Raw genomic sequence first — 255,704 nt, 5'->3', positions numbered from 1 at the left:
CCCAATACTTCTGTTAGTCTTAAAGGTGCCACAGGACCCTCTGTTGCTTTTTACAGATTCAGACTAACACGGCTACCCCTCTGATACTTGTGTAATAATGCTCTCCTTGCCTGTTAAATAAGAGCCCGGAGGTGTTGCTTTAGAAAATTGAGCCCAGTGCTGTCGCAAACGGTGTCCAACAAACCACAGCTCAGACAATGGCTGTGTATGAAGAAATTTGCCTGTATCTCAGACATAGCAGCTGGAGCGTGATGTAGGTGTTGCAATGTTAACTGCACATTTTTTTTCAAATTTAATCAGAGTAAATAAAACAAACTTTCACTTGTAAAACACTCTATCCAAAAATCAGAGCCTATAACCCAAGGAATGAAGCACATAAATCACAATTATTGCCGCCCTGAGGCGACACATGTGCAGTCTCCTTTTAATGGAATGAATATTTTCCTAGCGAGAGCGAGAAACGCCCCGAGGGGAGGGAGGGAAGCAAAGCTGCCCTATTTGAATCACAAACCACTTACAGAAGAAACGAGGAGGTGGCTACAGGTGCATTATACAGTAGAACCTCAGAGTTACAAACACCAGAGTTACGAATTGACCAACCACACGCCTTGTTTGGAACCAGCAGGGACCCCCAACAAAGCAAATACCGCACCGTACTGCATTAACCATAAACTACTAAAAGAAAATAAAGGGAAAGCAGCATTTTTCTTCTGCATACTGAAGCTTCAAAGTCAATGTTCAGTTGTAAACTTTTGAAACAACCATAACGTTTTGCTCCGAGTTACAAACCTTTCAGAGTTACTAACCACTTCCATTCCCAAGGTGTTTGGAACTCCGAGGTCATTGAGTAAGATATGTGTATCATAAAGACTGACTCTGTACTTTTCTAACTATTGCAACAAATGTCAAATGCAGCATGTGTGTGTACAGTGTGTGGAAAATATTATATATAATATAGGATATATATTATATATTTTATAAATACAGCCCTTAAATGAGAACTTACTGGGAGAGGAGGCCACACCAGATGTGTACACAAGTTCTCTATTCCTGATGTCCAGGTGTACAGTATGTGATAATGGATTCGTCTGCATGTTTGAGAGACCTAATTAGCATCCGAGGAAGGCAGACTCCCGGCGTCTAGTGTGATCTATTGAGTGCAATGGCCGATCTCGTTAGGTTACGAAAGTTGCCTGTTAAGAGAACTAGCATATTAAATGCTTTGACAGAGAAGTTCAGGAAACTCTGCTGTAAGAGTTTGGTAGTTTGGAGCAGGAAACCAAGGCAGGTTCGTATTAGCCCTTGGGACTAAACTGCTTTGAAAGAGTCAGATTTCGGGGGTGGGGTTTCTACTCAAGGAAGAGATTGTTGTAATCTGCCATGTTAGCAGAGTCTCATCATGGACTGCTTTATTTATAATGAATAACACTGTTTTAAGTGTGTTTCTTTTATTGTATTTTATTTATAAAAATATATATATGTTTGCCTTTCTTTTTAGGGGTCGTGTTCTCCTAACTATAGGTGCATAATTACAAAACTCTACACCAATCCTGCATAGATGCTGTGATTCCCAGGTCATGCAAATCAGTCCCGTCGCATCCTTAGACTTCAGCTAGTACCAGCTCCCCAGGAAATGCTAAAAGGCCTTGCCCCTCTGAAAACCCGCTCTGTTCTTTAAAGCTGGCTTGGTTTTGTGCTTTGAACGTTATTTTCCATTGAAATCTAGAGGGCACAGGGACTTAGTGGGATGTGAGAAGTAGGTTCACAACTCTAGAATCCTGGGTTCATTGGCAAGGGTTTTGGCACCAGGGGGATGAGGTGCATTGGCAGAGCTGTGATGAGGAAACTTGTATTAACTGCCTATGTTATGCTTGACTCTAGCAAGTGTTACGTTCTTTGTTTCTATGAGCACTACATACATAACTAGGGTTTGTTTGTTTTTTGTTTTTTTTTAAGACGATTCACTGACATCAGACCTATGTGCGTTTCTCTTTTTTATCCTTTTTTTTTTAAAAAACAGAGGCCCTCTGAAGCATCCTGGTTGTTACTAGCCAAATCTTGATCTCTCAGAAAAAATAAATTTAAAAATCCTGTTTCAAACCTTTTCCTCTTGGTACGTGCTCTAGTTATGTAACGGTCTGTCTTAATATGGGTCTTGGTAAAAACAAACCAACCCTCTCTGATCCTCCCAGTATCTGAGAACGTCATTCAGCTGTCGTACTGCCCAAGGAAAATGTTTTTCTGTATTTCACCTGTGTGGTTTTTGAAAGCAATGACTTAAAGATGCATGGTTTTTGTATCATATAGAAAAATATGCTATATTTTCCTAAAAAAAAAAGTTGTAATATTCTTTTGAAATTGTACATATTTTTAAATGATGATGTAGTTTTGGGCAGACTTTTTTGGTGGTTTGATTAATATTAAAGAGAATGCTGCTGCTTTATGAGTGATGCTTATTAGATTGTGTCTGCTCTTGAATCTAGAAGTGGTGTGAATTCTCATTAGCCGAAAGCTACTGGTACTAGAGAAAGTCAGACTAGCTGTATCACTACTTAATACAGGCCAAATTATTTACTAGTTTCATATTTAATTACTCTTCACCAAATTTACCCAACACTAAAGAACAGTGGATTGCCAACAATATTTTAAGTCTTAGGCAAGCACTAGAAGAAGCCAATGGACTTATAATAAAAAAAAAGAGAGAGAGAGAGTGGATAGCTTATATGGCTTAGACATAAATGATCTGGAAAAAGGGGTAAACAGTGAGGTGGCAAAATTTGCCAATGATACAAAACTACTCAAGATGGTTAAGTCCCAGGCAGACTGCGAAGAGCTACAAAGGGATCTCACAAAACTTGGGTGAGTGGGCAACAAAATGGCAGATGAATTTCAATGTTTATAAATGCGAAGTAATGCACATTGGAAAACATAATCAAAAGTATACATATAAAATGATAGGGTCTAGATTAGCGGTTACCACTCAAGAAAGAGTTGGAGTCACTGTGGATAGTTCTCTGAAAACATCCACTCAATGTGTAACGGCAGTCAAAAAAGCAAACAGAATGTTGGGCATCATTAAGAAAGGGATAGATAAGACAGAAAATATCATATAGAAATCCATGGTATACCCATGTCTTGAATACTGCGTGCAGATCTGATTGCCCCATCTCAAAAAAGATAAATTGGAATCGGAAAATGTTCAGAAAAGGGCAACAAAAATGATTAGGAGTATGGAACAGCTTCCATATGAGAAGAGATTAATAAGACTGGGACTTTTCAGCTTGAAAAAGATATGACTGGGGTGGGCGGGGATATGATAGAGGTCTATAAAATCCTGACTGGTGTGGAGAAAGTAAATAAGGAAGTGATGTTTATTCCTTCTCATAACACAAGAACTAGGGGTCACTTAATGAAATTAATAGGCAGCAGGTTTAAAATAAACAAAAGGAAGTATTTCTTCACACAATGCACAGTCAACCTGTGGAACTCTTTGCCAGAGGATGTTATGAAGGCCAAGACTATAACAGGTTTCAAAAAAGAACTAAATTAATTCCTATTCTGTTTATTCCCTCTGGGGCACCTGGCATTGGCCAGTGCACTGGGCTAGATGGACCTTTCAATATGGCCGTCCTTATGTTCTTTCATGCAGCATAAGAAAACCGCAGAGCTTTGACTGCATATGGTTGTGGTGTTCCACAATGGGGAAGATTTCAACCCTTTCTTGTCAGTAATCTGGGAGTGGGACCTTCGTTTAATTCATGGACAGAGTTCTTTAAACTGAAGTTAATGTTACTAATGTCTGTGTCTGAAGGGTAAGAAAACTAGGTGAACACAGAAGCTTTTAAAAATCAGATTTTCAAATATTAGACATTGCTTTTTTTATTCAGTACAATAACACCAAAGGTGAATCATAAAGTGCCTCTTTCTTCCTCTAGGTTTGGCTAGAGCGGGATTCCCAGTCACGGTCTTTAAGGTGCTGCTTCTGGCCTAGACTGTTGCAGTTTTGGTGAATGTTGCATAAAAGCTGAGGATTATTTACCAGCACTCAAAATTTGCTGGTGTTTTATACAAAGCGTAGTCTCTAAACTGAATAATATTCAGCTTAGTTGTGCCATATGTACAGCTTTAATGTGGCATTAGCTCCTTAAAGGTGATTGGCAAAGGGGGTGCAGAATGTGGGTTTCTGTCTGGTGGGTAAAGAGGGCATAAAAGGAGGGGTTAACTGTTTGGGGTTGTTGTTTTTCTCTCTAGAAATAACAAGAACCTGGTTTTGCTTGGAGGAACCTTGTGCAAAAGCCCCAGTTAGGGTTGCCAACTTTCTAATCGCACAAAACCGAACACCCTTGTCCTCTTCTCTGCCCTGCCCTGTGTCTTCCTTGAGGCCCATCCTCCCTCCCTCACTTTCACTGGGCTGGGTCATGGGGTGGGGGTGTGGGCTCTGGGGTGGGGCCAGAAATGAGGGGTTCAGGATGTGGGAGGGGGCGCTGGGCTGGGGAAGGGGGTGGTTGGGGCATGGGAGGAGGTGATGGCTCCAGCTGGGGGGTGCAGGCTCTGGAATGGGGCCAGGGATGAGGGGTTTGGGGTGCATGAGGGAGCTCTAGGCTGGGGCCAAGGAGTTTGGAGTACGGGAGCGGACTCAGGGCTGGGGAAGGGGGTCGGGGGTATAGAAGGGGGCTTTGGGCTGGGGCTAAGGAGTTTGGAGTGAGGAAGCAGACTCAGGGCTGGGACAGGGGGTTGGGGTGTGGGTGCGGGATAAATAATCCTCATCTTTTATGCAAAATTCACCAAAACTGCAACTCTGGGAGTGGGGTCAGGGCTGGGGCAGAGGGTTGGGGTTCGGATGTCGGCAGCATAGTGGGGCTAAGGCAGGCTCCTTGGCTCCTGGAAGTGGCCAGCGTGTCTGATTCCTAGGTGGAGGTGCGACCAGATGGCTCTACACGCTGCCCACGCCCGCAGGCACCGCCACCGCAGCTCCTATTGGCTGCGGAGCTTCCCTGATCGCACCTGCGCCTAGGGGCTGCAGGGACATGCCAGCCGCTTCCGGGAGCTGCGCGGAGTCAGGCCAGGCAGGGAGCCTGTCTTGGCCCCACTGTGCTGCTGACCAGACTTTTAATGGCCCAGTCAGCGGTGCATTCCGGTCAAAAACCGGACACCTGCAACCCAAGTCCCAGCAACTGTGTATTGTGAGCTAGCATGCCTGTCTTCACTGACGGGGTGGACATGCTGAATTTGTAGCAGAGGTCCTTTCTCCCAAGTGTTCTTTAGCTATTGACCTTAGATAGGTTTTAACAAAACCAGAGTTCTAAAGCGTTTGACTGCACGTTCCTTCCCTCCCAGTTACTCAAAATTCACTCTCTTGTAACTTCGTATCATCATTTCACTAGTCCATCCGCCACCATAGTCTTCCAGTGTGCACTAGACCTGAATTTCTGTTGTAGACCAAGTAGAAAGCCCTCCCTCCCTGCCCCCATTTTTACATAAATCTTCCAAGCCATCTTTATCAGTCATAAAGACACAAAACCAGGCACAAACCCGCTTGGTTGTAAATGTTCAAGTCATGTTTAAGCACATTAAAGCAGCCCAAGGAATTTCCTCCTTGGCTACTTGCCAACAATCCTCTACCCTTACAACTAATCTGTCAACTGTGGCCAGAGTTGGCATTATGACAAGCCAGGATATTTGTGATGAGGGAACATGTATGTCCTTTAAGGCATCATAGAATACTTACATAAACCAAAGCGATGCCTCATTCAGACACTTACAAATAAGGAATGGGAGGCAAATAACTCAAAATTGTAACGACTCTGAGTTCAGTCCCCTAGAATATCAACTTTTCCTTATGAACTAAAGAGTATCCAGCTTATATCACATCATTCTTACGTATATCTCCAGGGGGGAGGGATGAGCTAAGATCAAGTGGGAAAGGGACTGGACCAGAGAATCTCATGAGTGGATCACAGAATCCTAGAAGATTCGGGTTGGAAGAGACCTCTGGAGGTCATCTAGTCCCATCCCCTGCTCAAAGCAAGACCAACACCAACTAAGTAATCCCAGCCAGGGCTGGAAGCCCCATCACTGAGCTGCCAAGTGTCCTGGCTGCGCCCTCTGTTGGGGATCCAGCCTTCAGCCTAGAAGCTAGACCAGTCCTTTTTAATGGGTTAGAGCGCCCAGACCCCTCTGCCGGGGCCTCCAGCCAAACCGGGGAGCCCAGCGACACCAGTCCTGATTCCAAGCGTGTGTGTCTTACCCAGGGCTCGGCCGAATGTGTCCATCAGAAAGGAGCGAAGGGGAAAAGACACAACCCCCTTTGCTGCCTCTCTGGGACTCCCCTCGCTTTTGTGTAAGTATTCCCGAGGCCGCCCGTCTCGCTGCAGGGGGATGTAGAAAGGCTCCCAGCTGAAAGCCCTGGGAAATATATCACTGCTGAGCGATAGGGCTGGCAAACAGAGGCCTCGCTCCCGGGGGAGGACTCTGCCTCCCCCATCCAATCCCCCAGCTGGCGGACAATAGCGATCCAGGCTTTGGCAAGGGTCTTGTTTGCTAAGGGGGCTCTTTGTTCCAGCTCCTTATTGCCAGTGTTTTATCAGGTTGGCCTGGGTGTCCTTAACAAGGGCTGCGGAGGCCTGAGATTCCAGGCAGATGAGACAGGCCCAGGATGGGTGCTGCTGGGGCAGTCGGTTCCCACAGCGCAGCCGTTTGTGCGTCCCAGAGACAATGGCAGGAATGTCTCCTAGGGCAAGGTAGCTGCTGAAATCCTGTGCTCAGCGGCCAGTGGATTAGCAACATTCGGAGTTGATCGGTTGGAGTCAGCACTTCTGTTTGCATCTCTCTCTCCCCCACCACCTGTTCAAACAATGGGCTGAGCAAACAACTCTTCAGCCAGCCTCCCCCTCCTCTTGTCAGCTCACTCCAGCCCCGGCCTGCCCCCCGGCTTTCATGAACCTGGGAACTGCTGCACCCCTGCCCGCTAAGGGCTGGGTTTGCGTGGCTCCTGCAGAAGACGTGGCATCAGGAGGGTGCTTAACCCGGGGCGGGGCTGGGGAAACCCCCTGGGTTGCGGGGTGCGATGGCCGGCGGAGCAGCATTGTGGGAGTGGCGCGACAGTGACAGGGCCCGGGGGTGGCATGTCTGGTCAAGCATCAGGGGTCGTCATGGGCTGGGTTGGCTTCTCCTAGTGGGCAAACAGCCTTGACTCCCTCCTTTGCCCTGGGCTAGTTCCCGTTTACACCTGGGCGACCGTAGGGCTTGCAGACATGAGTGACACGTCCCTGCTGCAAACCATAGTGCAGACCTGTCTCACCCCCCACCCCCACCCCAGCCCAGGAACCAGAATAAACTGCCCCCGGGAAAACCACAGCGTCGTCCGTCTGCGCTAGGGCCTAGCTGGGTTTTACTGGTAGAACTATGTGGGGGCAGGGCTGTGAGTATGTTACTGTTTCAGTGATGCCAGCTGAAATGTGCTTTAACCGGCTACAGGTTATGCCCTCTCCTGTACCGGAGTCGCCAGTCCACTGTTAACGCCGTTAGCCCAATTGACCTGCCTCCCCAGGAGGGAGTTTGAACACTGGGACTAGCCCGGGCTAGCGAAGGCAGCAAAGCTTCCTCACGCAGGCAGGCCGCTGGATGGGTATGGCCGAATGCACAGGGCGGTTGCCAGGGCTACAGCGTGGCGGGGGGGGGCTGCTGTCTGGAAAGGGAGCTGTTGATTCACCCAGCTGCTCTTAGGATTGGGGAAAATTGCTGAGGAATTCACAGAAAACCATCTCGCCCCATGTATTTTCCTTATGGTCCAGTGAATTCTTTGGCCCCAAGGGGTCGTGGGACAAACAGCTTCTTTCTCTGCGGGCAGTACAGCCCAGAGCCGATCCCTGTTACACCTCGGGATTGGCTGGGTAAAAGCATTGGACGTTTTTAAAAACGGCTCTGCTTTGACCTTGGTGTGTATTGGATATGCACGCTGTCGACGAGCTGATTGGTCACGGAGGCTGGTGCCTGATTGGTGGAGCACACAAGCATCTCCGGCACAAATTCTCATTGGATAACATGTAAGCTTCAGTGCCTGAGACTATTCGTACAATTGACTGGAAGTCGCTGTCCTGGCTCGGATGCAGCATCAGCGTGTGAGCCGGGCCCAGTCACTGCTTCGCTGGGCCTCAGTTTCCCCACCTGTTAGATGGGATAATGATACCCTCCTTGGTAAAGTGCTTGGAGTCCATTGACTGGGCCAGGTCGCCAGCACCACAAGGCTCTTGGGAGAAGTGGAGGTAGGAGCGTCCCTGGGGACAGCAGGAAAAGGCTGGTGCGCGTCCTACTAGAATGGCATTGCAAAGCCATTGTAGCATCGTCTTGGGCAGCTGTGACCAACTGCCTGCTGAGGGCTGGGAGCTAGTTTGCAGCCCTCGCCTGGGCCTTGCTGCAGGGGGCTCAGTGTAAGGACTGGGCAGACCCATCTCACAGGGACACATCTGTAGGTCATTTCTGGTATAGGCGATGCCCACCAAGGGGCTTGCAGCTGGCAGCCACCACCAGATGGTAGCATCCTGCCCTCCCCCCCAGCGAGGGGAGCTCCCTGATCTGTGCCCCACAGACTAGAGCTGAGCATGAGTGGGTGGGGCTGGCAGCTCCCCATAGTCTGGGCCAGGGCCTCAGTGAGGCCAGGTGTCTCTACGCTTACTTTTACACCCATTTCACTGACCAAACTGAGCGTCTGCTCCCCTGAGAGCTCCCCCAGCTCCCACCTGCAGCCCTGGGGCCCCTTTGGTTTTCTCCTCAGCCTGGGTCGTCCTTGAACCCTGGCCACAGCACTCACGCAGGGGGTGGGGGGGGGGGGCAGGAGTCATGTGTGTGACATGCCGGCCTCCAGCTGGTGAATGGGCAGGGCTTTACCTGCCAGCGCATCCCCCAGGGCCAATGGACAGACGCCTCCCACTGGGCCCAGTGGTACCAGTATGAAGGGGCCTGGGGAGGCCGCACTGGAGGCAGCCCAGCTGTTCTATGTGTTAATAAGTGTCTGGAGCGGCTGCTGCTGGGTCTCTTGGGCTACCTCCTGGGCCTGTTCCATCAGCCATTCCAGCCCAGCTTCCAGTCCGCGCTCCCTCCTCCCAGCTTTGTGCCTCTTTGGCAGCGAGGGTTAAATCCCACCACACGCACCACATGGGAGCAGGTGTCAGACCTGCCCGATCTGCTCTCAGACGCTGGCCTCACACAGCAGAGTCCAGACTCACCCCTCTGGGGGTTTGGCTTTATTAACACAAACAAATTAACAATACAATCCAAAAGCTCGGCTCAACCCTTCTCCCTACGCTGGGCTGCTCATTGGGCTCCTCCCTCCGGACTGCTCAGCCCACACCCCAGATCCTCTCCCCCCAGCAAGCCACTCCCACCTCCCTGATACCCTGGGTAGGTAACTAGTCACTGATGGGGGTGAGGCAGTAGAACTCACTTATCCCTTTCCCAGCAGGGTCAGCACCTGTTAACAGTGTGGGATTTCAGGCTAACAGGTTAGAGTCTGTGGAGGAAAGAAGGCAGCATGGCCTACCAAAAAGGGGGATGATCAAGGACTGTGGTTTCTAGCCAGAGACTATCAGGGTTGGAAGGGACCTCAGGAGATCATCTAGTCCAACCCCCTGCTCAAAGCAGGACCAATCCCCAGACAGATTTTCGCTACCGATCCCTAAATGGCCCCCTCAAGGATTGAATTCACAATCCTGGGTTTAGCAGGCCAATGCCCAAACCACTGAGCTATCCTCCCCTGGGTCCCAGGTTGCATATTGATTCCTGGTGTGGCTTTGGGGAAGTCAATATTCCACTCTGTGACTCAGTTTCCCCATATGTCAACAGAGATAATGCTCCTGTTCTTCCTCTGAGAAACCCTCTGACGGTCTGGCTGGAAGGTGCTGACTAACCAGAGCATCTAAGGCTTGGACTGAGGATGCAGGAATGTGCGATTATAAATAAATAAATCCTATCTCCTAGAACTGGAAGGGACCTTGAAGGTCATTGAGTCCAGCCCCCTGCCTTCACTAGCAGGACCAAGTACTGATTTTGCCCCAAATCCCCAAGGATTGAACTTACAACGCTGGGTTTAGCAGGCCAATGCTCAAACCACTGAGCTATCCCTCCTCCCTAATTGATGAGCTACCACTTTATTACTGAATGCATGACCTGACTGCAGCAGGTGAATGGGAAAGACACGGGGGGACTTTTCTGCAGCTTTCTGCTGGCCAAAGGACGCTGGGAGGGTGGGCTGTTAAAAGAATGGGAAAGCCAAGAAATATCCGGGGGCTTGCTACCTAAGGGCTGGCTACACTAGACGGTTTGGCCACTTTAGCTACACCAGGAGAGTTAAGGTGTATAACCCAGTGCTTATACCGGTCCAGCGTATGCCAGTTGGGCAAGCAAGATAAGCTACCCCAGCACACGGCCTTTCAGATCCATATGACTGTGTCCAAACTAGGGGGTGTACCGAGATAAGGCTATGGGTAAAACAAATAACACCTCCCTCTCCCCGCACAGACAGTTATATCAGGGCAAACGCTGTGTGTGGCGCAGGCCTTAGCCAGCCAGGCCTCGGGGATCTTGGCAGGCTCTGGTGCCTGGGGAGCTCTTGCAGAGAGACTGGTGGCTGCAGCACCTGAGAGGGGTGAAGCCCCCCAGGGTGGGGCGGTCCAAAGAACTAGGGCCCAGCTCCTGAAAGGTATGTCAATAACACCTTTGTGAAACTGGCGCAAATGGTTTAGGCGCATAATCCCCAGTGACTCTCCATGGGGCTTGTGCGCCTCACTCCCTTGGCACTTACAACGCCCCCAGAGAAAGTGTCAGGAAAGGCCCTGCTCGTCGGTGCTGCCGGGCTCTGCCGATGAGCCGCCCCCACTGCCCTAGACACAGTCCCTTGGGCACGGGAAGCCCCTCCCAACCCTGCCTCCCACGGCAAAGGGGGAACTGGCCAGTTCAGTGACTATACAGCTTAACGTGGGGGGTTGGCGATGTAAGGCCGTGGCAAGGGAATTTAGTACTGTGCCTTTAAGGCAGCCAGGCCTCCGGCTAGGGTATAGCCCAGCCTCCAGATTTGCACCAGAGCTCAGCTTAGACACCTAAGTAAGTGGGCAGATTTGGGGCGAGGCTCAGCACCCTCCCTGCTGCCCATCCAGCCCAAGCTGTGGGCCGAGCCGTGAAGGAGTTGCTCGCAGGGGATTGTGCCTTGCTGCAGGGGCCCGAATCCAGCCCAGGGCCCCACATCCCCTTGTTTGCAGCGTGTGTGTCCCGTCAATAAAAAGCCTTGCTCTAGGTGCAGCACGCAGAGGGTTTGGTCCTCCCGGTGCTTAGCCCCGGCCTGCCTCGGGCTGCTGGGCAGTTCCCCAGAGGGCCTGGGTCCCAGTCCCAGGGCAGCGCTCTGCCAGGACCCTGTGCCCCTCGGCTTCCACCAGGCCTGCCAAGAATCTGTCAGGGCCAGCAGGGGACGAGGGGGCTCCAACCCCTGCCTGGCTCACACAAAGTACCTGGGCTTTTCCTCGGCTATCCTGGCTCCCCATGGAGTCCCCTAACCCGAATCCAGCTAGGGCCCCCACAGCCCCTCACCCAGGCAGCAGAGCCAGGAGGTGGGGCTAAGGTGCACCCGCTACTGTGCTCCGTATCCTGGCTCCGAACAAGGCTGGGAGGACGGCGTGTGGCCATCTCCAGCTAACACAGACAAGGCTGCTGCTCCTGGTCACTCCAGCCAAACCCGCTCCCTTGTGTCAGCAGGGCCGTCGATGATTACCTGCACCGGCGCTCCCAGAGAGGGGAGCAGCGATTGCAAGTCGCCAGCCGGCCGGCTCCCCAGGCTCTGTCCCGCCTGCAGAGCTCAGCGCTGGGCACAGAGGAGCGAGTTAAGCCGCACGGGAAAGCGCCACCCTGCTAATCGCTATGGGGCGGGGGAGGGGTAGAAAGGGCCAAAACCCCAGCGGATTCCAAGCCCCACGGCGAACCCTCCTTCCAGGCCGTGCTTTGGTACGTTGGCTCCTGCCCTCTGGGGCATTGTACCCAGGGGCCATTTTCTTCTTAGCCGCCCCCTAACAGCCTGGCAATGCCAGTCCCTGCACAGGGGCCCTGTAAATGCCAGATCCCCTTCCCCTCCCCCGACTGCAGCCCTTCTTGCGGGGCAGGGGTGCTGAATGGGTCTGATGGGGGCCGGCTGGGATTCACGATGTCGCAGTCACTGTGATTGTGACATTGACCGGAGGGTCGTCATCAGCAAGATCTGGAGCTGGGGGAGCCTCCTGGGTGGATGCAGGGGGCTCTGGGTGACACTCTGCAAAAGGGAGAGACACACAGCAAATCACTGAGAGCTGGGAGCTCCAGACAGCAAATGGCCCTGGGTGAGCACTGTAAGCACACCAGGGTCCTCCAGGAACACCCCTAGCCCACCCTAACTGCCCCTGCCCCCCCACCCCGCACAGTAGGCCTGCGCACTACTGCCATAAACAAGGGAGATAAACCCTCATGCTCCAAGGCACAAGCCAGTCAGTCATTTGCAGGGTCAGGAAGAAAGGTCAGGACAGATTATTACATAGCTGCCCACTGCTAGCACATTCTGCCGCCTCAGCCGGGGCCAGCCAGAGCCAAGCACCAGACGTGATGACCAATGATTCACATGACAGGCTGCACCTTGGGCAGGCTTACCCTCAAATGCAGGCTAGCGTATGTGCTTAGCTGGGCCCCTCACTGTCGTATCAGCTGCACTTGGGCCCCAGTTACCTGCTGCTGCTTCCCCGGCCGGGGGGGATGTGGGGGATGTGCCCCCAAGCTCCCCGCCCGTCTCAGCCTCTGCCATGCCTGCGGCCGTCTCAGCGTCTTCCGGAGTGCTGATGTGTTCATGAGCCTCTGGGCCAGCCCTGGGGACAAGGGGGGGAATGTCCCTAAAACCGTTCCTCACAGACCGCCCAGCAGGCGCCAGGAGTCCATGGGGGGAACTGCGCACGGAGACGGGTGCTGGGGTGGAGCTAGAGAGCCATGGAAACAAGCCCCCGGACATGTGTGAAGGGAGCGTCTGGCCAGCAGGAGGGTGGGGGGAGGAAAGGCAAATTGAGCCTTGGGGAAGGAGGTGCGGGGGGTGATGCCAAGGGAACGCTGGGCAGGACTGGGGCTGCCCTCGTGACGCGCTGTTTGTCCAGATCTGTTTGTCTGGCCTGGCTTTTGGCTCTTGGGAACAGGTCCACTGATTTCAGTGCAAGTTTGGAGCCTAAGCACCTTTGAGGGTCTGGCCTGGAGTGCCACATCTTGAGCCCCTGGGGGTCCAGCCTCGGGCACCACAAGGTCCCGAGCTCTCAGAGCTACACCTGAGGCAGCTCGGGGATAAGAGCGTGATCAGCGGGGTAGTCCCAGGAGGGGAAGGTGGCTGGGGGGTGATCGTCGGAGGGGGGGGGGGAGGGTGTCTGATCACAGCTGAGGGAGGGGGATGGCTGTCTCAGGACACTTACATGCCGAAGAGCAGGTCATGCAGCCCTGGGGAACAACACAAGGAGATAACAGTGTAAGAGCCGCTCCCAGCACTAGATCCCACAGCCCAGACTGACTGGGGCTCCAACATGAATGTGCTTAACCCGGGCCAGGCCCGGGGCAGTGGCAGGCCCTCCATGTTGAGCAGCACCAGAGGAAATGTTCATGCACAGCCCTGTGCCAGCAGCCCAGCCGTCCCTGCCAGCAGCAGGAAAACCTTTGCGCTGGGCACTCTAGCCACAGGATGAGGAGGTTCATTCACTTTCACACTCATTGACATCGGCTCTGGCACCCGATACCCCAAACTGCAGAGAGTGTTGAGCCATTGGCTCAGGACTACCAGCTCTCTGCCCTTCTAGCAGCTCTCCACCTGGCACGCTGTCCTTCCTCACCCACCTCCGCCTGGCACATTGTCCATCCTAACCCACCTCCGCCTGGCACATTGTCCATCCTAACCCACCTCCGCCTGACACGCCGTCCTTCCTAACCCACCTCCGCCTGACACTCTGTCCTTCCTAACCCACCTCCGCCTGACACTCTGTCCTTCCTAATCCACCTCCGCCTGGCACGCTGTCCTTCCTCACCCACCTCCGCCTGGCACCCTGTCTTTCCTCACCCACCTCAGCCTGGCACCCTGTCTTTCCTCACCCACCTCCGCCTGGCACGCTGTCCTTCCTCACCCACCTCCGCCTGGCACGCTGTCCTTCCTCACCCACCTCTGCCTGGCACCCTGTCCTTCCTAACCCACCTCTGCCTGGTACGCTGTCTTTCCTAACCCACTGCCGCCTGACACGCTGTCCATCCTAGCCCACCTCCACCTGGTACGCTGTCCCTCCTAACCCACCTCTGCCTGACATGTTGTCCATCCTAATCCACCTCCGCCTGGCACGCTGTCCTTCCTCACCCACCTCCGCCTGGCACGCTGTCTTTCCTCACCCACCTCTGCCTGACATGTTGTCCATCCTAATCCACCTCCGCCTGGCACGCTGTCCCTCCTAACCCACCTCCGCCTGACACTCTGTCCTTCCTAACCCACCTCCGCCTGACACTCTGTCCTTCCTCACCCACCTCCACCTGGCACGCTGTCCATCCTAACCCACCTCCGCCTGACACTCTGTCCTTCCTAACCCACCTCCACCTGGCACCCTGTCCCTCCTAATCCACCTCTGCCTCCCAGTCTAAAGCGTTCAGGGTGTATCTGTCACTGCAGCACCAGGCACCATCGGCTGGGTCCCAGTCTAGCTGTGCTGCATGGGCATTCCCCGTGTTCTAGCCCTGTGCTCTCCGCTGCGCCTGCTTCCCCTGACCGGAACAGCCCCAGCGGCAGCGAGAAGAGGCCCTGGCCTCCCCCACACTCACGTGGGTTGTTGTCCCGGTTCCGGACGATGTACTGAAACGCCAGCAGAGAGGCAACCGCCGCCACGACCATCCCTGCTACTGCAGCGCCTATCACGGCGGGGTAGGCGTTGAAAGGGGGGTCAGCTGGAAGAGAGAGAGCAGGCCGGCGTTCAGCACCACGCAGCCTGAGTTGGGGATCCCTGCACAAGGAGCTTGCTAGAGACAGGGACCCTGCTCTCCAGGCGAGGGCCACACAGCCCACACAGGGGTGCAGACCCCTTGGCCCCCCAGCTCTCACCCCTCGCGTGTCTCAGAGCAGCTCACAAGGGTTTGTTAACACAGACACACAGGAGGCCCCTGGCTCGGCCAGTAGCAGTGCCCAGAGCTCGCTGTGTGATTACTGCCCCCGCTGGTCGCACTGCGCGCAGGAGATGCCGTTACCCTCATTGGGCAGGGGGGAGACTAGACACACAGCGGCAAAGGGAGTTGCCCAAGGCCACGTAGCGAGTCAGTTGCAGAGCAGGGACTAGAACCCAGGTGTCCTGGACCCCAGGCCTGTGCTGTAACCACTGGAGCATGTTCTAATGACCCTCCGGGAGTCAGGTCAGCCCCACTCCAAATTGGGGCATTGAAACCCAAATATCTCCTCCTGCTGGAGCTCTGATTCGTAAGGCCCCACCTCCGCCTCACTCATGGCGTTTGGCTGGGGGCACTGCAAGCTGCTGCCCAGTTTCAGCGACAATTCACTTACCCCGGGTTTGAAACACCACCGAGAACAGGTCGGACCCGGGGCAGGCCCAGGGACAGAGCTGACGTGGCTAAGCGGCCACAAGCCCAGCCCAGCTGGCCACCTCTCTCCTAGCCGGTGGATGAGCTCAGCCCTGGTTGGGCGGACGCTCCACTGTGGAGCAGGGAGGGAAGGGGAGGAGAAGGGCTGCAGTGCAGAAGATGGGTCTCTCCATGGGCCAGAGTCCACCTGGCGTAAGGGCAGGCCAGCGGCAGATTCCCGGAGAGAACCAGGCCCACCAGCTGTCGGTAGGATCCGGAGCCACACGCTGAGTAAGGGGCTGCCCTGGGTGGGGCCCCAGCACAGCCACGGAGAGGCAGTGGGGGGAAACGCGAGCACCGCAAAGGGAGCAATCAGCAGAAAACGGGGGTGCAGCCACTGGCCCTGCTGGTACCTGCCACAGGAGGAAGATTTTGATTTTGGCTGCAGTTTGTAAGCGCTGCCGGCATGGGCGGGGCGGGAACCCCCCTTTGGGGAGGCTAGGCCCCCTGGGACACACCCCTTCTGCTAGAAGCCCCGCTGCTACCCCACCCCGTCTGCCCCCCTCACCCACCAGAGCCCCGAGTCCCCCACTCTCCCTCCCCCGTGGCTGGAGGAGTCCCAGCCAAACTGCCCTGAGCCCTGAGTCACTCGCCCAAACTGAGCCCCCACTGGCTTTGGGGGAGAGAGGGAGTGTGGGCGGGGCCTTGGGGGGAGTGTGGGCGGGGCCACGATCTGGGTTAGGGGAGGTTTAACCTCCCCTGGCCTATGATACCCGCCACCCATGTCCTCTGGGCGGGGCCGATCTCTGTGCGTGGCTGGGCCAGCTCTGAGCATTAAACAACCGCACCAGAAAACTTTCCACCGCTTGTACAATCCCTTCTGAGCAGAGAGATCGGCCCCCATTTAACTGACCCACTGGATCAAATCCGGACACATACAGATGGGCAAGAAAATCCACCCATTTCTTCCTCGGTTTTTGTAGAGGGGTCACGTCTAGCGCTGGGAAGGAAGGAGGGGCGCGTGGTTCAGGCACGGTCCGGAGCCTCATGGGAACCTGAGTTCAATTCTCAACTCAAATGCCCCCTGGTTAACCTGGGGCAAATTTCTTTTTCATTCTATGTCCTACCATCAATGCCATCTAAGCTGGTCAGGGCTTGTTTTAACAGCAGCCATGGTTGTGCAGAGATCCCCCAGGGATCTGAGAATGGGCGAGCCAGTGTTCACAGTGCTGAACTGGTCAGGACCCCTGGGCTTTATCCCCAGCTCTGCTACTGAATAGAGGTGTGAGCCAGGCTTCCAGTCCCTTTGACAGTCTGTGCCTCGGTTTCCCCATCTATACAATGACACTTACCTGCCTGGCAGGGGTGTTGTGTGGTTTAATGTTCAGAAAGTGTTTTGAGTCCCTCCCGTGAAAGGCAGCAGAGAAGGCCCAAACACCCTGGTTTTGACATGTCCACGGATCATTGCCTCCAGCGACATCGGTGAAGATCGGTGCTCAGCTAGTGTCCACTAGCGGCACCCCTTGGGGAGCTGTTCAGAGAAACGCCCTTGAAGCAGGTTTTAAAATGCGTCTCTCTGTCTGAAAAGGGCATCACGGGGCTCCATGGCTATTCCCTAAAGGTGCTCAGTGCCCAGGGGAAAAGGGGGTTTGCTGACATCCCCGCCAACTCAGCCTGGGATCTGAGGGTCACACTGAGTTCGCCCCTTCTCATGCGTCAGCCTCTGTATTGGAGGTTCTGCAGGCCACATTCTGACCTCAGCAAGGCCCAGGCACCCTGACTGGCTGCACAACTCAACCAATCGGGACATAACGAAGGGTCCTATTCATGCTGCCCAGGACGGACCAGACCTCAGCTGCCTCTCCAGGTGTTGGGCTGGTTCTGCATGGCAGGGTGTTCAGGCCAAGCCAGCTCAGCAGAGCTGTGCTCAGAGAGACAGGGACTGTCTTTTTGCTCTATGGTTTGTACAGCACCTAGCACAACGGGGCACGGTCCATGCCTGGGGCTCCTAGGTGCTATGGCACTACATATAATCAGCTGCTTGGGTCTTGTTTTGGTCCCTAAAGTCAGCAGATCCAACTTTTGTGCATACAGGGGGCAGACCTGGTTGAAAAGTTTTTGCTGAGACTTTTTAAGTGACGAGAAATGGCTTCTCGGTGAAGATGGAAATCGTTTGGTGAAAATCCCCATTTTCATCAGAAATTGTAGGGCTATAACTGAAAACATCAATGCCAAAAACGGAGACGTTTTTGGTTTTTTGATTACACAACCCCCCACCCCCAACTGTTAAGGAAAAGTTCAATGAAAACAAACACTTTGTTTTTGTTGCAAATTTTTGCAGGGGAAAACGAATCTTTTCCCAGCCAGCAAAGAGAAGGGACCATTTTAGTCATTTTTCAGGAGAAATCGCACTTCAAAGAGAAGTCATTTTCCAGGAATTTCAAGGGTATTTTAAGCCAGTCGTATAAATAATGAAGCCAAATTGGAGTAGCTTCCTCTGTGCAAATGTGACTCAGAGCAGCCTCCCGTCGTATCCCCTATCGGAACGAATGCAGCGTGGATTCTGTTGTGTCGCAGAGACAGCACGGGTGAGTGAAACCAACCCGGACCTCAGCCAGGGCTAACAGTGACAAGTAAACAAGTGAGCAGAATGACTTCTTGGAGCTGTGCAGTGACATCTGGAGCAAGAGGGTGGGGTGTGCTTCCCCGGGAAGGATAATCCTCTGCAGGAAACCATGCAATTAGGATAATGAGATGATGGGGAACAGAAGTGACAATCACACTGAAGTCATCAGAGACGGGGTCCCCCCTAGACCACACTGCACAGCACCGCCAGGAATCGACACCCATTCCTGGCGACTCATGCATCAGGGTCAGCTGGGGGGATACAGCAGGCTGGGCCATGCAGGAGGCAAACGGAGAGGCAGGGACAGAAAAAGGAGGCACAGAGGGACCCCGGAAGGGGCACGGGAAGAAGAAGGAGCAGCAGGGGTTCGTTCTGGTCATGCTGACACCATTTCAGACCTAGCACCCTCTTGCCCTGGGCCTCATGTCATCCTAGAAAGGAGTTAGGCTAGGGTGACCAGATGTCCCGATTTTATAGGGACAGTCCCAATTTTTGGGTCTTTTTCTTATATAGGCTCCTATTACCCCCACCCCCTGTCCCGATTTCTCACGTTTGCTATCTGGTCACCCTAAGTTAGGCAGACACCTACTGAGTTTCACAAGAGCTGAACCATGCAGAGATTTCCCTGCACCAGCACTCCAGCAGGTCATCAGCACTTGGTCAAGGAAATCCCCCGCTAAGAGCATTGCATCATCAGGCCTAACTCTCACTGGCTGATCACACGCACAGGGCGGATCCTGTTGCTAGAGCAGCTCCTTGCCATGGTAACTTTTTCATGGAGGTCACTGTCAGGCCCCGGAGAGCCCTTTCTAACTAAGCCCATCCAAGCTGCAGGGCAGTTCGGTGGCTCCCAGCAGCTGTTACTCGTGCCCTGCAGAGCAGAGCGGTGCTCAAGAGAAACCCCCTCAGTCTCGATACAGGACCAGCCAGGGACGTTCACGCTTCCAATCCCTCTTAATGCTGTCCTGAGGAGACGGGGTGTCCGGGAGGGACAGGCACCGGATTGCAGCAAAATGTGGCAGCTAACACCAAGGGGGGGATGGGCTGATAATGCCCCACTGGTCCCACCTGCCACCCCAGGGAAATCTTTTGCTGGCACAGAAGTGCCCCATGCGCCAAATGGCTCCAACAGACCCAGGGGGTGTTCCTTGTGCCTCTGTTCATGAGCCAGCCAGATGACGGCAGTTATCAGAGTCCCTCTCTGGTGGCTGGACGTGGGGTATCTGCACCCCGTACGTTTCCAAGGGGGCCCAGTGGATAAGTCCTGTGGACCTACTAGGGAGGAAATCTCTATTTTCCCAGAGCAATTCCCCTACAGAATGCAAGAGAAGGTGAAGCCTAGAGCAGCGATAGTCTTCCTCAAACCCCATAGGGGGGCTCAATAAGCCAATGGACAGGGTGGCATTTCCCATTAAATTCCACACGACTTTTCCGTAAGTGGAGACCTGAACCAGGCCCCTCTCGCTCCGTAGGCGGCAATTCCAGCAAGAGCCAGGAGAGCTCATATTGGCTGGAAGCTGCTCGGTGAGCACAGAGGTGGGTGTTCTCCTCTATCCCCCAGCGGGGGCCGTGGGGGATTCAGACCTGGTTGGCGATCGGTCTATGCCTGATTGAAACTGCCGAGGCCAGAGCTCCCCACTAACGCACAGGAAGTGAGGGTGGGAAAGGACCAGGGCCCAGTGCAAGCACCCTGCCTGCAGTCACAGGAAATGGGTCATGGGGGTATACCCAGCTGACTCCCTGCTCCACAGGAAGCACCAGGGACGAGAGCCACAAACCTATTTAGGCTCCTAACTTCCACTGACGATTTAGGAGCCTAAATACCTTTGCTGATCTGGGCCAAGATGCCCAAGCTCCCAGGCAGCCTGCCCTGAAAAGGGAATGTTTTCCTTACCTTCTCTTCAACACCGCATATGAGCACAAATCCCCACAGTTAAGCATCTAATCCGCTCTATAATCCAAGATCCCTTTGCTACCCAAGGAACAGTCCATAGGTTGCCCTTGACTCTGGCTTTGTGCCTCCTGCCTGCCTCTCTCAGGGCAGAGAATTCCTGTTCTGTAAGTTCGGGCGAGCCAGGCCTGGCCACTGCACCTCACCAGCGTCTCACCAATGGCTCTACCAGTGCTGCAGAATTTAACCTTCAATTTGGGGACAAATCTGGTTCTGGCTCCCCCGTCTGCAAAGAAAACTTCAAAGTGTGAACGTGCTGTAGCGTGGTCTGAATGAGTCTGCAGACAGAGAGAACCCTCGGGTCCCACTCTGATCTCACACACTCCAGGAATATTTCTGATCAACCGTGAGTGAGAACAGAATCAGGCCCAGTAGCTGTAAAGGAGGTGTGACCTGCTCCTATTGCCTCAGGGTGTTAACTCTGAAACCTAATGCTTACCGGCCACTGCTCATCAGTTTATGACAATGCACTCAGCTGCTCAGATTCTGGGATTGTGATGCTGGGTGGAATTTGAGTACAATGCCGCACTTCTCCCCAAGCTCATAGCTGACCCCGGTCACGAATAAACAGACAAAGTGACTGCCAATGCTCCTCAATCCTGAACTACAGCACCCACAGCTCTTCCACTCCTGGAATCCTCCGCACTGCACTGCCAGTACCCCCAACGCACAACACCCTGGTCCCAGCCATCCTCCACTGCACCAGCAGGGCCCAGTGATCAGGTTCTGTGAGCAGTTTTGTTCAGCTCCACTACAACACTTGAAACATTCCCTGCATGATGTGGCAAGGCTAGTTGGTCTTCCAGCACACCATCGCCTGCACCCCGATACAGTGACACCATCCCCTGCACCCCAATACAACGCTATCCCCTACACCCCAGTACAATGACACCATTCCCTACCTCATAATACATCATCCCCTACATCCCAATACAACACCCCAATGCAATCACACCATCCCCTACACCCCGATACAACACCATCCCCTACATCCCGATACAACACCATCCCCTACACCCCAGTGCAATCACAACATCCCCTACACCCCGATACAACACCATCCCCTACACCCCAGTGCAATCACAACATCCCCTACACCCCAACACAATGACACCATCCCCTACACCCTGATACAACACCGTCCCCTACACCCCAGTGCAATCACAACATCCCCTACACCCCGATACAACACCATCCCCTACACCCCCTCAGTGCAATCACAACATCCCCTACACCCCAACACAATGACACCATCCCCTACACCCTGATACAACACCGTCCCCTACACCCCAGTGCAATCACAACATCCCCTACACCCCGATACAACACCATCCCCTACACCCCAGTGCAATCACAACATCCCCTACACCCCAACACAATGACACCATCCCCTACACCCTGATACAATGACACCATCCACTACACCCCAATGGAATCTCACCAATCTATATCCCTACAATCCAACTGTGCTAAAGACCTACTCACCTCTGGCCCAGTCTCGCTTGTGGGGATCTGTCCAGCCTTGCCAGCTCCACACAGGCCTGTCCTGCTTGCTGTGATTCACACCCAGGGAGGGACGTGGCCCTAGGAGCCGGCTGCTTTCCAGGCCCTTCATCCCAATGTGACAAGAATCCTAAAGGGGCTAGGTGAATAAATGGGGCGTGGAAGCTAATCCTGCCCAGTCCTACCTGTCTAGCTGGAACAGGACAGAGATACACCCGCCATTCTCTACAGCCCCACCTCACTCACACCCCAACAGACCACACACACCCCCAGCCCCACACAGGCCCAGCCCAGGGAGATGGGGTGGGGTTCTGGACATGTGGGCGGTGGACAGCTGCTGCAGTAGGGGATCCCCCACTCCAGCCCCCAGAGTGGAGTCTGGGGCCTAGTCACTTCACCTGGGGTCTTCCCCTCGGACGGGTGCCCGGTGGTGCGGTGGTTGACAGCCAGGATGCGGAAGGCGTACACCACCGCTGGGTCCAGGCCGCCCACCCTGTGGTCCCGGATGTCAGGTTCTATGTCACTGGCCACCGTCTCCCAGGCCCGGGCTGCCGACCGGGACGGGCCCAGCGAGGATTTCTTTGCTTCTTGCCTTTGGACGACGAAGCCGGTCAGGTTCCCCGAGCCCTGCGTCACCCACTCCAGCTGCACCTCAGTGCGCTGCCGGGTGTACATCAGCTTGCTGATCGTCACGTTGGGGGGCGTCGGGTACTCTGCAGGGGGTAGGGAGCGTGTCAGTGGTGCACCCAGAGACAACCTCACCCCCCCGACCCCATGCTGCTCACACACACACATACACGCACACACACGCACACACCCAGAGAGACAACCTCACACACACCCAACCCCATGCTGCTCACACACACACACACACACGCACCCAGAGACAACCTCACATGCACAAAAACACCTCATCTTTCACACACGTTCTCACGCACACGCTCCTTCCCTTCCTCTCTCGCTGCATTCAGGGTTTAACTGGCCAGTCAGGTAATAAAGGGCTGCACCTGCCTCCCCCACCTGGAGTGAAACCAGCCTCAGCCCAGTCCCTGGAGCCTGGGGTTTGCCAGAGTCCCACATGACCTCACTCAGTGTCATAGAAACCAAGGGGGTGAATGAAACAGGAACCCCTGGGAGTTCACCCCATGGTCTCTGGGGAGCCCAGGGCTGCACAAAGTGTTTGTCCAACCTTCTGAAGTCAATAGGATGAAATTCAATAAGGACAAATGCAAAGTACTGCACTTAGGAAGGAACAATCAGTTGCACACGTACAAAATGGGAAATGACTGCCTAGGAAGGGGTACTGCCGAAAGGGATCTGGGGGTCAGAGTGGACCACAACCTAAATATGAGGGAGGAGGGAGAGCTCAGCGGTTTGAGCATTGGCCTGGTAAACCCAGGGTTGTAAATTCAATCCTTGAGAGGACCATTTAGGGATCTGGGGCAAAAATTGGGGATTGGTCCTGCTTTGAGCAGGGGGTTGGACTAGATGACCTCCTGAGGTCCCTTCTAACCCTGATGTTCTATGAGTCAACAGTGTAATGCAGTTGCAAAAAAAGCAATCTTCATTCTGGGATGTATTAGCAGGAGTGTTGTAAGCAAGGCATGAGAAGTCATTCTTCCACTGTACTCCACGCTGATTAGGTCTCAGTTGGAGTCTTGTGTCCAGTTCTGGGCACCACATCATCAGGAAAGATGTGGACACATTGGAGAAAGTCCAGAGAAGAGCAACAAAAATGATTAAAGGTCTAGAAAACATGACGCATGAGGAAAGATTGAAAGAAGTGGGTTTGTTTAGTCTGGAGAGGAGATGAGACATGATAATAGTTTTCAAGTATGTAAAAGGTTGTTACAAGGAGGAGAGAGAAAAATTGTTCTCCTTTACCTCTGAGGACAGGACATGAAGCAATGGGCTTAAATTGCAGCAAGGGCGGTTTAGGTTGGACATTAGGAAAAATTTCCTGTCAGGGTAGCTAAGCCCTGGAATAAATTGCCCAGGGAGGTTGTGGACTCTCCATCGTTGGGGTTTTTTAAGAACAGGTTGGACAAACTCCTGTCAGGGATGGTCTAGATAATACGTAGTCCTGCCTCAGTGCAGGGGCTGGTCTGGATGACCTCTCGAGCTCCCTCCCATCCCACCATTGCTATGCTTCTACCATTCTGCATTCAGAACATGCCCATGACTAAACCTCCTGCCCACACCTTCCCCAGCACACCCTTACCCTCATCTCCACCCCAGCCCGGACCCTTCCACTACTTCCCTTCCTTCCACACACCATGTGGGCCCCCACCAAACTCCCTACCCACTTCCCCTCTCCTCCCCCCCCCCCGGTGTACCCCATCAGACCCCCTCCATCCATTTCCTCTCCCCCAGCCCTTGCTATGGGGCCCCCAGCCCTTGCTATGGGGCCCCCGGACCTCCCCATCCACTTCTCCTTCCGCCTACCTATCCCATGGCCCCCCAGACCCTCCCATCCACTTCTTCTTCCCAGCACACTCCTACCTGCTTCCTTCTAAACTCTGCCAAGCCTCCGTTTGTCCCCCCCGCCCCGTCCCGCCCCTGTATGGTTCCCATGAGCACCCGCCCTGCCCCACCGTACTCTTCACGCGGAGCCTGATAGGGACGGTGGTGTTGCCCACGGCGTTCACGGCCGCGCAGTGGTAGGTGCCGCTGTCCCTCATCCACTCGGTGTCCCGGATGGTCAGGTTGAACCAGGCGTCGCTCTGCTGCAGCCTGTACCTCGCAGCGTCTGGCCGGATCACCTGATGCTTGTTGTTGAACCAGAACACTTCAGAGCCCAGGTGGGGGCCCTGCAGCGTGCAGGCCAGCTGGACCTCGCCGCCCTCGAACAGCGACACCTCGGTGCGCTCGGCTGCCAGCTTGGGAACATCTGTCCAGAGAGAGAGACACGGGGGATATTGCAGTGAGAGCAGTGCCCAGGGCAGGGCACCTCACTCTCAACAGAGCAGGAGCCTGTCCCAGGAGCCCTGTGGGGAGCCCAGGGAGGGGAGCCGGGGTCTGTCCTGTGAGCCCTGTGGGGAGCCCGGGAAGGGGAGCCGGGGTCTGTCCCGGGAGCCCTGTGGAGAGCCTGGGGAGGGGAGCCGGGGTCTGTCTCGGGAGCCCTGCGGGGAGCCCGGGGAAGGGAGCCGGGGTCTGTCCTGGGAGCCCTGTGGGGATCCTGGGGAGGGGAGCCGAGATCTGTCCTGGGAGCCCTGCGGGGCAGCCCAGGTCAGGGAGGGGAGCCAGGGTCTATTCCAGCTCATGCATCATCACCAGGATTGGTAACTAATTTGCAGTTCCAGTGCAGGGCCAAATTCTGCCCTCCACAACCCCTGAGCACCCCGGTGATGACAGGGGGACTGTACTAGGGTTGCCAAATTTCTGATTGCAGAAAACCAAACACCCATGCCCCGCCCCTTCCCCAAGGCCCTGCCCCTTCCCCCGAGGCCCCGCCCCCACTCACTCCATTCCCCCTCACACTTCCCCACCCTTGCTCACTTGCTCGTTTTCACTGGGCTGTGGTGGGGCCTTGGAGGGGTGTGGGATGCAGGAGGGGGCTCTGGGCTAGGGGGGTAGGAGCAAGAGGTTCAGAGTGTGAGAGGCTGGGGCCTTCGGGCTGGGGCAGGGGATTGGGGTACGGGAGGGGGTGAGGGCTCCGGTTGGCAGTGTGAGCTCTGGGTGGGGCCAGAAAGGCGGGGTTCAGAGTGTGGAAGGGGGCTCTGGACTGGGGTAGGGAGTTGGGGGGCAAGGGGGTGATGGCTCCAGCTGGGGGTACAGGCTCCAGGCAGGGGGTTTGGGGTGCAGGAGGGGGCTCAGGGCTGGGGCAGGCTGGTGAGGTGCAGGAGGGGATTTGGGGTGCAGGCCCCGGGCAGCGCTTACCTCAGGCCACTCCTGGGAAGCTTGTCCCTGCGGCCCCTTGGCGGAGGCATGGCCAGGTGGCTCTGTGCACTGCCCTCATCTGCAGGCCCTGCCCCCGCAGCTCCCATTGGCCGTGGTTCCTGGCCAATGGGATCTGCAGAGCCAGCGCTCAGGATGGGGTCAGTGCGCAGAGCCCCCATGGCCGCGCCTTTGCCTAGGAGCCGCAGGGAAATGCCAGCCATTTCTGGGAGCCGTGCAGAGCCACGGCAGGCAGGGAGCCTGCCTTAGCCCCGCTGCACCACCAACCGGACTTTTAATGGCCTCGTCAGCTATGCTGACAGGAGCCACCCAGGTCCCGTTGAACACCAGATGCCTGGCAACCCTAGACAGCACAGGTGTCTCTGAAGGCAGAGTGAGGACTGCTGGCCCCTTGTGAGGAACGCTTTGGGCTGCAAACCAAGTGCTCTGAGTCAGGAATCACCAAGACGACAGCCATGGGAGCCCACAAGGCCATTCTTACATGCACACAGAGCACCCGCCAGGGCCCCCTCCCCTAGCATTTGCACTGAGTGCGCCTGTCATCGGGGCACAGTTCCCCCATCTGCCAGCTCAAGAAGTCTTGTCCCTGAACCCGCCTCAGCCCCCTGCCCTGCCTCTTGGGGTGGAGCAGCTGTAGGAGCAGCCAGAGCTTTGCCCCTTCCCTCAGGAGCAGACCCCATTTTCCCAGGAGGGGTGGGGGGAGCAGAGAGGGCCCAGCAGCTCAGGGCAGCTCTGTCCCTTCATCCCCCTTCAATCCCTGTGAGCAATGGGACAACTCCTCTGCCCCTCCCGCCTTCCCCTCCAGCATCTGGGCTGGGAGAGGGCACAGGGGACTCGCTGCAGCCTCCTCCAAGCCTGGGGAGGGGGGTAAAGAGCCCCTGAGCTGCAGGAGGAGCAGAGCTGTGGCTGGGGTGGAAGGGGGGAGAGAGGGAGGCAGATGTAATGTTACTTTCAGAGCCCCCCACTTTTTTCTGGCCACTTTGAGCACTGAGGCTTGGGAGCCGGTGAGGTTTGTCACTCACACAACATTCGCCATGAGCCAGTGAAGGGCGGACATGGCGCCCGGTCCCCACCTGGGGCTCTGACACATGCCTTGGGACTCTCTCATGAGCCGGACCCAGCCTGGATTTTCCCTGTGGAAATCTGCCTCTCGGTCAGGGCTCCAGGAACTGCAGAACTGGTGCCACATCCCACCCGCACTCCCCATACTTGCTTTGCCAGCAGTTACATGGCCCATGAGTCCCTGCGGCCCCTCCGGGTGGCAGCCGGCCTGCTTACCCAGCCGAACAAGGCACTCCGTGGCTCTGGCCTGCAGAGGGTGGGCTGCGATGCACGTGAACTCCTTGCCCCCAAGGGTGCTGTTGGACTGCATGACGTAGATGTTGCTGGATGGTTTCAAGCCACCCAGCACGCGGTTCCGCCAGTCTCTCCACCAGAGTGTGACACGGGGCAGGCCTCCTGCCCAGTCGCAGGACAGCATGAGGAATTCGTTCTGCTTCGTAGCCATGGCAGAACAGGTGGGGTTCCCCACGGGGACCCCTGGGGGACAGAGACAGCAGCATCTTAGAGACAAGCATCCCTGCCTACATCTCACCTGGTGGAGATGCTGCACGTCCTATCATACGTGTCCCCAGGTCTCTGCTCTCCCCACATAAACTGGGAAGAATTGGGTGTTTCCATATGCCCCAAAGGGCACTTTCTGCCCCAGAACCTCTGACATTCAAACTCTGGGCCTCATGCGGTAAATACCCCAGAGAACCAGCACTCGCTGGCCCTGCGGGGAGCTCCATGGAGTTTCATCAGTGTGAGTGAGAGGAGAATCAAGCCTGAGGTACAGTCCCACAGGCTCTCCAGCCCGTTAGCGTTATCTCTACTGAGGGACCAGACCAGGCCATGAAGGAACCAGGAGAAAACATGCCAACATCCCTAACATTCCTCCACACCCCTGGAGACCTCCCTGCACCTCCCATGAGAGTCCTGAGCCCCTGGGTGCTGGGCTAGCTTGCTGACCACAGCACTCTCTGGGGTTTGCACCACCTGTGTCTGCTTCCACGCGACCAGCACGGCCTGCCGAGCCCATCATCTTAGTCAGGCACAAGTGCCCTTGGACATTTATGTCGTGACGCTGGGTTGGTTCATTGTGATGGGATGGGATGAGCGACATCATCCCATTGGGCAAAGCCGTCACCGGGACACGATGTGACCTGGCACCACGATGGGGTTTTGCAGGCCCTGGAAGTGATTTCATGGCCTACAGGCACCTCACAAACAAAACCCCTCCAGAGTGAAGTGGTTCTGGAATACAGGCGAGCCTGGAGAGTTAGTCTCATGGCTGCATGGGTTCCTGACGCTGCAGCCATCTCGCCTGTAGGACCAGTGTTTGCACTGGGGGCATCAGCACCTTATTCCTATTTCCGTTCTGGGAATGAGAGCCAGAGCAAAGCCAGCTCCTACACAAGTCACCTTCACTAGCCGTGTCACAGTGCTGCAATCAAGCAGTACCCCTGTAGCTCCCTGTTCCCAGACCAAAGGTGCCATCTACCCAGGGCCCCTGGAGCCCTGAATGTCCGCTTGAGGCCTTACAGTAAGCAGGGAGGAACTGCGCCCTTGTTTGGAGAGCTGCTTCCCACAGCATCAGCCTTGTTTCTAGCCGCCAGCTGGAGACTCCATCTCCACAAGCTGGCGTGGGCTCTCAGGGGGCAGAGCACAGGACCCGGCTGCCTTACGGAAGGGGCAGTGGTGTTTCTGTTCCTGGGCGGCACTGAGCGGGCAGGACGAGGGTACTTACACACAGTGGTGGTGCAGACAGCATCCTCTCTGAGTGCTGGGTGGGAGGCCAGGCAGGTGTACGAGCTGCCGTTCCGGACGTCCACCCCTCGGTGGATTCTGGTAGCATTGGAGTAGGACGCCGCAGCGTCTGCTTCCCGGCCGGCTCTCACCCACCGCAGCCGCGCTGGGGGGAACCCGCCAGGCCACGAACACTGCAGAGCAATGTCCCGGAAATTGGCAGCAGGGACTGGTGTGCAGCTGGGCTTCCCCTCGGGCAGATCTGTGCGTGGGGCAAAGATTGTATCAACAGCAAGAGGAGTTAGCAACACCAGGAAGAACACAAGGCCTGTTGCCTGGGGCTGCAATGCGCAGGAGCTGCACTGGGGCCAGGGAGTCAGGGACCATGGGGCAGCTCTGTCTGTGTGGCTCTGTGGGCTCTTCCCAATGGGGCCGGCTCCCTGGCGAAGCGCCGTAGGAGCAATGGAGAGGAGCAGGGAGAGCACAGGGTACTCGGTGACCTGCGACGTGGGTTTGGATCGCTAAGCCCAAGACGTGCTGGGCGGGCCCTGGCCACCGTCAGTGCTAAGGTGCGAACGTGAGGAGCAAGAGCAGCCGATGGAGACAGGTCAAGTTCCCTTTGGCACGTTGCTGTTCCTCTGGTACCATGAGACCACTCCCCAGCAAGGCGCCTGAGCCAGGGCCAGTGTGAGGGAGGGGCAGGGCAGGCATGTGGCCCCTCTTCTGTAAAGGCTGCCCCCTCACTGGAATGATGGTTTGTACCCTAGGTGGGGTAGCTGTGGCCTCAACCCAGTGACACCCAGGACCTTTGGAGTTTGCAGAGGGCAGAAAGCAGCAAGCCGGGGACGGGACAGCGACCCAGCGGCTCTGAGATGCTCCGGCGCGCCGGGGATGGGACAGCCACCCAGCGGCTCTGAGACGCTCCGGCGCGCCGGGGACGGGACAGCGACCCAGCGGCTCTGAGACACTCCGGCGCGCCGGGGATGGGACAGCGACCCAGCGGCTCTGAGACGCTCTGGCGCGCTGGGGATGGGACAGCGACTCGGCGACTCTGAGACGCTCCGGCGCGCCGGGGACAGGACAGCGACCCAGCGGCTCTGAGACGCTCTGGTGCGCCGGGGACAGGACAGCGACCCAGCGGCTCTGAGACGCTCTGGTGCGCCGGGGACAGGACAGCGACCCAGCAGCTCTGAGATGCTCCAGCACCCCTGAGATGGGACAGCGACTCAACGGCTCTGAGACGCTCTGGCGCACCGGGGACGGGACAGCGACCCGGCGGCTCTGAGACGCTCCGGCGCGCCGGTGACAGTCCACAAGATGTCTCCCCCGCTGTGCGGAGCCAGAGACATTTGGACACAGCGTGAGCTGGCGCCAATTCTTCAGGCGGGTGCCAGTTTTGCAAGTGTCACAGTTTCAGTGCCTGTTGTTGACTAGAGTCAACCCCTCCCCCGGCTGCCGCAACTCTCCAGCACCCTCATGGCAAGCGTCCCCCTTGAGTGACGCTTTCCAGCTGCCGGAATCCACCCTGTCTCCATGACCAGTCCTTCCAACTCGCTGATCTGCCCAAATCCCCCTGCTCTCCTTGTGACAAGCCCCCAACCCACCTGCCAAGATCCCCTCCAGCCCCCCATGACAGTTCCTCCATCCCAGCCTCCCCAGCTGCCAGCATCCCCCACATCAATATCTTGGAACGTGTCCAGTGGCCTTGCCCAGAAATCTGGCCCCTCGAATGGCTGGCTCTGCTTGGAAAGGGTTTGGAGGGCTTGACACCTGGGCTAAATGAAGGGGGAGCAGGTGGATGTTGCGAGGAACAAAGCTACCGGCTCAGAGGCCTCACAGGGAATTCAGCTCTCTTACACATTTCCGCTCCCCGGTCGCCGTCATCACGTGGCCCAGTGCCTCTCCCAGCGGCTCACTCTCCGGGCCCTCGGGCACCGCAGCCTAAGCTGTAGATCCAAACCAAGTGGAACCATCCGCACAGGTGTTTACTGCTGTGCTCGCCACGGCTGTGAGCAAACACTCTCTCTTCGCGACCATCTGCCAGACGACCTGCCTCTGGATCGCTTACACACCCCGTCTCTGCTCCCCCACGGCCCCGCTGGAGGAGCCCGACCGGAAAGAACACAACAGCTGCCTTAGGCTACACACGCCATCCATCTCACAACACTGCCCCCCTTCCGCCCCGAGGTGCTAAGCCCTGAGTGATACTGGTCCTGTGGAAGGGGCTATTCTGCTCTCACACAGGTTGGGTCCCTGCTTGGTCTGGATCATGCGGGACCGACAGAGGTAGAAACCTCTCTGTTCTTCTCATGAGACTTGACCTGCCCACTCTCAAGCTTGAAGAGCTCTTCCCTAGCGTCCTGGTACCTCTTTAGCTAACGGGTGACCATGAGAATCAAAGAAGGGAAGTAAGGGAGGGAAATGCAGAGGACAGAGAAGATGGGACCAGAAGGGGGATGCCGCTGCACATGCCAGAGAGAGCGCATGCCCAGATGGCCGCGTGCCCAGCCATGGGGAGGGACGCACTTACAGTAGACGGTGAGGATGATGGTGGTCTGAGTGCGCGTATTGAGATGTGTGTTTTGGGCCAGGCAGGTGTAGGTGCCCGTCTGAGTCCGGGAGATCTTGGCTATCACATACTTCTGGCCGGAGTAGATCTGGGAGCTGTTGTAAAACCAGATGTAGTGGCTGGGCGGGTTGGAAGGGGCCAGGCAGGTCAGGATCACCTCCTCCTGCTCGTTAGCTGAGAAGCCATTCTGGTTAATAGCAAACGGCTCAACATTGATCACGGGTTCATCAGGGCCATCTGCAGAATGAAGCAGGAGGTGGTTAGCACCTGGCTGATGGCAGGAAGGGGAGGGGCTCTGTTCAGATGACCGTCCGGCAGCTGGATCGTTTATCTGAATCTTTTTGGTCCAGGAATAGGATGTGGGGCTCTGTAGCCCAGGAATGGCAGGGGGGGTCCGCTCTGACCCCCAATGCTGGGGGCAGGGATGGGGTTATGACCCCCAAAGTGGTTGCCAGCAGTTGTTTTCTGGGGGGATCATAATCTTATTCCCATTCCAAATCCTCAGTCCTTGTCAGACACCGGGGCAGCTGGGCTGCTGCTTGGGCCACGTGCCCAGGGGTGCCTGGGAAGCAGCACAAGGATTCTGGGCCGGGGGGAAAAGAGTCTGGAAGCCCTGGTTATGTTCTCTGGAGACGCTCTTTAGGGGCCTAGTGCTGGGAGGTGCTGAGAACCCCAGTTCCCACCGGCCTTGGTAGGGGTTATGGGCACTCAGCAGCTGGCAGGATTGGGCCGGGAGGGGGGCGTGTGACAGCAAAGCAGAGGGGCAGGACGTTTGCGCCAGCCTGCAGGTCACCTACAAATGACGTCGAGATACATCCTGTCGCTGGTCTGGCTGTTGACCTCGTTGTGGGCGGTGCAGGCGTACCAGCCCATGTCAGTCCGGTTAGCCGCTGTCAGGTTCAGCAGCCCGCCGGCAGCTTCCGCGACAGCCACCGCACCCTCCCTGTTGGTGTGGCGGTGCCAGGAGTACCCGATGGGAGGCGTCCCCTCCTTCACCGCACACGTCATCGTCACCACCGTGCCTTCCACCGGCGTGGGGTCGGTCATCTGCAGGAAGGGCTTCGGAACGGGAACTAGGGGAGACCAAACACACAGCTCGGATGTGAGCTCACCCGCTGCAGCCTCTTCCGATGCACTCTGCCCCGTTCCCCATCCAATCCATTCCAAACCACCCCGTTCCATCCCTCATCATCACGCCCCCCTCCATGCTCTCCATCCAGCTGGCTCCAGTCCCATCTCAGCCAAGCCAATCCTTTCATACTAATCCCTTCCATTATGACCTGCTCGGTTCTTTTCCAAGCCAGCCCTTGCTATTAGAATCTCGTCCATTACACTCCCAGGCGTGTGATTTTTCTCTTGTGCCCTTCAGACCCACGCTAACAAATTGCTAGAGACAGAGGGAAGGTTCTAGGGAGCCGTAAAGAGGCGGGATCGGTCAGCCCCCCACGATGGAAGCTGCTCCCAATGCAGCGTGGTCTCGGATGATCATTCAGCACAGACGGCAGCTCAGAGGAAGGTGGGGCAGCAGGAGGGGGCTGGACAGTCCTGCAGAGAAAGGCTCTGGGGGGTACAGAGACAGCTGAGGCGGGACGGGGCAGGGAGGAGGTCAGAGGGGCCAGGGAGCCATGAGTGGCTGGGGGAAGGAGGCAGTGGGAGGTTGGACAGGTGGTGGGGAGAGGGAAGAAGATTTAAGGCTTCCCAGCCGCCCACTGTTTTTGAAGGATTGAACTGGAGGGCAGCGAGTGTCCAGGCCCTGGTGCTGATGCGCTGGGGTGCAGGCCAGCTGCAGCACTCCCCCTCTGAAGCCTGCTGGAGCCCAGAGTCTATGGGGAGCTGCCCAGATGGTTCATCGCAGAGCCAGGAGAGGGGCAGCCAGCTCCCAGCCCCAGAGCTAGCTGGCTGCCCTCCACTGAGATGAAACTAGCAGGGCACTGGGACCTGAGCAGGCATGCTGGGGATGGGGGAGTACACAGGGAAGGCATTTCCTGGATCAGACCACAGCTTCCTTCCCCAGCCTGAGGGGGCAGCAGGGGCGTGGGGAGAGCAATCCCCTCTCATCCTGCCCTGCCAAGACGCGTGCTGGGCACCGGAGCTCTGTACCACCCATGGTGTCCTCTCGGGATCTCACTCTGACCCCTCGCCCCAGGGAGAGAACTGTACAGGGTCCAGCCAAGCCCCGTGACCTGGCTGCCGGGCTCTGCGCAGCGCCAGTACCAGAGCACTCCGCTGACTGACTGGTGCACCATGGGGGAGAGCCAATGCCCACTGACGTCAATGAGAGCTCTGGGTCAGGGGAGCGGAGAGCTGGCTTTGGAGATAAATGCCCTGAGTTCTTCTTCTAACAAACATCCAGTGCCCGCCACTAGTGGCCCCAGGACCAGCAGTAACTCTCCTGTCAATAGGGATGTCTGGATCCGGGTGTTAGTCTAGGCCCCTCCAGGGCCCGGATTTTCCACTGCTTCGCACTTGGTGGAGCCATTTACAGTGGTGCCGAGCAAGAGCGAAGTGGGTACAAAAGGCTCCCTGATCAGAATTCTCCACTCACTCCAGGGGCAGCGGCCTGTCCCCACAGTGCACAAGTGTATCTGTGCTGGGGACATGCCTGCCCTAGGTGGGTCTGTTGGTGACTAACTCTGGTGGCCCTGCCAGGTACCACAGGAATCCAGTGGCTGGCTGCTGTGATGCCATCTCTCATGATTTTATTATAAACCTGATGATATTTGGTGTTTTTCTTAAATCCCCAGCTCCTGGAGTCAGGTGATGACACGAGCTTCTCAGCTGGCATGAAAAACAGTAAGTGGCTGTGACCCAAGGCAGCCAAAATTTTCCCCCAAAAGCACCAAAACGGCATATTTTTTATAAATCTCATGATTTTAAAGCCACTTTCATGAATTTGGGGGGCACCTGACTCATGACTTTTGACCTCTTAGGGTTTGTGATGCCAAGGCTGGTTTGTGCCTGGCCAGTGGACTCTCAGCCCCTTGGTTTTACAGAGCAGCCCAGAGGAGCAGTGTCCACCCCAGAGCCGTCGGCGCTGCAGGCTGGGAACCATTCGAGCGAGAGCACTTGCTATGTCACGGCGAGTGACTGTCTGGCTGGAGCCCGCCTCTGTCACTTGGCACGGCTGCCTCGGCAGCAGCTGCACATGTGCCTCTGTTCTTGGCTGCTGGAGGCACTCTTTGATGCTGCACTTGATTGATTCTGTGCCCAGGGCAGATTGAAAACCTCTGCACGGTTCAGATCAGAGGGGACCCGGGGGGAGGGAGCACCCCGCCCCCACCATTAAAATGTGCCGCTTCAGCTGACAGATCCGTGTGTGGCCTCTGATTTTTGGTGCCCAACTCGACACACCCATGGCCTGATTCTCAGAGCTGCTCAGCACCCACAATCCCAAAGGGAGTGGTAGGAGCTGCGGGGGCTCTCCTCTGCCTGTAAGAACTTGACAACCAGCTGAGACCACGGCCGGTCATGCTAGCCAATATTGGCTCCTTTCTCTCCCCATCCATCTGTCTGTAGCCACCTAATTCTTGTCTTAGATTTAGATGGTAAGCTCTTCGGGGTGGGGACTGTCTTTCTGTTCTGTGTTTGTACAGCGCCTAGCACCAGGGGCCCTGGGTCATGAGCAGGGCTCCTTGGTGCCACCACAGCAATAATAAACTGAAGCACCCCAAATCAGAGGCTAATATTGAAAAAATTTGGCTCTAGCCTTCCCCTGCCTCAGTTTCCCCATCTGTAAATGAGAATAGTTATCCTCACCCTCCTTACCAGGGCAAGCTCGGTTCACTGAGTGCTCTAGGGTACTCCCAGGGCAGGCATCAGACAAATGCCAGGTGTTAGAATTCCTAGAACAGGTTGTTAGTCCCAGGAAGTTTATTCAGAGAGTTTTCCCACCAACTGATGAGTAAATAATCCCCTCTATGGAGCAGACAATGAATTGTTCTCAAACGTGTCCCATCCGTCAATCAATGAATTACTAGCGAGTCATTTTCCCAGCTCTGCCTTGTTGCCATGATTGTTTTCTCCCCAAATCTCTCCCTTTTTATATCTCCAGTGATCGCGGTACGGATGCTAACAGCACCTGGCTCACACGGCTTTGATGTGAGCTGGAATAAACACCTGATGGGACTGGAATTCTTTGGCCTTTGATATACAGGAGGTCCAACTAGGGGATCTAATCAGTCCCTTCTGGCCTCAAACTCTGAATGAATCTATGAAATGTTCTGCCTTTATGAGAGTCACAGTTTGCAGCTAATACTGAAGAGAAAGCCAAAGGGCTTTGATCCCTGGACAGATGACAGCTCTTCCATCGGCAGCGAGCCCCTGTGCTCTGAAGTTCATGGACATACCAGCGGGAAGTGGCTGCCCGGCATTGAGCGACATTCTTCAGGAAGATAATCTCCCAGCAACCAAGAAGTATTTGCCAGTGGAGTCTATCCAACCCCAGCCAGCAGAGTGCATGTGAACAGACACACTGCGCGGGGAGGAGCTGAGAACCGCTGGGTGTCCCAGGAAAGGTGGGATATACACCCCTCACGGGTCCGGCAGAAAATCCCTGACAGTAACCCCCCAGGCAGGAATACTGGGATTTGGCCACAATGCTGCAGCTCCAGCTGGATTTCAAGAGGTCTAAGTGTGCCTGTTTAGGTTGCTGAGCAGAACATCTGCTTTGCACCAGCTTGTGTGATGATGCAGAATGTGACCGCAGCGTGGCCGCGTAGGACACCATTCTGCTCAGCAGGGTGCCTGGGGATGTCCCTCTCTCCCTGGCAGTCTCTAGCCAGGTGAGATCCGGGCACGCAGAACGCCAGGGCCCAGAGCTGAGAATGCCATTGTGCCCACAGATTGTGCTGTTGTGGTTAAGGTCAGTAAGGCTGGGCAGGCAGCCCTGCCGTCTCACTCACTCCCATCACACAACCCCGTGCCAAAGGGCTCTCTTCAGGTTGCTCCTGACCGAGGGGAATGTTGGCCATGCTACACAAGGCCTTGTAGCACAGGGTCAGGAGAGGAGCCTCCAGAAGGAAGCAGAGGAAGTCCTATTTTTGGAGGCATTGAGAACTCAGCCCTTTGGGGCAAGGACTGCCTGTTTGTTCGGTGTTTGTACAGCACCTAGCACAGCAATGTCTGATCCTAGGCACTACCGCAATATAATAAGGACAGGCTGGGTTAGGCGGCGGAGAACATATTGCAGGGGACATCTTGGGAGGGTGGAACAGTTGGGACCAAATGGGTCTCTTCCGTCTCCCATCATCTTTGCAGGCAGCAAAGGGCAGCTTCACCTGCAGGGATACGAGGCACAGACGAGTGGGGGTGCGTGTGCAGTGATTGGATGAGATGGTTGGGTGTCGGGGCCCCTGGATTCTAGTCCCACCCTGCCACCCTGGGTGCGACCCGCTTCCCCTCCCTCTGCCTCAGTTTGCCTGCTGCGGTTGCGCCCCACCTCAGTGGGGTGGGTCTGCGAGGGTTGTAACAGGGCACTAAAGAAGGGAGCACAGTAGGACTGTGGCTTCGGGTTGGGGGACCCTGACTGGTGCCTCTGTATACTTGTTCAGAGAGTCCCAGAGGTGACGCAGCCTCCACACTACCTACCTAGCACGACCAGCTCTATGTAGAAGTAGCCCACTTTGATCTCGCCGTCCTCCTCGAACATTGCCTGGCACATGAAGCGCCCTTGGGCAGCCGTCTGCAGGTCGCTCACTTCCAGGGTGCCGTTCTGCAGGCTCACCTGCCCCAGGGCCGCAGAAGCCTTCTCCACCTTGGACTCTATCCCGTTGCTGATGGCAACGGCCCTGGGCACCAGCGAGCCCAGCTTGGTGAAGCTCCAAAAAACCACCATGGGCGAGACCACGTCGCCACAAGCCAGCTGCACGGACTGGTGCCGCACCCCCCGCACGGCCTGCTCCTCGTACTTCGCATCGCCCGGGTGGAGTAGCTGAGCTGGGGTGAACGAGAGAGGAAGGATGGGCCAGGGGTTAGAGCGGCAGCCTGTGATTCAGGAGACCAGGGATCAGTTCCCTACGCCGGCACAGGCTCTTGGTGCATCACTTCCCCTTTGCTCAATGGGGATACAGCACTGTCTGCGTTGTGGGGATGGATACAGGGACGGTTGGGAGGTGCTGGTAATAGGCACTGAAGACAGCGTAAGAGAACAGTGTCCCCTGGAGCTCTAGGTAGCTGCCCCCAGCATCAGCAGGTTTTCCCAAGGGATAGAATTTAAAACTTTGCCTGTAACACTTGTTTTGTGTTCTCTTAACAGGTGAGAGCCTGGAAACACACAGCTAGGGAAGAAGAAGGACTAAATCCACAAAGGGAATTGGGGCCACTGGTGTCCCAGAAAGAGCCTATTTGACACAGTGCAGTCAGTGATCCAGAGAATATCAGGGTTGGAAGGGACCTCAGGAGGTCATCTAGTCCAACCCCCTGCTCAAAGCAGGACCAATCCCCAATTTTTGCCCCAGATCCCTAAATGGCCCCCTCAAGGATTGAACTCACAACCCAGAGCGTAGCAGGCCAATGCTCAAACCACTGAGCTATCCCTCCCCCCAAGTTTACTCTTGGAGGGTATTCAGGGCTGGCCCTGTAAGATGCACAGCACAGGGGCAGTGTCATTCCCCACCCACAAGCTGCATCATGCCAGGGTGAGAGGGAAGCTCATGCTGCCCGGCCTGTTTGGCCAAGCATGGGGGTGGCTCTGCGATGTGGGGTCCTGTCCCCTAGGGACTCCCCCGAGCTCAGCCTTTCAAAGGGAATCTGTTCCAGGGGGTTGGCAGCCCCTCCAGCTAAGGACAGAGAGGAATCCATTTAACCGAGAGCGACGCGTCCCCCGAGAGAAGGGGTGGGCGGCAGCAGAGAAACGGAGCCTGCTGAAATCTGTGCTGCGTAGGCCTTTGCGCCCAGGAGAGGCGCTGCTGAGCCAGGAGGAGGTTTCCAGCACAGTGCCCCACGTCTGGATAATCTGAGGGAGCTGCTCAAGGACCTGGCAGGATTAGCACGGCTCGGGTCGCAAGCGATCGATAGGGATCCAGACAGGGCTGGGCGTTCATACCAGTCACAGGACGGTCCTGAGTTATCAGTGCGAATATTAGTAACCCATCAATATCATAGCGACTCTCAAGAGCTTTGGGGAGGGTTATAAACCCTCCTGCTTCTGCACAAAAGCCCCAAACCTCTAACTACTGGGGGCTGGGGCTGGGCACGCTGGTTATTTGGAATGAACCCTTTGCTTCCTCCCATGGATTTGTCGCATCAGGTTCACCGCGCCTTGTGTCATCATGTGCACCAGAGCAAAGTGCTGCCGTCTCAGCATGGTGCCGTTCGTGTTGGCGTCGCACAGGTGCAGGGCACTGGGCAATTGGGCCCTTAGCAATGTACCGAGCCCATTCTCTCTGCATGGGAGCCGTTGCCCACGGATCTGGCTGAGCCAGAGCACGGTACTCACCGTAAGCCACTGTTGGGAGAAGGCAAAATATTTTCAGCAGGTTTCTAAATGGTGAGTTCCTGGCTGGTCCATAATCCATGTCTCCATGTCACTCTGAGAGAGAGACAATCGGCCCTTAGCTGCCTCCACACTGGCGCATCTCACTCTGCACCCAGTCCCGCTGCCACTTTTCCCACCTCCGGGTGAGTGCGAAGCCCTGTAGAATCTCTGTGGTGCGGGAGCAGGACGTGTCTGTCTCCTCTTTCAATCTCCCATCCGCCTAAATGCAGCCCAGTTCGGTCTCAGGTTACTCTGGATAGTCCCTGATTAGTCCTCAATTATTCATATTCCTTCTCTTCCTTAATCACTTTTCCTTGATCTATTATGCAGGTGCCTCTTTACGGAGTCACCTGTCGCATTCCCTTGGCCTGGTGTCTCATGTTCATGGAAATCTGAATTGAAACGACGGACGAGTCCCCAAGGGCGGATCTGGGGTCTGATGGTCAGGGACTGGGGTGCTGCCCAGAGCTGTGCAGGTCAGGGCCCTCTCCCTGCACCAAAGCCGTAGCTGTGCTTGAAGCATCAGATTATCACAGACTCCAGAGCAAACTGCCTTACCAACAGACCCAGGGCCCCATTATTGGGTGTAGCTTGGGTGGGGGGGCAGCATCCCTCTCCTCCCAGCATCTCCAGGCGACAGCCTAGAAATCCCCGCCTGTGCTTCAGGCTAGGGCCTCTCTGCCCCTCCAGTGAGTGGGACTGTGGTGTCTCTCAATGTGTGTGCACACCTGGGGGACCTGCCAAGCACCAGGCCGGGCTTGATGCAGAGTACGAGGGAGGGCATCATCTTTCCCCTTTGAAGACATGGGCCCCCGAGAAGGCCCAGCCAGCGTCTCTGGTCATTTCATGCACTGAGCTAAGGAGGGTGCAAATCTGAGACCTGCCTGGGACCGTCCCAAGAGAGGCTATATAATGTAAGCTGGGCAGTGGGGCTGTGTCTGGCTGCATCCGAGGATGCTCCCATCCTAGCCTTGGCATCTCTGCCCAGCTGGCCTTGCAGAAACGACCCTGTATGGTGGGCCCCATTCAGAGCAGACACTCAGGGGAGAAAGGCAGCATTTACCATATCAGAAAAGCCCATCAGACTGCTTAGTGTTTGCAGTCTGCCTCCCGGAGGAGCCAGGTTAGGTATCCGCCGTGTCACTTATTCATGACTGGGGTGGCCGGTGGGTTTAACTTTCATCCAGGCTTTAAAAACAAACCCATCAGCTGAGCAGCACCCATCAAGCTCAGGGAGCCACTGGGACTGCCCAGGGGCCAGGTCTCGACAGGACTGTGTGGTCCTCTTCAGCGCAGACACTGGCAGCTAGGGGAACATCTGCTTTCCAGGCCTACCCACCATGTAAACCCCACTGGGACAGATTCGTTACCATCACGTCCTGGAAACTCGATCCCTTCGCTCCACTCAGCCCTGCCCCGTCAGTCTCAGCTGGTCTCAGTCACCCCCCACTCAGCCTCACAGGCCTGCTCTTCTGTAGCCCACGACATCACTCACTCTCTGTGGCTTGCCACAGCTTGTGGGCATGGCAGCCAGATGTGCTGTATGCACCCTCTGGGTCAGCTAGTTTGGACCAGGACTGGGTGATGATGGACTCAGTTGAGGAATGTGCAGCCCCTGACACAACTGGAACCTCCAAACATTTTCCTTAGTAATGCTCTGCTACTTCCTGACTGGCAGGAGAAGTCTTGATGCATGAAGACTCTGGCCACCCCTGCTCACTGCCTTTGGCTTTCACCAGGACTTTGCTTAGGACAGAAAATGCCGCAGATGGACAGTCTGCTCATTGACTGTGATAATTCTCCAGAGGGGGACAATTGCTGAGGCCTGGACTTGTCCATTCTGGGTTGTACCGAAGGACACTGCAATGGAGTTTGGTGCACAGGACAGCAAACCTAGTGCTGCTGACCGGTGCTAGCTTGACATCTCTGGAGAGTGAAATCTGCCTGTTCACATCTGTCCGTCCCTCGCCCTGGATCTGGGTAACCTGTGTCTGGGGTCAGAGATGGGGAGAGGCCCATATAACCCTTAGTCTCAATCAAGGTGAGGATTAGTGCCAAGTATCAGCAAGGAAGGATGGTCGTGTGGTTAAGGCACTGGACTGAGCCGGGGAACATCTGGGGCCAGCTCCTGCCGGTGGGACCTAGGCAACTGAGTCAGGGCTTGTCTAGACAGAGAGTTAGTGTGTGACAAGCTGGGATGTAGCTCTGCCATGCACCAACGGAGCTTTACCATTGACTTCAACAGGCATGGGATCAAGCCTATCGGTTGTGCTCCCTTCCAGGGGCGTGGGGACTGTCTTTTACACTGTGTAGTTAAGAGTATACAGGGCTTTGATCCTAGCTGAATCAGACCCCTGGATCCCATCGCCCATTCCTCTGCTATGCAATGGCTGAGCAGTGCAAAAGCGTGCAGCCATCACCTCCACATAGTCCTGTGCATGGGAAGTGACCGGCAGCGCCTCGCCCTGGAGAACAGCTCACCAGCATCCCCAGCATTCGAGCTGCCCAACTGCCCGCCGCACCGTTTGGTAGAAAAAGTCATTGTAACCGACAACTTGGGCTGTAGCTCTAAGGAGAAGCCAATCGCACAGCCCACTCGCTACTGCAGACAGAGGCAGGAGTGTTGGACTAGAAGTTTCCATAAGAGCTTTTCAGGGCGAGGGTGAGGGCTGTTTATCTTGGAGACGTCCTGGAAGTCACAGCCACGCCGAGCTAATTTATACTCGTCTGGCTTGAGGCTGGGGTGACTTCACCTGTTTGGATTCGCCTGGTGTTTAATAAACTGGCCCTTTTTCTCCTACGTTCCTCTTTCCCTCTGCACTTCCCTTCATGGATTTTTTTCCATTCCTTGCCTGCAAAAGAGGTCTCTGGGTTCTTGCTCTCGCTCTCTCCTTCGATCGCAGCATCTCAGACGAGCATTGCCAGCTGTGATAGCGCTCAGCTAGGTGCCCCCGTGAGAATTCAGGGCAGGGCCAGGGGAGGTTGTTACTGTCCCATTTTGATCTGTAGAAGAGCAAAGCGCCCTCAGCCTGCGAGCAAGTGTTCATTTTCACCGGGGCAAAAGGGCACTGATTGCACAGCCAAGTGGCAGTTTTTCCACTTTTCAGTTCTGGAGCAAGCAGCAAAAACATCAAGTCAAAAGCGGACACTGTCTGCTTTGCTTCCTACAGGGCTGGTGAAGGTGTGATCCCTTAGCTGGAGGGCAGCAGGCCAGATCCCTGGGGGCAAAGACCCATCTGTTCATTACTGGGGTGGGGAAGTCCTGGGAACACATCATCGAAATGTTTCACGAGTTCCCACCCTTGCAAACACAGTGAAATAAACTAAAGCTCATAGCAGGACAAGAGGCCCCCGGGTGTCATTCCCAGACAATTATTCAGAGCAATATGAGCTCTAGCTGCAGCCAGGGAGACTCAAGGATCCTCTCCCCAGAGATCTCTCCTCCCTGAATCTCCCAATCAAGAGTCAGCTGCTACGTGTGATTCTTGTCTTTTGTAAGAACGGCCCATGGACCATCTAGCCCAGTATCCTGTCTCTGACAGTGGCCAGTGCCAGAGGGAATGAACAGAACAGGGCGATTTCGAGTGATCCATCCCCTGCTGTCCAGACCCAGCTTCTAGCAAGTTGGAGGTTTAGGGACACACGGAGCATGAAGTTGTGTCCCTGACCATCTTGGCTAAGACCTATCCTCCATGAACGTATCTAATTCTTATTTGAGTCCAGTTATACTTTTGGCCTTCACAACATCCCCTGGCAATGAGTTCCAGGGGCTGACCCAGAATTACAGGCCTTAAAGGAACCCTCTGCCCTTAACTAACAATGCACTTACAATTCCCACAATTATGAAAATTGTAGGAATTCTACACAGCAGCCGCCAAATAGCGGACAGTCAACTGGACGAGACCCTAGCAACAGAAATCCATTCCCTTGGAGCAGATACCATCTTTTTGTTCTGTGTCTTGTCCCCTAGAGCAGTGGGGGCCAGGTACATGACTAGGGTTCAGAGATAATACAAATAAATAAAAATGAGACCAAACCAAAATCTCAGTTCCAAGCAGCCAGCCCAACTTCGATCTGAATCTGAAATGTATGCCTGGCTCCTCTCTCTAGAATGGGCCAGGCTCCAGAACAGAGCTCAGACCCAGCTCTGCATATAACCCATTTCATGTGAGGGTGGGTGAGGACTGGGATGCTGCCATGGCAGGACAGATCTCTTCCCCCCCATAGCTTCATAGATTGTAAAGCCAGAAGGGACCATTATGATCATCTAGTCCAACCTCCTCGCCCATGTCCTGTGGGCAAGTTTGGCTATATTTCTAGGACTCCATCAAAGAGTCTTGATGTAAAGACTGCTGTGATGGAGAATCCGCCATGTCCCTTGGTAAAAGTCCTTCCAGCAATTTGTCCAGGCTCTTTGTATCAACTTTTATAGACATGCTTTTTTCACCCCCACCTTGTCATCAGCAGGGTTTGAAGGCAGGCCCAGAGAGAGCCCACATTCAGATGAAGTACCAGCAGGCCTATCACCTTATGCCAAACTTCTGATAGTGCTCCTGGTAAAGGCATGTCGGGGAAGGCCTGTGCTTCGATGGGAGACCCCCAGAGAGCTGTGCACCCTTCTGCCCTCTGCATCAGCCCTGCACAAGCACCCCAGCCTGGTAACAAAGGCACTGTGCTGCTGGGGGAACCCCCTCCAGGCGAGTCACCAAGCTGGATGTGGTGTGTGTACCTCCTGGGGCCTGGGTCTCTCTAGGTGTGTACCTCCTGGGGCCTGGGTCTCACCGTTATGTTCCTAGGGCTCTGCTGTCGGACAGAAGCAGCCGCCATCTGGTCTTTGGGTCAGCTGCAGCATGTGGCAGGGGAAACACACACACTGTGCTGCCTCCAGGGGATTGGCCTTCTGCCGCTGTCCCTTTCATCTAAAACGAAAGGCACACAGGCTGGAGGCGTGTTCAGTATAAGCCGAACCCTGCTTGTGCCGCCCATTGGTGCAGGAGCCGAGCTCCTGGTGCTTTGTAACATATTTACCCCACAAGGGAGGGCAGCCAGGGAGCTAGAGCGCCCAGAGGCTAAGTGACTTGCCTGGGGCCGCGAACCGAAGCCCAGTCTCCTGAGTTCTAGGCTAGAACCTTGCACAGAAAGAGCCCTGGCTGCTCCCCTGCGACCCCGGCCCTACAGCTCGGGGCTGAGGAGAGCCTTAAACCATTGGGTGTTTCAGGATGCTCAGCCACACGTGCAAAGTGCTCCTGTTCATTAGCGAGGCCATGGACAGGGCAAGGAGCCAGGAGACCTGGGTTCTAGGCCCGGATCTGCACCTGTCCAACCATGGCAAAGTCATTGAACCTCCCCCGCCTCGGCATGCCCGGGTATGAAATTGGGGGACTGATACGCTTGGAAAGTGCTTTGAGATTCGGGGAGGGCCCATGCTGTGGCATAGAGATGCAACGCATTACTGCCCGTGCCCTGCGCGGAGCAGGAGTGAGTCATGGACTCAGCCCGCCAGTCCTTGGCATGCTGGCAGGGAGACGCTCGCAGCACTGGGCCTGTGCGGTCTCCTAGCACCTTTCACCAGCACTAAACTCACTACCAAAGCCATGTCATGACATGTGTGAAGCCCTGAGGTGGACTGAGCAGGCCAATGCTCTGCCACTCCAGGGCGAGGGGTCATGGGCAAAGACAGGAGGGTGAAGCATCAAAACGGAACTTTTTCTTTAGCTCCAAAGGAAAGCTCGTGAACTGTATAACCCTGCTGGTTTGTGTCCCCACCAGTGTCCTTTGGAACCACCCTGAATGCGAGCTGCCAATGGCCTCCCTAGACCGAGCTCCTGGGGACGATCGCCAGCCATACAAAGTAGTTCTTATTACTCTGGTAGCTCCCCCGAGCTCCAGTCAGGATCGGGGCCCTGTACAAACAGGCCAACCCTGTGCTAGCAGGCTACCGTCCGAGTAACTGCCCCACCCATGCCAGTAACCTGGCGCCCCCGGGATCTGACCCAAGTGGACAGTGACTCTTAGCAAAGCTGCGGGGACGCAGGGCTGAACTCTCCAGCCAACTCCAGCGGTATTCTGCAGTCAGAGAGAGTCAAACACCCTCTCACCCATCCTGCTTTCACTCAACTCTCTGCCCTGCGTAACTGCAGGGAGCTGTTAGCCAGCAGAAGGGCCTCCCCAGAGAGTGACGCAGGGGAACACTCAGCTAGGGATGATGCAGCGTGTTCCTGGAGCTCATACGCCGACTGGGCCTCGTTATGGGGGGCCCAGTTCACACATGGGGGCCAGTTTTCCCTCCAGCCCACACACGCTCCATGGTGAGCTGCTTTTCATTACTGCAGTTTACTCACATCACACGTGCGGGGCTATAGAACGCCAGCGAGGGAGAGCTCCCGGGCGCTGCTGGGCATGGTCCCACAGCCTCGCGGTTGGGCCCATGCTGAGCTAGGCTGGGCAGCTTCTCCTGGCCGACTTGACTTCTCAGGTTGCTTCAGGGGGGTTTGTAGCTATCTTAGGTGCTTACATAGCCCCTGTTCCCATAGTATCTGAGCGCCTCACTGTATCCACCCTCACCAGCCCTTGGGAGGCAGGGGCCTGCTCTTCTCCTCATTGTACGGCTGGGGAGCGAGGTCCAGGGAAAGCCACAAAGGCACTTAGGCACCTCACGCCACTGATCCTCAACCCCTCTGCTCGGCCCCTGCAGAATCCGGGAGGTGCCCAGGGTAAGCCAGGCCCTGTCCTGAAGAGCTTGCAGTGTAAGGGCTAGACTGTGATTCTGACTCGGGGGGAGCCATGGGGCTGGGTGCGTCGGGGAAGGGAGGGTGATGTGCCTGATTGCTCCCTGCGGGGGTGGGGATGGGCAGCCTCTATGTGCTGGAGACAGCAGCTGCTGTTGGAAACGGCCGGCAGAAGCAGAGGAACTGTGGCTGGGGGGGGGGGGGGGGGGGGGCGGCGTCGGAGCGGGGGGGGGTGTCTCTGAGTCACAGGGCAGGCAGCCTCCAGGCGCTCCAGGCTACGGGCTGGACCTGCAGTCACAGTCAGACTCTAAATAGATGACAGAGGCAGCGTGAGTCATCCCAGCCCACAGGCTTCCTCTGGGACACACCTGCCACCTGTAGCCAGCACGGGGGGCCCCCCAGCGGCAGGTGGCACCTGGCTCCGTTAGTGCCAGCTGCCACTGGAATGCCCTGTACGTCATTCTCTGTAGGGCCGGGGGGCTGGAACAATTTTTGTAGCAGGAGTGCTGAGAATAGGGTTACCATACGTCCGGATTTTCCCGGACATGTCCGGCTTTTGGGGGCTCAAATCCCCGTCCGGGGGGAAATCCCCCAAAAGCCGGGCATGTCCGGGAAAATTGGGAGGGAGGGCTGGGCCGGGGTCGCGGGGCCGGGCGCGCAGTGCCGGGCCGGGAGCCGGGCCGGGGCCGCGGGGTCGGGCCGCCGAGGGGGTGCGCGGGGCCGGGGGGTCGGGCCGGGAGCCGGGCCGCCGGGGGGGTGCGCTGGGCCGCGGGGCCGGGAGCCGGGGGGTCGGGCCGGGAGCCGGGCCGCCGGGGGGGTGCGCGGGGCCGGGAGCCAGGCCGCCGGGGAGGTGCGCTGGGCAGCGGGGCCGGGAGGTCGGGCCGGGAGCCGGGCCGCCAGGGGGTGCGTTGGGCCGCGGGGCCGGGAGCCGGGGAGTCGGGCCGGGAGCCGGGCCGCCGGGGGGATGCGTTGGGCTGTGGGGCCGGGAGCCGGGGGGTCGGGCCGGGAGCCGGGCCGCCGGGGGGGGGGGGGGGGGGTGCGTTGGGCCGCGGGGCCGGGAGCCGGGGGGTCGGGCCGGGAGCTGGGCCGCCGGGGGGGGTGTGCGTTGGGCCGCGGGGCCGGGAGCCGGGGGGTCGGGCCGGGAGCCGGGCCGCCGGGGGGTGCGCTGGACCGCCGGGGCCGGGAGCCGGGGGGTGCGCTGGGCCGCCGGGGCCGGGAGCCGGGGGGTGCGCTGGGCCGTCGGGGCCGGGAGCCGGGGGGTGCGCTGGGCCGCCGGGGCCGGGAGCCGGGGGGTGCGCTGGGCCGCCGGGGCCGGGAGCCGGGGGGTGCGCTGGACCGCCGGGGCCGGGAGCCGGGGGGTGTGCTGGGCCGCCAGGGGCCGGCTGGCAGTGCTGGGCGGGCCGGGGGTGGTCGGCCGGGGGCCGGGGCCGGCACCCCAGGGCCGCAGCCGACCCAGGCTGGAGCCGCCGGGGGGCCAGCCTGGGCCGCACCTCCTCCCCCCACACCGCCCCTTACCTGCCCAGGCTTCCCGCGAATTAAATGTTCGCGGGAAGCAGGGGAGGGGGCGGAGACTTTGGGGAGGGGGCGGAGTTGGGGCGGGGGAGGGGCGGGGCTGGGGGCGGGGCCAGGGCCCCGTGGAGTGTCCTCCTTTTGGAGGCACAAAATATGGTAACCCTAGCTGAGAACCATTGAATCAAACTGCAAACCCTGGACATAATGGAAACCACTTCAAGGCCGGGGGTGCTGCAGCACCCCCCACACCCCTAGTTCCAGCACCTATGCTGTAGGGCCTGGCATGCCCACAGACCTGGGGTAGGCTTCTTGGCTTCCCATTGATCAGGAGGTGATTGGTGTTCTTCCTCCTGGCCTGGGAGTGCCTGGAGCAGGCCCCTCCTTGCAGAGGCACCAGCAGTCAAAGGGGGGGCGGGCAGTCATCTGGGTGCCCCACGTGACTAGCACACAGGGCTGGCTACATCTTGTGCACTGTGCTCTGCGGTCCCAGTGTGCTAGGTGCTGGTTGGAAGGGCCTGGCCTGGAGCCTGAGCTCTCGCTCTGTCGGACAGGGCCTGCAGGGGCAGTCGCAGTGCAAACTCCCCCAAGCCAGCCTCCACCTGGAGAGCCCGTCTCTCTAGCTGAGAGGGGAGCAGAGTCATTTCCCAGCTGCGGCCCTGTCGGCAGTGACCCCAGACAGCGGGGCCTGTTGTTCCCAGCTAGGAACCAGCAGCCAGCACCAGGGCCGGCCCACAACATTTTGGCACCTGAGGCGGGGAGCTCAAATGACGCCCCCATGCCCCCTCACTTGGGCCAAAACTTTGAAAGGTCTCAATTCTGCCTTCTTCCTGTTCTACTCCTCTCATGGTACTGCTCTGCTACCTACCCCAATAAAGGAGAACTAACAACTTAAAATGCCTTGTTCAAAAATTTTAAGTAACACTTACCTTTCAAACCTGAACAGCAAATGTAACTTTTCTTGTCTGTATAGTAAAAACACTGGCATTTTTATCTGCTTGAATAATCAAAGTGGTGCTTTCCGTGCCTTCCTGGTTGCAAAGATTTGAACTGCTTCCTGAAGGTCCACAGTCTGGGCTAGCTTATGCTCTATTGAGATGGTTGCAAGGCCGACCAGCCTTTCCTGTGTCATTGTGGAGCGTAGATGTGTTTTTATTAACTTCAGTTTGGAGAAGCTGCATTCTCCACTGGCAACTGTTACAGGAAGTGTTAGAAGTATGCACAGAGCAACAAAAGCATTTGGAAAGAGGGTGGTCATCCTATTTGTGCACATATATTTCAGAACAGCCTTTGGAGTTGATCCTGCTGAAATGTATCTTGAAAGGGCTTTCAGTTCATCACCTAAATCACTTGCATCAATATCGTGCATGTCATCATGTGTCAACACTGTCTCTAGTGCCCTGCATTGCTAGTGCTCTTCAGGTATAGTGAGGAGTTTTGGAATATCATACAACATCTCAAATATACGGCTATGTTCCTTGAGCTGCATGAAATGTTCTTCAACTGACTGTATTGCACAAACTAGCACCTGGTTAAAGAATTCAACTTTGAATTGTTGTTTGGGGTCTCTTATGGAATTATCCCATGCCTCGTAATCAAAATGTCTTCTTCTTCGGTGACTCTTGTATTCTTGAATGGGTGGGAAAATAGCTTCAGTGTGAAGCTCCTCTGCCGACTTCTGTGCACTCTTCAGAACGTTTTGAAATCCCTCATCTGACCGGTAAGACTATAGGTATGACTTTGCTTTGTCCAGTTGTTCCATTGCTCCAGATATATCAAGGTCAACACCTTGGAGTCTCTTGCTTACAACATTTATTTCAAACAGTATGTCATGCTACAACACTAAGCCACACAGAAATTTGAAGTTATGTATGTTTCTGGTGATTCCATTTCCCTCTGCCACTGTTCTCCCACAGTTCCTATCATAGCATTATCCTCCATAATGGCAACTATGGCATCATCTATCTTCCCAATTTGGTGTTTGATAGGCTTTATCGCCTCCACTCGATTTTCCCATCGTGTGGCACTCAGTGGTTTCAGTGTCAGAGAGGATGTTCCCAGATGTTGCTTCAAAATTTGCCATCAATGAGTTGATGCAGAGAAAAATACATAGATGCTTTGAATTACATTAAAAAATTCAGCAGCCTCACTAGAAGCTGATGCTGCATCACTGACCACCAAGTTCAATGAATGAGAACTGGATGGGACAAAAAAAGCTCGAGGGTTTAACTCTCGGATCCGTGTCTGCACTCCTCTGTTCTTTCCTCTCATGTTGGCACCATTACTGTAGCCCTGACCTCTCATGTCAGCTATCGCAATTCCTGTATCTTCCAGCTTTTTAAGAAGCACATTTGTCATACCAGCTCCTGTATTATCATCAATGTCAATACATTCTAGAAAATGCTCTCTGTCAGTCACCATTGCAGGGACATTTTCACTAGGTTCTGTTGTTGTTACAAAACGCACCATTGAAGTCATTTGTTCCGTATGGCTGATGTCAGGTGTGCAGTCCAGAATAACAGAGTAATATCTTGCAGACTTCAGATCTGCAACAATCTTCTCTTTGACTTTTGTTGCCAGTAACTGTATGATCTCATTTTGAATTGTTTTTCCATGGTAGTGGTGTGTGTACATTTCTTGGGTGGTGACTCTTCTTAAATGCTCCTGGAGTACAGCATCAAACTCAGCCATCAGCTCCACAATTTTAAGGACGTTTCCATTGTTTGGCACATACAACTGATCTGAAGTGCCACACAGTGCTAGGTTTTGGGCAGCAAGCATTCTCACAATGGCAATGAGCCTTTTCAGAACATTTTGCCAGAAAAGAGACTCTGATGCAATCTTCTCTTGATGCTGATCATCTATGGTGGCCTTTAACCTTAGTCTCATCTCAAGCTCTTTCCACCTATGGAATGCTCTCTGGTGATTTGCTGCCTTCTGTCAAGGCTGGATCCCCACTTTGAACTTTAGGGTACAAATGTAGGGGCCTGCATGAAAAACTTCTAAGCTTAACTACCAGCTTAGCTCTGGTTCGGCTGCCACCATTTCAATGGATTCCCTTCCTGGGAAGCCTTGAAAAACCTTCACCAAATCCCTGGTGAAAACAAATCCAAACCCCTTGGATCTTAAAACAAGGAGAAATTAACCATTCCCCCTCCTTCCTCCCACCAACTCCTGGTGAATCAAGTTCCAACCCCCCTGGGATCTACAACAGGGAGAAATTAACCATCCCCCCTCCTTCCTCCCACCAACTCCTGGTAAATCAAGATCCAAAACCCTTGGATCTTAAAACAAGGAAAAATCAATCAGGTTCTTAAAAAGAAGGTTTTTAATTAAAGAAAAAGGTAAAAATCATCTCTGTAAAATCAGTATGGAAATTAATCTTACAGGGTAATCAAACTTAAAGAGCTCAGAGGACTCCCCTCTAGTCTCAGGTTCAAAGTACAGCAAACAAAGATAAACACTCTAGTAAAAGGTACATTTACAAGTTGAGAAAAACAAAGGAAAACTAACACGCCTTGCCTGGCTATTTACTTACAAGTTTGAAATAGGAGAGACTTGTTTAGAAAGATGTGGAGAACCTGGATTGATGTCTGGTCCCTCTCAGTCCCCAGAGCGAACACACTCCCAAACAAAGAACACAAACAAAAGCCTCCCCCAAGATTTGAAAGTATCTTGTCCCCTTATTGGTCCTTTAGGTCAGATGCCAGCCAGGTTACCTGAGCTTCTTAACCCTTTACAGGGAAAAGGATTTTGGAGTCTCTGGCCAGGAGGGGTTTTATAGTACTGTACACAGGACAGCTATTACCCTTCCCTTTATAGTTATGACACCTTCTCATGACATGCCAGATTTATAGCCAGATTTTTCCAGTCCTTTGTTCCTGCAGAACCCAATGTGGCTGGAACAGTTAGACTGGAAGAGTTTGCAACAAAAACAGTATGCAGCATTCTGGGTTTTTGAGTACATAAGCCATGGCCTCTCCACTTTGTCACTATTGGGGATTTCACGCCAGTAATGTGTTGGATGGAAACTTCTATTTTCATTGTCTTTGGGGAACGTGAAGTTTGTCACTTGCTGTGGCCCATGCAGTACAAGGAAGTCCCTCAGGCTACTGCTCAAGTGGGTCCACAGTCCTGGATCATCTAGACTTAAGGAACTAAACTCAGCAGCTGCTGTTTCTTGCGCCTCCACCCCACTCTTCTCTGATCTACACTTTTTTTCAGAAATGTTACATCCATTTGAGATGGAGATATAGATGCTGCAGTAGCTGCCAGGTCACCTGCACTCTGACTAACTGGAAGATGAGGCATCTCCTCACCACTCCCATCCTCACTGGGGCCGGAAGGCTCACCGTGAACATTTGTGTCTATGTATCTCAGGAGAGCTCCTTCCTGCTTAGATAGAAAAGCTTCCTTTGCTTTCTTTCTTCTTCTGAATGCTGCCCCAGAGGGTAGGGTTACCATATTTCAGCAAGCAAAAAAGAGGACGGGAGGAGCCCCGCCCTAGCCCCGCCCCTGCCCCTCCCACTTCCCACCCCCCCAGAACCCCCAACCCTCCCCCCGTTCCTTGTCCCCTGACTGCCCCCTCCTGGGACCCCTGCCCCTAACTGCCCCCCAGGACTCCACTCCCTATCTAAGCCTCCCTGCCTCTTGTCCCCTGACTGCCCCAACCCTTATCCACGCCCCAACCCTTATCCACACCCCCACCCATAGACAGACCCCTGGGACTCCCACCCCCCATCCAACCACTCCCCACCCCCTGACAGCCCCCCCCAGAACTCCCAACCCATCTAAACCCCTCTGCTCCCTGTCCCCTGACTGCTCCGATCCCTCTCCCCACTCCTGCCCCCTGACAGCCCCCCCCAGAACTCTCAGCCCCCCACCCCGCTCCTTGTCCCCTGACTGCCCCCTCCTGGGACCCCTGCTCCTAACTGCCCTCCAGAACCCCACCCCCTACCTAAGACTCCCTGTTCCTTGTCCCCTAACTGCCCCCTCCTAAGACCCCCCTAACTGCCCCCCAGGACCCTACCCCCTACCTGTACCCTGACTGCCCAAAACTTTCTCCACTCCCCCCAAAAAGCCCCCCCCCATTTCTTGACTGCCCCCTCCAGAACCTCCCTGCCCCTTCTCCTGCCCCCTGGCCCCCTTACCCTGCTGCTCAGAACAGGGTGTTGGGCTCTGTGCGAGCCGGACACCTGGCTGAGCTCCCCAGCACAACAAAACCCGGTCCCTGGCCCGGCCCGGACCGGGCTGCAGGGGAGAGCTGCCCTTGTATCAGCACAAAGTGCTCTCGCTCCCGTTTTGCTACGCTGCATGGCAGAAACCGCTTCCAGTTGCAAAAGGGGAGGGCTGCACTTTGTGCTCATACACTTGCTCAGAATGCAGGGCGGATCCGGCTCCTCTACAGCTGCTTCGGAGTCCAGCCCGGGACTTTCCTGCAGCCCTCCCAGCCGCTCGCTCTGCTCTGCCGGGGGAGGGGGGAAATCCCGGACATTTTGAGTGCTTTACAAATTCCCCCCGGACGCTATTTTTAGTACAAAAAAGAGGACATGTCCGGGTAAATCCGGACGAATGGTAACCCTACCAGAGGGGCGTTTTCTTCTTTCACTCATGACTGATGTTCTGTGCCAGCTACAGTGGCTCTCAACACTCAGTTGAAGGGGACAAATAAGCAGGCTGGTAGCAGGGCCTGAGTGAGGGAAGATATCAGCATCTTAAGGGCCTAACTGGCTCCTACTACTTCAGTTGACTGCCTGTTCTCCTCAAGTGGGTTCAGGGAAGCAGCAGGAAACAGGAAATTCCCTGAGAAGCTGGTGTTAATCAGTCCAGGCTCCTAGGGGTGCTAGAGAGGTACATAAGAGGCTCCTCCTCCTCTCTCTCCCTACAGCTCCTGCTCCTTTCTCTTATTCTCTCTCACCTTTTCTCCTACCTGCCTGTTATGTCTGTTGTGCCTTTCTTCCTCCAGCACTGCACTCCACCATCTCTGTGCATCTAGAGCAGAGAGAATACATATGCACCAGCAGCAGACACAATTTTCTACAGTCTGGATCCTAGTGGCCCCTCCCCCCCACAGTCTGGCACCTGAGGCGGCCGCCTCAGTTCGCCTCACGGTAAAGCCAGCCCCGGCCAGCAGTGATTCCAAGTGAAATGCATTTCAGTCACTGCTGCCCTGAGCTGATCTGGACCTGGTGAAAGCCCCTATCTCCCATGAGCAACCCTCTGCCAGCGTCTGACCTGGCACCTTCTCAGGCGAAAAGTGCCAGGCTTTCATCCACTTCCCGTCCCAGACTGCCTTTGCTGGGCTGTGCCAGCCAGCCTCCTGCGCCGCCAAGGGATCTAAGCGCCACCCAGCAGGGAAGGGCCAATGCTGCAAAGTCCAGATTTGGATGTAGTCCCAGTGTTTCAGGGAAGTTTGTCTGGGCCAATCAGGGTCAAGATGGACACTCTGGTGTATGTAGCCGCTATTCTCTGTTCTCTACGCAGGGCCGGCTCCAGGCACCAGCCGACCAAGCACGTGCTTGGGGCGGCACCTTGGGGCAGGGCGGCGCTCGATTTTTTATTTTATTTTATTTTTTTATTCAGCGGCGCAGCGCTCGGAGGGGGGCGGGGGCTTCGGGCGGTGTGGTGCTCGGAGGGGGCGGGGGCTTCGGGCGGTGTGGTGCTCAGAGGGGGCGGGGGCTTCGGGCAGCGCTCAGAGGGAGGGTGGGGGCTTCGGGCGGCGTGGTGCTCTGAGGGGGTGTGGGGGCTTCGGGCGGTGCTCGGGGGCAGGGCTTCAGGCGGCGTGGTGCTTGGGGGGGCGGGGTCTTGAGGAGACAGGGGCTGGCGCGGTGCAGCGCTCGGAGGGGGGGGCGGGGGCTTCAGGCGGTGCGACCCTTGGAGGGGGGAAGGGCTTCGGGCGGCGCAGCACTGGGGGGGCGGGGCTTCGGGTTGCGTGGTGCTGGGGGGGTGGGGATTTTGCCGGCGCTCGCGGGGGGGGGGGGGTATGGCGGGGCGGGGCTCTTCTTTTTCACCTGGGGCGGCAAAAAAGTTAGAGCCGGCCCTGTCTCTACGCCTTGACATTTCTAAGAACTCTGCAGAGTTCAGCTGCCATTTTCTCCACAGAGTTGCTGCAGTATGTTAGTGTCTGTGCGCGCGCGTACACACACACTCTCTCCACTCTCTCTCTCTCTCTCTCTCTCTCTGTGCTCTCTCCTGGAGATGCTACTTATTCATCTTAACCACAGTAAGTCACTGCAGGCTGAAAGTATGTGATTGCTGTCTACATATGGAAATACAGCACAGGGAATCTCTTCCATTGTTCCCAGTGGCTGCTGCCTTGGGTCTGCGCTTCCAGCAACTTGCCCTGCAGAGGACCAGGTGCATTTCACTGTCAGTCGCTGAGAGGCAAGGGGTGATATCTTTTATTGACCCACTGCTGTTGGCGAGAGAGACAAGTTTTCGAGCTACGCCAAGCTTAACCTGAAGAAGAGCTCTGTGTACAGGGCCGGCTCTAACGTTTTTGCCACCCCAAGCAGCAAAAAAAAGCGCCGCCCTGCCGTAATACACACACCCCCCAGCGCTGCCCCGCCCCGCCGAAACACCCCCCTCACCGAGTGCCGCGCTGCCGAACCCGCCCCCCCCCGCCAAGCGCCGCACTGCTCAGCCCCCCCGCGCGGAGCACTGCCGAACACCCACCGCCGAGCACCGTGCTGCTGAACACCCCCGCCCCCTGCGGAGCGCCACGCCGCCGAAACCCCCACTGAGTGCCGCGCTGCCGAACACCCCCGCCCCCCGTGGAGTGCCACTGAAATCTCCCCCCGCGCAGAGCGCCGCCGAACACCCCCCGCCGAGCACCGTGCTGCCGAACACCCCACCCCCTGCGGAGCGCCACGCCGCCGAAACCCCCACTGAGCGCCGCGCTGCCGAACACCCCCGCGCCCCGTGGAATGCCACTGAAATCCCCCCCCCGCACGGAGCGCCGCCAAACACCCCCCGCCGAGCTCCGCGCTGCCGAACCCCTCCCCGCGGAGTGCCACGCTGCCAAACACCCCCCGCCGAGCACCGCGCTGCCGAACACCCCCGCACCCCGTGGAGTGCCACTGAAATCTCCCCCCTCGCAGAGCGCCGCCGAACACCCCCCTCCGAGCACCGTGCTGCCGAACACCCCACCCCCTGCGGAGCGCCACGCCGCCGAAACCCCCACTGAGCGCCGCGCTCCCGAACACCCCCGCCCCCCGTGGAGTGCCACTGAAATCCCCCCCCCCGCATGGAGCGCCACCAAACACCCCCCGCCGAGCTCCGCGCTGCCAACCACCCCCCACCGAGCGCCGCAACGCCGGAACCACCCCCGCTGCCGAGCACTGCATCGCGCTGCCCCCCGCCACCCCAAGATTGGCCGCCCTTTACCAGGTGCCGCCCCAAGCACGTGCTTGGTTGGCTGGTGCCTGGAGCCGGCCCTGTTTGTGTACCCTCGAAAAATTATTTCTCCCACCAACAGAAGCAGGTCCAATAAGCGATGTTACCTCCCCCACCTTGTCTCGCTAATATCCTGGGACTGACACACCTGCATTTTCAATCACTAGCCCTTCAGCACGTGCCCAGAGGAGAAGAGAAAGGTGAGTGCGGGGAGCTGGGGACAGGAGCCATTTGAGAGGGTGAGTGCATTTCCAACACAGCTGGGGTGCAAATATTGTTTCTCAAAGCCACGGATGGGTTGGGCTGGGTTCTAAAGTACCAGGGCGCTTGGGCACACACAGGCATGTCTCAGGTTTTGGCTGCAGATTTTGCATGTCAGCTGCCCGCTGGGGCAGGGTCGCTCTCTGCTCCTGTTGAACAAGACTTAACTCCCCTCCCCTGGCACAGAGGAGTGCCTGGATGGGAGACAAAAAGCCAGGTTTATCCAGGGATGGAGGAGAGACAATTTGCACTTCCCTTATTAAGTGGCTGTTGGCACTGATTCAGACCCTGGCACATACCACCTGTGCCCCAGTTTCAGTAGCACCTGGGGGCTTTGCGTGGACACGGAGGGAGAAAGTCCCTCCCAGCTATGGCCTGTCTCCACTGGCGTGGCCATGCCCCCTCTCTGCCCCATGCCTGGCCAAGACCATTCCCGACTCCCGGGTTCTTGTGGAAGTAGTGCAGGACGGGAGGAGCCTGTGCCGGGGGTATTCCTGAGGGCTCTTCTGCCTGCTCAGAAGCCCCTTTGCACCAGCCTCACTGGCATAAAGGGGCCACAGAACAAGGGTGAATGTAGCCCAATGCAGAAGAAGGCCTTGGGAAAGTGGGGCTGACAGTGTAGCTAAACTCCAGGCAATGGGGCCTGCCTCTTTATGGACTGCTTATGGATTTCATTTGCTTCCTTGTTAGGAACAGGGCCCCATTCCTGGAGGAAAACCCCTGCAGTATTTGTTCTGTATTCCAGCGCCGTGCTCTGAAAATCTAGCCGTTCCTGGCCGAGAAGTTCCACCTGGTGCTGTTGGACTCACTGATGCACACAAGAAGGTCCAGGACTTGCAATGGGCCTGGAACAACCCCCTGGAACCCGGCACCCTCTGGAGTTGGGGAAAGTTTGGACCCAGGTCAGAACTTTGCAGCCCAGCGTGTTTCCTCCAGTTAGGTAACTGCTCTCTGCAGGTTCGTCAGCCTCCGGCAGTGAAGAGCTCACTGTGTCCCAGGCTATTTCTGCCCCGCGGTTTGCAGCCTGGCAAACACCTCAATTTACTCTCAGGTTTGCTTCCTCCCAGTCAGCCTCTTCGTGCAGAAAATAGACTTGTTTGCAAAGGGTGGGTTTTCTTAGTGGGGTGGAACTTAGCAAAAAATAGAAAGCCCCCAAACCACCCCCGCATCTCAAATAAGGGAAAGAAAATGCAACATACAAAAAATGAAGGAAAAAACACCCCTCCGGGCAACATCATATTCCTGTGTACCAGCAGCAGCAACCAAATCCCAGCCACTTGGCCAGGCCTTCGTTCCATCCAGGCTGCGCGTCAGTCCCTGAGGGACTGATACTGTTACCACGCAGGGTCCGGACCACACACAGCGCCTTCGGCATAGCACACGCGGAACGATCAGGCTTTCTCCAGTTACACACGCAGCTTGCTGCAGATCCTCCCTCCGCCCCCGGGATCCCCAGATCGGGGCGCGCGATGGGGCGCGGGGCAAGGAGGGGCCGAGCAGGATTATTTGAAACGGCTTTGTTTGCTTTATTGAAATGAAAGCGACCAGTGGCGGGCGGAAGCTGCCTGCGTTCCCAGCTCCAGCGCTGCAGCCAAACCTCCCAACCCGGGAATCTCATCAGCCTGTCCCCTTGGCTGTGGGTCATTCAGATGTTCACCTGGGATTTCCCTGTCCTGTGGAACTGCCTGTCACTGCCTCAGAGCAGCAGACAGGCCCATCCGCGGGGGGGGGGGGGGAGTGGGGGCATTGAGGGCCAGTTTTGCAGCATAGGCAGGCGAAAGCAGAGACCCCCAATCAGTCTGGCTCTGTGGACTGATTTTATTTCCGTCTGACTTCAGTGCAGTGTTGTCGCCAGCCCGGCTGGGTGGCGTTGGTGCTTTCAAAGCAGCCAAGGGCACGGCCAAGCAGAGGAGCTGCTATGCTCAGAATAGAGCCTGCAGAGCCCCTCCTGTGCCCTGTTAGAAACGGAGGCAAAGGCCTCCAGTGTCTGTGTGCAGTGGGCTGCGTGGCTGGCTGTGCGGGGGGAGTTGTGTGCTGGCTGTGCGCAGTGGGGTGCATGCCTGGCTGTGCGGGGCGTTGTGTATGTGTGAGGGGGTGTTGGCTGTGCGCAGTGGGGTGCGTGGCTGGCTGTGTGGGGGCATTGTGCGGGGGGGGGCTGTGTGCTGGCTGTGCGTAGTGGGGTGCGTGGCTGGCTGTGCTGGGGCGTTGTGTGGGGGGGAGGCTGTGTGTTGGCTGTGCACAGTGGGGTGCATGGCTGGCTGGGGGGGGTTGTGTGCGAGTGGGGTTGTGTGCTGGCTGTACGCAGTGGGGTGCGTGGCTGGCTGTGCGGGGCGTTGTGTGTGGGGGGGCTGTGTGCTGGCTGTGCGCAGTGGAGTGTGTGGCTGGATGTGCGGGGGCATTGTGTGTGGAGGGGGCTGTGAGTTGGCTATGCGCAGTGGGGTGCGTGGCTGGCTGTGCAGGGGCATTGTGCGGGGGGGGCTGTGAGTTGGCTATGCGCAGTGGGGTGCGTGGCTGGCTGTGCGGGGGCGTTGTGTTTGGGGGGGGCTGTGTGCTGGCTGTGCACACTGGAGTGCATGGCTTAGGGTGACCAGACAGCAAACGTGAAAAATCGGGATGGGGTGGGGGGTAATAGAAGCTATATGAGAAAAAGACCCCAAAATTAGGACTGTCCCTATAAAATCGGGACATCTGGTTACCCTAGCGTGGCTGGCTGTGCGGGAAGGGAGGTTGCATGCTGGCTGGGGGGACGGGTGTTGGCTGTGTGTGGGATTGTGTGTTGGTTGTATGGGTGGGGGTTGTGTGTTGGCTGTGTGTGAGGGTTGTGTGTTGCCTGTGCGCAGTGGGGTGTGTGGCTGGCTGTGCGAGGGCATTGTGTGGGGGGGGCTGTGTGTTGCCTGTGCGCAGTGGGGTGCGTGGCTGGCTGTGCGGGGGGGGTGTTGTGTGCTGGGGGCTGTTGTGTGCTGGGGAGGTTGTGTGTTGGCTGTGTGTGGGGTTGTGTGTTGGTTGTGCGCAGTGGGGTGCATGGCTGGCTGTGCAGGGGGATTGTGTGCTAGCTGTGGGGAGCGGGGGTTGTGTGTTAGCTGTGGGAGGGTTTTGTGTTGGCTGTGCACAGTGGGGTGTGTGGCTGGCTGTGCAGGGAGTAGTTGTGTGCTGGGGGGGTTGTGTGTTGGCTGTGTGTGAGGGTTGTGTGTTGGCTGTGCGAAGTGGGGTGCGTGGCTGGCTGTGCAGGGGGGTTGTGTTCTGGCTGTGGAGGGCGGGGGTTGTGTGTTAGCTGTGGGCGGTTGTGTGTTGGCTTGCACAGTGGGGTGCGTGGCTGGCTGTGCAGGGAGGAGTTGTATGCTAGGGGGGTTGTGTGTTGGCTGTGTGTGTGGGGGTGTTGAGTGTGTGCAGTGGGGTGCGTTGCTGGCTGTGCAAGTGGGTTGTGTGCTGGCTGTGTGTGGTGGGGCTGTGTGCTGGCTGTGCGCAGTGGGGTGCGTTGCTTGCTGGGTGGGGGCGTTGTGTGCTGGGGGTTGTATGTTGGCTGTGCAGAGTGGGGTGCGTGGCTGGCTGTGCGGGGAGGAGTAGTGTGCTGGGGCGGTTGCATGTTGGCTGTGGGGGGGGTTGTGTGTTGGCTGTGCGCAGTGGGGTGCGTGGCTGGCTGTGCAGGGGTGTTGTGTGTGGGGGGCTGTGTGCTGGCTGTGCGCAGTGGGGTGCATGGCTGGCTGTGGGGGGGTTGTGTGTTGGGGGCTGTGTGTTGGCTGTGCGCAGTGGGGTGTGCGGCTGGCTGTGCGGGGGGATTGTGTGCAGGTGGGGTTGTGTGCTGGCTGTGTGTGGTGGGGTTGTGTGCTGGCTGTGCGCAGTGGGGTGCGTGGCTGGCTGTGCAAGGGGGTTGTGTGCTAGGGGGCTGTTGGCTGTGTGTGGTGGGGTTGTGTGTTGGCTGTGCGCAGTGGGGCGCGTGGCTGGCTGTGCAGGGGGGTTGTGTGCTGGGGGTGTTGGCTGTGCGCAGTGGGGTGCGTGGCTGGCTGTGGGGGGGGGGTTGTGTGCTGGCTGTGCAGGGGATGTGCGTGTGTGCATGCTGGGGGAGGGAGTGCATCAGCTGACTGTATGTTACTCTTCGTTTTTCCAACCCCGAGTAAATAGACGGGCTGGTTTCTAATGAGACGTCGCCTCATGGGCTTGGAACTGGGCCTTACAAACAAATGGGAGACGCCTGGTGCCAGAGCCCTGCTGTGCTGCTGCCTGGCGCAAGGATCCCCCCTCCCCCGGAGTCCCAGCGACCCTGGGTGCCCTGTGGAGGGAGGCACCAGGCCCCACCCCTCCCAGAGGCTCGGGCAGAGGGCGAGGCTCACTGACCCCCCTTCAGGCTCTGGGAGCAGAGAGAGAAGTGAGGGGAAGAGGAGGGACTGGTGTGACTGTAGGTGGTAAATATTTCCCCAGTAGCCAAGCCCCTACACCGCTATAGCTTAGTCCCCTTCCCAGACAGTAGAACTACACCAGCATAAAGCACCGTTCTACCAACCGGAGTGTGCCACCCCAGGGGTTTGTGCTGCTATCACCACTCCACTTTCTAGTGGAGACAAGGCCTAACATATACATTTGGGCGGGGTCAGGGGAAGTGGGTTTAAATGACATCACCTTAGACGCCCTTAGGACTTACTCAGGCCTGGTCGACATACAGCTTTGGTATCAGTTTCATTATTTTGGCTATAGGGGTGATTTTTTTTACCCCCAAATAATTCAATTGGTACAACCGCTAGTGAGGATACTGTTTTACCCACATAAAGGTGCCTTGTACCAGTATAGCTTATTCTCCCGAATTTAGCTACCCCAGTGACAACCGATTTAACGGGCTCAAACACATAGCTAAAGCAGATCAAACCAGGGCGTAGACCAGCCTTAGACTGCTGCCCACCTGTTGTCGGTTACTCAGGTCAGAGCAAAGCCATCCGTTGCTTTCAAACCCCGCAAGGACATGTCCTCGCTGCTGAAGCTAACAGGAAGCTGGCGGTGTTGCCAGAGGATCCGCTGACCTGCCCCCATTCAGAGGCATTGCTGTCCGGACGGTGTCCTCACATGCTTCATTTCACGCTCCCATTTATTGGTTGGGGGAAAAGCGCTCCAGCCTTTTCCTTGTTTAAAATAAGCTATTTTTAGTGGGAATAAAATCCCTCTGTAATTATGTAAATGTCAACCTGAGAAAATGTTTCCCTGTTTTATTCTTTCTGGAAGGAACATCTTGTTCCAAAGCAGCAAAGAGCCGTGAGGGCTCCTCACTGGACGATACAAGCTCTGCGCGTGACAGCTCATCAGCAGGCTCCGGCCCAGCCCTGTGGGTTTGGAGAGACGCAGAGCGTTTCCTGCGTGCTCCCCACACACTTGGCAGCTGCACGCCCACCCTTCCCGCCTCAGAGTGCCAGGGCACACACGGCGCATGAGCGCCACGGCTCAGCTCAAGGATCGTCTCCCTCAGGGGGGCCGAACGAGACGCAGCTTAAGGCCGCGCTCTTCTGAGAAAACCACCCGGTTGCCACGCCGGTGGGGAGCAGAATCGTTGGTCTTTGAGACTTTGCTCATTGACAGGACTCCAGCAAGCAGCAGGAAATGCATCCCTCCAGCAAATACATCCCTACATCCAGCCAGGACAGAGCTGCGCCCCAATGTGCCGCCTGCCTTCTCCACCATGTTGTGGCAAGGTGAGCTTCGTAGAGCCCACTATCCATCCTGCTGGGAGCTCTCCCAGGCAAGTCTCCATCAGTGCCACCCAAACTTTGAGTGCAATGTTAACAAACGGATCTTCCACCCCTCTCGGTTCTTCCCTGCCTCCTACAGAGCACTGGCTCTGAGGGATTTTCTCCCCTGGGAGTCTCCCTTCTTCCAAGGCCAGTCCCAGAAACCACCCTGCCTCCTGCATCCCTCGTCATTGGGAGTTACCCTCTCCAGCGCCTACCAGAGAACCCCCATGACCTACCAGAGGACCTACTAGGCCCCCCATGACTCCTTCCCAGCAGGCCCATCTGCTCCCTAGCCAGTCAGACCCAGCTGGGATGTAGGGTAGCTGATCCCTCAATGCCGAGACAGAGCCTGACTCCCCTTAATGGGCCAGCCAGCATGTGACACGGTCCCAACAGCAAATATAGCCTTAGCCGCAGCCCAGCTGTTACGATCCAGTGGAGGAGGGGGTGTTTCTAGTGGGGTTCCACAGGGTTTGGTTCTGGGCTATTCAACATTGTCATCAAGGATCTGGAAGGAAATGCAATATCACCGCTGATAAAATTTGCATCTCCCAAAGATTGTCAGAGGGGTAAATTATGATGCAGCCAGATCAGCCACCCAGCGTGATCTGGATCGCTTGGCAAGCTGGGCCCATTCAAAGAGAACGTGTTTTAATACAGCCAAATGCAACGTTACACATCTAGGAACGAGGAGTTCTGGCCACGCCCACAGAATGGGGGTCTGTATCCTGGGAAGCAATGGCTCTGAAGAGGATTTAAGGATCACGGTGCAGAAGCAACGCAACATTGTCAGCGACGGGGGCATGGGCAATCAGGCTTAGTGATTAGAAGACCCAGGAGTCAAGCCAAGGGTCAGAGCTGAAGTCAGGAAGCAGGCCGGGGGCAGGAATGCAGCCGGCCAGAGCAGGACAGGAACGTGGCTATGGTAAGGCTGGGAACAAGGCAGCACAGGACTAAACCGTCACTGCTGCTAAGCTTAAAAGCAGGCCTGCTGGCTCCCCTCAGCTAATCAGGCGTGTCTGCTGGATCTCAGCTGTGTTCATTGGTCAGCCTGATGACTGAGCTAACTCACTCCAGGCTTGGCTGCCAGCCTTGTTCCTGACACACGTGAGCTCCCAGTGTGACTGTGGCGAAAAGGGTTAATAACATCTAAAGAGGGGTGTGGCGGGTGGGCATTTTACCTCCATCTACGGCTGTGGTGAGCCCCTTACTGGGATACTGCGTCCAGTTCCAGGGCCCACGTTTTAAAAAGGATGGTGAAAAACATGATTTGAAGCTGGAGAAAATGTTTGTCAGGGAGAGACTTAAAGAGCCCAGTTTAGCTTATGAAAAGTGAATTGAGAGTTGACTTGATTACAGCGGATAATTACCTCCCCGGGGAGAAAACAGCGGGTGCCAAAGGGCTCTGGAGTCTAGCGGAGAAAGGCAGAACAAGAACCAACCGCTGGAAGCTGCAGCCAGACAAGTTCCAATGAGAAATAAGGCCCAGGTTTGTAACAGTGCAGGTGATTAACCATTGGAACAAACTCCCAGGGAAGGGAATTCTCCATCTCTTGATGTCTTCAGATCAAGGCCAGGTCTACACTACAGACCTATATTGGCATAACTACATTGCTTGGGCATATGAAAAATCCACACAGTTACACCGACCTAGCCCCCGGTGTAGACAGCGCTCCCGCCAACTCAGCTACCGCCTCTCGGGGAGACGGATTAACTACGCCGATAGGCGATGCTCTTCTGTCAGTGTAGTAGCGTCTTCACTGCTTCAGCTGTAGCACTGTACATGAAGACAAGCCCCAAGACTGGAGCCTTTCTGGAGGTTGGTTTCGCAAGTGCTACTGCTGTACTTGGAGCATGGCTTTCTGCTGCCATGTTGGCCCAGCCCCTCTTTACCACTCTCCCACTCATGGACCACCCTCTTCGTAGGAGCTGGGTTATTTTAAAATGACTCACGCTGGCTGCTTTTTACATTTGTCATTCTGATTTATCAGCAGGTTTTGTTTGCGAAGGAGTAAATGCAGCAGACACCTAGGGTTTAGCTAGGGATAAACGTAGGTATCCCTCCAATCAGTTCTTCAATTTAGGGCTAACAATACTTTAAACATCCCTGCCTTTTATCAGAGAACCTGTTAATTCTCCAAACTCTCCAACATTAGTGTATGCTTCCAACTCTGCTACATCCTGGCCTCAACCTTGTCTACACTAGCATGTTTCTTCGCATGTTCCTACCACTTCCCAGGTGGTCGTGCCAGTATAGACCATTCCCTGGTTCCATGCAGACTGCTGGAGTTTTATCCGTTGTGCTCTCTGGGTGCACAGGCAGCACCCCGGTTCAAAGGCTGCTCTTTGTGAGTGCTACCCTCTGTGGGGCTGCCCCAGTAGGAAATGTTGAAACAAATGTTAGTACAGGCAGCGCCTTGCTTGTTTAACTAGCTATTGGACACAAGTGAGAATTGATGCATTCATACGTCGTACAAATGGGCATGATTCACATTGAATGCAGGACACACAGACACAATGGGTTAGGTCTAAGCTCTCCCCCTTGCCTTACAGACGTAACGCTTGGCCGGAGCTGGCTGTTCCTGAGGTTTCTCCTTGCAAGACCTTTTGTCCTTCCCTAAAGCTCTGTCTTGCCCTAAGGACTTGCGTGGCCAGAGATTCAGAACAGCTCAGCATAACAGTGCACCCAGGAAGCTGAGCTCTTCTGAATACCTGGTCCTTAGTCTTTCATGCTCCGGAGTTGGAGCTAATGAGATCCATGAACTCTGTCTGTCCGGGTGAGTCAGCAGAATAACTCTGCTCTGCCACCAAACCCAGTTACAGTGATAATCTCTCTCGAGGCACAGAGTCAGACTCCTGTAAACATCCAGATTATTCCCATGAAATTCACCTGAACGATGTGGGTCTAGATTCAGTTTGAAGCATCGACATCCCGTGAGAAAATGGTTTCTCACCAGTGGGAGGTAGGTGATGCTTTCAGTTTCAAACGCTTTGGAAAGGTAAGGGGTTTGTTTTCTGCCTTGGGGAAAACACTTGGGCACTGGCAATGAGGACGTGTGATCCCAGATTCCTACCGAAACCCTTCCTACCTCAGATCCTGATGTCTTGGGCAAGTTTGGTCAGGTGCAGCCCACGTGATCGGCCTTTTTATCCTGCCCCCCCCAGCCTACTTGCATTCAAGACCGACATCCAGCTCCTCTGATGTCTCTTTCCCGAAAGTGACAGGGATAGAGTGGGGCTGGAGCCAGCACCCCTCGATGTGTCCGCCCCATCCCCTCTCCCCACTTTGATGTGGTTCCTTGGACAGCTGGGGGAAAAGTGTGAAGCCCAACCTACCCGCTGGCTTGTAAAACAACATGTGGCTGTAGTTGAGCCTTTAACTCCCCGTGTGTAATGGGAATACCGGCCCAGTATAGCTCTGCCATGGCTCTAATGATATACAGTGGGGCCTCCTGGGTTTTCTTCATACTTGGAGATGCTCTGTTACCCCACAGCTAGCTGCAAAAAGATTGCAGCTTATAAGGAAAGATATTTAATTCCGACTGGAAGATCCTTCCTTTGATCAGCCGGGCTGTGCTGTGAGATTAACACTCTCTTTGCAGCCTGCTGGGAGCGGAGCGAGTGCACAGTGCAGCCACTTGGGATGGGAACTGGCAACCTAAGGACTGAACCCACGCTTCCCCAGCTGTTAGAGGGGGGCCGAGGCTGTATTAACTAGAGCAGTGACCGAGACATCTGTTCTCTTCCCTGGGGTATCTATCTGATGAGAAGGGCACTGCTGACCCGAGGAAGGCACCTTGTTTCTCCAGTTAGAAAAATCCACTGTGAGTCGTCAGCTCTAGGAAATTACCTCTCTCCTACCCATAAAAGGCTTGTAAATATCATAGCAGATGCAGGCATCCAAATATAGCAGTGCTTCTAGCTGACAGGCAGTACGCAGGGATCATATCTTCCCCCGCTGACATGCAGCCACTTCTAGGTCGAAGCACAGCAGCTCTTCGACAGCTCACAGCAACCCTACGCCGCTGGTTAAGAGGGGAAGAGTTACGGCATGTTACGGCCAATTGAAACAAGCAGAGGGATTTAAGGGCAAAATGTAATTCCCAGCCAGGATGTTGTGGTGAATGAGCCTCTTACGAAAATTGCTGTGGGATAATTAATATTAGGGCCTTGGTTTTACAGCTCATCCACAGAGACGAACGCAGCGTTCTCTGCCTTTGTGCTTCACGGTTACTGGATTAGCAAGTAGCAGCATTTGGAGAGGTCAAAGAGGCACAATGCGAATTACCATGTGTAGTAAAATTCTAGGCACTAGCAATGTGGTTCTCTCTAGCTTGGGGCTTCTCGAACTGTAACTCATCTGCCTCCTGGACGCCGAACCAACAAGCGGCCTCCCCCTCCTTCCCAAGAACCCCTTTCCTAGTGCCAAAACCAGCCTCACCTGACAAGCCCAAAGATAAAAATCGGAGGCAGGGAAAAGTCACTGGAATTCGATCCAATCCAAAAGGTTCGTGTAAGGAGTCCATCTTCCCGGGGCTGGGAGGGGTGGAAGGTGGAAGGTGCCAGTGGAGCTGGATGAAATTTTTCCCATTTTTCGGACTGGCCAGCAAAGCAAAAAACCCACGATTCACCCAGCCAGTGTTAGCGCCTACGCTGGTGACAAGAACGAGTTCATTGTAAAGGGCCACACCCTGCTCAGCTTGTAGATAGATGTCAAGGTGGTGAATTCAGTGCCTGAGGCAAACGTGCCCTACACATCTGCCCTACAGGGCGGGTCAGCGCCTGTCCCACTGCAGCTCTGCCCTGGCCACTCGGTGGGGGATGATCTCAGATGCTTTGCTAGTGGCGTGGTCTCTGGTGTGACAGGTTCCCAAGCCAGCAGGGGCAGGGATGGGGAGGGCATTACGGTCTCCCCCAAAAAGCAGAGCTCTGATTTGAAGCGCTGGAACAATTTCCCTGAGGGGCGGGTGGCAGGCAGGCAGGGCTCCTCGCTGATTGCTCCGAATGCCCCACACACCAGCCCCAAGCGCCCCGGGCACGCAGCAGACTCTGTAAGCACGCATGGTGCAAATTAAAGGATCCTGTACTGGGGCTGGCAGGATGCAAAGGGGGCAAATCCCAACACAGCCCCTCAGGGATAGGGTATCCAGCAGTTCCTCCTGCCTAGTTCCTGGGCTGCCCCTTCTAGTCTTTCTTCCTCTTGGGCCATACATCCCACTGGCCTGAGCTCAGGCCTGGCGTCAGCGCTCGCTCTGTGCTGCGGTCCAGCCTTGCGCCCCTGCTGGTCAGACACAATTTACTTGGCGATGTTAAGAAACAAGCAGAAAAACCCAAATGCTTGTAAATCCCGCTGCTGGGAAGCGCTCCCTGCAATGCCGAACGCCGCTCATTGCACTACAGTGTATTTGGCGGGTGGGATTAGCACTGTAGCTCCTTCCTGTCCCCTTATGCCCTGAAGCATGAGTTTTGGTGGCCCTTGGAGCACCAGCAACCAGAGCCCAAGTGCTGCTCTCCCCTGGCTGAGTCCCCAGAGGCCTTTGGGGCGTTGGCAGCCACACAGCCAAGCTGAGAACAGATGAGAGGCACCATATAAAATACATGACACTGATCAGTTTGTGAGTGGCAAAGTCTGGGCCTGGAGAGGGATTTCAGTGGGATGCAGGCACCCAACTCCCTTGGGCTCCTTTGAAAACCCCAGCTGAAAGCATCAGCTCCCGCTGCCAGCTGGGGGGGGAATCACACAGCGGCTCTGGGTGCGGAAAGGTACAGCTTTCTCATTCTCCACCTTGCTGGCTGCTGATTTGCATTCAAGGAGGGCCTTTGTGCACTGCTGGGTTTGATATTTCATCCCTCAGTCTCCATTTAGCCCAGGGCCATTAAATATACATGGGTGTTTGTAACGGAACCGCAGTGCCATCGCGCAAGAGCTGTAAGGTTAGAGGGGCCGGCTGAGCCTCAGTGTTGTCACTAGGTATCTTTGACATGTGGGGGGACGGGCACAGAGCTCACCCTGCACGGGGGAGTGGGGGGAGAGCTGCTGGCTCAGACAAAATAAACAGGGTGAACAATGAACAGTGAAATGGGAGCCAGTGGCTGGAGCTGAGAATTTCCCTGCCCGCTCCATGTCAGGGCTGGCTCCGCTTCTGGCATGCAGCTTCTCTTGCTTGGCATGGCTGCCCCAAGCGCCCGGGAGGGCTGGGCCACCTCTTCCCGGGCACTCTGCTGCCCCTCAATACACGGGTGTGATGGGTCGTATTTTACCAGCACGACTGCTCCGCAGCAGGGCTCCGTGACGGCCGGGAAGATGGCTCTCAGCGTCCATACGTGACCCCGGGACGCAGGAGGAAAGCAGGCTGCTGCAGATTCAGGGGCCACACAAGCATTTCCTCTGGGGGACCTGGGACTAGCATCCTGGACTGTCAGCACCAAAACCACCAAAGCCTGGAGCCAAAGGGGCCCTCCAGTAGCAGAGGGTAGTAACAAGTCCCTTAGTCTCACCTTCAGCTCACACAAAGCCAGTTCTTCCAGCACCCCCAGAAACCCCCGGCTTCCCAGAACACCTCCTGAGAGACCGGCTAGCAGCCCCACGCTGGGCGGGTGGGAGCCCAAGCCCAGGTTCTTAGGCACAGTGCCAGCACCCCACACCCACGGCATAAATGCCAGGAAGCCCTGGAGTTTGCTACTAACCCCCCGTGCAAGGGGCAAACCGCCCACAGCCACTTTCCGGGGGAAAACCAGAATGAGCAAAAGGGAAGTCTCCAGGAGAGAGCACGGGATGGGCACATCAGGGCTGCAACATGTGGCGCCAAAGCTGTCCCACAGCACAGCAGCTCCCTCTGCAGGCAGGGCACAAAGCGAAACCAGCGGCCTCCGTCACAGCCCCCCAGTCAGGGCTGTGTGAAAGACCCCAGGGAGGAGTCCTATTGGCCTGGCCTGCCTTCCTGCGCTAAGAGAGGAAAAGGACCTTCACAGCTAAGAGGGATGCTCCAAGCCCCATAGGAGGACCCAGCGGAAGAGCTGGTTCCCACCATCAGGGGCGCTCTTGTCCCTCATGTTCTGGGCCGTCCCGATCGCCGCTGGAACCCCCTGAGTGGGCCTGGGAGTGGCTTACAGCCCCACCCTGTGCCCCAGGGGGGCAGCACTGCGTTATATTTATGTTGGTCATGAGCAACTTCTGGGCCCCTGGTTTTCTACAGCCTCACTTGCGAGCAGCGAGCCGCTGGCATGGATTACAAGCTAGCTCTGCAGATCGGTGCTATGCTCCAAAACCCCTCCCCTTGACTTTCCGTTCCTGGTTCAAATCCAGCCCCAGCTGGATATACCAGTCCTCTTAGCTGGCTAGCGGAGGACTGACTGCACATGGTGTATGAACGCCTGTCTCACCTATCTGAGGTCCTGGCTGAGGTGCTGGTGCTACCAGGTCTGGGATAGGTCAAGAGCATTTCCATCTGCAAACAGGTGTCCGGCACCAGCCCCTAATTCACTTAATATATTGAAATGATGGGGAGGAAATCACACACCTAAGTGTTACCTGGTCTTTGCAAATTGTTCTGCCGGGGGAGAGGGGGAAGTAGATCAAGATTTTGGGCTGTGACTCCTTTGTTATAAAAGCAAAACTTCAAAGCACAACAAACTGCATCCTGACCAATGTGCTGGCCCTGCAATATGACTCTATGCAGGCCACGTACAATTTTGCGAGATCGGTTGCAGGATTTATCTCAATGCCGTCACCACCAGTATGAATATGTGCAGGCTGGGTGCCTGTTTCTCTCTGTCATGTCTCATGTTACCTTAGAATTTGCTCTGCATAAGGGCTGAATCACTAGCCACAGGGACAGGGCAGCATGGGAACAGGGCAAGGCCCCTTGCACTGGTTTCTAAGCAATCCGCAAGAGCAGAGGCCTTATTGGACATGCTGCAATCTTAAGAAGGTGTCTTAAAAGAGGCAAACACCTTGGGGCTGGTCAACATAATCTCCCCGCTCTTAAACGCCCCAGAGAGGCTACATCAAATGGAATGACTCAGAAGAAAGGGATTGAAACAACAGACAAAGTAGCTGATTTATAGGGTAGAAATGTAGTGGAAGGATTATACAGTCCACAAGGAGCAGTGAGGGCCAGGAACAGTTACAGAAAGTAAAATACCGTAGGTCCAATGTTACATTCTCACAGAGAAGTTAGATAAAGCCATAAATACTCTTGCTGGAAGGCTGCAGCATAACACTGCTTTTATTTGTCGGAATCGGAATGATCACACCCAAGAACCCAAAAACAGAGCGAGACAAAGCAGGCTGCTCCATACGGCAGAGAGGCACAAGTCACCCCATCTTACTCTAGGCCAGCTTGCTGCAGACTCCTGCATGCTTCCCTGCAGAGTCCCCTAACCAGCAAGCAGGGCTAGGAAACCCCACCCTGAAATTTTAAGGGACAGCCTACAACTTAAAATACAGTTTTCAGTGGACCTCTCCACCCACCCCAATACTGCCCCTCATCAACTTTACAGTCAAAGCCCTGGCCGAGGTGTGAGTGAGAGCAGAGTTTATTCCTGTGTGTCTCACTGGCTCCTTTCTCTACCATGGTGGGGAGCAGACGCAGGAGAGGGGTTTTCCAAAGGGAATGGGAGAAGAGACACAGGCTAGGAAGTTGTGGGTGCTCAGCTGTTCCAGGATCAGGCCCTCCAGGTCGCAATTCCCCTTTAAGTAAAAGGGAGCTGTGGCTGGGAAGAACTGGGCTTCCAGGAAAATGTGGGAGGGGTCAAGATAGAGAGCGGGGGTTAGTAACGGGACACTTCCAGTCATTGGCTGGAGTCTGACCCATCTCATCTCTTTCTGCTGTCACAGGTCACAATGAACTGGAGCCTTGCAGTGGTCCCACCAAATCAGAAGGGGTCGTGCAGAATCTCAACCCAGAGGTGGAGCCCTCCAGGTCAAGACTAATGCGTGTTGGCTGGTAGAGCCTTGGCCTGCTTCCCACGCTGTCCCTGTCTGCAGGTAACTGAGGGTCTTAGGCTGCACAGCTCGCGATGGCCATTTGGGGCTGAAACGAGAGCAGGAATGAGAAGCAAACCCAGCCCTAGCCAACAAGAGCCCTGCACTGATTGATCAGCCATTTGACAGCATGGAATGATCTTGCCACACCCAAGGATCTGGGCTAGAGAGTCTGAACCAGTGACCAAAAGCTCAGGTCATTTCTTTCCCTCTGGTGATGTTCTAGCCCCATTCGTTCTCTGGTTGTCCCGACTCTCCCAGGAAAAAGAAGGGAGGCGAAAGCCGAATTCCTCAGGAAAAAAGCTGAAATAACCAGTCTTTTCCGGTCTTCTTTCTCTGTCAGATAGAGGCAAAAAAAAAAAAAAAGGGAGCCACCCTCTTTATTTTTCCTTGGCAAGTCACTTCTGAATCGGAACTGGGCAGCCAGCAAGTGGGCCGAGGACAATGCTCATAGAGGGAGTGTCTGAGTGCTGAGAATGACTTTTGCATGTGCCTTTCCGGCAACCATTTGTCCAAATCAGGGATCGGGTTTCTGGAGACAGCAGATGAGGAATTAGGAAATGTGCAGATAACACAGGAAACAGTGATTCAAAGGTCAGAGGCTCTTAAAACTGACATGGCACCAGGGCCAGGAACATATATTTGATTGCACACAAGAAGAATAGGGTGGAAACTGGAGAGGTTTGCCAAGGTCTGGCTTCATTACAGAGCGATCCCTGAGGATGGAGGAGTAGTGAACTCAACTCCGTTACTGTATAAAACGCCGTCTGGGGACGTGGGAGGAAATTGCTAACCAGTTGGCTTGACAGGGGCTGTGGAAAGACCGTAGGAGTTATTTTAATGCACAGAGTGGAGAAATGCTTGGGAAAGCCCAGCAGGATTTCAGGAAGGGGAGACTGCATTTAAGGAGCAGATTAGATACCTAGTGTCTCTAATTGCCCTAAGTCCTCACGGAGGGTGTGCAAGGCATTCTGATGGTCCACGGCCTAACTGGGCACATTCAAGCTTTAATCCAGTTTGTGGAGAAGCTCTGCAGTCAGTGTGTGCATGGGTTAGGCTAGATGGTCTTGGTGATCCTTGGACTCTTAAGACTCCCCCGTTCATCTTCCTTCATGGGCCTTGGGGAGTTCTGGGTAGCCCAACATGCGCATAACAGCTGGAACTCTGTATTTGATAGTGATTATAATCTACTCTCATGCTTCAGGGCTTCAGTGAGTCACCTGCAGGATCAGGAAGAACATTTTCCGCCCATGCCCAGTTGTAATCTGGGTTTGCCTTGAAGGATCAAAGTTCTGCCACAACTAGAGACAGAAGGACACTGTTTGGCTGGACCAGTGCTCTGAGCTGGTATAGAAAATCCTGTCAGATGCCTGGCTCGTGTCTTGTTCACATGCTCAGGGCATTGTTCTCGGCCTGGGGCATACAACAGCGTAGTATCCAAAGGACAGAAATGCTTTGGTTTAACTGAAGTTGTTGGGCTCGGTGTAGGGGTGTTTGGAGGGAAGGTGATGGCTTGTGATGTGTAGGACAAGGCTAGAGCTCACTGATGCCATCTGGCCTTAGCTCTATGACACTGTAAGAGGTTAGGTGTGGCAGCTGTGCAGAGCTGGGAAGCTGGAATGTGGGACAGGCAGTAAGGAGAACCACACAAACAGGATGTTTGGAGGTGGAAAGCAGTAGCTGGTGGTTGGTCAAGGAGCAGCTCCACTCTGCCTGCTGCCACCCCAGAGCTTCGTCCTGGTCTGTATGTACCTGACATGCTCACCAGGACAGAGAGCACAAGTGTGGGGTGACATCATCTCACTCCACACTCCAGGTGCTGAGACCCACAGGCCAGCAATAACAGCTCTGAGGCCTTAGGAGCTCACCTGAGTTGAAGGGTGGATCCCATTGAAGGACACCAAGTCTCTGCTGGTCTGGAGGGATTCCAAGAGCCTAGGACTGGAGAGCACCTTTCCATTAGCAAGTTAGCGCCCAGCACATTGTGGGTGCTCCATCAGCAAATCAATAACCATTTGTGGGGGATGGCTGGTCACCGCACGGTTCTGTTTCTGTTCTCTGACTGTAAACAGGAGGATGGGAAATTCATGATTCTGGCACCAGTTCTCATTCGAGCGAAACTTCATTGGCTAGATGAATGGCTGTGACTACTGGCCAATATCCAAACCCTTGTGAAGGTTTGACAGTTATAGCCCGGGAACGCGATGCTTATACACAAACATTCCCAGTGAGCTTCCGTCAATGTACAACCCCGACTGTGCTCAAAATGTTTCTTCACTTGTGTTTCCAATAAGAACTCTACATCCCCCCTTCCCAGTGTCATTTCTTGTATAAACTATTCATTACTTTTTGCCTTTCACTCACCTTAGACTGTGTGTCATGGGGTGGATACACCCCATCAAGGGGTGTCCAGTCCCATACAGTCAGTGGGAAGCTTACACACCTTAGGGAGAGTCCACACCTCCTGGCTAGGATATCTATCCCCTCCCCTTTTACTTTCACAGGACTCTGGCATTCAAGCCCCTGGCTTAACTAGGTCCTTTTAGCTGAGGGTGACCCTCTCATTTGGGACAGTTCTGCTCCCCTTTACTCATACAATAAAGACAACAACACTGATAACAACATATCACTACCCCTGTATTCAGTACTAAAGTGATTTGTAACCCAACACCAGCCAAAGTTGGTCACTTGGAGCAACACTTCTCTATCTGCTGGATTCTAGGCAGACTAGGTGAGTTCATGTAAATACAGTTTGCTCCTGAAGTCTCTCCCACCCCCCGCTAGCTGTCAGGGAAGAACTCATTCAGACCCTGCTTACACTGCCCCTGCCAGAGACCCCACTGCCTTGGCTCTCCCACCCTGCTGGAAGGGAAGACCAGCAAATTCAGACCTCCAGGGGTTGCCCAGAGAGGCCTCCCTTATCAGTTTCAGGCAGAACCAGCAAGAGTTGGTCCTCCAGCACCTAGAAGAGCTGGGAGCAGGCAGAGGCCAATTGGATCCCAGCAGGCCACATAAAAAGGGCTGGCTGCTTACTAGGGGCCACTGCCAGTTCTGGGTGGAGGCAGGACAGGAAGGCAGGTTCTCCCTGCTGTAATCAGCGTAACCTGACCCAGTCAGGGTTCTCACCTTGACAACACTGGTCTCTGTGAAGGACCAGCCTTTATATCATGGACTTTAATGCCCAGGTAGCTATTCTGAGTTAAGATTTAATTTGTTTTCTGTTGACCCTGGAAGGGTCTAGTCCTGGACCTGGTCAGAGGGGACTGGGTAGAGAGCTGGCCTGGAAGGCGGGCGAGCTCATGGAGGCAGCAGACCGTTGAGGAACCAGGATGAAAAAGGGGGCGTTACAGCAGCAGAAGCTCTGCAGCATCATGTCCTGACAGCAGGGGATGCTCTGGGGGGAGCACAAAGCGAAACAATAACCGATAAAGTGGAAGCAAAGCACTTGGACATTAGTGAAACCAAACTGGAACGTTTTGAGAATTTTTCATTGAAAATGCCGACAAATCGATACGTTCCTGCAAAATGTTCCTATTCTGTTGAATCAGCATTTTCCAATGGGAAAACCTTCCATCTGATTTGCTCTTTGTGCTCAGAGCTCTGTACAATCAGAGGCAGGCCCAGTATGCAGGCCACCAGGTGGGAGCTCCAGCAGGTCGCAGGCTCACAGGAGCAGCTCACAGGATCGGGCCCTATAGGCCAGAATCTCCCCTGTCTTGCCCTGTTTCACCATTTACACCAGTGCACAGTAGCTGTGACACAGTTAGATCGGACACCCCATATCTGGGAGCAAGAAGCCCCAGGTCAGTTCCTTGTCCCCACAGCTCCTACACGTGAAAGCACCTGCTTGATCAGGGCCCAGCCCTACTGACAGACCTGGGATCCAAGGGAGAGCAGGAAAAGATCCCTACTCTGAGATCTATGTAGTTGTGAAATAGTCTCCCAAGGGATCAATGGAAACCCTCAATGTTGCTTGAACCATTTACAATTGTGTTGGACGAAGCCCTGAAACATGTTCTATCCTGGCCCGATGAGCTGGGGGAGGAGATGACCTAATCCGTGGGTCTCTTTTTCAGCTCTCTATTCCATGGACCTAGCAATGATTGATTCCAAGCAAGCTGCTGTCTTGGGCATCAGCAGTTCTGCTTCCCTGCTCCTGTGGCAGGCTGGCTGGCAAGTTTCACTTGCTTTTCTGCTGTACGTTAAAAGGTGTCCTGGGAATGGCAATCCTGCAGAGTGCTGCCCTCCCTGACCGTCCTTCCCACGCACTCCGCCTGGGGTTTGCTTGGTTTCCCTTCCTCTCCAGGCCCTACGTTTTCAGAAGCGGCCACTGGGGCCCCGATCCTGCAGTGAGTGTGCGTGGACAGATCCCTGCAGCTACACAGCGCGCTGGTGAAATCAGTGGAGCTTCACATGAGTGCAGGGGGCTGCCCACATACAGCCTCATGGCGGGATCGGGGCCTGATGTTGAGTGGCCAAACTGAGCCAGCCAGGACTGATTCCCAGAGGTGCTGCATGCTCCCAGATCCCTTTGGCTCCAAGTGTGGGTGCTCAGCTCCCCTGCGCTCAGGCCCTGTATCAGTGGCCCCACGGTCGGCAGCACTTTTGAAGCTATGATTGGTTTTTTCTTGGCTCGTAACGTTTCCACGGACTCTCTCAGAGCAGCTCGGCCCAGCACAGGGCCAGGAGGGGGCTTTAAATGCTCGGTGTGTGCTTTCAGGGGGTTGCTCTCGGAGTCACTAGCGGGTTTTGTAGAGGGGTTCTGGAGTCTCCTAGGAGGAAAGCAGCGTGGACTCTGAGTCCTGGCAGCCCTTGGGCTAGTCGCTTAGCTCCTCTGGGACTCTGTTTCCCCGTGGGGATCATGATACTCATTGCACTGATACTCACTGACTGCTTTGGTGCTGCAAGGACCATCCGATACAAGTGCCAAGTTTCATTGTTACTGAGCCAAACCCTGAGTTCCATCCTCAGGCAAAACGCGATTCAGCCCGGTTAAAACTTCTGTCCAGCTCTGGGTCATTCCTAGAGTGTCATTGACTCGGGGCACAAACGCAGCCGGGGAGCAGGAGCGGAGCCACGGCAGGGAGTGGCTAGGACATATCTCTGCACGTTCACGAAGGTCCCTTCTGACCTTAACGTTAATGAATGAGTCTATCAGATCAGACCAGCCAAGCCGGCTCCATGGGCAAGTACCAGGCTTGTGTATTACTTTTCTCCTGCCTATTGTTCTAGCAGACTCCCAGACCGGCGAATTCGAGAGTCAGGAGGGAGATTGAAGCCCTTGATGGATTCAAGGCTGCTGTCTGGTTTTGTTGCAGAGGCTTTGTATTGCTTGGCAGGACTGCACCAAGGGGGAAGGATGCCTTGCTTACAGTTCAGACGCAAGTCAGCCATGGTTCCATGTATCTCGCTGGACAGCAAGGCTGATCTATGTGCATGCTCCACTCTGATTGCCTTCCTTGATTACTGGTTGAGGAAACACAGGGATGGCCCGGAGCACTCCAGCCTGTATTTCCTGGAATATTTTCTCAGAGCCTTGCCGGTGACCTTGTCTTGCAGTATGTATTTGACTTGGCGCGATTGAAATAATAACGTTCTCCAGCCCTGAAACTCTCCATGTGTTACATTCCACACTAGGTATTTCTTCTGCCTTTCTTGCTTGTCTCCCTAGTGTCCTATTTGCACTAGAGATGGGCCTGAGCTGTAACATTCGGCTCCGCTTTCAACCCCACCAGAGTTCAGGGTTGTTTGAGTCCAGGGATAGGAGCGTTTTTAGCTGGATACGCAGTGTCTGGATTCACATTGATCCCCAGCTCCATGGTTCTCATTTATTTCTTGTCAGGATGTTAATCTCATGGGGCCACGGAATACACACCCCATTCTGGATCCTCTCCTGGCCCATTGCTGCCCTCCAGGCTGTCTGGATCATAGAATATCAGGGTTGGAAGGGACCTCAGGAGGTCATCTAGTCCAATCCCCTCATCAAAGTAGGACCAATCCCCAGACAGATTTTTACCCCAGTTCCCTAAATGGCCCCCTCAAGGATTGAACTCACAACCCTGTGTTTAGCAGGCCAATGCTCAAACCACTGAGCTATCCCTCCCCCCAGATATTCAGTCTGAATCGCTCTCTCCCTTACCTCAGAGTGAACTAGGGGCAGTCTCACTGCAGGTAATGGAGTGATGCTGGTGCGAGGAGAATGAGGCCCATCGCTTTCCTGCATTGCCCACAGCGATGGATGTTCATTAGTGCAGTGTCTGCTGGCGTGGTGGGCTCCCATGAAGCACGTGGCATTCAAACTCATGGGGAGTCATCTCCAAAGCCTGTCTGATCTCCTCCAATCACTCTGCCAAGCCATTGTCCAGGCCCTGGTTGTACAACCCTCGGTTGCTGTAACCTCCTGTTCTCTGGCATCCGTGACTCATCTCACCCAACTCCAGTGTGCCCAGGACACATCTGCCTCACTGGGCCCTGAGATCCCACCTATCCCTGCTCCAAACCTTCCCACCAGAGCCGAACTCCTTGTTGGTGCCCAGCTCAACTCCCTTCTTCCTCTCCGAGCTGGTCTCTTCTCACTCCCCATCTTGCCCCATCCATCCCCTTCCCCCACTCTCCCTCTATCCTCTTCCCCAATGCTCCATGCCCAGCGAGCCTCACCCACCACCCTTCCAATCTCCCCACCTCCAACCTCTCCTGAAAACACACTTCTTCCAGGAGGTGACCACAGGCAACTCTCTAGAGGTGTATTGCTAACCAAAGCACCCACCTGCTTGTATTCTGTCACCTGTGCCCCCTTCCTCTCTTCCCCTGTGTGTCTTCCCACCCCTGCTCCTTACTGTCTGAACCCAGGCCCTTGGCATTTCAGGGCAAGACTGGAAACCACAGGCTCCCAGCTCAGGTTCACTAAGGTTCAAGGACATTCCTTCCTTATTCAGACGGGTTGTGACAAATTATCTGGGGTTATTGTAACTCTCCAGAGTGCTCGGGAAGAGTCACCAGTCGAGACGGGACAGTTTGTTGCAATTGGTCACAGGCCTCACATGGTATTCTTTCTGTCCTCTGATTGGCTAAGTACACTACTATTTATGATTATTACTTGTACTCCAGTAGCATCCAGTCCCCGACCGCAGCGATCGCGCTCCCATGGTGCTCGAAGGTGCTGTAGAGACACAGCAGGAGACAGCCCCTGCCCTGGAGAGCTTGCAGTCCAAACAGACATCAAAAGGGCTAAAGGAAGGAAGCGTTATCATAGTCATCTCCATTTCTACAGTGTCCCGGAGACATAAAGTGACATGCCTGCGGTCATACAGTGGGTCTGGGGCAGAGCTGGGAATTGAATCCCAATCTCCTGAGTCCCCGCGCAGTGTGATCACGCCTGTGTGAGCACAGCCAAAGGGGATGCCTGCAGCGAGTAGCATGGATGCTTGTGGGAAACGCTTGGTGGGATCCCACCAGTCCCTGGACCAAAAGATTATCACAGGCACCTGAGCCATCAGAACATGTTGCCCCATCACATGGGACAGAGTGTTTTGAGCACATGTGAAGTCACTTGGTTAAAGCCAGCCAGGCCTCCCTGACATGCTAAGCACCAGAACAATGCGGCTGAAGACATGGAAGAAAGTTCTTATCAAGCCCCGTTGATGAGTACGTGCATGCCTCACAAACACGAATCAGGTTAGCCTCAGAACACTTCTGGGCAGCACGGAAGTATTATCCCTATTTTACAGACAGACTGAGGGACTTGCCAGGGGCCACAGCAGGAATTTATGTCCAAGCTGGGAACTGAATGCAAAATAATTGAGCCCCAGCCTGTTTCATGGGGCTGGAAGATTTAGGCTACAAGCCCCAAGCCTTATATACATATCATCCCCACTGATTGCAATGGGGGATTTACATGAGTGAGGGCTGCAGGAAGGGGCCCTAAACTGGAGCCCCAGAGGCGTGCTGGCTGGAAATCCAGCACCAGGAAGGCGTGCATGGAAGGTAGGTGTGGGGACTAGGAAATACAGACAATGTTACAACCCAGATGTTTTTTAATATACAGTGAATAAAAAATCTTAATTGGTACTAAACGAGCAGGCTCCAATTATAATCCTCCAGGGTTCTTTTCCATGTCTAGTGGCATTTTAATGAATGTCGTCATTTTTTCCTTTGGCTCTTTGGTGAGTCACTTTCCAGGTCCGCGTGCAGCCTTTGTGAGTTCTTTGGGGTGCAGGGTGCTTATCCCCCGTGCCACCATTTGGCCAGGGCTGAGGATCAGAGGCAGTCGATTACGTCCATTTTCTGTTTCTGGTTGTTCTTTAGAAGCTGAATTTTTCCCCCTCGCAGGGAAGTGCTAACAGCCTCCAGCATTCGATTTCCTTTTATAACACGCTCCCCTCTCCTGAGCGCAACGTGCAATGGCAGCTTCGTGGCAGCAGGGGAGGAATTCGGGTTAGAAACGGGCTTGAGGCGCAGCAAGATCTGGATCCAGGTTTGGGTTCCAAACACGCCAGCCTTTGGGGGTGCCTGGGTAATGATCATCATCCCGGGCGCTTCTCTAGCGTTGTCCTCTGTGTACCTCAAAGGACTCACTCAGGTCAGTCTCCGAGCCCCGTGTTGCAGATGTGGAGCCTAAAGTCCTGTGAGGTTCAGGCCAACACTTTCCAGTAATTTAGGGTGCCTGACTTGAGCTACCTAATGAGTCTCCAGTGGGGCACCCAAAATTCGCTTTGCTTAAGGGATTTATCTAAGGTCCCAGAGAAGGCCCAGAACCCATAGCTCTGCTACCACGGTTGAGTTCCACCCACAGCCCCATACATACTCCTAGGGCCTCTTTCTTTTGGCTGTCACTAGTTCTGGTGCATTAATTCATGCACACAAGAGGGAGCAACAAATAGCCCATGGAACACCTCCCCACCTGCACCTATCTCGTAGGCAGGGACCAGCAAGGCAGCTACAAAGAAGAGTCGTGGTTCTAGGCTTGCTAAAAGGGTGCTGGAAATGCCACTATGCTGCATGCCCAGGTGCAACTCCTCTTGCAGCACAGCCACATGAACGCTTGACCCTTATTTCCTGCCTTTTTCACTGCCTCCAGCAACGCCCCTCCAGCCACAACCTCCCCAGGCCCAAGGGGAATTTCCAGAGGATTTGTTCTTTTAAAAAAATTGTTGCGTGGGGCTTTTTGCAGCCAGAGACATAGGTTTCTTTCCACCTCTTTAAGCTCCACCATGTCACACCCACTGGGTTTATAATGGGCATCATTCAACTATAGAGACAGTCAGCTAACACCCAGCCTTCACCGCCATGTGGGAATGTTCTGCAGTTGTTGCACTGAATGCAGAGGTGAAAGTAAGCCGGTATGGTCCGGTACGGCGTACCGGCAAGAGCTTCTTCTGGACTGGCTTCTCCTAGGGCGTTTTAAAGGGCCCGGGGCTCCCTGCAGCGGCCAGAGCCTCTGGCCCTTTAAATCGCTGCCAGAGCCCTGCTGCCACTTACCCCAGTGGCAGCTGGGCTCCGGCGGCGACTTAAAGAGTCCGGGGCTCCCTGCAACGGCTGGAGCCCTGGGCCCTTTAAATCGCCTCTGGAGCCCTGCTGCTGCTACGCCAGCCCTAGCCCGAGCCCTGCCGCCCTGGGGTAGCAGCGGCAGGGCTCCTGTAGTGATTTAAAGGGCCTGGAGTTCCACGTCGGCCGGAGCCCCGGGGCCTTTAATTTGCCCCTGAGCCCCAGGGCTCCCAGCCACCTCTGCAGCTGGTAGCTCTGGGGTGATTTAAAGGCCCTGGGGCTCTCAGCCACAGCCGGAGCCCCAGGGCCTTTAAATCTTGAAAGGCCCCGCCTCTTCTGATTGAGGCCCCGCCCCGCTCAGGACTCCTGCATACCGGTAAGTCCTTTAAGTTACTTCCACCCCTGACTTAATGGTACATTAACGTCTCCGTTGTATGCAGAGAGCCAAATGCAGCCCTGGTGTGGGCAGGTGCAGCACCTTTGACTGCGACGTGCACCTGCTTACACCAGGGCTGGCTTTCGCTCCTATGTCCAGGTTCCAGATCCAGGCCCATATTCCCACAGGGGGGGCATTTGCATAGCTACCGCATGACCCCGCCCCCCCTCCAGTTGTATAGATTGGACCCAGACGTAGGGCCTTGTTCTCAGTTACACAAAGACCTTTGGCAGCAAATATGGGGCCTCAAAGTGAGCAGAAGCCATCCCCCATGAATTCCCCATGCTTAGGGGGTCCTCCCTGGCTAGTTCAGGGCTGGCAGGAGGGTCCTGTGCTGGCCCTGCTCCCAGCCCCGGGCACATGTCAGGGTTGTGGCTGGCGTGCACTACACTACAGTTATTCCTGCCCGCCACAGGGGGCGCCGGGCAGCAAATTGTAAGTCAGAGCAGCCCCGGCTATGGGAGTGCAGCCCGCCCCAATGCAGGCCCACGGAGACACCCTGGTGCACGTGAAGAGACTCCCGTTGGCATGCGGCCAGGGTTTCAGAATGAGAGTGGAGCTATCATTGGACCCCAAGGGGGATGCTGGCCTCCTAGTGGACGGGGGGCTCAGCAGGCTGCCCGCGCCCCATGGCTCTGACTGCTCGGGACATGGGGATAGCAGTGAAAGACGTTCTTCTCATGGGAGGTAGATGCAGCGCTGCTGGGGAAGGCTGGGGAAATGGTTCCATGGCTGAAGACGGATCTCCCCCATACACAGCCAGGGGGTTGTGTCCGTGGGCTCGGCTGGGTTAGATGGTGAGCCCCAGAGTTGCTGTTGGAGGCCACCCATCCCCCTAGGCTGATGGGAGCCTTGGCAGGCTTGCGTTTATGATGGGAGCAGCAGCTCAGAGGAAGAAAATGGCCAGGAAAAGAGACTTTGAGCCAGATGCAGAACTCACACGAGCCAGGCCCACTCTGCGGACATCGGCATCACTTACACATGCAGCAGATTTGCCTCGAGATGTACAGAAATCCATGTCTAACACCTCACTCTCATATGGGATGGACTCCCAGCCATTCCAAGGGCCCCAGCCACGCCAAGGGCTTGTCTTGTCATGGCAGACAAAAGCTGGCAGGGTAGAACAACCCCTTGATGCAATGTGCATGGGCCTGGATAGTGAGAATCAGGTCAGCCCCCTGGTCCAATATACAGTATATAGGCCTGGGCAGTGAGAACCAGGTCAGCCCCCAGTCCAATATACAATGTATAGGCCTGGACAGTGAGAATCAGGTCAGCCCTCTGGTCCAATATAGAGTGTATAGGCCTGGGCAGTGAGAACCAGGTCAGCCCCCGGTCCAATATACAATGTATAGGCCTGGGCAGTGAGAATCAGGTCAGCCCCCGGTCCAATATACAATGTATAGGCCTGGGCAGTGAGAACCAGGTCAGCCCCCAGTCCAATATACAATGTATAGGCCTGGGCAGTGAGAACCAGGTCAGCCCCCAGTCCAATATACAATGTATAGGCCTGGGCAGTGAGAATCAGGTCAGTCCCCGGTCCAATATACAATGTATAGGCCTGGACAGTGAGAATCAGGTCAGCCCTCTGGTCCAATATAGAGTGTATAGGCCTGGGCAGTGAGAACCAGGTCAGCCCCCGGTCCAATGTACAATGTATAGGCCTGGGCAGTGAGAATCAGGTCAGCCCCCGGTCCAATATACAATGTATAGGCCTGGGCAGTGAGAACCAGGTCAGCCCCCAGTCCAATATACAATATATAGGCCTGGGCAGTGAGAACCAGGTCAGCCCCCGGTCCAATATACAATGTATAGGCCTGGGCAGTGAGAACCAGGTCAGCCCCCGGTCCAATATACAATGTATAGGCCTGGGCAGTGAGAACCAGGTCAGCCCCCGGTCCAATATACAATGTATAGGCCTGGGCAGTGAGAACCAGGTCAGCCCCCGGTCCAATATACAATGTATAGGCCTGGGCAGTGAGAATCAGGTCAGTCCCCGGTCCAATATACAATGTATAGGCCTGGGCAGTGAGAATCAGGTCAGTCCCCGGTCCAATATACAATGTATAGGCCTGGGCAGTGAGAATCAGGTCAGTCCCCGGTCCAATATACAATGTATAGGCCTGGGCAGTGAGAATCAGGTCAGCCCCCTGGTCCAGTATACAGTGTATCAGTGTGGACAGTAAAATCCCAACCAATGCATTAGTGCAATGTACAGTGTACAGGTCTGGACAGCTTGAGGCTTTCAAGAGATCACCGTTCTCCAGCAACCTGACGAACCCAGCTCTGTTGGCGACAGGTTATCGGCACGCCAGGAGGCATACTCCATGAGCCCCATTCCCAGGGATTCCGCGTTCCTTCAGACACTGCATCACGATCCACGCATGCCACATTCATCCCCCGGTGCCCACATCCCCACCGTAAAGCGGCAAACAAAATGCCAAAGCGCGCTGGCCGGCACCTGCACGCCACCATGGCCGGCTCAGTGAGCTGCTTCACACTGGGGACCAGAGGTTGGCGCTTCCACGCATGACTTGGGTTTGAGGGTAGGTGAGTTCATCCCCGGGAAGGGCAGCGTGGTCATTCGCAGTCAGCGGAGAACCGCGGATTCCCTTGACAGGGCGAGGGGGACGTAGACAGGCTTTTACAAAGTGCCTCGTCTGAGCTTGTACTGGGAGACTTGGCAACTGGAAAGGCTCTGCAATAACCATGGCAACAAACGACTAAATAATGACAATTAGTTGGAATAGCACTGGGAGCCGGGCCAAGGCAAACAGCATAAAATTACCTGCAATTTCTCATCGCCAGCATCAGCTCTCTCCAAACAGCCCATTTTTTAATTAGAATTAATTGCTCATTACCAAAAAATTACACCATTAATACTAAACATGAGACTACCTGCGAGGAACCCCTTCCAGAGGGAGCCAGAGCCAAGCTAAACATCCCTCTCTCCTGTGTCTTCAGACTTGGCACAATTTGCCTCATAACCTGCAGGCCCCGAGGGGCTTGCGTGTGCTGAGAGCTGCTGTCATCACTCCCTGGGGGCCTTGCAGCAGGTGGGAGTGTGGGGAGAGCTGCTTCCTGGCATGAAATGAAGCCCCCATGGTGCCGGGTTTGCTCAGCAGAGTGCTCTTAGCTCACAGGGTCTCCTGGGGGCAGAATGGTTGCAGACGGGGGGGATTGTAGGGGGACAGACTGGGGTGGGGGGGTGTCTGAGGCCAAAGAATGCTTGCTCCATGGTGGGGTGAAGAATTCCTCCACCCTGTGCGAGATGGGTGCTGGCATGAGGACTGGCTGTTGTTTCATTGTTATGGGAGGACCTGTCTCGTCCCAGGTCCCCTCCTCTCCGCAGGGGGTGCTAGCAGCTGCAGATTTCCCAGGGGGATCCCAGGCCTTTTAACCAACATGTCATCCAGGCCAGCCCTGAGCAGACTAAGATGCTGCAGTGGTTACAGCACTGGTACCTTGTCTACACTATGTTACCAGATTTGCCCCTTACTTTGGAGTATGCTCATTTATTCGGGTTACTTTTCTGGGGAAGGGGATTCTGTAATCCTATCAATGTACTGCTTGTGTCACTTGTGTTTTCATATGGAGTTCTACTTCTCCCTTCTGCAAGTCCCCTCCCAATGGAGCTATCTTGCCCCTGGGCTCCATGGACGGGGTCAAGCACCACTTTCAAGCTGTTACCCTTATGCATCCCAGATTCAGCACGTCCCTATCCCCACTCCCCCAACACAATTGTACTGGCAGTAACCTACTCGATGAGCAAACCCCACAGTATTTTGGGCGCTGCAGGGATCTTTAGCTTAGGTAAAAGAAGCGTTGCTGTAGAGTGAATAGGGGAAGCTAAAAACACAAAAGAGTAAAGTTCAGCAAGAGAGAGAGAAGCAACCAAGTTAACCATAAAAGTTATTTATTGAATAATAGTGATAACTACACAAGGAGGGCTAAACCAACATAACATACATTAAAGGTTAATCCCTAAAGTAGAAAGGAAAACAGAGAGAGAGAAAGAGGGGGGGGTCTCACCCACTCCATGAGACTTGAACTGGTCAGGGTTCCTAGATGATGGTGGTAGCTGAGGGTCCTGAATGCTGGAGACAGGCAGAGCCCCCAGCACGATCAGTCAGGAGAGATGGAGTCCCAGTGGAACGGATGCATAGTTTGGATCTAAGCATCAGAACCCTGACTAGAGGGGGAGTAGGGATTTTTGTAGAGAAATTACAATTGTTCAAGGGAGAACACTAGATTTGTTTATAGGTAAACTGATGACTCAAGGGGTTTCTTTAGACTAGACAATAGGAGCTGATCACTCTTGGCTATGGGTGGTGTTTTCTTCCAGGGAACTCATAATGCAACTAGGCTGCTTCAGTATTTGGATATCAATTAAGGATTAATTACTAGAATTGGTCTGATAGTTGCTGAGCTGGGCGTGTGCAGACATAGGTTCATTAGCATCTGGAGCAGAGATTCCCATGATGCAGTGCTTCCCTGTTTTTTCTGGTCCCAGAGTTCAGTGCGGTTCTCTGTTCTCCATTCTGTATGTAAACTGAGATTCTCCCTGTCCCATCTTTCATGCAGATGAGGCTAGGGGAGTTGTCTCTGCTCTCCATTCTGTATGCTAATGGAGATGTCTTAATCTTGTCACCCTTGTCAGGAGGGGTCTAGGTGTGTCTTCCAACGCCCTTCACTGCTCTCTGCAAGTTTTTTCCTCTGATGGGTTTTGGTTTAAGCAGAGGCTGGGGGTGGGAGGGGGGTGTCTTTCATGAGTCAGGCTGGATACTGCACCCTGGTTCCCCAAGAACACAGAGGTGTCTGGTATCAACTAGGGCTCCCACCGCTGCCACCAGGGCTGGTGCAGGGATAGGCCAGTGGGAAATGGTCATGAGCAAAAGGCTAGGTTAGAGACAGCCTGAAAGAAGAGTGAGGGAGTCACTGTCCCTTACCCCTCCCTCCACAGAGGGATGGGACTTCCCCCGTCCTTCTCCACTCAGCAAGATCTGAAGAGGAGGGTGTGATGATAGCTGAGCATGGCCGCAGTGCCAGGGGATTAGCGCAGCAGAACCCAACTGCAGTAATTAGGGAAATTAACATCCTTGTGGGATCTGAGCTTCTTACTTGTCCAGGCAGTTTCCTGGGCAGAACTGACCCTGTTGGTCACAGTGTGTCCACAGGACAGGGTGCAATGGGAAGGCCTGTTCTCCAGCAGCAATGGATTGTGCCACCGCTGAATGGAACCGGCTTGAGCCCCCACACAGTAACCTGGAGAGACTGAACCCAACTCAGGGTGCCTCTAAGAGTCAATGCTTCTCCTCTCACAAGCACGGAGTCTGTGTGCAACAGAATAAACCGCTTATTAAACAGGAGAGGGAACCCAGCATTAATCTGGGAAACACAATCATGATTCACAAGCATGTGACCACAGGCAAACCCCCAGCCTGCAGTGCTTTGGGCAATGCCCTTTGCCTCAGTTTCCCAGCTGGCAGTGTGAAAGTTCGACTGACAAATGTCCCTTTAACACACACCACTGCCCTCTCCCCCCACTGCTCTTGGAGCGGCACCAGCAGAGGCATTGCCTGATACCCTCCTTCAGGGGCAGGAGGTGACCCCCTGTGAATGCCCCTTGGAATGCTGGGTCTTTGCTGACCAAGGACAGCAGCTGTGAGGGGGTGCAGGTTGCCTATGGTCACATGAATTGTGGTTGCAGTGTTTCCCCAAATTAACACTCCCTTCTAATTTCATAGAACATCAGCATTGGAAGGGCCCTCAGGAGGGCATCTAGTCCAACCCCCTGCTCAAAGCAGGACCAATCCCCAGACAGTTTTTTACCCTAGTTCCCTAAATGGCCCCCTCAAGGATTGAACTCACAACCCTGGGTTTAGCAGGCTAATGCTCAAACCATTGAGCTATCCCTCTCCCTCCAGCTCTCTTTTGTTATCCACAGATGGGGTGCTTGTGAGATGGGCAGGGTTGCCTCTTAGAGGTCCCCAAGCATGGTGGTTCTTTTTCCCAGGTTACTGGGTGGGGGCTCGAGCCAGTTCTGGGGCGTATTGTTAAGAGGACCCCCTGGCTACTGAACCCGGCCCTGGTTGTTGTCAATTCCACCTGACAGAAGGGCTATCCCCCTGCTGCACCCCACTCACAGCCGGTTGTCCTTTGTCAGCAAAGACCCAGAGTTCAGAGGTGTGTTCACATGGGTCCACCTCCCACCCCAGCTCTACAGGTAACAGTACTTTCCACATACATGGAGCCTGTAGAGCACCAGTGAAATGCAGCCACATCTGGGGTGGAGAGCAACAGAAAACTGACACACAGAACAACAGTGGGGAAGGGCAAACTCTGGTGCTCATGAAGTGTTGCAGGTTTTTTAATCCCCAAACAGAGTAGGCAGCACCTTGGTTTATAAGGTCTCCCTTAAGAAGACCAGCACCCAGCAAGCTGATCTGAACTGGATAAATGACAAAGGCCAGTTGAGTTACTGGTTTAAATGAGGGGAAACACTTGACTCGGGGCTGTAAATGGGATAATTCAGGGCTTCCTGCTATGTACACAGACAGAGCAAAGCCTAGAGCAGTGACATTAATTCCCTGCTTCCTTCGCTCTGCAGCAGACGCCATGCTTGGGGAAGTTGCATAACTAGTCTGTTGTGTGGAAAGATTTTGGCTTCTGGTGAGACCATTGGAAAAAAAAAAACCCTTTAGCTGCTCCCCTCCCAATTCTGCGGTCCCTCAAAAGAGCAGGGGAGCACCAGCAGCAAGGTGCCAGCAGTCACTTGAAACCTGGCAAGCAGGACAGCCCAGATCCTCAAATTGTTGTTTGCAGGGTTGTTGTAGCCGTGCAGGTCCCAGGATACGAGCCAGACAAGGTGGGAGAGGTACGAGCTTTTATTGGACCGGCTTCTGTTGGTGGAAGGAACAAGCTTTTGAGCTTTCGAGCAGACCTGAGGAAGAACTCTGGGAAGCTTGTCCTGTTCCCCCACAGAACTGGGTCCAGTATAAGGTATGACCTCACCCACCTTGTCTCTCAGATCCTCACAGGTATTAAGTATCAGGGGGTAGCCGTGTTAGTCTGTATCTACAGAAACAACAAAGAGTCTGGTGGCACCTTAAAGACTAACAGATTTATTTGGGCATAAGCTTTAAGGCGCCCCTTGATCTAGGCCTAAGTAACCAGTGGCAGGATGGTTCTTTGTATCCTTTCAGTGCATTTCTCTGAATTCAGCCTCACTAAACGCGGTGCACTTACAGACGGACTCCCCTTGCCCCGACAGGCTGTGCAGCAGGGCTGTGCAGTACTGTGATTAGTGACGAAGGGCAATTTGCAGCTCAGGTTGGGCTGTAACTGGCTGAATCGGTACAGTGTGTGCCTGACCCACATTCAGACTTGGCTCCCCAAGCTGCAGGGTGCTGGGTTATTAATGTTGTTATTGTTATTATTCATTAAGCAATGAAAATAGGCACAAGCTTGTGCAAGATCTAATGAAGCAAGCCGCTGACCCAAGAGCTAATAAAGCGCAAATATTCAACAGTGAGGGTGATTAAGCATTAGAACATCTTGCCAAGGGTTAGCGTGGAGTCTTCCTCGCTGGCAAGATCAAGATAGGATTTTTTTTTCTAGACGCTCTGCTTTAGTTCAAACAGGAATTAATTCAGAGACGTTCTCTGACCTGTGTTACGCAAGTCAGACCGGAGGATCCCAGCAGTTCCTTCTGGCCTTGGAATCTAGCTAGGAAGGATAAAATGGTTCTGGCCATTGTAAAGCGATGACATTCTGGATCCGAGGTGGTGGTTCTGACGCAGCTCTACCCGTTAAACTGAATAGTTGTGGCTATGGTACGGGGTTATACCATGCACAGAGAGGCCTAGTGGGACTAGCTGCTTTAGAAGAACTGGAAAGATCGTACGTTGTATTTTTCTGTCTCCAGCCCCGACTCAGATTTGTCCAGACACAATCATGGTCTCGTTCGCATTTCGAAATTCAATCTGGGTAGCTCAACACCCGTGGAATTAATTAAGCAGTACAGAAACAAGCCGTCTGTTTGCCCCGCTGAGGTGTGTCTGCTTCCCTCAAGGCGCCTCTGTCAGTGTTTGGAGACTGCTCTCTATTTTGTCTGCAATCAATATGGGAGTGAGATCGCACAGATAGGATCATGTCATAAAGGCCAGTGCCAAGGCAATTTGATAATTATGAAAATCCTTTCTGTCCTCACTGTGAGCTTTAACAACACCTAGGAAGTTGAAACGGAAGGCTTTCTGTCCCCTCGCTCTTCTCTTTTCCTGTGCAAACTGGCTTGCTGTTCTTGGTCTGCTCACGAGGCTGGGCACTGGTTTGTTGTTGTAGGGTCACTGACGAGTGCTGGACTGTGCCGGCTGCCTTGTTCTGGTAGGGATGCTCACTAGGGCCTGGAGTACAAGTGTGCTCCCAGCCCCTGCTCTAAACATGAGGCTATGTAGCTCCCACACTGTGTTCCAATGGAAAGCAGATTTATTTCCTGAGGCAGTCAAGCCAGCAAGTCAAGAGAATTCCTCCCCCCGCCCCCCACGACAAACTTGGGGAGCACAGAAAACGTTACAAGCAGAGTTAACTGCTTGAATGGTGTCCCTAGCCTCTGTCTGTCAGAGGGTGGTGATGGACGGCAGGAGGGAGATAACTTGATCATTACCGGTTAGGTTCACTCCCTCTGGGGCACCTGGCATTGGCCACTGTCGGTAGACAGGATACTGGGCTGGATGGGGGCCAGGGATGATGGGCTCAGGGCTGTGACAGTGGGGGTAGATACGGGGCGGGGGATGAAGGCTCCAGATGGGGGTGCAGCCTCTGGGGTAGGGGCAGGGATGAGGGGTTTAGGGTGCAGGCTGCCCCAGGGAGAGAGAACTCCCCCCAGCCCTCTCTTCCCGCAGCAGCACCTGGGCTGGGAGGGAGAGGCGCCTCTCCCCATCTCAGCAGCTCCGGGGCTGGGGCTGCGGGATAGGTGCCTCTACCCCGGCCGCAGCAGGTCCAGGTAGGGGTTGGGCTGGGGAAGGGGGAGGGGCACCTCTTCCCTGGCTGCAGCAGGTCCAGGGCTGGGCTGGGTGGGGGCTGCGAGGGGGCGCCTCTCCCCTGGCTGCGGCAGGTCTGGGGCCAGCGAGGAGAGGCGCCTCTCCCCCCTGTAGCAGAGAGACCTCTCTCCCTGCCACAGCCCTAAGTGCCGGTGCGGTGCTTAATAGGCTGCTGCACTGCCGCACGGCCACGCAGCTTAGAGGGAACTTAGACATGGACCCCCTGTGCTAGGCACTGTACAAAGACAGAACAAAGAGATGGTCCCTGCCGCCTACAGTTTCCAACCTAGCTAGACGCTTACCTATTCCCCACTTGCAAAGGGCCAGATTCTCCTCTGACACACTGCAAATCCATTGACTTGAGTGGAGTTCGTCTCTTAGTATCCTGAGCTAAGAGACGAACCAAGCTTAGTGCCCGATGGTGATGCTGAGAAGCAGCAGCTGTGTCTGCGCTCTCCAAATTTTGCTTTTTTTAAAATTATAGAATTGTAGAACACTATGGCTGGATGGGACCTGAGTCGTCATCCAGTCCAGCCCCCTGCACATAGGCAGGACTAAAGTATAATTAGACCATCCCGGACAGGTGTTTGTGCAACCTGTTCTTAAAAGCTTCCACTGATGGGGATTCCATAACCTCCCTTGGAAGCCTGCTCCAGATCTTTTCTACCCTTATAGGGGGAAAGTTTTTCCTAATATCTAACTGAAATCTCCCTCGCTGCAGACTAAGCCCGTTGCTTCTTGTCCTACCTTCAGTGGACATGGAGAACAACTGATCACTGTCCTCTTTAGAACAGCCTTAACCGATCTGAAGATTGTTATCCAGGTCCCCTTCGGTCTTCTTTTCTCAAGACTAAACACGCCCAGTTTTTTTAACCTTTCCTCATAGGTCAGGTTTTTTAAACTTTTTATCAGGACTCTCTGCAATTTGGCCACATCTTTCCTAAAGTGCGGTGCCCAGAACTGTACACAATATTCCAGCTGAGGCCTCACCAGTGCTGAGTAAAGTGGGACAGTTACCTCCTGTGTTTTACATCCAATACTCCTGTTAATACACCCCACAAAATTAGCCTTTTTCACAGCTGCATTGCATTGTTGACTCATATTTAGGGCCCTACCAAATTCATGGCCATGAAAAACACGTCACGGAGCGTGAAATCTGGTCTCCCCCCTCCCCTCCCCCCGGAATCTGGTCTTTTGTGTGCTTTTACCCTAAATTATACAGATTTCACAGGGGAGACCAGCGTTTCTCAAATTGAGGGTCCAGATCCAAACAGGAGTCACGGGGGGCGGGGGGGGAGGGTCACGAGGTTATTTTAGGGGGGTCATGGTATTGCCACCCTTACTTCTCTGCTGTCTTCAGAGCTGGGGGGTGGCCAGAGAGCAGCTGCTGCTCTCCAGCTGCCCAGCTCTGAAGGCAGTGCTGCCACCAGCAGCAGCACGGAAGTAAGGGTAGCAGTACCATAACCCCTCCCCTACAAAAACCTTACAAGCCTCCCACAACTCCTTTTTTTGGGTCAGGACCCCTACAATTACAACACTGTGAAATGTCAGATTTAAATAGCCGAAATCATGAAATTTACTATTTTAAAAATCCTATGACCGTAAAATGGACCGTGAACTTGGCAGGGCCCTACTCATATTCATTCTGTGATCACTATAACCCTCCAATCCTTTCTGGCAGTATTACCACCTAGCCAGTTATTCCCCATTATGTACCTGTGCAGTTGACTTTTCCATCCTAAGTGAAGTACTCTGCACTTTTCTTTATTGAATTTCATCCTATTCAATTCAGACCAATTCTCCAATTGGTCAAGGTCATTTTGAATTCTAATCCTGTCCTCCAAGTGCTCGTAACCCCTCCCAGCCTGGTGTCATCTGCAAATTTTACAAGCACACGCTCCACTCCATTATCCAAGTCATTAGTGAAAATATTGAATAATACTGGACCCAGGACTGACCCCTGTGGGACCCCGCTAGATCCACCCTCCCAGTTTGACAGCAAACCATTGATGACTACTCTTGGAGTACAGACTTTCACCCAGTTGTGCACCCACCTTAACGTAACTTTATCTATGCATCAGTGTGTCTTACTAGATACAGGGCCTGATGCTGCTCTTGTTTATACTGGGTTAAATCTGGGGTGAGTAACTCATTTATGTCAACAGAACAAGAGACAAGGTAATCAGGGCCATGACATGTAACAGTTTATATGTGACACAGACACTACAAAATGTCCCTCTGATCTCCAGGGAGCCGTGGGCTCATAAAGCACTTAGCCAGTGGTGCAGAGGAGAGAGCTCAAGAGTCTTAGCGCCAACCTTGGTTCTTTCCCAGGAAAGCCTCCTTTTACACGTTATTAACCTGCATGTTATTTTGTGCAGCCTCTGTCTATGGCCTGTGACTATTTGATACCTTAGTTATTAATCACCTTGAGCAGGCTCAGGTCTGTACAAGACACAGTCCCTGCCCTAACATGCCAACTCTAACTACACTGCGCTGGCTGCAGAGGGATGCATGCTGTGACACCACGACTGCCTACCACTGTTTTCAAGAAGCCTCTGGAGCATTTGACAGCAGCGAGGCCCAGAGGTTTGTGCTAGCACTAGAGAGAAATGCCTGGGCTGCGACAGCCGAAGCAGAAAAGAATCCGCGTCCTACCCGTTTGGACCTGGCCAGGTTACTAGTGAGCGTCAGGCTTCTGCTCTCTCACCTGGGCAAGGCAGCAAGGAAGCAGATGGGCTTGGTCCAACCAACGTCTAGAACAGGCTTGGGGTGGTCACTGAGGTTGTGGAGATTGGAGGTGACCTGCCGTCACCACCCGCCTTGCTGGGGTAAGAACCACTGACATCAGAGAGGAACCATTGACATCTCGTGTCTAGTCCATCACCACCAAATGAGCCCAGATCGCTCCCTCCCATCCACGTCCTAGTGTTTTACCCAATCTAGCTTTAATTGTCTCAAGCAATGGAACTTCCAGCACTTCCTGGATGCAGATTATCCCATGGTTCTGCAGCTCTCACTGTCAGGAAATGGATCCATATGGTCAGTTTAAATTAACCTTGCCCTCAGTTCATCCCATGGGCAGAGGACAGTTCCTGCCAGAGATGGCCAACTCCCAAGGAAAGAGCAAGATACCAGTGCCAATCACACCGGTTTTACTTCCATCCGCAAGCGTGAGCGGAGCTGCACTGAGCCTCAGTCACTCTACGCAGACTCCTGTTGTGGTTCCAGAACTGATATGATCAAATAAACTGCCATGGACACCCCCTGCAGAGAGGCTTTCCAAGGTCCCTGCAGCTCAGAGGTGTCTCCTGGGTGTGTAACTAGCTATCCTGGGGCTGACAGCAATTCATGACCATAACTATATCAAGTGTATTTTTTTACGGCGGTGGGTTTATTAAGCCAAGCCACTGAGGCGTCGACTTACTTAAGTGGCTTGTGGCTTAGTAGTTTTGACACCGCTACAGTACAAGGCTACTGTTCACTGGCTTATTGGACGTGCCAATTCTACGTTATTTTAATAGAGTCGACCACAGTAGCTGGAGCAGCACTCAAACAGCAGGTCATTAGCAGGGCTGTTATTGTTCAAGTGAATCAGTAAGGAGTCAATTATCTGTGGTGAACAGCAGCTTTGCTACATTATCCCCAGGTTTGTTTTATAGACCCATGGCCAAATTCTCAGTGCAGCTCTACTGCTGGTGTTAATCTAGAGCGACTCCACCAGTCAGACATCCTCACCCTTTCCATAGGGAAGTCCCTCTTGAAGGCCCAGTTCTGCTGTGACGCCTGTTGGCTGTTTGAACACGTAAGAAATGCAGATCAGATTGTAGATGTTACATGGACCAAGGGGGCATATCCTCAGCTAGCATAAATTTGTAATGCTCCATTGACTTCCATGGGCTCTACTGATTCACACCGGCGCTAGATGTTTAAGATCAGGGCCCACACCAGCCACTAACTGGCTGGTGTTCAAGCTGTTCCATAACTGCAGGTTTTCATGCATATGCGTCTTGAACAGCTGGCACTGGCCACTGTCAGAGACAAGGTTAGAGGGCCCTCAGTCTGCTGCCACCTTAAGGGACTGTTGTAACAAGTGCCAGAAAAATTGCTTAAAGGAGCCTCTCAAGCAGTACAGAACATGCCCCCTGGAAAGGCATAAATGACATGAAGGCTTTGTGTGCACACATGCATCTATACACCCCCTCACCCCCAACTGGTTAAACGAAAGGGCTGTTTTAAGACAGATTTAGGCCGTGTCTACACTAGCACTTACGTCAGCAAAGCTTTTGTCGCTCAGGGTGTGTGAAAAAACACTTGCCTGAGTAACCTACGCGCTCCCACCAACAGAGCTATCACCTCTTGTTGAGCTGGTTTTATTATGTCGACAGCAGAGCTCCCTCCCGACGGGATAATGCGCCTACACAAGTGCTCTTACAGGGGCACGGCTGTATCGGTACAGCTTTGCCACTGTGAGCTTGTAAGTATAGACATGGCCTTAGTTAAAATGCTGCAAGCCCAGTGTAGACGCTCTTCTTTGCGATTAAAAGCGGTTTACATTGTATTGGTTTCTTACTGGCTTAAGCTAAACTGAAGCAAACCATCCTTACACCTGAATAACAGTGTCTATACAGGGCTTTGCACCAGTTTAACTAAATTGATTTTTAAACAGGTTTAATTTTCCCATGTAGACAAGCCCTAATAAGTCAATACAGAAACTGCAGGGAAAACCTTACAGAACTGGCTAGCCCAACTAGCCCTTCTCATGCACCCAGCCCAGAGGAGATGATGATGATACTCAAACAATCTGTTAACTCTCCACCACCACCAACCCCCCGCCCAAACTCTTGGTCCTTCTCCCCAGCCTAGCAAAGCTTCTCCTGCCTTCCCAGTCCTCCTGCAGAGAGGATGCCACTGAGGGCAGAGTTCCAACTGTCACTGCAGCTTCTTTGTGCCTGGGGTTTAGATTAAGTTATACTATGGAAATGGGGCATATGGATACGGGGAAGCAGAGCGGCAGATCCAGGGCCAGGCAAGCCAGGGGATGCTGGTTTTATTCCTGGTTCTGGCTCCCCGCTCTAGCCAGTTCCTGCCTCTGGGCCTCAATTTTCCCCCCGCTCAAAGGAGGGTAACGCAGACCCACCTCACATAGGGGCTGTAGTGGCCAGTGAATAAGTACACAAGGACTCAAAAGCAATGGGTTTAATTCAAGGCGCTGTGACCCTGGCCAAGTCACTTAATCTATCCTCCCTACCTCACAGGGATGTTGTGAGGATAAAATACATTAATAATCATGAGATCACACCTGATGGTGAGCAAGGCCACATAAATACCTAGGCCATCATTTGTACAGCAACACGAGAGGCTCTGGCTGAAGAGTAAGTTTGTTACCATGGAATTAAATTATATTGATTGCTCACTTTGCTCACCAAGGGGTGGCAAACGGGACAGCTACTCTGACATGAAGGAGCCAGCCTACCTCGAGTGGTTAGGGCCGTCAGTTCTTTAAATAGGTTTCACTCAGCACCGAGCCAGAGGCACCTCATTTTATTAGCTTTTCTTTTTCATTTAAGCACGGCATCTGGAGACGTTTAGTGCCAATTTTCAGTGGAATTCTTACAGAAACGTTCAATACAACTGTTCCTGGACAGATCAAGTAGTGGAACAATTTACCGCTGCAGCTTATCCATGAGGAACTCCAGGCCATTTGGATTATGCTGTCCAAAGCACTGGGCTCTGTCAAGAGGAGCTCAGAGATGCATCAGCTACCCCGGCCTTGCTCAGAAAACAGCTCTTGTGCTCACGGCGCGGCCCCACAGCTGTTTCCAATGTTCTGCACTAACTTTATTGAAATAAAAACCAGTTTATCATCCCCGCCTCACCGCCCTCCTACGGATTAGCGACATATGACATGGGCTATCACCGCAACGTAGGGAGAACGGGGTGAAGGCAGGGCTGTGCCTGGCAGAGAGCAGAACTGGGGTGCTACACTTTGCTGGCCCAGGGCATTAGCTGGAGCAGAGGAGAGGATGTGACAGCAAGCAGCCTTTGCCCCTCATAGCAATCAAAGGCAAAATGCTGGGAGCTGGGTTTAGGGCCTGTACATGGGACACAGGCACAGCCTTTCCTAACCACAGTGTATTAGCCAGGAGCCTGTTCTCAGTTGTAGTAAGGAAGCCAGTTGACACCATCTATTTACTTTTGGCTGTGATCTACTGGACCAAATGCATCACTGTTCTGGGCCTGCCAGAGGCTAACATTGCCTATGCTGTTTAGCCCTCCCAGCAGCGTTCACACCCTCAGGCCTGTCCACATCGGCTCTCAGAACCTCAGCCAAAAATCTCTTTTAAACACAGCACAGCACGGCTCACACCCTCACCACACCCAGCCTTAATTCCGGTACAAAACTGGAGTTAGAGCCCCTCTACACTAACTCTGAACTGTGGCATAACCGATGGATACAAGGATGGTTTCAGCAGGCCCCTGTACTGAATCCGACTGGCCTTTATCATCAGAAGAGCAGAGCTTTCTGTATGTCTTCTGAAGAAACCACGACTTAGGCCCATCCACGCTACAGGAATAATCAGATCTGGAAATGAGAACTGGTCCCCCATTTTCGAACCACCTTGGCTCTACCACTGTTCCCTACAGCATTTTAGTGTGTGGTCCACCATGGCTTTTCCATCCTGCAGCAGCATGGAGACCTGCATGCCCAAACCACGCTGGTCTGCACAATTAGAGAATGTGCTTTGGTGCCTTCTACACTGAAGACAGACTGTGCTTTACCAGGGCCAGGGAACTACTGTGTTCCAGTAGTTGGGAACCAGGTCAGCTGACCGACGCCTAGTGTATCTACAACCTCCCTTGGGAAAGCCTAGAGTATTGCTTGGGATGGAATGGACCTGGAGAGGTCACAGAGTTCAACCCCACCCACCCACAACTAGGGCAGAACCAACTAACCCCAGACCATCCAACGGGTGTTTGTCCAACCTGCTCTCAAAAACCTCCAGTGATGGGATTCCACAACCACCCTTGGAAGCCTGTTCCAGAACTTAACTACTCTTACACCTGGAGTCCAGGCTCTAGGACCCTGCAGGGTGGGAGGGTCCCAGAGCCCGGGCTCCAAACAGAGCCTTCTACACAACATTGAAACAGCCCTGGAGCCTGAGGTCCACAAGCCCAAGTCAGCTGGCATGAGCCAGCCCCGGGTTTTTGTGTGCGTGTAGACGTACCCTCAGGCACTGAACGTGTATGAAACTCTGTCCCACCGGACACAAGAAGTCTTGCCATGTTCAGAACCAAATGCAACGCTCAGCTCTACCTCAGCGATTTATTCACATGAACAGTGAAACTGTTGATAGTGTCAGGAGTATGTAGCAGAGGTCACAGAAGGGAATGGGATCTCTCAGTAGCTAGGGTCAGCTGCATGGAGAGCTTTAACTATCAGGCCAGTGACCTTGAATTGGAGTCTGTACTCAATGGGAGAAACTGAGTGCAGAGCAGAGCATCAGATGCACACACCAGTTTGAGCAGCAAACAAGCAGTCTATAAACTAATAGGGAGGGGGGAGGGTTAGCTCAGTGGTTTGAGCATTGGCCTGCTAAACCCAGGGTTGTGAGTTCAATCCTTGAGGGGGCCACTTAAGGATCTGGGGCAAAATCAGTACTTGGTCCTGCTAGTGAAGGCAGGGGGCTAGACTCAATGACCTTTCAAGGTCCCTTCCAGTTCTAGGAGATAGGATATCTCCATTAATTTATTTAAATTTAATCAAGCAATTCCTCCAACAGGCTGGGAAGGAAGGATTATTGCTATTTATTTTCAACTGAGCAGAGGCACTCATATTACTGTGATGAGCATCAAAGAAATTACTACAGTTACTATATATGCCTTAAAAATGATCCATTTAAAGGTGCGAGACAGCAGGCACTATTTACCTTGGCTATTACAACTGTTTTACCTCCCTCCTCTGATATGAAATATACACAACAGGGAGGGACTGCGTGATATTTCTCTGCTTCCCCCCTTTTCACATTAGTATGTGCAAGCAGCAGTAACTTGCAAATAAGAAGTTCTTGCTCCACCAAGTAATAAGACAAGGAGTTCTGGTGAGAACCTGAAATGAGCAATGGCACATTTGGGTTATGAGACACTCCATAAGCATAATTTTCAAATTAACATTTTATGCCAAGCTTGGGTAGCAAACACAACAGCCTATTTGCCGTGGGTTAGAGACTTACTTGTTCTGCTGATTAGCTCCCTTTTTTACTTAAAACTATGTCTCAGCTGACAGAGAGAAAGTAAGTCGACCATCTCAATGTAAGTGATGGAGACATGAAAATTGCAGCCTGTTCTTTGGGGATCTGAGCACAGTGGTGCAGCGCCGGTTTCATTTTGACAACAGAGTGAGGTCATTTACAGCGTTGTTGTAGTGAGCTCAGTCAGCGCAGAGCTTCCCTGGGCTTCGGAAACATGAACATAAATCTCCCCAGATTCATTCCGTGTTGATACAGTGCCAGACACCTCCAGTCTAGTTGTCTGCCTGCACAGGTCAGATTTTGGGGGAAAAAAGCCAAAGTAGGGGGTGTTGGCAGATCCAGCGAATGACAACATTGTCAACACTTTGACCTAATAAAAATACTTCAGCCTGAAAGTAAAATAGTCAATTATACATTTTAAGGAACTATTTGGCAGCTGGGTAGCAGCAGCACAACTCCCTGGTAATTATTTTTAATTCTACTTTATGACAGCTTTTGTCTGAAGATAGTGGAAGGATGAAACACGTCAAATGGGCTGAAGCCAAGGTTGGCATGCACTTCCTACAGTGGGCTGTAGAAAAGGGAGAGCCTGTCTGGTCATTTAAATAAAGGTAACATCTATACTTCTCCTCAGCAGGTGTTTGATACCTTCCATCGGAAATTTAGCTTCTAAGGGCTGGTCCACACTAACCCCCCCACTTCGAACTAAGATACGCAACTTCAGCTACGTTATTCACGTAGCTGAAGTTGAAGTTGAACTATCTTAGTTCGAACTTACTGTGGGTCCACATGCGGCAGGCGGGCTCCTCCGTTGACTCCGCGTACTCCTCTCGCCGAGCAGGAGTACCGGCGTTGCCGGCGAGCACTTCCGGGATCGATTTATCGCGTCTAGACAAGACGCGATAAATCGATCCCAGAAGATCGATTGCTTTCCGCCGGACCCGGAGGTAAGCATAGACATATGCAAAGTACCCGCAAATTCCTGAAAGTGGAAGACAGACATGCAAACACCAACATTTTCAGGCAATCCCTAAACACCAACACTGATATATCAAATGATCCCAATAGCTATGAGATATGTATTCAACATCTCCACCCTACACCCTCTATTTTTCCTCCCTAAACTTTTGCATAGAGGCTTTTCAAAGAAGCATTCACCAGAGATTTAAGAGGCTAGTTACAGGCTGCTCCCCGTAGATTTACTCTGCACCCCTGCGATCAGCACCTGTTCACCACCACTGCTGGCAGTCATCACGCACAGTCACTGGTCAACCTAATATTGGACAAGGCACCTGACCTTCGCTGCTGTCACTGAGAGTTGGCTAGATGACTTCAACAGTACACCTGCAGGCTCCCTCATACAATGTAAGGGAAGAGGAAGTACATAAAGTATTTGCACTCCAACCTGTGAAGCCAAGACCTGCTTTGAAATCGATCAGCAGCGGATGCAAGAAGGCATAGACCAGAGCCCGTAAAGAACCTTACTTGCTTAATTCCCCAAAATCGCAATCAGACAGAGTACTCTACAAAAAAGTGAACCAGTCAATCCATACTGCCTTCACCTCTTCCCATCCCTGAGCACGCCAGCTGCAAAGAATCAACTTCCTACAGCACTGGAAAAATGACAAAATGCGCCATGTTCCAACTATATCCAAAGTCAGAGTAATAAGAACATTCTCACAAGCTTTTGCACTTTAACTTTGTGCACTGCTCAGAGATGCAGGCAATAAACACTATTAAAAGCCTAAACTCAATAGCTGACACTAGGAGATCAAGGCAGAGCAGGCTGTTCCATCCCACTCGGCAGAATTTGGCCCAGACTCACCAGCAAAGGCCATAAAAGTACTGAGAAACCTGGGCCGCTTATGTGAGACAACCCCCTTTGCCTCCTGGCTGCTGAAAGCCAGTGAAGAGCATGTGGACACAGGGCCGGCTGACCTGGAACAATGCTTCCTCAGCTCTTGTCCACTCACGCCCCTTCTCTGCCTACGCTACATGGATGACATCTTCATCATCTGGACCCATGGGAAGGAGACCCTGGAAGAATTCCACCATGATTTCAACAGCTTCCACCCCACCATCAACCTCAGCCTGGACCAATCTACACGGGAGGTTCACTTCCTAGACACCACAGTACAAATAAGCGATGGCCACGTTAACACCACCCTATACCGAAAACCCACCGACCTCTACACCTACCTTAATGCCTCCAGCTTCCACCCCGGACACACCACACGATCCATCATCTACAGCCAAGCACTGAGGTACAACCGCATCTGCTCCAACCCCTCAGACAGAGACCAACAAGATCTTCACCAAGCTTTCTCAAAACTACGATACCCACACAAGGAAATAAAGAAACAAATCAACAGAGCCAAACGTGTACCCAGAAGCCTCCTGCTACAAGATAGGCCCAAAAAAGAAACCAACAGAACTCCACTGGCCATCACCTACAGTCCTCAGCTTAAACCTCTCCAACGTATCATCAGTGATCTACAACCCATCCTGGACAATGATCCCTCACTTTCACAGACCTTGGGAGGCAGGCCAGTCCTCGCCCACAGACAACCCACCAACCTTAAGCATATTCTCACCAGCAACCACGCACTGCACCATAACAACTCTAACTCAGGAACCAACCTATGCAACAAACCTCGATGCCAACTCTGCCCACATATCTACACCAGCAACACCATCACAGGACCTAACCAGATCAGCTACAACATCACCGGCTCATTCACCTGCACGTCCACCAATGTTATATATGCCATCATGTGCCAGCAAGGCCCCTCTGCTATGTGCCTTGGCCAAACTGGACAGTCACTACGCAAGAGGATAAATGGACACAAGTCAGGTATCAGGAATGGCAATATACAAAAACCTGTAGGAGAACACTTCAACCTCCCTGGCCACACAATAGCAGATGTAAAGGTAGCCATCTTACAACAAAAAAACTTCAGGACCAGACTCCAAAGAGAAACTGCTGAGCTCCAGTTCATTTGCAAATTTGACACCATCAGATCAGGATTAAACAAAGACTGTGAATGGCTATCCAACTACAGAAGCAGTTTCTCCTCCCTTGGTGTTCACACCTCAATTGCTAGCAGAGCACCTCACCCTCCCTGATTGAACTAACCTCGTTATCTCCATACTGATTTATACCTGCCTCTGGAAATTTCCATTACTTGCGTCTGATGAAGCGGACATTCACCCACGAAAGCTTATGCTCCAATACTTCTGTTAGTCTTAAAGGTGCCACAGGACCCTCTGTTGCTTTTTACAGATTCAGACTAACACGGCTACCCCTCCGATACCAGAGCACTCTACAGCTCCCTATTTGATTCCAAATTCAATGCAAGGTTCTGATCATTTACAAGCAGTCTTTCCCAAGCCAGCTATGCTGTACCGGGTTGCTATGGATGACAAACACAGAAGTTCTGCGGTCAGGGACAGGCCATTTTCAGCAGAGGGTCTGCGACTGTGGAACTCATTCAGATAAACCTGACATCCTTTTAGGCATTGCACTTTTCCCACAATCACCTCTCTCTGTGATGCAGCAGAGAAGAATGGGCAGGTGACCTTTCACGGAAATAACCGCCACTAACAGACTCAACAGCAGCCACCAGACCACAGAAGAGCAAAGCTTGCATCTTTGTAGACAATTTAGGCCACATATCACGGTGATGGGCATATTAGAAACACACACAAAGAGGTGCTGCAGGTCAAGCTTCAGGTGCATTGAATAGAGCTGTGCAAGCTCTCGACACACAGCAATTGCTTGCATTATGTCTGGCTCTAGAGTAACTAGTTCCTCAACTCTCTCTGGGTGTAATTCTCTCCAGTACTTCTATAGAGCCCATTACTGTATTATCTGAGTACATCACACCACCACAAAGTACAGAAGCACTATTACTGTCACTTTAAAATGGAGAATCTGAGGCACGGAGCGGCTACGTGGTTTGCCCAAGGTCACACAAATGTCTGTGGTGGAGCAGGGAATTGAACCCACGTCTTGAGTCCCAAGCTATTTCCCAACCACTGGATCATCCCTTGCACTGAGTTCTCTCCAGTAGTACTGATGTGAGAAGAAATAAACTCAAAGTAAAAAACTGACTTTGAGGAACAAATGAGCCATTTAATACACCTACTTCCCATTGTCGGTGTATCTAACAAGGAGCAGAACAGGTAAAGCAGTGGATAAATATTTCAGTAACACAGTTGATAGAGAGAATAGTTCTAAAAACCTCCTGTATTGTTGAAATATCTTTGAAAGATACTGTTTAAGTGAAATATTCAAAAAATTCTAAAGAGGACTTGATTCCCTGTCCAGAGTCTTTAAGAGGTAGGTCAGAGTTGAGAGATTTTAGTGGCTCAGGAAAGTTTGACTTCTCTCTGTCCTGAGGTAATCTTGGATCAGCTAAAAAGATTTTAACTTCAGGCTCAAAACAATATTTCCGAAATAAAAGAAAACTTAGTTCCCCAAGTTAAATGCGAAGTCTGTGATGCTCAGAGCTACAGGGCAGGTTATGTTTATGAAGTAATGCTGCCATCTAGTGGAAAGGAAGTTAACAAGCACATGTATTATTTTAATTCTTGATATAACATAGGAGAGCAGAGGCAAGGCCTGATGATTAAAATGGGAAGTGTGGTTTCTTTATTATTCCTCTGCAGGAACACCAGTGTTGCCTCATCCATGACTGTGAAAGCAACCATTGCCATCCAGTGGCTAGTTATATTAATGATTGGTGTCAATTATCATATAGATGTCAGTTTTGTGTTGGCCGTTTAATTCATCTGAACAACTTGCTTCACTACTTTTGATAGAGATGTACCCTGGGAATGATGTGGGAAAGGGAAACTTGGTCAGGTGAGAGAATATCCTCCTGTGCTTTTTATTAAACCTGCCAATATCTTGGTAACGAAACATACTAGACAAAAACACAGGAGTCCATGAGAAGGGGAAAATAGGAACCATTCTGAAGTCATGAGAATAAGTTTCTTTTTCTTTTCCTGAATTCTTTATGATGGAGAATACTGTATCATCATTTCCAAACATGGCAATACGTTTCACTTAAACTATTTCAATTTTTTAAACAGAAAAAATATTGAGGTCTAAGGTTAAAGAAAAATCTCCCTTTGACTCCAAACACCCCTGGTTTATTTAAGATTCAATCTTCTCTATCTCATCCATGTCATCTGGGTCCAACTGCTTAATCTTGGTCTCTAAGAGAAAAAAAAAGAGACCGAGTAAAGAGTTACATTCTGGTCTGCAAACAGCACTCAACTAGCACACCCTCTGCTTCAGCAGCAGAGCACACATTTAGTAGGGCCACTCACAGCAGGGACATAAAAGTCGGTTAGATTTTTAAGCAGTCTTAGGGAGAGTGGTAGATTTAGAAAGATCTTTAGAACCTGAAGGATATTTCACAAAAAAGTGAGACAAATATGGCACAACATAGTTGGTAGTGTCTGTCAAATGTTCTACATTAGTTAATATTACAATTTAGATGTTGACGTTCGCTATTTGTAATAATTCCTGTAGAATGCACTTAATAGTGCCCCTGAAACAATACTTCTGCTTAGTTATAACAACTGCCATTGACCAGGCTCTATGAAATGACTGAATAACGGATGGTGGCCCAGATTCCAGGTAAGTGTCATGGCTGTGCCAGCTACAGCAGACTCAGTGGTTCGTAGCTGTGAATCTGGTGTTTGCTGTGCAGCATCTTGGTCACTTTAGGTGCTTCCTGGTTCCTATGGCTACTAAAAAAGTCAGAAACCTTAATGTGTGTTTGGTTTTTGCTCTGCTTATTTTAACTCAACTCGTGTAATTAAATGGAGACCCTCAATATATTTCACTGAGGCTATAACTTGATTAGCATATTTCTAATCACATCAGGGGCTGTACCAACTATACATTCTTCTGTATTTGATTTATGCATGTGTAAGTAAGTAACCAAGTCAATAACATTGATGCAAACACCAACATAACTATTGGAACTGCTGGCAGTCTAGGCAGAACTTCCTGTGAAGATCATTCCTCTAGGTTGGGGCATGGCACAGTGGCAGAAGTGCATGAGGGAGCTGTGCTGTTACTGTCCATGCTACAATTGTCTTGCGGACAGAAGATCTCAGTCTTTAGGGATGTCAGTCGCCACCATCTACCGAACTGAGGTATTGCTACAATAATTGGAATGGGTAATGGTGTTTCTATTCTCAAAAGGGATACAGACCAATTCTGGTTAGGAGCCATTCTGCAAAACGTTACAGTATATTTTGTTGCACACACGTAACCCTGTTTTTGGACGGAAATATCCGACTAAGTGTTCAGTATCGTATTTCCAGTCAAAGTGCTTCAATTGATAGTCAAATAAACTTTGAAAAGCACAATGTAAACGGGATTAAGGCAGCTGCCAACATGAGGCTACTATACAAGCATGATGCACATTGGGAGCTTCTCATAAGTTAAAAACAGCAGAGGCGGTTAGATTGATAGATCCAATCACATCCCTTGTTACCTTACTTCACCAACCCTACCTACTCTGATGGGATGTTGTGGAGATTAGGGAATGTTTGGAAACACTTAGGCCTGGTCTACACTGGGGGGAGAGGGAGGAATCGACCTACGATACGCAACTTCAGCTACCAGAATAGCGTAGTTTAAGTCGACGTATCTTAGGTCGACTTACCTCGCGTCCTCACAGCGTGGGGTTGACTGCCGCCGCTTCCCCGTCGACTCTGCTTCCGCAGGTCGTCGCGGTGGAGTACAGGAGTTGATGGCAGAGCGATCGGGGATCCATTTATCGCATCTACACTAGACGTGAGAAATCGATCCCCGATAGCTCGATCACTACCCGCCGATCTGGCGGGTAGTGTAGACGTACCCTTAGAAAATGAAGAGTTCCACATACAAAGCATTATTCTTGTTAAATAATTGACTGTTTTCTCAATCTCAAAGTTACGCTCAGGTTTACAGCATTAAAGCGGCTAAAAAGAAGAAAAGTCAGATTATCCTACATTAATTCCACTCCGCTTTTAATACCATAGGAATCAACAGCAAGGCTCATTTTACTAACTCCACGCATGACTAGACTTGGACATACAAGCACTTCCTGAAAACTCAATGCCTTTTTACAAGGCAGGGATAATTTGGACCATTTTCTTGCTTCCTGTCTCAGAAAAATATACATTTGGACTGAAACCATCCAAAACCAGTATGAAAATGTCAAACAGGTTAAATGAGCATTTGATGACATTGCCCTTTGCCATGTCACGAGTTCTAACCACAGTAACAGCTTCGAATCGTTCACATCGAGAAGCTGTGCTAAGCAAGCAGGCGAGCAACAAAGCACAGTGTGAGAACATTCCTAGTTGGCAGTACACAGACAGAAGACAACTTCCCCTCTTACATCAAACAGTTTTTTCCCTTTAACGTGGATAAGATTTGTGTGTCAAAGCTGGAAGTGGCCCTTGTAGATTGTGGCGGAGATGCTGGATGACCCATTCTTGGGCTGCTTCTGCATAAGCATCTCAAGCATTCATTCAGTCCAATTTTTTTTGTGAACACAGTGACAGCATCTCAAGTTGCCCAAGGAGAGGATTCCCCCAACCAGCTGATTCTTTGGATATATTCTTCATAGGCAGATTGGATTTCCTGAGACTTTTGTTCTGATTCTTGCCTCATTGAGCCCCTGAAATAACTTCCCCTTGTCCCTTTAGAATAAGAATTCCATTATCTTCTCCCCTCTTCCAAACTGACCACACCTGGCTCCCTTAGGCATTCACAAGAACCCTCTGATGCTGCAGTTTGTTGCCCATCCCTGAATTTTCTGCAGTTTATCAAACCCTTCTAGTCTGAGGAGTCCAAAAAACTGAACACAGAACTTTAGCTGGAGTGTTACAAAGCAGCATACTGAATCGCAGATGGCATGGGATGGTGGAGCCCTGACCCCTCCATCTCTTCAATGGAGTCTCTTACCATTACCACTCCCATCCGCTTTGCACCTCCAGTTCATTCTGCACCTGCTGCCTCTCCCGACTGTACTCCACTAGTACTGAAGCAATAGCTCATGCTGATAACGTTCCATGTGGGTTCTGCTCTTTCTCCCCAATCCAACTTTACTCCCATCACTTCCTGAGGCATCCTTACTTTGGCTGGGCATTTCTAGACCCACTCTAGCTCCCCCCTTCCTTACTATAATTTCCCCAAAGACATCTTCAGTGAAGAGCCTCTCTTTCACCTGGGAAAGGCTACACAGAGTTGTATGTTTCCTCCCCCTTTCCATCCTCAGCAACACAGGATTCCCTCTGAGGCCTCTTATAATTCATGATACTTCCCGCCCTACCTCCTCAGCACTTGGCTTGCTTTCTACATCAGGTAAGGGAGCCAGGGCCTGCCCTAGTGACTGAGATCTGTAAATCTAATTTGGGAAAGTGCCCCCTAGAGGGGGGAAGTGAGGTGTGTTTAGTCCCTGTTTTTGTTCTAAACAATAAGTGTTCTCATTTACTATGGTATTGCTCACACACACCTCGTACATTCTAAACAGTATGTAACAACAGAATTATAATAGAGGATAGCAGTAACACCTATTAAGGTTGCACAACACTTCCCATTATAAGACCCTGTTTTCAGTTGCTTGTAACTTCGGCAGCCTAGCCACTTGGGATGAAGTTTTCCATGGCTGATGTCTGCCTCGGGCTGACTTTTTACTGTTATTGTTTTCGAAATGTCAGCCAAAGAAGTTCAGCTGCTTCCAGGAAAAGGTTAGGGAAAATACTTGTTGCTCATGTTAAAAAATTCTGGTGCCCTTATCTTTGAACTACTTTAAAACCCCCATGCTTTGGACCAGGGACTTGAATTCTGAAAGGGGATGACCTTTGTGTTAGGGAATGTGCCTTTTGCCATCCCCATGAAAATCCGCCCAAATCTGGCCAAGTTTTACATCTCTGAAAAATCACTTTGCAGAAGTCTACTGAGCATGTGCAATTTTAACAACAAAATTCACCAAAGAATCTGTCCACGCTCCAGCTGAACCTGAGTAGGACTTTCCCTTCAATTGCAGCTCTGAGCTGGGCACCTAGTAGGACGACGCCCTCCTAAAATCTCAATGACCCCCCTGCTGGGCCCAGGCAGCACAGAAGAGGAAGCTGCTGGATTCCAACGCAGAGGGGACAAGAGCCAGATCTGGGGGGCAAATAGATAGGGATAAGGGCAAGAAGAATGGCAACCAATGGGGAGGACACAAATCTGAAGAGAAGACCAGCGTGCAAAAGCAGTACTGAGCCTGGATGGGCAAAGAGACTTTTTCAGTTTCCGTTTTCAAAAACCCAGGAAATTACACAAAAACCTATGTTAAAAAGGATGTTAAGGCAGCAAAATCAAACACTCAAAAGTTAGGAAATTCAACCCACTTGCGCAAATGCACTATGATACAGTCTTTAATTACATGATCACATACTCTTTTTCCATGAGACCCCTGCCTCGTTCAGTGCACAGGAGGGACCTGCTCGGGGGATGGATGAGGGTTGTGTACTGAAGCGGACTTATCTGTGGGACCCCTGCTTCATTTGCTGAAAGTATGTAATATCTGAGGCAGTTGGACTGCAGGAAGATAAAGGATGGTTCCATGCAGATGAATGTTGCCCTAGAGCAATGGTTTTCGAACTGTGGGTCGCGACCCGGTACTGGGTTGCAGAATGTAAGACACTGGGTTGCGGCAGCCCTGGTCAGCACCACCAACTGCGCCGTTACAAGTCCCATCGGCAGTGCTGCCCAGCTAAGTCAGGCTGGTTCCTACCTGTTCTGACATCACGCTGCGCCGCAGAAGCAGCCAGCAGCAGGTCCGGCTCCTAGGTGGGGCCACAGGTTCTCAGCCAATGGGAACTCGGGGGGCGGTGCATGCAGGCGAGAGCCGCACGGAGCCGCTTGCGTGCCTCCACCTAGGAGCTGGATCTGCTGCTGGCTGCTTCTGGGGGGCTGTGGGATCTGCGGTTCCAGGATAGGCAGGAAGCCTGCCTTAGCACCCCCACTGTGCCGCTGACCGGGAGCCCCACAAGGTAAGTCCATGCTCCAACTCCGTGCCCCAATCCCCTGCCCCAGTCTTGAGCCCCCCCCCAAACTCAGAGCCCCTTCCTGCACCCCAAGCCCCTCATCCCTAGCTCCACCCCAGAGCCTTCATCCCCAGCCCAGAGCCCCGCCTGCACTCCAACCGCCCGCCCCAGCCCCCTCCAAACCCGGAGACCCCTCTTGCACCACAAACCCTTCATCCCCAACCCCAGCCCAAAGCCTGCACCCCCAGCCCAGACCCTCTCCTGCACCCCAACCTCCTGCCCCAGCCCCACCCCGCAGCCCTCACCCCCAACACCCCAACCCTCTGCCCCAGCCCTGAGCCCCTCCCACACCCCAAACCCCTCATCCCTAGCTCCGTTGGGTCGCGGGCATCAACTATTTTCTTCAACTGGGTTGCAGAAAAAAAAGGTTTAAAACCACTGCCCTCGAGAACTGGATTCTACCCCTGCCTCAGTTCCTGTGCAACACTGGGGAAGTCACTTAAATCAAACTTTTCACAAGTGATCACTAACTATGGGTACATCTCCAGAGCAAAAAATCCTCCGAGTCTGGATCAACTGATTCGGGCTCATGGGGTTCGTGTTGCAAGGCTAAAAATTGCAGTGTAGACATTCGGCCTCGGGCTGGAGCTTGGGCTCCGAGACCCTCCCCCCCTCACTGGGTTTCAGAGCCTGGGCTCCACCCTGAGCCTGAACATCTATGCTGCTACTTCTAGCCCTGCACCATGACCCAAGTCTGTTGACCCAGGCTCCAAGGCTCACTTTGGCCGGGGGGGGGGGGAGGGGGGGAGGAGGGGAAAGAGAGAGAGAGAGAGTGTACGCACACACCCTGTGTGTTCCTCACTTTCTGGGTGCCTGATCCGAGCCTCTGGGGCAGTGATACTCAGACCTCAGTGGTTCAGGAGCCAAATTAGCACTCAACATTATCCCAAAGAGCCACAGTAGTTTGAGTCCATTGTATCATTTACTACAGTGTTACTGCTATTTAAACAGTATGAAATGCAGAGGAAATAGTTATATATATTATTCTCACAGCAAATCAGTTAATAATTTAGTGCAAGCTGATAACATAATTGGTTAATAACCTAGTAAAAGCCTCCCGACTGGTTAATAATTAAATCACAGTGTTAATGTTTTGCGTTGCAAAGAGCTACTTGCAGCTCCTGAGCCGTAGTCTGAGTTTCACTGCAGAAGGGTTAAACACTCACAGATGCAACTGAAGTGAATGGGAGCTGGGCTTCGAACATACGAAGTGCGACATAATGTAAAGGAAAAAACTCTGGAAAAAATCAGGTCCTAAGCATCTCACCCCAAATTAATAGATACTTTGACCTTAATCTCTCTACGCCTCAGTTCCCTACCTGTAAAATGGGGATAATACTCCATTCATCTCATGGGGCAGTCGTGAAATAAATAAATAAATGTTTGTGCAGCACACAGGTGCTATAGTGAGGAGCACCACTGAAAAGCCTGTGAGGAAATTAATAATTCCATCTTCAGAGCAAGCGTAGAGTAAAGCCTGGGACCACACCCTGAACACTGAGAAAACACCAAACAGCTGCTCATTAAATGAGTACCATCGAACCCAGGGGTAGGCAACCTATGGCACGCGTGCCAAAGGCGGCACGCGAGCTGATTTTCAGTGGCACTCACATTGCCCGGGTCCTGGCCACCGGTCCGAGGGGCTCTGCATTTTAATTTAATTTTAAATGAAGCTTCTTAAACATTTTAAAAACTTTATGTACTTTACATACAATAGTTTAGTTATATATTATAGACTTATAGAAAGAGACCTTCTAAAAACGTTAAAATGTATTACTGGCACGCGAAACCTTAACGACTCGGCACACCACTTCTGAAAGGTTGCCGACCCCTGATCTAACCCGTGCACTGCATGAGGAAGGGTCCTGTGGTAAAAATGTATGTAATCCTGTCATTACAAACTATCATAATGCATATGCACAAGGAGACCAAGGTTGCACAGGCAACCCTAATTTTGGCATTTCTTCATTTTTGAGTGCTTGACTTTGCAACCTTCACGAATGTACTTTTAACATAGTTGTGTGTGTGTAATACAATACACAGTTCACTGTGGCATCAGTGATTTCCACGTTGCTACTACGGCCAACTTCCGCATGCTTTATATGTGCAGTGCAGGTTTGATGGGGATACTGTACTTACTGAAGTGCTCTTCGATGCTGTGTAGCAGTGGTAAGTTGTGTCTTTCCACCATGTTGAAGGCTAGGCCCTTTTTCCCAAAACGACCTGTTCGCCCTATGCGGTGTAGGTAGGTCTCGAAGTCTGGACACTGCAACTGGTTTGTCGGGAGCTTGAAATTCACAACAATCGTGACCTGTTTCACATCAATACCTAAGAAAGGATGAGAGAGAAAGAGAGAACTCACTGATGAATTCCTAAGGCACCTGCTATTGCACCTGAAATAGGCCATGGCCATTAAAACCCATTAACAATAGGACCAATGTGCCCAGTTTCATTTCTGCCTATTGTAGTTATCTCAGTACTTCCTGCCCAATGGAGAACCGATAATAACTATTACTGTTGGCTTGGGACACTCAGCTGGGAGGGGGCTACCCAATTCATATGCTCACTTCAAATGTGTTCTGAAAATCCTAAGCAAGTTACCTTGAAAAATGGGGTGAAGAGAAGTGGTAACGCCCAGAGTGTGAGCAGAACCTTTTGTATCTGAGAAGACATAGGTCCTCAGGTTACATCTACATTAACCCTTGCCTAAAATTTCCCACTGTTGCTACCACTGGTTCAGCTTAGCTGTTGATAATCGACTGCTTCCAATGACTACCAGTGTTTGTTAACCTCGCTCTGGGCAGTTCTAAACAAGATAGTGGCTGGCCAAGATTATCTTGCTCATACTAGAGTTTCCACCATTACTATTCACCAGGGAACTGAACCAGAAGTAGCTACAGTGAGAAATTTGGGGCGGGAGGGGGTGGGGGAAGAGGGGTAGAGTAGACAAAGATTTGGAAAAAATATTGGCCAATACTCATGAATGTTTGGGGACCAGAAAAATTTAACAAACTGGTATTCAAGAAGGAAATGTGATTTTCTTATTAATAAGTGGGTATCACACAATGAAAGTAACCAGCTTGGTCTGGACTGGAAGGCGATGCAACGCAAAGCATCAATTGAGGCTTTCCCACTTTACCCACCAGAGCCAATATAGACAGCACAGACAGGGATACCCTTATGGAAAGAATGACTCTGCACACGCTGACCCGGTGGAGCGATCTTCCTGCTTGCTGTGGGGCCAGCTAATATTTCCATACTCTACCCTTAGTGCCAGTCTAGTGATGCTTTCTTTTCTGACTCCATAGTTAAAGTTTCAGAGGGGTAGCCATGTGAGTCTGTATCCACAAAAATGAGGAGTACAGTGGCACCTTAAAGGCTAACAGATTTATTTGGGCATAAGCTTTCGTGGGTAAAAAACTGCACATCTGAAGAAGTGAGGTTTTTTACCCAAGAAAGCTTATGCTCAAATAAATCTGTTAGTCTTTAAGGTGCCACTGGACTCCTCGTTGTTTTTATAGTTAAAGTTGTAGGACAGTTCCCATTATAAGCCCCACATTGCACCTCTCCACTCTGCAATTTTTATTAAAACTGTCTGCATGCCTCAGATTTTTTTAAAGTTTGAGTTAATCTGACATTTTGGGGATATGAAACAAACAAGTGAGCTTTTCATTCTTCAAGCGATTTAACTTTAAAGATGTATATTTCACAAATCACTTGGTCTAAAAACAGCAAGTTTGGGGGTTTTTTCCTTAGGATTTGTCCTCAATGTTCAAACAAGTTTTTCCTTCCCCTAATGAGGAGAATAATTTGAGTTGTATCTGAAAATTAACACCCCTGTGCAAAATCTGATCAGAACTACAAACCTTAGCTTGCTTCATGGCTCTTAGAAACTTGGCTTATGAATTTGGCAAATTTTGTAAGTCCCAGGAGGAAGGAAGCTGTTCAGGTATAGGAAAATTCATACAATTTTTAATGCAACGAATTATGCAGGGAAGTTCTTAAGTTTAGAGAGTCTTCAGAGAAACAGTTATGCACCAGAAAAACTAGAGGAATATTTGAACTTCATAAAAACAAGCATCAACATGATATTTTAGATATATTGCAATTGTGCTACTCATCAAAATTGAGAATCACCATGGAAATCCCAAACAAAAATTCAGATAGCTAAGGTTGAGAACGATTTCCTTAAACAAAGAAAACCTCAGCTGAACACTGTAGTTTTAAAAGTCTAGGTGGTCAGGATATACAGAGCTTGGATCCCACTAGCAATTAGTTCCATCCACCACTCGTACCCAACCTCTCTCTGTGCCTCTGATTTCCTTACCCCGCATATTTCATTTCTACATTCCTAAAAATGAACCACGTACTCCCATTATATCACCCTGTACTCTAAATACTAATGGGCAGACAACTCTCTACATAGGGTCATCTACACAACCAGAGCAGCTAGATCTTGCTCTCTTGCCTTCCACATCTGGGTTTGTCCATCCCAGAATTTAATCTTCCTTAGGCTTGGTCTACACTACCCCCCCTAATTCGAACTAAGGTACGCAACTTCAGCTACGTGAATAACGTAGCTGAAGTCGAAGTACCTTAGTTCGAACTTACCTTGGTCCACACGCGGCAGGGAGGCTCCCCCGTCGACTCCGCGGTACTCCTCTCGCCGAGCTGGAGTACCGCAGTCGACGGCAAGCACTTCCGGGTTCGACTTATCGCGTCCAGACTAGACGCGATAAGTCGAACCCAGAACTTCGATTTCCAGCCGTCGAACTAGCTGGTAAGTGTAGCCAAGGCCTTAGTTAAAACCGTATCTATCGTACATCTTTACAATTCTTTGGTCACGAGGATGAGCATCCCTTCATACATACTCCATAGGTGCCGACTCTGTGGGTGCTAGCACCCATGGAAAAAAATTAGTGGGTTCTTAGCACCCACTGGCAGCAAAGCTCCTTCCTCCCCCCAGCATCTCCTGCCTGTCGGCAGTTCTGCTGATCAACTCCTCCTGCCCCTCCCTCCCAGTGCATCCTGCACAATGTGATCAGCTGTTCCACGGCGGCATGCAGGTGGTGCTGGGAGGGAGGGGAGGAGCGGGGATGGGGTGTGCTCGGGGGAGGATGCAGAGCAGAAGTGGGAAGAGACAGAGCCGAGATGGGGCCTTGGGGAAAGGGGTGGAGCGAAGGTGGGGGTATGGGGGGGTCGAGCACTCCCAGGCAGAGAGGAAGTCAGACCCTATGCACTCTTCACATTTTACATGCCTACTCTGATAATTTGTTTACAAAAGGTCCAGGTAACTTTTCCTTCAGCAAACATCAGGCACTGTACTACCTGGAGGATTTGATACAGCACCATCATACTGGTACTGGTACTCTTAATGGCCGGAACCTCCTCCCTAGTATAATCTGTTGCGCCTTCTGACCTGGGAGTCTCACCATACAGCACCGCACATTGATTGACACTTTGCCTTTGTTCTGCCAGGAAAGTTCAGAGGGTGGTTTCCTGCTGCCTTCCCTCTGGTTTGTGGCTGCCATTGGTTAACTCCCTGATTTAACTCTTCCACCTTTTGATGGCATTTCCTCCATCAGGTTCCCAATGTAAGATAGATATATGTGGAGTCTCGGAGCTGTAAGGGAATTAAAATGCTAGGGGCCATTTCATGACGATGGATGAATTCACAGTGTACTTACTATTCAGGATCGGAGAAAATAAGAAATGTGACCCCACTTTTTTTCAATCTAAGGAGACATCAAAGTGTGTATTTGGAGATAACCCAATCAGTGACAGAGTTATTACAATTCTTCTTTGAACCAACCCATTCAACATGTTGATCACACAGGTGTACACTCCTACAAAAGCAGCTGATGACAATGTGATCAGTGAGTTCTATGAACAGCTTGAAGAGACATTGAAATACCAAGCAAAGATATCTCCCTTATAATGGGGGACCTGAATGCAAAAGTTGGAATTATAAGCTCTCAAAAAGAAGTAGTGGGAAACAATGGTGTGGGTTTACAAAATTAGAGAGGAAGGTATTTAATTGAATTCTGCTGCGCTAATCACCTGGTCATTACAAACACTATCTACATCCAATACGACAGATGCATATACAGATGGAGGTCATCTGACAGTATGAAAAAGAACAAATCAACTACATAATGATACAGCAATGCTGGAGATCAAGTGTCCAATGGATAAAGACTTCCAATCAATCCTGAAATGGAATGGGTGAATATATAATGAAAATGAAGCCAGGGAAAGCACCCAGGGCACATAACATACCAGCAAGTCTGATCGGTGACTGCAGGACTGATCGCACGTGGAAAATTTGCAGCAATGTATGGATGACTAGAAATTGGCAGAATGAGTAGACGAAGGGAGTCTTTCTGCCCTTACCAAAGAAAGGAGGCATAACAGAGTGTAGTAACAGTTATATCATCTCTTGGATATTGCATGAGAGCAAAATTCTGCTCTACATAATCCGGATTGCGTTAAGTGAATGATAGAAGCAGAACTACCACCACAAGCTGGATTCAGAGAGGAACAAGGCACATGTGATCAAATAGTGAACATAGATCACATCATCGAAAAAACATAGGGAGTACATTCACCCATTGATCATGTGTTTCACTGACTACTCAAAAGTACCCAATACTGGCCAAAAGGCCAACAGGACTGTCAACGTACCTTTGGTTGAGTTACCACAGGGTCTACACTGTGGAGGGTCGAAGACTTACCTTACTCTTCTCGTCGGGGGTAGAGTACAGGGGTTGACTGGAGAGCAATCTGCTGTCGATTTGGTGGGTCTTCACTAGATCCACTAAATCGACCTCCGGTGGATTGATCTCAGAGCTTCGATCCCGGCTGAAAGTGTAGACCTGCCCTTTGAAGTTCGTAGTAAGATATCTGTAACCTCTGAATGGTTAATTGCCTGTTCTAATCAATCCAACTAATTACCTGTGTGTACATAAGAAACAGGAACGGACTTCAAAGCAACAATGTAAATTATTCTTCATCTATTCTTCATCCAAGGAATGCCTGTTGTGACAAGAGGTTTATCAGCTCAGCTTCTGCTTGGACTTTGTCAGGAGAGGGTTACGTCGCAAGACTGAGGTCTCCAGCTCCATTCTGGATTATTCTGCAATTTCTCACGGAAAAATGTAAACAGACTGCCCATGGACTGCCCATTGGACTATAGCCTATGGAACTGATTCTAGAAAAACTTTTTACAACTCTGCAGCTTACCATCTCTGCTATGAAACTGACCTAAGACCTTCATTCATATCTGTATGTATAATGATTTTCTAACCACAACAAGTCATTTTTGTTTTAATAAATCTTAGATTAGTTAATAAGAATTGGCTGTAAGCATGTATTTGGGTAAAACGTGAAATATTCTTTGACCTTGTGGGTACTGTGTCCAATCTCTTGAGATTGGTAAAACTTTATATATGATGAATAAGATTCTAAGTAGTCCTCACCATATTTGACTTGGGATCCCAAAGCTGGATTGCTTTAGGGGAGTTGTGTTTTTGGCTTCTGGGTAACGAGTAAGGTGTGTAGAAGCTGTTTTGTTGCTGGCTTGGTGAATGTAATTATTAGAATAAACCACCATTTGGGGGATAGTCTGGCCTATTCTTTGCAGTTTGTCCTGACTGAACAATCTCAGTGAGGCCCCTCCAGAAACCACAGTCACAATGACGCTCTTCAGTCCAACTACTGATAGAACGCAATGAATGTTGGCGTCTGCAAAGGACAGTTAGTGAGGAATAGGGACTATCCCTGAATACGTGAAACACACGATTAACAAAACCAGGATGCAAGCGGACACCACAATTGTCAATCAAGTTGTAGAGGCAGTAGATGAATTCAATTATCTGGGATCAAACATATCCAACCAGAGAAAGAATTCCAAAGAAATCAGAAGATTAGGAATGACTCGCTCAGCCAAGCCTCCCACATGAACGTGTGGAAAAACCGTGGAATCCTGAAATGTACAAAGGTTCAATTGGTGAAAAGCTTAATTTTCTCAGTAGCAAACTATGGAGGTGAATCATTGGAAATTAATGCTGCTGACAAGAAAACTGAAGCCTTAAAAATGTAGTGCTGCTTGCAAAGACTCTTGAGTATCTCCTGGACAGAAAATTAGAGGAGTGCTTACGTTAGAAGCATTATTGGGGAAAATAGGACCATGTTGTAAGAAGTCAACAGGCACAAACTTATGTACTTTGGTCACTTCAGGCACAGAGATGGAAATAACCTTGAGAAAATTGTCATGGCAAGAATGGTGACACGTCATTGCAGCAGAGGATGACAAGCGAGGAGATGGAAAGATGGAATGCGGCGGATCACTGGAAAGTCAGCTGCTGAGTGCTGAAAGCTAGCAATGGATCAAGAAGGTTTCTGAAAATTATCCTACGAGGTCATTGATATTCAGACAAGAATAAATGAGTTTTACTTACTTAAAACCATGACCGTTTTCACATTTTACTTCTCGCTTGAATTCACAAGCACCCTCCACCTCTAGTCATCATTCCATTACAGGCCAGAAAGGGCAATTTGACTTGGCCACTTCTCTATACAGACAAGAACTACTATAATCAAGCATCTTTTTTATGCATGTTTGCCATTCTGGCACTCACATAAAAGCTAAAGGTAAATACCTACCCTGACCCCATCCATTCCATAAACACCGTTTGCAGACCCGATTGACCCTTACCATTCCAGAGAGGACAAGGACAGCTGATATACATACATGTTGCATTACTTTTTTTCATTGGTCATTTTAAAATGTTAAATTACTTTAAAACAAAACCAGGAAAACTTCTCTGTATTGCTATGAAGATTACACACATTGTGATGGAGTATGAGAACAGAGTTAAGTTGTTTATGGAATTTCAACTTTGAACTCCCGGACTTTCAAATATTAATTTTTTCTAACAACATTCTAATAAGGTCTTTTAGTTTAATGAGTGTATATTGTATAGTTTTTATACACAACACTATCTCAATGGGTTTTTGTGGATGAAAATCTCTACCCAAAGGATCAATTTACTGAAGAAAATCTGCCTTTACCTCTACTATATTTGTTGTGACTGACTTTTCTGACAGGGCAATTGTAACACATGCAAATTTTGACTGCCTATATTAGCAATTTCACAACTGTAATTCACCATTTGTGGAAGCTGTAGTGTAAACAGGACTCAGGTATTTATACCACTGTGTGGTACCAGCTGTGAATTATGGCTATAAAGTGTTTGCTAGTGTAGATAAGGCTACAAAGTCACTACAAGCAACACCATCCTGAGAAGCAGGCATTGAGCTGTATACAAAGGGGTTATAAACAGAATTACAATTTTTAACTTGATCTGGCTGGAATAAGAAATCAGTCTGGTGTTATTTCTGCAAGCTATAGGAATCAGCATTTGCTCTGCCAAACACTCGAATTTATATCTAGAAATCCACAAAACCCCACCAATTGACCACTGGACTCCAACACTGTGTGTGACAACAGTGTGGCAGAAAAGCTTATGATGAGGTCTCTATATGCGAGAGATTACAGGATTCCAAGCAGCTGTCATCATCTTCTGCACCCCACAGTGGGTTTTCGGTGTGCGTGGTGGATTACGTAATGCAGAACAATAATAATCTTGCATGCCCTGTGTGTACCCCATCTCGAAAAACAAAGCTCTCAGTACTGTAATACTTCGAGAAACAAATGGATTAGCTAAAGACAATACCTCTAGCACAGACATTAGTTGTGACAAGGACCTTCTCTTTTCCATCACGAAACCTTTGGATTACAGCTGCCCGTTGCTCAACTGTCAGCTCCCCACTCAGGACAGACACTTTGTGCCCATCCTGACTCAGTTTCTGCGATAACCATTTGGCATTCCTACGAGTCTAAAAACAAATGCAGGAAGAAAGTACATGAGATAAAATCTCCTTGGGAGGAAACATATTCCCTCCCCTTTAAATCACTTGCAAACATCATACTTATGTATTCCCTAAAATACTTTATTCCTTTTTTCATGGCATTTCAGAGGAGTGTCTGTCTGGCACTTCACAGGCAGAACCTGTGGGCTCACAGTCCAAGTCCTACTAGCACACCATCAATTTTTCTGGGAGCCACTCAGGCCCCACTATTTGAGAAATACTGGATATAGGGAGATGTCCATGGACTTTGCTCTAAGGCTATTTCTGTTTCTAAAAAGAGAAAAAGTGATTATTCTGAAACCAGCTGGAAAACAAAAAATTAGTTAAAGTTATGGACCACGTCTATAGACCAAACGGAGACAAATTAAATTAGGATGGCTTCAGGAAAGATTTAGCTGAATACAAGGGAATGGTAATGGCCTACTGTTTAGCGAAGACAGAACTAGCATGAATTCCACTTAAACAGGATGTATTCAGCTGGTGCTAAGTGGTTGCTACTGTGAAATTCTGAACCCTCGCCTTTAAATACAGTAGATAGAGAACTAAAAGTTCTTGGATTCTTGTGTGCATGCACATGTGTGTCACTGCCTTACATTTAAACAACCTGAAGTGTTTGATTATCAAAATTGCTCTACACAGGGGTTGGGTTTTCTTTTCTTTTTTTAATACTACAACATTAAGTAGCTGAATTTAGAAATTTAGAATTTAGAAAATACAAAGATTAAAAGCCTCAGTTCTGTTTGTTTCCTTTAATTCTTTTATGCAGGTTTCCAGTTGGTTTTCTAGTCTCTTCCCCTTTCACCAAAACCAGGGAGGGAAAGATTTTCTCTGGGATCTGCTGTGAGAGTTGGGCGCAGCCAGTCTCACACAGGAGCCTGGAGGAAGAAACTGGTTAGGAGCTGATGATATGTTTCCTGACAACACAATATAGGTCAGGACTCCAAAAGGACAACAAATTGGGCCAACAACAGCAGGTGAAATAGACAAAGAGCAGTTGGTGTAATGGAATCCTGCCGGGGGCTCTGACTTATCTGTAATCTCTCAGTATACCTAATATAATAATGTGTGTGCTGGCAGAGAGCCAGAGTTGGAAAAGTCAATTGGCACCAAATGTAATAAGGGGCAGGAAATTAGAGAGGCTAATGACACTTCATCTGGCCCTTTCAGAACACTGGTTGGGACAGCGTAGGCTGACAGAGCGAGTGACTCAGCATTCCGAATGTTCACGAACACAAAGGGTGAAGTTCAGTTGATTTCTCTAAACCAGAGAGCTTTAAGAGTAAGTGCACATGGCCTGTTGGATGCTAAAGCAAAGAACATGAATAGGGCCCTACCAAATTCACAGCCCATTTTGGGCAAATTCATGGTCATAGGGGGATTTAAAAAGTCAAAAATGTCATGATTTCAGCTATTTAAATCTGAAATTTCATGGTGTTGTAATTGTAGGGGCCCTGACCCAAAAAAGGAGGGGGGGTTTGCAAGGTTATTGCGGGGCGGGTGCGGTATTGCTACCCTTACTTCTGCGCTGCTGTTGGTGGCGGCACTGCCTTCAGAGCTGGGCAGCTAGAGAGCAGCGGCTGCTGGCCGGGAGCCTAGCTCTGAAGGCAGAGCTGCCGACAGTACAGCAGCAGCAGCAGCATGGAAGTAAGGATGGCATGGTATGGTATTGCCAACCTTACTTCTGCACTGCAGAGCTGGGCCCTCAGTCAGCAGCTGCCACTCTCCAGCTGCCCAGCTCTGAAGGCAGTAGTGCAGAAATAAGGGTGGCATGATATGGTATTGCCACCCTTACTTCTGCGCTGCTGCTGGCGGGGCGCTGCTTTCAGAACTGGGCACTGGTAGTGGCAATACCGCAAACCCCTTAAATAACCTTGTGATTCCCACGCAACTCCCTTTTGGCTCAGGACTCCCAATTTGAGAAACGCTGGTCTCCCCCGTGAAATCTGTATAGTTTAGGGTAAAAGCACACAAAAGGCCAGATTTCACACTCCGTGACGCTTTTTTCATGACCATGAATTTGGTAGGGCCCTAAAAATGAAGTATAATGAGAAACCATATTTAGGATAAATATACTCAGAATAAATAGCAGGGTACCAATAAAAAACAGCTGTAAAGTATGGCTTATTGTAAGTGTCTTTGTGGAATCCAGGGTAATATGCTTCATCTACTGCTGGGAGAGATGGAAAATAATACTATTTTTGAAAGATTACTACAGTCAGGAATGAAACTGAATAAACATTCTATAAACGTCTGACCCAAGTCAGCCACCAAGCAAGCCTGAAGAGCCTGTGGTGGGTCTGGGCTCTGTAGCCTACCACCGCTTCCCTCTCTTCAAATATGAACTTAGGAGCCCGGCTGCCTCTGTGGTGAGCCCATGCACGGCACCTCTCAATTGAATTGTTTCATGTTCTAGCATGCAATGGGATCTTGGGCATTGCAAATCCCAAATACTCAAGAGTGAGATATGTGGTGCCAAAGAATCCACTGCGAACCGAAGCACGCAGCAAACTGATGTAGAAGTCACACAAGAACCCAGCAAAGTATGCAACTGGGACGCCTGATAACCTTTTAAGTACAGAACCCAGAAAAGCATCAGGTACATCTACAGTGCAGCTGGGCAATATAAATCTCTGCTCGGGTGGACAGATCTGTGCAAGCTTTGATTCAGCTGGTGTGCTAAAAATAGCCGTGTGGCCACAGCAGCACAGATGGCAGCATGGGATAGCTACCTGAGCATGTACCCAAGATCTCAGATGGGATTGTACCTGGGCAGCTGCTGTGGGCACGGTGCTATTTTTAGTGTGCTAGCTCCATCAAAGACAGTGCATTCTGTCTACCTCCAGCTGGAGGAGTAATTCCCAGCTTGGTGTAGACATCTCTTAAAGGTAAGAGGAGTCATGGTGGGCAGAGTTGTAGGAGTCTGGAGGAAGGGTGTGTGTAGTGTAGAGGAACAATTGTTGAGCAGTATTCCTCAAATTACACCCCACTGATAAAAGCTCTCTTGCACTGTCCATAAGAAAACTCCTTACTCTGTTGATATCAGCATTGAAAGATGGGTCATTTTCTACTGTAATTTCTATGAAAACAGTAATCTGGCTCTTTTACTGCATGAGTAACAGCGACAGGAGAGCTTTACCTGACAGAAGATGATAGCCTGGCCAACGGTGATGCTCCCATAGATATTGCACAGGGCCTTGTATTTATCTTGTTTATTCTCACACAAAAAGTAGTACTGCCTGATATTGGTCAAGGTCATCTCCTCTCGGCGGAGTTTAATTATGTTGGGGTCAGGGATGATCTGCTCAGCAAACCGCAACACGGCATCCTCAAAGGTTGCTGAGAAGAGGAGCATCTGACAACGCTGTGGTAATGTTCTAGAAGAGAAAGGCTAGTAAATTGTGTGGTGTTTTTATCGGATAACAGCCTCAAGCCACAATACCTTCACATTCCTGTGCCAACACTCCTTTCCTTATGATTACGAATTTTTTCCATCCGTTACAAGGATCGTCTAAGGTGACAAGTGGTTTATCCCAGTGCGGTATCTCCATGCAATCAAGTTACATGGAAGTAGTTGAGATCCATCAACAGAACAGATCATAACAGCCCTGCTGTAATGTTAAACAAGCTCTTAGGGTATGTCTACACTGCATCTGGCAGCACGTCTCCCAGCCTGGGTCCACTGACTTGTGTTAGCAGGGCTCATGTTAGCACACTAAAAGTAACGGTGTGGACGTTGCTTTGACACTGTGGCATGGGTTGTAGCTCACGCTCTCAAGCGTGAGGGAGATGGGGGGGGGGGACTGATAATGCACATAAAGCCATGTTAATTTTAGATCGAGTTTATAGGATCAGCAGATAAAACAGTAGTGCTCATGTAGGCTTCCAAGTCAAAGGTTCATGAAATGGGAAATTTCCAGCACTCTTTCCTTTAACATTCAAAGGAATTCTTCATCTCAACTATAAGGGAATTTGGAGGGTTCCAGGCTGATTTTAAACACAACTTTAAACAAGGGTGCTTGAGAAGCCAATTTTTTTTCCAATTTCCTTTTGACCAAATGCTCTGAAAGTACCAAATCTGAAGCCACATCCATGGGAAGCGCGTATAAATAAGGAAGGTAGACTCAACCACTTTTTTAGTCATGCTTTAAGGAGGTTTCTTTCTAGCTTCCCCTTCAAGTACATCTGACTAGGACAGTATTATGTAGTGTTTTTTCAGCAGTGGTTTAGCTAAAACTATTATTCAGAGATATAAATTGATTTGCAAGTTAAAACTGAAAATTTTGAAAACTAAACCACTATTTACTCTGCCTTCAGCATTCAGATGGCTAACTAAAGTATTACCTCTGAATGCGGACACTCTGGTCTAAGAAGCCCTGTGTGTCAATCATAACATCCGCTTCATCCAGCACAAACACAGAGATCTTCTGCACATCCAGCAGCTTCAATTTGAAACACCAATCTAGGACACTCCCTGGCGTTCCAATTATTATCTGTTCTTCAATCTTGGTACCTCTTGGAACTGAGAGATGGAGAAGTTACATTAGCCTTTATCTTGCGGGGGAAGGGGGGAGAGAGGAGGTTCTGCAGGGTGATCTCCCATCTACATGCAGTCAGTGGCCTGTGCTGCCCACTGCTACGCTGGAACCTCCACATTTATTTATTGACAAATTACATTTGCAGAATTTTAAAATATTGTGTGCAGAATTTTTATTTTTTTGGCACAGAATTCCCTCAGGAGTAAAAATGGGGTCCTCTGTCTTGACTGGGGCCTCTAGAATATAAATGTTACATAATACTAACACTAACATTGATTATTTTTAAATCTACTGAGAAAAGCGAATCAAACATACTTCTATTCCCTCGGACAGCATACGCAACTCCGATGTTGACACAAAGTTTTCCCATCTTTTCAACCACTTGTCCAGTCTGCACAGCCAGCTCATAGGTTGGAGCTAAACAGAGACACTTTCAGATAGAGAAGTGAGAAAGACATTATACAACAGCAGATATGGAAGCAATCTATAAGCTGCATTGTTTAAAATCAAAGTAAGCGAATGAAATGGAAGGTGTTGTGCAACTGATGCAGCACTTAGTAAAAATCAGTGCAATAAAATAAATACGTTAAACTACCATCCCATCCTATGGGAGTCACACAGGTCACACAAGCATCTACCATTTTGGACTCAGCTCCCCTGAAGCTGCATTGATGGTAGCAGCAGTGAGAAATTTTAGGGGGAAAGGAGACTAGAAGCTAGAGAAAGAAATAATGAACATAATAAAAACTCTAGAAATCGCATCAGGAAGAAACAAACCAATGCAGCTCTCCTTGTGCAGAAAAAGATTACCAACTGCACTGAAGCTAAACGTCAGGGCCTCCCCTCCCCACCACACACATACTAATATCTGGTGCACTAACGGATCAATTTGAGGTAGACAGAAGAACTGGAAGAACACCACATAAATGGTGTTTTCTAATGTCAAGGACAATGAGCAGATGTTAAAAGGTTCAAGAGACTGAACAAAAGAGAAGTCTGATCTATATGACACAGGACTGTTCCAGCCTTAAGGCAAAGGAAAACCTTATGGGACATGGTCAAGAAAGTAGTTACATGACAAAGTATCTTGCAAAGCTGTGCTCGCTTCCAGGCTAAGATGTACTGTGTTTTGTAGGAAGATGGCAGCATCTCAACTACTTGCCATGATTCAAAAGCAAAAAAAGTGCAGAGGATGGGGAAGGAATGCTGAACATACTTAAAACAACTAACGTATGTCACAGTTCAGGGCAATTGCTCCAGTATACCCCCTCCGTTGTCCAGCAAGGGCACCCACTCCAAGCTCCGTAGCAGTCACCTCTCTTGGGTGGAGACCTGTGTCTCTGTCCCTCCTGACCGGGGTTTTTCCAGGCTACATTGTTTCCTGGCTACACAGAGTTCTCCAGCAAGTCAGACTGCCTAAGCAGGCCTACTCGGCATTCTCCTCAGAGGCTATACACAGCATAACTGCCCACAAGTACACGTTACCACATAGCCCTTTCTAGACATGCACCTTTATCTTTAAGGTGAAAGCATTACAGAGAAAATATTAAAAACAATAAAAACCTACATGCATGCTGACAGCTTACCAGAGATCACCCCCAACTCCAACAAGGGCTCTGGCAGATGCTCAGTCCTACAAACCTATCCGACAGTTTTTTCCTGTGGTCACCAGTTCATAACAGCTTCTGCTCTGAACAAGTACACCCATGAATCTGAGAGTCACTCCTTCATACAGCCTATGTCTTTGATCTGCAGAGACCATGAACACATAACCGGCCAGACAATGGTTCTCTTCTCCGGGTGTAGCTTCAAAAGGGTGAGTCCAGACGTGGGAATTTGCATTCTCCTCTCCCACAGATATTTCCTAGGAAACCCACCTAACTTCATTCATCCCAAAAGTGCAGTCTTATTTGGTACATTGTTTAAAATAGTCCTTTGAAACTCAAACACTGCCAGGGGGCGGGAAGTGTGAGGGAGTGGCTAAGGGGCGGGGCTACCCCCCCAGAATGTCCTCTTTTTTGAAAGTTCAAATATGGTAACTGTAGTTTAGCCAGCATGGATGAGAATAGTGACTTCAATAAGTGATAGCTCTTTATCATCTGTAACATTACTCTTCCAAATCTGAGGGAACTGGGATTATTTAGTCTGTAGAAGAGAAGAATGAGGGGGGACTTGATAGCTGCTTTCAACTACGTGAAAGGGAGTTCCAAAGAAGATGGATCTAGACTGTTCTCAGCGGTAGCAGATGACAGAACAAGGAATAATGGTCTCAAGTTGCAGTGGGAGAGGTTTAGGTTGGATATTAGGAAAAACTTTTTCACTAGGAGTGTGGTGAAGCACTGGAATGGGTTACCCTAAGGAGGTGGTGAAATCTCCTTCCTTAGAGGTTTTTAAGGTCAGGCTTGACAAAGCCCTGGCTGGGATGATTTAGTTGAGGATTGGTCCTGCTTTGAGCAGGGAGTTGGACTAGATGAACTCCTGAGGTCCCTTCCAACCCTGATATTCTATGATTCTATGAATGTCCGGTGTGGCAGACATGGTGCAGGAAGGGCTAGACCTCTCGACTTGAGCTGGGGCCCGACTACCTGACAGAGGTATTGAGCTGCCCAACACAGGTCTTGGCTCTCCTCCAGCCCTCCCCTTTCCCTTACGGGAAGAGGAGGTTACTCACCCTGTGCAGTAACTGACGTTCTTCGAGATGAGTGCCCCTGTGGGTGCTCCACTTCAGGTCAAGGTGCGTCCCAGCACCTTCAATCGGAGATTTCTACACCAGTACCCCTACGGGCCGTGTATGTGCTGTGTCTGCCTCTCAAGCTGTCAGTGTTTGAATAGCACGTGCACGGCCTGGGCTCCTCAGTTCTTCCTCTACAATGGAGTGAGTTCCGAATTCCGAAGTAGAGGGGAGGAGGGCAGGTAGTGGAGCACAGGGGTGAGTAACCTCCTCTTCTTCGAGAGAAATGTCCCTGTGGGTGCTCCACTTCACGTGACTTAGGATGGTTGGGACTTCGGATCCGGCAAGAAGGCTGTTGACAAGACAGCTCTACCCATTCTGGTGTCGGACGCTGCAGTGTGGATGAGAGCATAGTGATTGGCGAAGGAAAGGTTCAATGCCCAGGTAGCTGCCTTACATATGTCAGACAGCAGAACATTATGGAGAAAGGCAGTGGAGGTGGAGACAGCTCTAGTAGAGTGTGTCCTAATTGATGTAGGAGGATGTATTTGCCTCAGTTGGTAACAAAGGCGTATGCAGTCAGCAATCCATTTGGAAAGTCTCTGTGTAGAGATAGCGTTTCCCTGTGAGCGCTGAGTAGTGGAGACAAAAAATCAGGGGGGTTTTCTAAACGGTTTTGTTCTATCCAGGTAAAAGGACAATGCTCTGCAAACATCAAGAGTGTGCACTGCTGTTTCAAGGGCATTAGCGTGAGGTTTTGTGGAAAATGTTGGTAGGCGTATAGGTTCATTGAGGTGAAAGGAAGAGTGTATCTTAGGTAGGAACTTTGGATGCGTGTGGAGTGCGAGCTTATCACAGAAGAACGTGGTATATGGAGGGTCTGCCATAAGCACTCCCATTTCTCCTACTCGTCTGGCAGACATGATTGCTACGAGGAAGGCGGTCTTCATGGATAGGTGGAGAAGGGAGCAGGTAGCCATTAGTTCAGAGGGTTTATCCATCAGGGCTTTAAGGACTACGTGTAGGTCCCAGGGTGTAGCAGGCGGTTTCACGTCTGGGTACCTTTCAGGAACCTTTTGGTGATTGGATGGGCAAAGATTGTAGCACTGTCAATCTTAAAGTGAAAAGCGGTGATTGCCACAAAGTGGACCTTGAGTGAGCTCATGGAGAGGCCAGATGTTTAAAGGTGTAGCAGGTAATCCAGTATCATTGGGAGTGAGGCAGAAACTGGAGAGGTCTGTTTGTCAGCACACCAAGATATGAACCATTTCTATTTATGTAGGTAGGTAGTGTGCTTGTTGTGTGTTCTGCTGTGTAGCAAGCCAGTGCGCACTTGGTCCAAACAGGTTAACTCCTCATTAGAGATCCACTGATTAGCCAGGAGACATTGTACGTCGGGGTGAAATAGCTGTCCACGGCATTGTGATAGGAGGTTGCTGAGCAGGGGAAGGGGGATGGGTGGTTTGACCGACATGCGTGTGAGAAAGGGATACCACGGTTGTCTGGGCCATGCTGGGACTATGAGAATGCCTGAGGTGCCTGCCGAGTCAAAGGTACTAAGCTGCGGAGCGGCGGTTGCCGGAGACAGGAGAGCCAGTTTAGACTTCTCCCCTGAGGAGCGGCCCGAGGGGGGAGGAAGTTGGCCATTTTTTTGCTTTGCCTTTGTCTCTGGAGGGTGTCACAGAGGTTTGCTGGCCAGGATCAGATGCAAGTCTGAGGGAGTTTTCCAACAGGAGAATTTTAAGTCTGAACTCCCTGTCCTTGCAGGTCTGTGCTTTCAGCTTGGTACAGTGGATGCATTTTTGGGATACATGAGACTCCCCAAAACAGCATACACACTGTGAATGACCATCTGAGATGGGGATGGCATCATTACAGGAGGCACATTTCTTGAAGCCTGGGGAGCCAGGCATGTCCGTAACCGCGGAGGTTTTTTTTTAATTTTTATGAATGAACAAAAACACACACACACACACACACACACACAGCTAATGTATCTTACCTAAATATTAACTGTAATGACTAAAACTGTCTAAATAAACTAAGAAACAATCTAACTAGCTAAATCACAAAGAGCACGGCTGAACTCCATCTCTAGCCGGGGACGGCAGAGAAGGAACTGAGGAGCCCGGGCTGTGCAAGCGCTATTCAAACACTGACAGCTCGAGAGGCAGGCACAGCGCGTGCGCAGCCCATAGGGGTACTGCTGTTGAAATCTCCGATCGAAGGCACTGGGACGCACCTTGACCTGAAGTGGAGCACCCACAGGGACATCTCTTCCCCTCACAGTCCTCTTCGGTTTCTTGGCCAGAGCTGGGGAGGGGGAATCAGTGCCAGCTTGTAGATGGCACCAGCGGGGCGCTCCGCACGGACACTGCGGTGTTCGGGGCCAAGTCAGACCTCTCCTACAGTGCCGGGGTCAGCACCGACTCCATCAGGAGTGCCCTGAGACCTTTGTGTCTCTCCTTTTTTGTTCGGGGTTTAAATGATTTACAGATGCGACACTTGTCGCTGACGTGTCCTTCACCTAGAACAGGGATTCTCACAACAAATTTTTTGGTGGCATCAGAATGCGGCCACCCTAACAATTTTTCCTAAAATACTTAATTAACTTTAGGAAAAACAAATAAATATGCACATATACATGTCCAAATCATTGTAATTTATCCATGTAGGGTTTTTTTTTTTTTTTTCAGACTCTATAAAAACAATGTACAGTTGCCTATTCTTTACTGGACCTAAACAGAATAGCAACACAAATAAGGTGCTCTGAATGTTCTTGTCTTTTTTCTTGTTTCTTTTGCCCCCCCCCCCCCTTTTTTTTAAGACTTGCTAACTGAAAAGTGATATTTGTATGTTTGTAAATATCACTTTTCACAGCGGACTTACTCAGCCCCGGCAAGCCCGGGGACAAATTAAGCCCTGGATGGGGAGGTGGCTACAGAGGCAGTGGGGGCCAGGGGCAATGGGACATCCAGGGGATAGGGCCAGAAATCCCGTGGCTAGAGCCCGCCGTCTACCACCCCAGGGCTGAAGCCCAGCTACACCACCCCCGGGAACGTGGAGAACTCACTGACTGCCTGCTCCTCCAGCTTGTATTTCTCCAGAGAGGGGCAGGGCCCAACCACTGTTGGTGGCCCCTGGGGAGGGGCTGCTGCTTTGCCCACCCCTCTCTCCCAAATCACTACCCAGGAGGCTGTGGCTGCAAGAAAAGCCCCTGGTGGCCACATCTGAGAAACGCTGCCTTGACACCTTAAACAACTAACGTGCGGGTCACTGATGGGCATAGGCTGCTTACAACGATCACATGGCTTAAAGCCTGTGGACCGGGCATGCCCCATCCCTAGGCTAAGTCCCGTCCAGGACCAACTAACCAGAACTAACACTAAGAGAACTATTAACTATATACAACTATTTTACAGGAAAACATTCGTGAAAAACACTGAACAAAGTAAAATGCTAGCCGAAGCAGCAGAAGTTCCAGCACCGACACTGGCAGCAAGAAGGAACTGAGGGTGGGGGGAGCCGGCGGCGCCCCTTATACCGTGGTATTTGCATGCCTCTCCAGGGGGCGCCAGAGCCGGTCCCCTACGGATACCACTGAGGAGAAAACGTCCAGCACTGGTGCATGTGGCGAGCACACACACCTAATATGGAATGGACATGAGCAAGCACTCAAAGAAGAACTCAATAGTGACACTTGAGCCGATAAGAATATTCATGTGAACAAGAATTTTAATTATAAAATAAACTACAGAAAAGAGCTATCATGAACTCACAGTAATTGGTCTTCAAACATCTCTGTTTTCTCAAAACTTAAATGCAAAGTATTTCAAACCTGGTCTAAAGCCACAATTAGAAATTATGCATGCTATATTTGTAAGTTATACTTTTAGATGGAGCTTTCAAAATTAATCTGAAACCATTCAACAGTTTTCTGCTCTATAATGCAAACAACTTAAGATGTAAACTCATTTTTGTTACAAAGCGCATCCAGACCAACAGCCTATATATCAAGTTCCAAAGTGACTGAACAACCAAGATATTTTACATAAAGGACAGAGGTTAGACTGGTTTCAGAGTAGCAGCCGTGTTAGTCTGTATCCACAAAAAGAACAGGTTTTTTAGAGGTTAGACTGGAAGTGCCGGCATATCACAAATATAGCAGCATCACAAAACCCAAAAAGAAAATAAAAACACTCAACATGAAACCTAATTCATTTTTTTAAAATGGAGTTAAAAGTAATTTCAAATACCTATGTCTCCCTCTACAATCATATCTTCCTATTTTAAAATAAAAGTTTGTCCCCTGTAATTGCATGACAGGCCCAAACAAACAGGGGAAACCGACTACACGGATGAAGCAGTGAAAAATAATATATATATAGTGCTGTCACACAAAGAAAATGGAAAAGAAAAGTCATTTAACTTTCCCACTACAGTGACCATAGATGGTACAAGTACAGTAGCAACACATTCAAACTGTGACTTTAAGCGGTTTCCCTTTAAGAAAGGCAATATATTGCTATTGCTCCCAGATCACCTTAACTTTCTACCAGTATTACCTGGGGGAATTTTTCAGCACCATTAACTCTGCTCAGCATGGCCAAGACAAAAGCTGCAGTTTTTCCTGTCCCTGACTGGCTCTGTGCTATAAGATTTTGGGGTCTGCAAAACAATAAGAATTTACTCAGTTATGCATAGGTTTTATAACTGCAAAAACATTTGTAGTGTTGTTAAATGTACATGGTGTTCTCCAAACAGAGGGTGTGTGCACATGGGGGGGGGGGGGGGAATTATATACAAAAAGGGATTGCCTCGAGAGGTAGATTATAAAAACAGAAAGAAGATGACAGGAAATGTGTCCCAGGTCCACGCAGCACAAAACAAGGCACAAAACAGAATGTGGGAGACAGAGGAGTAAGGGAAGAGACTTGGGATAAGTACAGGAGGAAGTCAGAACAGAGATTCAGGTGGATGGGAGATTACTCAGGACCTGAAAGAAAGGATGTGTATCTCAAACTGGATATTATGAGAGACAGGAAGCCAGTGGAGGGTTGATGACTACTCCTGGTGGAATTCTGTGCCACTGCATGTGTGCCGAATTCATGTCCCCCCCGTGATTTCTTTGCTTCCCCACAGAAAAATGACTGACAGGGAAGTCACAAGAGTCCCCTGCAGCACGAGTGCATTGTTTCAGGCACCCGGAGCAGCCAGCAGAGAGGTAAATCACTGGGAGGGAGGGGTTGGGGATGCTGCGGCCAGTGGCTTCTACCCTGTGCCAGGCTCAGCTACTAGTCTTGACTGGGCTGGGGAGGACGGGATTTCCTCTTCCCATACAAGGAGCGGCTAGGGCTGGGTCAGACCCACCCCCAGAAACCTCTCCAGCTGCAGGAAACGCCGCACCTCCCCCCACCCGCTTCTTGCCCCCATTGCTCCTCAGCCATGGCGGGATGGGGAAGGGTCACTGTATGGGGAGCTGCTCTCCCATCCAGCCAACTCCCAGGCATCCAGACCCACCTCATACCCAGATTGCACTGCCAAGCCTCATCCCCTGCACCAAGAACCTCCCCACTGACTCCCCTGAACCAACACCCGACAAGCCTCACCTTCTGCATCTGCAGCCCCCCTGCACCAAGACTCCCCCCCACGCTGAGCCCCACCTCCCTGCATTTGGACCCCACCGCTGCACCTAGACCGCCCTCCACAGTCAAATCCTCACCCCAACAAGCCCCACCCCACCTGCACCACCCTGACTAGCCTCCCACACCCGGACTCCCACCCTACTGAACCGCACCAAGCCAGCAGCCGGAACCGCACCCTACCAAGCCAGCACCTGGACCCCTTACCCCCTCCCACCCGCTGAGCTCCAACCACCTTTACCTGGACTGACCTGGACGCATAGAGCACCTGTGGATACAGACTAACATGGCTACCCCTCTGATACTTGACCTGGACACCCCTGCAGAGTCCCACTGTGATTGCACCCAGAAACACCCCCCCCAAAAAAAGCCCATTCATCCAGATCTCCCTTGCACCTGGACCCCCCACCAAGCCGCCCGCATCCAGATCTCCCCACACAGAACCCTATTGCCCCACGCCTGGATCTCCCTACACTAAGCGCTCCCCCCATACTTGGATCCTGCTAGGCTGAGCCTGCCTGCCTACATCTAGTGTGCTTGGCATGGAGGGGCAGAGCCAAGGGTGTTTTATATAATTATTTTGTATAATTTTAAAATAGTGCGTGCAGAATTTTAATTTTTTTGGCCCAGAATACCCTCAGGGGTAGATGACACAGTCAAAGCAGGATGAGAGGAAGATTATGTTGGCAGCAGCATTTTGGACAAGCTAGAGGATGGGAAAAGGTGATAGGCAGAAAGGTCAAACAGGAGAGGGTTATAGTGGTCAAAGTGAGAAATGGGCAGATTTTGGAGATATCAAGGAGATAATGACAAGGGTTTAGACTCCTGATGTGGAGAGAAGGAAAGAGTTAACGTCTAACTGAGATCGTGGGGCTGGGAGGGTCAGCTGACTCAGGCTTGTAGGGCTCAGGGGCTGAAAAACTGCTGTGTAAACATTCTGGCCCAGGCTGGAGCCCGAGCTCTGGGACCCCTGCATGGGTGGAGAGTCCCAGAGCTCAGGCTCCAACCCGAGGCTGAACATCCACACAGTGATATTTATCTCCACAGCCTGAGCCCCACAAGCCCAAATCAGATGACCTGGGCCAGCCATGGCCTTGCTGCAGGGCTTTTATTTCCATGTAGACATACCTGGGACAGCCAGCAGCTGGAGACTATGCAGGCAGGCAGGGGGTCCTGAACAACTCTGTGAGGCTCTGGCCAACTACACACGGCAAGGCCCCAGGACAGAGCAGCACCTCCATCCCCTGACTCACCTCAGAAGGCCACCCAGACTCTCTGGGTTGGCGGTGGAGAGGGACATGCAACCAAAAACTGTAACTAAAAGGAGGGCCTCAGCTCAAAAAGTTTGAAAACCCCTTAAGGTGTAGGGAGGGGGGAGCTAGAGACTGTGTGCTGCTGGCAGGGGTGTAGCTCCAGGTACAGGCAGCGGGTAGGTAGGGGCTATGTGCCAGGAGGACTGTAGCTCAGGCTGCAGGGAGGGGCTGTGTCCGAGGGGATATTGCTGCTGCAAGGCCAGGCTGTGCAGTCAGCCTGCATGAGGAAACTGACCTGGCCACGTAGAGCACCTGGTGTCACTGCTCCCCCATCCCCGCCCAAACATTCCTCCGTGCTCCCCTAGGGGGGCTTGGGCCTGTCCCGCGCAGCAGGGCTTGCTTGGGGAGGGAGCAGGGCCAAATGGAAGGCAGAAATCTGTCCCCCCTCCCCCCGTGTGTCACCCAAAGCTTGCAATTTGCGGGAGGGCAATGCCCCCCCCCCCACTCCTCTCCACACTACGCCATGGGAAAAACTGAATGGAATCTAGTGTGACACCAAGACATAAGGAGTCAGGGAAGGAGATTAAGCATTGCAGGTATGATCAGCCAGGGAGAAGGAGAACCAGAAGCATTGGAAGAGTCTGGGGGAGACATGGGGGGGCTTGCCCTCCCAAACTCCAATGCCATAAGCAGAGGGGGGCAGCTCCACACACACCCCTCCGATACCCCACTCCAGGTCAGAGGCGGGAAGCTGGAGCCAGGCAGTGCAGGGTGGCTGCTGCTCTGGCTGGTGCCACGGAGGCTCCCCCCTCCTCCTCCTGCTGGTGCTCCTCAGTTCTCAGCCCCCTTTGACTGTTCATACAGCTGGTAAGAGCTGCCTGGGCAGGGGAACTCAGCTGCAGGACTGGAAGAGCCCTCTGGGAAGTGGGGGGGGGGGCCCTCCCAGCACACAGCCCTGAGCTATCCTCTGCCTGCACCCTGAGCTACCCCCGGTTATCCGCTCCCTGCACCCTGAGCTGTTTTCAAACTTTTTGAGTCCCCCACTCCACTGAGTTATAATTTTTTATTGCACCCTACCCCTCCCTCAAACCCAGACAGGCTGGGTGGGCTGCTGAGGTGAGTTGGGGTGGAGGTGGCGCTCCCTCTTCAGTCCCCTCCATGTGGAGCTGGCCCTGCTCTGCCAGGCCCTGCCCCCCCAAATATAGAAGTCAAACCATGCCTATGACCAGAATGGCAGAAATATGAAAATAATGAACAAATGCAAATAGCATGTTTTACACCTTGTTTTGCAAGTACTCACGGGTCAGCTAGCATCATAGGAAGCGCTGTCTCCTGTATCTTGGATGGTCTGTTGAAACCCATTTCATAAATCCCCTGTAATAACTCTTTCTTCCTGCCAAACCAGGAAAAAAATCAAACTATTTACAAGCAAGTGATGAGATGCCTTAGGACAGTGCTTTCAAAACGTTTTAGGCTGCATACTCCTTTCCAAAGAATGTAGTCTACCGTGTACCCTCATCTGAGATATGGTCATAACATACCTATGATTAGATTTCCAAATCCTACTAAATAAAATGTGTTACGGGATTTTTCTCATGTCTTTTTCTCCAGTCCGGGAACTTGAGTAGGACATTCAGGCATGTGAAATTACTGATAAAAGAGTATTTGTAACAAAAACAAGGTTTATTAAAAGCCAAGAGAAAATGGAGTTAAAACAAAAGCGATGGTTAGCTTAACCTATCTAGCTGAACTGGATAGGACATTCTCAGTTGAGTCAGAGGAAAAACGATCTTAATGTCTAAAAAGCAAGACCTGTTCTGTCTGACAGTCTCTTGTCAGAGTCAGCCCCTGCTGTCAAGTCCAGAGAGATAGATAGAAACAACAAAGAGTCTGGTGGCACCTTAAAGACTAACAGATTTATTTGGGCATAAGCTTTCGTGAGTAAAAACCTCACTTCTTCGGATGCATAGAGTGAAAGCTTTCACTCTATGCATCCGAAGAAGTGAGGTTTTTACTCACGAAAGCTTATGCCCAAATAAATCTGTTAGTCTTTAAGGTGCCACCAGACTCTTTGTTGTTTTTGTAGATACAGACTAACACGGCTACCCCCTGATACTTGAGAGATAGATAGGGTACCCCAACCACAATCCAAGGTTGCCACCCTACCTTCCAAACCAGTTTTATCCAATTACTCACGCACTCAGTAGGGTTTGGGGGACTCTGCATTCTTTAAGAGATGGGCCACTGAGGATACAAAGATGCTTTACCAATGTTTGATATCCGTCTCTCACATGCTAAACATCTTAGCCCCACTTGCTGTATTCAACCAATCCCCAATTCTGTTAAGGAAAGCAATTAGGTGTGACCTTTTCCCATTTATTTTATGTCCTTTACCATGAAACAAATTATTGCCCAATCCATCTTCTATTAGGAAATATAAAATATTGACCAAACCCAACACTCTGTCACAGGTACCACACATGCTCTTGGGAGAGGTATCACTACAAGATCTTTTGCAGCATATTATCAGCATGTTTTGGTTTTAAAGCTTATTTAGACGTGTTCTAACTGTTCCCTGCTGTGGCTCTAGTCCAGCCGACAGAAGGAAGACTCATCTGTTGGCATAACACCATCATTTCCTATACACCTTCCCTTGGAAATCTTGCATCTAATCCTAATCAGGGCCTGGGTACACCACAAAAATAACCATGTTTAAATGTGGTTAGGAAACATCAGTGAAAATCCATGTTGTAATATGGTCGGATCATAGTTGTGTGGAAAGACTGACATGCTTAAACCATGTTTAGGAACTATTTTAGTCTATATATTTACCTACATTAAAAACAGTTTTCATTATAGCTATAGATTGTTTTTCCTTTCCATACTGGCAAGAAAAAAAAAAAACTCTTTAAGGTGTCTATAGCTACGGCATCTAAAAATCAGTGTTAAAATATGGGTGGATTACAATCGTGTTTCAATGTGTTTTTTGGATATGGTACCAGGACATGTTAGTCTCACAAGATCACACTACAGTGGAACGGATGAATCCTTCAATGTATGTCTGCGTGTCTTCCCCATTTAACTGTATTTGATTTTTACTGTATTGTACTATCACTCCCAAATTCAAAGGAGATTCATAGACTTTAAGGTCAGAAGGGACCATTATGATCATCTGGTCTGACCCCCTGCATGCTGCAGGCCACAAAACCGTCCCTACCCCTTCCCTGGACTCTGCTGTTGAAGTCCCCAATCCTGTGTTTTAGTGACTTCAATTGGCAGAGACCCTCCTGCTAGTGATTGCGTGACAGAACATGACTAAAACCCCCACGAAATTACTACTGGCCCATTGACCTGACTGCCCTTTTTCAGTGTGTAGTTCTGTCCCAGTTACTCACAGATGCAGTTCTTCAAAGGTTTTTACTGAGAAGAGAGGGGAGCTGGGATCTCGCTGCAGGACTTCAACATGATGATTGGATTCTACCAGAGACTTCCGGATAAGCTTGTTTAAAAGGGAATTTTCTGCTAAATCCACTACGTGAGCATGGAAGAAAAAAAAAAAAAAGAAAGAAAGAAAGAAAGGGAACAGATCACCATACCTGGCAGGTTGTATAAAAGTCACAGCTTAATTCTCGTAAGTGCTAGAAATAGTGTTTTTAAAACAAAAAAGTAAACACAAGCCCCAAGAACGAAAAAAAATGAAGTCAACACACACAAGGTGGCAAAGTATGATGGGACCGACATAGCTTTGTCTCAAACAATGGAATTATTGCAACCCTAGACATGCTCACTTTGAGGAAAAAGAAAACACTGTGCCACCCCCTGTAGCCCAGCCAAATATTTAAGTCTACCCCATCTTAATTTGTAAACCTGTTGTGCTTCCCCAGGCTAATATGAGAGACTCCCTGGCCCAATATAGCTCACGTTGCAAACTCCATTTAACGCAAATGAACTCTTACTCCGCCCCCCAAGATTCTTAATGCACCCCCAAAGCCCTCCTCGAGAAGAGGCCAATGTGCTCTTCCACCCCAGAGACCTTGTGCTGTCCATGACATTCCTTTGTAGGTTCACTGGATCTTGCCCTTTCTTCTTTTTTATTGCAATGCACTTTGGTTTCGTTTTGAAATGAAAAAAATGTAAAGAGCTTTCAATGTAATTAATTAAATGGTCCCCCCCGCCTCCATTTTCAACATTAAGGACTTGAATAATGTTCGGGTTTGTCTACAAATGGAGCCATTACTGACTATGTGTGGAGAGACCACTGCCTATCATGTTCACCAATATTGTCTCACTGTTTCCTTGTACTCCCCAGTTGACTCTTCGATTTTATAAGCTCCTTGGGGCATAGACAGTCTTTTTATTCTGTGTTTATACAGCATCAGAACAATGGGGTCCTGGTCCATGCCCAGGGATCCTAGCTTTATAGTCATTCAAAAAATACATTAAAACTAATATTGCAGAATAAAAACATTCACACACAGAGTTATTCAGGAAGAGCTGTCCTGAACAGTTTCATGTGTAGACAAGCCCTTAAAGTCATTCTAGTTTCATGCTGTTCAGATCACTTGAGCGGTAATGAACCACAACCAATTCTTAAGTGAGTCAATGTGCTTAGTGCCAGAATAAGCTTTACTCCAACTCCAGGCCTTGGTTTTTTTCAACAAGCAGCAAATATTTAAAAGGGATACTGCTTAGGATACAGCTATATGCAAAAAGCATGTATACAGTTGCACAAGTCTGATATTCCTAGCATAGCACATAGGTGAAACTTTGCTTATGAAGGACCTACATTAAGGGTCTAATCTTCCATCACAGGGTAACTCTTATTGATGTTAATGAGCATTTGGACACATGCATCAGAGAGGAAAATAAGACCATTCAGTGGCTAGACAACTGATTTAAAGTTACACAAAAAATATGTAAAAATGTAAAGTTTGCGAAGTCAAGCACCGAAAAGTTAGGAAATGCCAGATTTAAGCTTGCCTGTGCAATGTGAATTTAGTCCCCCTGTGACAGATCTGATGCACTGGGGGCGGGGGGGGGGAGGGAGAGGAGAAGTGAGACTGACTGGACAAAGAAACCGGGGCAAGCAGTTGGGGGAAGGGACGGAGGAATACTAAGGTTGGATGAGGAGCCAAGAGAGAGAGGTTGTGGTCAGATCTATACTTGGAAGGCTCTGTTGGTATACCATACCAGCAAAGCGCTCCTAGTGTGGATGCAGATATAATATCAAAATTGTGCTTCTGCCACTATAACTTTCTCCAGCACCTCTGGAGCTTTTTCCAGCACCTCTTCACACCCTGATGATAGAGCTATGCTAGCACAAGTTTGTAGAGGAGCCATGGCCTTAGACTGGGAGTCGGGGGGGGGGAAGGGAGTAGGGGACATGACTGGAGGAAAGGGGAGACAGATTGGGTGAGGAGCCAGGGGAGGGAATGGGACTGGTTGGGCAAGGAGACTGGTGACAAGGAGTTGGGAGGGGGGGAGTGGGAAGAAGAAACTGAGGCTAGGATGGGAAGCCATGAAAAGGAGATTAGGACTGAGTGGGCATGGGGACAGTCTGGGATGAGGAGCCAGGGTGAGGAAAAACAGCACTAAGTCAAAGACATGTTATAGGGAATCAGGCAGAAAGGATTAAAAGCTTCGGAAAGAGGCAGAAGGGTGTGCGACCTTTAGAATCCAGAATAGAACCAAGTACTTCCGTTTCTCTGCTGTCAGCAAATAACTGGGAAACCCACTAGCAAACTGTCCCATCCCTTTCCAGTGCACCAGATCTAAGATTCCAACCTGCTGATGGCGTATGTTGATGTCAGTATGATTGCACATGATGGATTTTTTTTTTTTTAAACCTAGAAAATTACACACAAAAGCCACCATTAAAAGAATGTTAAGGTTGCAAAGTGAAGCACTCAAAAGTTAGGAAATGACAGAATTCAGAGGACCAGGGCAAACATGATTCACCCTCCCGCCTTCTGTGTATGCATTATGATTTGGCTTGGAAGGATTAGATTTTTAATCGGTAAACATCGATTTCACTGTACACACACAAAGCAACAAAAAATATTTCTATCAATATTAAACAAAATTTACAGACAGGCTAAGCAAGAAAAATGCTGCTTGAGAACTTAAGAGTTTGATTTAAGGATATTTACTGTCTATATTTTGAAATGTGATGTTGACAATTTGTGTTTTAACGGTTATCATGATTTAACTTTTTGAATCTCAATGTCTACTCTCCTTAAATAATTGTCATACCCTCATCCCATAATTTCCCTCAAATGTGAACATTTAAATTGAGAAAAAGAAAAAAGGGCTTACAAATAAACTTCTATATTATTCGTTGAATTTATATAATAATTGAATTCTGCCACGTAATCCCACACCATTTTTCCCCACAGGATCCCTGCCCCATTCAGTGCACAGGATGGACCTGCTCTGGGACAAATCAGAGTTGTGTAGCAAAGAAGTCTGTCTGTTGGACCCCTGCCTCATTTATTGCCGAAACTGGAAGGGGTGAGTGAACGAGGCAGGGAATTGCAGGAAGAGAAAGGATTGTCTCAAGGTTAAAGCAGTTGAATGCTACCCTGGAGAACTGGATCCTATCCCTGCCTCTAGCACAGAGTTCCTATGTGATGCTGGGCAAGTCATTTAACCAAAATTTTCATAGGTGGAAAAAAGTAGGATATGATCACTTGAGCTAATGGAGTGAGTGACAGCAGTAAGGTTGTCAGAGTCTATGCGGACCAGCAATAGAGAGTGATGAGACACTTTGCCAGAGGGTTTCACAGATATTTGCTGATGGCAGAGGAATGGCAAAACTTTAGAATCTAGAATAAACCAAGAATTCCTTAGGGAGTGTTCTCTAGTGGGACCCTTCTCCCTGTGTCCCCCAAGCTTTTGACCTATTCTGCCAAGTCCCCTCTAATCTGCCACTGTTCCAGTCCTGTTTCTTCCTCACCCCTGGCTCCTCAGGATAGTCCCATACTCCACATCCCTGTCTGAATCTCCTTGCCCAGACAGTCCTAATCTCCTCCTCAGGGCTCTGAGTCCGTCTCTCCCTCACTCCCACCCCCAGCCTTCTTTCCCATCCAGTCCCAGTTCCCCACTCCTGGCTCCTCACCCAATCTGTTTCACTGCCCCAACCTCCACTTGTCCCTCCCCATCTCAATTTCCCCCATGGCTCTCAGTCTCCCCCTCCTGGTTCCTCATCCAATCTCCATCTCTTTTCCATCTCCTTGTTCCAATCTTTTTGCCCAGTCAGTCCAGTTCTCGCCCTGCACCCAGCTCCCCATCAAATGCGTCTCCCCTCCCATGGTTCTTCCCCACTCCAAGTCTCCCTGCTCCCAAATCCATGTCCAGTCTCCTCCCACATCTCCAAGTCTCCTTGCCCAACCAGTCACAGTCTCCTTACCCTGACAACTCCAAGTCTTAGTTTCTCTACCCCCACCCCCAAGACTCCTTGTCCCAATCCACTCCCCGCCACCACTCTGGTCTGGCTATTGCCTCCTCTAATTCAGTCAGACACTTTCCTTCTCCATGCTGTCTGAGCGCCAATGGGGTATCATTGAGCACAGATCAGGCCATCTCCTGCTCTCAGATCCAGTGCCTGATCCCACCCCAGCCTGCAGCAGCCAGGTGCAGCAATTGTAGGGAGCCCTGGGCTGGAACATGCTCAATGCACACAGAATCTTCGCAGAATTTATGTAAGAAGCTCCAACAAGTCTACTGAGCACATGCAAGGAGATTTTTCAATGGCTCATAACTTGGCTGCATTTGGGCACACATTCATGGGAACAGCAAAAGGCACATCCCTGACACAAAGGCTATCCCCCCTGCCAGATTTCAAGTCCCTGCTCTAAATTATAGGGCACTAAACTTCTCAGCAAAACAGTTGTAACAAACAGAATATAGTAAAATAATGTATTTTTCCATAGCCTTGTTTTCAGAAACGGCTACACCATTTTAGCTAAAACTTTCCAAAAATAACTCAGCCTGAAGCAGATACCCAACATGGAAAGTTTCAGCCCAAATGGTTAAAGTTTGGCAAAGCTATAACCATCTGAAAACAGGGTCTTACAATGGGAAGTATCGGGCAACCTTAATTATTATGTTTCTTATTTGTATTGTCGTAGCACCGAGGAGCCCTCGTCATGGACAAGGACCCCATTGTGCTAGGTGCCATACAAACACAGAACAAAAAGGCAGTTGGTGGCGCTGCAAGCTCCACCTGTAACAAACATTATGATGAAATAAACACATTTTCCAATGATAATATACCTCATCAACAAGTAGGCTATATACATTTGTAACCTACAGAGTTGTGAAGGCGAATTGCCACATAGAGAGCCCTAGTGACTTCAATGGGGCTCAGCCCACACAGATCACAATGCACAATACAGACCTAAATTGGCAATTACAGTATTAGGGGATTAGAGTTACGAAAAACATAATCAAGAAATTTATTTCTCAAAAAGCCCTCTTTCTGATGCAGAGTAACACGGACACTGAAGAGTAACAAGACCAATTTCATCTTGCTTTAAGAATGTCATTTTCACTTTCCCTACTGATCTCAATGTCAATTTCACTTTTATATAGCACCTTTCATCTAAATGAAACCCAAAATACTTGATTATACAAACTACACTTCACTTCACCAGGAATCACTTCACTTCATGCAGCACTGAACAGCAGTCACTTCTGAGGTGAAACAGCAGCTGCTAGAAAGTGTACAGCAGCAATATAAAAAAGTTTAAGACCAGAAGTTAATAAGAATCTCGTTGAATTAAGGTGCCACCAGACTCCTTGTTTTTGTAGATACAGACTAACACGGCTACCCTCTGATAGTTGAATTTGAGAACACCTTTTGACAACGGGAGAGCAAAAGCAAGCAGAATCTATCTTTAACCAATGGTAATTAATCAGAATACACCTTTAACTTTGGTTATAGAAACTTAGCCTATTCCATAAATAAGGACTGTAACAAAAGTACAATTTAAGAGGTTTTGTCTCATTTGTATTCCACGCCTTGTCTATTAGACTGTAAGCTCTTTGGAGCAGGGACTATGCTTTTTCTATGCCTTTTACAGTACTGTGTACATTTATGGAGTGATAAGTATATAATACCTTGTGACTAGGGCTGTCAATTAATTGCTGTTAACACAAGCAATTAATGCAAAACAAACTAACTAGATAAAGTTGCTATTAATCACAGTTTTAATTGCACTTCTTAACAATAACAGAATACTAATTTAAATTTATTATAAGTATTTTGGATATTTTTCTACATTTTCAAATATATTAATTTCAATTACAACACAGAATACAAAGTGCTCACTTTATATTATTTTTGATTACAAATATTTGCACTGTAAAAAAGATAAATAAAAGAAATAGTATTTTTCTATTCACCTCATACAAGTATGGTAGTGCGAGCTCTTTATCATGAAAGTGCAACTTACAAATGTAGAATTTTTTTTTACATGACTGCACATAAAAACAAAACTTTAGAGCCTACAAGTCCACTCAGTCCTACTTCTTGTTCAGCCAATCACTAAGATAAACAAGTTTGTTTATATTTACGGGAGAGAATGCTGCCGATTTCTTATTTACGTCACCTGAAAGTGAGAACAAAGGTTTGTATGGCACTGTTGTAGCCGGCATTGCTAGGTATTTACGTGACAGATATGCTAACATTCATATGGCCCTTCATGCTTCAACCATTCCAGAGGACATGCTGAATTTAAATCGGTATCCTATTATTGTTTAACAGTGTGATTAAATCATTTGACTAACATGGGTGCCTTTGTAAAGACATCCCACTATCCTCTCCACTCTTTCCAGATGTGCCACTAACGTGAGCAAACAGTGAATCAAAAAGGAAAGAACCCTGTCCTCTGAAGGACTGAGAAAGCAGAGCTCTTGTATGTTTTATTGACACTGCCTGATCACTCAAAGGGAGCAGACAGGTGGAGTCATTGTACACACACCCACAAGAACAAATCGTAGCCAGCAGATCCTAATTATAAGCTGAATAGACATGGCAGTGCTCCTTTAATCAAGCAGAGCTTGAAAAAGTTTTGTGATCCCACCTTTATCATCTTCCTTATCCTCCTCTTCTCCAGAACTTGCATATTTTTTCCCTTAAGGAAAGAAAGTCACAAAACTTACATTGAATGTACAAGCATACAATACAATACTTTTATATTAAATAACAGACAATATAAAAAGGGAAATAAGGACATCCCACGGAATTACAGACTAGTCAGCTTAACTTCTGTACCCGGAAAGATAATGGAGCAAATAATTAACCAATCAATTTGCAAACATCTAGAAGATAATAAGGTGATAAGTAACATTCAGTATGTATTTGTCAAGAACAAATTGTGCCAAACCAACCCAATAGCTTTCTTTGACAGGGTAACAAGCCTTGTGGATGGGGGGAAGCGACAGACGGGGTATATCTTGACTTTAGTAAAGCTTTTGATACTGTCTCGCATGACCTTCTCATAAACAAACTAGAGAAATGCAACCCAGATGAGCTACTATAAGGTGGGTGTAAAACTGGTTGGAAAACCATTCTCAGAGAGTAGTTATCAGTGGTTCACTATCATGCTGGAAGGACATAATGAGTGGGGTCTCGCAGGGATCAGTTCTGGGTCCGGTTCTGTTCAATATCTTCAACAATGATTTAAATAATAGCATAGAGAGTACATTTACAAAGTCTGTGGACGATACCAAGCTGGGAGGGGATGCAAGTGCTTTGGAGGATAGGATTAAAATTCAAAGAGATCTGCACAAACTGGAGAAATAGTCTAAAGTAAATAGGATGAAATTCAATAAGGGCAAATGCAAAGTACTCCATTTAGGAAGGAACAATCAGTTGCATACATCCAAAATGGGAAATGACTGCCTAGAAAGGAGTACTGCGGAAAGGGATCTGGGGGTCATAGTGGACCACAAGCTAAATATGAGTCAACAGTGTAACCTTGTTGCAAAAACAGCTACATCATTCTGGGTGTATCAGCAGGAGTGTTGTAAACAAGACAAGAGAAGTAATTCTTCCGTGCTACTCTGTGCTGATTTGGCCTCAACTGGAGTATTGTGTCCAGTTCTGGGCACCACATTTCAGGAAATATGTGGACAAATTGGAAAGAGTGCAGAGAAGAGCAACAAAAATAATTAAAGATCTAGAAAACATGACCTATGAGGGAAGATTGAAAAAACTGGGTTTGTTTAGTCTGGAAAAGAGAAGACTGAGAAGGGACATGATAACAGTTTGCAAGTACATAAAAGGTTGTTACAAGGAGGTGGGATAAAAATTGTTTTTCTTAGCCTCTGAGGATAGGACAAGAAGCAATGGTCTTAAATTGCAGCAAGAGAGGTTTAGGTTGGACATTAGGAAAAAATTCCTGTCAGGGTGGTTAAGCACTGGAAAAAATTGCCTAGGGAGGTTGTAGAATCTCCATCATTGGAGATTTTTAAGAGCAGATTAGAAAAACACCTGTCAAGAATGGTCTAGATAATATTTAGTCCTGCCACAAGTGCAGGAGACTAGACTAGATGACCTCTCAAGGTCCCTTCCAGTTCTATGATTGTATGTGCCAGGCTGATTATTGGATAGCCAACAATTATTCACAATCCAAGATTTTAAAAGATACAGCTAGTCGGAAGCCAGCACATTTTACACAAGACAAAGTATACTGTACTTTTAAAAATCAAAACTTTGAGGATCTTACAGATTTATACCCTGCAAGTAGAGAGTCACTTCAAATTTAAAGTTTTTAAAAGTTTAATATCTAAGAAGAATGGAAAGATTTCCATATGAGAGATTGAAATGATTAGGACTACTTCATTTAGAAAAGAGACAAAGACGAGGGGACAAGAATGACACTGGTATAGAGTAGGTAAAAGCACTTCTATTTACCCTTTCTTACAATACAAGAACAAAAGGACATCCCATGAAATTGGAAGAGAATAAATTTAAATTTGATAAAGGAGATAATTTTTATGCAGTACATAAAGTGTTGGAACTCACTGCCACAAGAGTCATTGCAATAGTCCAAGATCTTAGTGAGATTACTCAATACTCCAAGAGTTTCATGAGAGTCATTAAAGGATTGCACAGTTATATAGATACTGAAAACACCTACAGTTACATGACATAGGATGCAACAATAAATACGGGAAAAATCAAACCAAAATCTTGGGAAACTTCCAAGTGGCTTGTACATGATCAGAATCCAAAGAGCAGGGCTCTTAACCCTGGTTCACTGGATGAAGGATGAAAGGAAGCAGAGCCCACTGAAAGGAAGCCGACATTACCACCGTGTGGTGCAAATTATCGTGCCTCACAAGGAATAAGGAACTGAACAACAAAACCAAGAGGTCACCAGGTGGCATGTCTGAAGAATGCACAGTGCAAAGCACAAGGAGAACACAGATGCTTCTAATAGTACAAGGAGAACAGAGATGCTGTTCCCACACAGAAGACTGCACTTCTGAAGGGGCTATCCCATACCTAACGAATAACATAGACTACTTGGAAATCAGTTGAATATTTGGAGACTGAGCCACCAATGACAGAGGAAATGTTACTTACACTACCAAGAGAAAGCTAAAAGAAGTGGAAGGTGTACTGAGAGCCAAATCCAAAGGACAGTATCAGCTATTCCTGATTAACTCAACATGTGGACACTGTTGGGGCAGTCTACACAGGGAGTTATTCCAATTAGCTATTCCTTAGTAACTCCATATGTGGCCAGGAGTATTCACGAATAAGTGTGCTTTACTCCAAATTAGCTTAATTCATTTGGAAGTTATTTAAATTAATTCAGAATAAGGCACCATTATTCTAGAATAAGAGCATGTACACAGGAAGGTATTCAGAAACAGCTATTCTTCTTTAAATTCACACCCTGCTTTACTCTGCATTAACTTTCATGGCGTTTGTCTACAAAAGCTGTCACTGTCCTGATGGGGAATGTAAAGGGGGCAGCTAAGAAACACCCTTTCCTTTTACTACCCGCTGTGGAACAGGTGGAGACCCACTTTGAGTGCCATGGAGCAGCACCCCACTCGTATAGCCAATGCTCACTTAAGGGTGCGATCCTCAGCCGGACCCTTACCTAGGGTGGGGAAACTGGCATTCCTGATGCCCCTGAGGCTCTTCCAGGGGGTGCAGAGTCCAGAAAACTGGAAAGGAGAAGGGACATGAGCAGGGCAGGGGCAATGGGGGTTGAGGGGGAAAAGAACAACAGGGGGTGGGGACTGGGGTGGTGGTGGGGTAATGGAGTAGCAGGGGGATGGGGATAACAGGGAAGGGGGAACAGGGTGTAACAGGAAAGGGGATGTGGGTAACGGTTGGGGGGACAGGTGACGGGGTAACCGGGAACAGGGTAACAGAGGAGGGGGAACAGGGCTTAAGAGGGGGTAATTATAGGAGGGGGGACAGGGGTAACAGAGGTACAAGAGACGGGGTAACAGGGGGACAGGGTAATGGGGATTGAGGAGGACAGGGTAATGAGGTAGCAGGGGGATGGAGTAACAGGGATTGAGGAGGACTGGGGGTAACAGAGGGACGGGGTAATGGGGACAGGCACTGAGGTAACTGGGGATGGAGTAACTGGAATTGAGGACAGGGAGTGATGGGGGCAGGGGGTGATGGGGGTAACAGGGATTGAGGGGGACATAGGGTAACAGGGGGACAAGTAATGGAGACAGGTAATGAGGTAACAGGGGACAGAGTAACAGGGATTGAGGACAGGGGGTGACAGGGGTAACAAGGATTGAGGGGGGACAGGGAGACAGGGGGATGGGGTAACAGGGGACAGACAATAGGGTAACAGGGAGATGGGGGTAAAGAGGAATAAGGAGGACAAATCTTAATGGGGTAATGGGATTGGAGGGAGACAGAGTAACGGGGATTGAGGGGGGGCACACAATGGAGTAGCAGGGAGATAATGGGGTAATGAGGATTAAGGAGGACAGAGTTTACCAGGGAAAAGGGGTAATGGGATTGAAGGGAGACAGAGTAATGGGGATTGAGGTGGGTCAGCAGATTGAGGGGGACAGGCAATAGGGTAAAAGGGGGATGGGGTAATGGGGATTGAGGTGGGACGGAGGTAACGGGGGATTCAGGGGCACAGACGATGGGGTAAAAGGGGGATGGGGTAACGGGGATTGAGGTGGGATGCGGGATTGAGGGGGACAGGCAATGGCATAACAGGGATTGAGGTGGGGCAGAGGATTGAGGGGGACAGGCGATGGGGTAACAGGGGAATGGGGTAACGGATTACGGTGGGACAGGGTGTAACGGGGGATTGAGGGGGGAGGCAATGCGTAACAGGGGGATGGGGCAATGGGGATTGAGGTGGCACTGGGGATTGAGGGGGACAGGCAATGCGGAAACAGGGATTGAGGTGGGGCAGGGGATTGAAGGGGACAGGCGATGGGGTAACAGGGTGATGGGGTAATGGGGATTGAGGGGGACAGTAGATGGAGTAACAGGGGGATGGGGTAACAGGGATTGAGGTGGGACGGGGGATTGAGGGGGAAAGGCAATGCGGAAACAGGGATTGAGGTGGGGCAGGGGATTGAAGAGGCAAGGCAATGGGTTAACAGGGGGATGGGGTAACAGGGATTGAGGTGGGACGGGGGATTGAACAGGGAGATGGGGTAACAGGGATTGAGGTGGGATGGGGGTAACGGGGGATTGAAGGGGAACATGCAATGGGGTAACAGGGATTGAGATGGGGCAGAGGATTGAGGGGGACAGGCAATGGAGTAACAGGGATTGAGGTGGGACAGGCAGTAACAGCAGATTGAGGGGGAAAGGCAATGGAGTAACAGGGGGATGGGGTAACGGGGATTGAGGTGGGACAGAGGGTAACCAGGGACTGAAGGGGACAGGCGATGGCTTAACAGGGGGATGGGGTCATGGGGTAATGGGGATTGAGGTGGGACGGCGCTAATGGGAGATTGAAGGGGACAGGTGATGGGGTAACAGGGATTGAGGTGGGACAGGGGGTAATGGGGGATTGAGGAGGACAGGCGATGGGGTAACGGGGATTGAGGTGGGACAGGGGGTAATGGGGGATTGAGGAGGACAGGCGATGGGGTAACGGGGATTGAGGGGAAAGAGGGTAAGAGGAGATTGAGGAGGACAGGTGATGGGGTAATGGGGATTGAGGTGGGATGGGGGTAACGTCGGATTGAGGGGGACAGGCAATGGGGTAACAGGGATTGAGGGGGACAGGCGATGGGGTAACAAGGGATTGAGGAGGACAGGGGGCAACAGGGGATTGAGGAGGACAGGGGGCAACAGGGGATTGAGGAGGACAGGGGGCAACAGGGGATTGAGGAGGAAGGCGACCGGGTAACAGGGATTGAGGTGGGACAGGGGGTAACGGGTGATTGGAGGGAACAGGTGATGGGGTTATGGGGACTGAGGGGGACAAGGGATGGGGTGACTGAGGTGGGATGGGGGTAACAGGGACTGAGGGGGACAGGCGATAGGATAACAGGGGGATGGGGTAACGGGGGAGTGAGGTGGGGCAGGCGATGGGGTAACGGGGGAGTGAGGTGGAATAGGGAGTAATGGGGACTGAGGGGGACAGGCGATGGGGTAACAGGGGGATGGGGTAATGGGGGAGTGAGGTGGGGCAGGCGATCAGGTAACGGGGGTATGGGGTAACGGGGGACTGAGACGGGACGCGCGATGGGGTAACGGGGGACTGAGACGGGACGCGCGATGGGGTAACGGGGGAGTGAGGTAGGACAGGCGAGGGGGTAACGGAGGAGTGAGGGGGACAGGCGAGGGGGTAACGGGGAGTGAGGTGGGGCAGGCGATGGGGTAACGGGGGAGCGAGGTAGGGCAGGCGAGGGGGTAACGGGGGAGCGAGGTGGGGCAGGCGATGGGGTAACGGGGGAGCGAGGTGGGGCAGGCGATGGGGTAACGGGGGAGCGAGGTGGGGCAGGCGATGGGGTAACGGGGACTGAGGGGGACAGGCGATGGGGTAACGGGGACTGAGGGGGACAGGCGATGGGGTAACGGGGGAGTGAGGTGGGGCAGGCGATGGGGTAACGGGGGAGTGAGGTGGGGCCGGCGATGGGGTAACGGGGGAGTGAGGTGGGGCCGGCGATGGGGTAACGGGGGAGTGAGGTGGGATGGGGTAACGGGGGAGTGAGGTGGGATGGGGTAACGGGGGAGTGAGGTGGGATGGGGGTAACGGGGGAGTGAGGTGGGGCAGGCGATGGGGTAACGGGGGAGTGAGGTGGGGCAGGCGATGGGGTAACGGGGGAGTGAGGTGGGGCAGGCGATGGGGTAACGGGGGAGTGAGGTGGGATGGGGTAACGGGGGAGTGAGGTGGGGCAGGCGATGGGGTAACGGGGGAGTGAGGTGGGGCAGGCGATGGGGTAACGGGGGAGTGAGGTGGGGCAGGCGATGGGGTAACGGGGGAGTGAGGTGGGATGGGGTAACGGGGGAGTGAGGTGGGGCAGGCGATGGGGTAACGGGGGGATGGGGTAACGGGGGAGTGAGGTGGGGCAGGCGATGGGGTAACGGGGGGATGGGGTAACGGGGGAGTGAGGTAGGGCAGGCGATGGGGTAACGGGGGAGTGAGGTGGGACAGGCGATGGGGTAACGGGGACTGAGGGGGACAGGCGATGGGGTAACGGGGAGTGAGGCGGGGCAGGCGATGGGGTAACGGGGGAGCGAGGTGGGGCAGGCGATGGGGTAACGGGGGAGCGAGGTGGGGCAGGCGATGGGGTAACGGGGACTGAGGGGGACAGGCGATGGGGTAACGGGGACTGAGGGGGACAGGCGATGGGGTAACGGGGGAGTGAGGTGGGGCAGGCGATGGGGTAACGGGGGAGTGAGGTGGGGCCGGCGATGGGGTAACGGGGGAGTGAGGTGGGGCCGGCGATGGGGTAACGGGGGAGTGAGGTGGGATGGGGTAACGGGGGAGTGAGGTGGGATGGGGTAACGGGGGAGTGAGGTGGGATGGGGGTAACGGGGGAGTGAGGTGGGGCAGGCGATGGGGTAACGGGGGAGTGAGGTGGGGCAGGCGATGGGGTAACGGGGGAGTGAGGTGGGGCAGGCGATGGGGTAACGGGGGAGTGAGGTGGGATGGGGTAACGGGGGAGTGAGGTGGGGCAGGCGATGGGGTAACGGGGGAGTGAGGTGGGGCAGGCGATGGGGTAACGGGGGAGTGAGGTGGGGCAGGCGATGGGGTAACGGGGGAGTGAGGTGGGGCAGGCGATGGGGTAACGGGGGAGTGAGGTGGGATGGGGTAACGGGGGAGTGAGGTGGGGCAGGCGATGGGGTAACGGGGGGATGGGGTAACGGGGGAGTGAGGTGGGGCAGGCGATGGGGTAACGGGGGGATGGGGTAACAGGGGAGTGAGGTAGGGCAGGCGATGGGGTAACGGGGGAGTGAGGTGGGACAGGCGATGGGGTAACGGGGACTGAGGGGGACAGGCGATGGGGTAACGGGGAGTGAGGCGGGGCAGGCGATGGGGTAACGGGGGAGTGAGGCGGGGCAGGCGATGGGGTAACGGGGGAGTGAGGCGGGGCAGGCGATGGGGTAACGGGGGAGTGAGGCGGGGCAGGCGATGGGGTAACGGGGGAGTGAGGCGGGGCAGGCGATGGGGTAACGGGGGAGTGAGGCGGGGCAGGCGATGGGGTAACGGGGGAGTGAGGCGGGGCAGGCGATGGGGTAACGGGGGAGTGAGGCGGGGCAGGCGATGGGGTAACGGGGGAGTGAGGCGGGGCAGGCGATGGGGTAACGGGGGAGTGAGGTGGGGCAGGCGATGGGGTAACGGGGAGTGAGGTGGGGCAGGCGATGGGGTAACGGGGAGTGAGGTGGGGCAGGCGATGGGGTAACGGGGGAGTGAGGTGGGGCAGGCGATGGGGTAACGGGGGAGTGAGGTGGGATGGGGTAACGGGGGAGTGAGGTGGGATGGGGTAACGGGGGAGTGAGGTGGGGCAGGCGATCGGGTAACGGGGGGATGGGGTAACACGGGAGTGAGGTAGGGCAGGCGATGGGGTAACGGAGACTGAGGGGGACAGGCGATGGGGTAACGGGGGAGTGAGGTGGGGCAGGCGATGGGGTAACGGGGGGATGGGGTAACACGGGAATGAGGTAGGGCAGGCGATGGGGTAACGGGGACTGAGGGGGACAGGCGATGGGGTAACGGGGGAGTGAAGTGGGGCAGGCGATGGGGTAACGGGGGAGTGAGGTGGGGCAGGCGATGGGGTAACGGGGGAGTGAGGTGGGATGGGGGTAACGGGGGAGTGAGGCGGGGCAGGCGATGGGGTAACGGGGGAGTGAGGCGGGGCAGGCGAGGGGGTAACGGGGGAGTGAGGCGGGGCAGGCGAGGGGGTAACGGGGGAGTGAGGCGGGACAGGCGAGGGGGTAACGGGGGAGTGAGGTGGGATGGGGGTAACGGGGGAGTGAGGTGGGATGGGGGTAACGGGGGAGTGAGGTGGGGCAGGCGATGGGGTAATGGGGGAGTGAGGTGGGATGGGGGTAACGGGGGAGTGAGGTGGGGCAGGCGATGGGGTAACGGGGGAGTGAGGTGGGATAGGCGATGGGGTAACGGGGGAGTGAGGTGGGGCAGGCGATGGGGTAACGGGGGAGTGAGGTGGGGCAGGCGATGGGGTAACGGGGGAGTGAGGTGGGGCAGGCGATGGGGTAACGGGGGAGTGAGGTGGGGCAGGCGATGGGGTAACGGGGGAGTGAGGTGGGGCAGGCGATGGGGTAACGGGGGAGTGAGGTGGGATGGGGGTAACGGGGGAGTGAGGTGGGGCAGGCGATGGGGTAACGGGGGAGTGAGGTGGGGCAGGCGATGGGGTAACGGGGGAGTGAGGTGGGGCAGGCGATGGGGTAACGGGGGAGTGAGGTGGGATGGGGAAACGGGGGAGTGAGGTGGGGCAGGCGATGGGGTAACGGGGACTGAGGGGGACAGGCGATGGGGTAACAGGGGGATGAGGTGGGGCAGGCGATGGGGTAACGGGGGAGCGAGGTGGGGCAGGCGATGGGGTAACGGGGGAGTGAGGTGGGACAGGCGATGGGGTAACGGGGGAGTGAGGTGGGATGGGGGTAACGGGGGAGTGAGGTGGGGCAGGCGATGGGGTAACGGGGGAGTGAGGCGGGGCAGGCGAGGGGGTAACGGGGGAGTGAGGCGGGACAGGCGATGGGGTAACGGGGGAGTGAGGCGGGATGGGGGTAACGGGGGAGTGAGGTGGGGCAGGCGATGGGGTAACGGGGGAGCGAGGTGGGATGGGGGTAACGGGGGAGTGAGGTGGGGCAGGCGAAGGGGTAACGGGGGATCGAGGTGGGGCAGGCGATGGGGTAACGGGGGAGCGAGGTGGGGCAGGCAATGGGGTAACGGGGGAGTGAGGTGGGATGGGGGTAACGGGGGAGTGAGGTGGGGCAGGCGATGGGGTAACGGGGGAGTGAGGTGGGGCAGGCGATGGGGTAACGGTGGAGTGAGGTAGGGCAGGCGATAGGGTAACGGGGAGTGAGGTAGGGCAGGCGATGGTGTAACGGGGGAGTGAGGTGGGCCAGGTGATGGGGTAACGGGGGAGTGAGGTGGGGCAGGCGATGGGGTAACGGGGGAGTGAGGTGGGATGGGGTAACGGGGGAGTGAGGTGGGGCAGGCGATGGGGTAACGGGGGGATGGGGTAACAGGGGAGTGAGGTAGGGCAGGCGATGGGGTAACGGGGGAGTGAGGTGGGACAGGCGATGGGGTAACGGGGACTGAGGGGGACAGGCGATGGGGTAACAGGGGGAGTGAGGCGGGGTAGGCGATGGGGTAACGGGGGAGTGAGGCGGGGCAGGCGATGGGGTAACGGGGGAGTGAGGCGGGGCAGGCGATGGGGTAACGGGGGAGTGAGGCGGGGCAGGCGATGGGGTAACGGGGGAGTGAGGTAGGGCAGGCGATGGGGTAACGGGGGAGTGAGGTGGGATGGGGTAACGGGGGAGTGAGGTGGGGCAGGCGATGGGGTAACGGGGGGATGGGGTAACAGGGGAGTGAGGTAGGGCAGGCGATGGGGTAACGGGGGAGTGAGGTGGGACAGGCGATGGGGTAACGGGGACTGAGGGGGACAGGCGATGGGGTAACGGGGAGTGAGGCGGGGCAGGCGATGGGGTAACGGGGGAGTGAGGCGGGGCAGGCGATGGGGTAACGGGGGAGTGAGGTGGGATGGGGGTAACGGGGGAGTGAGGTGGGGCAGGCGATGAGGTAACAGGGGAGTGAGGTAGGGCAGGCGATGGGGTAACGGGGGAGTGAGGTGGGGCAGGCGATGGGGTAACGGGGGAGTGAGGTGGGGCAGGCGATGGGGTAACGGGGGAGTGAGGTGGGGCAGGCGATGGGGTAACGGGGGAGTGAGGTGGGGCAGGCGATGGGGTAACGGGGGAGTGAGGTGGGGCAGGCGATGGGGTAACGGGGGAGTGAGGTGGGGCAGGCGATGGGGTAACGGGGGAGTGAGGTGGGGCAGGCGATGGGGTAACGGGGGAGTGAGGTGGGGCAGGCGATGGGGTAACGGGGGGATGGGGTAACAGGGGAGTGAGGTAGGGCAGGCGATGGGGTAACGGGGACTGAGGGGGACAGGCGATGGGGTAACGGGGGAATGAGGCGGGGCAGGCGATGGGGTAACGGGGGAGTGAGGCGGGGCAGGCGATGGGGTAACGGGGGAGTGAGGCGGGGCAGGCGATGGGGTAACGGGGGAGTGAGGCGGGATGGGGGTAACGGGGGAGTGAGGTGGGGCAGGCGATGGGGTAACGGGGGAGTGAGGCGGGGCAGGCGAGGGGGGAACGGGGGAGTGAGGTGGGACAGGCGATGGGGTAACGGGGACTGAGGGGGACAGGCAATGGGGTAACAGGGGGATGAGGTGGGGCAGGCAATGGGGTAACGGGGGATGAGGTAGGGCAGGCGATGGGGTAACGGGGGAGTGAGGTGGGGCAGGCGATGGGGTAACGGGGGAGTGAGGTGGGGCAGGCGATGGGGTAACGGGGGGATGAGGTAGGGCAGGCGATGGGGTAACGGGGGAGTGAGGTGGGGCAGGCGATGGGGTAACGGGGGAGTGAGGTGGGATGGGGGTAACGTGGGAGTGAGGTGGGGCAGGCGATGGGGTAACGGGGGAGTGAGGCGGGGCAGGCGAGGGGGTAACGGGGGAGTGAGGCGGGACAGGCGATGGGGTAACGGGGGAGTGAGGCGGGACAGGCGATGGGGTAACGGGGGAGTGAGGTGGGGCAGGCGATGGGGTAACGGGGGAGTGAGGTGGGGCAGGCGATGGGGTAACGGGGGAGTGAGGTGGGGCAGGCGATGGGGTAACGGGGGAGTGAGGTGGGGCAGGCGATGGGGTAACGGGGGAGTGAGGTGGGATGGGGTAACGGGGGAGTGAGGTGGGGCAGGCGATCGGGTAACGGGGGGATGGGGTAACACGGGAGTGAGGTAGGGCAGGCGATGGGGTAACGGAGACTGAGGGGGACAGGCGATGGGGTAACGGGGGAGTGAGGTGGGGCAGGCGATGGGGTAACGGGGGGATGGGGTAACACGGGAATGAGGTAGGGCAGGCGATGGGGTAACGGGGACTGAGGGGGACAGGCGATGGGGTAACGGGGGAGTGAAGTGGGGCAGGCGATGGGGTAACGGGGGAGTGAGGTGGGGCAGGCGATGGGGTAACGGGGGAGTGAGGTGGGATGGGGGTAACGGGGGAGTGAGGTGGGGCAGGCGATGGGGTAACGGGGGAGTGAGGCGGGGCAGGCGAGGGGGTAACGGGGGAGTGAGGCGGGACAGGCGATGGGGTAACGGGGGAGTGAGGTGGGATGGGGGTAACGGGGGAGTGAGGTGGGGCAGGCGATGGGGTAACGGGGGAGTGAGGTGGGGCAGGCGATGGGGTAATGGGGGAGTGAGGTGGGATGGGGGTAACGGGGGAGTGAGGTGGGGCAGGCGATGGGGTAACGGGGGAGTGAGGTGGGATGGGGTAACGGGGGAGTGAGGTGGGGCAGGCGATGGGGTAACGGGGGAGTCAGGTGGGGCAGGCGATGGGGTAACGGGGGAGTGAGGTGGGGCAGGCGATGGGGTAACGGGGAGTGAGGTGGGGCAGGCGATGGGGTAACGGGGGAGTGAGGTGGGGCAGGCGATGGGGTAACGGGGGAGTGAGGTGGGGCAGGCGATGGGGTAACGGGGGAGTGAGGTGGGATGGGGGTAACGGGGGAGTGAGGTGGGGCAGGCGATGGGGTAACGGGGGAGTGAGGTGGGGCAGGCGATGGGGTAACGGGGGAGTGAGGTGGGGCAGGCGATGGGGTAACGGGGGAGTGAGGTGGGATGGGGAAACGGGGGAGTGAGGTGGGATGGGGAAACGGGGGAGTGAGGTGGGGCAGGCGATGGGGTAACGGGGACTGAGGGGGACAGGCGATGGGGTAACAGGGGGATGAGGTGGGGCAGGCGATGGGGTAACGGGGGAGCGAGGTGGGGCAGGCGATGGGGTAACGGGGGAGTGAGGTGGGGCAGGCGATGGGGTAACGGGGGAGTGAGGTGGGACAGGCAATGGGGTAACGGGGGAGTGAGGTGGGATGGGGGTAACGGGGGAGTGAGGTGGGGCAGGCGATGGGGTAACGGGGGAGTGAGGTGGGGCAGGCGATGGGGTAACGGGGGAGTGAGGTGGGATGGGGGTAACGGGGGAGTGAGGTGGGGCAGGCGATGGGGTAACGGGGACTGAGGGGGACAGGCGATGGGGTAACGGGGGAGTGAAGTGGGGCAGGCGATGGGGTAACGGGGGAGTGAGGTGGGGCAGGCGATGGGGTAACGGGGGAGTGAGGTGGGATGGGGGTAACGGGGGAGTGAGGTGGGGCAGGCGATGGGGTAACGGGGGAGTGAGGCGGGGCAGGCGAGGGGGTAACGGGGGAGTGAGGCGGGACAGGCGATGGGGTAACGGGGGAGTGAGGTGGGATGGGGGTAACGGGGGAGTGAGGTGGGGCAGGCGATGGGGTAACGGGGGAGCGAGGTGGGGCAGGCGATGGGGTAATGGGGGAGTGAGGTGGGATGGGGGTAACGGGGGAGTGAGGTGGGGCAGGCGATGGGGTAACGGGGGAGTGAGGTGGGGCAGGCGATGGGGTAACGGGGGAGTGAGGTGGGATGGGGTAACGGGGGAGTGAGGTGGGGCAGGCGATGGGGTAACGGGGGAGTGAGGTGGGGCAGGCGATGGGGTAACGGGGGAGTGAGGTGGGGCAGGCGATGGGGTAACGGGGGAGTGAGGTGGGGCAGGCGATGGGGTAACGGGGAGTGAGGTGGGGCAGGCGATGGGGTAACGGGGAGTGAGGTGGGGCAGGCGATAGGGTAACGGGGGAGTGAGGTGGGGCAGGCGATGGGGTAACGGGGGAGTGAGGTGGGGCAGGCGATGGGGTAACGGGGGAGTGAGGTGGGGCAGGCGATGGGGTAACGGGGGAGTGAGGTGGGATGGGGGTAACGGGGGAGTGAGGTGGGGCAGGCGATGGGGTAACGGGGGAGTGAGGTGGGGCAGGCGATGGGGTAACGGGGGAGTGAGGTGGGGCAGGCGATGGGGTAACGGGGGAGTGAGGTGGGATGGGGAAACGGGGGAGTGAGGTGGGGCAGGCGATGGGGTAACGGGGACTGAGGGGGACAGGCGATGGGGTAACAGGGGGATGAGGTGGGGCAGGCGATGGGGTAACGGGGGAGCGAGGTGGGGCAGGCGATGGGGTAACGGGGGAGTGAGGTGGGGCAGGCGATGGGGTAACGGGGGAGTGAGGTGGGACAGGCAATGGGGTAACGGGGGAGTGAGGTGGGATGGGGGTAACGGGGGAGTGAGGTGGGGCAGGCGATGGGGTAACGGGGGAGTGAGGCGGGGCAGGCGAGGGGGTAACGGGGGAGTGAGGCGGGACAGGCGATGGGGTAACGGGGGAGTGAGGCGGGACAGGCGATGGGGTAACGGGGGAGTGAGGCGGGATGGGGGTAACGGGGGAGTGAGGTGGGGCAGGCGATGGGGTAACGGGGGAGCGAGGTGGGATGGGGGTAACGGGGGAGTGAGGTGGGGCAGGCGAAGGGGTAACGGGGGATCGAGGTGGGGCAGGCGATGGGGTAACGGGGGAGCGAGGTGGGGCAGGCAATGGGGTAACGGGGGAGTGAGGTGGGATGGGGGTAACGGGGGAGTGAGGTGGGGCAGGCGATGGGGTAACGGGGGAGTGAGGTGGGGCAGGCGATGGGGTAACGGTGGAGTGAGGTAGGGCAGGCGATAGGGTAACGGGGAGTGAGGTAGGGCAGGCGATGGTGTAACGGGGGAGTGAGGTGGGCCAGGTGATGGGGTAACGGGGGAGTGAGGTGGGGCAGGCGATGGGGTAACGGGGGAGTGAGGTGGGATGGGGTAACGGGGGAGTGAGGTGGGGCAGGCGATGGGGTAACGGGGGGATGGGGTAACAGGGGAGTGAGGTAGGGCAGGCGATGGGGTAACGGGGGAGTGAGGTGGGACAGGCGATGGGGTAACGGGGACTGAGGGGGACAGGCGATGGGGTAACAGGGGGAGTGAGGCGGGGTAGGCGATGGGGTAACGGGGGAGTGAGGCGGGGCAGGCGATGGGGTAACGGGGGAGTGAGGCGGGGCAGGCGATGGGGTAACAGGGGAGTGAGGTAGGGCAGGCGATGGGGTAACGGGGGAGTGAGGTGGGATGGGGTAACGGGGGAGTGAGGTGGGGCAGGCGATGGGGTAACGGGGGGATGGGGTAACAGGGGAGTGAGGTAGGGCAGGCGATGGGGTAACGGGGGAGTGAGGTGGGACAGGCGATGGGGTAACGGGGACTGAGGGGGACAGGCGATGGGGTAACGGGGAGTGAGGCGGGGCAGGCGATGGGGTAACGGGGGAGTGAGGCGGGGCAGGCGATGGGGTAACGGGGGAGTGAGGTGGGATGGGGGTAACGGGGGAGTGAGGTGGGGCAGGCGATGAGGTAACAGGGGAGTGAGGTAGGGCAGGCGATGGGGTAACGGGGGAGTGAGGTGGGGCAGGCGATGGGGTAACGGGGGAGTGAGGTGGGGCAGGCGATGGGGTAACGGGGGAGTGAGGTGGGGCAGGCGATGGGGTAACGGGGGAGTGAGGTGGGGCAGGCGATGGGGTAACGGGGGAGTGAGGTGGGGCAGGCGATGGGGTAACGGGGGAGTGAGGTGGGGCAGGCGATGGGGTAACGGGGGGATGGGGTAACAGGGGAGTGAGGTAGGGCAGGGGATGGGGTAACGGGGACTGAGGGGGACAGGCGATGGGGTAACGGGGGAATGAGGCGGGGCAGGCGATGGGGTAACGGGGGAGTGAGGCGGGGCAGGCGATGGGGTAACGGGGGAGTGAGGCGGGGCAGGCGATGGGGTAACGGGGGAGTGAGGCGGGATGGGGGTAACGGGGGAGTGAGGTGGGGCAGGCGATGGGGTAACGGGGGAGTGAGGCGGGGCAGGCGAGGGGGGAACGGGGGAGTGAGGTGGGACAGGCGAGGGGGGAACGGGGGAGTGAGGTGGGACAGGCGATGGGGTAACAGGGGGATGAGGTGGGGCAGGCGATGGGGTAACGGGGGATGAGGTAGGGCAGGCGATGGGGTAACGGGGGAGTGAGGTGGGGCAGGCGATGGGGTAACGGGGGAGTGAGGTGGGGCAGGCGATGGGGTAACGGGGGAGTGAGGTGGGGCAGGCGATGGGGTAACGGGGGGATGAGGTAGGGCAGGCGATGGGGTAACGGGGGAGTGAGGTGGGGCAGGCGATGGGGTAACGGGGGAGTGAGGTGGGATGGGGGTAACGTGGGAGTGAGGTGGGGCAGGCGATGGGGTAACGGGGGAGTGAGGCGGGGCAGGCGAGGGGGTAACGGGGGAGTGAGGCGGGACAGGCGATGGGGTAACGGGGGAGTGAGGCGGGACAGGCGATGGGGTAACGGGGGAGTGAGGCGGGACAGGCGATGGGGTAACGGGGGAGTGAGGTGGGATGGGGGTAACGGGGGAGTGAGGTGGGGCAGGCGATGGGGTAACGGGGGAGTGAGGCGGGGCAGGCGAGGGGGGTATGGGGGAGTGAGGTGGGACAGGCGATGGGGTAACGGGGGGGATGAGGTAGGGCAGGCGATGGGGTAACGGGGGAGTGAGGTGGGGCAGGCGATGGGGTAACGGGGGAGTGAGGTGGGATGGGGGTAACGTGGGAGTGAGGTGGGGCAGGCGATGGGGTAACGGGGGAGTGAGGCGGGGCAGGCGAGGGGGTAACGGGGGAGTGAGGCGGGACAGGCGATGGGGTAACGGGGGAGTGAGGCGGGACAGGCGATGGGGTAACGGGGGAGTGAGGTGGGATGGGGGTAACGGGGGAGTGAGGTGGGGCAGGCGATGGGGTAACGGGGGAGTGAGGCGGGGCAGGCGAGGGGGGTATGGGGGAGTGAGGTGGGACAGGCGATGGGGTAACGGGGGAGTGAGGTGGGACAGGCGATGGGGTAACAGGGGGATGAGGTGGGGCAGGCAATGGGGTAACGGGGGAGTGAGGTGGGGCAGGCGATGGGGTAACGGGGGATGAGGTAGGGCAGGCGATGGGGTAACGGGGGAGTGAGGTGGGGCAGGCGATGGGGTAACGGGGGAGTGAGGTGGGGCAGGCGATGGGGTAACAGGGGGATGAGGTAGGGCAGGCGATGGGGTAACGGGGGAGTGAGGTGGGGCAGGCGATGGGGTAACGGGGGAGTGAGGTGGGGCAGGCGATGGGGTAACGGGGGAGTGAGGTGGGGCAGGCGATGGGGTAACGGGGGAGTGAGGTGGGGCAGGCGATGGGGTAACGGGGGAGTGAGGCGGGGCAGGCGATGGGGTAACGGGGGAGTGAGGCGGGGCAGGCGAGGGGGTAACGGGGGAGTGAGGCGGGGCAGGCGAGGGGGTAACGGGGGAGTGAGGTGGGATGGGGGTAACGGGGGAGCGAGGTGGGGCAGGCGATGGGGTAACGGGGGAGTGACGTGGGGCAGGCGATGGGGTAACGGGGGAGTGAGGAAGGGCAGGCGATGGGGTAACGGGGAGTGAGGTGGGGCAGGCGATGGGGTAACGGGGGAGCGAGGCGGGGCAGGCGAGGGGGTAACGGGGGAGTGAGGTGGGATGGGGGTAACGGGGGAGCGAGGCGGGGCAGGCGATGGGGTAACGGGGGAGCGAGGCGGGGCAGGCGAGGGGGTAACGGGGGAGCGAGGCGGGGCAGGCGAGGGGGTAACGGGGGAGTGAGGTGGGACAGGCGATGGGGTAACGGGGGAGTGAGGCGGGGCAGGCGATGGGGTAACGGGGGAGTGAGGTGGGATGGGGTAACGGGGGAGTGAGGTGGGATGGGGGTAACGGGGGAGTGAGGTGGGGCAGGCGATGGGGTAACGGGGGAGTGAGGTGGGATGGGGGTAACGGGGGAGTGAGGCGGGGCAGGCGAGGGGGTAACGGGGGAGTGAGGTGGGGCAGGCGATGGGGTAACGGGGGAGTGAGGTGGGGCAGGCGATGGGGTAACGGGGGAGTGAGGTTGGGCAGGCGATGGGGTAACGGGGGAGTGAGGTGGGATGGGGGTAACGGGGAGTGAGGTGGGGCAGGCGATGGGGTAACGGGGGAGTGAGGTGGGGCAGGCGATGGGGTAACGGGGGAGTGAGGTGGGGCAGGCGATGGGGTAACGGGGACTGAGTGGGACAGGCGATGGGGTAACGGGGAGTGAGGTGGGATGGGGGTAACGGGGAGTGAGGTGGGGCAGGCGATGGGGTAACGGGGGAGTGAGGTGGAACAGGCGAGGGAGTAACGGGGGAGCGAGGGGGGCAGGCGATGGGGAAACAGGGGGATGAGGTGGGGCAGGCGATGGGGTAACGGGGGAGCGAGGGGGGCAGGCGATGGGGTAACGGGGGAGCGAGGTGGGATGGGGGTAACGAGGGAGCGAGGCGGGGCAGGCGATGGGGTAACGGGGGAGTGAGGTGGGGCAGGCGATGGGGTAACGGGGGAGCGAGGGGGGCAGGCGATGGGGTAACGGGGGAGTGAGGTGGGACAGGCTATGGGGTAACGGGGAGTGAGGTGGGATGGGGGTAACGGGGAGTGAGGTGGGGCAGGCGATGGGGTAACGGGGGAGTGAGGTGGGACAGGCGAGGGAGTAACGGGGGAGCGAGGGGGGCAGGCGATGGGGTAACAGGGGGATGAGGTGGGGCAGGCGATGGGGTAACGGGGGAGCGAGGGGGGCAGGCGATGGGTTAACTGGGGAGTGAGGTGGGATGGGGGTAACGGGGGAGCGAGGCGGGGTAGGCGATGGGGTAACGGGGGAGTGAGGTGGGGCAGGCGATGGGGTAACGGGGGAGTGAGGCGGGGCAGGCGAGGGGGTAACGGGGGAGTGAGGTGGGATGGGGGTAACGGGGGAGGGAGGTGGGGCAGGCGATGGGGTAACGGGGGAGTGAGGTGGGGCAGGCGATGGGGTAACGGGGGAGTGAGGTGGGATAGGGTAACGGGGGAGTGAGGTGGGGCAGGCGATGGGGTAACGGGGGAGTGAGGTGGGGCAGGCGATGGGGTAACGGGGGAGTGAGGTGGGATGGGGGTAACGGGGAGTGAGGTGGGGCAGGCGATGGGGTAACGGGGGAGTGAGGTGGGGCAGGCGATGGGGTAACGGGGGGAGCGAGGTGGGGCAGGCGATGGGGTAACGGGGGAGTGAGGTGGGGCAGGCGATGGGGTAACGGGGGAGTGAGGTGGGATGGGGGTAACGGGGAGTGAGGTGGGGCAGGCGATGGGGTAACTGGGGAGTGAGGTGGGGCAGGCGATGGGGTAACGGGGGAGTGAGGTGGGGCAGGCGATGGGGTAACGGGGACTGAGGGGGACAGGCGATGGGGTAACGGGGAGTGAGGTGGGATGGGGGTAACGGGGAGTGAGGTGGGGCAGGCGATGGGGTAACGGGGGAGTGAGGTGGGACAGGCGAGGGAGTAACGGGGGAGCGAGGGGGGCAGGCGATGGGGTAACAGGGGGATGAGGTGGGGCAGGCGATGGGGTAACGGGGGAGTGAGGTGGGATGGGGGTAACGGGGGAGCGAGGCGGGGCAGGCGATGGGGTAACGGGGGAGTGAGGTGGGGCAGGCGAGGGGGTAACGGGGGAGTGAGGTGGGATGGGGGTAACGGGGGAGTGAGGTGGGGCAGGCGATGGGGTAACGGGGGAGTGAGGTGGGGCAGGCGATGGGGTAACGGGGGAGTGAGGTGGGATGGGGTAACGGGGGAGTGAGGTGGGGCAGGCGATGGGGTAACGGGGGAGTGAGGGGGGCAGGCGATGGGGTAACGGGGGAGTGAGGGGGGCAGGCGATGGGGTAACGGGGGAGTGAGGTGGGGCAGGCGATGGGGTAACAGGGGAGTGAGGTGGGGCAGGCAATGGGGTAACGGGGGGATGGGGTAACAGGGGAGTGAGGTAGGGCAGGCGATGGGGTAACGGGGACTGAGGGGGACAGGCGATGGGGTAACGGGGGAATGAGGCGGGGCAGGCGATGGGGTAACGGGGGAGTGAGGCGGGGCAGGCGATGGGGTAACGGGGGAGTGAGGCGGGGCAGGCGATGGGGTAACGGGGGAGTGAGGCGGGATGGGGGTAACGGGGGAGTGAGGTGGGGCAGGCGATGGGGTAACGGGGGAGTGAGGCAGGGCAGGCGAGGGGGGAACGGGGGAGTGAGGTGGGACAGGCGATGGGGTAACGGGGACTGAGGGGGACAGGCAATGGGGTAACAGGGGGATGAGGTGGGGCAGGCAATGGGGTAACGGGGGAGTGAGGTGGGGCAGGCGATGGGGTAACGGGGGATGAGGTAGGGCAGGCGATGGGGTAACGGGGGAGTGAGGTGGGGCAGGCGATGGGGTAACGGGGGAGTGAGGTGGGGCAGGCGATGGGGTAACGGGGGGATGAGGTAGGGCAGGCGATGGGGTAACGGGGGGATGAGGTAGGGCAGGCGATGGGGTAACGGGGGAGTGAGGTGGGATGGGGGTAACGTGGGAGTGAGGTGGGGCAGGCGATGGGGTAACGGGGGAGTGAGGCGGGACAGGCGATGGGGTAACGGGGGAGTGAGGCGGGACAGGCGATGGGGTAACGGGGGAGTGAGGCGGGACAGGCGATGGGGTAACGGGGGAGTGAGGTGGGATGGGGGTAACGGGGGAGTGAGGTGGGGCAGGCGATGGGGTAACGGGGGAGTGAGGCGGGGCAGGCGAGGGGGGTATGGGGGAGTGAGGTGGGACAGGCGATGGGGTAACGGGGGAGTGAGGTGGGACAGGCGATGGGGTAACAGGGGGATGAGGTGGGGCAGGCAATGGGGTAACGGGGGAGTGAGGTGGGGCAGGCGATGGGGTAACGGGGGATGAGGTAGGGCAGCCGATGGGGTAACGGGGGAGTGAGGTGGGGCAGGCGATGGGGTAACGGGGGAGTGAGGTGGGGCAGGCGATGGGGTAACAGGGGGATGAGGTAGGGCAGGCGATGGGGTAACGGGGGAGTGAGGTGGGGCAGGCGATGGGGTAACGGGGGAGTGAGGTGGGGCAGGCGATGGGGTAACGTGGGAGTGAGGCGGGGCAGGCGATGGGGTAACGGGGGAGTGAGGTGGGGCAGGCGATGGGGTAACGGGGGAGTGAGGCGGGGCAGGCGAGGGGGTAACGGGGGAGTGAGGTGGGGCAGGCGAGGGGGTAACGGGGGAGTGAGGCGGGGCAGGCGAGGGGGTAACGGGGGAGTGAGGTGGGATGGGGGTAACGGGGGAGCGAGGTGGGGCAGGCGATGGGGTAACGGGGGAGTGACGTGGGGCAGGCGATGGGGTAACGGGGGAGTGAGGAAGGGCAGGCGATGGGGTAACGGGGAGTGAGGTGGGGCAGGCGATGGGGTAACGGGGGAGCGAGGCGGGGCAGGCGAGGGGGGTAACGGGGGAGTGAGGTGGGATGGGGGTAACGGGGGAGCGAGGCGGGGCAGGCGATGGGGTAACGGGGGAGCGAGGTGGGGCAGGCGATGGGGTAACGGGGGAGTGAGGCGGGGCAGGCGAGGGGGTAACGGGGGAGCGAGGCGGGGCAGGCGAGGGGGTAACGGGGGAGTGAGGTGGGACAGGCGATGGGGTAACGGGGGAGTGAGGCGGGGCAGGCGATGGGGTAACGGGGGAGTGAGGTGGGATGGGGGTAACGGGGGAGCGAGGCGGGACAGGCGAGGGGGTAACGGGGGAGCGAGGCGGGGCAGGCGAGGGGGTAACGGGGGAGTGAGGTGGGGCAGGCGATGGGGTAACGGGGGAATGAGTCGGGATGGGGTAACGGGGGAGTGAGGTGGGATGGGGGTAACGGGGGAGTGAGGTGGGGCAGGCGATGGGGTAACGGGGGAGTGAGGTGGGATGGGGGTAACGGGGGAGTGAGGCGGGGCAGGTGAGGGGGTAACGGGGGAGTGAGGTGGGGCAGGCGATGGGGTAACGGGGGAGTGAGGTGGGGCAGGCGATGGGGTAACGGGGGAGTGAGGTTGGGCAGGCGATGGGGTAACGGGGGAGTGAGGTGGGATGGGGGTAACGGGGAGTGAGGTGGGGCAGGCGATGGGGTAACGGGCGAGTGAGGTGGGGCAGGCGATGGGGTAACGGGGGAGTGAGGTTGGGCAGGCGATGGGGTAACGGGGGAGTGAGGTGGGATGGGGGTAACGGGGAGTGAGGTGGGGCAGGCGATGGGGTAACGGGGGAGTGAGGTGGGGCAGGCGATGGGGTAACGGGGGAGTGAGGTGGGGCAGGCGATGGGGTAACGGGGGAGTGAGGTGGGGCAGGCGATGGGGTAACGGGGAGTGAGGTGGGATGGGGGTAACGGGGAGTGAGGTGGGGCAGGCGATGGGGTAACGGGGGAGTGAGGTGGGACAGGCGAGGGAGTAACGGGGGAGCGAGGGGGGCAGGCGATGGGGAAACAGGGGGATGACGTGGGGCAGGCGATGGGGTAACGGGGGAGTGAGGTGGGATGGGGGTAACGAGGGAGCGAGGCGGGGCAGGCGATGGGGTAACGGGGGAGTGAGGTGGGGCAGGCGATGGGGTAACGGGGGAGCGAGGGGGGCAGGCGATGGGGTAACGGGGGAGTGAGGTGGGACAGGCTATGGGGTAACGGGGGAGTGAGATGGGGCAGGCGATGGGGTAACGGGGACTGAGGGGGACAGGCGATGGGGTAACGGGGAGTGAGGTGGGATGGGGGTAACGGGGAGTGAGGTGGGGCAGGCGATGGGGTAACGGGGGAGTGAGGTGGGACAGGCGAGGGAGTAACGGGGGAGCGAGGGGGGCAGGCGATGGGGTAACAGGGGGATGAGGTGGGGCAGGCGATGGGGTAACGGGGGAGCGAGGGGGGCAGGCGATGGGTTAACGGGGGAGTGAGGTGGGATGGGGGTAACGGGGGAGCGAGGCGGGGTAGGCGATGGGGTAACGGGGGAGTGAGGTGGGGCAGGCGATGGGGTAACGGGGGAGTGAGGCGGGGCAGGCGAGGGGGTAACGGGGGAGTGAGGTGGGATGGGGGTAACGGGGGAGTGAGGTGGGGCAGGCGATGGGGTAACGGGGGAGTGAGGTGGGGCAGGCGAGGGGGTAACGGGGGAGTGAGGTGGGATGGGGGTAACGGGGGAGTGAGGTGGGGCAGGCGATGGGGTAACGGGGGAGTGAGGTGGGGCAGGCGATGGGGTAACGGGGGAGTGAGGTGGGATGGGGTAACGGGGGAGTGAGGTGGGGCAGGCGATGGGGTAACGGGGGAGTGAGGTGGGATGGGGGTAACGGGGGAGTGAGGTGGGGCAGGCGATGGGGTAACGGGGGAGTGAGGTGGGGCAGGCGATGGGGTAACGGGGGAGTGAGGTGGGATGGGGTAACGGGGGAGTGAGGTGGGATGGGGTAACGGGGGAGTGAGGTGGGGCAGGCGATGGGGTAATGGGGGAGTGAGGTGGGGCAGGCGATGGGGTAACGGGGAGTGAGGTGGGATGGGGGTAACGGGGAGTGAGGTGGGGCAGGCGATGGGGTAACGGGGGAGCGAGGGGGGCAGGCGATGGGTAACGGGGGAGTGAGGTGGGGCAGGCGGTGGGGTAACGGGGAGTGAGGTGGGGCAGGCGATGGGGTAACGGGGGAGTGAGGGGGGCAGGCGATGGGGTAACGGGGGAGTGAGGGGGGCAGGCGATGGGGTAACGGGGGAGCGAGGCGGGGCAGGCGATGGGGTAACGGGGGAGCGAGGCGGGGCAGGCGATGGGGTAACGGGGGAGCGAGGCGGGGCAGGCGATGGGGTAACGGGGGAGCGAGGCGGGGCAGGCGATGGGGTAACGGGGGAGTGAGGAAGGGCAGGCGATGGGGTAACGGGGGAGTGAGGAAGGGCAGGCGATGGGGTAACGGGGAGTGAGGCGGGGCAGGCGATGGGGTAACGGGGAGTGAGGCGGGGCAGGCGAGGGGGTAACGGGGGAGTGAGGCGGGGCAGGCGAGGGGGTAACGGGGGAGTGAGGTGGGGCAGGCGATGGGGTAACGGGGGAGTGAGGAAGGGCAGGCGATGGGGTAACGGGGAGTGAGGTGGGGCAGGCGATGGGGTAACGGGGGAGCGAGGCGGGGCAGGCGAGGGGGTAACGGGGGAGTGAGGTGGGATGGGGGTAACGGGGGAGCGAGGTGGGGCAGGCGAGGGGGTAACGGGGGAGCGAGGTGGGGCAGGCGAGGGGGTAACGGGGGAGCGAGGTGGGGCAGGCGAGGGGGTAACGGGGGAGTGAGGCGGGGCAGGCGAGGGGGTAACGGGGGAGCGAGGCGGGGCAGGCGAGGGGGTAACGGGGGAGCGAGGCGGGGCAGGCGATGGGGTAACGGGGGAGTGAGGTGGGATGGGGGTAATGGGGGAGCGAGGCGGGGCAGGCGAGGGGTAACGGGGGAGCGAGGCGGGGCAGGCGAGGGGGTAACGGGGGAGTGAGGTGGGGCAGGCGAGGGGGTAACGGGGGAGTGAGGTGGGATGGGGTAACGGGGGAGTGAGGTGGGATGGGGGTAACGGGGGAGTGAGGTGGGGCAGGCGATGGGGTAACGGGGGAGTGAGGTGGGATGGGGGTAACGGGGGAGTGAGGCGGGGCAGGCGAGGGGGTAACGGGGGAGTGAGGTGGGATGGGGGTAACGGGGGAGTGAGGCGGGGCAGGCGAGGGGGTAACGGGGGAGTGAGGTGGGGCAGGCGATGGGGTAACGGGGGAGTGAGGTGGGGCAGGCGATGGGGTAACGGGGGAGTGAGGCGGGGCAGGCGATGGGGTAACGGGGGAGTGAGGCGGGGCAGGCGAGGGGGTAACGGGGGAGTGAGGTGGGATGGGGGTAACGGGGGAGCGAGGCGGGGCAGGCGAGGGGGTAACGGGGGAGTGAGGTGGGACAGGCGATGGGGTAACGGGGGAGTGAGGCGGGGCAGGCGATGGGGTAACGGGGGAGTGAGGTGGGATGGGGGTAACGGGGGAGCGAGGCGGGACAGGCGAGGGGGTAACGGGGGAGCGAGGCGGGGCAGGCGAGGGGGTAACGGGGGAGTGAGGTGGGGCAGGCGATGGGGTAACGGGGGAATGAGTCGGGATGGGGTAACGGGGGAGTGAGGTGGGATGGGGGTAACGGGGGAGTGAGGTGGGGCAGGCGATGGGGTAACGGGGGAGTGAGGTGGGATGGGGGTAACGGGGGAGTGAGGCGGGGCAGGTGAGGGGGTAACGGGGGAGTGAGGTGGGGCAGGCGATGGGGTAACGGGGGAGTGAGGTGGGGCAGGCGATGGGGTAACGGGGGAGTGAGGTGGGGCAGGCGATGGGGTAACGGGGGAGTGAGGTGGGATGGGGGTAACGGGGAGTGAGGTGGGGCAGGCGATGGGGTAACGGGGGAGTGAGGTGGGGCAGGCGATGGGGTAACGGGGGAGTGAGGTGGGGCAGGCGATGGGGTAACGGGGGAGTGAGGTGGGATGGGGGTAACGGGGAGTGAGGTGGGGCAGGCGATGTGGTAACGGGGGAGTGAGGTGGGGCAGGCGATGGGGTAACGGGGGAGTGAGGTGGGGCAGGCGATGGGGTAACGGGGACTGAGTGGGACAGGCGATGGGGTAACGGGGAGTGAGGTGGGATGGGGGTAACGGGGAGTGAGGTGGGGCAGGCGATGGGGTAACGGGGGAGTGAGGTGGGACAGGCGAGGGAGTAACGGGGGAGCGAGGGGGGCAGGCGATGGGGAAACAGGGGGATGACGTGGGGCAGGCGATGGGGTAACGGGGGAGTGAGGTGGGATGGGGGTAACGAGGGAGCGAGGCGGGGCAGGCGATGGGGTAACGGGGGAGTGAGGTGGGGCAGGCGATGGGGTAACGGGGGAGCGAGGGGGGCAGGCGATGGGGTAACGGGGGAGTGAGGTGGGACAGGCTATGGGGTAACGGGGGAGTGAGATGGGGCAGGCGATGGGGTAACGGGGACTGAGGGGGACAGGCGATGGGGTAACGGGGAGTGAGGTGGGATGGGGGTAACGGGGAGTGAGGTGGGGCAGGCGATGGGGTAACGGGGGAGTGAGGTGGGACAGGCGAGGGAGTAACGGGGGAGCGAGGGGGGCAGGCGATGGGGTAACAGGGGGATGAGGTGGGGCAGGCGATGGGGTAACGGGGGAGCGAGGGGGGCAGGCGATGGGTTAACGGGGGAGTGAGGTGGGATGGGGGTAACGGGGGAGCGAGGCGGGGTAGGCGATGGGGTAACGGGGGAGTGAGGTGGGGCAGGCGATGGGGTAACGGGGGAGTGAGGCGGGGCAGGCGAGGGGGTAACGGGGGAGTGAGGTGGGATGGGGGTAACGGGGGAGTGAGGTGGGGCAGGCGATGGGGTAACGGGGGAGTGAGGTGGGGCAGGCGAGGGGGTAACGGGGGAGTGAGGTGGGATGGGGGTAACGGGGGAGTGAGGTGGGGCAGGCGATGGGGTAACGGGGGAGTGAGGTGGGGTAGGCGATGGGGTAACGGGGGAGTGAGGTGGGATGGGGTAACGGGGGAGTGAGGTGGGGCAGGCGATGGGGTAACGGGGGAGTGAGGTGGGATGGGGGTAACGGGGGAGTGAGGTGTGGCAGGCGATGGGGTAACGGGGGAGTGAGGTGGGGCAGGCGATGGGGTAACGGGGGAGTGAGGTGGGATGGGGTAACGGGGGAGTGAGGTGGGGCAGGCGATGGGGTAATGGGGGAGTGAGGTGGGGCAGGCGATGGGGTAACGGGGAGTGAGGTGGGATGGGGGTAACGGGGAGTGAGGTGGGGCAGGCGATGGGGTAACGGGGGAGCGAGGGGGGCAGGCGATGGGTAACGGGGGAGTGAGGTGGGGCAGGCGGTGGGGTAACGGGGAGTGAGGTGGGGCAGGCGATGGGGTAACGGGGGAGTGAGGGGGGCAGGCGATGGGGTAACGGGGGAGTGAGGGGGGCAGGCGATGGGGTAACGGGGGAGCGAGGCGGGGCAGGCGATGGGGTAACGGGGGAGCGAGGCGGGGCAGGCGATGGGGTAACGGGGGAGCGAGGCGGGGCAGGCGATGGGGTAACGGGGGAGTGAGGAAGGGCAGGCGATGGGGTAACGGGGAGTGAGGCGGGGCAGGCGAGGGGGTAACGGGGGAGTGAGGCGGGGCAGGCGAGGGGGTAACGGGGGAGTGAGGTGGGGCAGGCGATGGGGTAACGGGGGAGTGAGGAAGGGCAGGCGAAGGGGTAACGGGGAGTGAGGTGGGGCAGGCGATGGGGTAACGGGGGAGCGAGGCGGGGCAGGCGAGGGGGGTAACGGGGGAGTGAGGTGGGATGGGGGTAACGGGGGAGCGAGGTGGGGCAGGCGAGGGGGTAACGGGGGAGCGAGGTGGGGCAGGCGAGGGGGTAACGGGGGAGCGAGGTGGGGCAGGCGATGGGGTAACGGGGGAGTGAGGCGGGGCAGGCGAGGGGGTAACGGGGGAGCGAGGCGGGGCAGGCGAGGGGGGTAACGGGGGAGCGAGGCGGGGCAGGCGAGGGGGGTAACGGGGGAGTGAGGTGGGATGGGGGTAATGGGGGAGCGAGGCGGGGCAGGCGAGGGGTAACGGGGGAGCGAGGCGGGGCAGGCGAGGGGGTAACGGGGGAGTGAGGTGGGGCAGGCGATGGGGTAACGGGGGAATGAGGTGGGATGGGGTAACGGGGGAGTGAGGTGGGATGGGGGTAACGGGGGAGTGAGGTGGGGCAGGCGATGGGGTAACGGGGGAGTGAGGTGGGATGGGGGTAACGGGGGAGTGAGGCGGGGCAGGCGAGGGGGGTAACGGGGGAGTGAGGTGGGATGGGGGTAACGGGGGAGTGAGGTGGGGCAGGCGATGGGGTAACGGGGGAGTGAGGTGGGGCAGGCGATGGGGTAACGGGGGAGTGAGGCGGGGCAGGCGATGGGGTAACGGGGGAGTGAGGCGGGGCAGGCGAGGGGGTAACGGGGGAGTGAGGTGGGATGGGGGTAACGGGGGAGCGAGGCGGGGCAGGCGAGGGGGTAACGGGGGAGTGAGGTGGGATGGGGGTAACGGGGGAGCGAGGTGGGGCAGGCGATGGGGTAACGGGGGAGTGAGGTGGGATGGGGGTAACGGGGGAGTGAGGCGGGGCAGGCGAGGGGGTAACGGGGGAGTGAGGTGGGATGGGGGTAACGGGGGAGTGAGGCGGGGCAGGCGAGGGGGTAACGGGGGAGCGAGGCGGGGCAGGCGATGGGGTAACGGGGGAGTGAGGCGGGGCAGGCGATGGGGTAACGGGGGAGTGAGGCGGGGCAGGCGATGGGGTAACGGGGAGTGAGGCGGGGCAGGCGAGGGGGTAACGGGGGAGTGAGGTGGGATGGGGGTAACGGGGGAGCGAGGTGGGGCAGGCGATGGGGTAACGGGGGAGTGAGGCGGGGCAGGCGATGGGGTAACGGGGGAGTGAGGCGGGGCAGGCGATGGGGTAACGGGGGAGTGAGGCGGGGCAGGCGAGGGGGTAACGGGGGAGTGAGGCGGGGCAGGCGATGGGGTAACGGGGAGTGAGGCGGGGCAGGCGATGGGGTAACGGGGGAGTGAGGCGGGGCAGGCGAGGGGGTAACGGGGGAGTGAGGTGGGATGGGGGTAACGGGGGAGCGAGGTGGGGCAGGCGATGTTGTAACGGGGGAGTGAGGTGGGGCAGGCGATGGGGTAACGGGGGAGTGAGGTGGGGCAGGCGATGGGGTAACGGGGGAGTGAGGCGGGGCAGGCGATGGGGTAACGGGGGAGTGAGGCGGGGCAGGCGAGGGGGTAACGGGGGAGTGAGGCGGGGCAGGCGAGGGGGGTAACGGGGGAGTGAGGTGGGATGGGGGTAACGGGGGAGCGAGGTGGGGCAGGCGATGTTGTAACGGGGGAGTGAGGTGGGGCAGGCGATGGGGTAACGGGGGAGTGAGGCGGGGCAGGCGATGGGGTAACGGGGGAGTGAGGCGGGGCAGGCGATGGGGTAACGGGGAGTGAGGCGGGGCAGGCGATGGGGTAACGGGGGAGTGAGGCGGGGCAGGCGAGGGGGTAACGGGGGAGTGAGGTGGGATGGGGGTAACGGGGGAGCGAGGTGGGGCAGGCGATGGGGTAACGGGGGAGTGAGGTGGGGCAGGCGATGGGGTAACGGGGGAGTGAGGCGGGGCAGGCGATGGGGTAACGGGGGAGTGAGGCGGGGCAGGCGATGGGGTAACGGGGGAGTGAGGCGGGGCAGGCGAGGGGGGTAACGGGGGGAGTGAGGTGGGATGGGGGTAACGGGGGAGCGAGGTGGGGCAGGCGAGGGGGTAACGGGGGAGTGAGGCGGGGCAGGCGAGGGGGGTAACGGGGGAGTGAGGTGGGGCAGGCGAGGGGGTAACGGGGGAGTGAGGTGGGGCAGGCGAGGGGGGTAACGGGGGACTGAGGGGGACAGGCGAGGGGGTAACGGGGGACTGAGGGGGACAGGCGAGGGGGTAACGGGGGAGTGAGGCGGGGCAGGCGAGGGGGTAACGGGGACTGAGGGGGACAGGCGAGGGGGTAACGGGGGACTGAGGGGGACAGGCGAGGGGGTAACGGGGGAGCGAGGCGGGACAGGCGAGGGGGTAACGGGGGACTGAGGGGGACAGGCGAGGGGGTAACGGGGGACTGAGGGGGACAGGCGAGGGGGTAACGGGGGAGTGAGGTGGGGCAGGCGAGGGGGTAACGGGGGACTGAGGGGGACAGGCGAGGGGGTAACGGGGGAGTGAGGCGGGGCAGGCGAGGGGGTAACGGGGGAGTGAGGTGGGGCAGGCGAGGGGGTAACGGGGGAGTGAGGTGGGGCAGGCGAGGGGGTAACGGGGGAGTGAGGTGGGGCAGGCGAGGGGGTAACGGGGGACTGAGGGGGACAGGCGAGGGGGTAACGGGGGAGTGAGGCGGGGCAGGCGAGGGGGGTAACGGGGGAGTGAGGTGGGGCAGGCGAGGGGGTAACGGGGGACTGAGGGGGACAGGCGATGGGGTAACGGGGGAGTGAGGCGGGGCAGGCGAGGGGGTAACGGGGGAGTGAGGTGGGATGTGGGTAACGGGGGAGCGAGGTGGGGCAGGCGATGTTGTAACGGGGGAGTGAGGTGGGGCAGGCGATGGGGTAACGGGGGAGTGAGGCGGGGCAGGCGATGGGGTAACGGGGAGTGAGGCGGGGCAGGCGATGGGGTAACGGGGGAGTGAGGCGGGGCAGGCGAGGGGGTAACGGGGGAGTGAGGTGGGATGGGGGTAACGGGGGAGCGAGGTGGGGCAGGCGATGTTGTAACGGGGGAGTGAGGTGGGGCAGGCGATGGGGTAACGGGGGAGTGAGGTGGGGCAGGCGATGGGGTAACGGGGGAGTGAGGCGGGGCAGGCGATGGGGTAACGGGGGAGTGAGGCGGGGCAGGCGATGGGGTAACGGGGGAGTGAGGCGGGGCAGGCGAGGGGGTAACGGGGGAGTGAGGTGGGATGGGGGTAACGGGGGAGCGAGGCGGGGCAGGCGAGGGGGTAACGGGGGAGTGAGGTGGGGCAGGCGAGGGGGTAACGGGGGACTGAGGGGGACAGGCGAGGGGGTAACGGGGGACTGAGGGGGACAGGCGAGGGGGTAACGGGGGAGTGAGGCGGGGCAGGCGAGGGGGTAACGGGGACTGAGGGGGACAGGCGAGGGGGTAACGGGGGACTGAGGGGGACAGGCGAGGGGGTAACGGGGGACTGAGGGGGACAGGCGAGGGGGTAACGGGGGAGCGAGGCGGGACAGGCGAGGGGGTAACGGGGGACTGAGGGGGACAGGCGAGGGGGTAACGGGGGAGTGAGGTGGGGCAGGCGAGGGGGTAACGGGGGACTGAGGGGGACAGGCGAGGGGGTAACGGGGGAGTGAGGCGGGGCAGGCGAGGGGGTAACGGGGGAGTGAGGTGGGGCAGGCGAGGGGGTAACGGGGGAGTGAGGTGGGGCAGGCGAGGGGGTAACGGGGGAGTGAGGTGGGGCAGGCGAGGGGGTAACGGGGGACTGAGGGGGACAGGCGAGGGGGTAACGGGGGAGTGAGGCGGGGCAGGCGAGGGGGTAACGGGGGAGTGAGGTGGGGCAGGCGAGGGGGTAACGGGGGACTGAGGGGGACAGGCGAGGGGGTAACGGGGGAGTGAGGCGGGGCAGGCGAGGGGGTAACGGGGACTGAGGGGGACAGGCGAGGGGGGTAACGGGGGAGTGAGACGGGGCAGGCGAGGGGGTAACGGGGGAGCGAGGCGGGGCAGGCGAGGGGGTAACGGGGGAGTGAGGTGGGATGGGGTAACGGGGGAGTGAGGTGGGGCAGGCGAGGGGGTAACGGGGGAGCGAGGCGGGGCAGGCGAGGGGGTAACGGGGGAGTGAGGCGGGGCAGGCGATGGGGTAACGGGGGAGTGAGGCGGGGCAGGCGAGGGGGTAACGGGGGAGTGAGGTGGGATGGGGGTAACGGGGGAGTGAGGTGGGGCAGGCGAGGGGGTAACGGGGACTGAGGGGGACAGGCGATGGGGTAACGGGGGAGCGAGGCGGGGCAGGCGAGGGGGTAACGGGGAATGAGGCGGGGCAGGCGAGGGGGTAACGGGGGAGTGAGGGGGACAGGCGAGGGGGTAACGGGGAGTGAGGCGGGGCAGGCGAGGGGGTAACGGGGGAGTGAGGGGGACAGGCGATGTTGTAACGGGGGAGTGAGGGGGACAGGCGAGGGGGTAACGGGGAGTGAGGCGGGGCAGGCGAGGGGGTAACGGGGGAGTGAGGTGGGATGGGGGTAACGGGGAGTGAGGCGGGGCAGGCGAGGGGGTAACGGGGGAGTGAGGTGGGACAGGCAATGGGGTAACGGGGGAGCGAGGCGGGGCAGGCGAGGGGGTAACGGGGGAGCGAGGTGGGGCAGGCGAGGGGGTAACGGGGGAGTGAGGGGGACAGGCGAGGGGGTAACGGGGGAGTGAGGCGGGGCAGGCGAGGGGGGTAACGGGGGAGTGAGGGGGACAGGCGAGGGGGTAACGGGGGAGTGAGGCGGGGCAGGCGAGGGGGTAACGGGGGAGTGAGGCGGGGCAGGGGATGGGGTAACGGGGGAGTGAGGCGGGGCAGGCGAGGGGGTAACGGGGGAGTGAGGCGGGGCAGGCGAGGGGGTAACGGGGGAGTGAGGCGGGGCAGGGGATGGGGTAACGGGGAGTGAGGTGGGGCAGGCGAGGGGGTAACGGGGGAGTGAGGCGGGGCAGGCGAGGGGGTAACGGGGGAGTGAGGTGGGATGGGGGTAACGGGGGAGTGAGGTGGGGCAGGCGAGGGGGTAACGGGGGAGTGAGGTGGGGCAGGGGATGGGGTAACGGGGGAGTGAGGTGGGGCAGGCGAGGGGGTAACGGGGAGTGAGGCGGGGCAGGCGAGGGGGTAACGGGGGACTGAGGGGGACAGGCGAGGGGGTAACGGGGGAGTGAGGCGGGATGGGGGTAACGGGGGGAGCGAGGCGGGGCAGGCGATGGGGTAACGGGGGAGTGAGGTGGGGCAGGCGAGGGGGTAACGGGGGAGTGAGGCGGGGCAGGCGAGGGGGTAACGGGGGACTGAGGGGGACAGGCGAGGGGGTAACGGGGGAGCGAGGCGGGGCAGGCGAGGGGGTAACGGGGGAGCGAGGCGGGGCAGGCGAGGGGGTAACGGGGGAGCGAGGCGGGGCAGGGGATGGGGTAACGGGGGAGCGAGGCGGGGCAGGGGATGGGGTAACGGGGGAGCGAGGCGGGGCAGGGGATGGGGTAACGGGGGAGCGAGGCGGGGCAGGGGATGGGGTAACGGGGGAGCGAGGTGGGGCAGGCGATGGGGTAACGGGGGAGTGAGGTGGGATGGGGGTAACGGGGGGAGCGAGGCGGGGCAGGGGATGGGGGTAACGGGGGAGTGAGGTGGGGCAGGCGAGGGGGTAAAGGGGGAGCGAGGCGGGGCAGGCGAGGGGGTAACGGGGACTGAGGGGGACAGGCGAGGGGGTAACGGGGGAGTGAGGCGGGGCAGGCGATGGGGTAACGGGGAGTGAGGCGGGACAGGCGAGGGGGTAACGGGGGAGTGAGGCGGGGCAGGCGATGGGGTAACGGGGAGTGAGGCGGGACAGGCGAGGGGGTAACGGGGAGTGAGGCGGGACAGGCGAGGGGGTAACGGGGAGTGAGGTGGGGCAGGCGATGGGGTAACGGGGGACTGAGGGGGACAGGCGAGGGGGTAACGGGGGAGCGAGGCGGGGCAGGCGAGGGGGTAACGGGGGAGTGAGGCGGGGCAGGCGAGGGGGTAACGGGGGAGTGAGGCGGGGCAGGCGATGGGGTAACGGGGGAGCGAGGCGGGGCAGGAGATGGGGTAACGGGGAGTGAGGCGGGGCAGGGGATGGGGTAACGGGGGAGTGAGGCGGGGCAGGCGAGGGGGTAACGGGGGAGTGAGGCGGGGCAGGCGATGGGGTAACGGGGAGTGAGGCGGGGCAGGGGATGGGGTAACGGGGAGTGAGGTGGGGCAGGCGATGGGGTAACGGGGGAGTGAGGCGGGGCAGGCGAGGGGGGTAACGGGGGAGTGAGGCGGGGCAGGCGATGGGGTAACGGGGGAGTGAGGTGGGATGGGGGTAACGGGGGAGTGAGGCGGGGCAGGCGAGGGGGTAACGGGGGAGTGAGGCGGGGCAGGCGAGGGGGTAACGGGGGAGTGAGGTGGGGCAGGCGATGGGGTAACGGGGGAGTGAGGCGGGGCAGGGGATGGGGTAACGGGGAGTGAGGCGGGGCAGGCGAGGGGGTAACGGGGGAGTGAGGCGGGGCAGGCGATGGGGTAACGGGGGAGTGAGGCGGGGCAGGCGATGGGGTAACGGGGGAGTGAGGCGGGGCAGGCGATGGGGTAACGGGGGAGTGAGGCGGGGCAGGGGATGGGGTAACGGGGGAGTGAGGTGGGGCAGGCGATGGGGTAACGGGGGAGCGAGGCGGGGCAGGCGAGGGGGTAACGGGGAGTGAGGCGGGGCAGGGGATGGGGTAACGGGGAGTGAGGCGGGGCAGGGGATGGGGTAACGGGGAGTGAGGTGGGGCAGGCGAGGGGGTAACGGGGACTGAGGGGGACAGGGCCGGGGATCGGTTCAGGCGGCGGGGAGGTGGTCCCGGCGCTGACGGTGGGCGAGGGGCCGGGCCCGTCCCACTCACACTGTGCGCCAGACCGGCGGTGTCCCTGTCGACCCAGCCGCGCCCCTGCGAGGCCATGGCCGCCCCGCCACGTGCCGCGCCCGCCCGTTAGCGGCGCGAAGCGCTGAACGCCCAGCATAGCGCCGCGCGGCGGGGGAGGGGCAGGCTATGAATATTCATGAGGGCGGGGCAATAGCGAGCCGAAGAGAAGGGGGCGGGATTACTGCTGGGCCCGCCCCCGGGCACGAAGCGGGTTCTCTGTCCTGGAGTTCGAGTCCCGACTCCCAGCCCCACCCCAGAGCACAGACCGCTGCCCTGCAGGTTCGTGGGCCGGGTGTACTCCGTTATGGGAACCACTCCTTGCTTGCCCTTTTTCAAAGTCCTGTGTCATTTTCTGGCAATATACAACAAATGATTTTTTAAAATCCTCCAGTATCTTCCTGTGGGGTCTGGAGTTATTAATGTAAGACCACCATCATCCTCCAGTTTGGGTTCATTACGGTAGTGCTGTTTAATACTGGATATACTGGCCTTGGTGGCTAAAATTTGAAAGGAAAAGGCAGCAGAGTGAAGACAGGAGAATGAGTTCCTGTAGCTTGAAGCTGGAGTTACACACACCTGCTCCTCCATCTAGAGCAAAGAGAATCACTTGGTTGGGGCAGGGCTTGAAGTGAGCCAGATTATGCTGAGCTGGCAATTTATAAGGTTTTTTTTTTTTTTAGGACGCTATCTTGTTCTTCAGAAACCTCAGCTTTCATTTTAAAAAAGTGTAAGTGTCTAGCACTTATAATTATCCAAGCATATAAAAAAGGAGAGGGAGGATCACAAATTTGCACTTTCGATTGTGACCAGCATCTCATCTGAGTGAGGCTTGGGAGAGTGCCATTACTTCCCCTCGGCCACCCAGTTTGGGGTCTCCATGCTGTGATCATATCAGCAATGAAAATATTAAACAGCATTGGGCTATTTTATGAATAGGTGACCTCGTGGGAGCAGCAAGGCACTCAAGAAATGGGGGTAGTAAAGCAATATCTAGTGTTCTTTCCTCTTCCCTATCTTGGCTTATAGGAATTGGAATCTTTTGGCTAAGGCCTGAAACCAAGACCTGACCACTTGGGGACATTAAAAATTCCATAGCCACTTTATGAGATTTTCAGAGTTATTAATGCCCCCCAGACATATTTGATGCTGAGTAATTATGTTCTACTTCTCTACATTTCACCCCAGAGGTAGCTGCTTTTCTGGGGTGGGTAAAATGCTCACTATACCTCAATCACAGGGGCATTGTGAGGGCTGCTCTAACTTGCATCCAACCTACTACAGCCCCTATGGGCTGTACAGCATGGGCAATAGCTGGGGGTGTTGTATAGACACCCCAGATATGCCCCTGCATCCATGATCTTCAGTGGGGGCAGCATGGAGAACTGTCATGGCCCCCGGGATAAATTATTCCCGGGGGCGGGGAGGAGCTTACAGCTTCTTTGTAACCATGTGGCTGCAGCACACCTTTGAATTCCTCCCTTTGTCTCCTAATCAGGAGAGGGAGAGGATGTGAAATGGCCCTCACCTGAGTTTTCTTTCCCCAGGGGAAGTATTTTCTTTGGCCTGTCTTCTCCCCGCAAATATTAGGGGGCAGCTCTACTAACACAAAAACAGGGCAGCCTTGGAATCTGCCCCTCTACCACAGGGGCAATATAATAAATAATAATAAAAGCCTAGTACATTAACCATCTTAATCTGTTTATGCTAAATTGCTATAAACGGGGCGAGATCCTTAAAACAATTTTTAATCTGATTTAAAGCTATAAACTGGTGCAACTTTGAATATAGAGAAGTCCTGAGATCTGTTTTCATTTCTTCTCTGGGGGCTGGATGGAATGAAGGAGTGGGGGCCAAGTCTGTACTCTGCACAGTGCAATTCAAGAAAGCCACTTTGGCAACTCAAGGCCTGGAAAGAGACAAAGGATCACAAACTTTTTCTAAAATGTTCCATTTTCTACTATATTTTCATGAGGCTTGATAACCTAATCACCACCTCTTGGGAATGAAGTCATTGTGCCCCCTGATTCCAGAGTCCTAGTACCAGTCTTGTCCTAAAACATGGGGAGCCATTTAGCTCCCCAAAGACAGCTGCGATCAAAGAGGACTTTAAATCCAGCTCCCCAGGCCACGGAGCTAGTGAAAGAAACAAAGAGAATCAGTTAGAAAAAAATATTTCAGGACCATTCAGGTTAATGATTTTTACCATGAAAGACCTCATTTTTTTTTTTTTTAATCATTTTAAAAGATCACATTTCAAAAATATTCTGGGCAAAGGCAGGTTTCTTATGTTCTCCACAACTTGGTTGCACCATCAGTGATAAAATTGCTCTCCATCTGCACCCACATTGTAAAGTCTTAGATGATAAATACAACAACCTGCGGAGTGATAGTTTAGGCCAGTGGTTCTCAAACTTTTGTACTGGTGACCCCTTTCACATAGCAAGCCTCTGAATGTGACCCCCCTTATAAGTTAAAAACACTTTTTTGTATATTTAATACTATTATAAATGCTGGAAGCAAAGCGGGGTTTAGGGTGGAGGCTAACAGCTCGCGACCCCCCATGTAATAACCTTGTGACCCCCTGAGGGGTCCTGACCCCCAGTTTGAGAACCCCTGGCTTATGCCATGGGAGACAGTGTGGTCTAGTGGTTACTTCACAGAACTGGGAGTCACCATAGCTAGTTTCTAATCCCCTCTCTGTCATTGATTGGCTGTGTGGCCTTCCTTGGACAAGTCACTAGGGCAGGGGCAGGCAAACTTTTCGGCCTGAGGGCCATTCGGGTTTTGGAAATTGTATGGAGGGCGGGTTAGGGGAGGCTGTGCCTCAAACAGCCAGGTGTGGCCCAGCCCCTGCCCCCTATCCGCCCCCCCTCCCCCCTTCTCACCCCCTGACGGCCCCTCCCTGGGACTCCTGCCCCATCCACCCCCCCCCCAGTTCCCGACTGCCCCATCCAACCACCTCCAGAACCCCTGCCCCTGACTGCACCCCGCTGCCCCGTCCAACCCCCCCCCTTCCTAATTGCTCCCCAGGATCCCTGCTCAATCCAACCACCCCTTCTCGCCCCCCCCCTTCCTGACTGCCCCCATTCAACCCCTGTTCCCCACCCTCTGACCGCCCCAACCCCATCCATACCCCCACCCCCTAACCACCACCCCAAACTCCCCTGCCCTCTACCCAACCCCCCCGCTCCCTGTCCCCTTACCACGCTGCCTGGAGCACCAGCGGCTGGCGGCGCTAAAGTAGGGTTACTATATCTATTAAATAAAAAAAGAGGACCCTCCACAGGCCCTGGCCCAGCCCATTTCCCCACCCCAGCCCCGCCCCAACTCCGCCCCTTCCCCACCCTATCTCCGCCCCCTCCTCCCTCCCATGCGGAAAGGGCTGCCCGAGCACTACCGGCTTCACGGTTTGCCGGGCAGCCCCCAGACCCTGCGCCCCCGGCTGGCGCTTCCCCAGCGCAGCTGGAGCCCGGGAGGGGAAGCGCCCAGGAGGGGAAGCGCCCAGGAGGGGGCGCAGGGTCTGGAGGCTGTCCGGCAAAATGTGAAGCCGGTAGCGCTTGGGCTTCGGGCAGCCCCTATGCCTCCGGACCCTGCGCCCCCGGCCGGGCACTTCCCCTCCCGGGCTCTGGCGGCGCAGGGTCCGGAGGCATGGGGGCTGCCCGAAGCCGGTAGCGCTCGGGCAGCCCGGCTCTTAAACAGAGCCAAAGAGTCAGGGGAGGAGCAGAGCCGCCATTTTCCCGGACATGTTCGGCTTTTTGGCAATTCCCCCCGGATGGGGGTTTGAGAGCCAAAAAGCCGGACATGTCCCGGAAAAAGAGGATGTATGGTAACCCTACGCTAAAGCCATGCCACAGGCCGGGCCCTGCTGCCCAGAGCTCACAGTGAACGGAGGCTGCTGGGGAGGAGTAACAGCAGGGGAAGGGCCGGGAACTAGCCTCCCAGGCCAGGAGCTCAGGGGACGGGCAGGAGGGGCCTGCCGGCCATAGTTTGCCCACCTCTGCACTATGGCCTGGGTTTCGGATGTGCTCACTACCTGCAGCTCCCACTGGAGTCATGGGTATGCTGGCCCGTACCTCTGAAAATCAGGCCTGAAAACTCCACACTTGCTTGGGAACAATATGACTTTGCCTGCCGTTGTACAGTGCTTTTTGGCCTATGGCTGATAAGCAGTCAGTGCCAAGCATGATAAACCATGAAAAGTCCCTCTCCCCTTTACAGCAGAGGCTGGCTCCAGAGGCCTCTCTGAAGGAGGATTTCACACTGACATGATGGGGATTATTTGTAAGCGCCCCCCTGAGAAGGGCAAAGACGCCTCCAACGCTTCCTGAAAGCAACACAAGATTGCGGGAGTCTCCCTGCGGATGAGGGAGAGTCTGCCTGTGCAGTGTTCACATTGCAAACAGCCCCTTGCTGGAAATAGGACTGTGGGCCACGTGGTGCCGGAACTACATTTCCCATGACCCTCCTGCAGAGGAGTGGAAAGGTCATTTCCTGCAGGGAACGCGGAAAGCAGCGCGCACGTGATCCCCCGCCCTAGCCCTTCGAGTCGGGGCCGGTCTCTGGCCGGGCTGCTGTAGAGGTAGGCGCCGCGTTGCAGGGCTAACTCGCCTGTCGGGGAGGTTGGTTTGCCTGGCACGGGGTCACTTGGCAATGCAGGATTCGCGCTCTCCGATCCCGCCAGGGCGAGAAATAGGGCAGGCTTGAAACCCTCGCTCTCTCCAGTGGGAGAGAGGCCGGTCCAAGGCTGCATGAGACCGGGAACAATCGCTCCTCGGGACGTGTAGTGGTAGCAGTAGTGAGCGAACAGCCTCCAGGTTTAAAGGGAGGGGTGGGGTGCGGCGGGGAGGGTATTCTTAGCGAGCGATCTTCCTTCTTGGCTGGAAAAAGTCAAGGGGTTGGGAGGTCTAGAGGCCTTCTCTTTCACAGTAGGTGGCCGAGGGAATTGATATTTCTGCTGGGGTGGGAAGGGCTCTCTTACCTTTAGTACATTGGATGTGCATGTTTGTGCTGAATCACACACAGCTCTGTGGCACTCTGATCTGTGGTTACTAAGCATTTTACAATGCAGTGTAAGACTCCGAATCCCTGTCTTATAGATGGTGAAACTGAGGCCCAAAGTCATACAGCAAGTCAATGGCAGAGCTAGGCACAGAACCCAGATTTCCTCACTTCCTTGTTCTATCCTGTGAACCATGCGGCACCTCCAGAACACTGGATAGATGCATTTTATACACTGAAATTAATATTCAAGTTCTAACCTCTTCCATCCCAGAGGCTCCTAAAGACCTTTATAGACTGAGACAAATTATTCTGGTACTGGGCTGGCTAAGGACACCATGGCAAATGCTTCTATCTACAGAAAGTGCCTTGGCAACTTAAAGTGGCAGACAGCTGCCTCTTAAAAATACAAGATAAAAGCCTCATGGAGGCACTGCAGTGCCACTCTTGGTGACAAAACTCTGCAGTGTAGACAAGGCCTACGAATGTAAAGGCATAGACAAATGCATGGAATAGTTACTTGCCCTAGACTGGGTTAGGAAAGTTCTCTCTTAAGCTAATCAGAAGTGTTTCTAATTAATCCACAGAACTACAACAGATCCTTTCACGCACTTTATTAAAATAAATGCATCACCCAGAAGCCATAAATAAAACACCATCGATAGCATCACAGCAATTCGTCCACAGGAGCAAGGGCAAAAAATAGAACTAGTGATATTGGTTATTCCCATGAGCATAGAAGATTCCTGGAGGTTGATTATTTTCATTATATCCACTTTGAGCAGCTTCTGATGCAATAGTCTACTCAAGGAGAAGCTCTGCAGGCCTTGCTAATAGGCAGGCAACTGATGTGTTTCAATACAAATATTCAGGAAGCTGGCAGGTAAAGCTGTTTTCTACCACAATCAACCTCCTTTGTCTAGAAGCACAAATGAGATTTTAGAGTCAACTTGACTTATTCAGGATCTCTAGAAGGAACAAAGAGTTAAGAATGATGCAATGTGCCTGTGCAGAGCAGGTAGATCTTTGATTGGCACTAAGGGATGGATAGTCCTGTGGATGGGGGTTGAAGAGACTCTAGATAACTATGAAGGAAAGGAGCTCTTCCTGGGAATGAGGCCACTTGCCAGGTCACAGCGCACCCCCCAGCGCAGGGCAGATCTCTTCTTTTCTGTAGGCACCAGATAGTTGTTGGGGACATAGATGTGTTGAGACCTGGTTGGGAGGTCAGGCTTGTAGAGCATCTGTTCCCGAATGCCCCAGCGCAATTCCTTCCTGTGATCCTCCCCTGGTATCCGGAATGACTCCCAGTCCCGCTTATACTCAAAGTACCGGGCTACCCGGTCAATCTTCCCACGATTACGGCCTTGCTGCTCTAATCTTGGAGGAATGAAGGATTTTGGTTGTCCAGCCATGATCAAGTCTTGTTCGTAAACTGGAGAGCCCTGACCATGGCAATCCCTAGGAAGAAATGGAGGGTCTCCATGAGAGCCACTGCGACGAGGAAGATCCAAGTAAAACTTTCCATGGGAACTGTGGTTCGGCTCGCTTTCCACCTCTGACGCGGTGTCTTCCTGGTGGGGGTGTAGATGGAGCAGTCTCAGTCTCAGGTCTGAGATCTCAGGGTCACTTTCAGCACTGGTTTCTGGTTCACTGGTGACTGATTCATCAGACACATGTACCTCTCCATCAGGCATCCGCCTCAGAACTTTCCTCTTCATCACTGGCTTCCTGGGTCCTCTAGGTCCCTCTGAGAGGGTCTCTGGTTGCATGCTGTGTTCTGCCTGATGGTGCCGCATCAACAGATGAAGAGATGGCCTGATCCCAGAAGTCACAGATGCTTTACTATAGGGGTCATACTGGGTTGGAGCATAGGTTCCTCTCAGGCTATCGCCATCTCCTTGCTCTGCACAAAGTTGGGTAAAGGCCATAGCAGCTGCTGCTGCCATCCGCTCTTTATGGTTCATAGTGGCCCATCTATACCGATCTGGTCCTATCAGTGCCTCCATGATTTCACCTGGGCTCGATTGATTGTCACTTATTCTGCAAGAGTAAATTGTAATTAAGTTCTTAGTACATCTGAACTGACTAAGATACAAAAGATACTTAGCAAAAAACACACACACACACACACACACACACACACGCGGAGTCCTTGTGGCATCTTAGAGACTAACAAGTTTATTTGGGCATAAGCTTTCCCAAATAAATTTGTTAGTCTCTAAGGTGCCACAAGGACTCCGTGGTTGTTGGGTTTTTTTGCTGATACAGATGAACATGGCTACCACTGGAAAGATACTTGGTGAACATTAAAATCAGACTCTAGACCACTTACCAGTGACCATCTGAATGCTAAAAAGGGATTTAAACAAATGAGTAAGAGCTAGTGAAACTGAAAAGAGTAGTCCAATCAGAATCCTTTATGGATACCCAAATTTACCCCTCACTTTGAATGATACTTCCCTACAGATGCTTTTATATGTCAGATGCAAATAGCTACCTATCATGTAGTCATGCCCTAATGTCCCTTTTGAAGCAAATATTAGAATTGTGCCATAAAAGAATTTGCAGTGGTATTCAAACAGCAAAGGGGTAATTGATATGGATTAGTTATCCTAGCACAAGGGACAGTTACTAAGGTAATAGCTAAGGATGAGGCAGAATAAGATTCACTCTTTGGTTTGGTCTGAACTTGGGGGGGGGTAGGGGGGGGAGTATTAGTAACATTTTCTAGTGTGATTCTGCCTTGTGTGAGCAAGGACAGTTGTTTAATAACTATTTTACTAGCTGTGCTGACTCCAAGGGGGCACCCTAGAAATGTTTTACTAGCACAGATAATGAAAAGGCCCACCTCTGGGAGGTCATCTTGATACCAAAGTCTTACCTAAGGCAAAGCTGGAGACTGCAGTTGAATTGCATACTATGAGACTTCAGTCCATAGTAGAAGCCAAGCTGGGGGAACATTTAGGCTGAGATTTTCCAAGTCACCTCGGGGATTTGGATACCTAATTCACATTAATTCTAAGAGCAACTGGGCACCGAATCCATTCGACAGCTTTGAAAACTTGAGCTTTAATAGTGTCAAAAGAAGCTATTTTGAAGGAAAGATGACATTACAACAGATGGTTCCGTAAGACTAACAACAGACATTAACAAGTTGCCTCACATGCTGATTCTAGTAGAGCAGGGGGCTGTTGAAAATGCGGATTGTTGCTTGGCAGCTCTGTACACATCCCCAAAAGACTACATGAAAGCTTGGTATAGATGTGACTGGGCCTACGCAGTAGATCTGATGTTATAACAGTAAATGGAATGAGGGATGAGATTAGAAGCGTTGAACGGATTAATTACACTGAATAAGGAAAAGTTGTCACAGCTAAGCCCAGCCGGCCATATGCTAGGTCAGAACATGGGAAATGTAGGACACTGAGAAATGTTAGAAAGCCAAAGCCAGTATGTGAAGTAAATTCTCAGATGGGTAAATGCCAGAGGCAGATTTATACTAAATCTAACAGGAAGTAAAGAGACACTCAGATTTGCTTATCTCCTTATTGTCTTCTTCTGCAGACACTGAGGAGCTACCAACGCCTCCCAACTGGGATAATTCACAGGAATTCTCAGTATGGCAGAAATGGGTGTGGAAAAAGATAAAGGAGAGGGACTACTGAAGAGGGTGCAGGAACTGGAGGAAGAAGTGAAGAGACTGCAAGAGAAACTCTTGGAGGGCAAGGAGGGCACAGACATAAAAAGCAACCCTTCAGCACTGGGGAAAACTAAGAAACGCCAGCAGCGGCCATTTGATTTTAGTGCCTATGGCCGGAGACATGTGGCACTGAAGATTGCCTACCTGGGCTGGGGTTACCAGGGCTTTGCCAGCCAGGAGAACACCAGCAACACCATTGAAGAAAAACTGTTTGAGGCACTAAGCAAGACCCGGCTGGTAGACAATAGGCAGACTTCCAATTATCATCGCTGTGGACGGACAGACAAGGGGGTCAGTGCATTTGGACAGGTCGGTACCTGAGGCTGCAAGTTCTCCCCGCTCTTGCAGATATGAAAGATTTTGCCTTAATTGTGCTGTGAAATCTAGGTGGAGGGTGTACAGTCCTTTAGGATAATTCAACAGGCTTTATGACAAAGCTCGTGTCAAGCACAGGGGATAAAATCACTGGACCAATCTAAAAAGATACTGATTTTTCACTCTGATCTGAAAATGAACATGGTAAGGAGCCAAGTATCAGAGGGGTAGCCGTGTTAGTCTGAATCTGTAAAAAGCAACAGAGGGTCCTGTGGCACCTTTGAGACTAACAGAAGTATTGGGAGTATAAACTTTCGTGGGTAAGAACCTCACTTCTTCAGATGCAAGACTGAAGAAGTGAGGTTCTTACCCACAAAAGCTTATGCTCCCAATACTTCTGTTAGTCTTAAAGGTGCCACAGGACCCTCTGTTGCTTTTTACATGGTAAGGAGCATTCCTAGTATGTAAAAGGACACTGCAGAGAGAGCCCATAGTTAACTTTGTGCTCAGCAATGCATTTAGTCAACAATTCACAATGGACATGAATGATGGAAGACACTTCAGGCTTGTCTACATGGAGAAGACATTGTGAAATAAGTGAGGGTGTGTGACTTTAAAGTGCAGTGCTCTTCTGTACTAACTCCCTGCATGGGCACTCACTCAGCACAAAGGCACTCGTATTGTGGAGTAAGTATCCACACAAGAAGCCCATGTAGACAAGCCATTAGTGTGCAACTTAGAACAATGCTAAGCAAAATTACAACTGCACCAAGTGTCCCAAACAGTCATTAACACATGTTGACCTGGTTAAATTCTTATTCCTTTAAAAAACAAAAAACCCTCGTGAAACAAATCAGAATGGTCTCCAGTTGACTTGGGTCTTGTCTACATATTGCCTTTGTACTGGTTAACTACTATGGTTAGGAGTGTGGGGTTTTTAACTAACTAGTAAACTCAGCATAACCCCTAGTGTGGAGGCAGTTTTACCAGTATAGCTATTCCTCTAGAGAAGGCGAGTAAGCACCTTTAAACCATTACATGAACGCTGGGAGGACTGTACCACTTTAACAATATTGGTATAGTTAACAGTACAACTGTGTTTAGACAAGGCTTTAGACTGTACACTTCAGTCAGAACATAACAGGATACGGTCATGTCAATGGGTTAAACGCCCACTTCTGTCAGTGGGTTGAACCCAAACCTTCTTGATAAGGGCCAAAAGCAGTTTTTGTTTGCATATAGACTAGCCACAGTCTACCAATAAGTTGATCTGATGCCAGTGCCTAGTGGACAATTGTCTGTATAAAACACCACAAATTGGCACCCTTGTTGAGGTTAAGGAGTGAGTTAGCCATGGAACTGAGCTCAGTTGCCATCAGAGTATGTTTCCTCCAAGTCAAGGTTGAAAGTATTCCAAGATACCTATATAGTCCATGGATTACTAGGACTTTGAGGGCTGTTAGTCGATCACCAAATAGATAACAGTGCAGGAAACTGTTAGCTCACTCCAACCACCTCCAGCAGCTGCAACTACACACTTCAATAGGGACTACTCCTAGGTCTAGCTATTAAAGCAAACCAGAAGATCAGTGTCTCTTCCAGAGGTCTTGAATTTGTTTACTTTAAAACGGAGTGTAATTGGAAGCTTGCTTTGCCTATTTTGAGGGAGTCAGAGTGTAATCCCCTTTTTCCAATCCTACAGGTGATTTCCCTGGACCTTCGCTCAAACCTTTCAGAGGGAAAGAAAGTGAATGGTCATGAGGGTGGCTTGGAAGACAAAACCAGTAGTCCTGCCAACGAAATCCGCTACACCCATATCCTAAATCGGGTGCTCCCTCCTGACATACGCGTGTTGGCCTGGGCCCCTGTAGAGCCCAGCTTCAGTGCTAGATTCAGCTGCCTCAAGAGGACCTATCGCTATTTTTTCCCTCGTGCAGATTTAGATGTGGCCCTCATGAATGCTGCAGCCCAAAAATATGTGGGGACCCATGACTTCCGGAACTTGTGCAAGATGGATGTAGCCAATGGCGTGACAAACTTCCAAAGGACTATTCTCACAGCACAGGTGCAGCTGGTGGATAGAAGAGGGGAAACTGGGCTACAGGACCCTTTCCAACTGTACCAGTTTGAAGTCACAGGCCAGGCATTCCTCTATCATCAAGTCCGTTGCATGATGGCAATCCTCTTGCTAATTGGACAGAGTATGGAGAATCCAGAGATTATTGATGAGCTATTGGATGTAGAGAAGAACCCTCGAAAACCACAGTACAGGCAAGAATTACCAAGACAAATCCTCAGAATTTTACCTTAAAGAATTTACGCAGCTTAGTCCCTGTTTCTGAATCTAGTGCCGTAAGTGCCCCTGCCACGCTTCCTATCAACATCCAAGCAGCCTGTCACTATCAACCCTAGAGTGATATGGAAGACAATAATTCCAGTGGCAGCCTGCTACTTAACATACCCTCTTAATCTCCAAAACATGCCCTTGAGAAACTACTTTTCCTGTTGCCTCAGTGTTTAAACTTTGGCTCTTCAGGCAAGGAACATGACATGCTTGATGGGTCTTATTCCTTAGGATCTAGTAAAAATGTAAGCATTACTCATAAGTTCAAGGAGCTGCTGACTTGACAGCTCTTATACAAGATAGTGAGCTAGTCATCATCTTTCCCACTGAAATCAGTGCCATCACATTGGATCTGCAGTCTTGTGTTCTAGGTTTTTCCCAAGTCACTGCATCATTTTGTTTTAACTTCCTGCTGACTGTGCACGGTTAGGTAATGTCTCCTCCTTTCCTCTCTGCAGCATGGCAGTGGAATTTCCTCTGGTTCTGTATGACTGCGAGTTTGAAAACATCCAGTGGATCTACGACCAAGAAGTTCAGGAGTTTAATGTTACTCATCTACAGCAACTCTGGGCCAATCATGCAGTCAAAACTCACATGTTATATAACATGTTACAGGGGCTAGACTCTGCTGTCATACCCACAGGGCCAGGTAGGAAAATTGTTCTGAGAGTATGCCTAACAAATCAAAGTCATGTAGGGATAAAGGCTAATTCCTGAAATGAGTAGCCTGGGTTGTTTGAGATATTCTAGCATCTGACTTTTTTGTATGTTACAGGCCCAGAGAAGGACAGAATGGTCCTCTGGAGAGAGGTGAAGCCCCCAGTCCACAACCAGGTCAGCAGTTTCATCGAGGGGGTGAAGGCCCGCACTTACAAACCTTTGCTGGCTCGTCCCAAGTGCGAAGGTTTGGAGTCCCGGATCAATCACTTTGTGCGCAGGGGACGTATTGAGCTGCCACACTGCAGGGAGAAAGAGACTGGAGCAGACAAAGAGGAGCACCTAGAAACAAAGAGAGGCCACAATGACAGTGCAGAAAAAGATAGTGAGGTTCCGGGACAAGCTGCCAAGCGGGTCTGTGTGGACACAGTCCAAGAGCTCTAAACGAGACCTTGCCACCTGATCACAGAAGCAGGACCATCTTTCAGTGATGGGGTGGAAGTGGTCCCCTAGGATTTTAGGAAAGGAAGCATTTGGGGGTGGGAGGAAGGGCACAGAGGAGAGGAATCCTTTTAAAGCTGCAATTCTGCACCTACTTTTTTAAAATATTAATTTCCAGGGCACTGTCCAAAGAACTATTGTACAATGATATAGTGCAGAGGTTCTCAAACAGGTCCATGAAACATGCTGGGCATATGGTACTTGTTTTACCTCCTTTTTACCAGCTGCTAAAATGCATTAAAAGTAGCGAATATTACTTTTCCATGCAAGCAATTGCTGTATTTGCCACAGGAATATCATGTGATTAAATGGAAGAGGTGGTGCCCCATGTAATTGAGGACAAGTGGTTGAGACAGTATAAGTGTGATCCAGACTAGGAAAGTGAAAACCCCTACTCTAAGGGGCCACCATTATTTCCTTTCATCCCTCAATTTCTTCAGCCCTTTCATGCTGCACTTTCTGCTTAAGCACTTTGCACATGGAAGAGTTGCAGAGAGAACCAGTTAGTACCCTGGCCAGGGTCCGTTTTCAGCCAGCTCCCTGGGTAAAGTGCTGTCTCAGCAACTGCTGCCAGGCTCCTGTTTGCCACCCAGAGTGCATTCTGGTGGGTAGTACCCAAAAGTAGGAAGTATGGCAAGTGCTTTGGAGCAGTGGTTCTCAAACTTGGGCCATCGCTTGTTCGGGGAAAGCCCCTGGCAGGCTGGGCCTGTTTGTTTACCTGCCGCATCCGCAGGTTCAGCTGATTGCGGCTCCTGCTGGCTGCGGTTCACCGCTCCTGGCCAAGGGGGGCTGCAGGAAGCACTGCAGGACAAGGGATGTGCTGGCTGCCCTTCCAACAGCCCCCATTGGTCGGGAGCGGCGAACCGCGGCCAGTGGGAGGCACGATCGGCTGAACCTGCAGATGTGGCAGGTAAACAGACCAGCTCGGCCTGCCAGGGGCTTTCCCTGAGCAAGTGGCAGCCCAAGTTTGAGAACCACTGCTTTGGAGGAACCCAGGAATGTTGTAGGTTCCTTCCCCTTCATTCCTGCAGGCTTTATTTAATTGAGAAAGGTGAGATACTTAGAGGCTACAGCTCTGTGGAAGTGTAAACGCTTTGGGTAACAGTGCTATTCATGGAGACTACCTCCAGGCACTTAAGTGTCAGCATGAAACTAGGGAGCAAGGAAGTTTGAAAGAAAGTTCACTAAAAGAATCATGTCAGAAATAATCAGCTTTTTCTAGAAACATAGGATACAATTTCAGATGAAACACTTGTCCCAATTACAAATATTGGGTGGGATGGACAGCAGGAGAGGCAGAGAAGGCTGGATAAATTATTTTGGAAAGGAAGAGCCCGTACTGCAGGAGAAGAATTGAAAGGCAATAGTAGAATAGTCATGTCAGGATGCGGCAATGTCTTAATTTCTGAATCAGATCATTAAACACTTTTCAGTTTTAAACTAGAGATTGACTAATTTAGCATTCAGATGAATTTTACTAGTTGTTTCAAATGCTTTATTTTTTCCCCTATGAAGGAAACCAGCACCTTCATGACACTGTAATTAAACTACAATTTTAGAAGAGATGCACTGGAAGGAAATTGATGCGACTCAACAGAAAGTTCTGCCCACAATCCCAAAGGAGTGAGCCACACTGATAACTAGTGAAAAGTATAATACCTGGTATTGGGGAAAGGTACCTACCACAGGTCCTCAACCCTGTCTTTAAAGGAATTTAGGCACCAATCCTCTAAGCAGTCTTGCAACTGCTTCCCTTCTTACACACTCATAGAAACGAACATTGACATCACTAGGACTATGTTCATTTGAACTATGGCTTCTTCCTCAACTAGCTCCATCCTGCCCTAGGAATACCAGCATCCTAGTATACAGAGAGACTTGATTTCTCTGTATTGGACTTCTTGTCCACGTGTGAAGCAGCCCTACCCAGGAATGTGAATATGCCTTAAAACTCCTCCAGCACTATGTTGGTTTGTTGAAAAGCTACGTTTCATAACTCCTATAATTATAGGGCAACAGCCTGCTAGATTCAATCACAGCATTTGATACCGTTTTAAGGAGTGAAATGTCAGGTATACAGGAAAGTATAATTAAATATTTGAAAGTTTGAGGATGCAGCAGTGGTTGAGTCTGAAACTACATGTTCAGCAACATAAGTCTGTCAAGGAGAACAGTGCATTTTTTACCCAAAAGCCACCTTTTCAGATGTCAGAGGGGTAGCTGTGTTAGTCTGAATCTGTAAAAAGCAACAGAGGGTCCTGTGGCACCTTTAAGACTGTTGCTTTTCAGATGGTTTACTTCAGTACTCTCAATGCATAAAGTGAGCTATAAAAGACAAAACAGCTTATGCACTCCAAACTTGTGCTGGACATTTTTTTGCCATAAATAGATGGGTGGAAGAAGCCACACATTTGGCTCCATCCACACCTTTCTAAAAACTTGCCCTGGATTTACGGGGACAAGTGGCTCTAACGCGGTAAAGCTTCTAACTTCCGGAGCTAGTTTAATTACCATAAGTAGCAAAGACCTTTGTTTTAGGTTTCAGAAGAAGGTAGTAGGACAGTCAGCACCCTGCTGGAGCTATATGATTCAGAATCATCTCCGGCCCAATCTACACTACGATGTCAGCGGTGCCAGGGGAGTTAGAACATCTCTTGCCATGGTCCAGACTGGTGCTATACCTGAGATAGTGCAGCGAAACAGAGGCTCAGTCTCACATATATTAGAAGACCATCTTACATGTTACCCTCATAGGGGACGAGGTTCTACCCCTTTCCCTGCTGTAAAGGATTGGGCAATGCAGATAAGAGCGGAGCCTCTAGCTAGCCCAGAATCACCAGCACTACCCCGGATCCACGCAGGGGGGCCCTTCTGAGGAAAGGCCTGGGGGGTTACAGAGCTAGGGGGCGGGGGAGAGCGGTTGTACAGTGCCCAGTACAATGACACGCCTCGGTGAGCCTAAGCGCCCAGTGTTCTCCAGTCCATCACCGGGCCCGAGGCCCTGAGCGAGGACCTGGGTTTGGCACTTCGGGACAAGGCGGACCTGAGGCCGTGTTCAGTGCGGGCCACCCCGAGCACCATCGCCCAGGGCCAGCCGAGGAACAGCGCCCCCCCCCCGCTCGCCCCACGAGCCGCGCTCTAGCAGCCGGGGCAGAGCTGAGGTGGAATCAGGGCCGATAAGGTCCAGCCCCGCCTCGCGCAGGGCCCTGCCCGGTGACCGTAGGCGAGTCGCCGTCTCGCCAGAGCCTCACCGTCCCGGGCCCTGCAGAGCGGGCGGGGCTGACAGCCGGGCGGGCCCCTCCTCCCCCCGTACCTGTCCCGTGCCCGAGAAACTCCGGTCCCGTCCTCACGCAACGACCGTTACCGGCTCCTGCCCACTCCCAACGGCCGTCTCCGCCGCCGTTTAAATCGCGGGGTGGGACTTCCCCCGAGGCCGCAAAATCCACCGTTCTTATTGGACCGTCCTCTGTTAAAGTCCGCCCGCCGCCGCCGCATGCTTCGCTTTCATTGGGCCTCAAAATTCCACCCCCGGCTTTTCTCCTCCCATTGGGTGCCGTGCTGGCGGCCCCGCCTCCTCCACACTCCCTCGTAATCTCATTGGGGGCTATCGCTATCACTTCGCCCTGTCGCTACTGATTGGGTGAGGTCTCTGTAACCCCACCCGTCGACCTATCCCATTGGGCCTTCTCCCTAAAGGCTTACGCCATACCCTCCTGATTCGGCGCCTTATCCGCGCGCTAGATGCGCGGGGAGGCGGGGCATTTGGAGGCCCCTCCCCCTTCTGACAACTCCGGAAAGATGGCGGTGTTGGGGAGCGTCGGGCTGCGTCTCTGGGGCCCTGCGCCCGCCCTGAGTCAGAGCCTCCGCGCTTTCTCCACCACCCCCGGGGCAGCCGCCGCGGCGAGCGCGGAGCAGCTGGCGGAGAAGCTGAGGGCCCAAAAGCGTGAGGAACAGAAACCGGAGGCGAGTGTTCCCGGCATGCGCTGCGGTGTGCTGGGGACTACAGCCCCCGGCATGCGCTGCGGTGTGCTGGGGACTACAGCCCCCGGCATGCGCTGCGGTGTGCTGGGGACTACAGCCCCCGGCATGCACTGCGGAGCCTTAGCGTGCTAGTCTCTGACTACAACTCCCGGCCGGCTGTGCAGCTGTCGCGGACTACAGCTCCCGGCGGGCTCCGCGAGGCTCTTGGCCTGCCCACTGGGCGAGTTGTGCCGTTAGTCCATAGCGATCCCCTGGTGCCGTTCGGGGCCCGGGACCCCGCTGTGACTCAGCGGGGGGGGAGTGCAGGGGAGCTGCGGCGCTAAGGCAGCTAGTCCCGACCTGTCCGGGCTGCGCTGCGCTGCGCCCCGGAAGCCGGATCCTAGGCGGCTCCGCACGCTGCCCCTGCCCTGAACACTGACTCCGGCCAATGGCGGGGGGGGCAGTGACTGCGGGGGGGGCAGCGCGTGCACGGAGCCTCTCCTGCACTCCAAACACCTTATCCCCGGGGCCAGCACCCCCAGCCGGAGCCCCTACCCCCTCCTGCACCCCAACTCCCCGCCCCAGCCCGGAGCCCCCTCCCACCCCCTCCATAGGTGCTGCAACTAGGGATGTGGGAGGTGCTGCAGCACCCCCTGGCTTGAAGCGGTTTTCATTCTATACAGGGTTTGACCGTTTTGATTAATGGTCTCAGCACCCCTAGTATAAAAATTGTTCTAGCACCCCTGCCTGAACCCCTCATTTCTGGCCCCACCCCGGAGCCTGCACCCCCAGTTAGAGCCCTCACCCCATCCTGCACCCCAACCCCCTGCCCCAGCCCAGTGAAAGTGAGTGAGGGTGGGGGAGAGCGAGCCACCGAGGGAGGGGGAATGTAGTGGGTGGGGGTGGGGTGTTGGGGCAGGGGGGGGCCTTGGGGAAGGGGTGGGGCTAGGGTGTTTGGTTTTGTGCAACTTAGAAAGTTGGCAACTCTACCCTCGAGGGGTTAATAGTTCTGTAGCACGCTGTGCTGGAGGCTTTCAGAATGTGCTCAAGCTAGTCCTATAAAGATGTGTGGTTGTAACTCCTACCGGAGCCAGTGGGAATTGTGGGTATTCAGCGCCTCTCAGTCAGGGTTGCCAGGTGTCTGGTTTTCAACTGAAACACTTGGTTGAAAAAGGACCCTGACTGCTCCGGTCAGGTCGCTTAAAAGTCCAGTTGGCTGCAATGGGGCTAAGGCAGGCTCCCAGCCTGACTCCACGTGGCTCCCAGTAAGCAGCGGCGGTTCCTAGGCACAGGGGTGACCAGCGGGGCTCCATTTGCTGCCCCTGCCCTCAGGTGCCTCCCTGAGCACTGGCTCCGTAGCTCCCATTGGCTCGGAAGCTACAACAGGTACAAATCCGGGGCACCGCAACCAATGGGGGCTGCGGAGCCGGCGCTCGGGGTGGCGCTTGCCGATAGGGGCAGCATGCACAGCCCCCGGCTGCTTTTCTGCCTAGGAGCTGGACATGCTGCGGCTTCCATCCCTGGGAAATGCCCGGGCAGTGCTGGTGTGGCTACTAAGGGGCCACCTGAGGTCAGGTCCCCCTAGGCTCCCATGAACCACACCAACCAGAGCCTGCACCCCAAACCCCCTCCTGCACCCAAACTCCTTTCCGGAACCTGCACCTCAACCCCTTTGGCCCCAAACCCCTCATGCCCGGCCCCACCCTAAAGTCTGCACCCCTAGCCTGTACCCCCTCCCACAGTCCTGCCCCAGCCCAGAGCTAGTAAAGACAGAACAGGGATATAAAGGGAGAGTAACAACAAAACGGAAGGGGAGGGAAACCCCATATTGGCAGAGGATAAGCTTGCCAGCAGGGCACTACATTTTAAGAAAGTATTTATTGTACGTTTAGCCGTGTTTTTTTTTTTTTTTTTTTTTTAAATGTGATTTAGTAGTTTGGAAATTATGAGAGCCAACATGTGAGCAGCCGGTGCTCCAAGCACCAACAGCTTGCAAACCTTTGTGTTAAAAGAAAATGCTTCTTAATTATTATTTGTATTTAACATGCAAGCATAATGCTGCCATCTTGAATCTGGTGCAATGTGACACAAGAAATGCCAGTTCCCTTTGAGTGCACAGGGAACTGGAGAGCTTCAAAAGCTGTTTTCCTTGCCTGCACGCTCAGGGCTTGTCCACATGCAGTGGGGCTTCTCCCGTTGACGTAGTTAATCCACCTTAATCCACCTTTGTGAGAGACGGTAGCTCTGTTGACAAAAGAAGCTCTCCCATCGCCAGGGCACTGTCTGCACCTGGGCTAGGTTGGTTTAACTACATCGCTCAAGGAGTGTGGATTTTTCACACCCTGAGCAACATAATTATACGGATGTAAGCTTGTAGTGTTGACCTGGCTTCAGTCAGACAGGATTGTGTAGTCTAGACAGTAAAGGTGTGGGGTTACAGGATGTTAATTGACATGTTCTAACTAAAACATTCTAAAACTCTAGTGTAGACAAGGCAGTGTAGACTTTAAGGTGCACTAAATGGGTCAAGTTAAAGCCTAGGGGTTAGCCTAGCTTTGTATGAGTTAAAGTTTACACTCCCTGTCTGCATTGGACACCTAGAATGTGTTAGGGAACGCTTTCTAACAAAGCACCTTTAGATCCTGGTTCGGACAAAGCCCCAATGTGAACTTGGCTCTCATTCTGAGGGATTTGTTCTCACAGCTCAGAAAGCCTTGCGTGGCTCAGAGGCCAGCATGGGGTCCATCTGACCCTTCGCATTACCTAACGTATTCGAATTAATCAGTGCCCTTCTTCAGAAGCAGCGAGTACCATTTTTACAGTCCTTTGTCTGCTCATACCTTTACTTTGAAATCTTGGTCTTACTTCCTTGGATGCTGTCAGCCGGAGTCAAATGTCAGCCTGACATCAGAGCTCTAGGCCTGCATCCAGTGGGTGATGAAACCTACATAAAGTGGCGAGGCACTGAGAGCGCACTGGAGTTGAAACATTTGGGGATAAATCTTGCCCAGCCGGGTGAGATTCCAGTGGGATGGCTGCTGTGATAGGACCATTGGGCAGTGTCTGCGGCCCTGTCACTGTAGTAACTGTGCCTCTCACAGTTTTGAAATTCCTCAAAACAACATTGTGAAGGGAGGAGATGCCGTGGCAGAGACATTCCGTGAACTGCCCAGTGTCTCACAGGAAGTTTGCAGCAGAGTCAGGAATTGCACGCTGGTCTCCTAAATCCCCGTTACTTAACCTGAGACCATCCTTGCTCCACTTATAGCATTTTCTTTCTTCACAGGAGCCTAAAAACCCAGTATTGAGGCGGGTCCGAGAACTGTCCCAGCTCAGCAAGCAGCTGCAGCGGGTTCACCCCAACGTGCTGGCCAAGGCACTGAAGCGTAGGATCCTCTACCAGAATGAGGAGATTGTGGTGATTGACAAACCCTACGGCCTCCCTGTGCACGGTGAGAGAGGGCCAAGGGAGGCCGCTCTGTACTGGGCAGTGCGTAGGCTAATGCTAGGAGTGTGTGTCAGCCAATTCTAGTTACTGGGAGAGCAGCTTCACCAACCCCTGAAGGTGCCGTCTCTTGGTGTCTGGGCTCATGTTATATTAAACAATTTCAGCTCTAAAGGCATCTAAATGCCACTCGGATCTCTGCCGCCACACCAACACGCTCATCGCTATATAGATCTGAATTGAGCCTGGGTCATTCTGTGCTCATGAATGGAGACCTGAAGTGGAGCTGTACCCCAGACAGCCTCCTGCGGGAGCTGCATAGGGGGATGGGGTAAAGTGAGCCCGGTATTCTGTCTCTAACTTCCCTGATTAGCCTGGGGATTTTCTTCCTACATCTGGTCCCAAGGAGAGAGCAGCATGTATCTTCTTAGGGTCACATCTCAGTTTGAGGAAAGGAGAATGTTTCACCCACAATGCTGATTGTTAGACAGTTCAGCCTCTCCCAGCAGACTGTGCCATGGGGAATGATGCAGGAGACCTGGCATTAGAGAGCGCTTGGCTGCTCCAGCCTCTCCTAGCAGGAGGTGCGCTTATATGGGCAATATAGCAAATGGAAAAGTGGAAGTTTGTTGTTTTGTTGTGGTAGTGCCTGAAGGACCCTAATCAGGACCATGGTACGAGGTTCCGTACCCACAGATAGGCACAATCCCTGCCCCGAAGAACTTACTGTCTAATTTGGAATGTGCTTGTGAAACTCTTCTGCTGGTGGGTAGAGGAGCCAGTCAGTGAGTGAACTTGCCTGGCATTGCTCTGCTACAAGTGGGCACCTGGAGTAAATCCAGGGTTCCTCTGGGAACTCTGAGTGCCTGGCCCCAAGGGTTAAAGTTCTGAAGGTTCCCAGTGATGCCTGGCAGAGTGAGAACTGGGGGCATCTGCCAGGGAATATGTGCAGGCTCACAAGTGTCTGTGGCGACTGAGTCTCCAAAAAAACATTTTGGAATATGAAGCTCTTTCCATGGGGCCCTGATAGAGCCTGTCCTTGCTGGCTCTGCACTCAGGGGAAACAGCTTCTGAAGGGAGTTTTCTTGTCACTAATCTGGTTCTTTGGTCTTGTTTCTCTTCCAATCACCCAGGTGGCCCTGGGATCCAGAATTGCATCACCGATGTGCTGCCAATTTTGGCCAAGATGCTGGATGGCATGAAAGCTGAACCCCTGCACCTGTGTCACCGGCTGGACAAGGAGACGACGGGCGTGATGGTGCTAGCATGGGACAAGGACACAGCACATCGGATCCAGTGCCTCTTCAAAACGCGACAGGTGGAGAAGAAATACTGGTACGAGAGGTTTGCTGGGAGCAGGAGCACAGGCTCTTATGTGGTTTGGAGCTAGGTGTAGAGGGGCATCTGTCCTCTTAAAGGTGAACTGGAGACAACATGGGGGTGGAATTCATGCCAGTGGTGGTTCTGCAGCGCAGTGCATTTGTCCACTGAGAGCAAGCTGGATGCTTGCCAGCTCCTTCATGTACGCCACAAACAGCCCTCACAGCGCAGCTCACTACCCCCTTGGGCTGTGTTTGAACCTGGGACCTAGAGGGGAAAAGGCCCCCTGTTAATCACATGCTTATGTGCTCTCACCTGGGAGTGATAGAAGTGCCATCTGCTCTGGATTGGTTGTGCCATGCTTGGGAATCGGATGATGAGCAATTGGTTGTTAGGCCCGATAGCCTAATGCTGCTTGCTGTGCTCCAGCCCGGAGAGTGACCTTCCATCTCCTGCTCCCCAGGACTAGGTGGGTCTTGTCTCCTCTCCCCTCCTGTGCACAGTAAGGAGAAGGGTTGAGTAAGATGCCCTTCCCACTCGATACAGTCTGGGGCTCAGAGCCTGGGAAAAGGCAATGGGGGGACTCCTCAGGGCTCCGCATCTGGTGCTCAGACCTCCATGTGTAATTGCTGGCACCCCCAAGCCTTGTTAGCTCTTTCTGGGGACTTGGAGCTAGCTGCACTTCACAGCTTTTTGGCAGGGCTGATCATGTTTGTCACATTGAAGAGCCTCCCATTGCAGGGGTAAAACCTCTGCAATATTGCTAATGGAATAAAGGAGACTGACCTCTCCCTGCCCTGTAGAGAGCTGACTGCAGTGTGCAGAGAGCTGGGGTGGGGCCCTGTTGATCTGTGTGTTCTCTTCCCAGGACAATCAGCGTGGGGCTCCCAGTCCCCTCGGAGGGGCTGGTGGATATTCCCATTGTGGAGAAGCAAGTGCAGAGCCACCAGTCGCACTATAAGGTGAGTGAGCTGCCTCCCAGCCGGGCCCCGGTACTGCCAGCCAGGGCTTAGCACTGTGACTCTCTAGCCAGGCCGTCCGCACTGTTACCCTGCCCTCACCGCGCTCAAGGTGTATTTCTTGTGACCCTCTCTTCCTTGTGCGGGCTTCCCTGTGCTTCAGATGACGCTGGCACCGAACTACCGCGTGTCTCCCGAGAATGGGAAGATGGTGAAAGTGCGCCGGAACCGAGATGCCCACAGTGCTGTGACCCGGTACCGCGTTCTGGCTAGCTCTCCCTCTTGTTCCCTCCTGGAGCTCCAGCCAATCACAGGTAAGGCTCGTTTGGACCCCAGTTTGTTAGGATATGCTAGCGACCAGAGCCCCTGATGTGCTTCCTGTGCTGCCTCTGTAGGGGTCCTTTAGTGACAGCAGGTGCCCGAGCCTGATGGGAAATGGTTCAGGCTGAGCCTGTGGGTCTCTGGGAGTTCAGGACTTTGCATTCGAGTCTGGCTTTTGGATAAGATTGCAGTTCAGCCAATCAGGAGCATTCCTAGTCCGGTGGGAACCAAGTAGTTTGCTTCAGCAGTCAGTCGGAGTGCTTGTTTGCATCCAGGCCTCTCTGGCTGCTGGGGCTAACGACAGGCTGCAATCTCCAGTCCATGCCCACTCTTCCTTCGGCAGTCAGTCTGGGCAAGCAGCAGGCACCTGCTCAGGCAGATGGCACCAGGCTGTGTTCTAACTCCTGGTTCTTCTCTCTCCGATTGCATGTTCAGGAGTGAAGCACCAGCTCCGGGTCCACCTGGCCTATGGATTGGGGTGTCCAATCCTCGGGGACCACAAATACGCACATTGGAACAAGTTGGCACCCCAGGTAAGAGGTGATATGGCAAGGGAAGGGAGTGGGAGCTGCTGGCCCTCAGAAGGGGAACAGTGGCAGAGTTATGGGGCCTGTGTCCCCACTGCACCCCACGCCCTGGGGAAGGCTCCACTTCCTGGTGTGAGGCCTGTTGCTAACTTTTCCCTGGGAGCACTTCCTTCCACATCCAGGAAGGAAGTTTGGTGGGATCTTCAGCACCCATTTTGGGCAGGTGAGGCCTGTTCTTCTCAGAGCCTCAGACCCAGAAGAGAATCCAGGAACCAGGCCCCAAGACTGCCAGCTGGAAACTCTGAAGGTGTCCTCATGGCATGTGCTGGGGCTTCTCCCTGCCCCTGAGATAATGGGTTCCCCTCCCACAACAAGCCAGATCCTGGGGCATCTCCCTGGGGGGGAGCATCACCTCCACCACCACAAAGATCCCAAGCACCTCTCCCCAGGGATGAGGTGGGGAAATGTGCAGTAGGCAAGTCCCATCATCTCTAGGGGAGGAGGGGATGGTCGCCTTTGCAACATCCAGCTCCTAGGGCATCTCTCTCTTCGGGAGCTTGGGGGTGTCACCATGAAGATCCCAAAACATCTCTTCCCAGGGCAAGAAGAGGTGGAGGGGATGTTATGCTGCAGGTGGGTCCAGTGGCCTCTCTGCACCAGCCAGATCCTGCAGCACCTCACCTTAGGTGAGATGGGAGGGAGCGATCTTCCCCCTAAAGCAGATCCCAGGTCCTGTTTCCTCTCAGATAGTGTTTGGTCAGTGTCTGGTTCTTAAGCCCAGTGCTCTTTGACTGAATCAGGGGTAACCCCAAAGGTGCCTGTGATGCTCCCTCCCCCAGGCAGGTACCTGGTACACTGTGATGGTGTCTGGCAGCGTCTGGCTGAGGGTGTTTCTAATGCTCCTGCAGCTTGCTGTAGTCTCAGAAGCCTTGTTCTCTTGGACGTCCCTGGCAGTAGGGGCTGCCTTGTGTTTGCAGGTGGTGTGCTGGTTTTGGGCACCGGCTCTCACCCATCTCACGCGCGTGCGCGCGCTCTCTCTCTCTCTCTCTCTCCTTGGAGCAGAAGCTTCCCGAGAACGCTCTGATGAGACTGGGGTTGGAACAGGCCAAAGTGCGTCACCTCCCCCTCCACCTGCACGCCCACCAGCTCACCTTGCCCACGGGGACCAGCGGGGACAAGCAGCTGCACCTGGTCTGCAGGCCACCCCACTTCTTCACAAATGCTTTAAAGCGGCTGAAGCTGGAGATTCCAGAGTCGCTAGAGAAGTGAGAGGAGAGCGGAGCTGTCTGTCTCCGCAGCCGCCATTGCTCCGATGACGTCTGACTCTATGCGGTGCTGTCTACCTCACAGGGGAATGGGATGATGAGTTCGGTGGTCTCAGCCGCTCCAGGAAAACCTCAGCCATTGGGGACAAAGTCTGTCCATTGACCTGCTTGACTGATCTTGGGCCGTTCAGCTGCGTGAGGGAGGTTCTGACTCAGATCCAAGGTCTGGTTCTGTGCAGAACCAGGACTGGATTCAGTGAAGAGCCAGCCGGTTCAGCCCGCTGAGGTTTGGCAGGGGCAGAGCAGGGCCTTGCCTGGAATCCAAACCCAAACCGTGAACGTCTCTAAACAATAAATGGTCTGATCTCCTTCTATGCGGTAACACTCTGCTAGGAGTTGTGTAATCTGGGAGAAAGCCATGGGGCTTCCCCCCCACTGAGATGTCAGCTGCCACCAGCAAGAGGCACCAGAATGACCCATTTTGCTGTGCACTGTGCTGCAAAGCCCTGCTCGGGGGGTGACTGACTGTTGGGCTCAGCTTCCCCACTAAGGCCCTGGGCTGGAGGTATTGACAGGCTGGGTGTGTGACCCAGGGAGGTGAGGGAAGTGTCAGGCTGGAATCCTGCCTCACAAACGAGGTGGGTTTCCCCAAGCTCAGTGTGTGTTGAAGGGATCCTGCAGGGCCAGGGGTGCACTCGGTGACCCTGGTGTTCGAGGGGTGGGGAAGGGGGCAACTGTGCCCTCCCTCCGTGGCCCCGGCTGGAGATGCACACTGCTGGGGTCGGGGAAGTCTCCAGATTTTGGAGCTAATCTCTGATTTCATGAGAGGCGGAGTCACAAGTCTCGCAGCCTCTCCTTTAATTCCATCGGGGGCTGCATTCTGGTGCTAGCCCCGTTCACACTGTACTGCTGGCAACATGGCCAGGGGGCATGGAGTGGGGCAGCACAGCCCTTCCCTGCGGGCAGGAGCTCTGTGAATTGCTCAGTCTGAGCTGCTGTTCTGGTGGGAATGTGTATTAAGACAGCTGGCCATGGGGCAGGTCCCTGGGATCCGAGCTCTTCACCGCCACAGGCGTTTGTAACATTCATTTGTAAACCACACAGTGTAAATACAGCAGTGGCTTTGCCTTGGCCAAGAGACTGTACAGAATGCAGTTTTGTGCTGGAGCCTTCCCTCCCTCCTGCCCAGAGCACCCCTGGCAACGTAACTTGCCTTCCTGCTGGGATTCCCTCCGCACTGCAGCTTGCCTCCAGTCCTGTAGAAGCAGGTTTTCCCTAGCGGCCCGGCAGGAACGCTGGGTGCTGTGCTGTGAGATCCAGTTCTTCGATCGCACAACAGCAGGTTCAGTCTGAGGCAAACTGTCAAATGCTAGATCAACATGAAACCCCCTCAGCTGAGCTCAGCAAGGGGCAGGGGATGGTGATTCTTGCCAGCCAGCCCTGTCGTCTGTGTGTCACAACACTTCTAGTGCTTGCTCTCCGTAGAAAGGGGTTAACACTCCTGTGGCGTGTGTTATACAGCCAGACTATGATCTCTGACTTAGAATCAGTTAATCCTCCCCTCCAGCCCAGAGCCCCGACCCTGGCTACAGCACAGGCCCTGGCCCATTGTATGACAGAGACAGTTGAGCCCATGTAAAGTGACCATTGCCAGGTCTGAGATGTCAATGTGCAGGCCAGATGGGAGCGTTAGCTCATGCTGGCCTACAGCTTTCCTCTGTAGAGGTGTTTGAGTAGGGGCATGGCTTCCTCACCAGAGGGCTCTTATATCTACAGTTTATCCTGCCCCCAGCCCCCCCCCACACACTCCTTTGATCCAGTGGGGCACAGGTTTGCTGACCGTGAGGACATGGGGCAAAGCCCCAGGTCCTTGTTGAGGGATGGTTGGGAGGGGAGAGGTTAAGTGGTGGTATACTAGGGTTTGAAGGGTGGGGAGCGGTTGTGTTAAATACTGGATTGTCCATGTGGCTGGAATCTTAAGGGGATCTCCAGGTGCGTCCCATTTGGCTCACGGCTGGAGGGAGAGCACCTTTCTCTCTCCCCCCGCCCTCCCCCCCCGGCTCCATTCTTGCACTTGTCCATGGCCGTAGAGTGAGACACGCTGATGTGCAGTAAGTAAATCAAAGTCGGGTCTAAACTTCTGTCCAGAGGGGCTTTAGCATGATCCTGCCCCTGCTAATTCAGTGGGGACCCCTGGCAAAGAGATGATGGACAGACAGCTGCATAACAAGGGGAAGTCTCTTGGGACTCATCCAGGCTAGACCCCCTCTCTCTTCCAGGGTTAGTCTGGCCTGAAAGGTGGTATGGACCCATCAGCAGAGCCAGGAGAAGGCCTGGCCCTGGCCCGGGGTCTGGATGGGGAGGGGTGAGGATGGCTGGGCAAGAAGCCGCTGCAGCCAAAGCAAGGGGCTAGAGTGGCCAAGCAACCAGAGCAGGGCTAGCTTTAGGCCAATTCAACCAATTCCCCTCAATCTGGCCCTGTGCCTAAGAGGGCCCCACGCCCTAAAGAGGAGAATCGGTTGAATCTGCCTAAAGCCGGCCCTGCCCAGGCCCTTTAAATAGCCCCCAGAGCCCTGGGGTAGCAGGGGCTCCAGGGGCTATTTAAAGGGCCAGGGCTCCAGCTTCCTCTGCTGCCCTGTCCTTTAAATAGCCACCAGAGCCCCGCCGCTTCCCCAGGGCTCCTGCGGCTATTTAAAGGGCCAGGCGGTAGAAGCAGGGGAGCCCTGGGCCCTTTAAACAGCGCCCAAGCCCCAGGCTGCTGCTGCTGCTACCCCCTGTCCTGCCCGCACCAGCCCTGCCCGCAGCCAGCCCCTGTCTCCAGCCAGCCCCATGTCCACTGGTGCCCTGCAGTTCCCAGGGCACTAACCCTGCACACCTGCTTCAATGAGGGGGGCAGGGAGCAGCTGGGACCCACACATGTGCACACCCTAGGATGACCAGACAACAAGTGTGAAAAATCGGGACAGGGTGGGGGGTAATAGAAGCCTATATAGGAAAAAGACCCCAAAATTGGGACTGTTCCTATAACATCAGGACATCTGGTCACCCTAGAACACCCCCAGGGAGTGGTGGGACCCACACATGTGAAACGGAGCTCATTTTTAGTTCAGGCCCATCTTTTTAAAAAAGAACTTTAGGTAGGGTTAACATACATCCGCATACATTATGCAATGTACGTAATATATAATTTTGTTATTATTTATATAGTTATGGAAAGTAAATAATACATGGAAGAAATGAAAGGGGTTTTTTTACGTGGTTTTTTTTTTTTTTTTTTTTTTAAGTCATCCCTGCCGGGGCCCTGCCGAAAATGTTCAAATTGGGCCCCGCACTTCCTAAAGCCGGCCCTGAACCAGAGAGGCCTTCTAAGTGAGCCCAGGGGCACAAGCACGGGAGCCTTTTACACTCAAGTGCCTCTGACAAGCTTGCATGGGGGGAGGCTCAGCAAGGTTTGGCCATGGGGTAGGGGCAAACTCCTGAGCAAGCAGGTCAACTTATAAAGGGTGGTTGTTTGGGGGTGGGGCTCTTCCCAGGATGAGGGTGAGAGTGCAAGGGACCTACCACTGAGCTTAACTAGGCAGAGTGCTGCACCAAGTTGGGTCAGGCATGGGCCACCTGAGCAGGGGGAGCGGGCAGTGGGATTGCTACCAGGGCTACTGTCCCTGAAAGAGTACAACTGCCCATGCAACGAGCAGGAGGAAACGGTGTGGAAAAGACCCCACTGGGACCTCTAGAGGCAGAGTCACAAGTCAAAGGCTGCTGGCTCTGGAGAAGAGGCTGAACCTGGAGGGGCATCGACAGGCACCAAGGCCCAGATTTTTAAAGATGTTTAAAAATCTGTGAGAGTGAGGTACCTCGATACCTTTGAAAATCTGCCCTACGCACTAGATCTGCAGATCCCTAGTAAGGTTTCCTTGCCCGCTCCTCTCTGCCTGCCCTGAGGGGCCGTCAGCTCTTGTGCTCAGCAGTGTCTCCCCTGAACAGCACAGCGGTGTCCCTTCCCTCGGGTAGGTGCACATGTGAGTGTCTACTGGAGTCTGGGGCTTGTCCTGGTCAAACGCCTACCATCCTCGCCTTGCAGCCCTGCAGTGCCCGGGGCGGTGTCAGGCCCTAGAAAGGCCTCTCTATATCGTGCCACTAATGGCTGCCCACAGGGCTGGGGATCCGCCTGGCTGAGAATCACTCACCTTGCAGCGAGTGTCAGAGGTCATTACAGCTGACACGTGCGTGCATCACCCACCCCCCAGGCATGGGAGCTGGGGGTGGGATTGTGCCTCCCTGCCAACCCTCCTGCTCATTACTGGATGCAAAAATAGCCCAGCAGCCCCACACCCCTTCAAATCGCTGCTAGAAATAAATCTGTTTATGAGAGAGGGCTGTAAAACCACAAGGACGCAGCCTTTCGTGGGGTTGCCTGTGGCTGGGTGAGGCACGCCAGGGCCCAGCAATCAGTGCGGGAAGGCTATTTGTAACTTTCCTAGAGAAAAGGCTTCCCTTGTAATTAGCAATGCACATCGTGCACTGCCTGGGCTGTCATTTACCACAGCCCGGTACATAATGCTGGGCAAATACAGCTTTCAACCCCACAAGTGCTCATGCCCTGCTAGCTACCGCTCGGCCGGGATCAAGCCATAAACAACACCAGCAGCTGCGTCTTCTCTGCTCCCGGAGTCATGTCTATCGCACACACGGCGGCCGAGTACATGCTCTCTGATGCTTTGCTCCCGGAACCGAGCGGCTCCCGAGCCAAAGGCCTTCGCCTGGAGTTACCAAGCGACCGCGTTGTGAAGTTTGTCACGGTGGGGCTGCCCCTGTTCCTGGTGTCCCTGGCGTTTGCGCGGGAGTTTTCCACAGGTAAGTTGCAGGGTGGTGTGTTATCAGGACTGGTTTTAGATCAGCATTAAGGGTAGAAAGATCTAGGGAAGGAGCAGGGTATGCAGCACGGACCCCACTGGCTCTAGTTCTGCTGATGCATGACAGGTACATGGAAGGTTCAAGGAGTGAGGGGGTGTTTATGGGGAACTAGTCAGAGTTCTGGGGGTGTGGAAGAGTTTCAGAAGGACAATAAAACCTTGTGCTGTTTCAGTACCTGCTCCACCCTCTAAGTACTAGGGGTTAGGGTGAGACCTTAATGGGGTGTTGACTGTCCCACATCTGCCACTGCAAGGTTCTTCCATCTGAAGAATCTGGTTCTGGTCGTTGTCCGAGCCAGGCCACTGAACTAGATGGATCTCGGGCTGATCCAGGTTGTCAGTTCCTATGTTCCTGTGAACACTCTGTGCTCCCCTGGAGAGTCTGTGGTGTTTATCATCTGTGTTGCAATAGTGCCTTGGAGCCCCAGTCATGGCCCAGGGCCCCATGGTGCAAGGCACTGTGCCAGGAGAACTGGAAGCCCCAAAGAGCTTCTGATCTAAGTAGGGTTCTGCTGGTGGTGGTGGTGGGACCGCTCCTTAGCCATCATATAACCTTGGACATAACTTGCCACAATTCTGACAAAAACAACGGCTGCTGCCCTCTCCTGGGAGTTCCCAGTTTTTGTGCTGATGTGGTTGGCATTGCACCTCACTAGCTGGTCGCCTGCGTTATGGGTGGTCTCGCTCACTCCTCTCTCTCTCTCTCTCCTGCCCCTGGATGTTCTCGGAGGCTGTGGTTTTCTCTGTCCCTGCAGCCCCTTGGAGAGCCAGCCCAGCCAGCACTGGGATGCTGACAGTGCTTGAATTGACTCTTCTTTCCCCAGTTATAGGACTTGGCCTGGGATGCTATTACACAAAGTTGCATTGATAACACAATTGGATGCATCTTAACCTCAAGCTAAACATGGACTTGGAGGATGATCTGTTTCTGCCTCCAGAGGCTTTGGTCTGGCTTCCTTGCTTTCTACCTCTTTCTGTCCATCCCACTGCTACATGCCCTGTGTTCTTGTTGAGAGAGGGGTGTGTGTGTGTGGGTAGATAAGGGAGTTATGTCACAATCTTTCTTAAGTCCCCTTTGTTGGTTCAGTTGCTGCTTCTGGAAGAGAGAGAGCATCTAGTAAAATCAAATGGGAGATGCCTATTTACACAATGTGTGTTTAGCCTGTGGAACTCCCCTCCACATGATGTTAGAGAGGAAACCTGCTAAGCGTCTTCCAAAACAGGGTTAGACGTTTCCCTGAATATTAAGAATATCCTCGACAATTAGACCTGCTGGGAGAGACATTTATGAGGGATACTCACCTCATGACAGAAGCCAACCACTGCTTAGCTGGGACGATGAAGAAATATTCCCAAATGCATATTGCTTTGTAATTAACTATCAGGATGATTTTTTACTAACTTCTACAAGTTATGGCTCTGGTCAGAGAATGAATACAAGGCAGGCTGGACCAGGGGCGCAACCCCTGGATCAACCTTCCTGTACTGTGTGGACAGAAAAGTTGTGGTCTTATGAGAGACTTCAATTTGGGAGACATCTGCTGGAGGTCTCATGGAGCCAGTAGTAAAATATCATTAGCTTCTTTTATGGGTGATGATGTTCTAACACAAAGGGCGTTACATCGAACACCAGGTCACTGTATTTGGACTCATTCTAATGACTAAAGATGAATTACCACTGGACTGAAGTTGGTGGTTGTCTAGGGGGTGGTGATCAGGAGCTGATCACATTTGATATGAGCAAGTAGAGGCCAGTCCCAATCAGTAATAGAAACACTTGGTGTTTCAAAAGGGCTCATTTCCCTAAACTGAGGAAAACTATCCGTGACATTGGAAAGAAAAACTTAGAAAACTGTGACTGAAAACTGGGAGTTCTTTAAAAAGAATGTATTAGTTGGCCAAAAAGCCACGATTCCACAATTGAGAAAGAGAGCAGCTTTGGCTAACAGTCAACCTGGTTCAATGGCAAAATGAACGCAGCAATTAGCAATAAGAAAGCAATATATAACAAATGGAAAAAATATATACAGCAATTGATAGAAATTCGAAGTTATGTAGTGTGGAAAATCTAGGGATAAAATCTTTCAAATCAGCAGGCCTGGAAAACTTGTAACCAAGAGTCCTAAAAGCGCTGGCTGAGGAGATCTCTGGCCAGCTGATATTAATTTTTTATAAATCTCAGAATCTTGGGGGCTTCAAGAAGACTGGAAGAGTGCTAATGTTGTGCTAATATTAAAAAAGAGCAAGCAGGATGGCCCAACTAAGAATGTAAGTTATAATAAACTTTTGTAAGGTGTTTGACTTAGCACCACACAACATTCTAATTTAAAAAATTTAGCACTCCACAATAGCAATAGACCACACATTAAATGGATTAGAAACGAACTAACACGTCTCAAAAAGTAGCTATTAGTGGGGAACCTTCATTGAATGGGGGTGTTCCGCCGGAGTTCTGTAGGGATCGGTATGAGGCCTGATGCTATTCAGCCACTGGAACAAACTACCAAGGGAAGTGGTGGATTCTCTAGTCTTCAGTTCAAGACTGGACAGCTTTCTGGAAGATGCTTTAGCCAAACACAAGTCATTGGGCTCAATACAGGGGTAACAAGCCTGTGTTATTCAGGAGAGATCCCTTCTGGCCTTAAAATCTGTGAATCTAAGCTCCTGTGTTGCCAGTGATTTAACGTTTCTGCCAGGAAAGCTTGGGTCTCTAGTCATGGGAGCAGAGGACACGTGTGTTTGTGGGGCTATTTGTGTATGTCTGACCGGAGAATGTGAAGTTTGTGAATGTAATTTCCATCCTGCCTCAGAAATTTGTTCTTGGACTTAATGTTAAGGAGGCCGGGTGGAGTCGGAGAGAGTAAAATAGATGTATTTTTGCTGGCTTGTTCCTTGATTATAACATAGATTGAGGTGCCACCAGGTTATTAGTCTCCTGAATGGACATTGAAATAGTCTAGTTGATGGGCTCTCTACCTTCTGTAGGCTATTCACGGTGTTAGAGCTGTGGCTAACTCTGTGTGTATGTAAAGCACCAGAACATGGTGTTACGGGAATGAACTCATCGTCTTCAGGGACAGGATTATCTCAAATGCCTTCGTTAGCAAATGCTTGATAGCCCCGTCCAAACCTAAATCATGATTTGGGCAAGATGGCAGCTAAATCATAGAATCATAGAATATCCGGGTTGGAAGGGACCTCAGGAGGTCATCTAGTCCAAACCCCTGCCCAAAGCAGGACCAATCTCCAACTAAATCATCCCAGCCAGGGCTTTGTCAAGCTGGGCCTTAAAAACCTCTAAGGATGGAGATTCCACCACCTCCCTAGGTAACCCAGTCCAGTGCTTCACCACCCTCCTAGTGAAAAAGTTTTTCCTAATATCCAACCTAAACCTCCCCCACTGCAACTTGAGAGCATTACTGCTTGTTCTGTCAAGACCATTACTCCTTGTTCTGTCACCCTAGCTGGCCTGGCCTGAGCCAACAACTGCACTTGCGTTTACCAGCAGCGAAGTCTAGCCTGGTGAGCTGCCTGGGGTTTGGCAGAACAGGCGTCTCAGCTAGTGACCCACCTGTAGCCCATTGGCTGGGGCATAGCTGGGAATTCCACTGCCCCAGCCCCTCAGCTGCCAGTTCCTCCGGCCCCCTCCAAAACTAACAGGCCTGGAGCAGGGATGGGGAGCTGGGGGCTGCAGGGCTGTCGGGTAGCTGCATTCCTGCTGCATGAACCCCACCAGCAAGCTTGTGGCTCGGTTTGAGCACATAGTGTCACATGGAGTCAGAAGAGTGAGTGGAGTCCCTGGGGGCATGGCCTGGGGGAAGCAGAGAGGGATCCCTCAGCCAGTGGTCTATAGGAGCTCACCAGACCACCCCTGCCCTGCCACCCCTGCAGTGGCCAGTGGTTTGTGGGGTGTACAGGGCCGGCTCTAACTTTTTTGCCTCCCCAGGCAAAAAAGAAGAGCGCCGCCCCGCCGTACCCCCCCCCCCGCGAGCACTGGCAAAATCCCCGCCCCCCCAGCACCACGCAACCCGAAGCCCCGCCCCCCCAGCACTGCACAGCCTGAAGCCCTGCCCCCCTCCAAGGGCCGCGCTGCCCGAAGCCCCCGCTCCCCCTCCGTGCCAGCCCCCGTCTCCTCAAGACCCCGCCCCCCCAGCACCATGCCGCCCGAAGCCCCCGCACCCCCTCTGAGCACCACGCTGCCCGAAACCCCCACCCTCCCTCCGAGCGCCGCCCGAAGCCCCCGCCCCCTCCGAGCACCACACCGCCTGAAGCCCCCACCCCCCTCCGAGCACCACGCCACCCGAAGCCCCACCCCCCCTCCGAGCGCCGCGCCGCCGAATAAAAATAAATAAATAAATAAAATAAAAAATCGAGCGCCGCCCTGCCCCAAGGTGCCGCCCCAAGCACGTTCTTGGTCGGCTGGTGCCTGGAACCGGCCCTGGTGGGGTAAGTACCCAGAGTGCCTTGCAACTGACCAGGTGTAGAGGGGCATTGGTGTGGCTGCAGGCAGGACGGCAGTATACGAGCTCAGCGAGGCTGCGCTGAACCGCTCGTATCGTACTGCTCGATTCTCAGTGCTGGCTGGAGCCAGACTTTCCTGCCAAGCCTGGCTTTGCCAGTGAGGCTGTTCCTGGGCTGGCAGGAGCCTTTGCCACAGGGACTCTCTCACCTTTTCGGGCCAGGGCAAGACAAGTTGTGCCCAGCTGACTGTGTTACATGGGCTGTTTGGGAGACAGGGAGGGAGGGGATAACCCGGGGGTGCCAACTTTCTGCGGCGCCGCTGGGTGCTCGCGCCCCCATGCCCCTGGCCCCGCCCCCATTCCAACCCCTTAACCAAAGTCCCTGCCCCTATTGGATCCCTTCCCCAAATCCCTGCCCCAGCCCCGCCTCTTCCCCCAGCGCGCCGTGTTCTCCCTCCTCCTCCCTCCCTCCCTGCTCCGCGAAACAGCTGTTTCACGGCGCAAGCGCCGGGAGGGAGGGTGGAGAAGCAGGACGCGGCAACGCGCTCACGGAGGAGGCGGAGACGAGCTGGAGCAAGGGGGTGGGGCGGGGCCATGGGAAGCTGCCGGTGGGTGCAGAGCACCCACTAATTTTTCTGCGTGGGTGCTCCAGCCCCGGAACACCCACGGAGTCGGCGCCTATGTGTAGTCCCAAGGCAGCTGGGAGGCGTGTGGACAACACACAGCTCCAGCCTGCAGGGAATCAGGCAGCCTGACCCCAGCCAGCAGAGATGTTGCTGTGTTGTCACTGAGTTTAAAATTGGGGCCCATGCAATCCCAGGTGGCGCTGACAGCATGGCATTGCTGGCTGCTCCGTGCCCACAAGAGGGTGCTATCCACACTGCATAGCAGGCTGGTGTCAGGCTGGAAGGGGAGTGGGCTGGAACGGGGCTGCTGGACACACATTCACCGCAGAGATTCCAGAGCAGCCGGGTTTTGCGTTAGTGGGGATGGTGGTGGGTGGAATCCCCACCTGTGGGTCCAGCAGCTCCTCCCTGCCTCTTGCTGTAACCACTCGTGCTCTGTTCCAGGGACCCAGATCAGCTGTTTCTCGCCCGCCAACTTCACAGGGAAGCAGTCTGCATACGTTGATACGTCTTGCTGGGATTCCTTGATCCACTATGAATTTGATGCTGCTGGAAACACTACAGCCAAATCCCTCTGGACTCTCAAGGTAGCGGGGCTGATGGGTTAGGGGAGCTCTGCAGTTCAAGGGGCTGAAAATCAGCCCCCGATGCAGCATCTCCAGGGCCAGTGGCATTCAGGTGGGCAAAGGACCCAGGTGAAGAACCCAACTCAGCAGGATAAAGTGCTCCCCGCCCCCCTGTCAGCCAAAGGCGAGAGGGACGGGCTGGCCTTTGCACTGCACCCTAAGGGGCTCTGCCAGACCAATTTGCCCCAGAGCAGGAAGTGCTGCCCTCAGCCCCAGCCGGTGGAATCCTGCTGATCTCCATCATGGCCCTGGCATGCGGCAGGGAGATTTGTATCTAGGGTGACCAGACAGCAAGTGTGAAAAATCGGGATGGGGGTAGGGGGTAATAGGATCCTATATAAGAAAAAGACCCAAATATCGGGACTGTCCCTATAAAATCGGGACATCCGGTCACCCTATTTGTACCTGACAGGCAGGCTCCAGCCACCGGGGGCTTGTGGGATCGAGGCCAAATGGCTCCAGAAGTGACAAGGGGGTCGGTGTGGTTATGTTCTGCTGTAGCGTGCTCCTTGCAGCCAGCTCTGCCCATCAGCCAGGCGGCACCATTCTGCACCAGCTGAAATTGCCGAGTGGTCTCCAGGGACAGCCCCGTGCAGAGTCCATGGCAGGGACCCAGCCTGGATGTCACAAGGCAGCGACTCTTGGCGCAAGGTCCAGATCTCAAAGAAATGGTCATGGTCACTTCATTGGGCAGAGAGGCCTCAATGCCACTTCTGTGTGTTTGGGAGCAGCCCCCGCAGAGCTTCTGAACAAACCACCTCTGTGTAGAAGCAAGAACCACCTCTGCTGTTTCCAAGAATCCCCCACCCAGGATCTCCTCTATTTCCCTGCAAACCCTGCATCAGCTCCCAGGGGCCAAGTGGATTGTCCTGATCTGTGAGGCTCATTTGGAGAGCAATCTTGTTTGGGGTTCAAGTTCCCCTGGGTCTGTCCAGTTCCCCCCCCCCCCCCAGGAGGCCTCATGGATAGGGCACTGGGCTGGGACTAAGGATAACTGGATTCAATCCCTAGCTCTGCCACTGACTCCCTGTGGGACCTAGAGCAAGTCCCTATCCTGCTCCATGCCTCTGTTTCTCCATCTGTAATATGGGGAGGATGAGCCATTGTAAAGCTCTTGGAGATGGTCAGGTGGGAAGAGCTGTGTAATCGCTCGGTATCATTATATCTGGGGTTAGGCCTCAGGGCTGCAGCTCCTAATCTGCTGTTCAGCCTTATCCTGGCCATTCCCTGCCTCCTGAATGTTACTCCTGTGGGAATTCTGTGTCACTGCCCATGCGTAGAATTTATGTCCCCCGCAGATTTCTTTGCTTCTCCGCAGAGCAGTCATGCAACCCTCCCCAGCAGTATGTTTTGGGTGCCCAGGGCAGCCAGCAGACAAGTAAATCACTATGGGGCAGGGGGCGGGACTGGGGAAGACCCGGCTGGTGGTGCCTACCTTGCGCTGGGCTCAGCTGCTAGTCCCAGCTGGGCTAGGGAGGACGGGACTTCCTCTTCCTCTTCATGGGATCTGGGGCTGGGTCAGACCCACCCCCAAATTTCTCTCCCAGCTGCAGGAAGCTCTGCAAACTCCCCTCAACCCCGCTTCCTGCACCCATTGCTCCTCAGCTGCAGGGGGAGGGATCTCTGTACAGCTGCTCCCCCATCTGCCCAACCCCTGTGCATCCAGACACCCTCATACCCGGACCCTCCCGCCGAGCCTCACCCCCCCTCCCCCAGAACCCCTCATGATGAGTCCCACTCCTGCTGCACCCGGACACTCCAATGAGCCACCGGGATCCCCACCCCACTGAGCTCCAACCAGCTGCACCTGGATCCCCACCCCACTGAGCCCTACACTCCCAGCATCTGGAGCCCCCAGTGAGCTCCCCACACCCAGACTCCTCTGCCAAGTTCTATCCCCCCCACATGGAGACCCTCTCCCACTGAGCCCCAACAACCTTCACCTGGATCCCCCTGCAGAGTCCCATTACCATTGCTCCCAACAAGCCTCTGTGCATCCAGATTCCCCCCCGCACCCGGATCCCTCACAGAACCGTCTCACCCCACACCTGGATCCCCCCACACTAAACCACTCCACACTTGGATCCTGCCTTGCTGAGCCTGCCTGCCCACACCTGGTGCACCTGGCATGGAGGGGCAGGGCCCTGAGGTGTTTCTGGGACAGGCCCGGTCCTCGCACTGTGTCAGGGTCGTGTGCAGCCTCACTGCTGAGTCCGTGTCCCGGGGGGAAGCTGCACAGTGATCTCCCACCTCTGTGCAGCCAGTGATCTGTGCTCCCCAATGCCATGCGGGAGCCTGCAAATGTATTTGACAAATAAAATTTGCAAAAGTTTGCAGAATTTTAAAACATTGTCTGCAGAATTTTTAATTTTTTGGCGCAGAATGCCCTCAGGAGTAGAATGTGCAGCCCTGAATGGCCCTGAGTGTTCTGACCGCTGTTCTGCTCTCTCTCTCGCCGGTCGAGCTGGTCTCAGCCATTGCATTGTCCTTTGCCCAGGCCTTCCCCTACTCCCTGCTGCTCATCGCGGTGGCCATGTACCTGCCCTCCTTGTTGTGGCGATACACAGCCGCACCTGCACTGAACAGCGACCTGCTCTTCATCATCGACGAGCTGGACAAGTCCTACAACCGCTCCATCCGCCTGGTGCAGCACATGGTGAAGGTCCGCCAGGCCAGCACGGATGCCCGGCTCTTCTGGGAGGAGTTTGAGAAGTGAGTCAGTGGCTTGAGTTCCTCCTTTGGGTTCCTCCTCCCGCTCCCAGTGTGCACAGTCCCTCAGCCACCATCTCATTGGAGCGGGTCCAGGGGTCTGAGCCCTTTTCCTGGGAGACCCAGAGCAAGAGAGCTCTGCAGTGGGGCAAGGTGGAGGGATCTCCTTGGAAAATGTTCTTAGGACTGGTCCAGGCAGGAGGGGCCCTCCAATGCCCCAGGCCAGGTCTCTGCCCCCCGAACCTGTCGGCACTGGAGTTCCTGCCCAGCCCCAGCTCCCCCAAGGCCATGCTACCAGGACCTTCCCTCACCGAGACTGCCCTCAGGCCCGCCCTGTTGTGGGGAGGGGGTTCCTCAGCACTCAGGGGCTCTGAGGGGAAGGTGACACAGACTGGAGCTGGGTGGTGGATCCCTATAACCCGGGCCCCCACTCCCTCCACTGTGGAGAGCCCTCTGTGACGGCCTGGGATGGGCTGCGGGATTTGCTCTCCACAGGGCATCAGACTTTTAATCTGAGGGTCAAGGGTTCAAGTCCCTGGTCAGGCAGAGGGACTGTTCCCCCTGTGGTATTCCCCTGCATCTTCAGATGGCATCTCCTCAGGACCCTCCTTGACCTTTCCTTTCAGTGGGGGAAGTCTAGGTTGGATATTAGGAAAAACTTTTTCACTAGGAGGGTGGTGAAGCACTGGAATGGGTTACCTAGGGAGGTTGGTGGAATCTTTTGGTTTTTAAGGCCCGGCTTGACAAAGCCCTGGCTGGGATGATTTAGTGGGGGTTGGTCCTGCTTTGAGCAGGGGGTTGGACTAGATGACCTCCTGAGGTCCCTTCCAACCCTGATATTCTATGATTCTATGAGATCTGTGCCTGGAAGCCCCCACCCCACGTGGGGCTGTGGTCCAATCTGGTCCGGCATGTGTGTGTCTGATCCCATCCACAGCACGGGCCACCCTCCACCTGGGGCTGAGACTGAGTTGCCCCAGGGCTGGAGGTGGGCCTGTGAATGGGGTACAGAGCACTCTGGGCTGGGCCTAGGGTCAGCAGACCCCCGGGGAGGTAACAGTGCAGGGCCCCAGCTGACGGCCACTGCCCCTTCCCCCCACATGGGATTCCTCCCATCCCCCGCTGCCTCCTGCCCCCTTCTCACCCCCGCAGCCATGACTCTAGCTTCTTCTCCAGGAAGCAGTTGTGGATAAGCCACATTCACAGTGTGGCTCCTGCTGATAGTGGAGGGCCAGGGGGCTGCAGATACCATGGTGGGAGGGGATGGGGGGCGGGGCTCCTGTAATGAACAACCCTATGCTGAGTGCACTTCAAAGCTCATCTCTATGGTTTCCTTAGGGTCCCACCGCCTGTATGCAGGCAAAACTCCCATTGACGGAGTGCAGGGGGTGGGGGGTGGATTGGCTTGTGGGCAGGATCAGGCCCTTTATGTAGCTCTTCTGCATTTAATCTACTGGAAGGGAGGAGGGGAGAGGGGGGTTGATTTAAATCATGATGGAAATCAGCAGGCAGGAAACCTTGATTTAAAGCCTCGATTTTAATCCTGTTTTGCTTTTGTACTTTTGAGTTATTTTCCTAAAGGAAGGTTGATGCTCATTGGAGGGTTGCCATTCACACGTGGATTGAAATAACAGCCTTTGCCCTAAACCCCATGTTTTTTTGCTAACCACGAGGTTACGTTTTATCCAGACACGTTTTCTCAGCTTCTTAATTTCTGCATTTTGATTATGCTAGCAAAGGGTGAACGCTGCAATTTTTAGTGACTAGAGGAGGATTTAATTTTTTCCTTGTGATTTGCGTCATGCTCCATTTGGGTGGAAATTAAAATTCAATTACATGCACAAAACCAGCATTTAAAAGCGGATCTTTTTATTAAACAAAATTACTTAAAATGTGTTGGCTACAGACGGGAAAAAAATTGATCAAAACATGTTCTGAGTATAAACAAACTGATTCATTAACACACACACACACACCCCCGTCAAGTCACATTGGGGGCTAGACTAGATGACCCTTGAGGTCCCTTCTAACCTTCTGGTTCTATGATTCTGGTTAATGCACTGGGCAGTGTTCTGATCCATCCAGCACTACATCCCCTTGGCATCAGGGACCCGGGGATTTAACGCTAGAGGTGGAATTTACAGGCCAGGTCCTCAGCTGGTGTAAACTAACTTCAGTGAAGTGACCTGATTTACCCTAGCTGAGGAACTGGCCCCAACTACCCCTCTGTCTCTCCCCCAGGGCTCGCAGGGAGCGGTACTTTGAGTTCCCGCTGCTGGAGCGGTACCTGGCCTGCAAACAGCGCTCGCACTCCCTGGTGGGCGCCTACCTGCTGCGGAACCTGCTGCTGCTGCTCCTCATCGCTGCTACCTGTTTCTACCTGGGATTCCTCCACCTCCACGTCTTTTTCCAAGATGAATTCAGCTGCTCCATCAAGACAGGGCTCCTGCGGGATGAGCCCCAGGTCCCCGATGTGATTCCCTGCAAGCTGGTCTTCTTCTCTGTCTTCCAGCTGATCAGCCTCTCCAACGGGGGGGTCTATGTCCTCCTGGCGCCTGTGGTCATCTACAACATGCTGCAGCTCCTCCAGTGGGACAAGCGCCTCCTGTCCATCTATGAGATGCTGCCTGCCTTCGACCTCCTCAGCAGGAAGATGCTGACCTGCCCCTTGAACGACCTGAACATCCTCCTCCTGTTCCTGCAGGCCAATATCTCAGAGCTCAAGTCTTTCAGCCGGCTGAACGCGGTGTGCGCGCTGAGGGAGGTCACCTCCAGCCCACAGCACATCGACACCGTGGTGGATTTCATGACCCTCCTCGCCGGCCTGGAGACGTCCAAACCGAAACACCCGGCCTGCGCTGCAGGGGCCGAAGGAAACCCTCCTCCTCCTCCAAGCAGCGAGATCCTGGGTAAGAGACGAATGGAACCTTCCTCCCTCCCTCTGGGTTGCTTTGAATCAAAGCATGGAAATCTCAGTGGGACTGGGAAGTCGATGAAAAATCGACACAGTGCTGGCAAAGTGCCTCCATTCCCCCTGCTAAAAGTCAGAGATGGACAAATCTTACCTGGTCACCTAGCCTGTAGCCAGCCTGCCATGGCAGGAGAGCTTCCTATTAGGTGATCCTCCATGCCCCGTTCAACCTAGTTCTTAGTATCTTGGGCAAGGAGGCTCCCGTCACTTCCTTCGGGGGAATATTCCAGAGTTTAGAGGCGCTGATCTTTTCTTGACTGTCATCTTCAATTCTCCTTACTTGCATCTCATTACTTCTCCTCTCCCCCTGCACCACCCCAATTATCCCTCTGCTGCTTCTAGCCTTGCTGGCAGAGCCAGTTGAGTGGTGAATGCCCCGTCTGCTGGAAACCTGCAAAGCTCTCGAGCGTATTTGGTGATATCCCAATTTTCTTTATTCGCTCGGACGAGCTGGGGGGCAGGGTGTTGTGTGGGACATACGTTCTGCTCGGCGCCTCTGGGCACTCCCCCAAGAACCATGTTTCTTACTGGATTGCAGGGCGTTTCTCAGCAGCTCATTAAGAATGCAAAATTCAAACGGCATGTTCGTTACGTAAGTCATGTGATCTTCTTTCTGTTCTCCGATTGGATGACTTCTGTGACTAGCCATGTTGGAGCGTGAGCTACTCTTCCACTTGTGGAACTTGCTCCTGGTGGGTAAAAGCTGCTTGGGATATTTGTAGAACACAAACGCACCAGGGGCACAAGGGTAGGCCCAGAAAACTCCCTGGGGATATCCCCAGGATCTGCCCAGCTCTGTGCAAAGGGGGGAACCTGTCTGCCCCCCACAACCCTCGGCCCTTCTCATGTTCCCCAATTTTTCTTTTGCAATAGTAATGAACCTGTGGTGTGCCACAAACCAACCCTGAACCACAAGAGTGCAACCGCCCACTGCAGGGCATAACGGGACCCCTCTTGGCTTGGTGAGGAAGGTCCAAACTGGACCTTTCTAGGTCGCGGATGCTTCATGGTAGCTGGGATTTTGCGGCTGTCTGGATTTTGCATGTGGGTGGGTGGCTGCCATAGTAACAGTTGAACCTGCTTCACTGGCGAGCTGGCAGCTTAAAAGCCAGGCTGCCTGCGAGGCTCAGAGGGAGCCGAAGCTCCGCCCGTTGGGGGCCACTGCTGGGGGTCAGACCCCGCAGGCCATGGGGCAGCAGCTTGGAGCCCTGTGCCCCTGCTTCTCCTGGGTCACCGAAGGGTCTCGGTTAGCTGTTTGGCTGTAAACTCGGGGTTCCTGCCTGGGCTCCCCTGTGCCCTGAGCAAACGTTGCCGAGGCGGGACGGTTCAGCCAAGTTTCCCAGGCACATCGGTGTCTCTCTGCTGGGCCAGCAAAAGGCACCAGCGGCCTCTGACACACCTCTTGTCTTGTTCCCACCACACACCCCTGGGCCTGGGGCAGCTGCTGTCTGGTCTGAGCTCTTTGATTTCCAGGCCCGCTTCTCTCCCAATTCTCTCCCCAGCCCCCATTCTGCTCGCTGGCTCCTGCGCCATGTGGGGTGCGCTACTGGGCCACGCCTGGCTGGCCGCTCGCGCTCTGGGGGAGGGAACGGAGCATGGCTGTAAACCGACCTCCTGCTCTCGCACAGCTTGAATTGACTTCCTTTGGCCTGTCTGGGTCCAGCGCGGGCAGCTGGTCCCCACCGACAGGAGCTGTCTTGTGTGCCTCAGGGCTGCTGCCTCGATCGACGGTCCATCCCCCTCACTCTGACAGTGCAGTCCTGGGTTTGAACCCGGGCCTAGGAACCAGGACTCCTGGGTTCTCGTCCTTGTTCTGCCATTATTGGCTGTATGATTCCCCTCTCCCCCATCTGTGCCTCAGTCTCCCCTTCTGTAAAATGGGGAGCATGATCCTTATCCCCCTTTAGGCCGTGCCCTGAGATCTCTGGCTGAAAAACACCAGGGCCATGCTGAGTATGATCAGCCCAGTCACCATGGTAACAGCTGCTTCGGCTCCTGGATGACCGGCAAGCAACAGACATGCCTCCCTTCCTTTCAAGAGGGGAGTGCAGCAGAGCACGGCAGGCAGGGGGAGCCTGGGGGCTCAGAGGAGTCACCTGGACATGGTGTAGCTATCAGCCATGCTTACAGCTAGAAACATCCTGGAGGGGCAGCCCAACCCTTACCAGCAGCCATGCCTCCCTTATAGGCCACTCCCCTGGGATGTGGGGGACCCAGGTTCAAATCCTATCCCTGCCTGATACCTTGTTGCTCTTTCCTTCGCTCAATGATTATCCACAGGCAGCAGGGATGACTATGAGTTAGCGCTAAGGGAACTTCCCGATGCCCTTACAGCAGTGCCATAGTACAGAGCGACCCCTGGAGGCCACGTAACAGCTGTGAGGGTGGCTAGAGAGAACAGTCACTCTTCAAACTGTGACCAAGGGGCTGGATCCCATCAGCGGGGAGAACCAGACTGTAGAGAAGGGAGTTGGAGCTCAGTGGAAGGGAACAGGAGCACTAAAAACCTGGGGCTGCTTTGCTGGAAAGAGAATAGAAGGAGATCCCCTGATGCCTTTAGCTGAATGAAATAATGAAGGGGGGAGAGGGTGCCCCATTTCCCCATCTCAGCATCCTGTAAGAGAACAAAGGGCACGCAGTGGCGAAAAGCAAGAAGTGTAGAATAGATAAAAGGAAACTGGGTACAATGTATAATTAAACGGTGGAACTCACTGCCGCTGGATATGATACAAGTGTAGTATGTCCCTGTTGCTGGCTATGAGCAAATGCCAAGAGCCAGCCATCTTCGTGTTTTAGTATGGGTGCTCATTAGTGTCAGCTGGAGCTGGAGAAAATTCCCTCCTTTGTTACACGAAGAACTGACTCCATGGGGGATAGGAAATGAGGGAAGCGGGGGGCGTTATGCCTCTTCCTGGAGCCCCGCAAAGTGGCCACGCTTGGACAAAGGGTACCAACCTAGCTGGACCCTTCTGCTACAGCAATCCCTGCAGCAAAGAGTGTATCCCGACGGTCTGAGACAGGGGGATGGGAGGGCTAGGCTGGTGGGGAGCAGGTTCTAGTGAGGCTGGTGACATCCCTTAGGGCTCTCCCTTTCCCCTTTATTTCCATCACCCACATACACTGGTGACTGTCTCTTCTCTTCCCTTATCTAGAAATGAAACCCACAGGAGAAGCTAAAAGAAATGCTGACCCCAAGCCCAGCCCGCCTGGCTCTGCCTGAGTGAAGGACCCTGACAGATTGCTGAGCAGGGATGGGACGATCACAGCTCCCCTGCTGAAAGATGACAAGATGTTAGAGGACGACTAACAAATGTAACAATCAAATCCATGGGGTGAATTCAGGCCACAGCCCTATACTCAGCTACCGCTCCAGGATCGGCTCTGCACTCATCCCACCCATGTAATCATGGCTGAAACTGTTCATGACTCTAGTTATTTGTCAGATCCATTGATCAGCGCCCATGAAACTGGTTTTTATCTGGACCAGTGTAATCCTCACCCTGCCATTCTCTTGGGTCCAGCTGCTCCAGTGCAGCTGTGGGGCCCGATTCTGGTTTTATAGCAATTCTACCCCAGTGTAACTATGGATGCCAGAGGAGATACTCCTGATTTCCTCTAGCATAAATGATCTCAGTGGAGTTACTTTCCCCACAGGAAGTGAGAGTACCAGCGGGCCCAGGGGGCTGAGGAAGGCATATTCAAAATTAAGTAGAGGAAATGGAAAATGGTTCATAATTAAAAAGTAAATGCCGTGTATTGCTCTTGCTTTAAAGGCGTTTGGATTCTGCGGAAGCAGGCTGCTCTGAAGGATAGTATGGTGCTAGACTAGAACCCACCAGCCCTACACTGGGGACTACAACCCAGCTGGCCGGGCACATGGTCCTGGCTCACTCCCTTGCCAGCTGTAGGTGTCAGGCTTTAAAAGCAGCTAGAAACAAGAGGTCAGAAAAACTGCCTCCATGACTGCTATATCATAGAACCATAGGATGGAAGGGACCTCGAGAGGTCATCTAGTCCAGTCCCCCACCCGCATGGCAGGACTAAGTATTATCTAGACTATCCCTGACAGGTGTTTGTCTAACCTACTTTTAAAAATCTCCAATGATAGAGATTCCACAACCTCCCTGGGCAATTTATCCCAGTGGTTAACCACCCTGACAGTTAGGAAGTTTTTCCTAATGTCCAACCTAAACCTCCCTTGCTGCAATTGAAGCCCATTGCTTCTTGTCCTATCCTCCAAGTTTAAGAAGAACAATTCTTCTCCCTCTTCCTTGTAACAACCTTTTATGTTCTTGAAAACTGTTATGTCCCCTCTCAGTCTTCTCTGCTCCAGACTAAACAAACCCAATTTTTTCAGTCTTCCCTCATCAGTTATGTTTTCTAGACCTTTAATCATTTTTGTTGCTCTTCTCTGCATTCTCTCCAATTTGTCCGCATGTTTCCTGAAATGTGGCATCCAGAACTGGACACAATATTCCAGTTGAGGCCTAATCAGCGCAGAGTACAGCGGACGAATTACTTCTCGTGTCTTGCTCACACACTCCTGCTAATACATCCCAGAATGATGTCAGGGAAGGTGGAGAGGAAACACAAGGGGACAGGTGCTGCTAGTGAGGGAAGATGGGCCAGGGGTTAGTGTGCTAGCCAGTGATTTGCAGGTCCCTGCTCTGCCATTGTCTATGCAGCTTACAATGGAGTTAATAGCACTGCCCTGCCGTGCTGAGGTGGTGGGAGGATAACTCCATTAAAGACATGTGAGGGGCTCAAGTACTCAGGTAAGAGGGGCCATGTAAGTACCATAGGTAACTAGTTACCAGCAGGAGAGGGCTGGTCAGGCAGCTGGGCGGCCAGGGCTGAGGAAAAGGGGGGAGACGGGCCCACAGGGCCAGCGGGATGCCACTAAGAACAGGCCGCTCCGCACAATGGAGTGGGAGCCCTTGGGGTTCTAACACCCCCACCCTGCTGGGCTGGGCTCTCTCGTGGCAGGGGCTGGCATTCACAGCTCTCGGCAGTTGGGTTTTAGCAGGCAGTGGGTTTGCTGCCCTCTCTTTGCACTCAGAAATACTTTAAAGCAAGAACTTTTATTCACTAACCTAGAGAATAAAATGGTGGCGCTGGGGTCAGCGCTTGGTGGGGAAGAGACAGAACCAAAGAGTGACATGTTGCTTCTTGTATCTAGCCTGGTGGACATTGCTCTTAAAGTCATAGGATCCAGCAGGGGGAAGGTCTGGTGGGTAAGGCACTAGACTGGGACTCAGGAGAGCCGGGTCCAAGGCCTGGCACAGACACCCTGAGTGACTGTGGGCACCACATGGGGGCAGATTTCCAGAAGTATTCAGCTCCCATTGATGCACCTAAGTAAGTGGGCGGTTTCCAAAGAGCTGTATGTGCTGGGCGCTGACCAGTGGAGAACGTGGCCCTTAATCTCTGTGCCCCAGTTCTCCAGCTATAAAATAAGGATGATACTGTCTTCCACCGTTGGTCTGCTTCGATTGGAAGATTGTTGGATCGGGGCTGTCTTTCTGTGCATGTAGAAGAACAGGAGTACTTGTGGCACCTTAGAGACTAATGTGTATAGTGTCCAACAGCAGGGGGCGCTGCTCTCATCCGGGACCTCTCCACCTCACTGCAATGCAAATAACTAATATTCACTTCCACCCAAGTCAATGGAAATGCTGTCCCCAAAAGACCTGCATGTACAAGCTCTGGATATAACCAATTCAAAAAAAGCCAGCGAGAAAAGGAATCGTCCATAAGGAAATAAATGAGATCAACTGTTACAAAAGCACAATCAAATCCAACCCTTTATTATTAGTTGTAGTTTTAATAATGTACATGACACTAGACAAAAGCACAGAATTTATTTCATAATAGAGTTAACTTTAATCGTTACACAGGAATTCCCAATTAAAGAGGAGGCAAAGTATACATCTTAATCAAACCTCCCAGTCTAGAAACCCTCCATCTAGAGGGGCTGTTAATTACATCACAGATTGACAATTCAGAAGAATACTGAAGTGGAGTAAATAAGGCTTTACACATCATCTTCCATGACATGAACACGTGGTTCTGCTCTGTAAAGTCCCTGCATCTTAGCCCCTTCAAACCCAGCTGACATCGTGACAGAAATATTCTCAGCTCGTTAGCAAAGCTGAGGCAACCCAGCGCTGAGCCCGAGATGCTGCCTGTCCTTGTGAAATGGCAGACGCCAAGTGCCACTCGCTTACCAACGCGTGAGGCAGTGGCAGAGGGGGCGTGAGGGCTAGAGCTAGTCTGTGGAAGCTACTTTACTGGTGCTGAAGGAGAGAGCCCAGCATGAGCTCCCCGGAGGAGTTTACGGTGCTTCATTTTACTTGTCAGCAGAGCACATCTGAGGTGGCGGCAGAGACACAAACAGGGCCACTGTGCAAAGCAGAACCGCGTTTAGGTCCAACAGAATCTAGAGCTGGCTTGAGCACAAGCAACAGAATATTGCATCCGTCCCAGCTCATGCAACCCATAGTGTGCATGGAACAAACAGTGAGCCATCGGCCTTTGCAGCTGCACACCGGAACCATTGGGGCAGGTTTCACCGTGCCTCGGTGGGTCACGCTTGAGAATACCAAATTCAGGACAAACGGCTAAGAAATAGGGCAGACACCCCCCCAAAACCAGGGTTGCCAGGTGTCCAGTTTTTGACCGGAATGCCAGGTCGAAAAGGGACCCAGGTGGCTCCAGTCAGCACTGCTGATCGGGCTGCTAAAAGTCTGGTCAGCAGTGCAGCGGGGCTAAGGCAGACTCTCTGCCTGCCCTGGCTCCACACAGCTCCTGGAAGCGGCCAGCATGTCCGGCTCCTAGGCACAGGGCTCTGTGCGCCACCCCGAGCGCCGGCTTCGCAGCTCCCTTTGGCTGGGAACTGTGGCCAATGGGAACTGCAGGGGCGGCACCTGCAGGTGCGGGCAGCGTGCGGAGCCGCCAGGTTGCCCCTGTGCCTAGTAGCCGGGACCCACCTGAGGTAAGCGCTGCCAGGATGGAGCCCGCACCCTGAACCCCCTCCCGCACCTCAACTCCCTGCCCCAGGTTGGAACCCATTCCCACACTCCAAACCCCTCAACCCCAGCCCCTTCTGCACCCCAAGCCCCTCATCCCCACCCCAAAGCCCGAACCTCCAGCCAGAACCCTCACCCCCTTCCTAGACCCCAACTCCCTGCTCCAGCCCAGTGAAAGTGAGTGAGAGTAGGGGAGAGCGAGCGACAGAGGGAGGGGGGGATGGAGTGAATGGGGGGCAGGGCCTTGGAGAAGGGGCTGGGCCTTGGGGCAGAGGGTGGGGCAAGGGTGTTCGGTTTTGTGCGATTAGAAAGTTGGCAACCCTAATTGGTGATTATTCTCCCACAAGATATACCAAACCAGCAACAAAAGTAAACTGACTCACAACACTGGACAACAAGAAGTCAGAAATGCAAATGCAACCTCCTTAGGTATTCCAGTCCTTGGTTCAACCCCCAGACACTAGACAATGATGAGTAGTTATTTAAAACCAATTTCATCAACCAAAGGGTTCTTCTGATCCCAAGGGACCAGCCACATACCCAGGTCAATATATAACTCAGATCTTACCCCATAATCATGCTGTTGCCAATCCTTTAGTATCGAATATCTAAAGGTTTATTTATAAAAAGAAAGAGGTGAGAGTTAAAATTGGTTAAAGGAATCAAGTGCATACAATAATTGCATATCAATAATTGGATCAGGCTTAAAGCAGTGATGGCATAAACTGCTGGCTTAAGTCAAGTCTCTGGTTGCTCCCAAATCACTGGAAGGTCCTCAGTCCCTTGGTTAGAATGCTCCCACCAGTATAAGTCCATAGTCCAGAGATCAGAGCAGGAAAGAGGAACAATGGAGATGCTTGCAGGGTCTTTTAGAGCTTCTGCCATGTGGAGGGAAACTCATTGTTCCAAGCAAAGCCTTCAGCACAGTTTGTGGGAAAGCACAGGCACACGATGGAGTTCAGTACCACATGATCTAGTCACATGCCCTTGCATGCTTCGATGAGTCATAGCAGAGCCATTGCCCATATTCTAGCTAGAAAGTCCAGCAGGCGGGAATAAGCTTCTTCCATGGTCTTGTGTTTGTTGATGGGCCATCAACTAGAATAGTCCCTTCACAATGTGCTGGCTAGAGTGGATGTAAACTACCCTGTGGGTAGCAACAAAGAGTCCTGTGGCACCTTAAAGACTAGCAGATGTATTGGACCATAAGCTTTCGTGGGTGAATGCCCACTGCATCTGACGACGTGGGTATTCACCCACAAAAGCTTATGCTCCAATACATCTGTTAGTCTATAAGGTGCCACAGGACTCTTTGTTGCTTTTTACAGATCCAGACTAACACGGCTACCCCTCTGATACTTGATACCCTGTGGGTGTTGCCCAGGAGCAAACACATTCGAAATACAGGTACATAGTCAATATTCGTAACGTCAGACACAACAACGATACATACATACAAATAGGATAATCATATTCCACGAATCATAACGTTTCCATTGACACCTTATGTGACATATTTTGTACAAGATTTGTTGCAATTATGTAACCGTGGTAGCAACAATGATCTACGTGGTCATATTTTAATCATATAATGTCACAGCAGGTTAGAGAGCCACCTGGCAATGCCCAACGGACTTTGCCCAGTTACTGTCCCGGAGAACGTGATGGAGTTCCTTACAGACTGCAGCCCTCCACACAGGCTACAGATGCTACCTAAATCTACACAGAGAGCGCCAGGACACCAACTTCCAGGCACAGCCTGTGGCACAGTGACAGGGTAAAGTGCACTGTTACCCCACAGCATAATTGAACAATGGAACTCACTGCCACGAGATATCACTGAGGCCAAGAGCTTAGCAGGACTCAATATTTAGAGAACTGAATGTTTACATGGATATGGAAAACATTTATAGTTACATTAGAGGGTCAAATAATTATTAGGACATATATAAATCTGATGAGGTACAACAAGGACAAGTGCAGAGTTCTGCACATAGGATGGAAGAATCCCATGAACAGCTACAGGCTGGGGACCGACTGGCTAAGTGGCAGTTCTGCAGAAAAGGACCTGGGGATTACAGTGGACGAGAAGCTGGATATGAGTCAGCAGTGTGCCCTTGTTGCCAAGAAGGCCAACAGCATATTGGACTGCATTAGTAGAAGCGTTGCCAGCAGATTGAGGGAAGTGATTATTCTCCTCTATTTGGCACTGGTGAGGCCACATCTGGAGTACTGCGTCCAGTTTTGGGCCCCCCCACTACAGAAAGGATGTGGACAAATTGGAGACAGTCCAGCGAAGGGCAACAAAAATGATTAGAGGGTTGGGGCACATGACTTATGAGGAGAGGCTGATGGAACTGGGGTTATTTAGTCTGCAGAAGAGAAGAGTGAGGGGGGATTTGATAGCAGCCTTCAACTACCTGAAGGGGGGGGTTCCAAAGAGGATGGATCTAGACTGTTCTCAGTGGTGGCAGATGACAGAACAAGGAGCAATGGTCTCAAGTTGCAGTAGGGGAGGTCTAGGTTGGATATTAGGAAAAACTATTTCACTAGGAGGATGGTGAAGCACTGGAATGGGTTACCTTGGGAGGTGGTGGAATCTCCATTCTTAGAGGTTTTTAAGGCCCGGCTTGACAAAGCCCTGGCTGGGATGATTTAGTTGGGGTTGGTCCTGCTTTGAGCAGGGGATTGGACTAGATGACCTCCTGAGGTCTCTTCCGACCTTAATCTTCTATGATGGGAGCCAGGTAGACACCTCTCCTGAGGGCAGGTAATTCCACCTCAGGACACCAGGGGGCACCCTGCCTGTTCCTCTGATGAGGCAGGTACTGGCTATAATTAAACAGGACACTTGGCTGGACTTACCCCAGGTCTGACCTGGTCCAGGAAAGCCTATGTAATACAGTTAAGGCACTGGTTAGACTAACCGAACCCATGACATTATGGTATAAAGAAGAAGCTGTTTCGAATCAATGTGATTTCCAAAGCACCCAGGGGATCTTGACGTCCAATTCCCATTCATTTTAATGGGTATCCAAAGTCCTCAGGCGGCTTTGGGAATCAGCCTAAAATGACAAGTGAAGTGTTCATTGGCTACGAGTAGGGCCCTACCAAATTCACAGCCGTGAAAAACATGTCACAGACTGAGAAATCTGGTCTCCCCGGTGAAATCTGGCTATTGTGGGGGTGGGGGGGGAAGGGGACACCCACAGGATTGCAACCCTTACTTCTGCGCTGCCTTCCGAGCTGGGTGCCCAGCCACCAGCCGCTGCTCTCCATTCTCTGTCCACCCAGCACCATCAGCAGCAGCGCAGAAGTGAGGGTGGCATAGTATGGGGGGAGGGTTTGTTACTTTTTGCAGAGAGGCAGGGCCGGCCTTACGGGTGTGCAATGTGGGCAACTGCTAAGGGCGCTGTGGTCATTCCCCCCCTCCACACACTGCCAGCCCAAGGCCCCTATAAACCCCAAGTGCTGGGCATTGAGCCGGGGAGGAGCAGGGCTGGGGACTCCTACCTTGTGCTGGGCTCCAGCTGCTAGTCCCGGCTGTGCTGTGGAGGGGCAGGAGGGACTTCCTCTTCCCCTGCATGGCCTGCTGCCAGGTCCGGGTCAGACCCACCCCAGGGAATCTCCCTGGCTGCTGGCTGGGATCCTAGGTCTGAAGGCAGCGCCGTCACCAGCAGCAGCGCCGAAGTAAGGGTGGCAATATCGCGTCCCCACTACCGTAGCCTTGTGACTGCTCCCCACCTTCCCCCTTTTGGGTCAGAACCCCCATGAAATTTCAGATTTAAATATCTGAAACGGTTACATTGAAGGTTTTACAAATCCCATCATAATGAAATTTACCAAAATGGAGCGTGAATTTGATGGGGCCTTAGCTACGAGTCTATATTCTCTCTGCATCACCCCGCCTCCTAGCAGTTGGCCCAGCCTGTTCTTAATGCAGAGTCGATAACAAACGGAGGTGCTGGCAGCAGGTGCTTGTTGTAAAGGGGACACTGTCTGTACTCACACGGCCACTCTGCCCACGCATAGCGCAGGCGGGTGACAGCGGCCCTGCAGCCAGGGCTGGACAGCGTCACTGCGTGGGAAGATGCCGACACCATGGGCGCTGGAACCCACTGGCACGGCTCCTGCACCGAGAGCTGGGGCCGGTCAGAGCAGCACACCTGCCGGAAGAAGCACAGACCAGTCACGTGACCTTGCTCTGCCGCACTGAGCTGTTGCTCTGTTGTTTTCTGGCTGCATCGCTGCGCTCTGGGGTGGAGATGGCAGAACTGCCCTGCAGTGCATGCGATTGCTTAGGGCCCCACGCACCTCCCAGCTCAGCCTCCTCTCCCCCTCGGACAGCAGGGGACGCAGCTCCCCCCACCTCAACAGCAGGAGAGGCAGCATTTGCTAGATCGCCCCTCTAGCCCTGGGCCCCAGCACATCTGGGATTTGTCCACTGCAAACTTTTATTTAGACAACTAGCCAGCGTGCGGCAAGAGCTGCCTGCCCCACTGACATCGGGCCAGCTATTCCAGCAGGGGGCACAGCCCGAGCTGATGGTGCTGGAGGGGTCATGTGCCCCCCCGGAGAGCACTCAGGCTAGCCCAGTAACAGTGCAGCCCCTCTGCCCTTGGTGCTTGCCTTGAGACGTGCAGGGACCCCCATGCTCCTCACCTCAAAGATGCGGTCGTGCATTAGAAGCAGCAGGAGTTCCTGGCCATACGTCACGTTAATGAGGCCCCTGGCTCCATCCACCACGACTTTTGTAGGATATGGGCCTTGGAAGACCAGGCCTTTCTCTCCATATGCCACAGCTCGGGCTCCCAGGTGCAGCCGATATGCCACGTTCTGTTTATCCCGGGGGTGAATGCTGCAAAGAGGGAAGCAGAGGGGAAATGATGGGGAGAGGGCAGGGAGCCACTTCCCAGCAGTGCAGCCAAAGGCAGTGGCTCCTGAAACTCCACCTCTGCCAGCAGAGGGCGCCGTGTAGCTCCAGGGTGCCCTCACCCCACCCCAGCAGCTAAGAACTTTGTCGAACTGCAGGATGAGTCAACGGGACCCTGCAACAACTGCCTGGAGAGGTTGGAGGTGGGAGCAGATGCTGGAGGGAGCAGGTCTGCCAGGGAGGGGGACTGACTGAGACAGCAGCCAACCCTGGAGGTAAAGAAGTCAACCCTGGGAGGGGAGGGCTAGGGGCTCCCTCCACAGCAGCAGCAGCGTCTCCTGGACTGCAGACTGGCTGCAGGGTCCCAATCAAAGGGCCGATGACCAGGCCTGCTGCTGGGGTGGGGAGCAGCAGGGAGCAGTGGTAGGTCTGGCCTGACAAATGATCTGGAAGGGAAGAGGGGAGCAGCTGTGACTGCCAGGGGGGCTAGAGGAATAGCACAACGGGACCAGGAGAGGTTAGAGAGGCCACCGGCCAAACCTGAGCCAAGGTGGGAGCCAAGCAGTGCACCCAAGCCCGTTGTGCCGCCCAGTACTTGACAGGGCTAGCGACCTGTACATCTCCCCGCCTCACACACCCAGCTGGGCGAAGCACAGCTAACAGATCTGGGAGGCCAGTGACATGGGGGTGGGGAGTGGCCCTGGAGCACTGTGCATTAGGGGATTTCTTCTCCTCCCCTTTCGGCACTCCCTGTCCTCCTCCTCTTTCCCGGCCCTGCCCCACTCTCCTCCCACACTGCAGCATGGCCCAACAGACGCCTGCTTCAGCCCCGCCCCTCATGTGTGTGGAAAGGCCCTGGCACCTCCAGGCCGGGTGCTATGGAACGTCCCCTGGGTGCACTGCAGGCTGCTGTGCAGGGAGTGGGCAGTTACCTGCCGTAGGGCGAGTGCTCGTCGCACAGATCCACCGCCACGGCCATGAAGGTGTTGGGCATTCTCTTGTTGGGTGCATAGCCGTAGTCAGCTGTCTGGTGCCACCGAATGCGGGGGAAACTGTCATCCTGGTCCTGCCGGCGGAACGTGGATAACTGCAAAGACAGGGAGAGTTGGGAAAGAGCTGATCCCCCACTGGGGCCAGAGCCACCCCCCACCAGCCCTGCTTCCTAGTGTCCCACACATCAACCCACCCTAGCAGGGGGCGGTCCAGGGGGCCCTGACTTGCACCAGCAGCCCCATACTAACTCCCCATGCGGAGAGTTGAGCTTCTGCTCCACTCCAGCCCATGAGACACCGGGGCCAGGGGACGCCCCCAGCCAGGCAGAGCAAGGTCACCATGGCATAGAGCAGCAGTTCTCCACCAGAGCCCCGTGAGCAGGTTTCAGGGGGTCCGCCAAGCAGGGCTGGCATTAGACTCACTAGAGCCCAGGGCAGAAAGCCGAAGCCCCACTGCCCGAGCTTGCTATCCCCAGTGCCGGCCTGGCTTTTATACAGGGGCGCTGGAACAATGTGTATAGTGGGGGTGCTGAGAGCCATTGAACCAAACTGTAACCCCTGGATATGATGGAAACCCCTTCAAGCCAGGGGGTGCAGCTGGACCCCCAGCTCCCCTAGTTCCAGCACCTATGGTTTTATATGCAGAAGTGGAGTTTTTATAGCATGTTGGGAACCCCTGGCACAGAGGGTGGCAGGCAGGCAGAGGAGGAGTGGTGGGCTGGGACAGAGGGCTGGTGACCGGTGGGAAGGGAGCTGGGCGAGGCCCATCGGCGGGACTGCGGGCAGAGCACTAACTCTAAGGTCAGCTGGACTCTCTCAGCTCGTCCCCTCACGCCCTTTCCCTCCCCATCCCTGCTGGGCTCAGTCCTTCTCCATCAGCTTCTCCTCAGAGTGCGCCTCTGACGCTCCTCCATCCCAGCACTCTCCTCCTTCCTCCTAGGCCTCTGCCTCCACCCATACACTCCCTCTTTCCTCCTCCTCCCCTGCTCACCTGAAGCCAGGAGAGCCTGGGGGTGAGGCAGACAAGGGGACAGAGCAGGGGTGGCTTCTCTTCCCCCTTTCCCCTCCCAGTGCGTCAGGAGGGGAAATGAGGGTCTAAGATGTGGGGGGCCCTGTCTTCCCCCGCTCCCCGTTCTGCTGTGAGGTAGAGACAGGAGCAGAGGAGCCGGCACGGCACAGACCCCAGCCAGAATGAAAAGGGGACAGGCAGCAGTGCCTGACTGCCCCACGGGGGCAAGAGCGTATATCACCCCTCCAGCACAACTCACAGCTCACTCTCCCCCTACAAGGCCTCTATGCCGGGACTTGGCGCCTATGGCAAGACCACTCCTGGGTCCATTAGCGTCAAGGAGTCAGCAGGGAAACTCTGATCAACCTGACTCAGCCTGGCTCTCCCCTCGGTCCTGCGCAGCATCAGGGATCGCTCTGCAGTGAAGTGAGCGAAACGAGCAGCGAGCAGGAGCTGGCTCTGAGCAGCGATTCCTGTCTCCGTGGTCAGTACCCTGGCTACCAGTCACCTGGACAAACCCAAAGGGGAAGAGCGGCTGCGTTTGCCCCTCAGACCCAGCATGGAAGGTCTTGCGCCAGTCCGCGATGAGAGCTGGGAACGTGCAGTTGTACAGATCTGTGTTCACTAAGGCGTTCGCTTCACCTGCAATGAGCACACGGGAAAAATGAGAGCTGCGCCCAGCACCCGAAGTGGCGTGGCCGGTGCCGTGATACGCTGCCAGACTTACCCTGGTACCAGATGACGCCCGTGAGGGACATGTTGAGGAGCGGGTGGATCATCGCATTCCAGAGCACAGAGGGCATCTTAGGGCCAGAAAGCAGCGTGGGAAGAAGAAACCTACGACACAAGACAAGCACCGATTGATGGGGGGCAGCACCTCACGCCACACAAGGTGACCGGCCAACTCCAGGTGGCATTGATTCCCTACGGTGGGCAATCACTGGACTTGTTTCTCGGGGACTGGATACACAGGACCAAAAGAGATGAACCGTTTGGGGTCAGACTGACAGGGCTAAAAGCACTGGGAAAAGACGAGCCCAGCCCGAGGGAGATGAGCTGGAAAAACAGCCTCTAGGGAAGGGGTTAAATGGTCACCAACGAGATGCCGTTCCCAACTCCTCTGGGGTTATTCCAGCACGTGCCCTGCCAGCCCTGCCTGTGTCATTGCTCTAGCAGCATCGCACTCCCCCCGGGTACCAACCCACAGGGGAAGCTTTTCAAGAGTGGAAAGTCAGAGCTTGAATTACTCAGGTGCGGAACGAAATAGGGTTTGAGGCTGGCCCAGCAAGGGCCAAATTCCCAGTGCCTTTTGGTCAATGTCATGACCAGGGTTTTTTTAAATGAGTCAATTTCACAGTTTCAGATGTTTACATCTAAAATTTCACGGTGTTGTAACCCTGGGGGTCCTGACCCCAAAGGTGGTCAGGGTATGGGGGTCACAAACCTATTGTAGGGGGGGAGGGGTCACGGGATTGCCACCCTCACTTCTGCCCTGCTGCTGGCAGGTGCACGGCTTTCAGAGTTGGGCAGCCAGAGAGGAAGGCTGCTGGCCAGGCACCCAGCTCTAAAGCCGGCACTACCGCCAGCAGCAGTGCTGAAGTGAGGGTCGCAGGCTATTGGGAGAGGGTGGGTTACCATATGTCATAGAATCATAGAAGATTAGGGTTGGAAGGGACCTCAGGAGGTCATCTAGTCCAACCCCCTGCTCAAAGTAGGACCAATCCCCAACTAAATCATCCCAGCCAGGGCTTCGTCAAGCCGGGCCTTAAAAACCTCTAAGGAAGGAGATTCCACCACCTCCTTAGGTAACCCATTCCAGTGCTTCACCACCTGCCTAATGAAATAGTTTTTCCTAATATCCAACCTAAACCTCCCAGTATGCAACTTGAGACCATTGATTCTTGTTCTGACATCTGCCACCACTGAGAGCAGCCGAGCTCCATCCTCTTTGGAACCCCCCTTCAGGTAGTTTAAGGCTGCTATCAAATCCCCCCACACTCCTCTCTTCTGCAAACTAAATAATCCCAGTTCCTTCAGCCTCTCCTCATAAGTCATGTGCCCCAGCCCCCTAATCATTTTCGTTGCCCTCCGCTGGACTGTCTCCAATTTGTCCACATCCTTTCTGTAGTAGGGGGCCCAAAACTGGACACAATACTCCAGATGGGGCCTCACCAGTGCCGAATAGAGGGGAATAATCACTTCCCTCGATCTGCTGGCAATGCTCCTATTAATACAGCCCAATATGCTGTTAGCCTTCTTGGCAACAAGGGCACACTGCTGACTCATATCCAGCTTCTCGTCCACTGTAATCCCCAGATCTGTTTCTGTCCAGTTTTCCCAGCAGTCTCCTGCCCCAGTGGAGGGCTGACAGCTGGAGCTGCAGCCTCCCCGTGTGGGGGAGGTGACAGCTGGAGCTCCAGAGCTTCTTGCAACTGGAGGAGGTTCCTGGAGATGTGTCTGACCTGCCCTGGGAGTGGCCCCTGCAAGGGAGGAGGAAGTCTGGTCCCTCCCCATCCCCTGCCAGGACTAACAGCTGGAGCCGGTGCAGGGTAGGAGCCCCCAGCTGGGTGCCAGATTTCACCGGGGAGATCAGATTTCACGGTCCATGATGTGTTTTTCACAGCCGTGAATTTGCTCTCAATGTCCTCACCGACTGGCTTCGCCTGTGAGCCCGCACTCCTGCAGCACCCTTCCTGAGGACCAGGATTCAATGCAGCTCCCTCCCCAGGAGGACTCCACTAATCCTATGGGGTACCGGAGCGTCTCATACAAGTGACGGCCAAACAGCCAACACACAGCTGAGAAGTAGCTGAAGTTCCCGTGACCCAAGTTTTCTGTTCAGGAAAAAGAGAACCGAAAGGCAAACATCAGAAAACTGCAGGCGATGCAAACGTCAGGGGGAGCTTCCAGAGGCAAAGTTGCAAGTGCTGGGGGGGACGCCCCCACCAGGGAAATCCATCCTGTGGGAGGGCCAGTGCAAGGACAGAGTCTACCTGGCCAGTGTCCTGTCTGATCCAGAGGAGCAATTCCAAAGGGAGGGGAATTGTTAGGCTGAATATCAGGGAAGCCTTCCAGAAATGGGCATTACCTCGCAAGGGACGGGAGAAATTCCCGTTCGAACTGGACTGAATAGCACACTGTAAAACATGCTGGAGGAAACAACCTGGATTAATCCCAAGGGCTGCCTGGAGAGGACATCACTGCTCCCTACAGCAGCTTCCCACCCATTTCAAAGGTCTTGGTCCTTATCTTTAAGGCGCTCAATGGCCTAGGTCCAGCGTATCTAAGAGCCTCGCAGTCCAGGACGAAGATGTGGTTGACAACTCCATTCCTCAGGCACAATGGAACTTTCCAGCACCATGGTAAAGCTGGTCGGTGCAGGAGACAGAGCTTTCTCAGGGGCTGGGTCCAGAGTCTGGACCGAACTACCTCAGGACCATCACAAACCTCCCCACCTTCCACTCCAAGGGCCAGGTACCTTCTCCAACCAGTCACTGCTAAGACACAGAGCAGTATGGCCATGTAAAAACAACAAAACCACTCCCAAAGCAAACGGCTCCACTGCATGCATAATCCTGCCCCTGGGAGAGGATGAGAGAAAGAATAAACTGCTCGTGACTGATGCTAAATGCACAACTGGAAACTCAGATATTTTTGAGGGTGAGGGTGGAAGAACCTATCCAAGGGTGACCAGATAGCAAGTGTCAAAAATCAGGAAGGGGCTGTGGGGGTAATAGATGCCTATATAAGACAATGCCCCAAATATCAAGGCTGTCCCTATAAAATCTGGACATCCCTAACCTATATAGACTAGAACAAGTATTCTAGAAATCAGAGCTGGAAGAGAACACCTCCAGGATGTTAAATTTATACATAGGGTTTGCTCTGTTTTGCTTCTTTATGATGGATGAAGAAGGCCTGAAAGGTTCTTTCTGCTTGTTTTTTTACCTTAGCTAAACCTGGAAGGTGGCATCTGGTCTCGCCCAGTTAAACAACAGGGTTCTGGAAAGTCTCAGAGAAGGTGGGCTGACATTCCTGCCCCTACGTGTCAGTTAGGCTTTGGAGCTAAACAGGCCCTTTTTAAGGGGGATTTGTACTGACCCGTTTTGTACTCACCAGCTGTCGGTATAGACCACTCCAAGTCAATCTTCGCCAGGTCCTGCAATTCCACTTCAGACTGAATAAGAGAGGCCGTGAACACACGGACATATGGATAGAGAGGTGCCTCGGAGAGCTCCCTACTGGCATTGATTATCTAGGAAACAGGCAGGGCGGTGAATCATCATGGCCTTTCCTACAGCAGTCATGGCTGCTAATTGCGTGGTTAACATACAGTCTGCAGTGCTGAACTCCTGCAGGTCCCAATGACAAATACTCCGGAGGGTGAGGTCACTCCGGAGTGCAAGAGGCTGGGAAGTTGTGGAAACTCCAGCCACATGGGAGAGATTTAAAACTAGACTGGACAAAACACTAGGAAAACTGAACTGGATTTCTATGATTCCTTGTCGCTCACTTTGCAAGCTTAATGTCTGACCCTGACAGATCAAAAGGGAACAACTTTCTTTTTCTTTGGACATAGTTACCAGCCCTGTCCCAACCCCTACAAAGGCTAATGCCTCATTACATACTGGAGGACTGGAGATTACCTGGGAAACTGTCATCTCCATGTTACTTTGCCCACTGCAGAGCCAGACGTCTCCAAAGTAGATATCCCGCAGCGTCAGATTCTTTGGCTCTTCCCTGGAATGCTGCTCTGCCATCACACTATAAGGGCCACCATGGTCCGTAGGAGCCAGTACAACTTTCCAGGTCCCAGAGTGCTCTGAAACATGAAGCAAAGGACCCTGACTTGATAGCAGCAAAGCCAGCAAGCACAGATCCCTGATTGGTATCAATCCAGCGATACAAACAGAGGTTTTTATTAAATGAAAAGGGACATTTCATATCATGGTGCTTTAATAGGGCTAATTTTACAAAGCTGAAAACAATTATGAGCCAAAGCAGCTGGGAGGAAGAATTTAATTAGAAAAATATGTGCAATAATTAGGAATCATTTAAGAACATCTTACTAGATGCCCCAAAAGCCACAATCCCACAAATGAGGAAGAAGGTCGTGCCCATTAAAAAAACAAACAGGTTTAGAGGGGAAGTGAAGACAACTACAAAAACTAAAAAAATAATATATAACAAATAGAAGAAAGGTGAAGTTGAGAATAATGAATATAAATCAGAAGTTAGGAATTGTAGAAAATTGATAGGGGAAGCAAATGGACACAAGGAGACATCTATGGCCAGCAGAGTCAAGGAGAAAAAGGAGTTTTTAAAATGTATTAGGAACAAAAAAAATCCTGACAATGGTATTGGTCCATTACTAGATGGAAATGGCAGAATTATCAATAACAATGCTGGAAAGACAGAAGAGGTCAATAAATATTTCCTTTCTGTATTTGGGGGAAAAAACAGATATAATCAAGGGCTATCAATTAATAGCAGTTAGCTTGTGTGATTAACTCAAGAAATTAATTGTGATTAAAAAATTAATCACAATTAATTACAGTTTTAATTGCACTGTTAAACAATAGAATACTAACTGAAATTTATTAAATATTTTGGATCTTTTTCTACATTTCAAATATATTCATTTCAATTACAACACAGAATGCAAAGTGTACAGTGCTCACTTTATATTATTATTTTTATTACAAATATTTGCACTGTAAAAATGATAAATAAAGAAATAGTATTTTTCAATTCACCTCATACAAGTACCATAATGCAATCCCTTTATCGTGAAAGTGAAACTTACAAATGTAGATTTTTTTTAACATAACTGCACTCAAAACAAAACTTCAGAGCCTACGAGTCCACTCAGTCCTACTTCTTGTTCAGCCAATCGCTAAGACAAACAAGTTTGTTTACATTTATAGGAGATAATGCTGCCCTTTTCTTATTTATAATTTCACCTGAAAATGAGAACAGGCGTTCGCATGGCATTTTTGTAACCAGCACCGCAAGGTCTTTATGTGCCAGATATGCTAAATATCTTCATACTTTGGCCACCATTCCAGAGGACATGCTTCCATGCTGATAACTCTCGTTAAAAAAATAACGCGTTAATTAAATTTTGAGTGAACTCCTCGGGAGAGAATAGTATGTCTCCTGCTCTGTTTTACTCGCATTCTGCCAAGTATTTCATATTATAGCAATCTTGGATGATGACCCGGAACATGTTGTTCGTTTTAAGAACACTTTCACTGCAGATTGGACAAAACGCAAAGAAGGTACCAATGTGAGATTTCTAAAGATGGCTACAGCACTCGACCCAAGGTTTAAGAATCAGAAGTGCCTTCCAAAATCTGAGAGGGGCGAGGTGTGGAGCATGCTGTGACGGGGTGTACTGGCCCTGCAGTGGGCCGCCAAGGGCTGACCAATCATTGTGGGTCCAGGAGGCCACACCCCCTCTTCCCTGATGCATATGCTCCAAGTGGAGAACTTAGATGAAAGGAGGCAGCCCAGGCCAGTCAAGGGGAGACAGGGGTGAAGGAGGAAGGGAGTACACTGCTGGCTCTTGCAGAGGTACCTGCAGTGCCCCTGGTGGTAAAGCCCGGGGACCAGGTCCGGGACTACCCACCAGACGACCCGCCAGCTGTGGAGACCACTGTGGAAGCCGATCCACTGCTCGCTGAGGAAGCTGCCTAAAGTATGCCCCAGCCCCGAGAGGCATGAGGCCTATAGACTGATTGTTCGCTTGCCTCACCCCACCCCGGGGTTGCAGCCTGCTTGCTGCTTCGCCCTGCCCAGGGGGCTAATTCCACAGACTGTTTGATTTTTTGGCCACTCAGAATCCAAGGATTACCCGTTTAGGTGACCCAGTGCGCGGGCCGGGCCACAGTTGACAGAAATCACCCCCGGGGAAGCCCACGACCAAGTGGTGGAGTGGGCCACCCCCATACTGGACTGACACCCCAGCTCGACCAGCAAGGCCCTGCCCATCATTCAGATGATGAAAGTGAACATATGTCGAGCCGCACTGCTTTGGATCGTTATCGAGCAGAACCTGTCATCAGCATGAATGTCACCAGCATCACCTCTGGAACGGTGGTTGAAGCATGAAGGGACATATGAATTTTTAGCGCATCTGGCAAGTAAATATCTTGCAATGCCGGCTACAACAGTGCCATGGGAATGCGTGTTCTCACTTTCAGGTGACACTGTAAACAAGACGCGGGCAGCATTATCTCACTTGTTTGTCTGACCGATTGGCTGGAGTAGGACTGAGTAGACGTGTAGGCTCTAAAGTTTTACATTGTTTTATTTTTGAGTGCAGTTATTTTTTGTACATAATTCTACATTTGTAAGTTCAACTTTCATGATGAAGAGATCGCGCTACAGTACTTGGATGAGGTGAATTGAAAAATACTATTCCTTTTGTTTTTTTACAGCACAAATATTTGTAATCAAAAATAAATATAAAAAGTGAGCACTGTACACTTTGTATTCTGTGTTGTAATTGAAATCAATATATTTGAATATGTAGAAAACATCCAAAAATATTTAAATAAATGGGATTCTATTATTAACAGTGCAATTAATCACAATTAATTTTTTTTTTAAATCGCTTGACAGCCCTAATATAATCTCATCATATGATGATGATGATAACATGCTCCATTCCACTAGTATCTCTGGAGGATATTAAACAGAAGCTACTACAGTTAGATATTTTAAAATCAGTAGGTGCAGATTGCCAGCTCTTTTAAAACTTTTGGAAGCAGGTTGAGGAGCAGACTGGACCATTAATGTTTATTTTTAATAAGTCTTGGGGAAGTTCCAGAAGACTGGCAGAAAGCTAACATTGTGCCAATTTTTAAAAAGGGTAAACGGGTTGACCTAGATAATTATAGGCCTGTCAGCCTGGCATTGATCTCAGTCAAGATAATGGATTAATAACAAACTATAGGAAGGTAATGCAATGAATGCAAATCAACATGGGTTTAAGGAAAATAGATCTGGTCAAACTAATTTGATTTTTTTATGAGAGGACATGTTTAGTTGATAAAGGTAATAGCACTGACGTAATATACTTAGACTTCTGTAAAGCATTTGACTTGGTACAACATAACATTTTGATTAAAAAAATAGAACGATATAAAATTAACATGGCACATGTTAAATGGATTAAAAACTGGCTGATAGATCTCAAAGTGTAACCGTGAATAGAGACTCATCATCAAGCAGGTGTGTTTCCATTGGGGTCCACAGGGATCAGTTCTTGGCCCTATGCTATTTAACATTTTTATCAATGACTTGGAAGAAAACATAAAATTATCACCGATAAAGTTTGCAGATGACGCAAAAATTAGGGATGTGGCAGATGACGAAGAGGACAGGTCACTGATTCAGAGCCATCTAGATCCCTTGGTAAACTGGGCATAAGCAAACAATATTTAATATGGACTCTTCAGTTTAGCAGGGGAAGGTCTAACACGATCCACTGGCTGAAAGTTGAAGCTAGACAAATTCAGACTGAAACAAGGTGTACATTTTTAACAGTGAAAGTAATTAACCATTGGAACAATTTACCAATTGTCGTGGTGGACTCTCCATCACTGACCATGTTTAAATCAAGAGTGGCTGTTTTTTCCCTAAAAGCTCTGCTCTAAGAATTATTTGGGGGAAGTTCTGTGGCCTGTGTTACACAGGAGGTCAGACTAGATGGTCATAATGGTCCCTTCTGGCCTTGGAATCTATGAAAATTGTCACTTAAACCCCACCCCAGACTCTCTGAAATTTGTTCTCCTGCTGATGTTCTACGTAACTCCTGCCACCTCCACCACAGAGAGGCAATGGAGAAAATATGATTTGCCTCTGGTTTTTCAGTATGTTGACTTTGTGCATTCTACAGCACGTGAGGAGCGGAGTCAGTCGTCCCTGAGGTTTGTGCGGCGCTTTCCCCCAGCAACAGGAACAGAAAAACATTTTAAGCTATAAGAAGAACGTGATTGGAAAGCCCCAAATATTGGCAAAGATTGTCTTTCTAGGACCACATCCATCATCCTAGCGTCTCCAGTAACTGGGGATGGGAGAAGAGAAGGGGACACCATGATGTCCACTAGGAACCTCGCAATGCAGGCCAGATTTACTGGGAAGGACATAGGCCCCAAACCCACATGCTGCTGCGAGTGATCAAATCCCTGCACCTGGTCAGAGCTCCAATGCCTTCAAAGGAGCTCTGTGGGGGGGCATCCACATGGGTGTGACATCCCAGGGTACAGTCCAGACCAGTGGGGGGATTGCATCACCCCTGCTCTGCAAGCTTGGATGCCTTACAATGCCTGTAAGCCCCACCTGGGCTGCTCACAAACAGATTTCTAGCATGCAAGCCACATGCTGAGTGTTTGTGTGTAACTGCAGCCTGCCAGCGACACTTGGGTTACACTCTGGGTCTCACCAGCCGTGGTTACACTGCACGGTGACCGCAACACACCCCCAGTCCCAGATCTCCCCCAGAAATGTATGTCCTCTGCTGGCCAGCCCTCTCCTGGATAGTGCAAAATACTTTAAGTTTGTTATTCCGTAATAGGAACAATAAGCCATCCCATTATTTCAAATAGTTATTCAGACACTTCAATTTACACACACAGGGTTAGCTACAACAGTAAAACAAGTGTATTAACTACAAAGAGAGAGGTTTAAGTGAGTACAAGTAATGAGGTGTAGAAATCAGAAAATAAAGATAAAATGCTTACTAATGCCTAACTTAAACTATATCAGATTCAAGCCCAGCTTCTCATCACATGCTTTCAGCAATGTTACTGAGCAGACTCTCAGGTCCGGATCCCTCCCCCAGAGTTCAACACTTGCTTCCTTGTTCTTTTCAGGTGCAGTGAATGTGATAGGCAGGGAGAGAGAGGGGTGGTTCCCTTGGCCCCTCCTTTTTATAGTTTCAGTCCCCCTCTTGAAACACATTTCCAGCGGGCACTAGGAGACAAAAAGTCTGTGTGGAAGGATGTTCCTTGCTGGCTTTTCCTCACCTGTTTGAGCTTCCTTTGTCTCTCCTTCCTGCTTGATGACTCTGTTTACTGCTTAAATGCAAATTAAGCAAAGCACAGACTTTTTTGGTTAGGACAGCAATGTTTGCCAACTTCTGTTGGGCAGGGCTATGGGTTCGGAATACGTGTTAATAACACCATACAGGGGACTCTTGTAACTACCTGTACAATGTTGCCACAGAGTTTATCAGGACAATACGGACCAGCAAATTATGAGTTTTCAAACGATACCTTACAAGACATACTTTGTACAGAGATTATTACACCTCTACCCCGATAGAACGCTGTCCTCGGGAGCCAAAAAATCTTACCGCATTATAGGTGAAACCGCGTTATATCGAACTTGCTTCGATCCGCCGGAGTGCACAGCCCCGCCCCTCCCGGAGCACTGCTTTACCGCGTTATATCCAAATTCGTGTTATATCGGGGTAGAGGTAGAAGCAAAGCCCTACACCTGAACAGAGCCCCAAAGCCCTCAAAGGAGCGCTGCAGGGTCCATCCACATGGGACAACATGCAGGATGAGGGTCTTAGATGCTGGGGGTGGCGGGGTGCTCAAAAACGACTGCTAACCAATTATTTGTATTGATGACTTCCAGTTAACAGTGTCCATTTAGAGACCTATAGGCCTGAAGCTAAAATGGGAACCACAGAGTGAATTCAGTTGAAAAGGAGGATAAATTTCCCTACTATAGGGTATGTGTGTTAAAAGGCAAGACTTTATGGGCATTCTTTTATTCCAATGAAGCCCTCTGGTTAATGATAAAGCAGAGGCATTTATATCATCCCAGATGCATTTATATCTGAGTAGAAGAACTTCAGAGAAGCACCCATTTGCTGGAGCACTTTGGCTCTGCGATATCAATTTCAGAATATGCTCAGCACCTTGAACTGATTTTACAGCTGCAGAACTGAGCCCAAAGAGATTAAATAACCTGCCCCAGGTCACACAGAAATTACGGCTAAACTGGGAATTGAATTCCAGTCGTCGATGCCTTAGGCCAGTGCCCCAGCCACAGCGTCATCACTGCTCTTTCAACGCTAGTCCAGCAGGTGCCCCAGGAGACCTCCAGAAGAGCAGTCAAAACCTGTCCGGTGTGTGTGTGTGTGTGTGTGTGTGTGTGTGTGTGTGTGTGTGTGTGTGTGTGTGTGTGTGTGTGTGTGTGTGTGTGTGTGTGTGTGTGTGTGTGTGTGTGAGTGAGTGAGTGAAAGAGAGAGAGAGAGAGAACAGGGGGTTAGACTAGATGATCTCCTGAGGTCACTTCCAACCCTGATATTCTATTCTACAAGAGGAGGCAGGCAACTAACTTTTTTCCCTTTCCATGTCGCCTTCAGCTAGAGCATTGTATGAAGTACGTACAGACCGAAAGTCAGAGCTCAGTTATCATTTGGACAGATAAAAGATAAAATAAATCCCCCTTTTTATCCCCATTCCTACACTGAAGAACCGGCACTCGTGCACCTACTTAAAATATCATTTTGATGGCAGCTCAGTAAATAGAGATTCAATTGTTTGAAAACCCAAATGTGCTAGAGTTGGTGTCAAGACTGCAAAAAGGAAGTGTGAGAGGGAGGCAGATTAAATACCAGAAATGCTTCAGCTCCAGGCAGAGATCAGGGCAGAACCTGGTCAAATGTGGCAATACCTGACTTAGTGTGTCTACACGGGCAAATCAGAGAAGCACAGATTAAGACTGAGTTTGCTATGTGAGTTCAAAAGCCCCCTCACTGGTGCAGGTTTGGCAAAGGGGGCACTTTTGGCCTGTATGGTGGGAATCTCCACAGAATGCCACTTTGGGGAAAACGATCTGACCATAAACTGTAAAATGCGGGCCCTACGCTGCCTTCTGCTGTGAGGCCTGGAGAGAAGCCAAAAAGAGGGTGCACAAGGTCTATGGAGGTGCACCACAAATCTGTGCGCTCCAGACAACTGTCAGTTATTGCAGAAAGCAAACAGGCACTTGGGAAGTTGGGACTAGAACATGCCTCCTTCAATTCCACAAGCTTGTACCACGTGAACTACTGGAGAAGCCATCTAACTAGTGCAGCTCCCTATCCTCTCTGAAGGTCAGACGGCAACAACACAAAGCCAACAAATCATAGAGGAAACAGGGTTTGGTGCCACATTCCCCACTGCCTGGGAGCTCATCTGTAGGACAGCCACTTGGTTGGGGAAGTGGATAGTTGCTGCTGTTTGGGGGATGTTTCCTGGCCCTCATCAGAGGCAGGGAGTGGGGGCAGAGAGGCCCTGGAAGCTGTGTGGTCATGAGGAAGTGCAAAGCAGTAAGAATCTGAGATTTATTTTATTACCTTCAACTTGTGCCATTTTCTTCATTATTACTTTGCTTTCTTTGGAAAGAGACACGGTAACATTAGCGCCAGCTTCCCCGTAGCCCCATACCACTGCGCCGGCTGGTTTCTTCTGTAATACCATGTGGTCACCATAATAGGATGCAAAGCGAAACGTCACACCTAGGATCCAGAAAAATGTCATGATCGTCCTGCAATATTTTACTCCTCTCAGAAATGCCAAACCCCCTTATCCTCTACGGGGTATGCACTGGGAGGTAGGTAACTGTTAGGAATTTCTGTCTATAGCTGTCATTTTGTGAGACAGAGTTAACGAAGCACGTTATGGGGAGACAAACACACAGTGCTCTCCCATGACAACTTTCCTTTTGTTCTTTCTTATTTTGTTGTTTCCCTTTATCTAAAGTAAGTCTTGATGGCAGCACACAGTAGCTATTGATTTTGTTGTGACACCTACAATATTGGTGTTAAGATAATACAGCATGTTTGAGCCAAAAATCCTTCTAATAAAGCAAACAAACCAACAAAAATTGATCATTTTCTGACAGCATAAACTGCTAATAAATACATATTATTAAATACTGACTTGAGTGGCTCAGATATCAGCATGATACAAATACCAAGACAGATAAGGAGGAATAGGAAAAACATTGTGTACTATAAGCTACTCTGTTAAAAAGCCACATGTCAATTGTAAACACTGCTTCTAGCATGTAACAATTAAATGGGCAAGATTTTGAGGAGGATAAATAGGTCCATGAGCGGGGAACTGAAGAACTTTAATTGCTGGAATCATCAAAAGGTAATTCCACACAATTGAAAAAAAAATTATTTCTCCACTGATTCAGTGTTGAAGAAATCATAATATTGTACGAATGCTGTAAATATGATGATGGTTGGACTTTAATAAATAATCGGGACCAATGTGTAACAATACTCATAGTAGTTCAGCTGTGTATTACCAGGGCCCTGTTTATTCGGCTCCCACTGAATTTACCACAGAATTCACACTCTGCCCATCTGTCACGGAATTCGCCATTTCTAGAATCTGAACTTCCATATAAAAATAATTGTGTTTCGCTCTTTCGCGTGATTTTGAAGATAACCCTGAAAACATGAACTGCCCGTAACCAATGCAATGCTGTCTTCCAGAATCTGCAGTTGGGACTCTGACACGTGTAACCAGCCCCATCTCTTAATGGAATGTTAGTCATCTTGAGGATTCTAGAGTTATCTAAAATTTCAATATCTAGATAATGTTCTTACCTGACGATTCCAATCCACCTCCCTTACCACCCCTGGGGTCCAAAGCCCCAGATGGCCACACATCCAAGTACCACCCCCTTACTTCCATGATGTGGCTATTGGCCAACACAAGAATCTGTGCATACAGCCAACTGAAAATGCAGAAACAGCATCAAACAAATGGAATTTAACAGCACGGAGGAGATTGCGTTAATGGGATTAGTCACTTTCATAATTAATTCAATAACAACCCTTCATTTTTCATTTAAATGAAACTACCAGAATTTTCAGTTTGCTGCACTAAAGCCCTGCATAATTCAGAGCAACAGAAGTAAACAGACTCTTAAAAGGACACATTACAGAAAAACAAGACTGAAGGAAAAAGAGTTACCAGAGGAGCGACACATGAGGGTGTAGTAGGATGAAGGGAGAATGGGAAGACCGGGGAAATCCACAGGAACAGACAGGGGCTTTTATAGAAATTTTGCCTCCTACAAAATTGTGTGTCTCATTTAATGAGGGAAGCAAACCCAAAACAAAACAGAAAAAGCTGAAAATGGTGATGAAGGAAGGGGCAGAGAGTTCCCCAAATCTGACCTGTCAGGGGTATTCTACACCCTAACTTTTTTTTCTTTTTAGATTGAGAGGTAAGTCCCCAGCCACAAGGTTTCCAAAGGGGCGGAATGTCTCAGTGAGATTTTTATTGCAACCACAGAAGCCTAACCAACTTGCCTCTCTCAGGTGCTCCCTGGAAGCAGGAAAGTCTAGACCAGGCCTGCACAACACGCGGCCCGCTGTGTGGCCCGCGGGCAAGTGGTGGGGGGCGGTTTCCGGGTTCACCCCCTGCCCGGGGGGCCCGACCTCACAGCCCCGCGCGCCGCGCTCTGACTGCCCTGACAGTCAGAAGCGCGGCTGCCAGGTTTGCCCCCTGCCGGGGGAGGTGGGGGGGGGAAGGCGACCTCAGCCCCGCGCACCGCGCTCTGACAGCCCTGACAGTCAGAAGCGCGGCTACCGGGGGGCCCGACCTCCCCCACCCCTGGGCAGGGGGCGAACCCGGCAGCCGCGCTTCTGACTGTCAGGGCGGTCAGAGCGCAGCACGCGGGGCTGAGGTCGCCTTCCCCCCACAGCAGGGGGCGAACCCGGCAGCCGCGCTTCTGACTGTCAGGGCGGTCAGAGCACGGCGCACAGGGCTGTGAGGTCGCCCTCCGCAACACGTGTCTCCGTCTCCCGCTCCTCCTGCCTGGCGTCCAGCGTCACTTCCGGGGCTGCTGAGGCGGGAAGCGCTGGGCACGAGGCAGAGCCGGTAAGTCCGAGCGAGGGGAGAGGTACCTGGCCTGGGCTCGAGCCGCAGCTCACGGGGGCTGGGGTCAGGGGGATGTCCAGCTCAGAGGGGCTGGGCTCGGAGCTGAGGTCAGGGCTGGGGGGGGGGAATGGGGTCAGGGGGGTGTCTGGCTCAGAGGGGCTGGGCTCGGAGCTGGGGGTCAGGGCTGCTGGGGGATGGGGTCGGGGGGTGCTTAGCTCAGAGGGGCTGGGCTCGGAGCTAGGGGTCAGGGCTGGGGGGGGGCTGGGGTTAGGGGGTGTCAGGCTCAGAGGGGCTGGCGGTCACGGGGGTGTCCGGCTCAGAGGGGCTGGACTCGGAGCTGGGGGTCAGGGCTGCTGGGGAATAGGGTCAGGGGGTGCTTAGCTCAGAGGGGCGGGGCTCGGAGCTAGGGGTCAGGGCTGGGGGGGGCTGGGGGGAGGCTGGGTTTCGGCAGGGCTGGGTGGCACTGGGGGCCTGTTTCAGCACGGCCGGGGGGTTTCGGCCCTCAGCTATTTTCTTTGGAGTAATATGGCTAGGGTTACCATATTTAACAAAAAAAAAAGAGGACCCTCCACGGGGCCCTGGCCCCGCCCAGTTCCCACCCCCAGCCCCGCCCCAACCCCGCCCCTTCCCCAGCCCAACCCCACCCTAACTCCGCCCCCTCCTCCCTCCCACTCCCAGCCACACGAAAAGGGCTGCCCGAGCGCTACCGGCTTCATGGTTTGCCGGGCAGCCCCCAGACCCTGCGCCCCCGGCCGGCGCTTCCCCAGCGCAGCTGGAGCCCGGGAGGGGAAGCGCCCAGCCGGAGGCGCAGGATCTGGAGGCTGCCCGGCAAACCATGAAGCCGGTAGCGCTTGGGCTTCGGGCAGCCCCTATGCCTCCGGACCCTGCGCCCCCGGCTGGGCACTTCCCCTCCCGGGCTCCGGCGGCGCAGGGTCCGGAGGCACGGGGGCTGCCCAAAGCCCGTAGCGCTCGGCTCTTAAACAGAGCCAAAGAGTCGGGGAGGAGCAGAGCCGCCGCGGCTGGAGGCGCTGCTCCTCCCCTGACTCTTCGGCTCTGTTTAAGAGCCGAGCTGCCCGAGCGCTACCGGCTTCGGGCAGCCCCCATGCCTCCGGACCCTGCGCCGCCGGAGCCCGGGAGGGGAAGTGCCCGGCCGGCGGCTGGGGTCCGGAGGCAAGGGGACTGCCTGAAGCCCATAGCGCTCGGGTAGCTCGGCTCATAAACAGAGCCGAAGCGTCAGGGGAGGAGCAGAGAGGCGCGGTAGGGGAAGTGCCCGGCCGGCATTTTCCCGGACATGTTCGGCTTTTTGGCAATTCCCCCCGGACGGGGGTTTGATTGCCGAAAAGCCAGACATGTCCGGGAAAAACCGGACATAACCCTAAATATGGCCCTCGCCGCTTTACGAGTTGTGCAGGCCTGGTCTAGACAGAGAGAAGGAAAGTTCTCGCTGCTGGGCCCCTCTGATTTGTCACTAGAAAATCAGTTTTGCTTCTCATGTTCTCTCGCTTTCTGGGCAACACTTTTCATGCACAGGATATGGCTCGTGGGAAGGGAAGCCCCCTCTCTTCCCATTAATCCCTCACCTTCTGCAGAAGCCAGCGTAAGCACAAGCAGCAGGCAAGCAGCCATTTCCTCTACAAGATAACGGGACAGCTGCCAAGAAGTCAAATCACATGATTAGGACAGAATTCTAGAGTGAGTTTTAAAGAGACAAGCTTCCACCTCCAGTCACTGAGTAAAAAAGAGGCCAGAGGGGAAAGTTAGCAGGACTGTGTGTGGGGGTGGGGGTGGGGGGTGGGGGGGGGGTTGGACACCAGTGGTGACAGCAATAGTGGGAAATCAGGGGGAGGGGGGGAAGTGTCTAGCACAGACACAGCCCTTTCTTACCAAAGCCCCCAGATGAACAGGGACAGGTCACACTACTCACAGAACCAAAGCCAAGGGGTACAAGTGAGTTTAGGGCAAAAATCTCGTGTGCCTCAAAGCCAGGGGCTTGGCACAGAGCAGCTGCGGAGCCACTAATGAGCTTGACCAGCAGCCACCACACATTAGACTCCTTCACACGGGCTATCCCCAGCAGACGCCCCTGTGTTTGGGGCCTTCCTGAACCCCAGGAAACCCAGGTGGCCCTCGGCCCTATCACTACAGTCAGGCTCAGCCTGGTGTCAGCCCCGTGGATGACCAGCCCCTCCAAGCAATCGGGCCAGACGTTCCATAGTTCTGACGCCAGCAAAGGGCCCACAGAGCCAGGCGAGGCTTAGGGTTGCCAACCCTTCAGGACTGACCTGGAGTCTTCAGGAATTAAAGATTAATCTTTAATTAAAAGATTGTCATGTGATGAAATATCCAGAAATACATCCAACCAAAACTGGCAACCCTAGCGAGGCTGCAGGCAGCCCATGGAGAGCTCAGCCAGGTGGGCATTGCTTGGGCACACAATGGTGAGACTCCCGCCTCCCAACGCTCCTGTATAGGGGATGAGCAGCCAGGGCACATGGGAGGGAGCTGAGCCTGGGGCGTGGGCACGGTGCCACAGGCTGGCCTTGGGCAGGCTGCTCGTGGGCAGGGGGTGAGCCAAGGCCCACAGGAGGGAGCTGAGCCTGGGGCGTGGGCACGGTGCCACAGGCTGGCCTTGGGCAGGCTGCTCGTGGGCAGGGGGTGGAAACCAGGTTTGGGCCCCGCCTGGCTGGTTCTGGGCCAAGGCCTCATGTTCCAAGCGGGAGCCAAACCCGCTTCCCCGCCCTGGTGCTGGCATGGTGGGTCGCTGCAGCCAGGCCCCCCCTGCCTCTCCGCTGCCAACGGCCTGGCACGGGCAAACCGGGTCCCAGCTGGGGGCGGGGCCTATAGGGAGATGGGCGGGGCCGGGTACTGCTTCGCGTTTGTCCCTTCCCGGGCACCAGCCCAAGCCGGTGGGAGGGGCGGGGTCTTGTTGCCAGGCAACAGAAGCGTCCAAGGAGCGGCCGAGTGCAGCGGCGGAGCGGTAGGAGCCCGCCCGAGGGCCGAGGCCGTTAGTGCCCCGGGCCGGGCACCGGACTCCCGTCGTGGGGGCGCCGGCCTGGAGCGAGCCGTGTCTGAACGGGGTGGGGCTCGCAGGAACCTCCCCCCCCCCACGCCGGGACAGGCGCAGGGTGCAGCTCGGGACCCCTGGGACTCCCCCCCCCCCCCCCCCCCACACACCACCACCGAGCTGGGTACAGCTAGGGACCGTCCACCAGGTGCAGAGTTGTGCTAGGGACCCCTGGGCGCCCCCCCCCCCACACACACACACGCTGGGCCAGGTGTGGGGTGCAGCTGGGGACCCCAGGACTCCCCACGTACACACTCTGGGCCAGGTGCAGCCAGCACTTTCTTGGCAGGAACTTTCTCCCCTGGGACTCCATGCCCTGTGCCAGCCACTGCTAAAAGGGCCCCACTGCGGCTGCCTGAAGCTGGCTGGAAATCGGGGAGCCATGGCCCCGTGCCAGCAGACAGCTACCCCGGGGCACTCAGCTGCGAAGAGCGGCTCCATGGCACTGACCCACTTCTGCCTTCCAGCTAGTCTGGGTGCACTTTCGGAAGGGTGGCCTCTAGAATCCTCCAAGAGCTATAGGGTTAGAAGAGACTCAAGGGTCATCTAGTCTAACCCCCTGCCAAGATGCAGGATTTGTTGTGCAGGCACAAGTTGCATCCACAGAATTTGCACCGTTCAATGCAACGCTGAGTTCTTATACATCCGGCTGCCTGCCTGTGCTAATCCGGTAACTGGAGGTTAAAAATCAGCTTTGCTCCCACAATCCCACTGCAAATACAGATTGTGCCTGTGAAAAGGGAAAGCAGAATCTAGCATGTCTGAAAATATGTATGTGCAATGAGATTGAATTGAAACCTTAACTCCTTCATTCCCTGACTTGCCTTGTAATTAAAGTCATGACCATAATGTTGAGTTCCACAAATTTAAACCCCCAAAATTGTTATTTTTAAGAGGGTAAAAAAATTAATTGCCTGTGTTTAATAATGTTAGAAATAAATTGCCTGTGTGGGCATTGATATTCACACTTTATTGAGGGGCATAGGCTGGGGGAGGTGTGAATTCCATAACCTTAACTATGCCATTTGCTAGCTCTCTGAACTCTACACTGTATTTGAGCGAATAGCAATGAATTATGAATGCTGGACCCAGGCGAGAAGTAACTAGCCCATGCTCTTTAAATGGAACTGCAGGTGCTGTAGAAGGCCTGTTCCGACACCATGTCTATACCATTCTCAAACACCCATCACCGCATTCCGCCGGGATTTGCAAATCTGCTAGAAGGACTAGCCAGAGAAGTTTTGAGGGAGCAGCCTGAAGATATACCAGCCTTTGCAGCCAACTATTTTGAAGAGCTGCTGGATAGAAGAGAAAGTGAGTGTAAAGTAAATGAGGAATTTTGCTTATAAAAGGAAGTTACAGTAAAGGGCTGAATCAAAAGAACTGAATTCTATTCTCACTGTGTGATCCAGGGTACTTAAGTTCAACATCTCTGTTTTCCCAGTTCCTAAAATGGAGATTTAAAAATTCCTTCCTAATGGGTGTTACAGTGCTAAAACGACAAGGTTTTCTGAGCTGGTAATGCCACTGAACTGTCGTATTTGTATCTCCTCTTCTGTGCGTATGTATGGCTCTTAGCTGGATGGAATGTCAGACCTGCCTATGGATGACATGTCTCTCTTTAATGGCTGTTAAAGATCCTAATATTAATTACTATACAAACGTGAATGACTGTTTCATGGGTTTCCCTACTCTTTGTGCATCATAGATCTCTGTATCCATTTTCTTTATTGCATTTTCCCATTTTAAGCTGATTGTATTTCTCTCCCTCCTTCATAATTCCTTTTTCTTCCTGCTACATAGCCTTTTTTAACTCATTAGCTTATAACTGACACTCTCTGTAACCCTTTAGAAAATGGTAGGCTTGCGGAAGCAATCTAATTTTCTGAATATGTTTGGTTACGGGATGATGAACATGCAGACTCAAAACTACTCAGTCTCACTATGGTTTCCACTTAATATTTTTTTAATGTAGAATAAATTACACTACAGGGTAAGAGGCTTTTGTGTGGTTATCGCACAAGAAAAGCTTGTCAGCAGGGAATGTCCAGGGAGCAAGAATGCGCATCCCTCAGTGTAAGGTAATCAACTTCCTCCTCCCAGTCAGATCCATACTTTGGGGCTGTAAGGAGATCCCCATTAACTTGGGGTGAGGGTCCCCCACTGGCCCTGAGATTAATTGGCTTGTTGCTGCAGGTATACCTGTTCCTGGGCATGTTGGTCCCGCTTGGATGTGCAGTGATGCCATTTTCTTGGGTCACCTCCCATTTCCTCATGGGAAGAAGCATGGCCATGACAGGCCCTAGTGAATTGTTCAAGCTGGGACATGCCATGCACACACCTCTGAGCAGTCTTGCCTGCCTGTTGAGTCTCCTGTGTGGCTTTAATTGTGGCTCTGTATCTAGATGTTAGATGCTACAGTGGCTTTTTGCTCCCCTGCTGTCATGGGACTGTTCCTAGAACCATGGATGCATGATGTTCCTTAACTGGCATGACCTTTACCCTCCCCTAGTGGCAGTGCAGAAAATATCATTTCTTTTTCTCACAGCCAAAGCTGCCTCTGTTCTGAATTTATCATCTTCATTCTGCTGTCAGCCTGCTGCCAACCCGCTGAATGAGTGTAACTTGACTGGGGAACTTCCTGTCTTAATTACTAGCTTGACATTGATATGATAAATGTTGATATTTATTTTCAGAAACCAAGTTTGACCCAGCAGAATGGGGGGCTAAACTAGACGACAGGTTCTACAACAACAAAGCTTTTGAGGTAGGCTGGGATTGCTGCTCTAATGGGTCTCGTCTTAATGCAGTGCACAGGACTAAAAAGCAAAATCTCACCAAATGCTTTTGAACTTCAGTTAGAATCATAGAATATCAGGGTTGGAAGGAACCTCAGGAGGTCATCTAGTCCAACCCCCTGCTCAAAGCAGGACCAATCCCCAACTAAATCATCCCAGCCAGGGCTTTGTCAAGCCTGACCTTAAAAACCTCTAAGGAAGGAGATTCCACCACCTCCCTAGGTAACCCATTCCAGTGCTTCACCACCCTCCTAGTGAAAAAGTTTTTCCTAATATCCAACCTAAACCTTCCCCACTGCAACTTGAGACCATTACTCCTCATTCTGTCATCTGGTACCACTGCGAATAGTCTAGATCCATCCTCTTTGGAACCCCCTTTTAGGTAGTTGAAAGCAGCTATCAAATCCTCCCTTATTCTTCTCTTCTGCAGACTAAATAATCCCAGTTCCCTCAGCCTCTCCTCTTAAGTCATGTGCTCCAGCCCCCTAATCATTTTTGTTGCCCTTCGCTGGACTCTTTCCAATTTTTCCACATCCCTCTTGTAGTGCGGGGCCCAAAACTGGACACAGTACTCCAGATGAGGCCTCACCAATGCCGAATAGAGGGGAATGATCACGTCCCTTGATCTGCTGGCAATGCTCCTACTTGTACAGCCCAAAATGCCGTTAGCCTTCTTGGCAACAAGGGCATGCTGTCGACTCATATCCAGTTTCTCATCCACTGTTACCCCTAGGTCCTTTTTTCAGAACTGCTGCCTAGCCGCTCAATCCCTATTTTGTAGCAGTGCATGGGATTCTTCCGTCCTAAGTGCAGGACTCTGCACTTGTCCTTGTTGAACCTCATCAGATTTCTTTTGGCCCAATACTCTAATTTGTCTAGGTCCCTCTGTATCCTATCCCTACCTTCCAGCGTGTCTACCACTCCTCTCAGTTTAGTGTCATCTGCAAACTTGCTGAGGGTGCAGTCCACGCCATCCTCCAGATCATTAATGAAGATATTGAACAAAACCGGCCCCAGGACCGACCCTTGGGGCACTCCGCTCGATACCGGCTGCCAACTAGACATGGAGCCATTGATCACTATCCATTGAGCCTGATCATCTAGCCAGCTTTCTATCCACCTTATAGTCCATTCATCCAGCCCATACTTCTTTAACTTGCTGGCAAGAATACTGTGGGAGACCATATCAAAAGCTTTGCTAAAGTCAAGGAATAACATGTCCACTGCTTTCCACTCATCCACAGAGCCAGTTATCTCATCATAGAAGGCAATTAGGTTAGTCAGGCATGATTTGCCCTTGGTGAATCCATGCTGACTGTTCCTGATCACTTTCCTCTCCTTTAAGTGCTTCGGAATTGATTCCTTGAGGACCTGCTCCATGATTTTTCCAGGGACTGAGGTGAGGCTGACTGGCCTGTAGTTCCCCAGATCCTCCTCCTTCCCTTTTTTAAAGATGGGCACTACATTAGCCTTTTTCCAGTCATCCGGGATCTCCCCCCATTGCCATGAGTTTTCAAAGATAATGGCCAATGGCTCTGCAATCACATCAGCCAACTCCTTTAGCACCCTCAGATGCAGCGCATCCGGCCCCATGGACTTGTGCTTGTCCAGTTTTTCTAAATAGTCCTGAACCACTTCTTTCTCCACAGAGGGAGGAGGTGACCAGCCCCATGCTGTGCTGCCCAGTGCAGTAGTTTGGGAGCTGACCTTGTTCGTGAAGGCAGAGGCAAAAAAAGCATTGAGTACATTAGCTGAATGTTGCCATTGTGATTATTCTGCACATCTGAGGAGTGTGGTAGGATAACGTACTTCTGTGCTATGGACAAGACATGGTTTCCATGGAACAGGCTTGGTGAGAAATAATGCCAAGGTTCTTAACCTAGCTCGCCACTTCTAATTTTGTTCTCTGAATAAACAGGGGCACAAAGTAAGCAAGATGCCCCCTATGCGGATGATCCGTATCCAGCAACATGACTTCTGTCTTCTCAGGGCTCTGAACAAGGCAGTTCTGATGCAATGTGTATCACCCAAGCTCCCCTCCAGGGAGCTAAGCGGGGTCCATGATACAAGTAATATTCCGCTATGTTGTACATAGTGGTGATGCCCTATCTTGTGTCTAGAAATGATCTTGACACAGGACCTAATGTATATGTTGAACAGGAGAGATAGGGTTCAAGGTTCTAGCTTGACTTCCAGACACATTCACTGCTAACTTAAAAATTGGGGAGGGGTAGCTGAGTGGTTTGAGCATTGGCCTGCTAAACCCAGGGTTGTGAGTTCAATCCTTGAGGGGGCCATTTAGGGATCTGGGGCAAAATAATCTGTCAGGGATGGTACCTGGTACTGCTGTGAAGGCAGGGGACTAGACTCGATAACCTTTCAAGGTCCCTTCCAGCTCTATGAGATAGGTATATCTCCATATTAAATTGGAAAAAAAAAATGAAAGTCAGTAAACTCCTCAGGGCAGGGGTCTTGTCTTGTCTTATCTGTGCTGGTGGGTGTTTTGCCCACTCTTGGGTGCTGTTAAATCAGTTAACAATAATGGTAACCAGGTGCCTTATGAAATCCAGTCTTCAGTCTGCACATCCCCATTCATGGATGTTGAGCTAATGCTTAAACCAGAAATGGGACCAGGGGAATTACAGACTCACACAGATGGGGAGAAGCTGAATTTCCATTTGGGATCCTTGTTCTGGAGCAGTCTCCAAGGAGACTCAGACTTGAGCTCTTTCCTATTATGAAGGAATGGTTGGTTGAACCTTTTTTTTTTTTCTGTTCTTCTTCCAGGAGGCCGTATCTTTGCAAGAAGAGGTGAAGGAGTCGATGAAAGATTCATCCCTGGAGCCCGTAAGTAATCTCCCAAAGTCTGCCTGGATTTTGACTCTGTTGGAACTGCATCTTGTGTCCATGTCCAGATGGCTAAGCAGGAGTTGGAAGTGCTCCACCAGTTCCAGGGCAGCTCTCTCCAAATAATCTGAAGAGAGAAAATCAAGGCCTTTTGTTCCAGCTGGTTTAGGATTTTCCCCTTTCTACTGTTCAATGTGGTTTCCCAAAGACTGTGGAGTCAGATTCAGCCCTGGGCTGACTTTTCCCGTAGAGTTTCACCGGGGATGCGTTTGTTCCATTAGCATTTATAAAGCAGTTCATTCCTATCTGCAGAGAATTTGCCTTTGTTGTGAGGCTCTGTGTCCCTCCTTCCCCATTCTGGATGTTAGTTTCTAGATCACTGAGCTACTGAAATCATTTCCCCCAGCTAATTAGTTAATATGATGCTCTATCTGCAACTTGGTGTGGTATTTGACTTGCTCCTCTCCATCGTTCTCAGCTGGGGCACCTTGTTGGAGGTTGGGGAGCCTGATTTGTATCTCCCACTGGAAATAGGTCTCTCTTTTTCTCTCCCTCTGCCTAATAACTCAGTCTCTGTCATGCTTGATAGTACGATTCAGGCATACAGTGCTCATCATTTTTAAAAATCAACATTTGCCAACAGTTATCATCACTCCCTAGGAACGAGAGGCCACCATTTCCCCCCGTACTTAGCAGGAAATAACAATCGTATCACACACCACCAAGTAGTAACTCTTGGCAAATGCTGATAGTTTAATGGCACCGTTAGTCTCCCACAGAAGGGAGCTTCGTGTTCTAGAAACTCTGAGATGAGCAGTTGGCCTTTAAATAAGGACCAAATCACAATGTTCTTACTCAGACAAGACTCCCAGTGAGTCAGAAAAGTTCTGCCCGAGTAAGGGCCTCAAGATTTGGCCCTAAAAACAACCCCAACAATGATTAGATCTGTTGCAAAAAAAAGATAAAGATGACAAAACACATTTAGTTTCCCACTCAACCTTTGGTTCACACACAGCTTCCAAAATGCCTTTGAGAAGCAGCAGTTTTCAGTGGTTGCACATTATGCAGATTTACTGTAATTTAGGCATTCGTTTTTACTACAAGAAAATAATCAGCCTGTCAGCTGTTTACGGAGCCATTTCCTCTGTGGTTTTATTTCTTTAATGAAGGAGCTTGACAAACACAGCCTCTATGAAACAGCCACCCATGAAATAGAAGATAAAGCTGCCACAAAAATCCAGGCTGTCTACAGGGGATACAGGGTAAGAGAGACAGTGAGGAGACTGAAAGAACTAGGTCAGGATGCAACGAACCCCACGGAAGAAATCTAATGCCATTAGACCTGCCAGTGTCATGATTTCCAGACTAGATGCAGGTGAATGAATGGCTTGTTTGTCAGTAGGTTTATTTTTGTTTAATAAAAACATCACATTTTCAAAATGCACCTGAGCGCTGTGTGATATTTTTTTTTTTTTTTTTTTTTTTGAGTCTGTTTGCAGAGCTGCTCGCTCAGTCTGTCATCGGCACAGACTCATTGAACTTCTCTAACAAGTTGGTTGTGATCTGGTAAGCCACAGAGAACTGCCTTTTTGCAAATGTTAGTTCTAAAAGCAAAAAGTCCATTTCCTGAAGCATGTCATTTACTAGCTGCGTGTTAGGGTCACTGTTTCCAAACTCTCCCCAAAGGACGACAGAATGGGAAGGGGGCTATGGGAGCAAACACCAAAGATGTTTTCTGCATCCTGTTGCTTCTGCTCTGCTCCACCTTCTCCAGGTGTGCTCTTGCCCTCCGTCCTCAGGTCTAGAGCACAGGGACTAGACCTGGGGCCTGCTGCCTCCAAAGACTGGGCTGGACTGGACGATGGAGTCAGTCTCTCTCTCTGGCCTGATGACTAAGTATTTATCCACAGCGGAACAGTCGCTGGGCCAGAGAGACTGAATGGGAATGACTGTAATCTAGTGATTTGGGCATCCACCTGAGAGATGGGAAGCCCCAAGTCCAGTCCCCCTGCTGTACTCACTCTTTCATTATTTATCCAGAGTGCAACAGCTTCAACAGGAGAGAGGGGGGGAGCCCGCATCCGAATATCCCATAGATCAGTGGTTAGAGCACTCTCCTGAGAGGCAGGTCTCCCTTCTCTCCCTCTGCCAGAACCTCAGTCTCCCACATCCCAGGTGAGTGCCTGAGCCCGTGGGTTCAGAGTGAAAAGGTGGGCTGCTGCTCCTCCACTGGCCAGATTTTAAACGGGACTGATCCAGTAGGTGGCCTCTGAGCACGCCTACTGGGTTGGGCCCCGCGTGTGACTTAGGTGGCTAGACGCCTATCTTCCTGTTCTTTGTGAATCGCTCTGGGGCTTAGGCATGAGGTAGGTGTCCAGGCACCTAGAGAAAGGCAGCAGTGCCCATGTTCATGGGCAGAAACACAGGCTCCTACGCAGCTTTGACTCTGCAAAGCTCGGTGCTGATTGAGTTTAGGTACCTACAGGGTTCAGGGGGGTGCTGTGGACTGCAGTGCAGCTAAAACTGGATTTAGGCGCCTACATCTGAGGTTTAAGCATCTAAGTACCTTCATGGATCCCACGCCGTGCACCACGGTTTCCCCATTGGTAAACTAGGGATAATTTTGCCGCCTTCATAGTCGGGGGCTCTAGGCAATGAAACCGTGTTTGTAAAGTAGCTCGATATTCCTGGTTGAAAAGATGCTATAAAAATGCAGTATGTTATTAGATTTA

General features: G+C 53.6%; 8 protein-coding genes across 13 annotated transcripts; 4 read left to right on the top strand and 4 right to left on the bottom strand.

Annotated features, from left to right (window-relative positions):
• Window positions 1-12,179: 12,179 nt before the first annotated feature.
• VSIG10L2 (V-set and immunoglobulin domain containing 10 like 2) lies at window positions 12,180-38,429 on the bottom strand. Its single transcript, XM_054005626.1, has 12 exons — window positions 38,351-38,429; window positions 36,502-36,849; window positions 31,713-31,988; window positions 30,877-31,152; window positions 28,348-28,608; window positions 26,838-27,098; window positions 24,262-24,552; window positions 22,061-22,375; window positions 14,836-14,958; window positions 13,458-13,482; window positions 12,736-12,872; window positions 12,180-12,289 (listed from the first exon to the last, which is right to left on the bottom strand). The coding sequence occupies exons 1-12, from the start codon at window positions 38,427-38,429 to the stop codon at window positions 12,180-12,182; spliced, it is 2,502 nt and encodes an 833-aa protein (XP_053861601.1).
• Window positions 38,430-102,219: 63,790 nt separating this feature from the next.
• DDX25 (DEAD-box helicase 25) lies at window positions 102,220-174,868 on the bottom strand. The gene is made up of 12 exons (XM_054005553.1): window positions 174,812-174,868; window positions 144,456-144,522; window positions 141,420-141,470; window positions 134,730-134,865; window positions 132,635-132,727; window positions 129,005-129,107; window positions 122,084-122,198; window positions 121,575-121,752; window positions 120,370-120,607; window positions 117,038-117,200; window positions 109,440-109,628; window positions 102,220-102,413 (listed from the first exon to the last, which is right to left on the bottom strand). Exons 1-12 carry the CDS (start codon window positions 174,866-174,868, stop codon window positions 102,352-102,354), a joined length of 1,452 nt encoding a protein of 483 aa, XP_053861528.1. The 3' UTR covers window positions 102,220-102,351.
• A 4,467-nt stretch (window positions 174,869-179,335) lies between these two features.
• Window positions 179,336-188,795, top strand: PUS3 (pseudouridine synthase 3). The gene is made up of 5 exons (XM_054005673.1): window positions 179,336-179,411; window positions 183,398-183,842; window positions 185,551-186,119; window positions 186,651-186,841; window positions 186,968-188,795. The coding sequence occupies exons 2-5, from the start codon at window positions 183,453-183,455 to the stop codon at window positions 187,291-187,293; spliced, it is 1,476 nt and encodes a 491-aa protein (XP_053861648.1). The 5' UTR covers window positions 179,336-179,411; window positions 183,398-183,452; the 3' UTR covers window positions 187,294-188,795.
• Window positions 180,430-190,757, bottom strand: HYLS1 (HYLS1 centriolar and ciliogenesis associated). 3 transcript variants are annotated; one of them, XM_054005675.1, is made up of 3 exons: window positions 190,664-190,757; window positions 189,862-190,031; window positions 180,430-181,873 (listed from the first exon to the last, which is right to left on the bottom strand). In XM_054005675.1, the coding sequence occupies exon 3, from the start codon at window positions 181,837-181,839 to the stop codon at window positions 180,916-180,918; it is 924 nt and encodes a 307-aa protein (XP_053861650.1). In that variant the 5' UTR covers window positions 181,840-181,873; window positions 189,862-190,031; window positions 190,664-190,757; the 3' UTR covers window positions 180,430-180,915. The 3 variants fall into 3 exon arrangements, with proteins under 3 accessions (XP_053861650.1, XP_053861649.1, XP_053861651.1); XM_054005674.1 differs by lacking the exon at window positions 189,862-190,031 and adding an exon at window positions 187,070-187,191; XM_054005676.1 differs by lacking the exon at window positions 189,862-190,031.
• Window positions 190,758-191,116: 359 nt separating this feature from the next.
• RPUSD4 (RNA pseudouridine synthase D4) lies at window positions 191,117-199,519 on the top strand. Its single transcript, XM_054005714.1, has 7 exons — window positions 191,117-191,313; window positions 194,597-194,762; window positions 195,889-196,090; window positions 196,944-197,037; window positions 197,198-197,348; window positions 197,791-197,888; window positions 198,945-199,519. Exons 1-7 carry the CDS (start codon window positions 191,149-191,151, stop codon window positions 199,149-199,151), a joined length of 1,083 nt encoding a protein of 360 aa, XP_053861689.1. The 5' UTR covers window positions 191,117-191,148; the 3' UTR covers window positions 199,152-199,519.
• A 4,177-nt stretch (window positions 199,520-203,696) lies between these two features.
• PANX3 (pannexin 3) lies at window positions 203,697-219,208 on the top strand. Of its 2 annotated transcripts, XM_054049477.1 has the most exons (5): window positions 203,697-204,001; window positions 209,591-209,733; window positions 212,270-212,484; window positions 214,723-215,390; window positions 218,605-219,208. In XM_054049477.1, exons 1-5 carry the CDS (start codon window positions 203,821-203,823, stop codon window positions 218,670-218,672), a joined length of 1,275 nt encoding a protein of 424 aa, XP_053905452.1. In that variant the 5' UTR covers window positions 203,697-203,820; the 3' UTR covers window positions 218,673-219,208. The 2 variants fall into 2 exon arrangements, with proteins under 2 accessions (XP_053905452.1, XP_053905451.1); XM_054049476.1 differs by lacking the exon at window positions 203,697-204,001 and having other exon boundaries at window positions 209,154-209,733.
• Window positions 219,209-223,757: 4,549 nt separating this feature from the next.
• SIAE (sialic acid acetylesterase) lies at window positions 223,758-245,887 on the bottom strand. Its single transcript, XM_054005855.1, has 10 exons — window positions 245,844-245,887; window positions 241,716-241,877; window positions 234,001-234,176; window positions 233,471-233,609; window positions 232,005-232,188; window positions 230,082-230,191; window positions 229,863-229,996; window positions 228,286-228,440; window positions 227,143-227,338; window positions 223,758-226,646 (listed from the first exon to the last, which is right to left on the bottom strand). The coding sequence occupies exons 2-10, from the start codon at window positions 241,837-241,839 to the stop codon at window positions 226,392-226,394; spliced, it is 1,473 nt and encodes a 490-aa protein (XP_053861830.1). The 5' UTR covers window positions 241,840-241,877; window positions 245,844-245,887; the 3' UTR covers window positions 223,758-226,391.
• Window positions 245,888-246,626: 739 nt separating this feature from the next.
• On the top strand, window positions 246,627-254,414 carry SPA17 (sperm autoantigenic protein 17). Of its 3 annotated transcripts, none has more exons than XM_054005389.1 (5): window positions 246,627-246,701; window positions 248,461-248,641; window positions 250,024-250,094; window positions 252,913-252,972; window positions 254,142-254,414. In XM_054005389.1, the coding sequence occupies exons 2-5, from the start codon at window positions 248,488-248,490 to the stop codon at window positions 254,301-254,303; spliced, it is 447 nt and encodes a 148-aa protein (XP_053861364.1). In that variant the 5' UTR covers window positions 246,627-246,701; window positions 248,461-248,487; the 3' UTR covers window positions 254,304-254,414. The 3 variants fall into 3 exon arrangements, with proteins under 3 accessions (XP_053861364.1, XP_053861363.1, XP_053861362.1); XM_054005388.1 differs by lacking the exon at window positions 246,627-246,701 and adding an exon at window positions 247,192-247,240; XM_054005387.1 differs by lacking the exon at window positions 246,627-246,701 and adding an exon at window positions 247,221-247,340.
• Window positions 254,415-255,704: the final 1,290 nt, after the last annotated feature.

This window comes from Malaclemys terrapin, chromosome 15 (assembly GCF_027887155.1).
Source record: "Malaclemys terrapin pileata isolate rMalTer1 chromosome 15, rMalTer1.hap1, whole genome shotgun sequence".
NCBI classification, from domain to species: domain Eukaryota; kingdom Metazoa; phylum Chordata; order Testudines; family Emydidae; genus Malaclemys; species Malaclemys terrapin.
Note: the sequence above shows the minus strand (reverse complement) of the source record. Positions and strands in the feature narration are given on the sequence as shown.

Coding starts and splice junctions, on each gene's coding strand:
- VSIG10L2 (XM_054005626.1), bottom strand. CDS start 38,429: ATGGATTATGGACCAGCCAGGAACTCACCATTTAGAAACCTGCTGAAA. Junction 36,850..38,350: donor TCTCCCAACAGTGGCTTACG/GTGAGTACCGTG, acceptor CGTTCACCCCAG/CTCAGCTACTCCACCCGGGC. Junction 13,483..14,835: donor GAACCGGGACAACAACCCAC/GTGAGTGTGGGG, acceptor GTTGTTCCCCAG/GGCTGCATGACCTGCTCTTC.
- DDX25 (XM_054005553.1), bottom strand. CDS start 174,868: ATGGCCTCGCAGGGGCGCGGCTGGGTCGACAGGGACACCGCCGGTCTG. Junction 134,866..141,419: donor GGATAAGGAAGATGATAAAG/GTGGGATCACAA, acceptor ATGCTCACGTAG/TGGATTTAGCAGAAAATTCC. Junction 109,629..117,037: donor AACTAATGTCTGTGCTAGAG/GTATTGTCTTTA, acceptor ATCCTTTCTTAG/GTATTGATGTGAAACAGGTC.
- HYLS1 (XM_054005675.1), bottom strand. CDS start 181,839: ATGGAGGCACTGATAGGACCAGATCGGTATAGATGGGCCACTATGAAC.
- PUS3 (XM_054005673.1), top strand. CDS start 183,453: ATGGCAGAAATGGGTGTGGAAAAAGATAAAGGAGAGGGACTACTGAAG. Junction 183,843..185,550: donor GGGTCAGTGCATTTGGACAG/GTCGGTACCTGA, acceptor CCAATCCTACAG/GTGATTTCCCTGGACCTTCG. Junction 186,120..186,650: donor CCTCGAAAACCACAGTACAG/GCAAGAATTACC, acceptor TCCTCTCTGCAG/CATGGCAGTGGAATTTCCTC.
- RPUSD4 (XM_054005714.1), top strand. CDS start 191,149: ATGGCGGTGTTGGGGAGCGTCGGGCTGCGTCTCTGGGGCCCTGCGCCC. Junction 191,314..194,596: donor GTGAGGAACAGAAACCGGAG/GCGAGTGTTCCC, acceptor CTTTCTTCACAG/GAGCCTAAAAACCCAGTATT. Junction 196,091..196,943: donor CAGGTGGAGAAGAAATACTG/GTACGAGAGGTT, acceptor TTCTCTTCCCAG/GACAATCAGCGTGGGGCTCC.
- PANX3 (XM_054049476.1), top strand. CDS start 209,329: ATGCAATCCCAGGTGGCGCTGACAGCATGGCATTGCTGGCTGCTCCGT. Junction 209,734..212,269: donor AATCCCTCTGGACTCTCAAG/GTAGCGGGGCTG, acceptor TCCTTTGCCCAG/GCCTTCCCCTACTCCCTGCT. Junction 215,391..218,604: donor TCCAAGCAGCGAGATCCTGG/GTAAGAGACGAA, acceptor TCCCTTATCTAG/AAATGAAACCCACAGGAGAA.
- SIAE (XM_054005855.1), bottom strand. CDS start 241,839: ATGGTATTACAGAAGAAACCAGCCGGCGCAGTGGTATGGGGCTACGGG. Junction 230,192..232,004: donor CTCACAGGCGAAGCCAGTCG/GTGAGGACATTG, acceptor CTTGTGTCGTAG/GTTTCTTCTTCCCACGCTGC. Junction 226,647..227,142: donor TGCACGACCGCATCTTTGAG/GTGAGGAGCATG, acceptor TTCTTCCGGCAG/GTGTGCTGCTCTGACCGGCC.
- SPA17 (XM_054005389.1), top strand. CDS start 248,488: ATGTCTATACCATTCTCAAACACCCATCACCGCATTCCGCCGGGATTT. Junction 250,095..252,912: donor ACAACAACAAAGCTTTTGAG/GTAGGCTGGGAT, acceptor TTCTTCTTCCAG/GAGGCCGTATCTTTGCAAGA. Junction 252,973..254,141: donor AAGATTCATCCCTGGAGCCC/GTAAGTAATCTC, acceptor TCTTTAATGAAG/GAGCTTGACAAACACAGCCT.